The sequence below is a fragment of the Oncorhynchus masou genome, chromosome 15, assembly GCF_036934945.1.
Source record: "Oncorhynchus masou masou isolate Uvic2021 chromosome 15, UVic_Omas_1.1, whole genome shotgun sequence".
In the NCBI taxonomy this organism is placed as follows: domain Eukaryota; kingdom Metazoa; phylum Chordata; class Actinopteri; order Salmoniformes; family Salmonidae; genus Oncorhynchus; species Oncorhynchus masou.
This window is the reverse complement of record NC_088226.1, coordinates 31,221,908-31,510,265: the sequence shown is the minus strand read 5'-3', so window position 1 is coordinate 31,510,265 and position 288,358 is coordinate 31,221,908. Positions and strand designations below refer to the sequence as shown.

Here is a 288,358-nt window from a genome sequence, read left to right as displayed (position 1 = left end):
AATATTTGTTGTAATATTTGCTTGGACTTTGCTGAAGAATTCAACTGAAATTGCAACCAACTTTCTATGGCTTGTTTTATAAACAGCGATATTTTGAGTGAGGTTGTAATCTGAATAAAGGTTAAAAAAAGGACATTCTTAAACACCAGGGGAGCCATTCTTTACTCATCTGCTAGAGAACAAGTTTAGATTAACAATTTAAAGTATAGCTTTTGTATGACTGATATTTTTTGTGCCCAAATTTATATTCATTATATAAATAGGCCAGTTTAATTTTGTTTGGTTTGCCATTCCAAATAAAATTCTAGATTTTTGGTCATATGATTTAAAAAACAAGTCGAAGGCAGGGCCAAAAGCAAATAGGTGTTACGCCCTGACCTTAGAGCTTTTTAGGTCTCTATTATTTTGGCGTCAGGGTGTGATTTGGGTGGGTATTCTATGTTCTTTTTTCTATGTTTTTGTATTTCTTTGTTTTGGCCAGGTATGGTTCTCAAACAGGAACAGCTGTCTATCGTTGTCTCTGATTGGGAACCATACTTAGGTAGCTTTTTCCACATGGTTTTTGTGGGTAGTTAATTTTGGTTTAGTGTTTTGCACCTTACAGAACTGTTTCGGTTTGTCCCTTTGTTATATTGTTCAGTTTCAATAAAAAGCATGAACACTTACCACGCTGCGCTTTGGTTCGATTCCTCTTCCTTAGACGACGAATACCGTTATAATAGGTGTCAAAAGTGTAACAAGGAGGAGGCAGTCACAGGTTTAGAACTACTGAATTTATGAAAGCACCATATATAAAAAAGGGACAAAACCCAAAGTGCTTTAAAATAAAGTACTCAGGAAAATGTACGAGATATTCATCTCTGGAAAACAAGCTACAATGACAGACAAATGACAGAGGGAGTATACACTACCGTTCAAAAGTTTGGTGTCACTAAGAAATGTCCTTGTTTTTATAAGAAAAGCCATTTTTTGTCCATTAAAATAACATCAAATTGATCAGAAATACAGTGTAGACATTGAAAATGACTATTGTAGCTGGAAAAAGCTGATATCTACATAGGCGTACAGAGGCCCATTATCAGCAACCATCACTCCTGTGTTCCAATGGCATTTTGTGTTAGCTAATAATATGTTTATCATTTTAAAAGGCTAATTGATCATTAGAAAACCAATTTTGCAATTATGCTAGCACAGCTGAAAACTGTAGTTCTTATTGAAGAAGCAATAAATCTGGCCTTCTTTAGACCAGTTGAGTATCTGGTGCATTAACATTTGTGGGTTCGATTACAGGCTCAAAATGGACAGAAACAAATAACTTTCTTCTGAAACTCGTCAGTCTATTCTTGTTCTGAGAAATGAAGGCTATTCCATGTGAGAAATTGCCAAGAAACTGTAGATCTCGTACAATGCTGTGTACAACTCCCTTCACAGAACAGCGCAAACTGGCTATAACCAGAACAGTAAGAGGAGTGGGAGGCCCCAGTGCACAACTGAGCAAGAGGTGTCGTGGCAATTTCCTGTATTACCAAATGAGGAGAGTTACAAACCACACACCAGTCAGAGTTATACTTAACCTTCCTCCCACTCTCAGAATGTCATTGTCAACAAATGGATCAAGCTTACAGATTGAGCCGCTTCTCTTGGCACATTGTTTTCCTTTCACAACTAGTGCAATTTCTTGTTTAATTAAAGTGCTGTCGTTGCTCAAATCGAATGATGACCTTTTCTGCTTTATCTAGGTCATCCACAGACAGACTTTCTTTTCCAAACGTCAGTTTGAACTTGTCAATTTGTTCCTTCAGTGAGTTTGTCAGACTCTGATCTGATCTTGGATCCGTTTGTGAGAGAATTTTCCTTTTCTGGCTTAACTGTAGAAGAAGTCTCTTCAGTTTCAGCATCCAGGCAACTGCTTTCTTCAAGCTGTTCCATGTTGAATAGTACTCAATCAGTTTGCTAGTTGGACTCTTCTCTTCCACACTTGTACTGTTTACGATTACGTCTTTTCTCACCTCTGGATCATCCGGAGGGATGGAGCCAAGCTCCTCGGGGACTTTCGGCCATTGAGTTTCTGGCTTCTCCAGGAATTCGGGTCCTTTGAACTCTTTGAGTTCAGGAAAATTTCAACATGTAATCCTCTTGGGGCATCATCGGCTGGGTTGTGTTTGGAGTTCAAATACCTCCACTGTTTTGCTTTCAATAGGTCACGGATCATAGCAACCCTATTAGCCACAAAGGTATAGAATCTTTTGGTATCGTTGCGGATGTATTTTAGCACAGACTGTCTGTCTGTCCAGAAAGTTGACTCCTCAAGTTCAATCTGGAGCTCCAACCTTAACATCCTGTCCACTCACACTGCCAATGTTGCTGCAGCAAGATCCAGTTTGGGGATTGTCATCTGCTTGAGTGGAGTCACCCTTGATTTCCCTAGTATGAATGCAGTGTGGACCTTTTCCATACTGCAGCTTGCCGTGCCATAACCTTGTTCACTTGCATCACCGAAGTGATGCAGCTGTGCGGTCTTGACTTGACCAAAGTTCTCAGGCATCATACACCTGTCTATCTGGAATCTGGAGAGCTGGTCCAGCTCTGAGAGCCATCTCTTCCATGAAATAGAGTGTTCTTCAGGGATGACTTCGTCCCATCCACACTTTAGCTTGCAGAGCACTTGAAGAATTTGCTTTGCCTTTAATACAAATGGGGCGAGGAAACCTAATGGATCATAAATAGAGCTGACAGTTGAGAGAATACCTCTTCTTGTAAGGGGTCTGTTCTTGACAGTGACTCGGAAGGTAAACGCATCACTTTCAATGTTCCATCGGATTCCAAGTGCTCTTTCAACAGGCATCTTTTCTCTGTCCAGGTCCAGTTCTTTTATCTGCTTGGCTTTGTGTTCATCAGGGATAGAAACCAGCACAGTGTGGCTGTTGCTGACCCACTTGGTCAATTTGAACCCACCCTGAGAGCACACAACCCTGAGTTTTTTTGTGAGAGCTATGGCTTGTTCTTCTGTGGCCAATGACTTGAGGCAGTCAACATAGAAGTTGGACTTGACTGTTTGAATCACCTCTTCATCGTACCTCTCACAGTTGTATTTCACAGTGCAAAGTTTGCACAACTTTGAGAGGATATAGCACCAAAAAGATGAACCGTCATTCTGAACTCCTCCAATCTTTTGTTAGTATCACCGTGCGGCCACCATAGGAATCGCATGAAGTCTAAGTAATCTTCATGGACACGTACTTGATGGAACATTCCTCCGATGTCTGCCATCATGGCAATGTGCTCTTGCTGAAATCTTAGCAAGACTCCTATACGTTTGTTTGCCAGGTCAGGGTCTAGAAGGAGTTCACTGTTAAGAGATGTACCTTTATAGGATGATGAACAATCAAACACCACTCGTATCGTTCCTTTGCGCTTATGGTGAACGCCATGGTGTGGTATGTACCATACCTTGCCTTTCTCTCTGAGGAGCTGTTCTTGTGGTACCTTCTCAGCGTAACCTTTTGTTATCATCTCTTCCGTGAAGCATGTGTACTCTGCAGCGTAACCTTTGTCCTTCTTGAACTTCCTGATAATATTTAGAGCCCGCTGCTTTGCCATGTCACGATTGTTTGGCTGGACTACATCTTTGTTGCGAAAGGGCAATGGTAAGTAGTAGTGATGGTCTTTGAGGATTATGGAGCTTGATACGATCTCCATAAACCTACGATCCTCAGCTGACATCTCACTTTTCATACTCTATCAGGGAAGTCATGGTTGTACTGATTTACAAGAAGAGCCCCAGGTCGGCCATTGAAATACAATTGGCCATCACCGTAGGATGCCCAGATTCTTCTGCCATGGTACAACTGTTAAGAGGACTGTTCATCACCAATCCAAAGAGGGTTTTCACTGCATACGGTCCGATGCCTTGACTATTTATGATTTGCCAGGGTTCCATTGCCTTTGGAGCATTTTCGCCAATCAGGAGTTCGACACTGGCTTCAATTTCCTTCAACTGAACCTCTTTCAAGTATGGCAACCTTTTGAGATCTTTCTGAGTGGGAATATTCTCCCTTGTCACTGGGATCTTATTTTGGGTGTAGACCTTTGGTAATGCAAGAAATGTGTCACCTTCCACATTGCCAATCTCTAATCCGGATATCTCAAAGCTCTTGGTAGGACTCTCCTGCCCCATTGTCCGTAGCCGAATTTCAGTCTCACTGCCTTTAGCTTGCAACTGCCTCATGAGTCTCTCTGCACAAAATGTTGCTGAGCTACCAGAATCTAGAAATGCATAGGTTAAAGCAGACTTGCTTCCATTTGCCATCTTTACTTGAACTAGCACAATTGTAAGTGCACAATCTGTACCGGCCCCGGCATCTTCACCAGCTTCCAGTGAAACAAGAGCACTGCTGACAGTCTCCTCCCGCTTTACTGCTACACCCCTCGTATCTGCCTTCAGAGATTTAAATCTCTCTCTTCCTTCAATGTGCAGGATAGTGGGGTGCTTTGACAGCTCTGACAGGTCATTCTTTTTTTACATTCTTTTCTTAAGTGTCCTCTCATCAAACAGCCAAAACAAAGGCCTTTTGATCTCAGAAACTCAACCTTGGCTTCGTGTGGCTGGGCCTTCACCTGTTGGCAGGCGACCAAGAAATGCTCACCAGCGCAAAATACACATGAGATACTGGGAGCATCAGAAGGGGAGGTACCTGGTTTCTTGAGTTTGAATGTTTGTTCTTTTAGAGTTTTTTCAGGGTCACAATCTGCCACTACAGCTACTGCAGTGGCAAAGCTGCTTCCCCTACTCTTGGACTTGAAAAGTCAGCTTCTGTTTTGGTTTTTAAAAACCTTTTGTTGGTCAAGGGATCTTGAATATCTCCATACAACGGATCCTGCAGTATTTTGGCCTGGTTTTCCATGAGCGTCACCAGGTCACTGAACTGGGCCCTCAGGTGGCTTCTCTCTAAAATATCACATGCCATAGACCTCAATTTCTCCCTTGGTTTGTAGGGACGTTTTGACATGATCAACTTTATGATGGAGGGAAGATTAAGCTCTTCCATGTTCTGTAGGTCTTGCATAGCGTTACTGCAACCTCTTAGATTGAGTGCATAGCCACCCAGTCCCTTTCCATCATCCGGTTTGATGTTTGTCCAGTTCCAAGCTTTTTCCATGTAAGCAGTGGTGACTTTGATTTCATTGCCAAAGTGTTCCTTTAACAACCTCTTAGCCTCTGCATAGCCTCTTCTGGCTTCCATATGCAGACAACTATGGACCAGATCCTTGGGCTGACGAGAGGTGTACTGTTCCAGGTAATAGAGCCTATCCTGGTGACTGCTTGTCTTATCTTCTATACCATGCTCAAATGCACGCATGAATGGCCTAAGGTTTAGAGGATCACCGTCAAACATAGGTATCTCCCGAACAGGGAGTGTGGCGTGTTTGTGTTGTAGTACAAGGAGGTCAGCAATTTCATTCTGCCTTTGCATGACAGTAGAGAGGTTATCATGGCTGGTATTATGGCTGATACCAGCAGTGTGGATTCTGTGTTGATTGCTAGACCTTGATGTTGGCTGCTGAAGGCTGTGGTTTATGACTGTTTTCTGAATAGGTTTTGATGGCTTTGTGGTCGGTTGTTGTAAAACTCTTTGTAGTGGGGTCTTTGGAACTGCACCTAATGCAGCAAACTCAACAGTGATTATTCAAAATAAGAGTTCATTCCATCTTCTTGGCTTAGAAAATGGGCTGCCACGTCATGGGATTGAGAAGTTGACTCAACACTCTCCAGGACCTTCAGTTTGGCATTAAATGCTGCTATGTCCATTTCCAGTGCCATTTTTTCCATCCTAACATTCAGTTGAGCTTTCTGCTGTTTCAGTTGAGCTTTCTCCAGTTCCAACGCATGCTTGTCCTGTAATGATGATAGTTAGTAGAGCTGCCCGTTCTGCCTCAGCTTTTAGGCGTGCAGAGGACACTGAGGAAGCAGTCTTAGAATACTTTGTTTTACTTGATGTTTTTGACACATTGGAAATGCTGTCGTGTGGTTCAATGAGCGTTTGTGGCTCAATTTAATTTTTTTTCTCCACCTCTTCCAGGAAATATTCATAAGTTCTCATTCTTGGTTGATAATAGTTCATGCTCTCGTGTTCCTCCTCTGTGACCAGCTCTAGCACAGATTCATGAACATTCTTAAGGTTGGGAAACACTGAGATCCTACGCACAATGTAGCCTAATCTTATGTCTAATATTTGGCCTAACATGGAAATGCAATGCATCAACGCAACGAATGCAACTTAAGGATCTAAAGATACTGCGTGTTTAAACTTCATTAATGTTACGACGTTGTATTTTTAGTTGTCACTCTAAAATTTCCCCTGATGTTGATCCCTGTACGGGGATCGCAGCCATAAGAGGTTTTAATATCCTAGCTATAGCTGCCTCCCTCTCTCACTGTCCACCATAACCACTTATATATCCTAGCTATAGCTGCCTCCCTCTCTCACTGTCCACCATAACCACTTATATATCCTAGCTATAGCTGCCTCCCTCTCTCACTGTCCACCATAACCACTTATATATCCTAGCTATAGCAGTCTCCCTCTCTCACTGTCCACCATAACCACTTATATATCCTAGCTATAGCTGCCTCCCTCTCTTCCTGTCCACCATAACCACTTATATATCCTAGCTATAGCTGCCTCCCTCTCTCACTGTCCACCTTAAACCTCTTAATTGTTTTCACAGCGCTGTGTTTTGAATTCCATTCCCAAGTTTATCAAACATTCCAATTAAAAGCACATTTGCGCTTCCATAATCAAACAATCGCATTGAATGGGACAGCTCATTCATTCGCAGAGGTTACTCACGGCTGGAGAAATCTAGGAGCTCAATTCCTTCCAAGTGAGCTGTCCTGTGTCCAAACTGGAGATTTCCTTCCGATAGTAATCCTTCACAGAGTTTTTTGACTTGATTGTAGTTGCTTCCTTTCCTCTTTACCATAGCCACTGCCCAAGCCTGAAGTGGGGTTGTTTGGTACGCATACAGTCCATACTCAAGGTTTCCAAATGACCAAGCATTCAATGAGATCCAGGGATATGGTGCAACAAAAATGGTTATTCTTCTTATATCTAACAAAGAAGTGATTCTCCAAACAACTTAAAACATAGATGACTTGATATGGAAAAATATAATATGACATGTCTGTATGGTCAAAAAACTATACCGCTCCCGCCTCTAGCAAGGACTCCCTCGCCCCCAAAGGTCCAACTTCCTGCCTTTATTGAAACACACTTACCACAATACAATGAATGGGCAAGAGGGGGGGGGGGGGACAAAAAATGAGTTACACTAACAAATATATCTCAATCAGGTAATTATAAATCATAAAGGTACGTACCTAATATTTCATAATATACATTAATATTTAATATATTTACACAAATGTACATGGAGCTCGGTATGTTCAGTCTTTTATACAAATATGTCAAAATCGGCTCTAACAGCAGGGGTTGCGTACAGAGCCCGCTCCCCTCCGGTGTCCCGCTGAGCGTCTGTACGTTCCATCTGCTGTCCATGACCAGCTGATCTATTGGGCCCACACGTCACCCTCCTCTGGTCATGCATGTATCGGTCGGACGGTGCGCTGTCTGAGCGGGAAGTACTGGTGTAGGACGTGAGGGTTCATGTTTCCTCCTGTTCGGTGTGTGCCCAGTGTAAGGCTCCTAGGCACCTGCCCACTCCTCCACTAACCTCTCTCCCTTTCAGTGTGTGTTGCGGTATCAGCCAGGTTCTGGCTTCTTGGCATCAGAGTCAGACCGAAGCTCCTGCAGTGGATGACTGGTTCCGGCATGCAGAGGAGACATGGGACCATGTCCACCTTCAGCGCGCCGGGATGGGCCAGAAAGTTGGAGTAGACCGTCACCGCAGTGAGGCCCCGGTGTTCGCACCGGGGGACCGGGTCTGGCTCTCGAACCGGAACCTGCCCCTCCGCCTGCCCTGTCGAAAGCTGGGTCCGCGGTTTGTCGGGCCATTTAAAATCTTGAGGAGAGTGAACGAGGTGTGCTATAGGTTACAGCTTCCCCCCGATTATCGCATTAACCCCTCGTTCCATATGTCTCTCCTCAGGCCGGTGGTGGCTGGCCCGCTCCAGGAAGCTGAGGTGCCGGGAGGTTCCTCCGCCCCGTCTGGACATCGAGGGGGCTCCGGCGTACTCCGTTCGATCCATCCTGGATTCGAGACGTCAGGCGAGGTGCCTTCAGTACCTCGTGGACTGGGAGGGGTACGGTCCAGAGGAGAGATGCTGGGTTCCGGTGGAGGACATGTTAGATCCTTCCCTGCTGCGAGAGTTCCACCGTCTCTATCCGGATCGCCCTGCGCCTCGTCCTCCGGGTTGTCCCCGAGGCCGGTGTCGATGCGCGGCTCAGGCAGGGGGGGGGGGGGGTACTGTCACAACTTCTGCCGAAGTCGATGCCACTCCTTGTTCGGCGGTCAACGTCGCCGGTTTTCTAGCCATCACCGATCCATTTTTAATTTTTAATTGGTCTTGTCTTGTTTTCCCACACACCTGGTTCTAATTTCCCTGTGTTGTGTATTTAACCCTCTGTTCCAATTTGTAAGTCGCTCTGGATAAGAGCGTCTGCTAAATGACTTAAATGTAAATGTAATGTAAATGTTTCCCTCATGTCTTTGTGTGGTATTGTTTATTCTGTTTCATGTATTGCACACGTTAGTCTGTTGCGCTGGTTTATGTTAACCAGTGTTGTTATTTTGTGTTCACTTTGCTTTTTGTTTTTGGTTCACCAAAATAAAAGTCTACGTTGGCTACACCCTATCTGCTCTCCTGCACCTGACTCCCTTACAACCATTTACGCATACCTGACAACAGGACACTACATAAAGTGTAAATAAATAGGTTCTTAACATTCTGCTGATTTATGAAGTTTCTCTCATGATTCACAGGTTAGTGTAGGGTGTAAGAGGATTTTAAATGGACCTGCTAAACTTGTGTGTATGTATGCCAGAACCAAGATGATTTGGAGAAGTCCAACCTGAGACTACCTCACCAGGTATTCATCTTCTGTTCTCATGCTGGAGACCAGGGCTTGAATACAGCATGTTACAATGGTGCCAACATTTTGTGGCTGATCTTTCAGCGGGGAAGTGGGTGAATGTGTCAAAGACCTGACTGGGCCCAGCACCACAAGGTATGGTTCGTTATTTTTCATCGGCATGTTTGTGTTCTGAGGAACATGTAACTTGGTTCCAGAACACTTTCAATTTCTTTAGGTTGGAGGCTTTCATCGAGGTAAGTGTTTCTTGGTGTAACGTCATCCCCAGGATATTGCACATACAGCACATATAACCCTGGGATATCAACCATTCAAAGTTGGCCTTAGTAGGAGTGACCATACTGAGTAAAGAATTTGTCATCGTCATTACTTAACAAAGTCAAAAAGTCATCATTATTGCTAAACCCTGCCCATTTCCACAATTTACCTACTTAAGATTTGATTTTAAGCATAACCCTAACTAATGAAGGCCAAGTTTGATGTGTTGGTCCACAAGATCTCCCGTGCAGTTGGGCGGAAGTGTCTGGGAATGAGATTAGGTGTAATCACTTTAGAGCTCACCCTTTATAAAGCATGTTTATATCATATGTCACATTTGACATTGGTGATTGTCATTTATGGACCCTATATGAACATGACATAAGTCATAAGCCATCAAACACACTCTGTCCACTTGTGACAACCAGCCCCATCGAAGGGTTAGTTGTCACACGGTATGGGTTTGGTTGTCACAATGTTTGCTAGTAGCTTATTCCATTGCAACCGGAAATTAAGCAATATAGCATAAAGTCTTAGAAATATCCAAGCCTTTCTTTGATTTAACCATATTCCTTAAATTCAGCATTTAATGCTTTGAAAACAACATATTACATTTTGAGTTTGTGTGGGTGTTTGACAGAAAGAATGTGTGTGAGAGAGAGAAGCAACAAACTCAGATACCTCTGCCCAACAGATGTATACATGATGAATCAGGAAGATGCAGTTTATAGATTGCAGATGTATTTAAAATAACTACATTCTCATTTTTACAGTTCTACTGTTAAGGTTTTCTTCCTCTTCCTCTGAAGAGGAGGTGTAGCAGGGATCGGACCAAAATGCAGCGTGGTTATCTTCATACATCTTTAATAAAGATAATGAAGAACAATACAAAACCACTAAACGTAACGTGAAAAACTAAAACAGCCCTATCTGGTGCAAACAAACACAGAGACAGGAACAATCATCCACAAAACACTCAAAGAATATGGCTGCCTAAATATGGTTCCCAATCAGAGACAACGATAAAAACCTGCCTCTGACTGAGAACCACTCCAGGCAACCATAGACTTTCCTAGACTACTATACTATACCACAATCCCATACCCTACAAAAAAACTCCAGACAAAACACACGACATAAATAACCCATGTCACACCCTGGCCTGACCAAAATAATAAAGAAAACACAAAATACTAAGACCAGGGCGTGACATCTACGTCGTTTATAAGTCGGCCAGGCATCAACATTCTATCCTAATGTCTCGGCAACATCTCCCACTCCAAACACTCTCCACACTAAAATATTCCTAACACATTTTGATATGTCAGCCAAAGGTGTTAGTGTTTACTGGGAAGGGAGATCTTTATAGTAAACAATATGGTTATAATGGAGTTGATAGTAACAACCAACCCCACATTTCATGTGACAACCATCCCCCCCCAATCCTAATAAAGACGCAACTCAGACATATCCCACTGGTCATATACATCAGTTCAACGTCTACTGTAGCTTTGATTTACATTTTACATTCAATGTGAAATCAACCAAATATGTCACCCTGTCATTGGATTTAGGTTAAGTTAGGTTTAAAAAATATAAAATTCCCTTGCTAATCGAATCAGTTTTCCACATTGATTCAACATCGTCAAATAAAATGTTGGGGTTGAAATGATGTGGAAACGACATTGATTCAACTGGTTTTTGCCAGGTTGGAGGTTTGGAATGTAGCTCTCCCTTTCCTCTTTTCAACAAATGTCATGTTTCCTGTATGCTCCCAATATTATAATATCATGATAAACAAAATTCTGACAATTGAGCCATTTGAAATTTCTGATATTTTCCTAAACATTTCTATTTAAAATTGCTCAGTTGTCAGATTTTATATTAATCACAAACAGAAAAGTATTTAGGTTGTTTATCTGTTTTATTCACACACACTACATACAGAAGGGAACATTTTGACATTTGCTGTATGGTTAGTGAGAAAGTCCATATTGCAAATGTACGGTCCCTTACTAGACGCCCGAAAACATTTGTAAAATTTGCGGTCGGCACCGGGCCATGCGGCAGGGCCGGTGCGAACGAACGTTCTCAGACATTCGGTTTCCGTTTTATAAAATAATCAAATTTTTGTAATTCTTCCGGAAAATCCCACAAGAGGGCATAAGCAATCATATTGCAATTGTACAAAACATCACGAATCACGACAGGGCCTTATCTCCAAAACGGAAAATATTTTGAAGCCGAAACTTGGTGATCGTAGGTTTGGCATAATGGTCAGTTGGCCCCGAACAAGATGGAGTCTAGGCCTCAATGGTTTTTGAGTTATGGCCATTTCTCTGGGATTAAAGGTCCAAAATGAAAATAGAGAAATATTTTTTCTGCTTCACGTCAAAGTCAAGGAGCCTCTGGTGTCAATAAAAAAAGAACCTGCCATTTAGCTATCGTAATTTAAGAGAAATCGTACAATGTCAAATTGGTGATGTTCAAAAATATGTGTTTTTTTTTAACTCGAGCGACGAGCAATCCGTATCTGGGAGCTTAATCATAGCCTCAAGCGCATTACCATAACGCAACGTTTCCTATACATGAAAATCGCAAATTAAATGAAATAAATATATTCAAACACAAGCTTAGCCTTTTGTTAACAACACTGTCATCTCAGATTTTCAAAATATGCGTTACAGCCAACACTAGACAAGCATGTGTGTAAGTTTAGCATGGCATAATGCAATACTAGGCTGTGCTGGCAGCAGGCAACCAAATTAAATCATTTACCTTTGAAGAACTTCAGATGCATTCACTCAGGAGACTCCCAGTTAGATAGCAAATGTTCCTTTTTTCCAAAAATAATATTTTTGTAGGCGAAAAACACATGTTTGTTCATCCTGCTTGGCTGAGAAATTGACAGAAAAATACTTCAACTATAATGAATTAGCATATGTCACGCCTTGGTCTTAGTATTTTGTGTTTTAGTTTATTAGTTAGTCAGACCAGGGTGTGACATGGGTTTATTGTATTGTATTTTCATATTGGGGTTTGTAGTGTTTGGGATTGTAGCTGTTTAGGGGTGTGTGTGTTAAATAGGTTGGCTGCCTGAGGCGGTTCTCAATCAGAGTCAGGTGATTCTCGTTGTCGCTGATTGGGAACCGTATTTAGGTAGCCTGATTTCGCTTTGCATTTCGTGGGTGATTGTTCCTGTCTCTGTGTAGTGTGCACCAGTCAGGCTGTAATTGGTTTCACGTTCTGTTTGTTATTTTTGTATTTATTAGTTATTCGTGTTTAGTTCGTTCGTTTGTCTTCACTAAATAAACATGAGTAACTTACACGCTGCATTTCAGTCCGACTCTCTTTCAACTAAAGAAGAACGCCGTTACAGAATCACCCACCACACTCGGACCGAGCAGCGTGTCAACAGACAGGAGCAGCGCAAACAGGAGCAGCGCAAACAGGAGCAGCGTGTTAACAGGCAGCGACAGCTGGAGCAGCAAAGGGAGGAGGAATTATTCGAAGAATGGACATGGGAAGACGTGCTGGATGGTAAAGGTTGCTACACTTGGGAGGAGATATTGGCCGGAAGAAATCGCCTCCCATGGCAACAGGTGGAGGCACTAAGGAGAGCAGAGGCAGCCGGAGATTGGAGCCGACGATACGAGGGAACACGGTTGGCAAGGAAGCCCGAAAAGCAGCCCCAAAATTTTTTTTGGGGGGGGCTATCAGGGAGTATGGCTGCGTCAGGTAGGAGACCTGCGCAATCTCCCTGTGCGTACCGGAGGGCTAGAGAGACCGGGCAGGCACCGTGTTATGCAGTGGTGCGCACGGTGTCCCCAGTGCGGGTGCATAGCCCGGTGCGGTATATTTCAGCTCCGCGTATCGGCCGGGCTAGATTGAGCGTCGAGCCAAATGCCATGAAGCCGGCTCTACGCATCTGGTCTCCAGTGCGTCACCTTGGGCCGGTTTACATGGCACCAGCCTTGCGCTCTGTGTCTCCGGTTCGCCTACATAGCCCAGTGCGGGCTATTTCTCCTCACAGCACTGGCAGGGCAACCGAGAGTATTCAACCAGGTAAGGTTGGGCAGGCTCGGTGCTCAAGAGCTCCAGTGCGCCTGCACGGTCCGGTCTATCCAGAACCACCTCCACACCCCAGCCCTCCAGTAGCAGCTCCCCGCACTAGGCTTCCTGTGCGTGTCCTCGGCCAAATACCACCAGTGCCAGCACCACGCATCAGGCCTTCAGTGCGCCTCGCCTGTTCAGCGCAGCCAGCGCTTTCTCCCTCTCCTGCGCTGTCGGAGTCTCCCGTCTGTTCAGCGGTTCTAGAGCCTTCCTCCTCTACAGCGCTGCCGGAGCCTCCTGTCTGTATAGAGCAGCCTGAGCTGCCAGTCTACATTGAGCAGCCAGAGCTGTCAGTTTGCATAGAGCAGCCTGAGCTGCTAGTCTGCATGGAGCAGCTAGTCTGCATGGAGCAGCCAGATCTGCCAGTCAGCCAGACTCTTCCAGATCTGCCAGTCAGCCAGACTCTTCCAGTCAGCCAGACTCTTCCAGTCAGCCAGACTCTTCCAGATCTGCCAGTCAACCAGACTCTTCCAGATCTGCCAGTCAGCCAGACTCTTCCAGATCTGCCAGTCAGCCAGACTCTTCCAGATCTGCCAGTCAGCCAGACTCTTCCAGATCTGCCAGTCAGCCAGACTCTTCCAGATCTGCCAGTCAACCAGACTCTTCCAGATCTGCCAGTCAACCAGACTCTTCCAGATCTGCCAGTCAACCAGACTCTTCCAGATCTGCCAGTCAACGACTCTTCCAGATCTGCCAGTCAGCCAGGATCTTCTGCCAGTCATCTGCCAGGATCCGCCAGTCGGCCAGGATCCAGTCGGCCAGGATCCGCCAGTCTCCGCCAGTCAGCCAGATCTGCCAGTTCAACTGCCTGGCTGGGCTTCATCTCAGTACTGGGCTTTTTCTCAGTACTCTGCCAGTCTGGGCTGCCTCTCAGTGCCTGCCCCTCAGTCCCGAGCTGCCCCTCAGTCAGTCCCGAGCTGCCTCAGTCCCGAGCTGCCCCTCAGTCACGAGCTGCTCCTCTGTTATGTAGGGTTCTGGGTGAGGACTATTCGGCCATGGTCGTCGGTTAGGGTGGATTATCCATGGACGAGAAGGGGAGGAACAATGACATTTATGAAGTGGGGTCCACGTCCGGAGCCGGAACCGCCACCATGGATAGACGCCCACCCGAACCCTCCCTATGGTTTTGAGGTGCGTTCGGGAGTCCGCACCTTAGGGGGGGGGGGGTTCTGTCACGCCTTGGTCTTAGTATTTTGTGTTTTAGTTTATTAGTTAGTCAGACCAGGGTGTGACATGGGTTTATTGTATTGCATTTTCATATTGGGGTTTGTAGTGTTTGGGATTGTAGCTGTTTAGGGGTGTGTGTGTTAAATAGGTTGGCTGCTTGAGGCGGTTCTCAATCAGAGTCAGGTGATTCTCGTTGTCGCTGATTGGGAACCGTATTTAGGTAGCCTGATTTCGCTTTCATTTCGTGGGTGATTGTTCCTGTCTCTGTGTAGTGTGCACCAGTCAGGCTGTAATTGGTTTCACGTTCTGTTTGTTATTTTTGTATTTATTAGTTATTCGTGTTTAGTTCGTTCGTTTGTCTTCACTAAATAAACATGAGTAACTTACATGCTGCATTTCAGTCCGACTCTCTTTCAACTAAAGAAGAACGCCGTTACAGCATAACGCAACTTTTTCTATTCATGAAAATCGCAAATGAAATGAAATAAATATATTGAAACACAAGCTTAGCCTTTTGTTAACAACACTGTCATCTCAGATTTTCAAAATATGCGTTTCAACCAAAGCTACACAAGCATTTGTGTAAGATTATTGATAGCCTAGCATAGCATTAAGCATAGCATTCAGCAGGCAACTTTTTTTTTCCAAAAAGATTATTTGTGTAGGAGTAATCGCTCCGTTTTGTTCATCACTTTGGGCTAAGAAAATACAACGCCAAACTTTTTTCGAAATTAACTCCATAATATCGACAGAAACATGGTAAACGTTGTTTAGAATCATCCTCAAGGTGTTTTTCACATATCTATTCGATGATAAATCATTCGTGGCAGTTGGGTTTCTCCTCTGTAGCAAACGGAAAAGTACTGCAGCTGGAGTTGAGCAAAAATTGCAACGGAGGACACCAAGCGACCACTTGGTAAATGTAGTTTCTTATGGTCAATCTTCCAATGATATGCCTACAAATACGTCACAATGCTGCAGACACCTTGGGGAAAAAGTGGAAAATGTAAGCTGACTACTAGCTCCTCCACAGCCATATAAGGAGTCATTGCCATGAGGCGGTTTCAAAAAATACGGCACTTCCTGATTGGATTTTTATCTGGGTTTTTTCTGTAACATCTGTTCTATGGCACTCACAGACAATATCTTAGCCGTTTTGGAAACGTCAGTGTTTTCTATCCAAAGCTGTCAATTATATGCGTAGTCGAGCATCTTTTCGTGACAAAATATTTTGTTTAAAACAGGAACGTTTTTCATCCAAAAATTAAAATAGCGCCCCCTATTTCCAACTGGTTAAACAGTTACAGATCCAGTTGCAGGGTGTTCATACGAATCTTTTTAAAGTGTGCTGCGGAGCTCTGCGAGATTTCTGTGATTTTCTATGATTTTCTGAAATAACACACACTCACTAAACCCTCCGTAAATAACTCAGTTCTTAACGTAAAGACTTAAAACTCAGGATTCTGTAAAGGCATACCCCAATCAGGATATGAGTTTATTTATAGCTTCCTGTGCCAACCGGAAGTGCCTTAACTTCTCTGGCCCACCCGGGACGCAACCGCACCCCCTTCCAACAATAAATGCAAATGCGCTACGCCAAATGCTAATATCGCTCGTTAAAACTCAAACGTTCATTAAAATTCACATACAGGGTAGTCAATTCAAGCTACACTCATTGTGAATCTAGCCAATGAGTCAGATTTGTGGTGTCATAGTGGCTGTTTCCAAGGGTTAATAACCTCTTGAAGCTATGGGGGCGCTATTTCATTATTGGATAAAAAAATGTGCCCGTTTTAAGCGCAATATTTTGTCACAAAAAGATGCTCCACTATGCATATAATTGACAGCTTTGGAAAGAAAACACTCTGACGTTTCCAAAACTGCAAAGATATTATCGTGAGTGCCCCAGAACTGATGCTACAGGCGAAATCAAGATGAAACTTCAAACAGGAAATGAGCAGGATTTTTGAGGCTCTGTTTTTCATTGTCTCCTTATATGGCTGTGAATGCGCAAGGAATGAGCCTGCCCGATCTATCGTTTCCCCAAGGTGTCTGTAGCATTGTGACGTGTTTGTAGGCATATCATTGGAAGATTGACCATAAGAGACCACATTTATCAGGTGTCCGCCCGGTGTCCTGCGTCGAAATTGGTGCGCAAACCTCAGCTGCAAGTATTTTTCCATGGAATTCAGAGAAGAAAGCAGGCTTCCACGAACGATATATCAATGAAGAGATATGTGAAACACCTTGAGGATTGATTCTAAACAACGTTTGCCATGTTTCAGTTGATATTATGGAGTTAATTTGGAAAAAAGTTCTGCGTTTTGGTGACTGAATTTCCGGTTTGTTTTGGTAGCCAAAAGTGATGTACAAAACGGAGCGATTTCTCCTACACAAAGAATCTTTCAGGAAAAACTGAACATTTGCTATGTACCTGAGTGTCTACTCATTGAAAACATCCGAAGTTCTTCAAAGGTAAATGATTTTATTTGAATGCTTTTCTGTTTTTTGTGAAAATGTTGCCCGCTAAATGCTACGCTAGCTATCAATACTCTTACACAAATGCTTGATTTGCTATGGTTCATTTGCTAATATTTTGAAAATCTGAGATGACAGTGTTGTTAAGAAAAGGCTAAGCTTGAGAGCTAGCACATTTATTTAATTTCATTTGCGATTTTCATAAATAGTTAATGTTACGTTATGCTAATGAGCTTGAGGCTATAACTGGATACAGGTTTTTTTGTAGCCAAACGTGAACAAAACGGAGCGATTTCTCCTACACAAATAATATTTTTTGAAAAACTGAACATTTGCTATCTAACTGAGAGTCTCCTCATTGAAAACATCTGAAGTTCTTCAAAGGTAAATGATTTTATTTGAATGCTTTTCTTGTTTTTGTCAAAATGTTGCTGGCTGAATTCTAGGCTTATAGCTATGCTAGCTATCAATACTCTTACACAAATGCTTGTTTAGCTATGGTTTCGAAAATCTGAAATGACAGTGTTGTTAACAAAAGTCTAAGGTTGAGAGCATATATATTTATTTCATTTCATTTGCGATTTTCATGAATAGTTAACGTTGCGATATGCTAATGGCTTGAGGCTATAAATAGGATCCCGGATCCGGGATTGCTCGTCGCATGAAGTTAAAAAGGTCAGATATTTTCAAAACTTCATATGTGTGATTATGCAACCCCCATAAACTGTAAGTCAGTCATTTCTCCCAACAGATGTCAAAGAAAAGCTCTCTCTCACACACACACACATACACACACACACACACACACACACACACACACACACACACACACACAGCAAAGATGGAGTGACAAAGTGTGGTGCTTAAAGACACAGAGAGCAGGCAATGGCATGACCATAATCCCTAGGCCGTGCCGAGTTCAACGAGATATCCCGCTTGACCGTAGCTCGCTCGGTCTAAGCGCAGCCACCATTAGAATAGTAGGCCCAAAATGAAGCCTGCCCCACAACATCATTTGCTTTTGGGTGGCAGTGAGAGAACCGTTAGGGTGAGAAGCACAATTTGACCTCAGGTACGTTCCTAAGGACCTCCCGATCCGTGCAAGCCTAACCTTGACCGTGTAGCATTAACCCTTAACAGTAAATCAGTGTTTTTTGATCTCACAGATTACAATGACTTCTCTCCCCATAGGAATACATTGCCTGCACCCTTAAATTCAATCTGAAGCCTATATGGGTTATGAATGCCGTATGAACCTGTCTTCGGTAACAGTCCATAAGGCCACTATGAGGTCTACCTGTGTTGATTCTAAGCTTCCTGGACCAACAGGAAGTGGTTAAAATCACCCTAAAAGTGTATATCCATACCCTGCCTGCAGTTTGATAGAAATAGTGCATTCAACCCTGTGTAAATCAATCAGTTTTTATGGTAAAGACTTAAAACTCAGGTTTCCGTAAAAGAATACCCCAATGAGGATATGTGTTGACTTATAGCTTCCTGTGCCAACCGGAAGTGCCATAATTGGTGTCTCAGGGGCTGTTTCGAAGGGTTAAAAAAGTCAGATCTTTCCAAAACATCATATGTGTGATTAGGCAACCCCCATGAACTGTAAATCAGTCATTTTCCCCATAAAATTTCAAAGGAAAACTAAATCACACACACACACAGCTTGTAAGGAGGGACACATTGGGGTGCATAGAGACATACACTGCCTGCATTAGTTAACCTTGTTGGAACTTTTAAAGAACCGTCAGACCTAGAGTTCCAAAACTTTAGAATCCCGTTCTAGACCTCAGGTTGATAGTGTGTGGTGAGTTACGTGGCTCTAGAAGGTTCTCGGACCGAGACACAGCCTCGTACATTTGCAATGACTTCAATTCATTTTTGCATCACGAAAATGATGATATTTAGAAATGTCCCAGAGTCGCAAGACTAGGTGAATTGTGACCGTCTCAGCCCATATTGACGGACCCCAATGTTTCTGTCCGATAGCTCATTCAAGGACCCCGTAGCAAGTCATGGAAAAAAGTGGATTTTCAGCACCAATTAGGGTCTTGCTCGGACACCAAATGATCTATTGAGCCGAAACTTGGGATTCGGTGTCGCCTCAGCTAGGCCTACACATGACATCTGAACTGGACCCGCAGCTGAAACGTAACTACGTGTTTTACGTTTTTATTATGGTTTGAATAGAATGCTTTGTGAATTTTGGGCCATCTCTGTAGTATGTGATAGTTGGCTACTAAACGCGTTGGAAAAAGTGGGTTTGGTGTCAGTTTGTAGTCAGAATGATATCTAATTGACTGATGGACAGTGACTTGCTGGTGACTCTTGTCCATTAGCAATGTTTTTAAACAGTGAGGTACCATCACCAAAGTGATATTCTGAAATCAACCCTAACGAGCGATTGAGAGGAACCAGAATCACTGCTCAGCCATCCCGAGTTCATCGGGCCAGTCAATTTCGCATTCCTGCAGGATTTTTATAGCATGACAAATTCGTGATGGTAAATGCCCATTGAACCATTTTAATTTTTTTTTAATTTCACCTTTATTTAACCAGGCAAGTCAGTTAAGAACAAATTCTTATTTTCAATGACGGCCTGGGAACAGTGGGTTAACTGCCTGTTCAGGGGCAGAACGACAGATTTGTACCTTGTCAACTCGGGGGTTTGAACTCGCAAACTTCCGGTTACTAGTCCAACGCTCTAACCACTAGGCTACCCTGCCGCCCAAATGCATGTGCACTTGCAATATGATTCTATAATGAAAAAACATCACGAAATGGACATGATGAAATCAACACAGCGAGCGATGGGATGAAAAACTATCGCTGCCCGGCCATCCCGAGTTCATCGGGCCAGTCAATTTTGCATTTCTAAAGGATTTTTGAGCATGTAAAATTTCTTATATCATTTGGCCCCAAAAAAGTGACTTTTAACTTTGACAGGAGCAACTATCACTGCCCGGCCATCCTGTGTTCATCAGGTAAGTCTATTTTGCAATTCTGCATGATTTTTGAGCATGCCAAATTCGTGATGGTAAATGCCCATTGAAACATATTGCAAATGCATGTGCACTTGCAATATGATTCTATAGTGAAAAAACATCACCAAATGGACACAATGAAATCAACACAACGAGAGATGGAAAGGAGCAACTATCACTGCCCGGCCATCCTGTGCTCATCAGGTAAGTCAATTTTGCAATTCTGCATGATTTTTGAGCATGCCAAATTCGTGATGGTAAATGCCCATTGAAACATATTGCAAATGCACGTGCACTTGCAATATGATTCTATAGTGAAGAAACATCACCAAATGGACATGATGAAATCAACACAACGAGCGATGGAAAGGAACAACTATCACTGCCCGGCCATCCTGTGTTCATCAGGCCAGTCAATTTTGCATTTCTGCAGGATTTTTGAGCATGCCAAATTCGTGATGGTAAATGCCCATTGAAACATATTGCAAATGCACGTGCATTTGCAATATGATTCTATAGTGAAAGGAACATCACCAAATGGACATGATCAAATCAACACAACGGGTGATGGAAAGGAACAACTATCACGGCATCGACATCCCGAGTTCATCGGGCCATTCAATTTTGCATTCCTGCAGAATTTTTGAGCATGCCAAATTTGTGATGGTAAATGCCCATTGAAACATATTTCAAATGCATGTGCATTTGCAGTATGATTCTATAGTGAAAAAAACATCATTGCTTCAACTATTAATGATGGATGACTCCATTTTGTGACAAGCCCATACAGTAACTCCCTATAGACTGAGATCTCCCATGGAGTGTGCGGCACCATTTTCTGATGTAATTTAGAGCTTTGTCGTTCTCTTGTTCACAAATTCCTTGCTCTGACACATGGACCGCTTCAGGTGTAAATGTAATAATACCTTTCAGGAGGTTGGGCGGTGGTGGAGGTGTCAGGAGTTGATTAACTGTTTGTAAACACTTACTGTGTTTGCTTAAATAAATCATCATAATCCGTGTAAATTTACATGTAAACTTTATGCCAAAGAAAGGTTGTAGAGAAAACATATTACTATTGTGTCATAGATCTAGTAAAAACCCTATCACATCCCAGTCATTTAGCATTTAAAACAGTACAGTATACAATGTAGTATTGGTGTGATGCCAGAGTGATAAAGTTTTGTGGCTGGGGTAAGTGACAAGTCTTCCTTTCAGCCCCATGTGAGGCATTCAATACATGATTCATGTGCAAAGTTATTAAGTACCGCAAGAGAATCAGACACAGAAATCATTTAATTCCATCTCAGCACCGCAGAGCCCACTCTCAAGTAATGAAGACTTATTACAGGGGTTACTCGACCACATGAAAGGCCTCTCTCTCATACAGGAATGAACCCTTTAGAACCTACAGCGACCGTCAGCGGCCTTCTTTCAAATTACTATAGTGGCTGCGAACGGCCTTGCTTTTCTAAAAAGAATATCTGTGTCAATATCTCAAAACTAAACTTGCTAACAACCTGTTGTCGTATTCACATAGCTGATGTCATAAACCGGAAACACGGCACGCTGTCATTTCGCTTTTAAAAGTAAAAATAACTTAATTACTAAAAATGACTGCTCCGAAGCGGCCACAACTTTTCACTCTGAAAGAGGCTGTATCTATTTTGGTTTATGATAGGGATTCGGACATGTCTTTGCACTCTGATAGCGATGAGTGAAATAAGGAAACAGCAGATATATATTTGGTGGTGTTGTTTGATGCTGTGAAACTTGAGGAATGTCACGCCCTGGTCGAAGTATTTTGTGTTTGTCTTCATTTATTTGGTCAGGCCAGGGTGTGGCATGGGTTTTTGTATGTGGTGTGTTTGTATTGGGATTGTAGCTTAGTGGGGTGTTCTAGTTAAGTCTATGGCTGTCTGAAGTGGTTCTCAATCAGAGGCAGGTGTTTATCGTTGTCTCTGATTGGGAACCATATTTAGGCAGCCATATTCTTTGAGTGTTTCGTGGGTGATTGTCCTTAGTGTCCTTGTTCCGTGTTTATTTACACCCGTATAGGCTGTTTTGGTTTTCGTTACGTTTATTGTTTTGTAGTGTTTGTATTTTGATTCATGTTTTACGTTTGTTTAATAAACATGGATCGTAATCTACACGCCGCATTTTGGTCCGACTCTCCTTCTCACCTAGAAAGCCGTAACCAGGAATAGCAAATCCATTGGAACGGGAGCTTGAATGATTGCTCTTTGTCTCATGGAAATAGTTGCAGTGTTTATCTGTATATAGTCAAATTAAAATCAAATACATTTTGTTGGTCACATATACATATTCAGCAGATGTTATTACGGGTGTAGGGAAATGCTAGTCAGCTAACTAGTTCCTTTTTTAATCTGGTTTCTACCAGTGTAATTCATATGGAAATGGACCAAGCTTCTTGCTATAGCAGCTAGCTAGATGTAGCTAGCTAGTCTCCCAGGCAAGAAAAGTTGTGTGTGGCAGTAAATTTGGGGTGCCCTTTGCCTAGCGTCAATCTCAGTTGTCACTTTTACTAGCTAGCCATACAGACAACCAGCTAACTACCCACCAAAATGGAGATTACAGTAATTAGTATTTACGTACGGTATCTGTTGGGCTGAGGTCATGGTGTGTCATGTTTGCTAGGTAGCTACATATATTCATAGGCTATATATTGCCGAATATTCCTATAGTCTGGCACAATGGACGCATGATAATACCTAAGAAAAACCTAGGGGTAAAACCCGGGAATGGTTCCAATCGTTTTTTTCACCATTCATTTTTGTGTCTGGCTTTTTACGTATGCTTACCCTGGAGTAACGTTTTGATAACCATGTAATTCTCTCTTGGACAAGGTGAGTTTTATCAATACATTCGCATCAATTTACGAAAAATAAATTTAAATGCTAATGAGCAACAGAGAAGACATCAGCAAGAATATAAATTCCTGCAGGAAGTTATTTCTAGCAGACACTGTCAGCTAACGTTCACCGGCGCAATCGGAGACCTTCTGTGTCCAATCCATGAACTTCTTACATCCCCTTTCTCTGTCTTAGCTGGTTAGAAGAGCAATAGACCACAACATCCTTTTGTTTTACTTAGAATAGATAGTTCTTTGTACAGTGTGTCGACTTTGGTGTCTATTTCAGACCTTGGCATTTTTCAAGGATAAGCATCTGAGCTATCTTTGTTGCAGGTGCAAGGTAACAGTTGAATAAGATGAGAGAAACAAGAAACCCACACAACTCTTTATTAAGCTTTACGTATTAGCCTCAAGGCCTTCATTAGAGCTTTTGTGAGTGTTTATAATTTGCACCCACATTGCTCCACCCACATCCGTTCAATGCATCGAATGGGGTTGTAGTCAAGGGAAAATAAGCAAGTGATACCAAATATAACAATGTGCATTTCAAGTATTCTAATAAAGTGTCTACATAAAACATATTGTAGCAACCCACACAGACACTGTGTTATGTGTTATACTGTTTGTTGGTTTTGTTGTACTTACCAGTACCCAGTGTTTGCGGGGTCCGACATGCCAATCAACCTGCTCTCTGCAAAGCATGGGATTGCCTGGAATGCATCCTGGTGGTTGGTGGAGCGGCGGGGGCATCGAAAGTTTAAGGCCATGTTCAGCCAATGTTCTCTCTCTTACGTCTAGTCTTCACAAGATATGGTCACGTTTGTTTTCTACGGGTATCCGTCATTTATTTGGCAAGGGCTATGGCCAAACAGTAGTGTGGAGTTGAGTTAATAAACCGTGAATTCGTAAACTCAATCCTCTGTCTGGACTATTGTTCCTTTATGATCTAGTCAGGTCAACACGGTATTAAACATGTCTGTAAATCCACAATCAGGACATCGACCTATCAAGTAATTTTTCATATATCATTGGGAACAATGCAAGAAAAAATGTGAGAGTAATCTGAAGTGGTTGCATTAATTCATGTTCACATTTACAACATAACATGCCAGGGCATTTCATCGTTAAGAGTTTTTGGGAATAATGTCTGAAGGGTGAAAACATTCTCTTTTGTGCAGAGTATTATTTATACCACCTCCCCTGTATGATATCTTGACTTTCTCTATGCCACAACATCTAAAACGTAGAAATGTCATGTTTTGGTCATTAAAATGTACTGACTGGATAATCCCTGTCGTTTTTCCTGATTTAACTTTTATGTTCACTAATTCTCTGTTTGAGAGAACGAGAGGTTTTACCTACATAAACACAGCCCACATGGACATTTAATCATGTAGGTAACATGGGTGGTGGAGCACGTAATAATGTAATTTATATGGAACTGTTTTCCTGTATGTGGGTGGCAGAAATATTCACACTTCATCATATTGTTGCACTGTGCGCAACCTCTGCATTTATAGCTACCATTCGGAAGAGCGTGTAAACGAGCCAGGATCATTTGCTTTCGTGGCTGGCAGTTGGCATGGACCAATTTGTCACGTAAATTAGGACCTTTCTTATATGCAATAAGTGGTGGGTTCTTAAATTCAGCTGGCAAAGCTGGGTTCAATGATAAAACATGGCAATGGGTTTTGCTCATGAAAGCTTGAGCTGACAATGACTTGTTGATAAAAACCTAAAAGCTGGCATTCCATAGACAAGATGTGGTGAGTGTGACCCGAGATAGAGTCTGGAAGAGTTTTTAGAACATTGCCTCATTGTCTCATCTTCCTGGCATCTTGGAAACTAAGCCGAGTTGGAAATAAAACAAAATCCCATGCAGATAACCAGGAGATGGACCAAGGTGACTTGTGGGAAAGGTATAAATGGCTGACTAAGCTTTTTTTAGGGACTGTACAGAGTGTGGGGTTGACGCATTCATTGTTGCAATAATTAATCAATGTTAAATAAAAATGATTGTTTGAATAATTGTCCAAGTCTCTCTCAGTACTGGAATTTCCACAACAGTTTTGGCAACGAGGAGGATCTCTGCAACTTCACCTGTTGACCGCTCCTGAAGATCTGAGTAAACTGTGCACAGGGAATCCTGAAATTGTGATCTCGGGGAAACAACGCCCCAAAGGAGAAGCTGGACCCTCCTAAGATCTGCAGGAAGCAGGCACGGATGGATACCAGATCTTTAACATAGTGCTGAGAGAGGTGAGCTTGGACAATCAATCAATAAGTGATGAAAAAAACTATACAAATAAATAAGTAAATAAATAAATAAACAAAAGCCCCTGTTAAGGGTACGCTCAGAGCAAGGTCTTCCTTAAGAGGGCCACAGCTGAGGTAACTAGCAGGACTGAGTTGAGTTGATAAGAGTGGTCTTAAGCGAGGTATCCTTGGGCATGATTGATAATTAGCCAGTTGGAGGCAACCAAAAGTCCAGATCCGTGGTACTGGGTTGATCACAGTAGGACTGGTGACGTTAATGTGTAGAGCGAGAGACTAGAGCGCAGGTGACGCCTTACAAGGGCACCTGACATGATGAATTTCAAATGATGTGTATGTAGTTGATTAAATGTTTTGTTGATGAAGTAAACAAGTATGCCCTTGGTTATTATTGTTAGTTATTGTTATTCCTGGTTAGATAATAACTTGTTTTGGGACCACTAGTGAGGCTAAATTTTGATAATGTTATGGTTTTCCCTGGTCATATAGAGAGGGTTTACAATCCAGAAGCAGCGCTAACAATTTTAAAAAAAAGTACTGTCTCATTCCCCGTTTTTGTGTTTTCTGTGAGTATGTGAGTGAAGGAGCTGGAACCATGGGAGCACACGGTAGGTAGCGAAGGATACGGAATTCCAGATGCCCCAAAGGGGGCCCAGAATGTTATGGCAGAAAAACAGGGAAATAATATTCTGGACCAGGTCCAATTGAGGCTATCTTTTGACAGGGTCAGTGAGTGTGAGGATGTTAGGGAAAGACTGACAGAGTATGAAGGGACCAAAAAGGTGAAAAGGATAAGATGTGGTGTACACAGGGGTACTCCCGGGTGGCGCTGTGGTTAAGGGTGCTGTACAGCAGCGCTAGCTGTGCCACCAGAGACTCTGGGTTCGCGCCTAGCGTCGTCCGGGTTCGGGAGGGTTTGGCCGGTAGGGCAATCCTTGTCTCATCGCACACCAGCGACTCCTGTGGCAGGTGGGGCGCAGTGCGCGCTAACCAAGGTTGCCAGGTGCAAGGTGTTTCCTCCGACACATTGGTGCGGCTGGCTTCCGGGTTGGATGGCGCTGTGTTATTAAGAAGCAATGCGGCTTGGATGGGTTGTGTATCGGAGGACGCATGACTTTCAATCTTTGTATCTCCCGTACAGGGAGTTGTAGTGATGAGACAAGATAGTAGCTACTAAAACAATTGGATACCACGAAATTGGGGAGAAAAAGGGGTAAAACTCAAACAAAAAAAAGAAGGGAAAAAAAGAAAGGCGTACGCAGAGACAGGACCCATTTCGAGGAAAGCCCGACAGAATATGGTAGTACAGACTGAGGAAGAAAGGAAAACAGACAAAGATGAGACAGTGAGAAAGAAGAGGAAGACGAAGAGATTTTCCCACCTCAATTTTCTCCTTCTAATTTCTACCCAGTGTTGCCTGTGGCTGTCGACCATCCTCCCCCGCCTCTGCCTGATAACAACCTAGTGGATGCCCTATCTCTGCACTCCACTGCACCTCCTTCCCCAACTCCGTTCTTCCCCTCTCGTATGAATCTCCCCTAGCAGCAGCGGTGGACCAACTGCTCTCTGAACTGGCCATGCTGGGTGGAACATCAACTTCAAAACCAACCAGAAAGGGTGCTGCTGGAGGAGCCAGAGCAGAATGTAGGAAGAGCAACAACCTCTTCTCACAATAACCGCCTCTAGCCAGCCCGTTGGAGGATGATGACGACAACAGTGATACATCCTCTCAGAATGGAGCAGCAGCTCCCCTACTCTCTTCCCCTCCACTTAAGAGCCATCTGCGGAGGAAGATAGACCCGCCGACACCCTTACCATATGATCTAGCACCAGATATATATCAAAAGTACCCTCTGATTGCATGTCCAAACCCTCAGCCATGACCAGCTGCAGGCCACACTGATTTGGCTGACGGGCAACCAATATTATACCCAGAGGTTATGGAGACATGATGAAATTAAAGACATTGTTGAGGATCTGCCTGATCCCAGCAAATATGCGGTAAAGTTTGCAGCAGAAATGAGGGTTCTATCAGTACAGGACCAGCCATCTGCAGCTGAGATAGCCCATATCTGTAAGAAGAAACTGGGGCTCAGGTGGGCTGATGTAGAAGGAGACTTTGAGGCCTCCCGGGTGGTGCAGTGGTCTAGGGCACTGCATCGCAGTGCTAGCTGTGCCACCAGAGACTCTGGTTTTGAGCCCAGGCTCTGTCGCAGCCGGCCGCAACCTTTGAGGTCCATGGGGCGACGCACAATTGGCCTAGCGTCGTCCAGGTTAGGGAGGGTTTGGCCGGTAGGGATATCCTTGTCTCATAGCGCAGGTCGCCAGATGCACGGTGTTTCCTCCAACACATTGGTGCGGCTGGCTTCCGGGTTGGACGTGCGCTGTGTTAAGAAGCAGTGTGGCTTGGTTGGGTTGTGTTTCGGAGGATGGATGGCTTTTGACCTTTGTCTCTCCCGAGCCCGTACAGGAGTTGTAGCGATGAGACAAGCTAGTAACTACTAACAATTGGATACCATGAAATTGGGGAGAAAAGGGAGTAACATTTTAAAAATACATTTAAACTGTTGAACTTTGATTACAATCAGCTCTGTGATGAGAATGGCTTATATCAGGACCAACTGGTGGCCATGTTGGGAAGAATAGAAGAACTGTATCCCGCCAAGACTGACTGGACGGACATCCATCAGATAATGCACCATAAAGAAGGATGAGAGCCTGGAAGCGTATCGAAGGAGACTGGAAACCTGTTTCAGGCTGCACAGCGGCATCAAATCAAATTACCTGGCATATGGGAATCTTTTGAAGGACGCCCTGGTGAGGGGCCTGACACCAGACTTGGAGAAAGTGGTGAGAACCACCTGTATCAGTTGGGAAACTGAACCCCTGGCCTCTGTGGTACAATATTGCAAACATGCTGAGCGACAACAATGTGCTCAGAAGGAAGAAAATTAAAAAGGGGGCCCCTCGAGGAGGAGGTCCACTAGGAGGAAAGGACTGTGGTATCCCCCTTCTCAACAGCCATGACAGCCGCCACCCAACCAATGGCCAGGGCCACCCCCACATGGGGGCCCTTCACCACCGTGGGGACCACAAGGGAGCCCTCAAGGCAGAGGCCAATCTGGGCAATGACAGAAGGCCCGCCTACACAGACAACGCTGTACAATCCAGGACAAGAACAGGAGGAATAATATTGACATGGAGAGACAGGGACAGGTGAGGTAGAATAATTACGGTAACCAGAGCATTTGTTTTTAAATGCCATACCCTTACTCAAATTGAGCCAACAGTAGAGGCGTGTGTCAATGGTGAGTCAATAATATTTATTGTGGATATTTATTGTGGATACTGGGGCGGCAAATGTCTGTGATTAACTATGAGGCTATGATGAAACCGCCCATGTCTAGTGAAACAGTCAAGACCTCGGGCCTCCCTTTCAGAGGACATGTAACCATCCCCCTGCATGTCTCTTTTTGTGAGGAGAAATATCAGCATCAATTACTCTACTCTGACAACTGCCCAGTCAACCTGATGGGAAGGGACCTCCTATGTCAATTGGGTATTAATGTAACCTATGGCCAAACTAGCCTCACTGTGATACATGAGGAGGAGGAGGAGAGGGAGCAATTGATGCTGGTGTCTGAATTTTGTGACTGGTATTTTGCATGGAACATTAATAATGAGGTGCCCAATGTTGCTCATGTTTTCTCAATGGCCAAAACCCATTCGGTCCACGAGGGTAGTTTAATTTCTGAAGCGGGCTTACATTGTACCTCCCGTTTCTCACGATTGACAAGAGACCTGAGATATGAGAACAAATGGCTGTTAGAAAGTGTAGCGCCAGAATAAGTACAGTGTGAGGGTCTGTACTGGAGCAGCGACTTCTGTGCCTTAGAGGTGCTCTACATGTTTGAAGATAGCGCAACACGTGTCCCTAGCAAAGTCACACAGAGTTGAGTGGGCGGATACTGGGTTTTGGATGAAGGGGCTGGTAAATGCTATTGATTGGGAAATGCGTCCAAATGGGCCAACTTATTCACCCAGCACTATCGTTTTGTTGCTCGTTGTTACTCAGACACACCAGTTGATAGGGGTGTGCATGGACTGGACCAACCCTCATTTGTCACCAACATCATGCTTTTGAGTGAGCACTGACCCCAGGGGTCCCTGATTGCCTATGGGCAAGGGACAAGTACAGATGTGCTCAAATTTGTTGGTACCCCTCCACAAAAAAACGAAGAATGCACAATTTCTCTGAAATAACTAGCATCCACCATCGTTTAATCAATGTTTAATAGAAATCAGACTTTGCTTTAGATTTTTTTATTCCAAATAATATTGCAAATAATAAAACAAATGAAAATGGCATGGACAAAAATGATGGGACCCTTAACCTAATATTTTGTTGCACAACCTTTAGAGGCAATCACTAAAATCAAAAGTTTTCTGTAGCTTTCAATGAGACTTCTGCACCTGTTAACAGGAAGTTTGTCCCACTCTTCCTGAGCAAACTGCTCCAGCTGTCTCAGGTTTGATGGGTGCCTTCTCCAGACTGCAAGTTTCAGCTCTTTCGAAAGATGTTCGATAGGATTCAGATCAGGACTCATTGAAGGCTACTTCAGAATAGTCCAATATTTTGTTCTTATCCATTCTTGGATGCTTTTTTATCTGTGTGTTTTGGTTCATTATCCTGTTGGATGACCTGCAACTGAGAGAGCTTTCTGACACTGGGCAGTACGTTTCGCTCCAGAATGTCTTGATAGTCTTGAGATTTCATTGTGCCCTGCACAGATTCAAGGCACCCTGTGCCAGGCGCAGCAAAGCAGCCCCAAAACATAGCCAAGCCTCCTCCATGTTTCACTGTAGGTATGGTGTCCTTTTCTTTGAAACCTTCACTTTTTTGTCTGTGAACATAGAGCCGATGTGACTTGCCTAAAAGCTCCAGTTTTGACTCATCTGTCCAAAGGACATTCTACATTTACATTTACATTTAAGTCATTTAGCAGACGCTCTTATCCAGAGCGACTTACAAATTGGTGAATTCACCTTCTGACATCCAGTGGAACAGCCACTTTACAATAGTGCATCTAAATCATTTAAGGGGGGGAGAAGGATTACTTGTCCTATCCTAGGTATTCCTTGAAGAGGTGGGGTTTCAGGTGTCTCCGGAAGGTGGTGATTGACTCCGCTGTCCTGGCGTGTGAGGGAGTTTGTTCCACCATTGGGGGCCAGAGCAGCGAACAGTTTTGACTGGGCTGAGCGGGAACTGTACTTCCTCAGTGGTAGGGAGGCGAGCAGGCCAGAGGTGGATGAACGCAGTGCCCTTGTTTGGGTGTAGGGCCTGATCAGAGCCTGGAGGTACTGCGGTGCCGCTCCCCTCACAGCTCCGTAGGCAAGCACCATGGTCTTGTAGCGGATGCGAGCTTCAACTGGGAGCCAGTGGAGAGAGCGGAGGAGCGGGGTGACGTGAGAGAACTTGGGAAGGTTGAACACCAGACGGGCTGCGGCGTTCTGGATGAGTTGTAGGGGTTTAATGGCACAGGCAGGGAGCCCAGCCAACAGCGAGTTGCAGTAATCCAGACGGGAGATGACAAGTGCCTGGATTAGGACCTGCGCCGCTTCCTGTGTGAGGCAGGGTCGTACTCTGCGGATGTTGTAGAGCATGAACCTACAGGAACGGGCCACCGCCATGATGTTGGTTGAGAACGACAGGGTGTTGTCCAGGATCACGCCAAGGTTCTTAGCGCTCTGGGAGGAGGACACAATGGAGTTGTCAACCGTGATGGCGAGATCATGGAACGGGCAGTCCTTCCCCGGGAGGAAGAGCAGCTCCGTCTTGCCGAGGTTCAGCTTGAGGTGGTAATCCGTCATCCACACTGATATGTCTGCCAGACATGCAGAGATGCGATCGCCACCTGGTCATCAGAAGGGGAAAGGAGAAGATTAATTGTGTGTCATCTGCATAGCAATGATAGGAGAGACCATGTGAGGTTATGACAGAGCCAAGTGACTTGGTGTATAGCGAGAATAGGAGAGGGCCTAGAACAGAGCCCTGGGGGACACCAGTGGTGAGAGCGCGTGGCGAGGAGACAGATTCTCGCCACGCCACCTGGTAGGAGCGACCTGTCAGGTAGGACGCAATCCAAGCGTGGGCCGCACCGGAGATGCCCAACTCGGAGAGGTGGAGAGGAGGATCTGATGGTTCACAGTATCGAAGGCAGCCGATAGGTCTAGAAGGATGAGAGCAGAGGAGAGAGAGTTAGCTTTAGCAGTGCGGAGCGCCTCCGTGATACAGAGAAGAGCAGTCTCAGTTGAATGACTAGACTTGAAACCTGACTGATTTGGATCAAGAAGGTCATTCTGAGAGAGATAGCGGGAGAGCTGGCCAAGGACACGTTCAAGAGTTTTGGAGAGAAAAGAAAGAAGGGATACTGGTCTGTAGTTGTTGACATCGGAGGGATCGAGTGTAGGTTTCTTCAGAAGGGGTGCAACTCTCGCTCTCTTGAAGACGGAAGGGACGTAGCCAGCGGTCAGGGATGAGTTGATTAGCGAGGTGAGGTAAGGGAGAAGGTCTCCGGAAATGGTCTGGAGAAGAGAGGAGGGGATAGGGTCAAGCGGGCAGGTTGTTGGGCGGCCGGCCGTCACAAGAAGCGAGATTTCATCTGGAGAGAGAGGGGAGAAAGAGGTCAGAGCAGAAGGATTGTGGCTTGTCAATATGCATTTTAGAAAATTCCAGTCTGGCTTTTTTATGTTTTTCTTTCAAAAGTGGCGTCCTCCGGGGTCTTCTTCCATGGAGCCCACTTTCGCTCAAAAAGCAACGGATGGTGCGATCAGAAACTGACTTACCTTCACCTTGGTGTTCAGCTTGTATCTCTTTGTCAGTTATCCTTGGTTCTACTTCTACCATTCACACTATCCTTCTGTTCAATCTGGGGTTGACTTTCCTCTTGCGGACGCGCCCAGGGAGGTTGGCTACAGTTCCACTGACCTTAAACTTCTTAATAATATTTGCAATTGTTGTCACAGGAACATCAAGCTGCTTGGAGATGGTCTTGTAGTCTTTACCATGCTTGTCTATTATTTTCTTTCTGACATCCTCAGACAAATCGCTCATTTGCTTTCTCTGGTCCATGTTCAGTGTGGCACACACAATGATACCAAACAGCACAGTGACTACTTTTCTCCATTGAAATAGGCTGATTACAAGATTGGAGACGTGATTGTGATACAACTAAAGGAACAAATTAGTTTGAAATATCACTATAATCTAATTATTTATTATATTTTCTAAGGGGTACCAACAAATGTGTCCAGACCATTTTAAAATATCTTTGTAGAATAAGCAATAATGAATCTCTTTTCACAGCTTCTTTGCTTTATTCTATGACATACCAAAGGCATGCAAGTATACATGATAAAATAGCTTTTAATTTCATCACTTTTCAGGAGGAATGAAGCATTATTTCAATGAGCTGTAAGGGTACCAACAAATTTGAGCATGTCTGTATGATTTTGAGCTGAGCCACTGAGCCACCAGACAACTGGGTCAAGAGAGAGTGCAAGCTATTCTCTCTGTCCCATAGCGGTTTACCTAACACCACATGATGTCACTGACCGGTATGGAAAATCTGAAACAGCTTGTGACTTTGTCCCCATGTTTGGGTCTGCCTGACCATTCTAGAAGAAGAATGGGTTTATGTCATCTGTGTTGACTCAGGACCATGGGGAGGGGAGGGGGGGCAGAGACCAGTGATTGGATAGTGAGGCGAGCGGTTTGGTGTGTTGTTTGAGGGCGGTGGCTGTGGCTACTGAAGCTGTACTAGCATGTGCTGATGTGGTTGCAATGTATCAACTACCTGTGCATGTGCCACGTGCTGTTCATGCTCTCATCTCACGGGCTAAGACTGCTCAACTGACTCCAGTTAGGCTGCTCCACTATCAGAATGTACTTTTAACTATGTCTCATGTGACCCTGAAAAGATGCAGTGCTCAATGCAGCAACTTTGTTGCCAGTCAAGGAGGACAGAGAGCCACATGACTGTACAGCTCGTATCTAAACCAAGGTCAGATTTGACTGTATTGTCTCAAGGCCAGTCAGTGACCATTTACATAGTCAGTAGATATGCATTTGGTGTGGTACATGATTTTGGAACTCTGCGGAAACAACGTGGCTTCCACACTTCCCCCGGCAAGACTATTGCTCACTTCAAACTTGTTGATAACCTATTGAAAGCAATTCTTCTTCCATCTGAAGTTGCTGTTTGCAAGTGTTTGGCACATAGTTACTCCTCTGATCCTGTCTCCAAATGAAACGCTATGGCTGATTTGGCAGCCATAGCTGCGGCTGTGCCTTTTGACTCACCTGTGTTACAGATGGTTTCACTTCCTGTTCAGAACCTCTTCTCTCCCACTGACATTTCTGAATTACAGTCTTCTGTAGGTCCTGTCAAGCTAAGGAAATTGAAGACGCTGTGTACTTATGACCAGGTGCAGAAACTGTGGTTGTTCCCTGCTGGCCTACCAACTTTACCACGTTCATGTTTCCCCTATCTTGCTAAGTTGACACATGGCCGTGACCATGTGTTGAAGGGGGGAGTGGTTCATTTTGTAAATCATTTTTGGTCTGCACCTGGATTTTCTGTGTTTACTGAACAATACTGTGCAAAATGTGTAATTTGTATGAATAACAATGCAGGAAGGGGAATTCCCATGTCTGTGTCTACTCATCCAACACCAGAAAGGCCTTTTGAGCATGTGATGGATTTCATTGAGTTGTCACCCTGTCAGGGTAACACGTATTGTTTGGTTGTAGTGGATGCCTTCTCTTAGTAGGTGGAAGCATTTCCATGCAAGCATGCCGCAGAAATGGCTGTTGCAAAGAACCTACTGAGGCAAATCATTCCTAGGTGGGGTCTGCCATCCAAATTAACCTCTGACAATGGTTCACATTTTGTAAATTCGGTAATACAGAACCTGTCAGAAAGCCTGCAATTTGACCTTTGAACTCATTGTAGTTATAGGCCACAGGCAGGAGGACTCGTGAAGAGAGCTAATCAGACCCTGAAAATTAAGATGGTTAAACTTATGGCAGAGACTGGTCTCCCCTGGGTCACTGTGATGCCTTTGTGGCTGATGTACATGAGGGGGTGGGCTCATGGAAACACTGGGTTGGCCCCTCATGAGATGACTAAATGTAATGTAAATGTAATGACTGGTAGACCTACAAGGATGTTAAATACCCCTTTCCCCCAGAACAAGCGGACTCTGATGGCGACGATGACATAGTAAGTTACTGTACTGCTCTAAACAATGTTCTAAACAAAGGCTTTTTTCCCAGTGTGAAAGCAGCTTTGCCTCAGCCCCTGGTGGGAATCCTACATAAGCTTCAACCTGGTGACTGGGTTGTGGTCAAGGACCTGTGGAGGAAGCATTGGACCCAGCAGAGGTGGAATGGCCCATTCCAGGTGTTGCTGATAACCCCCACCACTGTTCGAGTGGCTGAGAGATCGACATAGGTACACTCCAGCCACTGCAGGAAGGTTCCATATGATCAAGTTCCAGATGTCCTGTAGGATGGGTTTCCGCCAGACCGTGGGAGAATCAGGATGAAGTCAGAGGAATCCTGGTTGTTGCATTGTTTGCCAGCCTCTTCATCTCAATGACTGTTTGAACCCTGCAGAGAGGGGAATAGGTGAAAGGGGAGGATGGCCCAAATATTACTGCAGTCCCAAGGCGGGACATAATAACAGCCTCTCCAGCTCAAGCCAATGGCAGTCTCAGGACATGAGTCCATTAAACAATAGCCGCCCTGAGACCAGAAGAAGCAGGAGCTCGATGCATCCACTGGATGAGCATCACAGCCAGAATCATGAGGAAAACACTTGGTGGTCACACTATACAGTAAAAACTAAACTAACGGTAGAAAAAACCTCCTGTTATGTATGTAGTCTTTTTCACGCTCAGCGATCTCACCATTAAGTAGAGGCCAGCATTAACGACACTATGTGCACTGGAAGTGGTCTTATCAAATTAAACTAAATGGGGTAAACCTTCACAGGGTAGAACTATGAAGGAAAAATGCACCTCTTGACGCACCCATCCCGTTGGCGGGATCCTTTTCATCAACACCTGCTGAGTTGCAGCGCGCCAAACTCAAATTAAAGTACTAAACATATTTCATTTTCATGAAATCACAAGTGCAATATAGCAAAACACAGCTTAGCTTGTTGTTAATCCACCTGGCGTGTCAGATTTCAATACAGCTTTTCGGCGAAAGCATAACAAGCGTTTATGTATCTCTCTCATTAGACAAAATATTACAAACAGCTAGCAGCCAAGTAGATTGGTCACGAAAGTCAGAAAACCAATAGATTAAATTGCTTACCTTTGATGATCTTCAGATGTTTGCACTCACGAGACTCCCAGTTACTCAATAAATGTTCCTTTTGTTCCATAAAGATTATTTTTATATCCAAAATACCTCCATTTGTTTGGCGCGTTATGTTCAGAAATCCACAGGCTCGAGCGGTCACGACATCGCATTCCAAATAGTATCCGTAATGTCCACAGAAACATGTCAAATGTTTTTTATAATCAATCCTCAGGTTGTTTTTAAAATATATAATCGATAATATGTTTATCAGCTTTTTCAATAGGAGAGGGAGAGACAATGGTTGCCCCACTCTGTTGCGCAAACAAAACTCTGCGAACACCCAGCTATCCACTGACGCGATATTATCTTTCTCGCTCATTGTTCAAAATAAAAGCCTGGCCACCCCACATATGCTCTCTCTAATTCTCTCTTTCTTTCTCTCTCTCGGAGGACCTGAGCCCTAGGACCATGCCCCAGAATTACCTGACATGATGACTCCTTGCTGTCCCCAGTCCACCTGGCCGTGCTGCTGCTCCAGTTTCAACTGTTCTGCCTTATTATTATTCGACCCTGCTGGTCATTTATGAACATTTGAACATCTTGGCCATGTCCTGTTATAATCTCCACCCGGCACAGCCAGAAGAGGACTGGCCACCCCACATAGCCTGTTTCCTCTCTAGGTTTCTTCCTAGGTTTTGGCCTTTCTAGGGAGTTTTTCCTAACCACCGTGCTTCTACACCTGCATTGCTTGCTGTTTGGGGTTTTAGGCTGGCTTTCTGTACAGCACTTTGAGATATCAGCTGATGTAAGAAGGGCTATATAAATACATTTGATTTGATTTAGATTTTGACACCTTGAGGAAGCCATAGGAAAAGTAATCTGGTTGATATCCCTCGAAATGGAGCGAAGGCAGGCTATGGAACATGGAGCTTTTAAAATAGAAGCCACTTCCTGGTTTGATTTTCCTCAGGTTTTCGCCTGCAATATCAGTTCTGTTATACTCACAGACAATATCTTGACAGTTTTGGAAACTTTAGAGTGTTTTCTATCCTAATATGACAATTATATGCATATTCTAGTTTCTGGGCCTGAGAAATAGGCAGTTTCAAATGGGTATGTTTTTTAGCCAAAAACGAAAATCCTGCCCCCTACACTCAAAGACGTTAATGGTGATTTGTCATTGTCAAAAGATATAAGAGACAGATTTGATTGTAAATGTTAGTGTACTAAAATTATTTTAGAACCTAGCCACCGTGTACCGGAACCTATTCTAATCCAAACCCGCCATTGTCACAACCCAAGTAATATCTCCATACCACGTCTAATGAATCCTATTTGGGAATGTTAACATGTGTTAATTATAGTCTTCCCACAAGGATGTAGCTGGATAAATGGAACATGAAATTCTAACTGGCCCGTTAAACGGAATGTGGGGCACACCACCATTCAGGTAGAAACATACGAGCGCTCTCCACATCAATATGTCTCAGCCACGTTTAATGATCATTATTGGATCTGTGGTAACAAGGCATATCTTATTTACCAACAAATTGGACAGCGTGCTATGTTTTTGGTCAACTAAATATCTCCATTGTTGTAATGCATAAAAATAACTACTCCATTCCACGCAGATTAAATTCCAATTGAGTCACGACGATCCTCAAATCTTGAGAAGTTTTGGCATGGGTTAATTCCTTGACATGGGGCATCGGAAAATGACCATGACTTAGACAAATTGGGATTTCATTTAGAAACTTTGGTAAATTTAAACCACTTCAGGATTTCAGGATCGATAATGAGACTGGAATTACAAGCAGCTCGCCTTACAGAATAGATTAGCACTTGATATGTTACCAAGTGGGGCGGGGGCAAATGATAGGTGAACATTGCTGTACATTCATACCCCAGGGTGAGGGTAACTTGACTATTGTCGTGGAACATCTGGAAGAGCTCAGTGCTGATCTCACAAAAGAACACCAACTGGACAACAATTGGAATCCTTTTGGATGGGTTCAATCATTATTTGGTGTTATGGGAACAACAGTTTTTCATTGGCTCATTTATGGCCAAGTAATATTTTTTTGCTGTGCTATTTCTTATTGTCTGTGTTAAAAATCTTTGTTGTAAAGTGCTGGATACTGCCCTCACTATGCCATTGCTTGATGTTCATGCTGACTCTGAGGATGATGATGATGAGAATAATGATGATGTATCTATAAATGATAGAATGCCTGATTTTCCAGACCTATTTCCCATTCCTGATTACATATCTGATGATGTGGACCCTAACAATGATCTTAGAGCTAAGGGTATTGAACTAATGGTCCGCTCAGTTTGTCGGACATATCCCAAAAAGGTAGATGTTCTTGGTGTTAAAAATCAATTAATGGTAAGGATGGACATTTTCATAATTCTGACATCCTATCTTTGTGCTTAGTGTCAGCGTGATGATTGTCCTATTGCTGTAATGAAGCTTGTGATTTTATCTTTGTTTTGTTTTCTATTCCCGATTGACTGTTTTTGGAAAAGAAAGGTCTAAAACTCAGCAACCCAAAGGAAGGGTGTTTATAATGGATGAAATGTCAGGCACCAGAAATATGTACTTTGTTTACCTTCTTGGATATAGGGTGCGCTATTTTAATTTTGGGATGAAAAACGTTCCCGTTTTAAACAAGATATTTTGTCACGAAAAGATGCTCGACTATGAATATAATTGACAGCTTTGGAAAGAAAACACTGACGTTTCCAAAACTGCAAAGATATTGTCTGTGAGTGCCACAGAACTGATGTTACAGGTGAAACCCAAATAAAGATCCAATCAGGAAGTGACGCATTTTTTTAAACAGCCTCATGCCAATGACTCATTATATGGCTGTGAAGGAGCTAGGAGTCAGTTTACATTTTCCACGTTTTCCCCAAGGTGTCTGCAGCATTGTGACGTCTTTTTAGGCTTTTCCATTGGAGAATGGCTGTAAGAGAAAATATAGGGCGAGTGGACGCATGGTGTCTACCGGAGAAAACGTTGCGTAAAATACTGAGGTAGCCATTTTTCCAATAGTTCCTTATGAGAAACCAACTGCCTCCACGGATATATTATTGAATACATACTGTATGTTAAAAACACTTTGAGGCTGGATCCTAAACGACGTTTGCCGTGTTTCTGTCGATATTATGGAGCAAATTTTGAAAAAAGTTTGGCGTTATAGTTGAAGTATTTCCGGTCGATTTCTCAGCCAAGCAGGATGAACAAACGTGACGTTTTTCGCCTCCAAAAATATTATTTTTGGAAAAAAGGACATTTGCTATCTAACTGGGAGTCTCCTGAGTGAAGCATCTGAAGTTCTTTAAAGGCAAATGATTAAATTTGGTTGCTTTTCTTATTTTTGTGAAAATGTTGCCTGCTGCCAGCACAGCCTAGCATAGCATTATGCCATGCTAAATTTACACAAATGCTTGTCTAGCGTTGGCTGTAACGCATATTTTGAAAATCTGAGATGACAGTGATGTTAACAAAAGGCAAAGCTTGTGTTTCAATATATTTATTTCATTTGCGATTTTCATGAATAGAAAAAATTGCGTTATGCTAATGCCTTTGAGGCTATGATTACGCTCCCGGATACGGGATTGCTCGTCGCTAGAGGTTAAAATGTAAATGTTTACCAATAATTATGTAATGCTTGTACCCGTTAATTTTTCCGGAAGACACTTTGTTTCTCGAGAGGAGAATGTGATGGAAAAATTGTGTGTTTACCTAATTTGTTGGATATTTAACACGTATTTACTAAACAAACAGTAAAATATTTCTGTCCTGCTAATGCTGTGTTAACTTCTTGACGCTAACCATCCTTTATTAAGTGGGATAATTGTCATCAGCAACCGCTGAAAAGCATAGCGCCACAGTCAAATAATATTACTAAAATATTTATATTCATGAAATCACAAGTGTAATATAGGACAACACAGTTTAGCCTTTTGTTAATCCACCTGTCATCTCAGATTTTGAAATTATGCTTTACAGCGAAAGCAATCCAAGCATTTGTGTAAATTTATCGATCCATGACAAAACATTAAGTACACTTAGCATTAGGTAGCTTGGTCACGAAACTCAGAAAAGCAATCAAATTAATCGTTTACCTTTGATGATCTTCAGATGTTTTCACTCATGAGACTCCCAGTTACACATGAAATGTTCCTTTTGCTCCATAAAGATTATTTTTATATTCAAAATACCTCAGTTTGTTTGGCGCGTTATGTTTAGAAATCCACAGGAAAGAGCGGTCACGACAACGCAGATGAAAATTCCAAATAATATCCGTAATGTCCACCGAAACATGTCAAACGTTTTTCATAATCAATCCTCGGGTTGTTTTTAAAATATATAATCGATAATATATCAACCGCAACGGTCTTGTTCAGTAGGAGAGGGAAAGGAAATAGCTGTCCGAACTCTGTTGCGCGAGCAAAACTCATGTGACCACCTGACGCGATGTTATCTTTCTGGCTTATTTTTCAAAATAAAAGCCTGAAACCATACATTTCCAGTAATCTAATAATTTCAACCTGTTGCATAAATTTTGTAAAAACAAACATGCTGTTTAACAAATCTAAAACCTTTAAATAATTGGTGCTGTTTCATCAGCATAATAGTCTAACTAACTTTTTCCCACTCTTAGCTACAATGTTGGCATGTCCCAAAGGTCAATACTGTTCAGAACGTACATTAATGATCGTCTTTCTGTCTGTACAGGGTCTGTATGCAGATGTTACAGTGATATATGCTTTCATAGATAAAATGGTGGCTCTAACCTCCTCTTCTGTTATGGTACAGTCTAGGTCCTCTACCTGGCTATCTAATAATCTAGGTCATTTTATACCAGAGAAAGTATCTATTTCAATGGGACTCGCTGAACAGGAGGATGTATATAAATCTTCATAAAAAGATGAAACACACTTTATCTTTTTGGATGAGGTTGCCCTTTTATTGCCATTCTTAATTGCTGGGATTACATGAGAAGTGTTCTGCATTTTTAGATGTCTTTCTAGTAGCCTGCCTGTCTCCTCACCTCCCTCATAAAAACGGTTTCTAAGCCTAAACAGTGCATTTTCTGCATTTTTGTTTTACATTTCGTTCAACTGAAATGTGATATCTGTGAAATGTCTTGCCAAATCCCTTTCCAAGACACATACAGTATCTCAGTTTCTAATCTTTTTACTGCTTCAGCCCCTTCTCTCTTCTTTTTGAACGCATATGCTATTATTTTCCCTCTAGTATATGCTTTAGAGGTTACCCATACTGTGGAAATCCTTTCAGTTAAGCTGATGTTGATCTCCAAAAAAGGATCTAAGATCATCTGCTAGTGATTGGCTAAATAGCTAATCTTGTAAATGCATGAGGTTGAGTCTAAATCTACCCTTCCTCACACTTTCGGAGTTTATATCAACATGTAACTCTACTATAGCATGATCTGTGAAGGCGATGGGCCCAATCTTGCAATCAATCACATTATCAACCATGAAATTAGATATCAAGAAGGAATCTATTATGGAGTGGGTCTTGTGAGAGTGGGTGAAAAAAGCACATTCTTTACCATTCTTAATCTCCATGTCTGTGAGGCCCATGTCTTCTGCTAGCATATGTATTGCAGGTTTATCCTTTGGCATGGAGTTACCTGTAAATGTACTTCTATCAATCATATTGTCCATCACTTGGTTAAAGTCTCCAGCAAGGACAATCTGCCCCTCCATATTTCCCAGTAAAATGTTGACCTCATGAAAAAAATAGGGTCCTACTTGTTAGGAGCATATATGTTGCATAACACTACCTTAATCCCATTTATGTCACACCCTGATGTTTCACCTGTCTTTGTGCTTATCTCCACCCCCCTCCAGGTGTAGCCCGTCTTCCTCATTATCCCCAGTGTATTTATACCTGTGTTCTGTTTGTCTGTTGCCAGTTCATTTGGTTTGTCAAGCCTACCAGCATTTTTCCACATTCTCCTGTCTTGTTCTCGTTCCTGTTTTCCCGATTTTACCATTCTGCCTGCCCCGACCCTGAGCCTGCCTGCCTTTCTGTACCTTGTCACATAACCCTGGATTATTGACCTCTCCCTGCCCTGACCACGAGACGGTCTGCCATTCTGTACCTTATGGACTCCGAGCTGGAATACTGACCTCTGCCTGCCCTTGACCTATCAAATCAAATGTATTTATATAGCCCTTCGTACATCAGCTGATATCTCAAAGTGCTGTACAGAAAGCCAGCCTAAAACCCCAAACAGCAAGCAATGCAGGTGTAGATGCACCTTTTTGCCTGCCCCGTTCCAGTAATAACCTCTTGTTAATCCGACTGTCTGCATCTGGGTCTTCTCCTGAAACGTGATCATTTATAAGAGCCTCAATGCAGATAAGCCTGCCAAAATCAGTGTTTCTTCAATATTACAAAATTGAATATTTTGCTTATCAGAATAATACATGAGCTATGATAAACTTCTGCAACCCAGCCTCTAAATTTCAGTGCTTCTGTATCTGTTAAATGTGATTCCTGTTTGAACACAATATCCACCTGATTTGATTTTATGTAAATATGTAAAAACAACAATTTCTGTTCCAAGAAATGATGTTTACATAACCATCAGCCATTTTTGCTCTGAGTTGTTATAGCCTGTGTAATTATAGTTAAGTGCACCATTTAACACGTGACAATTCTAATGAACATCATTATATAAAATGTCACAATATATGCTGCTGCTGTACAATAAAACAGTGCAAATAAATTTAGAAAACCAATCCCAAAATAAAACAAAGAAACTAGGAATCACCACAGAACTGTTTTTGATGATGCAGAAGATAACCTGCAGCCTCAACTCAAAATTCCTTACGTAAGGCAATTAAGGATCAGCCACTTTTTTTCCATTTTAACCTAAAATGACATACCCAAATCTAACTGCCTGTAGCTCAGGCCCTGAAGCAGGGATATGCATATGCTTGGTACCATTTGAAAGGAAAAACTGAAGTTTGTGGACATGTGAAAGGAATGTAGAAGAATATAACACATTAGATCTGGTAAAAGATAATACACAGAAGAAAAACAACAAAAAAAAGTATTTTCTTTGTACCATCATCTCTGGAATGCCATAATATATTATTCCAGCCCAGGTGAAATTTAGATTTTGGCCACTCGATGGAAGCTGTGTATGTGCACATTTTCAGACTGATCAAATGAACCATTGCATTTCTGTTCAAAATGTTGTATCAAGACTGCCCAAATGTGCCTTGAAAACTGTGCACTCTCCTCAAACAATAGCATGGAATTATGTCACTGTAATAGCTACTGTAAATTGGACAATGCAGTTAGATTAACAAGAATTTAAGCTTTCTGCCAATATCAAATATGTCTGTCCTGGGAAATCTTCTTGTTCCTTACAACCTCATGATAATCGCATTAGCCTACGTTAGCTCAACCGTCCTGCAGGGGACCCACCAATCCTGAAGATGTTTTAAAGTGGCAAAAGAAAAGGGTGGCGTTTAGTGGGAAGGCCACCAGCTGTCTTTTTTCCCAGACCTGTCCAAGGAACTGGAAATGAAGATATTTTTTGTTTTTTGCTGCGGCGAAAAAACAACTACACGATAATAAGGTCAGGCTACAACTACACTGGCATTCCCAGCGACCCTGCTCTTTACTTGGATGGGAATGATAATTATGTTCAAAGGCAGTGTTGAGGCAGAGAGATTCTTGCTAGACCACATTGTTTAGCCTAGATAAAGAAGATGGGACAAGGTAAAATACAAGTTCAATTAAATGCCGTTTATAATAAGGTAGCCTATGTATTTACGGGACTATGGTGAGTGTTGCTAATATAGCCTAACCTTTTAAGTACCTTGTTCCGGGCTCTAGATTATAGGATGTGGATGAGAACCGTTCTCTGGGGCCCATTCTCATCAGACATGGTTAAGATGCAATGGGTTCGTTCAATTTCGAATTCGTGCCAGTCGTCAAATCCTTCTGAGATAATTTTCTTCACACACAAGATTAGTCCACAGCCAGCCTCACTCCCCTCTTTCAGATTAACCAATCTCTCCTACTTTTGTTCTGATGTTCTTCGGCACGACACAATATCATTCCACAATATGTCCACCTTTTTCTCGTGATTCGCATTACCCTTCTCCAGACCGGAGGGGGCATCCTCCAATGTCGAAATCCGTCCCTCTGCCCCATCCATCCGCTCTTGTATTGCATCAACTTTTTCCTTTAGCTCAGTTGTTGTTGTTTTTAATCGTACAAAGACATCGGATGCAACACTCAACAAAGTCTTATTCACCTTTCCCATTTGCTCAAATATGTCCTTCAGATTTACCTGTTTATCCATGACTTTGCGTGCGGATTCAGGAGGACTTGGCTGTTTGTTTGCTAGTTGATGTGGTCTTCTGTGAATACAGCGTGTGAGCTTGAAGAAGTTCTGAGCGTGTCGACATTAACGGCACTTTATATTAAACTGTACTTCAAATCAATATATTAACACAAACATGAAAGTGTATGCTGTTGCATTTCAACATTTACATGTGGGTTTTAAGAGCTATCTTAAGTCCTGCCATCTTTTTGGTGACTCAAATGACCAGTATTGTCTTAACCATCATAAATTACACTTTACCCCTCAGTGGCGATTTTAGCATGTAAATCTTGGTGCGGCAAACTAGTGGCATGCCAGCAAAGCAAAGCCACTATACAACACTAAACCATACATTCATTGCACTATAACAGTGACGAACAGTTCCCACAAATTGTTAGGGCCTACTTAAAGCTGTCCCAACAACAGAAATTTATTTTCAGCACCACGGTGGGAATCCTTACCACAGCTACACCTGGCTATCAGCAGAGCCTTGTCTGGCAGCAAAACAGTTCATTCAGCCTCATTTACTGCATTTTTTAAAAACATGGCTGACAAATGTGGTTTCTACGGACAATTGAGATGTACAAACTATGGCAACAACGAGTGGATAAGAGGCAATCCGAGTCAGGATGGATGTAGTCAATATAACTATTGTCCAGCAATTTTGAAATGTACAGCGACAGAATTCAGAACAAGGGTCATTCTTACAGTATTACACCAAGTCAGAACAATAGGATAATTAAAGAGGGCATATAAGCAGACAATATTTAATGATTAAATTTCTCTAAAACAGGCTACATGTGCACCACCAAGATAGAACCGTAGGCTAAGATATGAGGAGGACAGGGACCAACTTATTAGGGTGAGGCACATGGGCTACTAACAGCTTACTACACAACATACACTTAGTATTACTTTCTTGGCTACAGTATACATATCTCCCTGGCACATTGCGTCATACATGCAGCAGCATACAATACATTTTCGAACTCACCTTGTGATGTGCTCACTTGGAATTCTGAGTTGGATGAACGTTCAAAATTATTTCCAAGTCGAAGCTAGTTTTTTTCCGATTTCCCAGTTGTCTCAAACTCACTGAAGTCTGAGATTTCCCACTTCCAAGTTTACAGTAGTTTTGATTGGGGCAGAAATCATGCTGGATTGACATCATGGCCAATGTTCTCAGATATCACGAAATTGGGGAGAAAAACAGGGTAAATAAATAACAAGGATAAACATTCACATGCAACACCATGTACCAGAAGTTACAATCTTGTCTCATTGCTGCAACTCCCCTAAGGACTCAACGACGGTCGAGAGCCAAACCACACTGCTTCTCGACATACTGCTCGCTTAACCCGGAAGCCAGCCGCACCAATGTGTCAAAATGATGACCGAAGTCAGCTTGCAGGCACCCGGCCTGGAGTAGGTAGAGCATCATGAGACAAGGAAATCACGGCCGGCCAATCCCTCCCCTAACCCAGACGACGCTGGGCCAATTGTACTCCATCTCATGGGTCTCCCAGACTAGGCCGGCTGTGACACAGCCTGGATCAAACCCGAGGCTGCAGTCACGCCTCAACACTCAATGTAAAATTTGCGATTTCCAACTTGTTGTGTGATGTTTATGGCTGATGAGCACCGATATGTTTAATCTATAATTTCTCTTCATATGACAAGGATTGAAAAGGACTGGCCAGTAGATTGTCGACTTCATTCATTATTGATGACTTCGTCTAGCTTGCCTTGATCAGTCCAATCAATGCTGCGGTAGATATAACGTGACTTGACATCATTTTATCTGTGGCCAATGACCTTGAGCCTTCTTGGATGGGCACTTCTAATGTAAGTCTATGGCAGCACCCAAGGGGCTTGAATTTTCGAGCTCTACCCATAGATTTTGCAGTGATGTAGTGTCCCGAGTGACAGAACACTGAGCCAATCACGACACAACTAGAGACCACAGAATCACTGAGTTAGGCTGAAACACCTGCATTTTGGAGCTCAAGAAAGCAAAAAAAGAGACCTGTTTGCATGCGGCTGTCACACCAGCCTTCTCTTTGGCTCCCCATCCTGTCCAGCTTAGGCGTTTGGTGTTGCCGAACCTACTACTGGCAAACGCCCTTCACTCATCAACCCCTGACTTGTCTCGTCATCATTACACACCTGGTTCTAATCCCCACTCTATCACTGTATATATATATATATACTCCCTCTGTCATTGGTCTTTGTCGGTCATTGCAAATGTTACTTGTTTTTGAGAGGAATCTCTCCTACTATTTCCTAAGCACTTCATAAAATGTATGTTCTATACAGTGTCAATATTTTCGATCACTATGTTTGATGTACAGTTTGATGTACAAGATGACATGGCGTCATACTCCGGGTTGTTCTGAACAGAATGAGCCTGTTTGTCTATATTCCATCTCTCACAGTTGATAAACAATCACAGACCTCTACATGCTTTGTAAGTAGGAAAACCTGCAAAATCAGCAGTGTATCAAATACTTGTTCTCCCCACTGTATATGTATACACTTTGGAGAAGTGTGTGGCCAATTGGAGACACCAGTTAGTCCTCTCCCTCAAACCCTTTGTAAGGGTTGTCGTTGGTGGAAGAAGGATCAGACCAAAGCGCAGCATGGTAAGTGTTCATGATGATTTATTCAAAACAAACTGAACGCTGAAACACAAAACAATTAACGATGTGAACAAAACGAAAACCGAAACAGTACCGTGTGTGTAACGGCTTTCGTCTGGTGGAAGAGAAGTGGACCAAAATGCAGCGTGGTATCTTTGAGACATGTTTAATGATGAATGAAAAAACAAACTATACAAAACAACAAACGGAACGTGAAAACCTATACAGCCTATCTGGTGACAATAAACACAGAGACAGGAACAATCACCCACAAAATACTCAAAGAATATGGCTGCCTAAATATGGTTCCCAATCAGAAACAACGATAATCACCTGACTCTGATTGAGAACCGCATCAGGCAGCCATAGACTATGCTATACACCCCCAAGACAAAACACACCACAAAAAACCCATGTCACACCCTGGCCTGACCAAATAAATGCAGACAAACACAATATATTTCGACCAGGGCGTGACAGTGTGGCCCAAACACTCACATGGAAGCAAACACCCACAAACCAAAAGTGAAACCCAGGCTCCCTAAGTATGATTCTCAATCAGAGACAACTAACGACACCTGCCTCTGATTGAGAACCATACTCGGCCTAACACAAAAACCAACATAGAAAAACAAACAGACTGCCCAACCCAACTCACGCCCTGACCATACTAGAACAAAGAATAAAATAACAGAACTATGGTCAGAACGTGACACCCTTGTCAGTTATCTTATGTTACATGATACAAAATATTCCTGGAAAATGTGCGGTAGGTGCACCTACCCCACATTTTCCAGGAATATTCTTATCATGTTACTGAATGTATCCAGGGTATTTTTTAGATTTTGTTATCAACAAATGTGGAGAAAAGTAAAGTAAATATAAAATGCACACAAAATCAACAGTGTTTGGAGTCAGTCTTGTTTCAGGTGAACTGCTGTATCCTCGACTGTGGTCTAATAATTTTCCCGTAATCTCCAAACTGTTTTCTTGCTTCACCAGTCACATCTTTTTCATGTTATTACCAATGTTTTGTTTTAGTTTAGTATGAAAAGCTCTTCCAAAATAAAGTAATTATACTGATCATGATGTTGTGGTTGTTGTTGTAGTAGTAGTGCCATACCATTGCCCTGTTCTGGTTCTGCAGCAGGATGACCAGGAGAAAGCAGGCCTTAGTGAAGATGCTGCTTCCCTTGTCAGGCAACTTGTCTCCTGCCTTCTCCCTGTAGATCTGCAGCAGATCCAGCAGCATGTCCACAGAGTTCTCTACGTCATACACCGCCTTGATTGTCTTGTCATACTGGTGGAGGGGGACACTCTTAAGGAAGGAAAGTAGCCACGAAGTCAGAGAATGTTCATGTTTAGTAAAAAACATCTATGAAAAAAACATTTGACATTCTGAACAGGGCAATACATATCACATAAAGTGAAAGTAATAAGAATTATATATATTTTTTTACTTGTGTGGGATTGATATGGGCCTGGGTACAACACAACATAGTGGCTGTATGAAAGCACTTACAGGAATGTGGGAGGAGGGGATGATCCATTTGCAGCTGCGGATGAGTGCCGAAGATGACCAGCGTGGCTCCGCTCGTCACCAGACGCTCACAACACTCTGGGGACAGCCAATCACACACGCACACAATTCTTCTACTGCCAATCAGTTTCCCTAACACAGAGTTCATCATATCAGTAGTCCAATAGCACCATCCAGTGTATTACTCTGGCTCACATAATTTGCTGCAACCATTCATATGGTAATGAGAAACATTTTATGTACACCAAGCGTACAAAACATTAGGAACACCTTCCTATATTGAGTTGCACCCCTTTTGCCTTCGTCGAGTCATGGACTCTACACGGTGACGAAAGCATTCCACAGGGATGCTGGTCCATGGGGTGGTGTGGTCTGCCCAATGCATCACAGGAGCAAACTGCCTGGCCTCCAGGACACCTACAGCACACGATGTCACAGGAAGGCCAAAAAGATTATCAAGGACAACAACCACCCGAGCCACTGCCTGTTCACTCCGCTATCATCCAGAAGGCGAGGTCAGTACATGTGCATCAAAGCTGGGACCGAGAGACTGAAAAAAAGCTTCTATCTCAAGGCCATCAGACTGTTAAATAGACATCACCGGTTACATAACCTGCACATTAGAGGCTGCTGCTTTTAAACATATTCTTGAAATCACTGGCCACTTTAATAATGGAACACTAGTCACTTTAATAATGTTTACATATTTTTGCTTTACTCATCTCATATGTATATACTGTATTCTATTCTACTGTATTTTAGTCTATGCCACTCTGACAGTGCTCATCCTAATATTTATATATTCAATAATTCCATTATTTTACTTGTAGGTTTGTGTGTATTGTTGTGAATTGTTAGATATTACTGCACTGTTTAAGCTAGAAACACAAGCATTTTGCTACATCCGCAATACCATCTGCTAAGCATGTGTATGTGACCAATAAAATTGGATTTGAGGACAAAACAAAGACAGTGTTTCAATCTCGTTGTTTCTGAGACCACATTATAGAAGAGAAGTGATTGTTGGCCTCAGACAACAAAACACACTGATCCAAGGTCAGTTGACTTCATCCATCCTAATAGGAACAGTACTTTATCTGTCATCTTAACTGATCCTAGATCAGCAGTTAAAGGTACAGTTGGAGTCAGAAAGGTTAAATACACCTTAGCCAAATACATTTAAACACTGTTTTTCACAATTCCTGACATCTTCCAGACTCACATTAAGAATCTCCAATCCAAAATTAAATCTAGAATCGGCGTCCTATTTCGCAACAAAGCCTCCTTCACGATGTCATTTACAAAATATTCTCCAACACTCTACTCAGCAAATTGGATATAGTCTATCACAGTGCCATCCGTTTTGTCACCAAAGCCCCATATACTACCCACCACTGCGACCTGTTTGCTCGTTGGCTGATCCTCACTACATATTCATCGCCAAACCCACTGGCTCCGGTCATCTTTAAGTCTTTGTTAGGTAAACCCCTGCCTTATCTCAGCTCAATGCACACACACACACACACAGACACACATAGCAACACCCACCCGTAGCACACGCTCCAGCAGGTATATTTCACTGGTCATCCCCAAAGCCTACACCCCCTGTGGCCACCTTTCCTTCCAGTTCTCTGCTGCCAGTGACTGGAACGAATTTCAAAAATCACTGAAGCTGGAGACTTATATAGTCCTCTCTAACTTTTCGACATCAACTGTCAGAGCAGCTTACCGATCACTGTACCTGTACACAGCCCATCTGTAAATAGCACACCCAACTACAGTCGTATGAAAAAGTTTGGGCACCCCTGACAATTTCCATGATTTCCATTTATAAATAACTGGGTGTTTGTATCAGCAATTTCATTTTGATCTATCAAATAACCGATGGACACAGTAATATTTCAGTAGTGAAATTAGGTTTATGGGATTAACAGAAAATGTGCAATATGCATCAAAACAAAATTAGACAGGTGCATAAATTTGGGCACCCCAATAGAAAAATCACATCAATTTTTAGTAGAGCCTCCTTTTGCTAAACTAACAGCCTCTAGATGCTTCCCATAGTCTCTAATGAGTGTCTGGATTCTGGATGAAGGTATTTTGGACCATTCTTCCTTACAAAACATCTCCAGTTCAGTTAGGTTTGATGGTTGCCGAGCATGGACAGCCCTCTTCAAATCATCCCACAGATTCTCAATGATATTCAGGTCTGGCGACTGGGATGGCCATTCCAGAACATTGTACTTGTTCCTCTGCATAAATGCCCGGGTAGATTTTGAGCAGTGTTTTGGGTCGTTGTCTTGTTGAAATATCCAGCCCCGGCGTAACTTCAACTTTGTGACTGATTCTTCAACATTATTCCAAACATCTGCTGATATTGAGTGGAATCCATGCGACCCTCAACTTTAACAAGATGCCCATTACCGGCACTGGCCACACAGCCCCACAGCATGATGGAACCCACACCAAATTTTACTGTGGGTAGCAAGTGTTTTTCTTGGAACGCTGTGTTCTTTTGCCGCCATGCACAACGTCCCTTGTTATGACCAAATAACTCAACCTTTGTTTCATCAGTCCACAGCACCTTATTCCAAAATGAAGCTGGCTTGTCCAAATGTGCGTTTGCATTCCTCAAGCGACTCTGTGGCGTGTGTGCAGAAAAGGCTTCTTCCACATCACTCTCCCATACAGCTTCTCCTTGTGCAAAGTGCGCTGAATTGTTTAACGATGCACAGTGACACCATCTGCAGCAAGATGTTGTTGTAGGTCTTTGGAGGTGGTCTGTGGGCTGTTTTTAACTGTTCTCACCATCCTTCGCCTTTGCCTCTCCGATATTTTACTTGACCTGCCACTTCTGGCCTTAACAAGAACTGTGCCTGTGGTCTTCCATTTCCTCACTATGTTCCTCAGTGGACACTGACAGCTTAAATCTCTGCGATAGCTTTTTGTAGCCTTCCTATTAACCATAATGTTGAACAATCTTTGTTTTCAGGTCATTTGAGAGTTGTTTTGAGGCCCCCATGTTGCCACTCTTCAGAGGAGAGTCAAAGAGAACAACAACGTGCATTTGGCCACCTTAAATACCTTTTTTCATGATTGGATGCACTTGTCTATGAAGTTAAAGGCTTAATGAGCTCACCAAACCAATTGTGTGTTCCAATGAATCAGTGCTAAGTAGTTACAGGTATTCGAATCAACAGAAGGGTCCCCACATTTTTGCAAAGCCTATTTTTCACATCTGATTTAATTTCATACAACTTAATATTGCTACACTAAAAATCTTTGTCTGGACAATACCCCAGTACTCAGCTTTTATTAGAAAATGAATGGCATGCCACTGTGATCATTTTCTGTGACGACGAGTAAATTACTATGCAGCCTCAGAGGGGTTCCCAAACTTTTTCATACGACTGTACCTCATCCACATATTGTTATTTATTTATTTTTGCTCTTTTGCACCCCAGTCCCCAGTATCTCTACATGCACATCATCGTCTGCACATCTATCACTCCAGTGTTAATTCTAAATTGTAATTATTTCGCCACTATGGTCTATTTATTGCCTTACCTCCCTAATCTTACTATATTTGCACACACTGTACATAGATTTTTCTATGGTGTTATTGACTGTGCGTTTGCTTATCCCATGTGTAACTCTGTGTTGTTTTTTGTCACACTGCTTTGCTTTATATTGGCCAGGTCGCAGTTGTAAATGAGAACTTGTTCTCATCTGGCCTACCTGGTTAAATAAAGGTGAAATAAAAAATGTAATTTAAAAAACAGTCGCGTCAAACAGCGTAGCCAGAATAACAGCGAAGTAGGTTTGCGTTTGTTTGCGTTTGTTTAAGCTGTTTTCTTGTGACATTTATTTGGATACATCCATAACAATGAGCTAATGATGCACAATTTCACCTGGCATAGAAAATGTGGTCTCTCGTCAGGACACTGTTGTTCAGAGCAGAAGAGCTAGCCAACAACACAGCTAACACAATCACTTCAAACTGAGGCTGGAAAGACAGCCAACCAACTGCATTTCTATTGACATTTCTTTATATGATGCCAGCTGATTCATGATTTCAACGGCTGAGAAAAGCTGCTTGCCTGTCTCGTCCCGACTGCTGACACGTTCATTACTCTGGGACAGCTGGAGATTGAATTTAAATATTGAAACAATGTTGCAAATATCAGCGAGACAGACGGCAAGGTTTATAGAAATCTCCACTGTTGAAAACTAGATGTTAGTTTAAAAGAAACATGAGATAATGTCTAGATTATTTTTATAGTGGAGAAGTTGATAAAATGCCTGGTTGGGCTGATGAGACAGTGGATTTTGCAGTCAGATGGACCAGAGTAAATAGACATTTAACCATTGGTAACTTGTGGACACAAGCTGGAATACGGTTTTAACCAATCAGCATTTAGTTTCCCAAAGGCTGAAGCAGTCCCCCTTTCTCGCCATCTCCAATTTCACGCAATTCTTGAGCTCAGGGCATGCCCGGCCCAGCATGCATTTGTAGGCCATTTTCTGCTATAGCCCCTTGCTTTAGCTACTGTCATTGAATTAGCTAAATATTTTCATAATGAAATGTAACCTTTAATTAACTAGTCAAGTCAGGTGCAAAATCAAGGTGACTTACAAAAATGAGGAACAAGAGCAAGAGAGGGAGTGCTGTGATGTAGTGTCCACAACTAAAAAATAATTCTGGAATCTGAAAGGACACCTATCCCGAAAGCATGATGGTGTACTTACGACACTGATCAAAAATATAAACGCAAGATATAAAGTGGTGGTCCCATGTTCCATACACAAAAAAAGCTTATTTCTTTCAAATTTTACACACAAATTTGTTTACATCCTGTTAGTGAGCTTTTCTACTTTGCCAAGATAATCCATCCACCTGACAGGTGTGGCATATCAATAAGATTAAACAGCATGATCATTACACAGGTGCACTCTGTGCTGGGGACAGTAAAAGGCTACTCTAAAATGTGCAGTTTTGTCAAACAACACAACAGATGTCTTATGATTTGAAGGCAATTGGCATGCTGACTGCAGAAATGTCCCTCAGAACTGTTGCCAGAGAAATGAATGGTAATTTCTCTAGCATAAACTGCCTCCAACGTCGGTTTAGAGAATTTGGCAGTATGTCCAACATCAGACCAAGTGTATGGTGTTGCGTGGGTGAGCGGTTTTCTGATGTCAAAGTGCCCCATTGTGTCGTGGGGTTATGGTATTGGCAGACATAAGCTACGAGCAACGAACACAAATTAATTTTATAAAATGGCAATTTAAATGCACATATCACCTCATGTTTCAGCAGGATAATGCACGGCCCCATGTTGCAAGGATCTGTACACAATTCCTGGAAGCTGTAAATGTCCCACTTCTTCCATGGCCTGCATTCTCACCAGACATGTCACCCATTGAGCATGTTTGCGATGCTCTGGATCTCAGTGTACGACAGCATGTTCCAGTTACCGCCAATATCTAGCAACTTCACAAAGCAATTGAACTGGAGTGGGACAATATTCCACAGGCCACAATCGACAGCCTGATCAACTCTATGTGAAGGAGATCTGTGTTTCTGCATGAGGCAAATGGTGGTCACACCAGATTCTGACTGGTTTTCTGATCCATGCCCCTACCTTTTTGTAAGGTATATGGGACAAACAGATGCATATCTGTATTCCCAGTCATGTGAAATCCATAGATTAGTAATGCATTTATTTCAATTGACTGATTTCCATATGAATTGTAACTAATAAAATATTTGAAACTTTTGCACGTTCACATTTTTGTTTTGTATATGTGCACATTCTAACAGAAAAGAATGAGGTGGGTAGCCAGCTAAGTGTGTCATTGTTAAACAGTATTTCTAAATAAAAAGGCATTTGTCGTTTAATTAAAATTCTAAGTAAGGCACTTAATGATTTAATACAACATGTTTAAATGCTGATGTCATGCATAGGTGTAATAGGTGGCAGGGAAGTCAGGCGCAGGAGAGTAAAATGGAGTGTAAAATGGAGTCTTGTAATAAAGTTCACGGAGTATGCTCCATAACACTAAATGTACATAAACAAACAATCATGGGTACGAGGACCCGACGCGCACCTATACAACAATCACACCACCCCTGACGCGTGGCTCCAGCTGCGCGTCGACGACCCGGAGGGCGAGGTGCAGGGCGATCCGGATGGAGACGGTGGAATTCTGATAACATGGAAGGATCTAACACGTCCTCCACCGGAACCCAGCATCTCTCCTCTGGCCCGTACCCCTCCCAGTCCACGAGGTACTGAAGGCCCCCCGCCCGACGTCTCGAATCCAAAATGCATCGAACAGAGTATGCCGGAACCCCCTCGATGTCTAGAGGAGGCGGAGGAACATCACGCACTTCAGCCTCCTGGAGCGGGCCAGCCACCATCGGCCTGAGGAGAGACACATTGAACGAGGGGTTAATACGGTAATGAGTGGGTAGTTGTAACCTATAACATACCTCGTTCACTCTCCTCAGGACTTTAAACGGCCCCACAAACCGCGGACCCAGCTTCCGGCAGAGCAGGCGAAGGGGCAGGTTTCGGGTCGAGAGCCAGACCCTGTCGCCTGGTGCGAACACTGGGGCCTCACTGCGGCGACGGTCTGCGTCAATTTTCTGGCGCCTTATGGCACGCTGAAGGTGGACGTGGGCTGCCTCCCAGGTTTCCTCAGCGTGCCGAAACCAATTGTCCACCGCAGGGGCCTCGGTCTGGCTCTGATGCCAAGGAGCCAGAACCGGCTGACACCCTAATACACATTGAAAGGGAGCAAGGTTAGTGGAGGAGTGACGTAGCGAGTTCTGAGCCATCTCTGCCCAGGGCACGAACTTCGCCCACTCCCCCGGCCAATCCTGGCAGTAAGACCGCAGAAACCTACACACATCCTGATTAACTCTCTCCACCTGCCCATTACTCTCGGGGTGAAAACCTGAGGTAAGACTAACCGAGATCCCCAGACACTCCATGAACGCCTTCCAGACCCTTGATCCCTTGATGTGAACTGGGGACCCCGATCAGACACTATATTCTCAGGCACCCCATAGTGCCAGAAAACGTGTGTAAACAGGGCCTCTGCAGTTTGTAAGGCCGTAGGGAGACCGGGCAAAGGGAGGAGACGACAGGACTTTGAAAACCGATCCACAACAATCAGGATCGTGGTGTAACCCTGTGAAGGTGGGAGATCAGTCAAAAAATCCACCGACAGGTGCGACCATGGCCGTTGGGGAACGGGTAGAGGTTGTAGCTTACCTCTGGCAGGTGTCTAGGAGCCTTGCACTGGGCGCACACCGAGCAGGAAGAAACAAAAATCCTCACGTCTTTAGCTAAAGTGGGCCACCAGTACCTCCCTTCAAGACAGCGCATCGTCCGACCTATCCCAGGATGACCAGAAGAGGGTGACGTGTGAGCCCAATCGATCAATCGGTCGCGGACAGCAGACGGAACGTACAGACGACCAGCTGGACACTCAGGGGGAGAAGGCTCTGTATGTGACGCCCGCTCAATGTCCGCGTCCAGCTCCCACACTACCGGCGCCACCAGACACGAAGCTGGGAGTGGAATCCATGGACCGCTCCTCTGTGTCATACAGCCGAGACAATGCGTCTGCCTTAACGTTCTGGGAGCCTGGTCTGTAAGAAAGAGTAAACACAAAACGAGTGAAAAACATGGCCCACCTTGCCTGGCGAGGATTCAATCTCTTCGCCTGCCGGATGTACTCCAGATTGCGGTGGTCAGTCCAGATGAGAAAAGGGTGTTTAGCCCCCTCAAGCCAATGCCTCCACACCTTCAAAGCTTCTATGACAGCTAACAGCTCTCGGTTCCCCACATCATAGTTTCGCTCCACCGGGCTGAGCTTCTTCAAAAAGAAAGCACAGGGGAGAAGCTTCAGTGGCGTACCCGAACGCTGAGAGAGCAATGCTCCTATCCCAGCTTCGGATGCGTCCAGCTCCACTATGAATGGCAAAGAGGGATCCGGACGAGCCAGCACAGGCACCGAGGTAAACAGAGTCTTCAGGTGCTCAAAAGCCCTGTTCGCCTTTGCCGACCACTGCAAGCGCACCGGGCCCCCCTTTAGCAGTGAGGTAATGGGAGCTGCCACCTGACCAAAACCCCGGATAAACCTCTGGTAGTAATTGGAAAACCCCAAAAAACGCTGCAACTCCTTTACCGTGGTTGGAGTCGGCCAATTACGCACGGCTGTAATGCGGTCGCTCTCCATCTCCACTCCTGAAGTGGAAATCCGATGCCCTAGGAAGGAGATGGATTGTTGGAAAAACAAGCATTTCTCAGCCTTGACATATAGATCATGCTCCAACAGGCGACCAAGCACACTGCGCACCAGGGACACATGCTAGCGGGTAACTATATTTCACTGTGATTGTATTAAGACCTCGATAATCAATGCACGGGCGTAAACCGCCATCCTTTTTTTTCACAAAAAAGAAACTCGAAGAGACGGGTGAAATGGATGGCTGAATGAACCCCTGATGCAGGGATTCAGAGACATATGTCTCCATAGCCTCCGTCTCCGCTTGCGACAGGGGATACACGTGACTCTTGGGATATGCAGCTTCTACCAGGAGATCTATCGCACAATCCCCCTGTCGATGGGGTGGTAATTGAGTCGCCTTCTTTTTACAGAAGGCGAGAGCCAAATCGGCATATTCGGGAGAATGCGCACGGTGGAGACCTGGTCTGGACTTTCCACCGTAGTAGCACCAACGGAAACCCCTAAACACCTACCTGAGCATTCTCACGACCACCCCGTTAGAGCCCTCTGTGGCCAAGAAACAGTGGGGTTATGACAAACTAACCAGGGTAGGCCTAGAACCACAGAATACGCAGGAGAATCAATAAGGAAAAGAAAAAAATCTTTAAAAAATAATAAAGAAAGTTTTTTTTTAGTTAAGGTCAGGGCGCGACAGAGTGAGTGACGGTGAAAATCCCTGGTCAGCGAAGCATCCAGGATGTCCACCAAAGGAACCCAGCAGTTTTCCTCTGAGCCGTACCCCTCCCAGTAGATGAGGTACTGGTGACGCCCAGCCCGACGCCTCAAACACAGGACTTCACGGACCGAGTACCCCGGACCTCCCTCGATGTCCAGAGGAGGAGGCATGGTGTAACTCTCATTCATCTGATTAATTAGGGATATGTTAACAGGTTTTCATCGGTCGTCCCTGACTCGTTCATACGATTAATAATTTCTAGGAGTTCGGATGGAACCTGTGATATGCTTTCAACTATCGGTATTATGTCTGTTACCCCCGCCTCGTTCATATGTTTAATTATAGCTTGGAGTTCGGGCGGTGTCTGTGATATGAGGGTTTCACATGTCTCAATTATGTCTGTTGGCTCAGCCATCTGGATAATTAATGATGTGTGTTTTTAGCTCCTGTAGTTGCGTTTTTTAATCGGATTGCTGTTTACCAAACGTGGAATTGTTCTATGCCAGAAGGATAGGTCCTGGCGGTATTGTCGCTCGAGTGAAGCCCCCATTCATTTGTGTAGCAAAACCTTTCGGGATTTTAGAGTCCTGGAGAGGCTGTGAAAAGACTAGCTTGTTCTATTTCAGGTCCGGTTGTTTCCACCAAAGAATTGGCTGAATCAAGAAGGTTGGCCGCATCCCATAATTGCCTGTTGTCTGCCTCTGAAATGTCATTTAAAACGGTAAAATCCCCCGGTTTGGTTGTTTCACTGTGAATGTTCGGTGAGCCGGAATCCTCCATGTGCTCTAGATGTGTGAGGTCTTCTGTTGTACGCTGGGGAGGAATCTGAAAAAAAAAATACAAACAAAATAGGTTATTAATGTTCTGTATTATGTAATGTTTTGTGTGGACCCCAGGAAGAGTAGCTGCTGCTTTCGCAACAGCAAATGGGGATCCTAATAATACAAAACAAAAAATGTGGGGGTATCAGCATACAAGCGCAGGTTACATTTTTTTACAGACAAGTCAATATGGTTAATGTAAAAAGTAAATAGTACAGGACACAGAATCGACCCCTGTGGGACACCTTTTTTATGTCCAGAAAACCTGATCTAACACCGTCAGTAGTTACACATTGAGGTCTATCTGTCAAGTATTTTTTTTACCGGTTATATGCAGGCTGGTATAGGGCATTTGAGGAAAGCGTCTGAATTAGCAGTGAGTGATTAACAGTATCAAAGTCTTTTGACAGGTCAATGAAGAGGGCAGCACAATGTTGACTTTAATCCATACAGTTAACAACATAATTTATACTGTAGCTAGGGATGCAACAGAGATAGTGTTATGATCTGGTCTAAAACCAGACTGATGTATGTTTAGAATACATTTTAAAGTTAAGATCTTAGCTGAGAATTAATCAAGGATTCTACAATTTTAGCTAGGTAAGAAAGTTTAGAAATAGGTCACAAGGGTCACAACCTTTGTGAAGGGGGAGTATATGGACCACCTTCCAAACCCAATTTTTTTAATTGAGTTTTTTAGCCCATATATATTGTTGTAACCTTTTAGTCACTCAAATATCACATGAATGCACATTAGACATGGCAAAATACATACAATTTCAAGACAATTTTCTTTAAAACTGCAACATTTTCTTTCACCCCATGACAAAATGTGTAGAATTGCAGGTAATAAGCTTTAAACCTGCAACATTCTCTTCACCAACATGAGGCGTGTGAACAGTTTGTGTCATGAACAGAGCTTGTGCCCATAGAAATAGACGTGGTGCGTGTGCACGCGCGGGATGTTCCCCAATGCTATAAGGAGGGCCCCCGAGTGAAAAAGTTTGGGAACCCCTGAGCTAGAGGTTGGTAGAGAGAAACGTAATCTATTGAGTGACCAGGGTCAAATAAACCACCATTTCTCTCAAATAAAAAGTCTGCCGAGATAAAATGATGATTAAAAGCAACACTTATCCCATTTTTCGCAGTTATGCCAGAGTCAGACAGAACATCCATAGGCAGAGAAGAAGATTCATTTGTATGTGCATGTAATAATGTTTTCCTAAATGTAAAAAGATCTGCAGCAGAGTCAGAGCTTAAAAAGTAGCTTGATTTAGCTTACTTGATCGAGATGGTACATCTGCAATGTGCCGGGATGGGTGGTGCATGCATGTTTACTAACCTTCCGCTCCCATAGAAAGCTTTTGTTTGTTTAGTAAATGACATGGGTACTATAGCATCTACAGCAGGGGTAGCCAATCCTCATCCTCCTGGAGACCTACTGGATGTAGAGGCTTTTGCTCCAGCCCTACTCAAAAAACACCTGAGGTAACATTATCTCTCCAGGAGAAGGATTGGCCATCCCCGATCTACAGTATGCATGATGCCAGCTCATCTGAGTGGAAGTTCTATATTCCTGTATGCTGGGCATTACGAGGAGCCATGCTGTTCATTCCTCCCTCCCTCTAAGATGTGTTTTGTAAAAACAAATGAATGGATTAATCCACTAATTAGTATTGGAGGCAACCTTTTTACAGTAAAACAAATGAAAAGAGGAAAAACATAACTGTGACTGACTGGCAGGCCAGGTGGTGTGTCATTAAGCTCTGCTGTGCTGTGTGATTAAGTAGCCCCACGGCAGCTATGAGGCTGTGCTTCGAATGAATGGAGTGATAAATGCCTCAAATGAGTGACTTCTGTCTGCCTGCGGTCGCTATGGCAATAGAGGCAATGCAGAAATGGAACTGTGGAATTGGTTGCCATGGAGGCACGCTGTGATGCTTTGTGAGGCTCTTTTTGCAAATGTCCTTGTACTGGAATGGACAATGGTAGGATTATTTTTTTCAAAGGTGGAAAGAGAGGCTTTTGTGTCAAAGGCTATTATAGAACACAATGGTTGTGTGGGACAATGCAAAGCATGACTCATTGTAACACACCGCTACGAGAACAAAACATGGATGTCTTTTAGTTCACCCTCACTAAACACTTACCCTTTTCAATATCAATACAATTTTCTGGTGGTACTGAGTACTGACATATTGGAACGAGAATGTAAAAAAGAGAAAGAGAATGTATGAAAGACCTTTTCATTAAATAATAAAATAATATATACCAGAAAAGTCTGCTGTGACATTTCAATTTCCCTCCTGGGGATCAATCAATATTAGTTGAATCAGAAATGTTTGTGCACGGACAGAACAAAAGCCAGAAAACCCTTGGCCCTCCAGATCTGGAGCGTCCCACCCCTATGCTAACAGAAACACATCAATCAGACAATCAATCAAAACTATATTTCCTGTCCCCAGGTGCGTCTCGCCTGAAGGCGAGGTCAGAGGTACCGGTAACGGACCAGTGTTCCCCAACCCCTGCTACAGCCAGGCCATCTGTCATAGCCGTGGTGATGGCTACTCGTGTTTCTGCGTGCCTGGGTTCCAGGGTGTGCACTGCCAGATAAGAGGTGAACAAGTGTGTCACAGCCCTGCAGGAACGGAGCCACCTGTATAGACAGGGTGGGCAGGTACGACTGTCTCTGCAGCCCAGGGTTTACAGGTAAGATGAGAAGAGACAGCTCCTTCAGGGCTTTGTTCAGTAGTTACCAAATGGAAGAAAAAAAATTGAAACAGGCATGTGTTATGTGAATTTAGGTTGCAAACCCTCTTAAATGGTTTAGATCAAGGGGTGGCCAATCTTAGCTGCAGAGGTCTGGTATGTGAGTGCAGGCTTTTGCTCCAGCCAGGAAGGAACACATCTCTTAATAAACTAGTTTTTAATTATAACTTTGATAAGTTGTGTCATGTGTGTTCCCGGTCACAGGATGAAGATTGCTCACCACTGATCCAATGGGTAAAACAGATGCCATCTAGTGGCAATTTGAGTTATGTACACTAGTCCTCAAATCTAACCCTCTGTTCTATAGCCTCTTCTATGCTATAGCCCATACATTTAAAAATAGAAATACAAAAACATGAAATCAGGATATCTATAGGCTTTGCTTGCTTGATAACATCCAGTTATAGAAATAGAGATTTGCTCATGAAAGATCATCTATGGGTAATCCTAGCTCTTTATAGAATCGTAGGAAAGATTAAATACACACTTAGAAAATATGATATTTTTCTATGTAGTCCATCGCCCTGTGTTCTGGTTTACAGTATGATTGATCTGGGATTCAGAATTACATAGTAGAACACAGATGAAAGCCACGCAGGGGGGCTTATGTCAAAACTCACACAGAAACAAACATTAACAACAACACGAGTAAAGGAAACAGAGCCTCTAATATCAGTATATAATGATCCTTAAGCCATTCAACATGAAAGCATTTGACATTGAGTATTATCTCCACAGGTGCATGTTGATATTCCCCTTCATGTTTCCATAAACTGACCTGTCCAGATGGTTTGGCCAGTGTGTATTATACGACCAGAGCCCTGTGACTGACTCTGTCGGCCATATTGGATGTTTGATGTTCCAGATGCCACCTGTGAGGTCCAGATTGACGAGTGTCAAGGGTGGGAGTTGTCATGACTACGTCAACAGTTTCTCGTGTACCTGCATGTCCAGTTTCCAGGGAGACCACTGTGAAATCGAAATTGACGAGTGCCAAGACCAGCCATGCCAAAATGGGGCTCTGTGTCCTGAGTAAGAAGTTTGTGTGTGTGTGAGAGATTTGAATTTTGTGGAGTAGAACAAGAAACGCCTGCATAATGCTTGCTTGTATAGCTTCACTTTTTATTGGGAAAGTAATTAGTACTGAAACTGAAAAATCTGTAACTAAAAATCGTTATCGTTCAGGTACAGCTGCGACTGCTCTCAGACCACCTTCACTGGGCGACACTGTGAAACTCCTCTCCCTCCATGCAATCCCCAGCCCTGTGTCAACAGCGCCACCTGTGTGGAGGACGAGGGGAACTATACATGTGACTGCTGGCCAGGTACAGTACAGTACAGTCACACAGTTACAAAACAGAAAGCACAGTAGGCATGTCATTTGTTCTTGAAATGGCACCTGCAGCCCCTCTCTAGACATCCCCTAAGAAGGTATGAGAGTAAGGTGGAGTGAGGGAAAGACAGGGAACTCATTCTAAGAACTTGGTGAGAGCGTGGTTGTCCTATGGTTATTTTGCATTCAAGCTTCCCACAACTTCCTGGAAATAGTGCAGGATAATTGCTTGGTTTTGGAACATTCTCAGCACATTAAGGAACTTGACAAAAAAATCTTTATTTTCTTGGTTTCCTAAAGATACACGAATGGTTCAATTTATTTTTTATTTGAAGTATTATTCTAGGAACACTAAATGATTTGATATTGGGAATGTTGTCAAAGTTCAGAGAACTTTCAGAAACAACATCCTTCTGTGGGAATTTCAGTACTTCCATACAGCATTCCACACAAGTTCCCATCTGGTTCGATTTAATGTCATGTTTTTACTACATTCTGGGAACGTACTCAAAAATGGTGTGACTTAACTGATGTTCACAGTTCACCGGATGTGCTACCTGTCCCAGACCTGCTGTTTTAAAGTCTCTAGAGACAGCAGGTGCTGTGAAAAGCTATGAAAAGCCAAATTACATTTACTCCTGAGGTGCTGACCTGTTGCACGCTCTACAACCACTGTGATTATTATTATTTGACCCTGCTGGTCATCTATGAACATTTGAACATCTTGGCCATGTTCTGTTATAATCTCCACCCGGCACAGCCAGAAGAGGACTGGCCACCCCTCATAGCCTGGTTCCTCTCTAGGTTTCTTCCTAGGTTCCGGCCTTTCTATGGAGTTTTTCCTAGCCACCACACTTCTACACCTGCATTGCTTGCTGTTTGGGGTTTTAGGCTGGGTTTCTGTACAGCACATTGTGACATCAGCTGATGTAAGAAGGGCTTTATAAATAAATACATTTGATTGATTGATTGGTTGATAGATTGATGGATTCAGAGAATGTATGGTTCTCTTTTATGTCAGTTCTTCGTAATATTCTGGGAATGTCAATAAGCTCTAAATTCTGTTCTCAGAACATAAAGAAAACTTTCCATGAAAACCACAAAACATTAGCAACTTTCATAGAATGTTCTTAGTGTTATTTAAAAACACATCCATTATGTTCTCAATATATTGAGAAAGCTATCCATAAGAAATAAAAAATAAATTTAACCCTTAGAGCATGTTCCAAGAATGTTACTTAAAACATGCATTCCGTTCGCAGAACATTTAGAAAACTTTCTATATAAACTATATAAACCACAGGAAAACTTCATGCTGCGTTTGTGACCAAGTGGGGAGTGGGAATTTACCACCATAGAGTTAGATAGATGACTCTAGATTAATAAAACCTATTTTAGCATTGGAATTGCCATTGAGGTCTTCCACCATTTTAAAGTAGTCAACTGGGTAGGCCTTCCTATGGGTGAAGGAAGGATTACATGATTTCATCCGGGTCATCAGGAGGAATCAGCCAATGGATTATACTCGTGAGCAAACATTCCATAACTGTAGGTGGCAGTAAATAGCTAACCTTGGCTTTATACCTGTTCAAACAACACAGTCTACCTGGCTGCATGCACCCTTTCAGTATGTTTTCCAACTCATAGAAGTAGTAGGGGAAAAATGGACTACTTAAAAATGGAGATGGCCTCAATGGTTGTCCATACGCTCACAAACAACATCATGGGAAAGGGTGGTACCAAGCCAGTACAACCTAATGTCAGTACAACCTAATACAACCTAATGCATTCAACTGAAATGGGTCTTCCGAATTTAACCAAACCCCTCTGAATCAATGGGACATAGAGAATGATAGAGATATCATCTTTATGTATGTTTTCCACATAAGACTGGGTTAAATACACTGCTCAAAAAAATAAAGGGAACACTTAAACAACACAATGTAACTGCAAGTCAATCACATTTCTGTGAAATATAACTGTCCACTAAGGAAGCAACACTGATTGACAATATATTTCACATGCTGTTGTGCAAATGGAATAGACAACATGTGGAAATTTTAGGCATTTAGCAAGACACCCCCAATAAAGGAGTGGTTCTGCAGGTGGGTACCACAGACCACTTTTCAGTTCCTATGCTTCCTGGCTGATGTTTTGGTCACTTTTGAATGCTGGCGTGGCGGTGCTTTCACTCTAGTGGTAGCATGACATGGAGTCTACAACCCACACAAGTGGCTCAGGGAGTGCAGCTCATCCAGGATGGCACATCAATGCGAGATGTGGCAAGAAGTTTTGCTGTGTCTGTCAGCGTAGTGTCCAGAGCATGGAGGCGCTACCAGGAGACAAGCCAGTACATCAGGAGACGTGGAGGAGGCCATAGGAGGGCAACAACCCAGCAGCAGGACCGCTACCTCCGCCTTTGTGCAAGGAGGAGCAGGAGGAGCACTGCCAGAGCCCTGCAAAATGACCTCCATCAGGCCACAAATGTGCATGTGTCTACTCAAACGGTCAGAAACAGACTCCATGAGGGTGGTATGAGGGCCCGACGTCCACAGGTGGGGGTTGTGCTTACAGCCCAACACCGTGCAGGACGTTTGGCATTTGCCAGAGAACACCAAGATTGGCAAATTCGCCACTGGCGCCATGTGCTCATCACAGATGAAAGCAGGTTCACACTGAGCACATGTGACAGACGTGACAGTCTGGAGATGCTGTGGAGAACGTTCTGCTGCCTTCAACATCCTCCAGCATGACCGGTTTGGCGGTGGGTCAGTCGTGGTGGGGGTGGCATTTCTTTGGGGAACCGCACAGCCCTCCATGTGTTCGCCAGAGGTAGCCTGACTGCCATTAGGTACCGAGATGAGATCCTCAGACCCCTTGTGAGACCATATGCTGGTGTGGTTGGCCCTGGGTTCCTCCTAATGCAAGACAATGCTAGACCTCATGTGGCTGGAGTGTGTCAGCAGTTCCAAGAGGAAGGCATTGATGCTATGGACTGGCCCGCCCGTTCCCCAGACCTGAATCCAATTGAGCACATCTGGGACATCATGTCTCGCTCCATCCACCAACGCCACATTGCACCACAGACTGTCCAGGAGTTGGCAGATGCTTTAGTCCAGGTCTGGGAGGAGATCCCTCAGGAGACCATCCGCCACCTCATCAGAAGCATGCCCAGGCATTGTAGGGAGGTCATACAGGCACGTGGAGGCCACACACACTACTGAGCCTCATTTTGACTTGTTTTAAGGACATTACATCAAAGTTGGATCAGCCTGTAGTGTGGTTTTCCACTTTAATTTTGAGTGTGACTCCAAATCCAGACCTCCATGGGTTGATAAATTTGATTTCCATTGATAATTCTGTGTGATTTTGTTGTCAGCACATTCAATTATGTAAAGAAAAAAGTATTTAATAAGAATATTTCATTCATTCAGATCTCGGATGTGTTATTTTAGTGTTCCCTTTATTTTTTTGAGCAGTGTATATTTGAATGGCCCTTCAACTGGTAATTATTAGTGGGAAACTCGTAAATTTCCACTTTGTTACAAACGTAGCACTAGTAACATTCAGAAAACATTCTAAGAATGATATTTAAAGGACCACTGCAGTCAAAAACATGATTTCCTGTGTTTTATATATACAATGAACAAAAGCATTAATGCAACATGTAAAGTGTGTAAAGCTGAAAGTTTTGTCACAACACAATGCCACAGATGTCTGAAGTTTGTAAGGCTGAGTACAGTTGGCATGGTGACTGGAGGAATGTTCACCAGAGCTATTTCCCGTCTCCAACATCATTTTCGAGCATTTGGCAGTGTTTCCAACCAGCCTCACAACCACAGATCATGTGTATGGTCTGGGTGTGGGCAAGCGGTTTGGGCTAGCCAACATCGGGTGAAATTGGAGGGCGTGCAATTCAAATACATATTCGCATTATTAAACATTCATGAACATACAAGTGTCATATCATTTAAAATCTTAACTTCTTGTTAACATCTTGGTGTTAGGGGGCAGTATTTTCATTTTTGGGAAAAAAAAGTTCCTGTTTTAAACGGGATATTTTGTCAGGAAAAAGATGCTATAATATGCATATAATTGACAGCGTTGGATAGAAAATACAGAGGAAGCCATTATTCCAATCGGTCCTAGTGAAAAAACGAATTGTCCCGACGGATATATTATCAAATAGATATTAGAAAAACACCTTGAGGATGGATTCTAAACAACGTTTGCCATGTTTCTGTCGATATTATGGAGCTAATTTGGAAAAAATTTCAGCGTTGTGGTGACCGCAATTTCCAGGTGAAGAACAAACGGAGCTATTTTGCTTACAAAAATAATATTTTAGGAAAAAATGAACTTTGACTGTCTACCTGGGAGTCTTGTGAGTGAAAACATGCGAAGTTCAAAGGTAAACGATTTAATTTGATTCCTTTTCTGATTTCCATGACAAGGTTGACTGCTGCTAGCAAGGCATAATTCTATGCTAGGCTATGATAAACTTACACAAATGCTTGTCTAGCGTTGGCTGTAAAGCATATTTTGAAAATCTGAGATGACAGGGTGATTAACAAAAGGCTAAGCTGTGTTCCAATATATTTCACTTGTGATTTTCATGAATAGGAATATTTTCTATGAAGATTTATGTCCGTTGCATTATGCTAATTAGTGTCAGATGATGACAACGTTCACGGGATCGTGTGTCACTATAGGTTAATCTAACTGCATTGTCAGATTTCAAAAATGCTTTACGGCGAGAGCTTACCATGCGATTGTCTGAGGGCGGTGCCCCAAATCAACATATTTTTCAACCAGTACATGCTTCACAAAACCACAAATAGCGATAAAATAAATCCCTTACCTTTGAAGATCTTCCTCTGTTTGTGATCGCAAGGGTCCCAGCTACAACATGAATGGTCGTTCTGTTCCATAAAATCCTTCTTTATATCCCAAAAAGTCTGTTTAGTTGGTGCCATTGATTTCAGTAATCCACTCGTTCAAACGTGCAGACAAATGAGTCCAAAAAGCTACTGCTAAACTTCATCCAAACAAGTCAAATGATGTTTTATTTAATCCTCAGGTACTCTAAAATGTAAATAAACTATAATATGTCACACGGAAAGTAGTATGTTCAATAGGAAAGGCAAATTTGTAAGCGCGCGCAGAAAGACTGATTTGCTTCAGGTGGTAACCTCACAAATACTCCAAATACTTGTTCATTTTTCAAAAAAGAAGCCTAACACCTTGAATAAAGACTGTTGACATCTAGTGGAAGCCATAGGAACTGAGATCTGGGTGACGGACATGCATAGAAACAATAGGTTTACATAATAAGAGCCTGGGAGCTCAAAAAAATAAATTCTCGCCTGCCATATGAATTCTGTTATAGTCTCAGACATTGTTTTCATTTTATTTTACCTTTATTTAACTAGGCAAGTCAGTTAATTAAGAACAAAATCTTATTTTCAATGATGGCCTAGGAAAAGTGGGTTAACTGCCTGTTCAGGGGCAGAACGACAGATTAGTACCTTGTCAGCTCGGGGATTTGAACTTGCAAACTTTCAGTTACTAGTCCAACACTCTAACCACTAGGCTACCCTGCCAACCCAAAACAGTTGTAGAAACTTAAGTGTTTTCTATCCAATGCTACCAATTATAAGCATATCCTAAGCCTGAGAAACAGACATTTAATTTTGCGCATGTTTGTCAGGCAGAAATTCTGAAAAAGGCACCCTAGCCCTAACAAGTTATGTCAAGGTTGTGAACGAAGTGCTCCATTGTGGCATTGGGGTTATGGTATGGGCAGGCATAAGGTACGGACAATGAACACAATTGCATTTTATCTATGGCAATTTGAATGCACAGAGATACCGTGATGAGAGCCTGAGGCCCATTGTCATGTCATTCATTCACCGACATCACCTCATGTTTCAGCTTTTATAATGCACAGCCCCATGTTGCAAAGATCTGTACACAATTCCGGGAAGCTGAAAATGTCCCACTTCTTCCATGGCCTGCATACTCAGACATGTCACCCATTGACCATGTTTGAGAGGATATGGATTGATGTGTACGACAGCGGGTTCCAGTTCCCGCCGATATCCAGCAAATTTGCACAGGCATTGAAGAGGAATGAGGCAACATTCCACACGCCACGATTAACAGCCTGAATGCGAAGGAGATTTGTTGCGCTTCATGATGCAAATGGTGGTCACACCAGATACTGACTGGTTTTCTGATCCACTCCCTACCTTTAAGGTATCAGTGACCAACAGATGCACATCTGTATTCCCGGTCATGTGAAATCCATGGATTATTATTATACTATTATTATATTTCCATACTATGAGGTTGGAATAATATTGTGAAAATGACGATAGTGCCCTTTTAATATAGGAGCTATTTGAAAAAACAGCCTGAAATTACAGCCGTTTTGCCAGTCAGGAATCTTCGCTCCCGGAAGCAATCTGAAACCAAAAACACAGGTTCCCACAACTTCCAATGAACCAAATCTGCTATCTGGGATGGAGAGAGAAGAGGGAAGAAGAGGATGAGAAGAGGGGGTAGGAGAGAGAAAGAGAGGGGGGGTATTGAAGGAGAGCGAGGGGGAGAAGGAATGAGAGCAAGAGTTCTCACAATGTTGGAAATGTATTTGTTATCTTTATAAATACAGAGGTGTGTGTGTGTGTGTGTGTGTGTGTGTGTGTGTGTGTGTGTGTGTGTGTGTGTGTGTGTGTGTGTGTAGCCCTCTCTGCTGGCCTGCATGTGTACATGTGTGTGTGTTGTCTATCCCCTCTATATGCGTTACACTCTGTCTGTGTCCAGTTCAGGGTTCAAGGGTCGTCAGTGTGATGTGGATGTGAGTGAGTGCAATAGCAGCCCCTCTCTATGGTGGCTGGTGTATAGAGCTGTCCTGGCATAGCCTGTATGGTTCAGAGCCTCTGCGTCCAGACCACTACGACCCACAGCACGCTGCAGGATTCATATGCAGCTACCAACCAGGAACCACAGGTAATGTGCCATAGAGACATTATGAATGATTATTGAGAACTGTCAAAAATTGTCCAAGGTTCAAAGTGCTGGGATGTTTGATGATTCTATGCACTCCCATAACAAATTAGGGCATGCTCAATTAAAATGTTAAAACCATAAGTATGGATATGGATATTGGTCCAGCCTATTATTTAGGGCACGCCCAAAAGTCAATGATCAGCTCTCAGTTTAATAACTATGTGACAGGTACCAAGCATGTGTATGGTTGTAGCTTGGGTTTATTTACAGTTTTCACCCATTCACACTCTTCTTTTACAAAAGAGGAATATTCTAGTCGCCCTGCTGTTTACACAAGCCTGTGATCTGCCTGTAAGGCTCAGCAGGTAAGAGTAGTGGCTGGGTCTCCCAACACTGTTCTATAATTGACTTCCTAGCAGTCACCAGTGCTCACTCTGTAAAATGCACTAATTGCATTAGTGTTAATCCTAAGGATCTGGCTTTCCCAGACTCCTGCCTGCAGTAGGACTCAGCACTGTGTTTAGTTGTGCATGGCTAAAGACGAGGACAGGGACTGCCGGATACCCTGATGATCTATGGTCACAATGAGATTGTACACACAGTGGTAGTTGACATCTAGGCGTGCGTGCAACTACTGTTGGGAAACTCATAAACCAACGCAATGCTGAACGTGGAAGTATGGATTTCGAGCATTCTATTGCTAAATGCAGGTATGGTTATGTTCTTCTTTGTGCTTTCATGTATGTGACTATTTGTTTCAATGACAATGCTATACAATCTCATTGAAGTACATGGAATTAAGTGATTATTGTTGATCATCGTGTTTTAAGCTTCCCATCTTTTCTGTGTGATGTTGTAAACTGGATTGAGAAAATATCTTCATCTAGTAACTTTTGTTGCTACTGTATATAAGATTGAATGGGTCTATTGGCCTGAATAGAAGCCATGGAACTGTATTTTACCACTAGCATATTCTTATATTAAGAATAGATGCTTATGGTTACAGAACCTATACTATTCTTTATCTGAAATCAAATGGAATTGAAAACTAGACATGGACCTTTTACTTTACTTTTACTCTTATCAATGTTGACACTGCCAGTTGTTCCATCACAAACTGTCATGAACATAAAGCTCCCGGCTACAATCCAATCAAAGCCACATTTACATTATCCCACCCCTGGATAGCCACTATTGGCTTAAAAAGCCAAATGTAACACAATAACTGCCAATTAATTACCAGCATCATTTCCCCTCTGTCTTGTCATGACTGTCCTGTAAGAATCTGAATGGGTCAGATCGGCTTTGCAATGGATGGCAGTAACCAGACCCTCTCTCACCTACAGAGGGGAGGAGGGAGCTGCTGGGGGATTGACAGTTCACACCCTGTTGTAAATTAAAGGAGAGGAGATCTAGGGTCTCCCTCTCCAAAATCCACAAAGGAATGTGCTTTGTCTCCAGAGACTTTCCCGCTGAAACTTTAACACGTTCAAAAGCGAATACTGGAACAATATTTCTAACATTAGAACGTGGGGAATGGTCAGAGGTGATCTAAAGAATAAAAATGTCATATGGGATGCTATTTTAAAGTGTTATAAAGGAAACACTTTAACTTAAAGTATATTGAATACATTTACAAAGTCTCAGTCCTTACCGTTGTATATAAAATATGAACATTTATGAGTATTTTTGTTAAGATAGGAATCTGATTTTAGGAGCCATGAGAGAGAATTTGTCTCCTATAAACTTTACAGAGTAAGTAGCCATGCCCCAAGTGAGGTCAGAGTGCGTGTCAGCCTGACGAAACCGTCCCTTTTGACCAGAGTGCATAAAGGGATGGGTAAAGAAATGAACATTTAGACCAGAACATCGCCAGGCTGCAGCTGCTTGTGTAAAGTGGTTTGAACTCTGAATACCAACACGGCATGGAGAAGAAAACTCCCCTCTCAGACAGTCACTGGTACAGCTGATTAGCTGTCATAAAAAAGTATCTAGAAAAGTGAATTTAATTGGGACCATTCTACTATCCTTCAAACCATCCTTTTCTACTACTCTTCTAAAATCACTGTAGTACGCTACTCTCATCACCCAATGGGAACCATCGATACGGCTGGCTAGCCTATCTTCAAAGGAGCATCAGTAGATGAGACAGGTCTGGACCCCTTTCAGACAATCAGAGCCTTACAAGCATGCCGCTGAAAGGTCCATCAACCTTCCTACGGAGGGCTGGTTCTCACAGAGACCCACAGCTAATTAAGGCATTTCAACGTAAATACATTCATGATTTCTTACTCCAAATGGGCAGCAAAGTATATGATTACTGTGAGAATAGTTTCTAAAATGTATCAACGATAAGTGTATTTTTCTCTCTCTATCTCTCCATGTCGTTGTGTAACAAGCCGCCATATGGTGTGTCAGTCCGCTAGGGACCTTTTCCTAATGTATTAAGTGTGTATGTTATCCTGTGTTATCATTTAGTTAGCTAGTAAATAAATAATTTAACTTGTTATGGCTGCAATCCCACTATCGGGATAAGTGTCATCAACAACCGCTGAATAAATATTTATATTAATGAAATCACAAGTGCAATATAGGAAAACACAGTTTAGCCTTTTGTTAATCCACCTGTCGTGTCAGATTTTGACATTATGCTTTACAGCGAAAGCAATTCAAGCGTTTGTGTAAGTTTATCGATCGCACAACAAAACATTAAGTACACTTAGCATCAGGAAGCTTGGTCACGGAAATCAGAAAAGCAATCAAATTAATTGTTTACCTTTGATGATCTTCGGATGTTTTCACTCACGAGACTCCCAGTTACACAAAATGAGCCTTTTGTTCCATAAAGATTATTTTTATATCTAAAATACCTCCATTTGCTTGTCGCGTTATGTTCAGACATCCACAGGAAAGAGCGGTCACGACAACGCAGACGAAAATTCCAAATAGTTTCCATAATGTCCACAGAAACTTGTCAAACGTTTTTTATAAATTAGGAATAGAAAAATTAACTCTATATACATCATATATATGTACTTTGGGCCAGTAACCAAAAGGTCGCTGTTTGAATCAACCAGGTGAAAATCTGTCAATGTGCCCTTGAGCAAGGCACTTAACCCTGATGTGCTCCTATAAGTCACTCTGGATAAATGTACAGCTATATCATTATCAATAAAACTGTATAACAGATAACTTGCCCTCGGGGCCAAACCTCTGCCTTCACATTTCAGATTAAGATTACTTTAATGGTCAATTGAAAACCCAAAATGTGTGGTGTGGATTAGCGGTTAGGGCCGCTGCCTTCAGAGCGCACATATTGACCTTTCGTGTGGTTACCTAGGTTACTCATTAGTTCACAGCAAAACACAATTGTCTTGTCTGCTTGCATTAGTCAATTACAAAACTACATTTAAGAAAAGTACAAGTCTAAAGATTACTTTTCAACATTGCCTGCGCCTGAGCGTTCTCACTGTTAAGAAAAAACATAATGTTGCAGGGCTTCCCTCATACTGTACCTCTTTTCATGACTGTGCTAGCAGCCATGTGACCAACAACACAAACAGACTATACAGATACGAGTAGTGATTGGAGTTAGACGGACTATCCACTTCATTTTTGAACGCTTTCAAAACTCGGAAGCCAAACGTGGGAACTATGGATACAACTTCCTCTGTGCTCTCGCATTATCAATAATTAATATGCACACCACTAGAAGTCGCTGCATTAGCATGTTTCCGTTAGCCGATACATCCTGAAAAATAGTGTAGGCTACCTATGATTACGTTAGGCCCATGTGATACTTTTTTTTTAGCATTGAGTTTATGAATTATGGGCTAATATGCATGCACTTCTAGTTTAGGCCATAGGCTACAACCCAAGCCTGTCAGTCTATTTTTGGGGGGGGGGGGGTGTTGCAGCACATACTTCCCATGGCTATGGCACTCCATGAACAGTGTTGCCTACACCCTGGGCTATAGGCTATGCAAGCCTCTCCTCATAAGCCATTCCTCTTCTCGTAAAGTCCAAGGAAAAGCTATAGTAAATGTATTTGTATAATTTTTTATTCTAGGCCTATTCAGCACTGAGCCCGTTCTTTAGGGTCTCTGCTTTTTGCTGCCACTAGATTTAGAAGAAGTGAGTGTTTCAACACTAATCTTAGGAATGGAATACCCTGGATAACTTGTTTTTAAGTCTTATTTGATAGTGAGGGAAACATTCAACCCGACAATTGGTCAATTGTGTTCCTAGAGATTCTGGAAATGCCTCTGTTGACGTTAAACGTTTTTTTTTGGGTGAATCCGAATCGTTTAGTTGGTTAAAGAAGCACTCTAGGCTATGGATCATTTCACAAGTCATCTGTAACATTAAAAGTAAAAGTCAATATTGTTAATGTAAATGGTAAATTAAATGGCTAGTTGCAGGACGAAGATGCAAGCTTACCTGTCATGTCCACAACAATGGAGCAGCAGACCAAGCAATATGCGAGAGGACAATTATTCTGGTCGTGTCAAATTCATTTATTTATTTTATTTAACCTTTATTTAACTAGGCAAGTCAGTTAAGAACAAATTCTTATTTACAATGACGGCCTACCAAAAGGCAAAAGGCTTCCTGCGGGGATCGGTAATGGAATTTAAAATTGAAATAAGTTAAATAAAAATAGGACAAAAACACACATCACAACAATTAATTTATCAGGTACTGAGGCCATCGATTCTGTTACTTATTATTCGTGTGAGATATTTCCATTTTGGGATAGTTATTCACTGAATTGCTAGTACTAGTTGCTCATTCTGCTACAGTGGTTACAAATGTCTCGCTCTCGGTGGAATGCGAATGCATTATCACATGATACTGCCTTCTAATCCCTTCCCAAAGGGCAGTAACCTAAGGTAGGTGCCTTTGGATGCAGATAGGAAGCATCTTTTGTATTTTGGATAATAACAGTATGCTACACCAACATTAGTTTCCTTTCATACAAAGTGTCAAAACAAGTGCCCGGCACTGGGCATGAACTTGTAATGCTCAATGCCAAAAGCATGCTGATCAGACCACTGCACTACAGCAGTTGCCCATGCAAGGCATGAGAATACGTGATGGTATGAGGTCAGTTGGTTTGCAGAGCTTTACCCAAATCATAGAGCCCGAGGTACGGTATTGCATTGTGTAGTCCACAAACACGGCATAAATGCCTGTCAGTGACAAAAGGTGTCGAAGTTGACCTGACAAGATGTCGAGGATGATGAGGGTCAGCTCAGAGATGGCATCATGGGGTATATGACACCGCAGGCTGCTTCCTCTAGTCTAGAACTTCACACCAATATAGATTACACATAAACAATTATTCAAAAAACATAAACAATACATATATGGGGAAGGTTAACATGTCTCCAGTAAGAAGTAATAGTGTAGTCATGTACTATAATAATACATACATTATTCATGATTCATAATAGACAATAGTGCTTTCAAAGATGAGGAGAATAAGTATGTTTTCTGTACTAGAATGGCAGGAAAGGTGAAGAGTGAATAATTCCCACCTGGGAGCAGTGCTTAGAGAAAAAGTTATTTAAAAAAAAGTTATGGGTTTCCACACCTTCACAGACTAAACTGTACCAATCATAGTATCATTGACCCACATCAACGTCCAGTCTCCCTTCCCTTCCAGGTACCCTTTGTGATGAGGTAGTGAACATGTGCAACCCCAGCCCTTGTGAGAACGGGTCTCAGTGTCAGAGCGTTGTGGGGGGCTATGTATGCCACTGCTCCCAGCAAAGCCTTGATGAGTTCCTGTATGGGGGCTGGAACTGCAGCGAAGCGTTGGTGGGCTGTGAGGGCCATGAGTGTCAGAACCAGGGCTCATGCTCTCCGTTCCTAAGCGACGGGCATCATGGCTACTCCTGCCACTGCCCCCCAGGCCACACCGGGCTTCTCTGCCAGACCCGCACAGCCTTCTCCTTCGAGCAGAGCGGCTACCTGTTATTGCGGAGCCCCATGATGTCCACAGAGGCCTCCTGCAACATCACCCTGAGTTTCCGGACAGTGCTGCCCAGGGCCGTCCTCTTCCAGCGGGGCAGTGGAAGGCTGATCCTGGGTCTGGAGCTGTTGGGGTGCCATCTGAGACTCAGCCTGAGGAGGGAGGCCTCGGCTGGGGGTAGGGCAGAGGCCCTGCAACTTAACCAGACACTGGAGCTCCCCCTTAACGTGACTGATGGGAGGTGGCACTCTGTGGAGGCCGTGCTGGGGGGCGGCCTACTCAGCCTCAGGCTCCTGGATGGCGGGGTCTGTCAGGAACAGGACTGTGAGAGGGAAGCCCAGGTCGCAGACACACTGGCTGGGACAGACTCTCCAGAGTCTCCCCTCCAGAACACCTTCATCGGTGGGGTGGTGGAGGAAGGTGTGGTTCTGGTCACGGTCCCGGCCTTCATCGGCTGTCTGCAGGACATATTTGTGAACTCCCAGCTGGTGGTTCCGGGGGAGTGGCTGAGCGACTCGGCAGTGAACATGACTATAGGCTGCAGCCACAGAGACAGATGCCAAGACAGCCCCTGTCAGAACAGAGGACAGTGCACCAACCTGTGGCAGAGCTACCAGTGCTGGTGCCCCCGGCCATATGAAGGCCAGGATTGCACTGAGGGTAAGAATGGAGGAATGAGTGGACAGAGTGGATGGGGGTGCTGAGTATAAGATGTAGTCGATATCTCCTTTAATTTCAAGGGTTCATTTTTGTCCATTACATGCATAGCTACGTACCAGGGAGGGGGGGGGGTTATATCAGCTTTAATAGATAGATCCATCAATGTTACTGTCTGCATAATTAACAACAAAATTAACAAAAATTCGCAAATACAGTGCATTCGGAAAAGTATTCAGTCCCCTTGACTTTTTCCACATTTTGTTACTTTACAGCATTATTCTAAAATTGATTAAACAGTTTTTTTCCCTCATCAATCTATACACAATACCCCATAATGACAAAGCAAAAACTGGTTTTTAGAAATGTTTGCAAATGTATTAAACATAAAAAACAGACATTTTACATTAAAATAAATATTCAGACCCTTTACTCAATTCGTTGCTGAAGGACCTTTTGAATCGATTACATCCTCTAGTCTTCTTGGGTGTCACGCTACGCTAGGCACACCTGTATTTGGTAAAGCCACTGGGTTTCTTCATGCGTCGCGCTGACAGAAATAAACATCTGTCTGGGAAGAAGAAGGGCGGGAGTGTATGCTTCATGTTTAACGACTCATGGTGTATTCATAACAACATACAGGAACTCAAGTCCTTCTGTTCACCTGACCCATAATTCCTGACAGTCAAATGCCGACCACATTATCTCCCAAGAGAATTCTTGTCAGTTATCGTCACAGCTATGTATATACCCCCTCAAGCAGTTACCACGGCCCTCAAGGAACTTCAGTGGACTCTATGTAAACTGGAAACCATATATCCTGAGGCTGCATTTTTTGTAGGTGTTTATTTTAACAAAGCAAATTTGAGAACAAGGCTACCTAAATTCTATCAGCATATTGATTGCAGCACTGGTGCGGGCAATACACTGCTACTCTAACTTTCGCAATGTATACAAGGACTGCGGGCCGCCCCTCTCCTTTTCCATGGCTGAAGTGAGTTAGGCATTTATATGTGTTAACCCTCACAAGGCTGCTGGCCCAGACGGCATCCCTAATCACATCCTCAGAGCATTCGCAGACCAGCTGGCTGGTGTGTATACGGACATATTCAATCAATCCATATCCCAGTCTGCTGTCTCCACATGCTTCAAGATGGCCACCATTGTTCCTGTACCCAAGAAAGCAAAGATAACTGAACTAAATGACTATCGCCTCGTAGCGCTCACTTCTGTCATCATGAAGTGCTTTAAGAGACTAGTCAAGGATCATATCCCCTCCACCTTACTTGCCACCCTATACCCACTTCAGTTTGCATACCACCGCAACAAGTCCACTGACGATGCAATCGCCATCACACTGCACACTACCCTATCCCATCTGGACAAGAGGAATACCTATCTAGGAATGCTGTTCATTGACTATAGCTCAGTATTCAACGCCATAGTGCCCAAGCTCATCATTAAGCTGGAGGCCCTGGGTCTCAACCCCGCCATGTGCAATTGGGCCCTGGACTTTCTGACAGGCCACCCCCAGGGTGCATGCTCAGCCCCCTGCTGTACTCCCTGTTCACCCATGACTGCGTGGCCATGCATGCCTCCAACTCAATCATTAAGTTTGCAGATAGTCGACTCCTGAAGTGTGAGTGGACTGAGCAATCCTTATTACTCTCTACACCTGCCTCTTCTAACCCTACTCGGTCCCCTTCTTTCACATGCCCTACCCTGTCCTTTGCCCATGCATACCCAGTCCTGCCTTTCCCTGCCCTGCACACAGCCATGCCAATCTCAGGAGGCTGAAGAAATTCACCTAAAACCCTGTCAAACGTTTATAGATGCACAATTCAGAGCATCCTGTCGGGCTGAGTCACCGCCTGGTATGGCAACTGCACCACCCTCAACCTCAAGGCTCTCCAGAGGGTGGTGTGGTCTGCACAATGCATCACCGAGGGCCAACTACCTGCTCTCCAGGACACCTAGAGCTCCCGATGTCACAGGAAGGCCAAAAAGATCATCAAGGACAACAACCACCTGAGCCATTGCCTGTTCACTCCGTTACCACCCAGAAGGCGAGGTCAGTAAAGATGCATCAAAACTGGGACCGAGAGACTGAAAAACAGCTTCTCTCTCAAGGCCATCAGACTGCTAAACAGCAATCACTAACTCAGAAAGGCTGCTGCCTACATAGAGACTCACTCGTTTATTAAAACAATCATACCGTCTATTGCATCTTGCCTATGATGCTCGGCCATCGCTCATTCATATATCTATATGTACATATTCTTATTACATCCCTTTAGATTTGTGTGTATTAGGTAGTTGTTGGGGAATTGTTAGATTACTTGTTAGATATTACTGCACTGTCAGAACTAGAAGCACAAGCATTTCGCTACACTCGCATTAACATCTGCTAACCATGTATATGTGACCAATGAAATTTGATTTGAGGCTCATAGCTAAGGGTCTGAATACTTATGTAAATATTTCAGTTTTATTTTTAATACATTTCCAAAATTGTCTAAAAACCTGTTTTTGCTTTGTCATTGTGGAGTATTTTGTGTAGATTGAGGATAAAACATTTTTATTTAATCCATTTTAGAATACGGCTGTAACGTAGCAAAATGTGAAAAAAAGGGAAGCGGTCTGAATACTTTCCGAATGGTCTGTATATAACATTCTATTTGTTGTAATATTTATTTATAATCATTTTAATTGAAAATTAAGTTTTGAATTAAGCTTCAGTCATAAACCATATGCCATGGAATCGGTACACCAAAAAACTCTTCCCAACGAATTTACAATCTATATGGCACAGCTGTCAATTTTTTGGTCCTTAAATTAAAGTGGTATGCCTTTTTTATCACAATTTTCTTTAAAACCTCTTAGTGATCCCTTCACGCGCCACTCCCGTTGACGGGATTGATTTGACATCACCCAGTGAAAAAGTAGTGCGCCTGTCAGAAATATGTGTATAGTTAGCAGGGAAGTCAGGCGCAGGAGAGTCAAACGGAGTGTAAAATGGAGTCTTTTAATAAATGTCCAAGTAACATTCTCCATAGCACTAATAAGAAAAAAGAATAAACAAATATGGGTACGAAGACCCGACGCGCTCCTATGCAAAAAACACTACACTGACAATAAACAATCTCTGACAAAGACATGAGGGGAAACAGAGGGTTAAATACATAACAGGTAATGAATGGGATTGAAAACAGGTGTGTGGGAAGACATGACAAAACCAATGGAAAATGAAAAATGGATCAATGATGGCTAGAAGACCGGTGACGTCGAACGCCAAGCACCGCCCAAACAAGGAGAGGCAACGACTTTGGCAGAAGTCGTGACAGCGCCAAATTCAAAAACAGAAATACTCATACAAGTGTTATATATGGGTTTTAAGATGAACTTCTTGGTAATCCAGCCACAGTGTCAGATTTGAAAAAGGCTTTACAGCGAAAGCAAAAAATGCTATTTTCTGAGGATAGCACCCCAGCAAACATACACATGAAAATCAGAATTCAACCAGCCAGGCACAACACAAAAGTCAGAAATAACATATAATGCATGCCTTATCTTTGAAGATCTTCTTCTGTTGGCACTCTAATGTGTCCATTAAACATCACAAATGGTCCTTTTGTTCAATAAATTATGTCGTTATATATCCAAAATCCGTTTATTTGGCGCGTATTATTTAGAAAATACACTGGTTCCAACTCGCGCAAGATAACTACACATTATCTAATTAGCTACCTGTAAACTTGATCCAATCATTTCAAACAACTCCTAATCCAACTTTAGGTATTTTTAAACGTAAATAATCAATAACATTTAAGACGGGATAAACTGTGTTCAATACCGGAGGAAAATAACGTGTTGCGAGCTTTCAGGTCACGCGCCTCAACCACACCAGTACACTTCACTCGACCCTCGTTCTGAACAGGGCTACTTCATTTCTCAAAGGAAAAACATCAACCAATTTCTAAAGACTGTTGACATCCAGTGGAAGCGATAGGAACTGCAAGCAACTGCCTTAGAATTCCAGATTCCCATTAAAATCCCATTGAAAAGAGAGTGACCTCAAAAAAAAAATCCTGGATGGTTTGTCCTCCGGGGTTTCACCTGTCAAATAAGTACTGTTATACTCATAGACATCATTCAAACAGTTTTAGAAACATCAGAGTGTTTTCTATCCAAATCTACTAATAATATGCATATCCTAGCTTCTGGGCCTGAGTAGCAGGCAGTTTACTTTGGGCACACTTTTCATCCAGACGTGAAAATAGTGCATCCTAGCCTTAAGAATTTTTAACCAATTTTGTTCTTTAGTGCAGGGCTGACAGACAAATGCCTTACTTTCTCCTCCTTTCACTTGCCTCTTCCATTTTTGCGGTAATGCTGCAATTAGTTGGTTGTAATTTTGAGTAGAGCAGACATTTCCATATATATTTTGTGTGACATAACTCGGCCAATCCTATCTATCTATATCTATAGTATTTTTTATATTTTGTTCTGTCTTTTCTGGTGAATTAAACTGAAATTGCAACCAACTTCCTGTGGCTTGTTTTAAAAAATAGTGATATTATGGAGATTATTTCATTTTCAAATAACTGTGTGGATTGACAGACCAAGGCACAGCGTGATTAAAATTCCACATTTTATTTATTTAACGTGTTAACGTGTTAACACCCCCCCCCCGCTCAACTCAAACGGTGGCGCATAGAATGCAAAAATATTCTTAGAAATATTTAACCTCCACACATTAACAAGTCCAATAGCTCAAATGAAAGATAAACACCTTGTTCATCTACCCAGCGTGTCAGATTTCTAAAATGTTTTACGGCGAAAACATAGCACATATTTACGTCAAACCACCACAAAGACACAGACGATATGCAGCCATTTTGTCAAACAAAAGATGCAATCACAAACGCAGGATTAAAAGAAAAATCATTCACTAACCTTTTGAAAATCTTCATCAGATGACAGTAGTAGAACATGTTACACAGTACATTTATGTTTTTTTCAATAATATGCAATTTATATCCATAAATCTCCGTTTACATTGACGCCATGTTCAAAAAATGCTCAAAAATGTCCGGAGAAATTATAGAAAGCTCCGCCAGATAACAGAAATACACATCATAAAGTTTGATTAAATATACATGTTCTACATATATTTAGAAAGATACACTGCTTCTTAATGCAACCGCTGTGTCACATTTATTTTTAACGTTACGGAATTAGTTCACTATGCAATAATCTGAGACGGCGCTCAGGCGTAAACAATATTTCTCCGCTATGTTGGAGTCAACAGAAATACAAAATTACAACATAAATATTCCCTTACCTTTGATGGTCTTCGATCAGAATGTAGTGGAAGGAGTCATACTTACCCAATACATCGTTTTGTTTCAGTTCCGGTGTCAATGTAGTATCATATGCTACCACTTTCAGCTCAAATGCACCAAAAATGACTTCTGGTCCAGAATAGTTGCGCATCAAAACTTCAAAATTACATATAATAGGTCGACTAAACTGGTCAAACTAAGTGCAGAATCAAGCTTTAGGATGTTATAAACGTACAAAACGATTGGCATTACAACCGGACAACCCGAATTCATAGAGTGTTTTCTATCCAATAATAATTTTTATATGCATATATTAGCAATTTAGGACAGATTTTCTTTTCAGTTTACTATGGGCACGCAATTCATCCAAAGGGGGCAGTATTGTCCCTAACCCTAACTGGTTTTAAGCAAAACTTTCAAAAACAGAAAACAAACAACGAACCGTGACATCAGCGGTGCAACATGCACTAACTCAAAGCAATATCCCACACAGCAGGTGGAAACAGGGAACCCTTATGTATGATCCCCAATTAGAGACAACAAACCTCAGCTGCCTCTAATTGGGAACCATACCAAGAGCACCAACATAGAAATCATAAACCTAAAACACCCCCTCGTCACGCCCTGACCTACTATACCACAGAGAACCATGGTCTCTCCATGGTCAGGGCATGACAGTTATAATCTAAATAAATGTTTAAAAAAAGCCATTCTTGCACATGGGGTGAGACATTCTTACTTATCTGCTGGAGAAGAAGTTTGGATACAATGAGGTAAGGCAATGCCTTACAGGGACACAGCAGCGCTTACGACATTTACAATACAAACAAAAATGAATTTGCAAGCATTGTCACACACATGTCAGTCAGGGTACAGACCCTGGTAAGTAATTTTGATTCTTTCTTTTCAGAGAGGGATATTAATAATAACCAATTGCCACGAAAGCAAATTAGTAATCTGGCAGTACCCAAGAAAAGACACACAGAAACACAAACGCTGCACACACATGCTGAGATCTAGAGTTAAACTACTGCTATCCTAGATGGTATGGATAATTAAAGTCCTTTGCTCTTAAATGCATGCAGATCACCAACGCTTGTGTGTCTTTATGTAATACGCATGCATGTGTATGTGCTTGGTGTTGGGGATGTGCAAGCAATGTGTGTGTGTCTCTGAAAGTAGATTCACAAGGATGTGGGGCAATTAACACACTATTACCCCCCTGCCTTATTTAATTACAGCACCTGTAGCCTGCTATCTGCTACTGGAACGGGAAGTGGGTGACAATTAAAGATTACATTTGTTCTGTGTCTATGCACCTGTGTGTATGTGTGTCATGTGGGAAAAAGGCAGACAGTGCAGTCTGTGAGTGCTATCTTAGACAGATCAGAGTGTGTCCTATCTAGTGTCGTCTGGGCTGCGTCTGTAACATGGGAACATATGGGCTTACCATACACAATATAGCATAGACTTCTTGGACAGTGAGCGAGAAAGTCATACCACTAGAAGATGTATTTGGTATTTTTGTCACACAAAACAAATGCATAATTTGTACTATTTGGGAACCAGTAGTTGAAACCCTGAATATGTTATAATAAAACAATTACCCTCATCTTCTGTCCACTCCCTCCCTGTCCTTCTCTGTAGAGTATGAGACGGCCCGCTTTGGCAATGAGGACTCTCAGAGCTACGCCGTTTTCACCATCACAGATGATGCAGGAAGTGACATCACTGTCTCCCTCTTTCTGCGCACACACCGCCACGCTGGCCTCTTGTTGGTGCTCGCCAATAGCACCAGCCAATACCTGCGCCTGTGGCTGGATAAGGGGCGGGTCAGAGTTCAGCTCCATAACTTTGAGACCCTGACCAGTGAGAGTTTGGTTAACGATGGGGACATCCACTTTGTGAGCGTGGTTGTGGACCGTGAGCATTTGGTCCTATACGTGGCCAACCAGAAGCAGGGCTCGGTGGAGGTCAGGACAGTGGACAGTCAGATGGGGGATGTGGTGTATGTGGGGGGTCTGGCAGAGCAGAAGGCGTCATCAGCATTCGGGGGCTACTTTAAAGGCTGTATCCAGGACCTGAGGATCAACAGTGAGAGACTGCAGTTCTTCAGGCTGGACACCACAGTGACATCATATCCACTGGTGCTCATGGCTAATGTCACGGCGGGCTGCGCTGGGGTCGACTCCTGTAGTGTGAGTGGACTGAGCAATCTTTACTACTCTCTAAACCTGCCTCTTCTACCCCTACTCTGTCCCCTTCTTTCACCTGCCCTACCCTGTCCTTTGCCCATGCCATACCCAGTCCTGCCTTTCCCTGCTCTGCACACAGCCATGCCTTGCCCCTGCCCTACCAATTCTGCTCCAATCCCGGACTACCCTGCCCCTTCTGATCCATCCCCAGCCTTCATTATCTTACTCGCCATCAATGTGTTTGAAAGCCACATATGTCACCAGTCCCACACAATCAAATTAAATTGTGTTTAAGGGTGAGGATAAAGGTCTTAATTGGAAATGCTGTTTCGTAAGAGAAGACGAAAGAGAAGACGAAAGAGACAAGAAGACAGGGAGACAATAAGGAACTGTCAACTGTTAGGGTGTGTTTACACAGGCAGACCAATCCTGATCTTTTGCCAAATTATTGATTTGATTGGTCAAATGATCAACTAGAGGAAAAAGATCAGAATTGGGGTGCCTGTGTGAACGCAGCCATAGGGCTCAGTTAGGATCAGTGCTAGGGCTAGATTACCTGACTAAAGCACTTGAAACCTTTTAATAACTTAGGCCGTAATGGCTTTAATGTCCTCCATCTCCGAAGGTTCGCACAAAGTAATTGAGGTGCTTAAAATACTTGAATTTACAACTGTGAAATTGGTACTCTGAAGTTGGTACTTGAAAAGTACTTGAATTCAAAAGAAAGGAGAAGAGAAAATGATCAAATATGTTCATATGAAAATTATTAGAAAAATGTATTGGTCTTGTGAATTAATTTCCAGACAGACTACCAAGTTTTATTTCCTCACGTGTTTCGGCTCTGGTTGCCAGGCGAGCTTCCTCATTCCACTCACACTGCCACTCAGCCAGGCAGGTACCAAACTGACTGATTAGTCAATGCCAAACATCACATCGATAGCTAAAATGCCAGGCGAATGTAGATTCGACCCTGCCTGGCAGTATAAATGGGTTTTGCCAGACCCACCATTTTGTTACGTTACAGCCTTATTGTAAAATTGTTTAAATAAATGTTTTCCTCATGAATCTACACACAATATCCTATAATGCCAAAGCAAAAACAGTTTTTTTGTGCAAATGTATTAACATAAGTATTCAGACCCTTTTTTATTTATTTTATTTTAATTATTTTACCTTTGTTTAACCAGATAGGCAAGTTGAGAACAAGTTCTCATTTACAACTGCGACCTGGTAAAGATAAAGCAAAGCAGTTCGACACATACAACAACACAGAGTTATACATGGAGTAAAACAAACATACAGTCAATAATACAGTACAAAAACAAGTCTATATACAATGTGAGCAAATGATGTGAGATCAAGGAGGTAAAGGCAATAAAAAGGCCACGGTGGCGAAGAAATACAATATAGCAAATAAAAACACTGGAATTGCAGATTTGCAGTGGGTGAATGTGCAAAGTAAAAATGCTGAGGTGCAAGGGAGCAAAAATAAATAAATACAGTAGGGATGATTAAATTGTTTGGGCTATTTATAGATAGCATATGTACAGGTGCAGTGATCTGTGACCTGCTCTGACAGCTGGTGCTTAAAGCTGGTGAGGAAGATAAGTGTTTCCAGTTTCAGAGATTTTTGTAGTTCGTTCCAGTCATTAGCAGCAGAGAACTGGAAGGACAGCCGGCCAAAGGAGGAATTGGCCCTGGGGGTGACCAGTGAAATACACCTGCTGGAGCGCGTGCTAAGTGTTTCCAGTTTCAGAGATTTTTGTAGTTTGTTCCAGTCATTGGCAGCAGAGAACTGGAAGGACAGGCGGCCAAAGGAGGAAATGGCCCTGGGGGTGACCAGTGAAATACACCTGCTGGAGGGCATGCTACGGTGGGTGCTGCTATGGTGACCAGCGAAGTGAGATGAGACGGGACTTTACCTAGCAGGGTCTTGTAGATGACCTGGAATCAGTGGGTTTGGCGACGAGTATGAAGCGAGGGCCAGCCAACGAGAGCGTACAGGTCGCAGTGGTGGGTAGGATATGGGGCTTTGGTGACAAAACGGATGGCACTGTGATAGACTGCATCCAATTTGTTGAGTAGGGCGCTGGAGGCTATTTTGTAAATGACATCGCCGAAATCGAGGATCGGTAGGATGGTCAGTTTCACGAGGGTATGTTTGGCAGCATGAGTGAAGGATGCTTTGTTGCGAAATCGGAAGCAAATTCTAGATTTAACTTTGGATTGGAGATGTTTGATGTGAGTCTGGAAGGAGAGTTAACAGTCTAACCAGACACCTAGGTATTTGTAGTTGTCCACATATTCAAAGTCAGAACTGTCCAGAGTAGTGATGCTGGGCGGGCGGGCAGCTGCAGGCAGCGATCGGTTGAAGAGCATGCATTTAGTTTTACTTGTATTTAAGAGCAGTTGGAGGCTATGGAAGGAGACTTTTATGGCATTGAAGCTCATCTGGAGGGTAGTTAACACAGTGTCCAAAGAAGGGCCTGAAGTATACAGGATGGTGTCGTCTGCATAGAGGTGGATCAGAGACTCACCAGCAGCAAGAGCGACATCAGTGATGTATACAGAGAAAAGAGTTGGCCCAAGAATTGAACCCTGTGGCACCACCATAGAGACTTCCAGAGGCCCAGACAACAGGCCCTCCAATTTGACACACTGAACTCTATCAGAAAAGTAATTGGTGAACCAGGCGAGGCAATCATTTGAGAAACCAAGGCTGTTGAGTCTGCTGATGAGGATGTGGTGATTGACAGAGTCGAAAGCCTTGGCCAGGTCAATGAATACGGCTGCACAGTATTGTTTCTTATCGTTGGCGGTTAAGATATCGTTTAGAACCATGAGCATGGCTGAGGTGCACCCATGACCAGCTCTGAAACCAGATTACATAGTGGAGAAGGTACGGTAGGATTCGAAATGGTCGTTAATCTGTTTGTTAACTTGGCTGTCGAAGACCTTAGAAAGGCAGGTTAGGATAGATATAGGTCTGTAGCAGTGGTGGGCCGTCAGGGCCAGCAAGGCCTTCTCTGCTGGCCTAAACATCATCAGAATATAATTTTTTTTAAATATATTTTCCCACAAATATGTATTAAATTATTCACCAGAGTAAGAGTTACACTCTTCATTTCATAGCGTTCCTCTTGGTTGCACTGCTTCCAGCCCCAGGTTGAGATTTGGAGGGCTGGTCTTTATGTTAGATCCTTTATCCAATCATATTCAGCCATCATGTGTTGCCAGGGGTCTAAAATCTGCCCTCAGGCCTTCGGAATCAACAGTGTGGGCGCTTGTAGCTTAAAGTGAATGGAAATTAAAATTTAGTCTCAACCAATCAGCTTTAGAGTTGGTTAATGTACGCCTGCTGGCTGGCTCCAGTGTTACACAGGAGCCAGCTAGCAGGCGTAGTGCGTGCACGTCTTTTGATTGGATTACCAATACTGAGAGGCAGGTCCTATATGGGCAGGTCTCAGAACTAGGAAACTGAAGTTGATCAACAAATTAATTTGCATACTACTAAGCTGTTTTTTCAACCCACAATGGCGGAAGGAGAAGATATCGATTTGGTTGAGGATATAATTATAACGCCATTCTCAAGACAAACTTTTCAAGAAAAGTTAGACATTGTCAGGAGAGGTAGACGCCGACGCTACAAAGACTGTCACAGGCGGGAAAGGGGTTTGTTCGCCACTTTCAACTATGAATGACTCACAGGCTCCGAGAAGCACTGCAAACTGTACTGCTGGGAATGCCTATTATTTGCAAGTGATCAATTTGGTGTTTGGAGCCACACTGGCTTTGCAAACCTGAGTTGTCTAACCAAGGCAGCAACGAGACACCAAAGTACGGCTGGGCACTTACAAGCAATGGTGCTTTTGAAAACTTTTGGGGACACCCGAGTGGATCTACAGCTCAACGAACAAGCGCGCAGGGCAACGAAGCTGCCCAATGAAAAGGTATTGTACTCTTCCCCTGCAATTCTCTGAATAAAAATGTCAATTTCAAGGTGACGCAACGCCTGGTTATACTGCGTTTCTGTCTAAATGTATAGTGTCTAGAGCCATGGCATCATAATGATGGTAATAAGAGGTGGATTAATTCGGGTGGGACTGTGTAGGACTTCACTGAAGGCCCAGGCCCCAGAACCACGGCACGCTACTGGTCTGTAGCAGTTTGGGTCAAGAGCGTGTCCCCCTTTGAAGAGGGGGATGACCGCAGCTGCTTTCCAATCTTTGTGAGTCTCAGACGACACGAAAGAGAGGTTAAACAGGCTAGTAATCGGGATTGCAACAATTTCGGCAGATAATTTTAGAAAGAAAGGGTTCAGATTGTCTAGCCCGGCTGATTTGTAGGGGTCCAGATTTTGCAGCTCTTTTGGAACAAAAAATGAGTTGCTGTGGGGAGTGCAGTGCTGTTGACCGGGGTAGCGGTAGCCAGGTGGAAAGCATGGCCAGCCGTAGAAAAATGCTTGTTGAAATGCTCAATTATAGTGGATATATCGGTGGTGACATGAGCCATGAGACTCGAAATTGAGCTCAGGTGCATCCGGTTTCCTTGATCATCCTTGAGATGTTTCTACAACTTGATTGGAGTCCACCTATGGTAAATTCAATTGATTGGACATGATTTGGAAAGGCACACACCTGTCTATATAAGGTCCCACAGTTGACAGTGCATGTCAGAGATGCGCTCTGAGACATGATTGTGTCAAGGCACAGATCTAGGGAAGGGTACCAAAAAATGTTAGCAGCATTGAAGGACTCCAAGAACACAGTGGCCATCATTCTTAAATGGAAGACAAGACTCTTCATAGAGCTGGCAGCCCGGCCAATCTGAGCAATCGGGGGTCTGGCATTCTCTGGATTTATGGTGCTTTCAAGACAATTGGGAACTCGGAAAAAAACAAGATTGAATCATGATGTCAGTGATCTTCAGGTCGGAGCTCTAGAAAGATGCCTGAGTTGGAATTCCAAGTTGGATGACCGTCCAAAATGTATTTTCCTAGTCGGAGCTCAGTTCCAGTTGTCTTGAAGTCACTGAAGTCTGAGATTTCCCAGTTCCAAGTTTCCAATTGTTTTGAACACGGCAGAAGTCATGCTGGATTGACAGCACGGCCAATGTATTCAACCTTTTCTGGCCCATAGTGTTGAATTCTTATCATTTTAAGCTTGGAAAAGAGAACTTTAAACCAGACTTAAGCCACACAACCACTCCACTGAACAGCAGGCTAATGATTGCTTTGCAACGCTTACAGTTAGTCACTGATTCCTTCCAAACCACTCATTGTTGAATTTGCTCTTTTGTCACACAACACAACGCCACAGAAGTTTTGAGGGAGCGTGCAATTGGCATGCTGACTGCAGAAATGTCTACCAGAGATGTTGCCAAATAATTTAATTTTAATTTCTCTACCATAAACTGCCAACGTCATTTTAAAGAATTTGTCTAACCGGCCTCACAACCGCAGACCACATGTATCCACACCAGCCCAAGACCGCCACATCTGGCTTCTTCTTCACCTGCAGGATTGTCTGAGACCAGCCACCCAGACAGATGATGAAGCTGAGGAGTATTTCAGTCTGTAATAAAGGCCTTTTGTGTGGAAAAACTCATTCTGATTGGCTGGTCCTGACTCCCCAGTGGGTGGGCCTGGCTCCCGAGTGGGTGGGCCTAAGCCCTCCGAGGCTCACTGATGGCTGCACCCCTGCCCAGTCATGTGAAATCCATAGATTAGAGCCTAATGAATTTATGAATTATAAAAGATAACCTGACTGTCCCTATATCCTTTAGTAGGAGAAATAATAATAATAATAATAATAAATTGTATTTTCTTTCTCTCCCTCTCCAGAGGAACCCTTGTCAGAACGGGGGGATGTGCTACTCCATGTGGAATGACTTCACCTGCACCTGCCCCCACAACACTGCAGGGCGGCGCTGTGAGAAAGTCATGGGGTGTGAGCTTGCCCCCTGCCCCGCAAAGGCGGAGTGCCGCACCCTCAACCAGGGATACGAATGTGAGTCATTCTTCCCTAAATCTGCCCGTCGGTCTGTGAGGTAGGACTGGGATTAGGACAGATTAGCCCGTGGTTGTATTAGTGATGATTTACATGGCCGTCTGTCTGCCCTGTCACCGCTATGATTAGCTGTCCTGGAATGAAGACAGAAACAACACTGTCACTCAGAAAAAGCAGAGGATACAGTGTTGTTGTGTCTGCCCAGCACACATTCGCTCATCATTCAGCCTCCTTGTGGTTGATTTTCTATTTACTTGTTAATGTATATTTTTCGCTTTATTCCTACTTTTATTCCATGGTCCATATTCCATCACGTTTTGGACTGATCCTGAGGGTTAAAGCCTTTATTAATTGACCACATATTTACATACATATCCCTTCTTTTCCTTCCCAGGCTTCTCCAGCGCTACCTTCCTTGACGACAGCAGTGTACTGTCTTACCGCGGTAATGGCCGTATCCAACGTGGCCTGGCCAGCATCACCGCCAGCCTGCGCACCCGTAAACGCCACGTCGCCATCCTGCATGCCGAGCGTGGGCCGGAGTTTGTGACGGTGTCTGTGCAGCATGGCCTTCTCTTCTTGGAGCTACAGAGCGGGGAGGGCTCGTCCACGGTTTCCCTGAAAAGCCGCGTGGGGGTCAGCGACGGGGATTGGCACAGCGTCCACCTCTTCATGGTCACCCCATGGGCAGAGGTGTCCCGCTGGACCCTAGTGCTGGATGAGGAAGTGGATGAAGCTGGGAGCTCCAGCAGCGAAGGGGGCAACCTGGACTTCCTCAGGGAGGGGGTGGACATCCAGCTGGGGGGGCTTGGGCCCAAGGCTGGCTGGAGCATAGAGGGGTGCCTGGGTACTGTGGAGGTGGGGGGCATCGCCCTGTCTTACTACAGCCCCTTAGAGGTCAACCTGCCCCGGATTCAGGAGGAGCAGTTCCTTCGGACATCCCCCAACCCACCCCGTAGCGGGTGCAGTGGAGGCCCGGTGTGCCAGCCCAGCCCTTGCATGAATGGAGGTAGCTGTCAGGACCTCTGGAACCTGTTCAACTGTAGCTGTGAGGAGGGCTGGACCGGCCGCCGCTGTGAGCGCAACACAGACACCTGCGCCTCCAATCCCTGTATCCATGGCAACTGCAGCATTCAGGGGCTGGCATATGTGTGTGCCTGTGAGTTTGGCTACACCGGGGTGGACTGTGAGGAGGAGGTGGATGTGTGTGAGAACCATCTATGCACTCATGGAGGCACGTGTCTACATGGAGTGGACAAGTACGCCTGTCTGTGTGCAGAGAACTACACCGGACCTTACTGCAAGTGAGTCACATGGGTGGGGTTAGGAATGGAATATCATATTTATTTTTATACAGAGGAATTAACACACAACTAAACAGTCACCTTCCTTTTATCTGCAAAGTTTTATATTCCAAAATTGCAGTCCCTTTGAGATTAAACACAATTTGCTAAATGTTTAAGTATTAAGTCCACAAATAGGCTTTTTAAAAATATTTTTTTACCTTTATTTAACTAGGCAAGTCAGTTAAGAACAAATTATTATAAACAAATAGGCTTTAACAACCAACAGTTGAAAGAATAACATCATAAAACAATATTTTATGTTTTGAAAACATGGATTCTGCATTTGGAATATTTCAATGAGATAAAAGTATAATCCAAGGATCTCAAAGCAATAGGACACACCAGTGGGACTCCCTTTTAGCTCTATTACACAGTAAGGAAAAAGGAAACCATGTAAATGTTCAGATCTCTGTAAAGCACTTAAACCATGCATGAACTGTGTGTTTTAGTTGCAGCATTTCTGTTCGACTTAATGTCATATATGGCTCTAGTGTGTCGCTGTAGTCTGTGTAGTAACATTGCTGCAGTGTGTCACTGTAGTGCACTGTGTGTGGTGTATTTATCTCCCTGGTGGTTCAGCGCTACTGCCTCTCATCTCCCGTTTGCCTTGGAGCATCATCGAGGGAATGCCTTCATCCATTTATCTTGTAAACACACACTCTCTCTCACATGCACTACCAAACACTCTCTCTCTTTCTCTCTCGCTCACACACATTCTCTCACATCGCTCCTTCACACGGGCGTTTTTGAAACAACTTCCCTCGGCAAGCTCGAGTTTCAGACAAGATGTCTATCTTTGCTGGAAAGTTTTCATCCTAAATCTTCTTTTTTTATTCTAAACTCAGCAAAAAAAGAAACGTCCTCTCACTGTCAACTACGTTTATTTTCAGCAAACTTAACATGTGTAAATATTTGTATGAACATAACAAGATTCAACAACTGAGACATAAACTGAATAAGTTCCACAGAAATGGAATAATGTGTCTCTGAACAAAGGGAGGGTCAAAATCAAAAGTAACAGTCAGTATCTGGTGTGGCCACCAGCTGCATTAAGTACTGCAGTGCATCTCCTCCTCATGGACTGCACCAGATTTGCCAGTTATTGCTGTGAGATGTTACCCCACTCTTCCACCAAGGCACCTGCAAGTTCCCAGACATTTCTGGGGGGAATGTCCCTAGCCCTCACCCTCCGATTCAACAGGTCCCAGACGTGCTCAATGGGATTGAGATCCGGGCTCTTCGCTGGCCATGGCAGAACACTGACATACCTGTCTTGAAGGAAATCACGCACAGAATGAGCAGTATGGCTGATGGCATTGTCATGCTGGAGGGTCATGTCAGGATGAGCCTGCAGGAAAGGTACCACATGAGGGATGAGGATGTCTTCTCTGTAACGCACAGCGTTGAGATTGCCTGCAATGACAACAAGCTCAGTCCAATGATGCTGTGACACACCGCCCCAGACCATGACGGATCCTCCACTTCCAAATCGATCCCGCTCCAGAGTACAGGCCACTCATTCCTTCAACGATAAATGCAAATCTGACCATCACCCCTGGTGAGACAAAAGCGACTCGTCAGTGAAGAGCACTTTTTGCCAGTCCTGTTTGGTCCAGCTACGGTGGGTTTGTGCCCATAGGCGACATTGATGTCTGGTGAGGACCTGCCTTACAATAGGCCTTCAAGCCCTCAGTGCAGCCTCTCTTAGCCTATTGCAGACAGTCTGAGCACTGGTGGAGGGATTGTGCATTCCTGGTGTAACTTGGGCAGTTGTTGTTGCCATCCTGAACCTGTCCCGCAGGTGGGATGTTCGGATGTATCGATCCTGTGCATGTGTTGTTACACGTGGTCTGCCACTGCGAGGACGATCAGCTGTCCGTCCTGTCTCCCTGTAGCGCTGTCTTAGGCGTCTCACAGTACGGACATTGCAATGTATTGCCCTGGCCACATCCTCATGCCTCCTTGCAGCATGCCTAAGGCATGCTCATGCAGATGAGCAGGGACACTGGGCCTCTTTCTTCTGGTGTTTTCAGAGTCAGTAGAAATGCCTCTTTAGTGTCCTAAGTTTTCATAACTGTGACCTTAATTGCCTGCAGTCTGTAAGCTGTTAGTGTCTTAACGACCGTTCCACAGGTACATGTTCATTAATTGAACAACCATGGGAAACAGTGTTTAAACCCTTTACAATGAAGATCTGTGAAGTTATTTGGATCTTTGAAAGACAGGGTCCTGAAAAAGGGACGTTTCTTTTTTTGCTGAGTTTATGTATTCTCTCTCTCTCTCTCTCTCTCTCTCCAGTGATCACATTGAGGAAATGCCATGGTACATAGACATCAGAAAATTGTAAGTTTTATTATTTGATACTCCTCCCACCTATTTCAAGAAATGACATAACAACCAGCACCAGTGTTTTCCCCCTACATATCCGGACATTGTAAGTCCATCAGAGCAGGACAGAGTCTGTGATGTTTTAAAGTCCTATAGGAGTGGTTTAATGTCCTGTTCTTGAGGAGCAGTCAGGGGTCTAAATGTCTCTATCCTGATCGCCCCCTACATCCTGTAGTCTCCCAGTGGGGATACAGACGGTACATCCCACTCCCCCTAGTTCACACACACACATATTAGTAGACAATAAAACCCTTTACCCTATAACCCCCTGCTCCCCATTGTTTAACGTCAGGTGGTGCTTCTTCTACACACCACTACTCGCTCAACCCCGCTACCGGAAGCAAGACAATGTCCTGCCCCCTTCCCATCGAAATCTCTCTTATGCACACACACCCTCTAGAGGAATGTGCCTGTCTGATTGTGTGGCCTGTATGTGGTTTTCTCTCCTCAGTAGGCCCAAGCTGCCCGTGTCTGTCTGTGGAGATGCGTCCAGAAACTACATCTGCTTCAACGCAGGGAACTGCACTGAGAGGGACCTTTCTTGCGACTGTCTACCCGGCTTCACTGGACACCGGTAAGAGAAAGAGTTAAATAAAGAAAAGAGAAGGATACAGAGTGAAAAGGAAGGACGGGGGTAGAGATAATCTAAAAGTATACCCAGAAAATAGGTGAACTTTGTAAAACATTCATTAGACGCAGACCATCTTGATGTTGTGTGTCGTCTCTTTTTTTTGCCTCTGTTTCTATATCTGACCCTCATCCTGCGTGAAGCTGTGAGCAGGAGGTGGATGAGTGCAAGTCCAACCCCTGCCTGAACGGGGGCTACTGCCGAAACCTCATTAACAACTACCACTGTGTGTGTGACATGAGTTTCGCCGGGGACAATTGCCAGGTCGACGTAAGCGACATTTACTTTTACATGGCCGTTCTGTTCTGGCAGAACCTCTTCCAGCTGATCTCTTTCCTCATCCTGAACCTTGATGACGATCCTGTGATCGACTGGGGAGGGCAAGACGACTGAGAGAGAGAGAGAGAGTGTGTGCGTGCGTGTGTGTGTGTATGTGCATGTGTTTGTGCATGTGCGTTCGAGTGGTGTATAAACTTGAGATTTATGGTGATGGGTGTTTCAGGTGTTAAATGCCTGTTCAATGAAAAACAGCATGCACACACGTGCACACAAACATGTTCTGAATAGTGTGAGTGTTGTTATATCTGTGTCTGTGTATTACATTACCACTGGGGTTAGCAGAGAGGATTCTTTAAACTCTGTGTTTAGGGATTAACAATAGGAGTTGTTCCTGAACTGGGCCAATGAGAAATTGGAGCCCTGGACAAGACGTAATGTCTCTGAGTGTAAAAGTACAACTTAGCAATAGGTTTAATTGTTTTTCTATTGTTCCGGTGAGCCAAGTTTAAATGTATTATCTTTTCTGACAAGAGCACAGAGCTGTTTTTTGTGCCTTAAAAAAAACTCATTTTTTGTATGGGCAGTAGATTTTTATAAAAAGTGGTGTGATTTTGGAATATCCTCTCTGTTGGATATGACAATATGAATATCCTTTGGGCGATGTTTCTAAACTTAACACAGATCAGGTAGCATTATATTGTACATTAGACTAAGCTATACAGAAACTATAATAATGGGTATTTTCCATGGACCAAACGGAAAACAAGACACAGGTTTTTGCAATTACACAGAATTGTCAGTGTAGAACCACCATTCCCGAAAGGAATGTTTTGTTATTGAAAAACAAATTCAATTTTGGAAAATAAAAATATATACAGTATTTTCTTGGATGAATCTTGTCTCTGAAAGCAAAATGTCTCACAATATATGGTCAGGCTCATGTCCATTTGATGTTGTGTGTTCCTTGAGGATAATGGTACTGGACATACAAATACTGTAAGTGGTGTAGCTAGATGGATTCCCCTAGGCCCTTGAAGGCAGCGAATCACACTTACCGTTTATCAATTTTAATCTAATCAAAATTCTGTCACACGTTCTCTGTTGTTGTCTATACCTACAAATCAGTCTGTCTCTATGTCCATCTCTCTATCTGTATGTCTCTATATATATCTGTCTGTCTGTCTGTCTGTCTGTCTGTCTGTCTGTCTGTCTGTCTGTCTGTCTACAAAAGTATGTGGACACCACTTCATATTAGTGGATTCGGTTATTTCAGCCACACACGCTGCTGACAGGTGTATCAAATCAGGCACACAGCCACACAATCTCCATAGACAAACATTGACAATAGAATGGCCTTCCTGAAGAGCTCAGTGACTTTCAATGTGGTACTATCATAGGATGCTACCTTTCCAACAGGTCAACTGTAAGTGATGCTATCATGAAGTGGAAGGTCCAAACAACCTCTGGAAGCAACATCAGAACAAGAACTGTTCGTCGATTTCCATGGCCGAGGAGCCGAACACAAGCTTAAGAATGCAAAGCGTCGGCTGGAGTGGTGTAAAGCTCACCGCCATTGGACTCTGGAGCAGTGGAAACGCGTTCTCTGGAGTGATGAGTCACGCTTCACCATCTTGTGAAGTCTGACGGACTAATCTGGGTTTGGCGGATGCCAGGAGAACGCTACCTGCCTCAATGTATAGTGCCAACTGTAAAGTTTAGTGCAGAGTAAAATTGTTTTCATGGTTCAGGCTAGGCCCCTTAGTTGCAGTGAAGGGAAATCTACCACCACAGCATACAATGGCATTCCCGACGATTCTGTGCATCCAACTTTATATCAACAGTTTGGGGAAGGCCCTTTCCTGTTTCAGCATGACCATGCCTCCGTGCACAAAGTGAGGTCCATACAGAAATGCTTTGTCGAGATCAGTATGGAAGAACTTGACTGGCCTGCACAGAGCCCTGGCCTCAACCCCATTGAACACTGACTTCGAGCCAGGCCTAATCGCCCAACATCAGTGCCCGACCTCACTGTTCCAACAACTAGTGTAGAAGAAGAGTGGAGGCTATTATAACAGCAAAGGGGGGACCAAATCCATATTAATGCCCATGATTTTGGAATGAGATGTTCGACGAGCAGGTGTCCACATACCTTTGGCCATGTAGTGTATCTTGCTGTCGATGGGTCTGTGTCCGTTCTGAGGTGTTCTGTCATGTCTTACTTTTTTAAACCACTTTCTGTCTTCAAATAAACATTTCCTGTTTTTTCATCCTCATCTGTTGTTTATCCTCCTTTCTCCTTTCACTACATGTCTTAATTTATCCAACATTTTGTCTTCCAGTCCTAATTCTTTCTCCGCCTCAATGATCTAAGAAAATAAAGCAGTAGGTTTTGGAGAAAGTTGGATGGCTAAAGCTTGCCATCAGAAACGGCTCCAAAACATCCCACTTGGCAAAAATTGGTTGACTCAATGTAGATTACACATCATTTCAACAACAAAAATTCTATGTGGTGACATTAAATCAACGTGGAAAACTGATTGGATTGCAAAACGTCATCAATATAAGGGAATATTTTTCACACCACTTTAAATCTAAATCCAATGGCATGGTGACATTTGTTGTTGAATACACGTTAGTTGACAATTAATCAAATGTAAATTTAAAAAATGTTGTTGAACTGATGCCTGTGCCCAGTGGGAAGTGTCCTGTAGCTGTCAATGCTCTAGGACTGGTGACAGTGGAAAGTCAACCCCTGAAGCTGCCACTAAATGTCACTTCAACACTCTGCCATGACTTTACCTCTCTTGTCACAGTTTCAGAGTGCTCGAACCTACACTTGCCAACAGTTATTACACTGGTCATAGACTTATCAATGTAAGTCCCAGGCAGAGATGTGTGTGTGTCTGTTTATGTACGTATGTACGGGCAGACATAGACCCATTGGTGTAAGTACTCCATGGGTTTTCCGGTGAGCTGTGTGGCACGGCTGTTAGATAGAGATGGTGCTTGGCCAGCTAAAAACTGCCTTTGTTTCCATCTGAAGTGCAACTCCGCATTGATCTGGTGGCGTACCTGCAGGTTGGGACTGTTTCACAGAAATGCACGAGGGCAGCTTAACTGGCAGACATGCTCGTTCCTCTAGAGACAGTCACACACACACGCACACACACGCACGCACACGCACAAGCACAAACACAAACACACACACACGTATACTGTATATATAGGCACACAGTACAGGACACATCTACCTGTCAGACACCTAGGTGCTGAGATGTGCACTGTGTAGCTGCAGTAGGGAGAGACTGTGTGTGGGGGCTTGCTCTGCCATAGAAACTGCTTAGAATGCAGACTGGTTAGAGAGTAGAGTCCTGAACCTGTCTGCCTCTGACTGATGAAGACCCTTGGCTGTGGAGTTCTCTGGGTCTGGGTACTCTGTGTTACGTTCACTCTGAGAGTAAACCCGTCTCATCTGACAGGTAAACAAACGACATATTATTGTTGAAACAAGACAGAGTAATATGGTTCCAGAATGTTGTTGTGGTGTTATTGTTTTCATTGAGGAATGTTTTACATTAGCACCGCAAGGGCATGTTGCTAACTCTTTACCTGTGTGGAGGGAAGTAACTGTTGACTTGTTTTAACTGGCCATATCTCCGAGAATCTCCTCAACATTGCTCCAATATGATACCAGGCAATATGACATGTGTAAAGGCATTTTGGCGGTGGCTCAGTATGATGGCACTTTTTGTCAAAACCATCAGATATACAACACACAGATTGCTGTGAATCAGTGTCAAAAACAGTGATGATTTCACTTGCATATTCGGTCATTAGGAAAATGCTATGATTTTGTGTTGTTTGATGGTTGTCTGTGGTTTGGATTCAGATTGTGTTTACACAGTGTGTGTGTGTTTCTGGGTGTGTTGATGCGACCCTGCGTGTGTGATTCTCCTCTGACGGAGCGTAACCCCAGGTGTCTTGCACAGGGCGGCGATGCTTGTGCCGTGTGTGGTTGGCATGATCATAGTCCCGTTGCTGGCGTTAGTCGCAGCCAAAATCTGTGAGCAGCAGCAGATGGAGGCAGGGTTCACCCCTCCAGTCTCCTACCCAGTCTGGGTCGGTCCCTGGTATGAGCTCTACTGCCTACGGGCTCGAGAACAGATCCCTCATGACGCTGGTAGAGCACTTGGAACCGGAGTGCCTTGTGTCTGTGTTCCTTCCCTCCCTGGTCTGACCAGTATTTTTTTATCATGATGTTAAGGCACTTTTGCACCTTTTTATTGATGTTCATGTTTTTCCTGCTTCCCCATTTTTTGTGTACTTGTACTTACCCCTGTCTCCCCCCCCCCCTCTCCTTAATCCATTTCCCTCTCCAGTTGACCTCTGAGGGCCTAATCTCTGACCTGTTGCTGTCAGTCACTCTAGTGTCTGTTGTGCTGCTGCTGGCCCTGGTCAGTACCTCCGTGGGCCTGGTGGTGGTGCTGAACCAGAGGGCCATCCATGGCACCTACAGCCCCAGCCGATAGGAGAAAGAGGGATATCGCAAAGAGATGTGGACATAGCCCATCCGACACTCATGGAGAGACTCATATAGAAGACTGGGGCCAGTTCCAAACCCACCACTCAACACTGTCCTGACATTGTTCCATTGAAAGACTCATATAGGAAACACACTCACTGGCCTGGACCCAGTTTCAAACCCATCACCCAACATGGCTTTTCCAACAGTCTTGAAGGTGTTCCCTTCCCACATATGCTGAGCACTAGCTGTTTTTCCTTCATTCTGCAATCTAACTCATCCCAAACCACCTCAATTGGGTTGAGGTTGGGTGATTGTGGAGGCCAGGTCATCTGATGCAGCACTCCATCACTCTCCTTCTTGGTCAAATAGCCTTACACAGCCTGGGGGGGGGGGGGGGTGTTGGGTCATTGTCCTGTTGAAAAACAAATATTAGTCCCACTAAGCGCAAACCAGCTGGGATGGCGTATCACTGCAGAATGCTGTGGTAGCCATGCTGGTTAAGTGTGCCTTAAACTCCAAATAAACCACTGTCAGTGTCACCAGCAAAGCACCATCACACCTCCTCCTCCATGCTTCACTGTGGGAACCAAACATGCGTAGATTATCCGTTCACCTACTCTGCGTCTCACAAAGATACAGTAGCCACCGTCTCAAATATAAAATATATTTTTATTTGTTTAACACTTTTTTGGTTACTATATGATTCCATATATATTATTTCATAGTTTTTGAAGTCTTCACTATTATTCTACAATGTAAAAATAAAGAAACCCTTGATTGAGTAGGTGTGTCTGTATATACAGTGCCTTCAGAAAGTATTCAGACCCCTTAATTCTAAAAACGTATTTATGTTCGATCGGGTTCAAGTCCGGGCTCTGGCTGTGCCACTCAAGTATATTCAGAGACTTGTCCCGAAGCCACTCATGTGTTGTCTTGGCTGTGTGCTTAGGGTCGTTGTCCTGTTGGAAGGTGAACCTTCACCCAAGTCTGAGGTTCTGAGCACTCTGGAGCAGGTTTTTATCAAAGATCTCTATTTACTTTGCTCCATTCATCTTTGCCTCCATCCTAACAAGTGTTCCAGTCCCTGCCGTTGAAAAACATCCCCACAGCATGATGCTACCACCACCATGCTTCACTGTTGGAATGGTGCAAGGTTTCTTCCAGACGTGGTGTTTGGCATTCAGGCCAAATAGTTCAATCTTGGTTTCATCAGACTAGACAATCTTGTTTCTCATGGTCTGAGAGTCTTTAGGTGCCTTTTGGCAAACTCCCAAGTGGATTGTCATGTGCCTTTTACTGAGGAGTGGCTTCCATCTGGTCACTACCATAAAGGCCTGATTTGTGGATTTCTGCAGAGATGGTTTTCCTTCTGGAAGGTTCTCCCATCTCCACAGAGGAACTCTATAGCTCTGTCAGTGACCATCGGTTTCTTGGTCACCTCCCTGACCAAGATCCTTCTCCCCCGATTGCTCAGTTTGGCTGGGCGGCCTGCTCTAGGAAGAGTGCTTCCAAACTTCTTCCATCTAAGAATGATGGAGGCCACTGTGTTCCTGGGGATCTTCAATGCTGCAGAAATGTTTTGGTACTCTTCCCCAGATTTGTGCCTCGACACAATCCTGTCTCGGAGCTCTACTGACAATTCCTTCGACCTCATGGCTTGGTTTTTGATCTGACAACTGTGGGACCTTATATAGACAGGTGTGTGCCTTTCCAAATCATGTCCAATCAATTGGATTCACCACCAGTGGAATCCAATCAAGTTGTAGAAACATCTCAAGGATGATCAATGGAAACTGGATGCACCTGAGCTTAATTTCGTAAATGTAAATAAGGTGTATATGTTGTTGTTTTTTTAAATATATTTGCTAAAATTTATAAAAACCTATTTTTGCTTTGTCATTATGGGGTATTGTGTGTAGATTGCTGAGGATTCTTTTTTACTTAATCCATTTTAGAATAAGGCTGTAAACCTAACAGAAACAGCAGAAAGTCAAAGGTGTTTTAGCCAACTTATGAACATATGCTTGTATGTCCAAAGACCTGTGTTACATCAAAGAGAACATCCCATTCAAATGATGCTAGTTTTTTTTTATTAATTTGGGACTGTAATGAGTGTATGGCGTAGGCTGGAATATTGTTGGTTTTGAATGTGACAGCATGCCAACCGGTTTGGTATCTCCTACATGGCTATCAGATATTTATGGATCTCACTCTCTTATAATCAGTTATAATAATAACAGTAATTTCACTGGTAGGCTCAATTGAATAAATCTTTGTCTCCCCTGAAATTCGTTTCGTTGCACTAATATAAAGCATTACTGAGGATGCAGTAGCATGTCTAGCCACCAGATGGCAGTGTGTCTCCATGTTGAACTATCCATTAACATTCTCTGAGATGGGAAACAGAGAAGAGAGAGGCAGATGTCTATCCCCTGCTGCTGCTAGTGGCTTACCACCATATCACCTGCAAACATCAGATTCGGTCAGATAAAGGCATACCTACAGTCAGTGGTGTGCTGCCTCATAGTCACCAATGGTCAAATAAGTACTGTCTTCATTTTATAGTGTGTGTGTGTGTGTGTGTGTGTGTGTGTGTGTGTGTGTGTGTGTGTGTGTGTGTGTGTGTGTGTGTGTGTGTGTGTGTGTGTGTGTGTGTGTGTGCGTGTGCCTTGCGTGTTAGCTGCAGTGGTTTGGGCTATCTCTGGCGGTGTGGTTGTTTGACTGACTGACAGACTCCTTAGGAGGACAGCCTAGAGCTCTGCCTCTCCGCCCTGCATCTACACACTCCCTGTGTGTCGTCGTATCTCGACACAGAGAATGCTAGTCATGGCTTTGTTTTGCAGGGATAAATACAAAACTCATACAATGCCACAAAATAGAGTAGTACCACACCACACAATACCACACACCACCTACACCTAGAAACAGGCATACGCGACCTAGGATACAGGGATAGGAATGACACACAGCCACAGTGGGGTTATTATAGACGGGAATTACACTGAGACGACATAGTTGGAGAGCTGAAGATCGGAACCAGGAGCAGTGTGTTCTCTCCCTCCATCTCTCTCCTCTATAGGAGCTGAACGAAAGGTAAGACAATTAACATAGCACGTCGATGGATACCCTGAAGAAAGACATACTTCCATGACACTCTCTCTCCCCACAGCGACAGATCTGGTACATTCACAGGAATAAAGAAGCTTCTTCTCCCTCCCAGCACCATTAAATGTTGATGTACAGTATCAAAAATATATAACAAGTATGGATGAATACATATTTCAGCAGAAACAGTAAAGCGCTATCATATTCACTCACATAGGCTACATATGCGTGCGTGCGCGTGTTTGAGGGATCCCATAAGAGATGCCAAACGTATTCCTGATACAGTGTGAGAAATGCATACATTTTTTTATGTGTGCACACAGAGACGCGCAGCCATGCGTTTCTCTTCCATCATTCTATTCCTCTCCTTTTCTAGTAGAGGCCTCCCTGGAGATAATGCCTTGCACTGGCAGGCCTGATCCAACACACAAACACAGACGCACACACACACATCGTAGCATTCTCTCTCTCTCTCTCTCTCCCTTCCTCCCTCCCTCCCTCCATCCATCCATCCATCCATCCATCCATTCCTCTCTCCCTTCCAGTGGACACAGGGAGCTGCCAGTCATTCCAGCAGCAGCTCTTCTCTTCTTGTCAGACAATAGCTCTGCAGGATTTTCGACAATTCATGCCTCTTAAATACTGTATACTCATGCTCTGTAGCTCTCATTTGCATCCATTCATATTTCACGACAACTGCCCCTACAATAACAATACACTGCCACATTACTGACCACACTGAGTATGGAACAAAGTATCTGAAGAGTTACAGTGCCTTCAAAAATGATTCACACCCCTTGACTTTTTACAGACTGAATATGAAATTGATTACATTTACCTAGCCTACACATAATAACCCACACTGTCAAAGTGGAAAATGTGTTTTTGGTAACGTTTGCAAATTAAATAAAAATGAAAAGATGAAACGTCTTGAGTCTTTGTTAAGGCAAGCCTAAAAAGGTACAGTAGTAAAAATGTTCTTAAACAAGTCACATAAGTTCTGGTCCGTCAGTAGAGCAGTAAATTTCAAACATAGATTCAACCAAAAAGACCAGGGAGCTTTTCCAAAGCCTCACAAAGAAAGGCACTTATTGATGTATGGGTAATAATTAAAAAAGAAGACATGGAATATCCCTTTGAGCATGGTCAAGTTATTAATTACACTTTGCGTTGGGTATCAATACACCCAGTCACTACAAAGATACAGGCATCCTTCCTAACTCAGTGGCCGGAGAGGAAGGAAACTGCTCAGGGATTTCACCATGAGGCCAATGGTAACTTTAAAACAGTTACATAGTTTAATGACTGTGATCTGAGAATTGATCAACAACATTGTAGTTACTCCACAATGCTAACCTAATTGACAGAGTGCAAAGAAGGAACCCTTTACAGAATACATATATTCCAAAACATGCATCCTGTTTATAACATGGCGCTAAGGTAATACTACAAAAAATGTGGCAAAGCAATTCACTTATTGTCCTGAACACATTACTGAGTACCACTCTCCATATTTACAAGCATAGCAGTGGCTGGATCATGTTATGGGTATGCTTGGGGAGTTTTCAGGATAAAAAAATAAATGGAATGGAGCTAAGCATAGGCAAAATCCTAGAGGAAAGCCTGGTTCATTCTGCTCTCCGGAAAACAGAAAGGAAAATGCTGCACACTACTGCTCAGGCTCCCAGGTGATATTTATTTACAGTCATCATCAGGCATCCATATCCCATGTGGGAGTGGAAGGTCCTATATATAGGGGCAGTATTCAGTGACATCACTTCCTGAAACAGGAGGTAAAAAAATGTATAACATAGTTTCATTCTGCTTTCCACCAGACACTGGGAAATGAATTCCCCTTTCAGCATAACAATAAACTCAATCACAAGGCCAGAAATACACTGGAGTAGCTTATCAAGATGACATTGACTGTTTCTGAGTGGCATAGTTACAATTTTGACTTGAATCGTCTTGAAAGTCTATGGCTGTCACGACTTCCGCCGAAGTTGGCTCTCCTGCCCATTCGGGCGGTGCTCGGCGGTCGTCGTCACCGTCCTATTAGCCACTACCGATCCCCTTTTCGTGTATCTGTTGGTTTTGTCTAATTGGTTTCACCTGTGTGCTGTTTAGTTAATTAGTGTCTGTATTTAATGTAGGTTGTCCCGCCCTTGTTTTGTGCGGGATTGTTTATTTTGTCATTTCGTTTTGTCTGTCGGTGTTTGCTGTTTGTTATTCTCCGGTTAGTCTTTATCCTGTGTTGGATATATTCACCCTGTCTGTATTTGGGTTGACCGTTGTTTGTTTTTGTTCACCGGAGAATAAACTTTATATCGCTATCTGCTCTCTGCGCCTGATTCCACCCACCTTGATTAGACGTGACAATGGCAAGACTTGAAAATGGCTGTCTAACAGTCAGCTTGAAGAACAAAAAAAAGAATAATGTGCAAATATTGTATAATCTAGGTGTGCAAAGCTCTTAGAGACTTAGCCAGAAAGACTCACCGATGGAATTACTGCAGAAGGTGATTCTAACATTTGTGCAAAAATGTATTAAAAAAAACATGTTTTCACTTTGTCATTATGAGGTATTGTGTGTAGAAGGGTGAGAAAAAACAATCTATTTTATACATTTAGAATTTTGAACATAACAAAATGTGGAATAAGTCAAGGAGTATGAATACTTTCTGAAGGCACAGTATATGAGTCGATATTATAATAGTTAGGACTGTATTGCGGAAGTGCGATTATAGTGCACTTTGAATGCAAAGGAAATGTTCCTACATTTACGAATACTACAATCATGTTAAACGCTCATTTCTATTGCGGTATTATGCAGATTTTCCTCGTTACTGATTTCATCTAGCCCCTAGTTATCAATTACAATGATTCATTTTAAATAAAACCTAGGTTTATTGGTTGTGTACACATATTTTTTTTTTCAGTTAAGAACACGACAGATTTGGACCTTGTCAGCTCGGGGATTCGATCCAGTAACCTTTCATTCACTGGCCCAACACCACTATGCTACCTGCTACCACAAACATTTGCAGATGTTACTGCTGGTGCAGTGAAGTGCTTGTGTTTCTAGCTCCAACAGTGCAGTAATAGAAAACAATACACACAATCAAAAAAGTAAAAAATTAACAAATATTAGAACGAGCAATGTTATACATATATAATGGTGTGTTTAGACAGTATGGATAGTATATGAATAGAAGAGGTGTGTACAGCAGTAGTTAAATATAGGTTCCTGGATATTACGATGTATTGAGACATATCTTTATTATTTATATAAATAATATTGGTCTCTCTTTTAAAACTTGTAATATTCATTTACATGCAGACAATAATGTTATGTATGCCATAGGTGCCCAAAGTAAACTGCCTATTACTCAGGCCCAGAAGCTATGATATGCATATAATTGGTAGCATTGAATAGTAAACACTCTAAAGTTTCCAAAACTGTTAAAATAATGTACAGTATGTGATTAGAATAGAACAGAAATGGCGGCTCACCTCTGATTACAATGGCTGGGAATGGGAATATAAAGGAGGTCCTCCCAGATTGCAGTTCCTAGGGCTTCCACTAGATGTCAACAGTCTTTAGAAAGAGTTTCAGGCTTGTTTTTTGAAAAATTAGCTAGAATTTGTAGTTTTTCTAAGTGGCTCCCATTTTGGCTGTAGTGTTTAATGCGCGTTCCGGTGAGGGCTTGCACTTCGTTATTTATCTCCGGTAATGGTCTCCGGTATTCTCCTTCTTAAATGTTATCGTTTATTTACATATTAGGGTACCTGAGTGTTGATTAGGAATGTTGTTTGATATGTTTGGAAGAAGTTTATTGGTAACTTACGGGATTTATTTGTATGCATTTTGAACAAGGGAAACCGGTGGATTACTGAGTCAAGCTCGCCAATGAAACTTACTGTTTAGGGATATAAAGAAGGACTTTATCGAACAAAAGTACAATTTTTATGTAGCTGGGACCCTTGTGATTGCAACCAGATGAAGATCTTCAAAGGTAAGTGATTTATTGTTACGCTATTTCTGACTTTCGTGATGCATCTGCTTGGTTGGAAAATGTATGTAATGCTTTTGTGTGCGGGGCGCTGTCCTCAGATAATCTCATGGTGTGCTTTTGCCATAAAGCCTTTTTGAAATCTGACGAAGGGGCTGGATTACCAAAAGAAGTTAAGCTTTTAAATGATGTATGAAACTTGTATTTTCATTAATGTTTAATATTACGATTTCTGTCATTTGAATTTGGCACTCTGCAATTTCACCGGATGTTGTCGAGGTGGGACGCTAGAGTCCCAATGACCCGTAAGAAGTTAATGGTTCTCCCATCGATCAGGTTCCCACCTATAAATATCTGGGCTTTTGGATTGACAAGGAGACAACGTTTAAAAAACATACTGACGAGTTAGCTAAAAAGCTAAGATTTAAAGTGGGCTTTGTTTTAGGAAAAGACCTTGCCTCTCCATAACACAGGAGGTTGGTGGCATCTTGATTGGGGAGGACGGGCCCGTGGTAATGGCTGGAGTGGAATGAGTGGTTTCCATGTGTTTGATGCCATTCCATTTGCTCTGTTCCAGACATTATTATGAGCTGTCTTCCCCTCAGCAGCCTCCACTGCTCCCCAAACAGCAGGAAATAGATTGTATCATCAACTTTCCTGCCAGTTCTTGACTATGGTGACACAATTTACCAGAATGCAGCAGCCACTACTCTTAACCTTTGGAAGCCGTCTACCTTAGTGCCCTTTGCTTTATCACAGGTGACAGTTTTAATACTCATCACTGCATCCTCTATCAAAAGGTTGGCTGGTCCTCATTCAAGTCCCGCAGATCACTTCACTATTTCCTTTTGGTTTACAAAGCTTTACTAAACAAGCTATCGACCTACCTAACTTTGTTTTTGAAGTATAAAAACATGAGCTACCAAACCCGCCAATCAGTCATGGGTGAACATGGAGTACAGGAGGGGGCTGAGCACGCACCCCTGTGGGGCCTCCATGTTGAGGATCAGCGTGGTGGAGGTGTTGGTCCGACAGCCTTGCGAGGGTTAACATGCTTAAATGACTTACTCACATTGGCCACGGAGAACCAGAGCACACACTTTATAACTGATTGTAAATAACAAACTGATAAATATGGACATTTTCCAGTCTTTTTACCCTGAAATCTAACTGAAAGAAAGGTTATATATTTCCTGCTGTAAACAGCAAGTCTGAGTAAGAAGATGCGGACAAACCCAGTGGTCTGATAGTAATACACACACACACAGCTCTGCTCTAAATGGCCATTTATAAATTTGGACAGCAGTTCACTGACCTATTACTAACAAGAGACACACACACACACAGACACACACTAATGAGGCGCAAAGTCACTGCCTTTCATCCAACCACTTATCTCCTGACCGACCGCACTTGACCACTTGAGCCTGATTACACCACAGTTCACTAACGTTCAGTCCACTGTACTTAGAGTAAGTATAACTACATACCATACTGTAGCTTCAACATGGAGGACTTTTTACACTTGCTCTATCCTCTGTTCAAACTGGGGGGGGAGTAAAAAATGTCAGCTTACAACCAAATGACCACTTTAAACAGAAGGGACAGACTCTTTACCTTTTTTTATTAAACAATCAAGCAAAATATACTTCAAAGCACACAGTGCTTCCAATAGGTCAACTCCAAGGAATTTTCAATGGCCCAGTGAAAATCAAATCCACAAAATACCCAGTACACACAAGCAGACCAACACACAGACTCCTGCCTGAGCGAGTCAACCTTAATGTCTACGGCATGAGGGCGTGAGCCTCCACGTAGCCGTGATTTGTCTGTATCAACACGTGGGCCTGTGTGACAACAAATGTAGTAGTCAGAATGGATCACAATTTGTAGTGAACTTTAAAGTAATTCACAGTGGGGATTGAAATGTATCATAATGTAGTTATTTTAGAGTCCAAAACAGGGTCCATAATAAAATTGTTGGGCCATTCTGGTGATCATAATTTACATAGGCTTCCTAGGGCAGACCAGGGCTTTTGGCACCACTAGGTCATTAGGCAGTAGACGACCAGCAGAGCTCCTGACTTCATGCTCCAGCTGGGTACTGGGGGCCTGTTTAAGACAAAACCTTGGATCAGTTTTTAGTCACCCTACTATGGACTATAGCTGACCACTCCTAGTCAAGGGTTTCTATGGTGACTAGTCCAGCTTTGCATGAGAGAGCAAGAGAGCGAAAGAGAGAGATAGCGAATTGGAGAGACTTCTCTACCACATTGCCTCTCAAGACAAGTGGTAGACCGTTCAAAATATAGTTGAATTACACAATATACGATGTTCCACGATATACGCTTGCTGTTATTCCAGAAAGCTCACCAGGCAGTATGTGGCTGAGCGATGAGGAGACCTTGATAATTTATTGTTAAAACGAGAGGCTGCCTGAATCTTTAACTTAAAGACCCTTGCTCCCTTCGGTCTCAAAGTAGACTTTGATCTGAAGCCATTTTTGTGATTATTGTGACTTTGCCATTGTAATTGTTTGTAAGCTTGTGTAGTCAAATTAATTTATGATCGTATGCTATCCATTTGTTGTTTGTATGCTGTTCTTTGTATGCCATTTTAATATTTGATAATTAACCAATGATATTAGGCCACTCTTGGCCATGATTACAGACACCTGTGTCTTTTGACACTACATAAACGAGTCATCCCGCAGTGTTTGTGAATATACCGTGATGAAGACAGCTTGGCTGTCGAAACGTTGGTAATTACATTTTTTGCATCTGAGCTCCTAGAGTGTGCGGCTCTCTTTTATTTTCAAGTTTTCTACTCCACTAGCCAGCACCTCGCCTAAATAGGTTCGTTTCTTTTTCTTCTAGATTGAGCGATGAGGAGAAACTGAAATGTTTTTTTTGTCCATTGTGAATTCCCATTTGCATAATATTTAGATACCATGTGTTTGCCAAATAAACCATGAGTGTTTGATGGTAGATTTAAGTTGTCTGTGGTTTTTTTGTTCTCACTGTTACTTTTTCACTATTATGATTTGCATGAGTTATGTTACGGGTCTCGTTTCCATCCCCCCTAGACTGCAGGTCCATAGGGATTTGGATTTGGAACAACGACACCTTGTCAGCTCGGGAAATTGCAACCTTTCGGTTACTGGTCCAATGCTATAACCACTAGTCGACCCTGCCGCCCCAAACACACATATACAATTCTTTGCTAGGTAAAGCCCCACCTTATCTCAGCTCACTGGTCACCGTAGCAGCACCCACCCGTAGCAGGTATATTTCACTGGTCATCCCCAAAGCCAACTCCTCTTTGGCCACCTTTCCTTCCAGTTCCCTGCTGCCAATGACTGGAACGAATTGCAAAAATCACTGAAGCTGGAGTCGTATAGCTCCCTCACTAACTTTAAGCATCAGCTGTCAGAGCAGCTTACCGATCATTGCACCTGTACATAGCCCATCTGTAAATAGCCCACCCAACTACCTCATCCCACATTTTTTTTTCTTAAAAAAAAATTAATGTTGTTGTCCTTTGCACCCCAGTATCTCTACTTGCAGATTCATCTTCTGCACATCTTTCACTCCAGTGTTTAATTGTTAAATTGGCATTTCACCAATATGACCTATTTAATGTCTTTACCTCCCTAATCTTACTACATTTGCACACACTGTATATAGATTTTTATTGTGTTATTAACTGTATGTTTGTCCCATGTGTAACTCTGTTTGTGTCCCTTGGCTTTATCTTGAACAGGTAGAAGTTGTAAATGAGAACTTGTTCTCAACTGGCCTACCTGGTTAAATTTTTATCTTAAATTAATTAATTCTTAATGCAATGCGCACTGCAGAGAACACCGGAAGAATCATCACTGAATTATTGTAATGTTTGTTTGTGTCAATTAATCCCGTAAGAGATGGGTTGCCAGCTGGCGATTTGACACGAAAAGAAAACGATATTCATGAATTCATACATACACTGCTGTCTATTACACCGTCAACATTTTTAACTTTACATGTTTGAACGATATGACATTCTGATTTAAGAGGAAATATACTATACTTGTGCTGAAAAATATCTTAACGTTGACTGCTTTGTTCTCTTGTTTCTTACAATGCTTTAAAAACGCTTTTGGTCGCTCTGATAAAATACTTTGTTTTACATATGAGTTCTGCAACTATTCCAGGTTGGATTACATGGGAGCGAACATTCTTCCTCTCCTTTTGGTCTTAGGCACTCCAGGCTAGATCTGACTGTTTATTCAAAATATATTTGTTCTGGACTGTCAATATTTGGCTGTCGGAACTAACACCAGTAAACCAAAAACAGGTGTTTAGTGATACCTCTTCACAAGGTCCCTCACCCACTATTCTAATCTCTCCCGTGAGTACCGCCTTGTGAACGAGCTGAAGACCTTGATCTAGGCCCAGTCACCGCAGCGAGAGGTACACTGACCTGGCCACTGTAGACAACAGACATTATCGTAGACAGGGGTTACAATATGATGTTATGAACAGCTGCAAGGGGTCTATGGTAGGCAGTCACTGGAGTGATGGCGAAACAAGTAACACAGAGTCCTGTGTGGTCATGTGTGGTCCTGTGTGGTCCTGTGTGGTCATGACGAAATGTCTGACAGCAGATATTCCAGTGAACATTTATTCATCAGCTACGATGATGAGAATCAATTCATATTTTCTGCTTTCAAAAGCTACAATCACCCAGACACTTTTATAATTGAGCGCTTATTTATACTGATTTATAAAAACACAATTAACAGTATTTAAACTACTTATCCAGCATTCACAAACCATTTAAGGGAGACAAATGTAAAGTCTGGATTGTGCTGTACATACTTTCTCACATACAGCTCAACTACAGCAGAATAATGTTTACATAGGAGAGGCTATGGGCTGCAGAGCGGTTGAAAGCTACTGCAGTGCAGAGACAACCACACAGACCTGGCCAGCATGAGTAACCAGGACGAGAACGACGAGATAGCTGGTGACCCAGTGGTGTGGATTAGCCTGTACAGGACGTGGTCAAACTGGATCGAGTGACAACCCCAGTACCTGACTATTCTGGCCACTGGGCGGAGAACTGTGTCGTATTTGGCATCAAGGGCAGATGGGTACTGTGATGGGTACTGTGACACCGAAAAGGCCTTCTTTTGCTGCGGGGGTGAGTGATCTCCTCTACAGTGAGAAACCGGGCTTTCCTGCAAAACGCAAAATAAATATACTCCTTTACAGAATATTAAGCATAGATAATCTCCCCTGTAACACGAAATGGCTTAATGCCATAGATTCAAATCAAACACGACCTTTATCTGACTCATATGATGTGCTAAAAGATCAATCATACTCCACAAATCATGGTGGTGGTTAATTCATTCCATTTGATGCCATTTCAATGAATTCCATTTAAAACATTCCTGTTTTTTCCTTAGCCTCCAAAAACCAAGAGACATTTCATGAGAGTGGAGCTGACCCCAGACTCTGATCTGGAACTGAATGATCCTGCTGTGAAAGGCCATCTTACAGCAGGCAAGTCTCAACCTCTTTATCAACGGCCAGCTAACGAAGAACACATGCAGTCACTTTAAATCAAATAGTGTCCAATATATAGACAGAGTAGACCGACAGTATAAAACGATTGGAAGTCACTGAATCATCATACAGGGCTCAGACATCAATATCATTTTATTGAAATGGTGTGGAAACAATGTTGATTCAACCAGTGTATGGCCAGTAAGATGTAATTAGACACTTCTGTTGTTCAGATAAAGATGTTCAGATAAAGATGACACTGGAAAATAAAGGGAAGACTGGTATCTGTATAGAGACCAGTTATTTCCCACGTGATGATTGTATAAGGAATCATTGTTACTGTGGTACAGTCTCTATTATTACAACTATGAACTGAAAATACATATGGTGAAAATATATGAAAAGGGTAATATTCTTTGATGAGGTAAACAGATACTCAAAAACGGTTTGAGTCAACGTTGTTTCCACATTTCAACAACAAAAAAATATACACCACCGTTCAAAAGATTGGGGTCACTTAGAAATATCCTTGTTTTTGAAAGAACAACTTTTTTTGGTCCATTAAAATAACATCAAATTGACCAGAGATACAGTGTAGACATTGTTAATGTTGTAAATTACTTTTGTAGCTGGAAATGGCATTATTGATATGGTATATCTACATAGGCATACAGAGGCAATTATCAGCAACCAACCAAGTTTCTCATTTTAAAAGGCTAATAGCTCGTTAGAAAACCCTTTTGCAATTGATAGCACAGCTAAAAACTGTTTCTCCGTCCAGTGTCTGTGTTCTTTTGCCCATCTTAATCTTTTCTTTTTATTGGCTAGTCTGAGATATGGCTTTTTCTTTGCAACTGCCTAGAAGGCCAGTATTCCGGAGTCGCCTCTTCACTGTTGATGTTGAGACTGATGTTTTGCGGGTACTATTTAATGAAGCTGCCAGTTGAGGACTTGTGAGGTGTCTGTTTCTCAAACTAGACACTAATGTACTCATCCTCTTGCTCAGTTACACACTTGGGCCTCCCACTCCTCATTCTATTCTGGTTAAGCCAGTTTGCGCTGTTCTGTGAAGGGAGTAGTACACAGCGTTGTACGAGATCTTCACTTTCTTGGCAATTTCTAGCATGGAATAGCCTTCATTTGTCAGAACAAGAATAGTCTGACGAGTTTCAGAAGTAAGTTCTTTGTTTCTGGCCATTTTGAACCTGTAATCGAACCCACACACGCTGATGCTCAACAAGTCTAAAGAAGGCCCATTTAATGCTTCTTTAATCAGCACAACAGTTTTCAGCTGTGCTAACATAATTGCAAAAAGGTTTTCTAATGATCAATTAGCTTTTTAAAATGATAAACTTGGATTAGCTAACACAGCGTGCCATTGGGACACAGGAATGATGGTTGCTGATAATGGGTCTCTGTACTATGTAGATATTCCATATCAAATCTGCTGTTTCCAGCTACAATAGTCATTTACAATGTCTACACTGTATTTCTGATAAATGTTATGTTTTTTTTAATGGACAAAAAAAATGGCTTTTCTTTCAAAAACAAGGACATTTCTAAGTGACCCCGAACTTTTCAACGGTAGTGTACACGTGATCGTGCTGAATCAACATGGTAAACTGATTTGATTTTTTTTATAAAGTAATCAATATAAGGGAATTTTGTATTTAACCTAAATCCAATGACATGGTGATATTGTTTGTTGGTTTTATGTTTTCTTTTTACCTTTACTTAACTAGGCAAGTCACCTAAGAACAAATTATTATTTTCAATAACGTCTAGGAACAGTGGGTTAACTGCCTTGTTCAGGGGCAGAACGACAGATTTTTACCTTGTCAGCTCAGGGATTCGATCTTGCAACCTTTTGGTTATTAGTCCAATGCTCTAACCACTAGGCTGGCTACCTGCCGTTAGTTGACAACCCAACCAAATGTAAATCAATACTAGACGTTGAACTGATGTCTGTGCCCAATGGGTATATACACGATGATTATGCAATGTAGTCTTTATTTTTTTGGTCATTTCACAGATGCTCTTATGCAGAGCGACTTACAGTAGTGAGTGAATACATTTTCATACTGGTCCCCCCGTGTGAGTCGAACCCACAAACCTGCCGTTGCAAGCACCATGCTCTACCAACTGAGCGACACAGGACAAGAAAGTTACAATTAACTTGAGAATCGCGTTCTCAGCTCAAACGATGAGGACAGTTGATTTATAGACAAAGGAGTAAAGGGTAACAGTTAATTTATTTGAATTAATAAAGGAAAACCCTGAATAGCATAGTAGTATTCCCCTGAGTTAGCTCTATTCACATTGCTACAATTAATAGTCAGCAGTTTTAAGGTAGCCACACACATACACAGCACTCTGCCTTTGTTAAGTTGAGAGTGTTTGTCTGAATGTGGTTCCAGCTGAGAGGGGTTCAAATCCGATTGAGTCGATATCACTGGAGAATTGGGCAAGCAACACAAAGCCTATAGGGACCGTCTCTCCTTCCCTGTCTGTCTGCAGCCATGAGTTGAAATAGAATTGAATAATCTGAATCCTCACTGGTGAATGTTCACCAACTCAATACTCACTGTATCGTTAAATCCCCACGCATTGCATTCAGATACACCGTGGTGAGGCAGGGTATTACCATCTCTAAGTTAAAAGTAATATGCCAAAATACCCCTGGAAAGGATCAAACACGTATACCACATTGGGTGGGGAGGTATTAGGTAGAGCTGTGTCCAAATAGCATTTCTTTTCTTTCAAATACTTTGGGTGTGTTCATTTCGAAAGATAACAAATACTATCTGGACCCAGGTCAGGGTGCAAGGCTAGAGTGTGGGGAGTGAGGTGGTCTGGGGTGGTGCTAGGGAAAGCCGTGTCGTCATTGTGATACAGTATATGTGTCAGTGTGTGTCGTCCAGCTCAGCCCAGTGTGCGTCCAGCCCCCATGTCAGCAGTCCCAGCCCCACTCATACATCATGCAGGTCGTTAGCAGAGGATCAGCCTGGACCTTTGGCCGCGGCACCACGGAGCACCGCCGACAGAGCACAGTGAAAGCCCCAGGCTCTGTCACTCAGTGTCACTTATACGACTATTTATCTGCTCTATCTGCCTTTGGCCCCACTGTCTCTCTGCCTCGGGGTCACTCTCACACACACACACACACACATGCATCCTCTCTGTCGTACTGGGATCCTAATGAATAATGGATGAGGCTGTACTCAGCGTTCAGATATTAATGGGGCTGAAAATAACAGGGAGGACCATCCTTTGTGCTGGCAGCCATACTGCTCTGACTTACAAGATCTCTCTTCCTCTTCCTCTTCCTCCTCTTTCTCTGCCGTGCTGATCAGACTGCCTCACAGGATCTCTCGTCTTTCTGCTTTTCCTGTGCCTGTCGGGCTGGACACTAATTCACACTGGCACGCTCTGCCCCCTTCTCTCACCTCTGTGCCTCTCACTCCTCTAACCCTCTCTCCTTCCATATCCATGTCTCACCCCTCTCCCTCTCAATTTCTTCTCTCTCTCTCCCCTCTTACTCCTTCCCTCTCCCCAAATCATATCTCACCGTCATGCACTTTTTTTCCCAGCCAGATAATGTAGACTTACTCTTCTCCACATCCTCAGGGTTGTCACAGTGAGGTCAGGGTTCATTGAATTTAGTTTTACAGGAGATATGAAAAGAGAAATGAAAAGCTGGCCAGGGCTATCGATAAGTTGGCCATTGTCTGGTCTCTCTCCGTTTCTCTTTCTCTCATTCAAGGATGTTGCAATTGGTCAATGTCCTGTCTTTCTTCCAACTCCTCCATGATCTGGCCATTTTTGGCCAGAGACAGCATCATTGCCAGAATACTTTAGTGGTGAAGCCTAAAAAGTAGAGTTTGTCATTGTTCTCACTGTCACTTTGAACCAGGATAGGCTGGGGTTTGCATGTTCCAGGATGGGTCTGCCAGTTAACTCCCGCATGGCAGAGAGTGAGGCCTGGCCCTCTGTCTCTCTCCCTAACTCTTTGTCTTACAACCAGGCCAAAAAGCACAGACGAGTGGGCACAGCCTGGCTAACCCTAGCCTGGGTGCCAGTCTGGTTTCTGCTCTCAATAATGGCACAAAGTTGTCTCATTTGGCAAGGTACCAACAGGTTGGCTAAAGCAGGAATAGATTAGCACCAAAAGATACAGTATCTGCACACTAGGTGAAAATCATTAACTTTTAAAGTCTCTTGAAGGAGAAATTCAGTTCACAAATTCTTGTCTTTGAGAAAACATTATTGAGACAGAGAATTCAATAAATTTGAGACAATTTGCACAGAAAGCTCATTAGGCTTCATTCCCCAATTCTGCATGTTGTCTGATTGTTCTTTGTCAAGATGACACAAAATGGATGTCCAGTCATCCACCGGTCTCTGAATTAGGCGTTAAAAAGTCGGAAATAGGCCTACAATAAGTTTCTGTTTGTTTTCTATTGGGTGAATAGGTTTTGAGCATTGAAGAAAAAAACTAGCAGTGTCTTTAAAAATATATTTGAAATAAGAAGCAGAGTATATTTTCCAAAGTTAAAATGGCACAATTTTTGTCTCGGATGGGAATACATTTCAGTTAATTACGTGCAAAATCCCTCACGCAAACTCATCCACCGCCATCTCCGTGAGGACAAAGAAAAAAAAAACAAAGGAGAGAGAAAAACAAACATTAAAAAATGTAAAATAAAGATACCAGCTCAGCTGAAGCGACGGCATCATAGCGTCTAATCAGCCGGTTTGCCTGTGCCTTCAGTGTGAGCGAGCCGCATCGTGGCGCTTCCCTCTGATCAGTGCGCTCCCCCATCGTGCTCGCTCCCGCCCATGAGCTGCGGGTCAGTATTTGGTGAGTAGGCTGTCGCCTTTATACCCACAACCCTCACCCTCATTACCATGCAGTGGAAGTGTGTGTGTGGCAGGGAAAATGCACCCCAGGACTAGCCTAGAGGGGCACGTAGATTCATGGCCTCTGCTGGGATGCGGAGTGCAACGGTGGGGGGCTGCTGTTAGTGTGTGTGTGTGTGTGTGTGTGAGTGTCAGGGAAAATGCACCCCAGGACTAGCCTAGAGGGGCACGCAGATGCATGGCCTCCGCTGGGATGCAGAGTGCAACTATAGGGTTTCTAACGGTGGGGGACTGCTGTTGCTCTGTGTGTGTGAGAGTGTGTGTGTGTGTGCTTGTGTCAAAGAGACAAGATAAGCATCAAGTGACTCCTGTGTGCCTCAAGGTCACAGAGAGAGAGGTAGCGGGTGTGTCTCTGCTGAGCCACGTTGCGTTGCGGGGTAAACAACAAACTGAGCCTGTTAGATCTCATCACCCTCATCGCAATCCTCATCACAACGCTGCATTATGCTGATTTGTTATGGAGAGGAGAGGATGTTTGCTTCTCTGCGCTGAACTTTCTTCTGGTTGTGCTGTGAGAGCGGTGGAGTGACAGCCTGTCACAGAGTGCATGTGTGTGTGTGTGAGCATGTGTGTTTATGGACAGAGTGCAGTGAGTGTGTTGAACTCTGAGGGATTGAGGCTGTACATAGTAATTATTAGGTATGTGTTTGCTAATATTGGCCTTTATATAACTTCTACCAACACTTTTCCATCTTCGGTCATTATCATTAATGTATATTTCACTCATTTCACAATGCATATTTACTCAGCGTAGAACAAAATGTTAGATATGCAGTGAAATGATCAAGTTCACATTGTCTATTTATTGTGTTGTGTAAAAACAACTTCTCACAACTGTCTCCATGTAAACCACTTCCAACTGCATCATGCACAACACTGAGTTAAAGGAGAAATCTATATATTTTCTGTAAATTATATAATAGAAGGGTCCAGACACTTTTGTTTTGTTTTCACTTGTTTTTGACACAAAAAACTATTGTACAGTTCAGGGGCTCTGAAAAAACAAATGAACAAATGCTCCAAAAACACTCAAATACATCCTTTGAAAAATGGAAACGCTGTCAGTATAGTGGTGCTTTAGATGTTGTACACATGAAATTTTGTCATTCCGAATTTTGTCCGCAATGTTATATTCGACTTTGTGCGACTCAAGCCGTTTCCCCTATCCAGTTGTTCCATTTTCCATGTAGCTTGCTGCTACAGGAAAGTGACAAAATAAAGGAAATACCAAGAGAAATGATCTTAACACGGCGTTGGGCCACCACAAAGCGCCAGAACAGCTTCAATGCTCCTTAGCCTAGATTCTACAAGTGTCTGGAACTTCTTGTGTGGAAGCACCTGCTTTTAATACGTTGTAGCCCTAATTTACTAAAGTCTTGCCTTTTATATTGGCAATTACCTGTAGAATGGACGGAGAGGTATCGCTCGAGTCGCAAGAAAATGGAATATAACATTGCGGACAAAGTTCAGAATGACACAATTTCATGTGTACAAGATATAAAGACCTGCATCACTATACTGAGAGCTTTTCAGTTTCTAAAAGGACGCATTTGGGTGTTTTTGGAGCATTCATTCATGTTCTTTCAGAGCGAACATTCTGCCCAACAAGGACGAGGAAATGAATCACTGGTTGGGGGTAAGTTTCTCAAAAACAAGTGAAATAGCAAACTAATTGTCTCAGGACGCTTCTATAACATGTACATCAAAAATAGAGCTTTGGTTGTAAAAAAAAGAAGCTAAGTTCACCTTTAACATAGTGCCCCAGGTCCTGCCTTTCAATTGCCCTTGTGTTAACTTCTTAACTGAGCATGTTCCATCAAGTGTGGCTTGATGTTATTGATTAAATATAGTGAAACCTTTCAGCAGCAAACAATCACTACAGTAAAATGTCCTCTCTCTCTTTTACACACACACATCCACACAAACATAGAAAGAGATGGGTAAAGCAGCTACGGAAAGTGTTGAAGCCAGGAAAAGGGTGTTAATTGGAGTTTGGGGGTGAAGGTAGTGTATGTCAGGCCCATAAGCACAGATCTAGGATCATCTTACTGTAACTGCAGGCTCAGCCCTGTGTGGCATGAAATAAAATACAATAATAAAAATTGCACATGCACCGAAATACAACAGGAAATGCTTACTTACAAGCCCTTAACTAACAATGCAGTTTTAATGAAAATAAGAGTTAAGAAATATAATTACAAAATAAACTAAAGTGCAACATAAAAGAGCAATAAAATAATAATAACAACGAGGCTATATACAGTTACCGATTAGTCAAGGTAATATGTACATGTAGGTAGGGGTAAAGTGATTACGCATGGATAATAGAAAATAAACAGTGAGTAGCAGCAGCATAAAAGGGGGGTTTAATGCAAATAATCCTGGTACGATTTGATGACCTATTCAGGGGTCTTATGGCTTGGGGGTAGAAGCTGTTAGGAAGTCTTTTGAACCTAGATTTGGCGCTCCGGTACCACATGCCGTGAGGTAGCAGGGAGAACAGTCTATGACTGGGGTGGCTGGAGTCTTTGACAAATTTCAGGGCCTTCCTCTGACACCTCCAGGTATAGAGGTTCTGGATGGCAGGAAGCTTGGCCCCACTACCCTCTATAGCGCCCTACAGTCGGAGGCAGAGCAGTTTCCATACCAGGCGATGATGCAACCAGTGCTCTCGATGGTGTAGCTGTAGGACTGTTTGAGGATCCATGCCAAGTCTTTTCAGTCTCTTGAGGGGGAATAGGCGTTGTTGTGCCCTCTTCGCGACTGTCTTGGTGTGTTTGGACCATCAGAGTTTGTTGGTGATTTGGACACCAAGGAACTTGAAGCTCTCAATCTGCTCCACTACAACTCTTTCAATGAGAATGGGAGCGTGCTCGGCCCTCCTTTTCCTGTAGTCCACGATCATCTCCTTTGTCTTGATCACATTGATGGAGAAGTTGTTGTCCTGGCACCACACTTCCAGGTCTCTGACCTCTTTCCTATAGGCTGTCTCATTGTTGTTGGTGATCAGGCCTGTTGTCGTCTGCAAACTTAATGAGGGTGTTGGAGTCGTAAGTCGCTATGAGTGAACAGGGAGTACAGGAGAGGACTAAGCACCATAATTTGCAAATAAATTCATAAAAAATCCTACAATGTGATTTTCTGGATTTTTTTCCTCATCTTGTCTGTCATATTTGAAGTGCACCTATGATGAAAATTACAGGCCTCTCTCATCTTTTTTAGTGAGAGATCTTGCACAATTGGTGGCTGACTAAATACTTTTTTGCCCCACTGTATGTGTTCCTTTTGTCCAGTTGGGAAAGGGTAGTGTTGAGTGCAATAGAGATTGCGTCATCTGTGGATCTGTTGGGGCGGTATGCAAATTGGAGTGGGTCTAGGGTTTCTGAGATGATGGTGTTGATGTGAGCCATGAACAGCCTTTCAAATCACATCATGACTACAGATGTGAGTGCTACAGGTCGATAGTCATATAGGCAGGTTACCTTGGTGTTCTTGGGCACAGGGACTGTGGTTGTCTGCTTGAAACATGTAGGTATTACAGACTCGGCCAAGGACAGGTTGAAAATGTCAGTGAAGACACTTGCCAGTTGGTCAACGCATGCTCGGAGTACAAGTCCTGGTAATCCGTCTGGTCCTGCATCCTTGTGAATGTTGACCTGTTTAAAGGTTGGCTACGGCGAGAGTGATCACACAGTTGTCCGGAACAGCTGGTGCTCTCATGCATGCTTCAGGGTCATTTAGCTTGTCTAGTAGACTTGTGTCACTGGGCAGCTCACGGCTGGGCTTCCCTTTGTAGTCCGTAATAATTTGTAAGACCTGCCACATCCGACGAGTGTCGAAGCCAGTGTAGTAGGATTCAATCTTAGTCCTGTATTTACGCTTTGCCTGTTTGATGGTTCGTCTGAGGGCATAGCGGGATTTCTTATAAGCGTCTGAGTTAGAGCTCTACCCTTTAGCCCAGTGTGGATATTGCCTTTAATCCACGTCTTCTGGTTGGGGTATGTACGTATGGTCACTGTGGGTACAACCTCATCGATGCGATTATTGACGAAGCCGGTGACTGATGTGGTATATTCCTAAATGCCATTGGATGAATCCCGGAACATATTCCAGTCTGTGCTAGCAAAACAGGCCTGAAGCTTAGCATCTACGTCATCTGACCAATTCCGTATTAAGCGAGTCACTGGTATTTCCTGCTTTCGTTTTTGCAGGAATCAATAGTTTATTCCCCCTCTTGTTGGACATGTAACATGCAGGTAGAAATGAGGTCAAATGGATTTAAGTTGCCCTGGCCACTAGGGGCGCCACCTCTGGATGAGCATTTTCTTGTTTGCTAATTTGGCTTTATACAGCTCGTTGTGTGTGGATTGTGGTGGTAAATAGACAGCTACGAAAAAATATAGACAAACTCTCTTGGTAAATAGTGTGGTCTACAGTTTATGAGATACTCAGGAGTGCAAACCTCGAGACTTCCTTAATATTCAATTTTGTGCATCAGCTGATATTGACAAATAGACACAGACCGTCACCCCTTGTCTTTTCGAGTGCAGCTGTTCTGTCTTGCCGATGCATGGAAAAACCAGCCAACTGTATATAATCCATGTTGTTGTTCAGCCACGACTCAACGAAACATAAGATATTACAGTTTTTAATGTCCTGTTGGTAGGATAGTCTTGAACAGAGCTCATCCAGTTAATTCTCCAATGATTGCACGTTGGCCAATAAGACGGATGGTTGAGTCGGGTTACTCACTCGCCACCGAATTCTCACAAGGCACCACGACCTGCGTCCCCTGTATCGGCGTCTTCTCTTCATGCGAATTATGGGGATTTGGGCCTGGTCGCGTATCTCGAGTAATTCCTTTGCGTCCGACTCGTTAAAGAAAAGTAATCCACTGCTCTTTTCGGTCGTAAGAGACGGTGGCAAAAACATTATGTACAAAATAAGTTAAACAACACGAAAAACCCCCACAAAAATAGCCATCTCCTACGGCGCCACTGGGAGTGGTTTAGTATACTGGAGATCATAACATAGTTACAGAATGCACACCACGAGAGACAATGTGTATACAGAAACACACACACACACACACACACACACACACAACAGGGTCGGGGAATAACGGATTACAAAAAAACGAACAACTGTGATCAGTTACGTTACCAGCAAAAATACTGTAATCAGATTACAGATGCATTTGAAAAACTATGACAGCTTTCTGTTTTCTCAATGACATTCAATTCAGCATTGAAAAGTTCAAGTTTGTTTTAGAAAGCAACCTACTCAACCATGACACACACACAGACAGTGGAAGACAGGGTACTAAAGCAGGACCTTGAATTAGAGTTGGACAGTGTGGAGAAATTAGGTTTGTTGTGCATGACATTTTAGTCAGTGAAAGCAACATATTTCTTCAAAAGCTCCGTTGTTCCTCCAGAGCAAACAAATAAAGACGCATTAAATTCAATCCATTTTAATTTGTGTTTACAGTCCAACTGTTACATGAATTTCAGATTTTGCATTTGATTGTGATGTCACCGGTGTATGTAGCCATTCTCTGAGTGTCTGCGTCCTCGGTCTTCCTCTGACTAACCTCCCTACATCTTTGAACATGTGTCTTTAGGGCCATGCTAAGTCAGACTGACAGAAGTGGTTATTTTGGGACAGCTCAATAGCCAGTTTACGAGCCAACTACTTATTTTCTAAACCCAGACACGTGACAGTGACAGTGAAGGACATTCTTTAGGAAGTCTGGCATACAGGCTGAAATATAGGAGGCCTAAGGAGGCCGTAAAACTGGTAATAACCAAGGTTAATTATAGCTTTATGTTTTTATTTCTATTAGTTTTAAGATTTTCTTTATTTGAAATGTATTTTAGTTTCAGTTAGTTTAGGCCGTCATTGTAAATAAGAATTTATTCTTAACTGACTTGTCTGGTTAAATAAAAATAAATAAAATAAAGTTTTCAGATCTAGTTTTAATAGTTTTTATTTTAGTTTAAGTTTTCAAAAAAATATATATATATTTAAAAAAATATTTTGTTTTACTTTAACCTTTTTTTTCTCCCCAATTTCATGGTATCCAATTGGTAGTTACAGTCTTGTCTCAATACTACAACTCCTCTACGGACACGGGAGAGGTGAAGGTCGAGAGCCATGCATCCTCCGAAACACGTCCTGCCAAGCTGCACTACTTCTTGACTCACTGATCGCTTAACGGAGAAAGCCAGCCGCACCAATGTGTCGGAGGAAACACCGTCCAACTGACGACAGAAGTCAGCTTGCAGGTGCTTGGCCCACTACAAGGAGTCACTAAAGCAAGTTGAAACCCTCCCCTAACCCGGACGACACTGGGCCAATTGTGCACCACCTCATGGGTCATGGCCTGGCTGTGACACAGCCTGGGATCAAACCCGAGGCTGTAGTGACGCCTCAGCACTGCGATGCGCCACTCTGGAGGCTCTATTTCATTTTATGTGATTTATCTTCAGTTTAGTTTTAGTGTTAGCGATAGAAAGAAGCCGGTGCATCAGAGGCTAGCCATTTGTGTTTCGTTTTTTCCTGTCACTTCTTGCAACTGCGGGTCAGTTATGCATAAGGTGATGGGTTAGGTCATAGGTTAGATTAGGTTTAAAGGTAGACTCAGCGAGAGGACGTAGATGCACAAAGTAAACCGTGGTAATGGGTCAATTTCCATAACAACCAGAGGGGTATACTATGATACATGCTAGAACTACTCAGAGTTTTCTAACGCTAGCCAGCTCAGTTAGCTTCACATTCCAGCTGAGGCTAGTTGAATGCCAAACTCTTCATTGAGACAATGCTACAACATCAAGCCATGGGAGTGTCAGTTTCACTTTGATTTCGGCACAAATAAAAATGTGCAAGAAAAGTTATTTAGCAAATTCAGCAGGCTATGGGTGTGAAATGTGTTTTTAGAAGTGCAGTCTTTATTTTAGATTCCATCTTTGGTGTGCTTATCAATGCACAAGCACCTTTTTTCACCCAATCCGATCGATAAAATCATTGTATTTAAGTCATAGAAACGTTTTATTGTGCCTGAAGTTTCAAATGCATTCTGCCATTGCTACATGTATAATGTGATAAGTAGTCATGTAAAAATACCGAACAAACACATTTTTTGTATTAATAAAATATTTGATCAGTCATCTTTCTCAAATGAAAAGGAAGATGACACATCTTTGCAAGAGGCAGGGAATCTGATTTCATTGGTCCTCAACTCGCGGCTCAGACATAAATGGAGTTAGCCTTGAGTTATCCTGCCCTGGAGCAGGTTAGTCCTGACAAAAATTGCTGGTATAGAAATATGCCTGGCTAAAAGGTGAGCCATTTGAGAGGTACTGGTTATCAAATAAAATAACATTTTATTGGTCACATACACATGGTTAGCAGATGTTAGTGCGAGTGCACCAAAATGCTTGAGCTTCTAGTTCCAACAGTGCAGCAATATCTAACATGTACTCTAACAATTCCACAACAACTACATAAAACACACAAATCTAAGTAAAGGAATGGAATAAGAATATATACATATAAATATATGGATGAGCAACGATAGTTGAACTAGTTGAAGTCAGAGTTGACCAAAGTTACCTCGCTAGCTCCTCAAACCAGTTATGTAGTACAGGGCTCAGGAGCATTGAAGGGCGTGCCTAAACTTCTCCACTGTTTTGGTCCCATAGCTACTACGTTGTAGCACCACCTTTTAAAGTGTGTTGCCTTCTTGGGATAAAATTTTTGACTGCATGAACGTTGCAAAAATGATATGATCAAAGGTCATGAACCGTCTAATCGGTTGCTTTAGACCACCCCACCCCCCTAACTATTTTAGTTAGTTGTGGAGTCAAAGATAATAGTTTCAGTATAGTTTTAAAACAGATTTTTTTATTTTTTTATTTCAGTGAACTAATAATTGTTTTCATGATTAGTTTAAGTTTTAGTTTACTATAAAAACTGTGCTGGACACATGACGTTAAAGTCACCTGTAAGAGACCAGAAATTAAATCAAACACTTAGATTTTATCCTGATTTCTCAAAACGTAGTGTTTTTATTCAAAATGACCTCAATTGAAAGCCAAACAGAAACCAACATCCCAAAAATCCATGGTGTCCTTATCTTAGACTTACTGTCTCTCCTGACTGAACAGCAGAAAGTGGGTTTGGGGTGAGTAAAGTCTCCCCCAGGAAGTGAAACCAGCTGTGTTGAGGGGTTGAGATGTGCCCTGCCACCACAACCACCTGTAAAGCCACATTGTGGATCAGGTTTCTTTTGAACCACTTTAACACAGCATTTGTTTCCAATAGTTACAGTTTGTGAAAACGCCAATTCCGGAAGGCTCCAGTGATGTTTCCGAATGCAGTTTACAGGCCCGGGGTTCTATAAACTCTGGTAGTGCTTCTGCACCAGGTGGTGCATGTCTTTTAAAATCCCCTAACTGTTTTAGAGAGGTATTTGGCATTTTATTTTGGCAGCTTGTTCTTCACTGTGCTCCCTCAGCGCTGGACTGACCATAATAGATTAAGGATAAGCAGTCATTGTGAGTGTGTGATAATGTTAGGGATTGACACCAGCTGCCAACTGGGCTATGCAGTTTATCAGTTAAAGGACGGATGTTACTGTACTGTAGATCAAAACGCTCTCTCTTTCTGTCTCTCTTTCTCACTCTTTCTACCCCACACTCTCTCTCTCTAACATGTTGCCCTTTAGAGCACTGAGACCGACAGAAATGTTAAATTGAACCTGTTTATACAAATTCATTAGGACACATAAAAAAACCTTTTAACAATACCAGCTTTCAAATAATAAACCAGGGTGTATATTCTTGAGGTTGGAGACATTTCCTGGTGAATCTTGTCAACTAGCAAACTAATGTCTTTAAAGCTTTGGTTGCCATTCATGCACCATGAGAATTTCAAATGTGAGAATTCTATTGATGAATCAGACAAAGAAAAGGCTTTGGCTTCCTCCAAAACAACGCCATATTCCTACCTTTCCTCATCCACGTGGGCCAAAATTATGAAAAAAAGCTCTGTATTTTGCAAGACACATACTACATACAGTTGAAGTCGGAAGTTTAAATACACCTTAGCCAAATACATTTAAACTCAGTTTTTCACAATTCCTGACATATAATCGCATTCCAAGATGGCGTAGCAGTAAGTCGTCCTGTCGTATCGTCTCTCTGTATATATCGTCTCTTTTTCGTTTTAGATATTTTTCTTCGCATATCTTTAAAAACATTTTTGCTCGCTTCCAAATACTCTCCTGCAACCCGCCTCACCAATGTAGCTACTTTTCCTAAAGTATTTATATTTACTTCGGAACCGGAACCCCTCAACTGAAGCTAGCCAGCTAACCACCTGCTATGCTAGCGGTCTTCAGCTAACCGGTCATCAGCTAACCCTTAGCTCGGAAAGCTCTCGCCAGTTCGAACAACGCGACGCTAACCAGAGCATAACGGACCAATTTTTTTTTTTAACCCCGGATTCCAACCGCAAACGGAACATCTTTCAGCTGGATCTTCACAACTAGCTATCGAGCTAAACCGCAACCCTGGTTGATTACTCCTGGCCAGCGTTTCCACCCACGTAGCTTGAAGCTAGCCCGGCCAGAGCTCCTGTGCTCATAGCACACTCCTGGGCTACAATACCCGGACCCACGACCGGTCTATCGATGTCACCGCATGAAGAGGAATAAACAGACTCATCCCATCGCGACGCCCTCCAAAGGCTAACTCTCTAGCCCTCGCTATCTCCTTGCTTGCTAATTCGGCATGCTAACTGCTAGCTTGTTTAGCCCAGATCCGCTAACTACTACCTTGTTTACCCCGGCCTGCTAATCTGTTAGCACAGGCCTGCTAATCTGTTAGCTTGTTAGCACAGGCCTGCTAACCGTCTGCATCGCCGCGTCCCAAACACGCAGTGGCCCATATGTACTTTCTATCTCTTCCCGATTTTTTTATTTTTTTTATACCTTCCGGAAACCTGCCTCACCCAATGTGATACGGAATCGCTATTATTTTTAATTTTTAGAACACACTCAAGAACCTCCAGAAGCTAACCAGCTAACTAGCTACAAGCTATTTAGTCATTGTTAGTTTTTTAACCTGGATAACACTCGCCAGTCCAGCCCCCTGCCCCATGGACTCTGATCACTTGGCTACATAGCTGATGCACGCTGGACTGTCCATTAATCACGGTACTCCATTCTGCTTGTTTGTTTTATCTGTCGGCCCCGTTGCCTAGTCAATGCCATTTTACCTGCTGTTGTTATGCTAGCTGATTAGCTGTTGTCTCACACACTGTTTTAGCTAGCTTTCCCAGTTCAACACCTGTGATTACTGTATGCCTCGCTGTATGTCTCTCTCAATTGTCAATATGCCTTGTATACTGTTGCACAGGTTAGTTATCATTGTTTTAGTTCACAATGGAGCCCCTTGTCCCACTCCTCATACCCCTGATACTTCCTTTGTCCCACCTCCCACATATGCGGTGACCTCACCCATTACAACCAGCATGTCCAGAGATAAAACCTCTCTCATCATCACCCAGTGCCTGGGCTTACCTCTGCCGTACCCGCACCCCACCATACCCCTGTCTGCGCATTATGCCCTGAATATATTCTACCATGCCCAGATACCTGCTCCTCTTATTCTCTGTCCCCAACGCTCTAGGCGACCAGTTTTGATAGCCTTTAGCCGCACCCTCATACTACTCCTTCTCTGTTCCGCGGGTGAAGTGGAGGTAAACCCAGGCCCTGCATGTCCCCAGGCACCCTCATTTGTTGACTTCTGTGATCAAAAAAGCCTTGGTTTCATGCATGTCAACATCAGAAGCCTTCTCCCTAAGTTTGTTTTACTCACTGCTTTAGCACACTCTGCTAACCCTGATGTCCTTGCCGTGTCTGAATCCTGGCTCAGGAAGGCCACCAAAAATTCAGAGATTACCTCAGCTCCCAGCTGTGCCCTGGACACCATTTGTGAATTGATTGCCCCCCCATCTAGCTTCAGAGTTTGTTCTGTTAGATGACCTAAACTGGGATATGCTTAACACCCCGGCAGTCCTACAATCTAAGCTAGATGCCCTCAATCTCACACAAATCATCAAGGAACCCACCAGGTACAACCCTAGCTCTGTAAGCAAGGGCACCCTCATAGACGTCATCCTGACCAACTGGCCCTCCAAATACACCTCCGCTGTCTTCAATCAGGATCTCAGCGACCACTGCCTCATTGCCTGTATCCGCTATGGTGCCGCAGTCAAACGACCACCCCTCATCACTGTCAAACGCTCCCTAAAACACTTCTGTGAGCAGGCCTTTCTAATCGACCTGGCCCGGGTACCCTGGAAGGACATTGACCTCATCCCGTCAGTTGAGGATGCCTGGTCATTCTTTAAGAGTAACTTCCTCACCATTTTAGATAAGCATGCTCCGTTCAAAAAATGCAGAACTAAGAACAGATACAGCCCTTGGTTCACTCCAGACCTGACTGCCCTCGACCAGCACAAAAACATCCTATGGCGGACTGCAATAGCATCGAACAGTCCCCGCGATATGCAACTGTTCAGGGAAGTCAGGAACCAATACACGCAGTCAGTCAGGAAAGCTAAGGCCCGCTTCTTCAGGCAGAAGTTTGCATCCTGTAGCTCCAACTCCAAAAAGTTCTGGGACACTGTGAAGTCCATGGAGAACAAGAGCACCTCCTCCCAGCTGCCCACTGCACTGAGGCTAGGGAACACGGTCACCACCGACAAATCCATGATTATTGAAAACTTCAACAAGCATTTCTCAACGGCTGGCCATGCCTTCCGCCTGGCTACTCCAACCTCGGCCAACAGCTCCGGCCCCCCCGCAGCTCCTCACCCAAGCCTCTCCAGGTTCTCCTTTACCCAAATCCAGATAGCAGATGTTCTGAAAGAGCTGCAAAACCTGGACCCGTATAAATCAGCTGGGCTTGACAATCTGGACCCTCTATTTCTGAAACTATCCGCCACCATTGTCGCAACCCCTATTACCAGCCTGTTCAACCTCTCTTTCATATCGTCTGAGATCCCCAAGGATTGGAAAGCTGCCGCAGTCATCCCCCTCTTCAAAGGGGGAGACACCCTGGACCCAAACTGTTACAGACCTATATCCATTCTGCCTTGCCTATCTAAGGTCTTCGAAAGCCAAGTCAACAAACAGGTCACTGACAATCTCGAATCTCCGCTATGCAATCTGGTTTCCGAGCCGGTCACGGGTGCACCTCAGCCACACTCAAGGTACTAAATGACATCATAACCGCCATCGATAAAAGACAGTACTGTGCAGCCATCTTCATCGACCTTGCCAAGGCTTTCGACTCTGTCAATCACCATACTCTTATCGGCAGACTCAGTAGCCTCGATTTTTCGGATGACTGCCTTGCCTGGTTCACCAATTACTTTGCAGACAGAGTTCAGTGTGTCAAATCGGAGGGCATGCTGTCCGGTCCTCTGGCAGTCTCTATGGGGGTGCCACAGGGTTCAATTCTCGGGCCGACTCTTTTCTCTGTATATATCAATGATGTTGCTCTTGCTGCGGGCAATTCCCTTATCCACCTCTACGCAGACGACACCATTCTATATACTTTCGGCCCGTCATTGGACACTGTGCTATCTAACCTCCAAACGAGCTTCAATGCCATACAACACTCCTTCCATGGCCTCCAACTGCTCTTAAACGCTAGTAAATCCAAATGCATGCTTTTCAACCGATCGCTGCCTGCACCCGCATGCCCGACTAGCATCACCACACTGGATTGTTCCGACCTTGAATATGTGGTCACCTATAAGTACCTAGGTGTCTGGCTAGACTGCAAACTCTCCTTCCAGACCCATATCAAACATCTCCAATCGAAAATCAAATCAAGAGTCGGCTTTCTATTCCGTAACAAAGCCTCCTTCACTCACGCTGCCAAGCTTACCCTAGTAAAACTGACTATCCTACCGATCCTCGACTTCGGCGATGTCATCTACAAAATTGCTTCCAACACTCTTCTCAGCAAACTGGATGCAGTTTATCACAGTGCCATCCGTTTTGTCACTAAAGCACCTTATACTACCCACCACTGCGAACTGTATGCTCTAGTCGGCTGGCCCTCGCTACATATTCGTCGCAAGACCCACTGGCTCCAGGTCGTCTACAAGGCCATGCTAGGTAAAGCTCCGCCTTATCTCAGTTCACTGGTCACGATGGCAACACCCATCCGTAGCACGCGCTCCAGCAGGTGTATCTCACTGATCATCCCTAAAGCCAACACCTCATTCGGCCGCCTTTCGTTCCAGTACTCTGCTGCCTGTGACTGGAACGAATTGCAAAAATCGCTGAAGTTGGAGACCTTTATCTCCCTCACCAACTTCAAACATCAGCTATCTGAGCAGCTAACCGATCGCTGCAACTGTACATAATCTATTGGTAAATAGCCCATTTTCACCTACCTCATCCCCACAGTTTTTATTTATTTACTTTTCTGCTCTTTTGCACACCAATATCTCTACCTGTACATGATCATTTATCATTCCAGTGTTAATCTGCAATATTGTAATTATTTGCCTACCTCCTCATGCCTTTTGCACACATTGTATATAGACTCCCCTTTTTTTTCTACTGTGTTATTGACTTAATTAGTTAATTGTTTACTCCATGTGTAACTCTGTGTTGTCTGTTCACACTGCTATGCTTTATCTTGGCCAGGTCGCAGTTGTAAATGAGAACTTGTTCTCAACTAGCCTACCTGGTTAAATAAAGGTGAAATAAAAATAAATAAAAAATCCAAGTACAAAATCCCTGTTTTAGGTCAGTTAGGATCACCACTTTATTTTAACAATGTGAAATGTCAGAATAATAGTAGAGAGAATGATTTATAATGATTTTGCTTTTATTTCTTCAATCACATTCCCAGTGGGTCAGAAGTTTACATACACTCAATTAGTATTTGTTAGCATTGCCGTTAAATTGTTTATCTTGGGTCAAACGTTTGGGGTAGCCTTCCACAAGCTTCCCACAATAAGTTGGGTGAATTTTGGCCCATTCCTTCTGACAGAGCTGGTGTAACTGAGTCAGGTTTGTAGGCCTCCTTGCTCACACACGCTTTTTCAGTTCTGCCCACAAATCTTCTATGGGATTGAGGTCAGGGCTTTGTAATGGCCACTCCAATACCTTGACTTTGTTGTCCTTAAGCCATTTTGCCATGACTTTGGAAGTATGCTTGGGGTCATTGTCCATTTGGAAGGCCCATTTGTGACCAAGCTATCACTTCCTGACTGATGTCTTGAGATGTTGCTTCAATATATCCACATCATTTTCCTTCCTCATGTTGCCATCTATTTTGTGATTTTCTATTTCTATTTTGTGTTGCCATCTATTTTGATACCCCAAACAACACGATGCTGCCACCCCCGTGCTTCACGGTTGGGATGGTATTCTTCGGCTTGCAAGCCTCCCCATTTTTCCTCCAAACATAACAATGGTCATTATGGCTAAATAGTTATATTTTTGTTTAATCAGACCAGAGGACATTTCTCCAAAAGTACAATCTTCGTCCCCATGTGCAGTTGCAAACCACAGTCTGGCTTTTTTTCTGGCGATTTTGGAGCAGTGGCTTCTTCCTTGCTCAGCAGCCTTTCAGGTTATGTCAATATAGGACTTGTTTAACTGTGGATAAAGATGCTTTTGGTAACTGTTTCCTCCAGCATCTTCACAAAGTCCTTTGTTGTTGTTCTGGGATTGATTTGCACTTTTCACACCAAAGTACGTTAATCTCCAGGAGACAGAACACCTCTCCTTCCTGAGCGGTATGACGGCTGCATGGTCCCATGGTGTTTCTACTTACGTACTATTGTTTGTACAGATGAACATGGTACCTTCAGGCATTTGTAAATTGCTCCCAAGGATGAACCAGACCTGTTGAGGTCTACAATGTTTTTTCTGAGGTCTTGGCTGATTTCTTTTGATTTTCCCATGACGTCAAGCAAACAGGCACTGAGTTTTGAAGGTAGGGATTGAAATACATCCACAGGTCCTCCTCAAATAGACTCAAATGATGTCAATAAGCCTAATCAGAATTTTCTAAAGCAATGACATAATTTTCTGTAATTTTCCAAGCTGTTTAAAGGCACAGTCAACTTAGTGTATGTAAACGTCTGACCCACTGGGTTGTAAACGATTGTTGGAAAAATTACTTGTGCCATGCACAAAGTAGACGTCCTAACCGACTTGCCAAAACTATAGTTTGTTAACAAGAAATTTGTGGAGTGGTTGAAAAACAAGTTTTAATGACTCTCACCTAAGTGTATTTAAACTTCCAACTTCAACTGTACATGTGCACTGGAATGGCATGTGTTTGTCTTTTTAAAGTAGGTCTTAAATCCTTGAAAAAATGCTAGAGGATTGGCTCATCAGATATCGTTTCCCAAAACCAATCTGTACTTTCTGCAGAAAAAAAGTCCCATCTGTCTCTAAAAATGCACTTTCTGGTAAATGCACCATGTGCCAAATCTTCCAACAGAGCAAGATCAGCCATTTCTCATTCGATGTTCCATTATCTCAGTCTTTTATTGTGTTTCAACAATGGTTTCACTTTCACACTTGTCTGTAATTTAACACATTACTGTACTTTATATAGATTATTAGGGGGATGAGTGGGAGAGGTCTTGAGAGGCAACGGTAGTAGACACATTTGGTTAATAGCCTCATAACAATGCTTACAGGCATTCCCAGAACATTAGCTAAAATTCCCATGAGATAAAACCCTAACATCAGGATAACATCCCACAAACATGCAGTTTTTGATAACTATACATACAGTGGGGAGAACAAGTATTTGACACACTGCCGATTTTGCAGGTTTCCCTACTTACAAAGCATGTCATTTTTTTCTGTCATTTTTTATCATAGGTACACTTCAACTGTGAGAGATGGAATCTAAAACAAAAATCCAGAAAATCACATTGTATGATTTTTAAGTAATTAATTTGCATTTTATTGCATGACAAAAGTATTTGATCACCTACCAACCAGTAAGAATTCCGTCTCTCTCCTGTTCTCCACTCATTACCTGTATTAACTGCACCTGTCCACACACTCAATCAAACAGACTCCAACCTCTCCACAATGGCCAAGACCAGAGAGTTGTGTAAGGACATCAGGGATAAAATTGTAGACCTGCACAAGGCTGGGATGGGCTACAGGACAATGGGCAAGCAGCTTGTTGAGAAGGCAACAACTGTTGGCACAATTATTAGAAAATGGAAGAAGTTCAAGATGACGGTCAATCACCGTCATCACAGTCTGGGGCTCCATGAAAGATCTCACCTCGTGGGGCATCAATGATCATGAGGAAGGTGATGATCCAGAGGAGGAATCGAAGAAGGTCATGTGGTCTGATGAGACAAAAATAGAGCTTTTTGGTCTAAACTCCACTCGCCGTGTTTGGAGGAAGAAGAAGGATGATTACAACCCCAAGAACACCATCCCAACCGTGAAGCATGGTGGTAGAAACATCATTCTTTGGGGATGCTTTTCTGCAAAGGGGACAGGACGACTGCACCGTGTTGAGGGGAGGGTGGATGGGGCCATGTATCGCGCAATCTTGGCCAACAACCTCCTTCCCACAGTAAGAGCATTGAAGATGGGTCGTGGCTGGGTCTTCCAGCATGTCAACGAACCGAAACACACAGCCAGGGCAACTAAGGAGTGGTTCCGTAAGAAGCATCTCAAGGTCCTGGAGTGGCCTAGCCAGTCTCCAGACCTGAACCCAATAGAACATCTTTAGAGGGAGCTTAAAGTCCGTATTGCCCAGCGACAGCCCCGAAACCTGAAGGATCTGGAGAAGGTCTGTATGGAGGAGAGGGCCAAAATCCCTGCTGCAGTGTGTGCAAACCTGGTCAAGAACTACAGGAAAGTTATTATCTCTGTAATTGCAAACAAAGGTTTCTGTACCAAATATTAAGTTCTGCTTTTCTGATGTATCAAATACTTATGTCATGCAATAAAATGCAAATTAATTACTTATATATATATATATATATACTGCTCAAAAAAATAAAGGGAACACTAAAATAACACATCCTAGATCTGAATGAATGAAATATTCTTATTAAATACTTTTTTCTTTACATAGTTGAATGTGCTGACAACAAAATCACACAAAAATTATCAATGGAATCAAATTTATCAACCCATGGAGGTCTGGATTTGGAGTCACACTCAAAATTAAAGTGGAAAACCACACTACAGGCTGATCCAACTTTGATGTTGGTCAAAATGAGGCTCAGTAGTGTGTGTGGCCTCCACGTGCCTGTATGACCTCCCTACAACGCCTGGGCATGCTCCTAATGAGGTGGCGGATGGTCTCCTGAGGGATCTCCTCCCAGACCTGGACTAAAGCATCCGCCAACTCCTGGACAGTCTGTGGTGCAACGTGGCGTTGGTGGATGGAGCGAGACACATGTATATGTAAATATTTGAGTATATCTTTTCATGTGACAACACTGAAGAAATGACACTTTGCTACAATGTAAAGTAGTGAGTGTACAGCTTGTATAACAGTGTAAATTTGCTGTCCCCTCAAAATAACTCAACACACAGCCATTAATGTCTAAACCGCTGGCAACAAAAGTGAGTACACCCCAAAGTGAAAATGTCCAAATTGGGCCCAATTAGCCATTTTCCCTCCCCGGTGTCATGTGACTCGTTAGTGTTACAAGGTCTCAGGTGTGAATGGGGAGCAGGTGTGTTAAATTTGGTGTCATTGCTCTCACACTCCCTCATACTGACTGGTCACTGGAAGTTCAACATGGCACTTCATGGCAAAGAACTCTCTGAGGATCTGAAAAAAATAATTGTTGCTCTACATAAAGATTGCCTGGGCTATAAGAAGATTGCCAAGTCCCTGAAACTGACCTGCAGCACAGTGGCCAAGACCATACAGTGGTTTAAGTGGACAGGTTCCACTCATAACAGGCCTCACCATGGTCGACCGAAGAAGTTGAGTGCACGTGCTCAGCGTCATATCCAGAGGTTGTCTTTGGGAAATAGATGTATGAGTGCTGCCAGCATTGCTGCAGAGGTTGAAGGGGTGGGGGGTCAGCCTGTCAGTGCTCAGGCCATACGCCGTACACTGCATCAAATTGGTCTGCATGGCTGTCGTCCCAGAAGGAAGCCTCTTCTAAAGATGATGCACAAGAAAGCCCGCAAACAGTTTGCTGAAGACAAGCAGACTAAGGACATGCATTACTGGAACCATGTCCTGTGGTCTGATGAGACCAATATTAACTTATTTGGTTCAGATGGTGTCAAGCATGTGTGGCGGCAACCAGGTGAGGAGTACAAAGACAAGTGTGTCTTGCCTACAGTCAAGCATGGTGGTGGGAGTGTCATGGTCTGGGGCTGCATGAGTGCTGCCAGCACTGGGGAGCTACAGTTCATTGAGGGAACCATGAATGCCAACATGTACTGTAACATACTGAAGCAGAGCATGATCCCCTCCCTTCGGAGACTGGGCCACAGGGCAGTATTTCAACATGATAACGACCCCAAACACACCTCCAAGACAACCACTGCCTTGCTAAAGAAGCTGAGGGTAAAGGTGATGAATTGGCCAAGCATGTCTCCAGACCTAAATCCTATTGAGCATCTGTGGGGCATCCTCAAACTGAAGGTGGAAGAGTGCTAGGTCTCTAACATCCACCAGCTCCGTGATGTCGTCATGGAGGAGTGGAAGAGGACTCCAGTGGCAATCTGTGAAGCTCTGGTGAACTCCATGCCCAAGAGGGTTAAGGCAGTGCTGGAAAATGGTGGCCACAAAACAATTGACACTTTGGACCCAATTTGGATATTAATGGCTGTGTGTTGAGTTATTGAGGGGACACTGTTAAACAAGCTATACACTCACTACGTTACATTGTAGCAAAGTGTCATTTCTTCAGTGTTGTCACATGAAATAATATATTCAAATATTTACATTCGTTTGTCACAGATACCTTTAAAAAAGGTAGGGGCGTGGATCAGAAAACCAGTGATCTCGTCATGGTATCTCTGTGCATTCAAATTGCCATCAATAAAATGCAATTGTGTTTGTTGTCTGTAGTGTATGCTTGCCCATACCATAACCCCAAGCCACCACGGGGCACTCGGTTCACAACGTTGACATCAGCCAACCACTCGCCTACACGACACCATATGCCTGGTACAGATGAAACCGCAATTCTTCCGTAAAGAGCACACTTCTCCAGCATGCCAGTGGCCATCGAAGGTGAGCATTTTCCCACTGAAGACAGTTACGATGCCGAACTGCAGTCAGGTCAAGACCCTAGAGAGGATGACGAGTATGCATATGAGCTTCCCTGAGACGGTTTCTAGAGAAAGTGTTCGGTTGTACAAATCTACAGTTTCATCAGTTGTCCGGGTGGTTGGTCTCATACAATCCCGCAGGTGAAGAAGCGAGATGCTGAGGTCCTGGGCTGGCGTGGTGACATGTGGTCTGTGGTTGGGAGGCCGGTTGGATGTACTGCAATGATTATACCATTTAATCATCATCTTGATATGCCACACCTGTCAGGTGAATAGATTATCTTGGCAAAGGAGAAATGCTCACTTTTTGTGTGTATGGAACATTTCTGGGATCTTTTATTTCAGCTCATGCAACCAACACTTTACAGGTTTCATTTACATTTTTGTTCAGTACAAAAAATAACCTACAGAAAATAGTTACAAACAATGCAGAAATCCTTATCTCACCAAAGGAGGAAAATATTTTAAAAGTTCTCTTGTCAAGTTCCTCCAACCTCCCTTGAGGATGAGTTTTGTGATATCCTTCTTCCAAAACAAGCATGTGAAACTATACTCAACACAAAACAATTATTGCAAATGCCTGTTTGGAAATTGATTCCTTTCAGAAGGGGAAAACCCCTGGCCTCGATGGCATACCAATCAAACTTATGAACTACCAAAAGATCCATTAATATCATGTTTTAATTACTCATAAATGGCAACCTGTTGAACACACAAAAAGACAGACTGATATCTCTTCTACTGAAGGGCAGTACAAAGACCCAGTCTCTTTAAAAAAAATCCAAGGCCCCTCACCCTTCGATATTCCGAAGCACAAATACTGGCAAAATGTATTGCTCATAGAATTAAAAAGGTCCAATCAAACATTATTCATCACGATCAAATGGGATTCTTAAAAGGAAGCTATATTGGCAACATCATCAGACAACAACAATAAATACTTGAAAACTATGAGAATGCAGGGAAACCAAGTATAATTTTTACAGTGGATTTTGAGAAAGCCTTTGATACAGTACGTCTAGAATATGTTCATGAATGCCCGGATGAACTTTGTAGAATCTCTTATAAGATGGGTAAAAGTAATGTACAACGATCCTTTAATTTACTGTTACTACTCTGAGAAGTTTGAATTGTTAAAAGGCGCAAAAAAAAAACGGTGCCCTCTGTCACCATATTTATTTATTATGGCCATTGAACTATTGGCTTTAAAATTCTGATCTAATGAAATCTTAAGTCCTCCAACCAGGGGCGAGGGGGCATTGGGATTATTGTGGACAGATTCATGTGGATGCTACCATGATTATGGATAATCCTGAATGAATCATGAATATTGATTAGTGAGAAAGTGAGACACACAAATATCATATGCCTCCCCGGTTATTGTAATGGAGAGAGGTTAGCATGTCTTGGGAGTATGATATTTGTGCTTCAGTGACTCTCACTCATCATTATTCATGATTCATTCGGGACTATCCGTAATCATAGTAGAATCCACATTCATATAGAAGTGTTTAGAATATATTATTTTCTTATTTACAATAAAAGTGACTCCAAAATGAAACAATACATTATTTACCATGAATTTCTAATTGTACAAACTAATCTGAAACACAACCAAAACAAACAGCAAATGCATGCAACAATTGTGTAGAGTCACAAGCTTGATGTAATCATTGCGTGCTTGGAATATGGGACCAAATACTAAACTATTGACTACTTTAATACACATATACTGTAAGGGAATTTGCCCCAATACTTTTGGTCCCCTAACATGGGGGTACTATGTACAAAAGTGCTGTAATTTCTAAATGGTTCACCAGATATGGATGAAAATACCCTCAAATTAAAGCGGACAGTCTGCACTTTAACCTAATACTCATTGTATCATTTCAATTCGTCACTGTCCCAATACTTTTGGAGCTCACTGAATATCAGCATATTTCATTGTAATGATGCATCTATTAAGATGCCTAAATATGAGCTCTTGCATAGCAAGACATGAATGTGCTATAGATATGCTATGGATATATTTCATTAACTTTTAATAATGCGGTTGGAACCTGTTATAACGTTCAAGAAATTCTTTCAGATGTGTAATAAATATGTTATGGATAGTCAAAGTAAATTGTTACCAGTTACATACGGTATATACATACAGTTTATTAGGTACACCAACCCGTTCATGAAAATGTGAATCACGCAGTGGTGATCTGTCATTCAGGGAAGGTGGGGCAGAGCCTGACATTTAATGCAAAATAATATTATTTAAAAAATGTTATTTTTTGGGCTGGCCTATTTTGCCATTAATACGTGTCACATATCAGCAAAACAATGTAAACAAATATATATCATTGAGTTAATAAAGCCGCATAGCAAGGGAGCTCCAAAATGCAGGTGTTTCAGCCTCGCTCAGTGTTTCTGTGGTGGTGGGACAAGCCAGCAGAAAATATGGAGCGTTGCACTGTGATTGGCTCAGTGTTCTGTCACTCATGGAGACACTACGTAGCTGCCAAGTCTAAGGGTAGAGCTCGAAAATTCAACCCCCTTGGGTGCTGCCATAGAGTTAAAGTGCCCATCCAAGAAGACTAAAGGTCATTGGCCACAGATAAAAGTACATCAAAACACATTATATATACAGTAGCTTTGATTGGACTGTCAACATCATACTTTTAAAATCTTAGCTAGCAGTCATCATCATAAATCAAGTCAACAATCTACTGGCAAATCCTTTATAATCCTTGTCATATTAAGAGAAATAATGAATAGAAATTATAGATAAAACGTATCAGTGTTCATCGGCCATTGGGCATAAATATTACACAAGTTGGAAATCGCAAATTCCACAATGAGTGGTTTGGAAGGAATCAGTTGTTATTTGCAAGCATTGCAAAGCAATAATTTGCCTGCTATTCAGTGGAACGGCTGTGTGGTCCCAAGTCTAAGACTAAGGGTCTCTTTTCCTAGTTTAAAATTCTAAACATTCAACATTGGCCATGCTGTCAATGAAGCATGATTTGTGCCGTGCTCACAACAACTTGACTTGGAACTGCAAAATCTGACTTCAGTCAGTTCAAGACAACTGGGAACTCGGGGAAAACGAGCTACGGCTGGGAAAATCCATTTTGAACTTTCATCCAACTCGGAATTGTAAATAGGGAACTCAAGCCTCTTTCTAGAGCTACGAGTTGAAGATCACTGACATCATGATTTAACTTCCCAGTTGTCTTGAAAGCACCATAAATTCAGAGAATGCCAGACCTTGATGACAAAATTTGCTCACGAAGGACCGCCACACCACCTTTCTGTTCAAGTGAGCAAAGCACAACATGGTGAGTCCAAAAATGTCTTGTATGCTGCTACATAAATGATATAATATGCCAGGGAGATATGTATACTGTAGCTAAGAAAGTAATTCTAAGTATGTTATGTAGTAAGCTGTTAGTAGCCCATGTGCCTCACCCTAAAAATTTTAGCTAAATTCACCTCTTAATTTCACCTACTGTTCTGACTTGGGGGTGCACATGTAGCCTATAACCTTAATCCAAGATGGCGTAGCAGTGAAGACGTGTTTTGTTCATCCTCTCGTGTACTATTGTATTTTTTGTATATATATTTCAATTTTATTTTCAATCTCTTTTCAATTTTTAATTCGATTATACCTTCCGGTAACCTGCCTCACCCAATGTGATATGGAATCGCTTTTATTTTAGAACACATTCAAGAACCTCCAGAAGCTAACCAGCTAATTAGCTACAAGCTATTTAGTCATTGTTTGCCACTGCTTTTACCTTCTGCATGGGTACCAGCCCTGTTTTTAGCCTTGATAATACTCGCCAGTCTACCAGTATCGGACTGTCTCTCCATAACAACGCTGGATTCCTGCCGTAATCCCTGGACCACTACTGCTGATCTTCACAGCTAGCTCACAGCTAGCTAGCTCACAGCTAGCTTGCACTCACCGTGGCACCCAGTACCGAAGCTATCCCTGAGGCCCACCTCCCTGCCCACTCAGCTGTTCACCCAAACCCCACTCAAACACGGCTAGAGCCCAATATTCCCCCGGATCCTTGCTGTAAACTCTGGACCTTGGCACCGGATAACCGCTGCTACTGATTGGCTATAGTGGCTAACGCCACTGCTACAAAGCTAGCACCAGTTAGCCGTGAGCCAGGCACATCTCCCGGAAAGCAAACGAAATTCTACAACACCTCTTTCGCCATCTGGCTTGGATTCTCTGTCAACACAGCGCCCCGCCGCACCACCACGACTGGTCTGCCGACGAATACTCCATCCGCTGTGCCTTCAACCGGCCTCCGTCGGAGCAGGCGCTCCTACTAGCCCCGGGCTACTAACTTTAAACGCCGTGTCACCCGAGTGCTCGCGTAGTGGCGGCTTCCCTGTTCCATCTACTGCTGCCCCCTGGACACTATGATCACTTGGCTACATAGCTGATGCCTGCTGGACTGTCCATTAATCACGGTACTCCATTCTGTTTTTTTTTTTTTTTTATCTGTCCCAGCCGCTAACTCAGGCTCTGTGTGTAGTTAATCCGACCCTCTCTGCCTTGTCATCGCCATTTTACCTGCTGTTGTTGTTAGCTGATTAGCTATTATTGTCTCACCTGTTGTTTTAGCTAGCTCTCCCAATCAACGCCTGTGATTACATTATGCCTCGCTGTATGTCTCTCTCAAATGTCAATATGCCTTGTATACTGTTCAGGTTAGTTATCATTGTTTTAGTTTACAATGGAGCCCCTAGTTCCACTCTTCATACCTCTGATACCTCCTTTGTCCCACCTCCCACACATGCGGTGACCTCACCCATTACAACCAACATGTCCAGAGATACAACCTCTCTTATCATCACCCAGTGCCTGGGCTTACTTCCGATGTACCTGCACCCCACCATACCCCTGTCTGCGCATTATGCCCTGAATATATTCTACCATGCCCAGAAATCTGCTCCTTTTATTCTTTGTCCCCAACGCTCTAGGCAACCAGTTTTGATAGCCTTTAGCTGCATCCTCATCCTACTCCTCCTCTGTTCCGCGGGTGATGTGGAGGTAAACCCAGGCCCTGCATGTCCCCATGCACCCTCATTTGTTGACTTCTGTGATCGAAAAAGCCTTGGTTTCATGCATGTCAACATCAGAAGCCTCCTCCCTATGTTTGTTTTACTCGCTGCTTTAGCACACTCTGCCAACCCTGATGTCCTTGCCGTGTCTGAATCCTGGCTTAGGAAGGCCACCAAAAATTCTGAGATTTCCATACCCAACTATAACATTTTCCGCCAAGAGAGAACTGCCAAAGGGGGAGGATTTGCAGTGCAGAAGATAGCCTGCAAAGTAATGTAATTGATCGCCCTCCATCTAGCTTCAGAGTTTGTTCTGTTAGGTGACCTAAACTGGGATATGCTTAACACCCCGGCAGTCCTTCAATCTAAGCTAGATGCCCTCAATCTCACACAAATTATCAAGGAACCTACCAGGTACAACCCTAAATCTGTAAACATGGGCACCCTCATCCCAACTGGCCCTCCAAATCCACCTCCACTGTCTTCAATCAGGATCTCAGCGATCACTGCCTCATTGCCTGTATCCGCGGTCAAACGACCACCCCTCATCACTGTCAAAAGCTCCCTAAAACACTTCTGCGAGCATGCCTTTCTAATCAACCTGGCCCGGGTATCCTGGAAGGATATTGACCTCATCCCGTCAGTTGAGGATGCCTGGTCATTCTTTAAAAGTAACTTTCTCACCATCTTAGATAAGCATGCTCCGTTCCAAAAATGCAGAACTAAGAACAGATATAGCCCTTAGTTCGCTCCAGACCTGACTGCCCTCGACCAGCACAAAATGTACAACTGTTCAGTGAAGTCAGGAACCAATACACGCAGTCAGTCAGGAAAGCAAAGGCCAGCTTTTTCAAGCAGAAATTTGCATCCTGTGGCTCTAACTCCAAAAAGTTCTGGGACACTGTAAAGTCCATGGAGAACAAGAGCACTTCCTCCCAGCTGCCCACTGCACTGAGGCTAGGTAACACGGTCACCACTGATAAATCCATGATAATTGAAAACTTCAACAAGCATTTCTCAACGGCTGGCCATGCCTTCCTCCTGGCTACTCCAACCTCGGCCAACAGCTCCCCCCCCCCCACCCGCGCAGCTACTCGCCCAAGCCTCCCCAGCTTCTCCTTTACCCAAAACCAGATAGCAGATGTTCTGAAAGAGCTGCAAAACCTGGACCCATACAAATCACCTGGGCTTGACAATCTGGACCCTCTATTTCTGAAACTATCCGCCGCCATTGTCGCAACCTCTATTACCAGCCTGTTCAGCCTCTCTTTCGTATCGTCTTAGATCCCCAAGGACTGGAAAGCTGCCGCGGTCATCCCCCTCTTCAAAGGGGGAGACACCCTGGACCCAAACTGTTATAGACCTATAACCATCCTGCCCTGCCTATAAGGTCTTCGAAAGCCAAGTAAACAAACAGATCACTGGCCATCTCGAATCCCACCGTACCTTCTCCGCTGTGCAATCTGGTTTCCGAGCCGGTCACAGGTGCACCTCAGCCACGCTCAAGGTACAAAACATATATCATAACCGCCATCGATAAAAGACAGTACTGTGCAGCAGACTTCATCGACCTGGCCAAAGCTTTCGACTCTGTCAATCATCATATTCTTATCGGTAGACTCAGTAGCCTCGGTTTTTCTAATGACTGCCTTGCCTGGTTCACCAACTACTTCTCAGATAGAGTTCAGTGTGTCAAATCGGAGGGCATGTTGTCCGGTCCTCTGGCAGTCAATTCTCGGGCCGACTCTTTTCTCTGTATATATCAATGATGTTGCTCTTGCAGCGGGCGATTCCCTGATCCACCTCTACGAAGACGACACCATTCTGTATACTCCTGGTCCTTCCTTGGACACTGTGCTATAACCTTCAAACAAGCTTCAATGCAATACAACACTCCTTCCGTGGCCTCCAACTGCTCTTAAATGCTAGTAAAACCAAATGCATGCTTTTCAACCATTCGCTGCCTGCACCCGCACGCCCGACTAGCATCACCACCCTGGATGGTTCCGACCTAGAATACGTGGACATCTATAAGTGCCTAGGTGTCTGGCTAGACTATAAACTCTCCTTCCAGACTCATATCAAACATATCCAATCTAAAATCAAATCTAGAGTCGGCTTTCTATTTCGCAACAAAGCCTCCTTCACTCACGCCGCCAAACTGACCCTAGTAAAACTGACTATCCTACCGATCCTCGACGATGTCATCTACAAAATAGCTTCCATAACTCTACTCAGCAAACTGGATGCAGTTTATCATAGTGCCATCCGCTTTGTTACTAAAGCACCTTATACTACCCACCACTGCGAACTGTATGCTCTAGTCGGCTGGCTCTCGCTACATATTCGTCTCCAGACCCACTGGCTCCAGGTCATCTTCAAGTCCATGCTAGGTAAAGCTCCGCCTTATCTCAGTTCACTGGTCACAATGGCAACACCCACCCGTAGCACACGCTCCAGCAGGTGTATCTCACTGATCATCCCCAAAGCAAACACCTCATTTGGCCGCCTTTCCTTCCAGTTCTCTGCTGCCTGTGACTGGAACAAATTGCAAAAATCATTGAAGTTGGAGACTTTTATCTCCCTCACCAACTTTAAACATCTGCTATCTGAGCAGCTAACCGATCGCTGCAGCTGTACATAGTAAAATCGGTAAAGAGTAAATCGGTAAATAGCCCACCCAATTTTACCTACCTCATCCCCATACTGTTTTTATTTATTTACTTTTCTGCTCTTTTGCACACCAGTATCTCTACCTGCACATGACCATCTGATCATGTATCACCCCAGTGTTAATCTGCTAAATTATAATTATTTGCCTAACTCCTCATGCCTTTTGCACACAATGTATATAGACTCTTTTTTCTACTGTGTTATTGACTTGTTTATTGTTTACTCCATGTGTAACTCTGTGTTGTCTGTTCACACTGCCATGCTTTATCTTGGTCAGGTCGCAGTTGTAAATGAAAACTTGTTCTCAACTAGTCTACCTGGTTAAATGAAGGTGAAATAAAAATAAAATCTGGTTTTGAGAAATGTAATCATTGAATATTGTAAGATCTTTCATTGTCTGCTTAAATGTCACCTTTATTTATCCTACGGTTCTGACTTGTCGTACAGGGAGAACACTGTAAGAACAGCCCACGTTCTGAATTCTGTCGATGTACATTTCAAAAGTAGTGTAGTGGCTTTGCTGGCATACAAACATGTAGTAGCTTTGCTGGCAAACATCCCACATTATTGTTTTTTGCCCCACCAAGATTTACATGCTATTATCGCCGCTGGAAATACGTGGCCGTGGCTTGCTATATGAAGCAGGCAGACAGGCATTCAATTACTATTCGATTGAACATTAGAATGGGCAAAACTAGTGACCTAAGCGACTTGGAGCGTGCTATGATCGTTGGTTCCAACATCTCAGAAACAGCCCGGTGTCCTGGGATTTTTACACACAACAATGTCTAGGACAGTAGTCTGTAAAAAAAAAAAATCTGTAAAAAAATAAATAAATGATTAAAGCATTGCATTCCTAATTATTTAAAACGCAGTACTAGATGGGTGTACCTAATAAACTGGTCAGGGTGTTTAAGAGGATTTGAAATGTTATTTGATAGACTTCAATTCTACCTGCTAATTTCATAGCTGATCTATCCCCTTAAAATATATATGTATCCTAACATTCATTGAAATGTTATGCATTTGTAAAAACCACCACAGAACATCCTGCATAATTTCTAATTCGGTTTCCAGGTAATGTAATAACACAATGTACCAGTAAAGTTTTCCTAGCAAACCAAAATTGGTTCTGTGAAAGTTCCCAGAAAATTTGTTAGTTTGTGGTAAATGTTCTCGTAACACAAAAACAATCATGTTTATACACTGAACAAAAATGCAACATGTAAAGAAACCATCCAGGCTGTATCACAACCGGTCGTGATTAGGAGTCCCATAGGGCGGCGTACAATTGGCTCAGCGTTGTCCGGGTTTGGCCGGTGTAGGACATCCTTAATATAACAATTTGTTCTTTACTGACTTGCCTAGATAAATAAAGGTAACATTAAAAAAAAATGTTTAATAAGTTTTGGTCCCGTTTCATGAGTTAAAAAAAAAGATCCCAGAAATGTTTAAAACCACACAAAAAGCTTATTTCTCTCAGATTTTGTATACATCCTTGTTAGCGAGCATTTCTCATTTGACAAGCAGTGTACAGTATAAAGCATGTGACAGAATTTGATTGATTGTACAGTCAAAGGCATTCACTGATAGAATGATGTCTGAACGAGTTGAGCTTGTCTGTGATCTATCTTCATTCAAAAGAAGTGTATGCGGGCGGACATATTATCATCCAGACAATGTTGCAAAATACTTTTTACTTTATTGCATTCAGTTAGCATACAAAGCAATTATGATGCACATCTTGAAAGACAGCCATGAAATGTTCAAAAACATGTTTTTCTCCCCAATACTTCAATAAGAACTTCAGGGGGCTGTTAGGAATAATATACACTCCTCTACGTATTTATTTGGACAGTGAATCCAAAACTTTTAATTTGGTTTTATACTCCAGCATTTTGGACTTGAGATTAAATGTTTTATACGAGACGACAGTGCAGAATGCCACCGTTTATTTGAGGGTATTTTCATACATAGCGTTTTAGCGGCTAGACATGAATGCACTTATAGTATTCTAACCAATTCACTTACAGATGCACAAAGGTTCATGACCCAAAAACAAACCTCTCACCATTACCAATAACATGGGAGGTTAGCATAATTTTTTCAGGGGTGGGGGATATACTATTTATGCCTGTAACTTTCTCACTTATCAATATTCACAATTAATTAATGATTATCCCTAATCATGGTAGGATCCACATTAATGTAGAAGTTTTCAGAAACATATATTCTTATTTACAATTAAAGTGACTCACGTGACAACCATTAAACATTAATTTCTATTGGTCACAACATCATCCCAAACACAACCAAAACAAACAGCAAATGCATCCAACAAATGTGTAAAGTCACAAGCTTGATGCAGTCATTGCGTGTAGGGATATGGGACCAAATACTAAACATTTCTCTCATTGTAATACACTATAAGTGAATTTGTCCAAATACTTACTACACCTTCAAATGGGGGGGGGGGGGGACTAGATACACAAAGTGCTTTCATTTCTAAACAGTAAAAAAGAAGGATGAAAATATCCTCAAATAAAAAGGTGACATCATGTATTGTTGCCTCATAAAACATTTGATCTAAAATCCAAAAGCTAGAGTATAGAGCCAAATTAAAAGTTTTAGCTTCACTGTCCAAATAAATATGTAGGGGAGTGTAGTATACTCATCACACTACCAATGGACCAGAGGTCAATCACCCCTGAGAGCAATCTAATCGAGCGCAAGAACAGTGTGTGTGCGCCCTCAATGAGCATTAAAAAAAGAGCCTTGGTGCTTTCTTCCATACGACAACCTGTGAGTGTTTACAGGTTTAAAAAAATAATATTTTAAGGCAAGTACATTACTTAAAGTGATCCTGCAGAGGTTTTGTATAATTTCAGCCAGTATTTTTGAAAGTAGTGCTCACAAGCCAAAACGGATCCCGAAAATTGTGTACTATATCCTGTATTTTGTAGAAATGCTGTTTTTTTTGCAATTCATATATGTTACGAATTCAAATTTATACAATATCTTTTACGAATTTGTAAGCGCTTAAGATCCTAGAGTGCATCTTTAATCTTCTACAAAGCAATAGGAATAAATTATGTTTTTCTTTACCAAAACAAGAGCTGAAAGAAAAGCAAGGTGGTGGGGGGGTTATAGAATAAAACATTTAAAGACACTTGAATAAACTGTCAATCCTCTTAACTGTTATCTGATCAAATAAATACCATTTTACATTTGGTATAATCTTTGCTACAGTTTCCATAAACTGATGATGGCGCTGTGCAAAAGCCATTCTGATAGTAGGACATTATTGATAAGGCATGTATTGTAACTAACAAAACTCCCTTACTGTACAGCTAATTTTCCATTACAGACACTGAAAGATGAGTAGAGAAAGGCATCAAAGGTGTAATAATGGCGTGTACAGAGGACTGAGTTTGTAAAAGACAGAACTTGAATATTGAAATGGAATATAGCAAACAATCAGTTGGTGGGACATTGTGGAGAACTGTGGAAACAAAGAAAAACATCAGCAAGACGTGCAATGGAAATGAGTTGGATCCTGTACCTCCTGCATTGTATCACTGTTGTTCATTTCCCCAATCAAACAACGACAGACATCAGCACAAATGGTGATTTGATGTGTCAACGTGATCATTGTTAAACTTAGGCATCAGTTCAGTAAACCACCCTACCACCGATAAAAAACTAAAGCACACACAAAAACAAAACAAAATGGTTGATTACTAGCTATCCTATTTCAAATCTATAGGTGAGCCTACTCGTAAATCTAAGAGTGGGCTTATTTTAAAACTAAAATATAGGGTTGGGGTATTAGTTAGAATTATCACTAATATACTTTAACAGGCACTTCTGTTTTCATTTGTTTCTCATGTCATGGACTGCACTAACCAGACAAAGCTTTTATATTAGTTATTATTTCATTAACATTAAAATGAAATCAAATCAGAATGTATTGGTCACGTACACGGTCTATAGATGTTATCGCAAGTGCAAGAAAATGCTTATGTTTCTAGCTCCAACAGTGCAGCAATATCTAGCAATAAAATCTACATTACCAAGTCCATACATGTATAACCTTGCTGTTAACTAGCGACGTCTCTCTACCTACTGTACCTCATTCCTAGTTCTCGCACACTTGCGCGCTCTCTCTCGCTCACTACCCTGCTTTATGGTAAAATACATAGCACAATCCTTCCTGAAATACATTCACTGTCATATTACCATACCTTCCTATCAGTACCGGGGTAAAAAGTGCAACGCAGCAACATTTAACCATTAAAACACTTACATTTTTTTTCCTGTCTGGTTGTTGTTACGATTTAGAATCTAATCTACAGATAATCTACACTTAACAGTATTCTGTTCCTAAAATAACAATACACAACATTAATATTTTGCAGATTCTGCTGTGTGTGTTTGCATATAGTAGATATTCATTGATATTTATCAAAATACATCAGTAACACAGGTGTCAGCAGACTACTTAATGTTGAATCCTAACTTGAGATCCTAATCCTCTGAAAGTCCTCCTTCACCCCAGGGCAGGGCCAGGAGGGTACAACAGAAACATTGTAAGTTTCTTAACCGCAGCAATCTTTAAACACAACAGGAACAGAAAGAGGATATATCTGGGACACAGTGCATTCGGAAAGTATTCAGACCTCTTTACTTATTCTACATTTTGTTACGTTACAGTGTCATGCTGTTTATTATCTATGCATAGCCACTTTACCCCTAACTACATGTACAAATTACCTTGACTAGCCCTGTATCCCTGCACAACCTGCACATTGACTCGGTACCCCCTGTATACAGCCTCGTTATTGTTATTTTACTTTTTATTACATTTTTTACTAAAGTTTATTTAGTAAATATTTTCTTAACTCTATTTCTTGAACTGCATTGTTGGTTAAGGGCTTGTAACTAAGCGTTTCACAGTAAGCGTTTCACCTGTTGTAAACTAAGCGTTTCACCTGTTGTAAACTAAGCGTTTCACCTGTTGTAAACTAAGCGTTTCACCTGTTGTAAACTAAGCGTTTCACCTGTTGTAAACTAAGCGTTTCACCTGTTGTATTAGTCAAATGTGACACTTTTTTATTTTATTATAAAATGTATACAATTTTTTTCCTTCCCCAATCTACACACAATAACCCATAATGACAAAGCGAAACCAGTTTTTTAGACAAAATAAAAAACAGAAATACCTTATTTACATAAGTATTCAGACCAATTACTATGAGACTCGAAATTGAGCTCAGGTGCATCCTGTTTCCATTTATCCTTGATTTGTTCCTACAACTTGATTGGACTCTACCTGTGGTAAATTAAATGGATTGGACATGATTTGGAAATGCACACACTTGTCTATATAAGGTCCCACAGTTGACAGTGCATGGCAGAGCAAAAACCTAGCCAGGAGGTAGAAAGAGTTATCGGTAGAGCACCGAGACAGGATTGTGTCGAGACACAGATCTGGGGAAGGGTACCAACACATTTCTGCAGCATTAAAGGTCCCCAACAACAAAGTGGCCTCCATCATTCTCAAATGGAAGAATCTTGGAACCACCAATACTCTACCTAGAGCTGGCCACCCAATCGGGATAGAAGGGCCTTGGTCAGGGAGTTGACCAAGACCCCGAAGTTCACTCAGTGGAAATGGGAGTACTTTCTCTGCAGCCCTCCACCAAGCAGGCCTTCATGGTAGAGAGGCCAGATCGAAGCCACTCCTCAGTAAAAGGTGCATGACAGCCCACTTGGAGTTTGCCAAAAGACACCTAAAGGACTCGGACTATAAGAAACAAGATTCTCTGGTCTGATGAAACCAAGATTGAACTCTTTGGCCTGAATGCCAAATGTTACTTCTTGAGGAAACCAGGCACTGCTCATCACCTGGCCAATACCATCCCTATGGGTAAGCATGGTGGTGGCAGCATCATGCTGTGGGATGTTGTTCAGAGGGAGGGACTGGGAGACCAGTCAGGATCGAGGGAAAGATGAACGGAGCAAGAGATCCTTGATGAGAGAGATCCTTGATGAAAACCTGCTCCAGAGCGCTCAGGACCTCAGATGGGTGAAGGTTCACCTTCCAACAGGACAACGACCCGAAGCACACAGCCAAGACAACTCAGGAGTGGTCTCGGAACAAGTCTCAATGTCCTTGAGTGGCCCAGCCAGAGACCGGACTTCAAATCAAATCAATGAGCTGAAAACAACAAGTGTAGAACTTACCGTGAAATGCTTACTTACAAGCCCTTAACCAACAGTGCAGTTCAACAGTTAGAAAATAAAATAAAATAACAAAAGTAACACAATAACGAGGCTACCGGTTAGTTGAGGTCATTTGTACATGTAGGTAAGGGTGAAGTGACTATGCATAGATAATAAACAGCGAGTAGCAGCAGTGTACAAAACAAATGGGTCAATGTAATAGTCCGGTGGCTATTTGATTATTTTTTCAGCAGTCTTATAACTTGGGGGTAGAAGCTGTTGAGTCGTTTGGTCCGAGACATGGCGCTCCGTTAACGCTTGACGTGCGGTAGCAGAGAAAACAGTCTATGACTTGAGTGACTGAAGTCTCTGACAATTGTATGGGTTATGCTCTGACACTGCCTATTATATAGGTCCTGGATGGCAGGAATCTTGGCCCCAGTGATATACTGGGCCGTACGCACTACCATCTGTAGCACATTACGGTGAGATCCCCGAGCAGTTGCCATACCAGGCGGTGATGCAACCGGTCAGGATGCTCTCAATGGTGCAGCCGGAGAACTTTTTGAGAATCTGGGGACCCATGCCAAATCTTTTCAGTCTCCTGAGGGGGAAAAGGTTTTGTCGTGCCCTCTTCACGACTGTCTTGGTCTGTTTGGACCATGATAGTTCGTTGGAAATGTGGACACCAAGGAACTTGAAACTCTTCCCGCTCCACTACAGCCCGTTGATGTTAAGGGGGGCTTGTTCGGCCCGCCTTTTCCTGTCATCCACAATCAGCTCATTGTCTTGCTCACATTGAGAGAGAGGTTGTTGTCCTGGCACCACACTGCCAGTTCTCTGACCTCCTCCCTATAGGCTGTCTCATAGATGAACCCGGTCGAACAATTCTGGAGAGACCTGAAAATAGCTGTGCAGCGACACTCCCCATCCAACCTGACAGAGTTTGAGAGGATCTGAATGGGAAGACTCAAGGCTATAATCACTGCCAAAGGTGCTTCAACAAAGTACTGAGTAAAGGGTCTGAATATTTATCTCAATGTAATATTTCATATTATTATTATTATTTTTATACAGTTAAAGTCAGAAGTTTACATACACTTAGGTTGGAGTCATTAAAACTCATTTTCAACCACTCCACAAATTTCTTGTTAACAAACTATAGTTTCGGAAAGTCGGTTAGGACAACTACTTTGTGCATGACAAGTCATTTTTCAACAATTGTTTACAGACAGATTATTTCACTTATAATTCACTGTATCACAATTCCAGAGGGTCAGAAGTTTACATTCACGAAGTTGACTGTGCCTTTAAACAGCTTGGAAAATTCCAGAAAATGATGTCATGGCTTTAGAAGCTTCTGGTAGGCTAATTGACATCATTTGAGTAAATAGGAGGTATACCTGTGGATGTATTTCAAGGTCTACCTTCCAACTCAGTGCCTCTTTGCTTGACATCATGGGAAAATCAGCCAAGACCTCAGAAAGAAAATTGTAGACCTCCACAAGTCTGGTTATTCCTTGGGAGAAATTTCCAAACGCCTGAAGGTAACATGTTTATCTGTACAAACAATAGTACACGAGTATAAACACCATGGGACCATGCAGCCGTCATACCGCTGAGGAAGTAGACGCGTTCTGTCTCCTAGAGATGAACGTACATTGGTGCGAAAAGTGCAAATCAATCCCAGAACAGCAGCAAAAGACCTTGTGAAGATGCTGGAGGAAACAGGTACAAAAGTATCTATATCCACAGTAAAACGAATCCTATATCAACATAACCTGAAAGGCCGTTCGACAAGGAAGAAGCCACTGCTCCAAAACCGCCATAAAAAAAGCCAGACTATGGTTTGCAACTGCACATGGGGACAAAGACTGTACTTTTTGGAGAAATGTCCTCTGGTCTGATGAAACAAAAATAGAACTGTTTGGCCATAATGACCATCGTTAAGTTTGGAGGAAAAAGGGTGAGGCTTGCAAGCCAAAGAATACCATCCCCAACCGTGAAGCACAGGGGTGGCAGCATCATGTTGTTGGGGGTGCTTTGCTGCAGGAGGAACTGGTGTACTTCATAAAATAGATGGCAACATGAGGAAGGAAAAATATGTGGATATATTGAAGCAACATTTCAAGACATCAGTCAGGAAGTCAAAGCTTGGTCGCAAATGGGTCTTCCAAATTGACAATGACCCCAAGCATACTTCCAAAGTCGTGGCAAAATAGCGTAAGGACAACAACGTCAAGGTATTGGAGTGGCCATCACAAAGCCCTGACCTCAATCCCATAGAAAATTTGTGGGCAGAACTGAAAAAGCGTGTGTGAGCAAGGAGGCTACAAACCCTTATTGTGGGAAGCTTGTGGAAGGCTAGCCAAAACGTTTGACCCAAGTTAAACCATTTAAAAGCTGAAATAAATCACTCTACTATTATTCTGACATTTCACATTGTTAAAATAAAGTGGTGATCCTAACTGACCTAAGACAGGGAATTTTTACTCTGATTAAATGTCAGGAATTGTGAAAAACTGAGTTTAAATATACTTGGATAAGGTGTATGTAAACTTCCGACTTCAACTGTATGTCATTATGGGGTATTGTGTGTAGATTGATGAGGGGAAAAGACATTTAATCCATCTTAGGATAAGGCTGTAAAGTAGCAAAATGTGGAAAAAGTGAAGGGGTCTGAATACTTTACGAATGCACTGTACATAACCCCCTTCTCTTAAACAAAACACCTACATTACAGAACTTTTTCTTTTTTTGCAGAACTTCTCAATACATGATTGTGTGAAAGACAAGATCGGTGTCTGCCTGCCCTTATGTGGAAGCGAGGGATGAAAGGAGGAGGGAAGAGAGGAAGAGATGCGGGTCGTATTGTTATCTCCAGGTGTAGACTTAGCTGCCCTGCTGCGTCTGGCCGTGCATGTGTTTGGCGACGTCATACACATACATGATGTCCGGCCTCTTCTCTGGGTCGGGGTTAATACACATATCTACCACCTTCCTCAGCTAGATGGAGAGAGGAAGAAGAGGGAGAGAGGAGTGGAAAGAGACAGGGGGTGGGCAGAGAGAGGGAGCGAGAGAGAGATGGAGACAGAAAACAGAGAGAGGAAGACAGAGATATCAGCTATTAGACAGTATACTGAGAGACAGCACAAAGTGAGCCGCCTGTCTCGTGTTAAAAGAACATTCCAGACAAATGAACAAATCTAATGACAGAAACACACATCTCTCATTGTCACCCTCTTCCTGTTTCAATAGCAGCTAACAAGCTACAGGTGTTGTAACTAAATACAGCAGGGGGGGGGTAAGTATGTTAATTTCCCCACGGCCTTGTGAATCGACTTCCAGCCAACCTGAGAGAGAGAGACACACACACACACACGTGGCTTGCACATCGTCAAATCAGGCGGAGACATATGCACGTGTATTACATAAAGACACACACACCGTCTCGGAGACAGCCTTTACACTTGAAGCTGAGCGGAGCCACTGATTGGAGCAGATAGACGGTTCAGAGGTGGAACAGCGACCGCCATTATAAAAAAAAAATAAGGTAAAAAATTAAGATCAAAAGCGCCTGTGTAAGGTCACTATGGTAACCTCCTGCCAACTTCCTGGCTGCTGTTGCGTGGCGCTAGGCCCGGTGAGTCCTCGTCATGCAGTGTACGATGTGTGTCAAATCAAAAGGTATTCGTCACATGAGCCGAAAACAACTGGTGTAGACTTTATAGTGAAATGCTTGCATACGAGCCCTTCCCAACGATGCAGGGTTTAAAAATAATAATAAAAATAAAAAGTAACACGAGGAATACAATAAAATACACAAGAATGGAGCTATATACAGAGAGTATCAGTACCAGATCAATGTACAGAGGTATATGATATTTGAGGTAAACATGTACATGAAGACAGGGTAAAGTGACTAGGCATCAGGATAGATATTATTATTATTATTATTATTATTATTATTATTATTATTATTAAGAGTAAAATAAAGAACAGAGTAGCAGCTCAATAAAGAACAGTGTAAAAGTGAGTGTGTGTGCGAGCGTGTGTGTGATGCAAATGCAAACAGTCTTAGTCCCACAGAATGGAGAAAGAGAGGGATTAGCGATGAAGAGATTCAGATATGTAAAATACTGATTTGCCTTTTCGCAGCAGAGAGATGGAGGGGGGACGGAGGGATGGTGTCAGGTGGAGGGGGGAGAGAAGGGGGGAGCAAACCGAGGAGACAGTAAATGACACAACAAAGATGAGCAGCTGACAGTTTCCTGCCGATGCTTCAGGAGCATTGTTTATATCCAGACAGTCGCTGCAGGCAACACCCATCCCATCCCTCCATCTCCTTCTCCATATCTCGCTCTTTCCCTTCCCATCTCTCTCTTTCCTGAATGTGGTGATAGAGGGGTGATATGGGGGCTGGGTGGGGGAAGATGGGTAGCGACTAGCGAGACTCATGCACGCACGCACACACACTATAGGCAGAAACTTAAGCTGGAAGTTCCCTTGGTAAGAACTGTTCAATGTTGCTCTGACCAATTAGAATCTATGCTTCAAGATTATTTTGATCACGCGGACTGGGAAATGTTCCGGGTCGCCTCTGGGAATTGTATTGACGTATACACGGACTCGGTGCCTGGGTTAATCAGGAAATGGATAGAGGATGTTGTTCCTACTGTGATGATTAAAACTTATGCAAACCAAAAAAAAACATGGATAGGTGGCAGCATTCGTGCAAAACTGAAAGAGCGAACCAACACATTTAACCATGGCAAGGTGACTAGGAACATGGACGTGTACAAACAGACCATCTATGTCCTCCGTAAGGCAATCAATGAGGCAAAACAACAGTACAGGGACAAAGCTGAGCCGCAATTTAACGGCTCCTACACAAGACGCATGTGGAAGGGAGTCCAGAAACCACAACTCCTCGCTCCTGGACAAGCTAAACACCTTTGCCCGCTTTGAGGGAAAAAAACACGGAGCTGACGACGCGGGCCCCCACCGCTCACGAGGACTCTGTGCCCCCGATCTCCGTGGCCAACGTAAGACATAAAGCGTGTTCACCTTCGCAAAGCTTCCAAGCAGCATCCTCAGAGCATGTGCAGACCTGCTGGTGTGATGCTTGGCATTCAAGCCAAAAAGTTCAACCTTGGTTTCATCAGACCAGACAATCTTGTTTCTCATGATCTGAAAGTCTTTAGGTGCCTTTCGGCAAACTCCAAGCGGGATGTCATGTGCCTTTTACTGAAGAGTGGCTTCCATCTGGCCACTTTACCTATAAAGGTTTGATTGGTGGAGTGCTGCAGAGATGGTTGTCCTTCTGTAAGGTTCTCCCATCTCCACAGAGGAACTCTGGAGCTCTGTCAGAGTGACCATCAGGTTTTTGGTCACCTCCCTGGCCCTTCTCCCCCAATTGCTCAGTTTGGCAGGCCACACAGTTCTAGGAAGAGTCGTGGTGGATCCAAACTTCTTCCACTTAAGAATGATGGGGGACACTGTTCTTGGGGATCTTCAATGGTGCAGAAATGTTTTGGTACCCTTCCCCAGATCTACGGACAATCCCTTCGACTGCATGGCTTGGTTTTTGCTCTGACATGCACTGTCAACTGTGGGATCTTATATAGACAGCTGTGTGCCTTTCCAAATCATGTCCAATCAATTGAATTTACCACCGGGGGACTCCAATCAATTTGTAGATACAGCTCAAGGATGATCAATGGAAACAGGATGCAACTGAGCTTAATTTCAAGTCTCATAGCAAAGGGTCTGAATACATACTTATGTAAATAAGATGGTCACTGGACCAAAAAATAAATATACATTTATTCAATTCCAAAAATGTATTTTGCCTATTGCTTGCCTTCAACATTTAATAAATCAATTGATCTAAATCAACTACATTTCCCTAACAAAAAAATACACCTACCCCCTACAAATGTCAATTCATTATAACCCACATATGAATTAACAAGAGACGTGCTGTAGCCTGCACATAGACTACATAAGGCAAAATGTAGGTACAGTACTGCATTGTATATTAAATCACCACTTCCAGTTGCCCCCTGGCGGTGACTCTAAATATTTTGTCAGATATTCAAATCCTCCTGTTAAAGGATTTTTTCCCTCATGCAATGAAAAGTGTCAAATTAAGATCCGACATCTGTATAGTTGGATCTACAGTGAGGTCTGAAATTATGTATATGAAAAATGTATATTGTTGGCAAAAATAAAATTGGGGAAATTATATTATTGTTTACGTATACAATTGCTCAGAGAAGTAATATATATTTTAGGGGTCAAAGATAGGGGTCAAGATTATTGACACCCCTGTTTGGAATACCTTTCAAAACACCACCTTGTGAGGATAATGGCACTGGGCCTTTTTCTAAAATGTTTGATGAGTTGGAGAACACATTGGGAGGGATCTTAGACCATTACTCCTCACAGAATACGTCCAGATTCTTGATATCCTCTGTGCTTATGTACTGCCCTCTTCAATTCAAACCACATATTTTTAATGGGTTTAAAGTCCAGAGACTGAGACATGCCATTGCAAAATTTCCCAAAAGCATCTGTAGGCTAAGTTCATTGTTAGAACCTTCGTAGGAGCACCGTTATATCGCCGAGCTGTTCACAAAACCATTGCATTAACGTTGCTCTTGAAAACGCTCGTAATCTAACGCCTGCCTCGGACCACTCGTGGAACAGCTAATTTTGTCATTAGATGTTTTTTTTTGTCCATCAGCATCACTTCATGCACAGACAATCTCCACTAAACATACAATAACATGGTTTATGTCTTTCTGTCCTCACCGATAACCTCCGAACAAAGTTGACTAAAATACAAAGTTGCCAATGTCTGCGCAATTGATACAAACAAGCGACATATAAAAACATACTTCAAATAAAAACTGAGATGACTGCATTAAAATATAAATACAGTAGGCTATAGGCCTATTTTAATAAAATTGAAATACCTTTCATGTTCAGGGTTCTATTTTGCTACTTGTAGGCTACCGTCAATAATATGTCCCTATATATTTCACGCTGTGCAGCCTAGCATGTGCGCAATGAGGTGCCAAATCTCGATTTAGTGCATGATTCTGGGAAGACATTACAATATTTGCAGCCTTAGGTAATATCTTTCTAGGAGCTGATCTGTCATCAGTATGGTGCAATAATTCTAATGTTAAGGTCAGATTTGAATGGAAAGCAGACCCGAAGGCAGCGTTGCCTTTCGACCCTATCAGATTCGACACAAGCCTCAACGACACACTTAGAAAACGATCTCTCTGCGTGGTGTTCTGGGAAAGATGCATCGTTAAAAACACTCCTAAGCCTATGTATCTTTCACTATCGGGAATCCGGGCCCTGGAAGGATTCTGTACGGAGGAATTGTCTAAGATCCCCCCCCCCAATGTGTTCTCCAACTCATTTTAGAAAAAGGCTCAGTGCCATTATCCTCACAAGAAAATATATATTGTATTGAAAGGTATTGAAAACAGGGGTGTCAATAAATTTGACCCCTTGCTTTTTTGAAGAAAATAACAGTATTACTTGTTAAACACAATCGTTCTCCAAGCAATTGCATTAGTATAAAATAATATAATTTACAAAATGTTGTATACAACATAGCTCAATACTTGAATTAAACAGTCATTTCTGCTCATCTTTATCAAGGGTGTCAATAACTCCAGACCCCACAGTATGATGAGGTGATTTGGGGGTGAGAGAGAGGGAGAGGTGGTAGGGTGAAAGAGGGCAAAGTGAGTGTTGAAGCGGTACCTCTTCAGAGTAGTGGTCGGAAGGGAGCGGAGGGTAGTCACACTGCTCTATCTTCTTACACAGAGAGTACAGGTTCATCTTATCGCCATAGAATGGGCTCTGGAGAGCTGCCATCTAAGGGAGGCAGAGAGAGATAATTTAGTGACACACATTTTCTGTTTAGTGGAAGACAAACAACACACTACTGAAACACTACAACACTATCTGAATGTGGCCTTCTCAATGACCATTGGACTTAAAGGGATACCTCAGGATTCTGGCAATGAGGACCTTTATTTACTTCCCCAGATCTAGATGAACTTGAGCATGCCATTTTTATCTCTGTTTCCAGTATGAAGACTGTAGCCACAAAGAGGATGAATAGTGGCGGAGAGGGGAAGGAGGCTATAGGGAGGGTGGAGAAAGGGGGAGGCAGGGAAGAGCTAGGAGAGGAGAGGCAGACATTAGCAGAAGTAGCCAGCCATTGAGACTGGTGTCACTTTTATTCCAGATGTTACGCTCTCTCTCCCCCTGTCCTCTCTCTTCCTCACACCAGCTTTATAATTTACCACCCCTTAATCAAGCAACTGGAAAATTGCCCAGCAATGAGGGGAGGATAGAAAACAAGACACATTGCTTCCATTGAAGCAGTTACTATACCCCTCTCTCCATCCCTTGGCCCGTCCCTTCATCTCAGAGTGCCAACAGGAGGAGATAAAATAGAGATCAGGGAGCCCAATGAGTGGTGGATATTGTTAAGACAGCCTCTGTCACATCGGCCAATGAGAAATAAGGATGATTGTGCTAGAATCTCAGCAGGAAGTCTCTCCCCTGGACATTCCCCCCGCTGCACCATCACTTACCCACACTAGCACATTGTGTGGGTCAGGGGGATATGTAGGGTTACTGCATGTATTCCGAGAGAGAGAGAGAGAGCGAGCGAGCTAATGAGAGAGAGAGGAGAAAGAGAGAGAAAAACAGAGAAAGGAGGGGGAGGCAGGCAGCAGCTGTAGCCAGTAAAGGGTTAAACAAGGACCATGGTATTTTCCTGAATCTTCTTCTTTTGACAGATGAAAAATGTCAACTGTCCTGTTTGTATTTGGGAATTTTTGCACTATTCATCTGGTTCATTAATGTCTGCTACTCCTGGCCCCTGACAGCTGCCGGCCCTGCACACACACAAACACACAGGCTCATTTCAGGTTGGGCGAAATGATTGACTCGCTCTATGACCTCCGGGGGCCTGTGTGTGTGTGTGTGTGTAGGAAGGAGGGGGGGTCAGCTCATTGGTATTCCAGGGTCGTCTTCCTCACACGCACGCCTGCTGTCTGTCTGTCTAAGGGGCTGCTAGTGGCACGCACACATACACACACAAACACCTCAATTTCTCTCTCGCTGGTTCTTTGCCTCCTCCTCTACCCTCTAGCTGTCCAGTGTATGTGTGTTCGTGTGTGTCCTCTATAGTTCAGCTTGTGTGTAAGCATGAGGCCCTAGCCGTGTTAAAGAGAATGTATAAGGAGGTCTAGCTTCTCTTAATGAATATTGATCCCTCTGCATTAATCCCTCTCTATTATCTATCTAGCTCTCCCCCTCTCCCTCCTGACTCAACTGTTGTAAAGAACTACATTTCAGATGCAATCACTTTATTTTTCATTTTTCTTTCTTTATTTCCGTAGTCATAGAACATGACAAATTATGTGGGAAAACAGAACGTTTATGTCTGTTAATCTGCTGTATTAACGTACTGTATAAATTATTGCAGGCCGAGCTGAGAGAGGGAAAGGGAGATCATGTAAGTGTGCACAAGCACACAAATTAATTCACTAAGCAATGACATTAAACTCTGACAGTAGGGAGAGGAGTAGGGAGAGCAGGAACAAAAGTAAAGCTCAGTGGATAACTAACACTGGAATACTATATGAAGTATTTCTAAATATATGTTAAAAGTTAAAGTGAAATGAAGTTCACGTGAAATTAAACTGTTTACAGCAGACCTACGCGGGTGCTTTTAAAGACTTATAGCTGTTATCTAAAATGAACTTACTATGACTGATATATTAAAATGTTTTATTTAACTAGGCAGGTCAGTTAAGAACAAATTCTTATTTACAATAACGGCCTACCCCGGGCCAAACCAGGACAATGCTGGGCCAATTGTGCGCCGCCCTATGGGATTCACCAATCATGGCCGGAATCAGGGACTGTAATGACGCCTCTTGCACTGAGATGCAGTGCCTTAGATTGCTCCGCCACTCGGGAGACAGATGTATAGATACAACAAGGACATGGAAGATCTCTTAACTTCTTTGGGGTAGGGGGCAGTATTTTCACGCCCGGATGAAAAGCGTGCCCAGAGTAAACTGCATGCTACTCAGGCCCAGATGCTAGGATATGCAGATTATATTTAGATAGAAAACACTCTGAAGTTTCTAAAACTGTTTGAATGATCTCTGTGAGTATAACAGAACTCATACGGCAGGCAAAAATCTGAGAAAAATCCAACCAAGTGGGAAATCTGAGGTTTGTAGGTTTTCAAGTCTAAGCCTGTCCATATTATCATATTGCACTTCCTAAGGCTTCCACTAGATGTCAACAGTCTTTCAAACCTTGTTTCAGGCTTCTACTGTGAAGTAGCTCCGTTCCCTTTCATTTCATTTCTGAAGACAAAGGAATTCTCCGGTTGAAACATTGAAGATTTATGATAAAAACATTCTAAAGATTGATTATATACATCGTTTGACATGTTTCTACGAACTGTAATATAACGTTTTTGACTTTGTCTGGACCTAGTGCCTGCGCATTTGGAGTACTGTACTAAATGCGCAAACAGAAAGGAGGTATTTGGACATAAATGATGGACTTTATCGAACAAAACTAACATTTATTGTGAAACTGGGATTCCTGGGAGTGCATTCTGGTGAAGATCATCAAAGGTAAGTGAATATTTATAATGCTATTTCTGACTTTTGTTGACTCCATAACATGGCGGGTATCTGTATTGCTTGTTTTGGTCTCTGAGCGCTGTACTCAGATTATTCCATGGTGTGCTTTTTCCGTAAAGCTTTTTTGAAATCTGACACAGCAGTTGCATTAAGGAGAAGTATATCTTTAATTCCATGCATAACACTTGAATTGTCATCAACATTTATGATGAGTATTTCTGTAAATTGACAAGGCTCTCTGCACTTTCACTGGATGTTTTGGAGGCAAAACGTATACAGAGATTTTTGGATATAAATATGAAATTTATCAAACAAAACATACATGTATTGTGTAACATGAAGTCCGATGAGTGACATCTGATGAAGATCAAAGGTTAGTGATTAATTTTCTCTATTTCTACTTTTTGTGACTCCTCTCTTTGGCTGGAAAAATGGCTGTGTATTTTTGTGACTAGGTACTGACCTAACATAATCGCATGGTATGCTTTTGTCATAAAGCCTTTTTGAAATTGGACACTGTGGTGGGATTAACAACAAGCTTATCTTTAAAATGGTGTATAATACATGTATGGTTGAGGAATTTTAATTATGAGATTTCTGTTGTTTGAATTTGGCGCCCTGCACTTTCACTGGATGTTGGTCAGGTGGGACATTAGCGTCCCACATACCCTAGAGAGGTTAACAATCTTTAGCATGTTCTCATCTTGTATTTGTCCCATTTAAAAGGTCATACACCCAGTGGCATAAAGCTATATGGGGAGGAAAGTGAGGGGAGAGTGGTTTCAAACAGAAACATGTGATCCAACAGAGAGAGACATCAATACTTAAACTGGTTCATGTTGACGGTAAAACTTTAAAACCTCTTAAGGATTAGCCCCTTTTTTTCCTAATTTTCAATCTAAAATGACATACCCAAATCGAACTGTCTGTAGCTCAGGACCTGAAGCAAGGATATGCAAATTTGTGATACCATTTGAAAGGAAACACTTTGAAGTTTGTGGAAACGTTAAATTAATATAGGAGAACATAACACATTAGATCTGGTAAAATATAATACAAAGAAAAAAACATGCGTTTTCCAAAAAATTGTTGGTTCCATCATCTTTCAATTGCAAGAGAAATGCCATTATATCACTTAGGAGTCTTGGCGCAAATTTAGATTTTGGCCACTAGATGGCAGTAGTGTATGTGTAAACCATTAGACTGATCCAATGAACCTTTGCATTACTGTTCAAAATGTTGTATCATGTCTGCCCAAATGTATCGAATTAGTCAACTGATACATTTTTATACTATACAGAACATACAGAAATGATATGGTCATAAAAAAATTACGTTTACACACTCCCAGGAATGTCATAAATGATGGCTAATTAGCTTCCCTACAGAAAAGACACTCACCTTCATACAGCTAAATGGGGGGTTCAAACTGTAGAACCCAGTTCCTACATTTTAATATAAAATTATATTTTATCAAACAAAACTATGCTGCATTGTATCTCTGGGACCCTCAGGATGACATATCAGAGCAAGATTACTGAATGCGAGTACATTGTTTACCTTCAGAAGTAAATAACCAGTTGACATGATAACAGTTTTCTGTTGTTGTGCACTCTCCTCAAACCATAGCATGATATTTTTTTCACTGTAATAGCTACTGTAAATTGGACATTGCGGTTAGATTAACAAGAATGTAAGCTTTCTGCCCATATAAAACATGTCTATGTCCAGGGAAATGTTCTTGTTACTTACAAAGTCATGCTAATCACATTAGTGCACATTAGAGACGACCAAGAGTTAGCGATGGGAGAGTTGGAGATTAACAGGGAGGGTAGGACAGAGAGGAAACTTTTTCTTGTGTGTGAGCCGAAAATGCTAACTTGAGGTCAAATCAAATCAAATGTTATTTGACACATGACCAAATACAACATGTGTTGACCTTTCAGTGAAATGCTTATTTACAAGCCCTTAACCAACAACGCAGTTTTAAGAAAAATATTTTTATTTCTTTATTTTTTTGTAACAAATAATTAAAGAGCAGCAGTAAAATAACAATAGCGAGGCTATATACAGGGGGTACCGGTACAGAGTCAAGGCAAGTCTGGGTAGCCATTTGATTAGATGTTTAGGAGTCTTTATGGCTTGGTGTTAGAAGCTGTTTAGAAGCCTCTTGGACCTAGACTTGGCGCTCCGGTACAGCTTGCCATGCGATAGCAGAGAGAACAGTCACGACTAGGGTGGCTGGAGTCTTTGACAATTTTAAGGGCCTTCCTCTGACCTACCCCGCCTTGTATAGAGGTCCTGGATGGCAGGAAGCTTTGCCCCAGTGATGTACTGGGCCATTCTCACTACCCTTGCGGTCGTAGACCAAGCAGTTGCCATACCAGGCAATGACGCAACCAGTCAGGCTGCTCTTGATGATGCACCTGTAGACACTTGAGGATCTGAGGACCCATTTGTCTTGATCACGCAGAGTTAAGTTAGCCTTTATTTATCAAGGCAAGTCAGTTATGAACAAATTCATATTTACAATGATGGCCTACTGGGGAACAGTGGGTTAACTGCCTTGCTCAGGGGTAGAACGGCATATTTTTACCTTGTCAGCTCGGGGATTCGATACAGCAACCTTTTGGTTAATGGCCCAACACTAACCACTAGGCTACCTGCCGTCCCAATGGAGAGGTTGAGGGAGAGGTTGTTGTCCTTGCACCACATGGTCAGGACTCTGACCTCCTCCCTATAGGCTGTCTCGTCGTTGTCGATGATCAGGCCTACAACTCGTCTCATCAGCAAATTTAATTACGGTGTTGGAGTCGTGCCTGGCTGTGCAGTCATGAGTGAGCTGGGAGTACAGTAGGGGACTGAGCACGCACCTCTGAGGGGCCCTCGTGTTGACGATCAGAGTAGGCAGATGTGTTGTTTACCTACCCTTACCACCTGGGGGCGGTCCGTCAGGAAGTCCAGAATCCAGTTGCAGAGGGATGTGTTTAGTCCCAGGGTCCTTAGCTTTGTGATGAGCTTGGGGGCAGTATGGTGTTGAACGCTGAGCTATAGTCAATGAATAGCATTCTCACATAGGTGTTCCTTTTGTCCAGGTGGAAAAGGGCAGTGTGGAGTACAATAATGATTGCATCATCTGTGGAACTGTTAGGGGGTTATGCAAATTGGAGTGGGTCGAGGGTTTCTGGGATAATGGTGTTGATGTGAGCCATGTCCAGCCATTCAAAGCACTTGGCTACAGACATGAGTGCTATGGGTCGGTAGTCATTTAGGCAGGTTACCTTAGTGTTCTTGGGCATAGGGACTATGGTGGTCTGCTTGAAACATGTTGGTAATACAGACTCAGACAGGGAGAAATTGAAAATGTCAGTGAAGACAGTTGGTTAGCGCATGCTTGGAGTACATGTCCAGGCAACCCGTCTGGCCCTGCGGCCTTTTGAATGTTGACCTGTTTAAAGGTCTTACTCACATCGGCTGCGGAGAGAGTGATCACACAGTCATCCGGAACATCTGCTGCTCTCATGCATATTGTTACTTGCCTTAACCTCTTGATGTTAGGGGGCAGTATTTTCATTTTTGGAAGAAAAAAAACCTTCCCGTTTTAAACGGGATATTTTGTCAGGAAAATATGTTGTATTACAAAAAAGTAACGTTGTATTACAAAAGTAGTTTGAAATATTTTGGCAAAATTAATAGGCAACTTTTGAAATATTTTGGCAAAATTTATAGGCAACTTTTGAAATATTTTGTAGTGAATGTGTTTTTCTAAGCAGTTTTTTTATGGATCAAACAGGCTTTAAAAATGGACATTTTCGATATATATGGACGGAATTAATCGTACAAAAGGACCAATTGTGATGTTTATGGGACATATTGGAGTGCCAACAAAAGCTCGTCAAAGGTAATGCATATTTTATATTTTATTTCAGCGTTTTGTGTAGTGCCTGCTACGCTAGCTCTTTTGTTTACTACTGGTTCAGATGGGTGCATGCTATCAGATAATAAATTCTTATGCTTTCCCAAAAATAATTTTAAAAATCTGACATGTTAGTTGGATTCACAATGAGTTTAGCTTTAATTGAGTATCTTACATGATTACGTGATTTAATGAAAGTTTGAATTTTATAACATTTTATTTGATTCTGGCGCTCTGCATTTCCCCTGGCAATTGGCCAGTTGAGACGCTAGCGTCTCCTGAGGTCGACCGATTTATCGGAATGGCAAATTAATTATGGCCGATTTCTTCATAATCGGAAATCTGTATTTTTGGACGACGATTTTTTCACTTTTTTTTTACACCTTTATTTAACGAGGCAAGTCAGTTAAGAACAAATTCTTATTTTAGATGATGGCCTAGGAACGGTGGGGTGGGTTAACTGCCTTGTTAAGGGGCAGAAAGACAGATTTTTACCTTGTCAGCTCTGGGTTTCAATCCTGCAACCTTACGGTTAACTGGTCCAACACTCTAACCACCTGCCTCTCATTGCACTCTACGAGGAGCCTGCCTGTTACGCGAATGCAGTAGAAGCCAAGGTAGGTTGCTAGCTAGCATTAAACTTATCTTATAATAAACAATCTATCATAATCACTAGTTAACTACACATGGTTGATGATATTACTAGTTCATCTAGCATGTCCTGCGTTGCATATAATCGATGAAACGCTGGAGGATGATTTAACAAAAACGCATTTGCGAAAAAAGCATGATCGTTGGACGACTGTACCTAACCATAAACACCAAAACCTGCATATTTAGCTAAAAGAAATCCAGGTTAACAGGCAATATTAACCAGGTGGAATTGTGTCACTTCTCTTGCGTTGCACGCAGAGTCAGGGTATATGCAACAGTTTGGGCAGCCTGGCTCATTGCGAACTAATTTGCCAGAATTTTACATAATTATCAAATCAAATTTTATTTGTCACATTCACATGGTTAGCAGATGTTAATGCAAGTGTAGCGAAATGCTTGTGCTTCTAGTTCCGACAATACAGTAATAACCAACAAGTAATCTAACTAACAATTCCAAAACTACTGACTTATACACACAAGTGGAGGGGGATAAAGAATATGTACATGAAGATATATGAATGAGTGATGGTACAGAGCGGCATAGGCAAGATACAGTAGATGGTATCGAGTACATTATATACATATGAGATGAGTATGTAAACAAAGTGGCATAGTTAAAGTGGCTAGTGATACATGTATTACATAAAGAAAAATTATATTAGGTAGCATTGTTTAAAGTGGCTAGTGATATATTTTACATAATTTCCCATCAAGTCCCATTATTAAAGTGGCTGTGTTGGCAGCAGCCACTCAATGTTAGTGGTGGTTGTTTAACAGTCTGATGGCCTTGAGATAGAAGCTGTTTTTCAGTCTCTTGGTCCCAGCTTTAATGCAACTGGACTGACCTCGCCTTCTGGATGATATTGGGGTGAACAACAGGCAGTGGCTCGGGTGGTTGTTGTCCTTGATGATCTTTATGGCCTTCCTGTAACATCGGGTGGTGTAGGTGTCCTGGAGGGCAGGTAGTTTGCCCCCGGTGATGCGTTGTGCAGACCTCACTACCCTCTGGAGAGCCTTACGGTTGTGGGCGGAGCAGTTGCCGTACCAGGCAGTGATACAGCCCGCCAGGATGCTCTCGATTGTGCATCTGTAGAAGTTTGTGAGTGCTTTTGGTGACAAGCTGAATTTCTTCAGCCTCCTGAGGTTGAAGAGGCGCTGCTGCGCCTTCTTCACGATGCCGTCTGTGTGGGTTGACCAATTCAGTTTGTCTGTGATGTGTATGCCGAGGAACTTACTACCCTCTCCACTACTGTTCCATCGTTGTGGATAGGGGGGTGTTCCTTCTGCTGTTTCCTGAAGTCCACAATCATCTCCTTAGTTTTGTTGACATTGAGTGTGAGGTTATTTTCCTGAGGGCCCTCACCTCCTCCCTGTAGGCCGTCTCGTCGTTGTTGGTAATCAAGCCTACCACTGTTGTGTCGTCCGCAAACTTGGTGGTTGAGTTGGAGGCGTGCGTGGCCACGCAGTCGTGGGTGAACAGGGAGTACAGGAGAGGGCTCAGAACGTACCCTTGTGGGGCCCCAGTGTTGAGGATCAGCGGGGTGGAGATGTTGTTGCATTCCCTCACCACCTGGGGGCGGCCCGTCAGGAAGTCCAGTACCCTGTTGCACAAGGCGGGGTCGAGACCCAGGGTCTCGAGCTTGATGACGAGCTTGGAGGGTACGACGGTGTTAAATGCCGAGCTGTAGTTGATGAACAGCATTCTCACATAGGTATTCCTCTTGTCCAGATGGGTTAGGGCAGTGTGCAGTATGGTTGAGATTGCATCGTCTGTGGACCTATTTGGGCGGTAAGCAAATTGGAGTGGGTCTAGGGTGTCAGGTAGGGTGGAGGTGATATGGTCCTTGACTCGTCTCTCAAAGCACTTCATGATGACGGAAGTGAGTGCTACGGGGCGGTAGTCATTTAGTTCAGTTATCTTTGCCTTCCTGGGTACAGGAACAACGGTGGCCATCTTGAAGCATGTGAGGACTTGGATAGGGAGCGATTGAATATGTCCATAAACACACCAGCCAGCTGGTCTGTGCATGCTCAGAGGACGCAGCTTGGGATGCCGTCTGGGCCAGCAGCCTTGCAAGGGTTAATACGTTTAAATGTTTTACTCACGTTGGCACGGAGAAGGGGCACAGTCCTTGTTTGTGGGCTGTGACGTTGGCTCTGTATTATCCTCAAAGTGGGCAAAGAAGGTGTTTGTCTTGTGTATTCCTCAATGCCATCGGAAGAACCCCGGAACATATTCCAGTCTGTGATGGCAAAACAGTCCTGTAGTTTAGCATCTGCTTCATCCAACGACTTTTTTTATTGACCGAATCACTGGTGCTCACTGCTTTAATTTTGGCTTGTAAGCCAAAATCTGCCAAATGGAGGGCGAGCTTTGAACGCCTCTCTGTGTTTGGAGTAAAAGGTTCTGAGTGCGGTCTTAGTGTCAGCATTGGCCTGTCGTGGCATGTAGACAGCTACGAATAATACAGAAGAAAACTCTCTTGGTAGATGGTGTGGTCTACAGCTTATAATGAGATACTCTACATCAGGTGGCGCTCCTAGTGGCCAGTTGGTTAAGGGCCAATAAAATGGCAGCCATCTCTCCAGCGCCATCATCAATCTCCAACCTGCTGTTGTCTTTTCCCTCCTGGTCACCAACGGAGACCACCCCGGCAACTAGGCATCGTCCCGTTACCACAATGCCGGAGGTGGGCAAGGTCAGGTGAATATAATGGGGTGACCTCATCACAAACAAACATGCATGCACATGTGGGCCTGCACACACACAATCCCCAATCAAACAGTATAGGAGATGCAGACAGAGAGACAATGGCCAGGTATTGTCTGTCTTTCACCCATCTAGAACCCCAAGCATAACACTGAAACATGTATGTTCTCTCGTACGCACGCACACACGCACACACACACGCACACACGTTTGACCCTCAGACATTCAAGAACCTTACATCCAACACACACACACACACACCTGTAAGACCTTTCCCCCTCGCTCTCCCCCTCTCGTGTGGTCTGTAAGGTGGAAAGGGTTCTGAGAGGGTCATTTTACTAGTCAGTATCAGTGCTCAGCACAACCACCCAGTTGATCTGCACCACATGTACATGTCACTGTGAATTCCCTGCTAGCTTCAAACACACAACAGCTCTCATATCCACCTTTATCCCAGTAATGTGTGTGGGTATGGGTTTCTGTGTACATTATGCCACAGTACAGTATATGTGTATACGTTACCTCGTAGAGCAGGCAGCCTAGAGACCAGATGTCAGACTTGAAGTTGTATCCGTTTTCATGTATTCTCTCTGGAGACATGTAGTACGGGGTCCCCACTGGAACAGGCAGACAGGGAGAGAGAGAGCAAGACATTAGCCTGTTGCCTCTCCAACCTAGCCATTCCAGCACACCACATATGTCCCAACACACACAACCTCAGAGAGAGAGTGAGAAGGGCAGAAAAAGAGATCCAAGAGATCTCACAAACACACACATGCATGTGAACTGCTAGTCCACTACATCACAGCTCTGGTTCAGCTCTCATTAACATACCTCATCATGATCAGAAACAGGAGTCAAAACAGACATTACACTCTGGCTCTGAAACTCAATAATCCCAATGCCATGCTGCCTGGCCCAGCTCCAGACCACACAATCATATAGTACAATCACACAGATCATGTACAGATAGGTGTAGTTACACTGCCGCACCACAGAGAGCACTAGTGAGCCTGATTGGGGGGGAAGACAGCTAATAGAAAAAGAGACCAAAAGAAGGTGGTTGAGCTACAGTACGATCAAACGTTTGGACACCTACTCTTAGAGTTTTTCTATATTTGTACTATTTTCTACATTGTAGAATAACAGCAAAGACATCAAAACTATGAAATAACACATAGGGAATCATGTAGTAACCAAAAAAAGTGATAAACAAATCAAAATATATTCTATATATGAGATTCTTCAAAGGAGCCATTCTTTGCCTTGATGACAACCAGCTTCATGAGGTAGTTACCTGGAAAGCATTTCAATTAACAGGTGTGCCTTGTTAAAAGTTAATTTGTTGAATTTATTTCCTTCCTAATACTTTTGAGCCACAATTCAATCCCATTCAAAATCCTATTTTCCCTAACCCTAACCCTAAAGCCGAACCTTAACCCTAGCTCCTAACCCTAAACATAATTCTAATCTTAAACCTAATTCTAATCTTAACCCTAAACCCCCTACAAATAGCATTTGAACTTGTGGGGACTAACAAACTGTCCCCAGTTGGTTCAAATTTGTTCATTTACTATTCTTGTGGGGACATCTGGTCCACAAGCATAGTTAAACACGTCCACAAACACACACATTAACATGTTGAGGGGAAACATTCCAATGTAATTAGTTTTAATAAACCTATTACGGGGAATTCTATAAGAGTTAATGTCTTTCAGTGCGAAATTGAAAGTGAACACTTATTAGTGTGGTTTTTAATTGGGCTGCGAAAATATTTCTTTATCTATAATGAATTGTGACCTATAACTCTAAAAATCATCATTCGCTTCCACCATCAAATACAGAAAGAGGGGGAGAGAGAGATAGGTAAGAGACAGAAAGAAAGAGAGAGAGAAAAGAGAGAGAGAGAGAGAGCGAGAGCGAGAGAGAAAGAGAAAGAGAGAGGGAGAGAGCGGGAGAGAAAAGACAAAGAAAGAGAGAGAAAGAAGACAAAGAGAGAGAGAGAGAGAAAGAATAGACAGAAAGAGAGAGAGAGAAAGAATACAGAAAGAGAGAGAGCGAGAGAAGACAGAAAGAGAGAGAGAGGAGAGAGAGAGAAAGAGAAAAGACAGAAAGAGAGCGAGAAAAGAAAAAAAAGACAGACAGAGAGAGAGAAAAGACAGAAAGACAGAGAGAGAGAGAATAGAGAGAGAATAGAGACAGAGAGAGAAAAGACAAAGAAAGAGAGAGAGAGAGAGAGAATATACCGAAAGAGAGAGAGAGAGAATAGACCGAAAGAGAGAGAGAGAGCGAGAGAAAATAGACCGAAAGAAAGAGAGAATAGACCGAAAGAGAGAGAGAGAGAATAGACCGAAAGAGAGAGAGAATAGGCCAAAAGAGAGAGAGAGAGAGAGAATAGGCCGAAAGAGAGAGAGAATAGGCCAAAAGAGAGAGAGAGAGAGAGAGAGAGAATAGGCCGAAAGAGAGAGAGAGAATAGGCCGAAAGAGAGAGAGAGAGAGAGAGAATAGACCGAAAGAGAGAGAGAGAGAGAAAATAGACAGAAAGAAAGAAAAGAAAGAGAGAGAGAATAGACCGATCTAGGCTCACCCAGCCACATAATAATACACACAGGCACAAACGACCTGAGGGCACAGCAGGAAAGAGTGGCCACAGCACTGAAGGCAGTGATTGAAAAGGCTTCTTCTACTTTCCCCAACGCACAAGTGGTTATCTCCACCCTGCTACCACGAAAAGACTTCCACCCTGCCACAATACAGCGGGTAAACGCAAGTATTTCCCGTGACTGTGCCTCAAAACCAAACGTTTTCCTGGCCCACCACTCCACCCTGGACTTGAACAGCCTCTATGACCAGGTCCACCTCTACAAGGCAGCAGTGCCCATCTTTGCCCGAACTCTAAAGGACATCGCTCTCAAACTTATCCCCAACACTTCACACAGGAGCAACAGATCAATAGACACCCCACCCGGACCAGCGAGACACCCTCCCAGACCTGCAGGACCCCCCCCCTGGACCTACACATAGAGGACCCACGCCAAGAGGAATTACATCCAGACCACCGCACACCCAGACACATCCACACCCCTACCCCAACCAATCAACACCCCCCACGTCAACCATGCCCACACCCCATTTAGACCCCCTCAGATCAGACCTATGCCACTCCTGCCCACCCCATGCACCCCACCCCCGCAAAGAGGGCCTCAACATGGAAGCCACACATACGCCCAGGTAGTGAGCGGGCAAACAGTCCCAACCCCCACTCTCACACTCGCCCAAGCCAATGGAATGTACCAGATGCTCAGCAGGCTCTGCTCACACTTACTGGCCTGAGGCCAAACCACGACCAACAACATTGGACACTTTATGGAACAAAAAGCCTTTACTATTTCATCCTGGAATATCCAAGGCCTGAGGTCATCTGCCTTTGGCCTGAAGAGCAGAAACCCGGACTTCACCAAAGAAATCGGTAATACAGACATTGTCATCCTGCAAGAAACCTGGTATAGAGGAGACAGACCCACTGGATGCCCTCTAGGTTACAGAGAGCTGGTCGTCCCATCCACCAAACTACCAGGTGTGAAACAGGGAAGGGACTCAGGGGGTATGCTAATTTGGTATAGAGCAGACCTAACTCACTCCATTAAATTAATCAAAACAGGAACATTCTACATTTGGCTAGAAATTCAAAAGGAAATTATCCTAACAGAGAAAAATGTCCTCCTGTGTGCTACCTATATCCCCCCACTAGAATCCCCATATTTTAATGAAGACAGCTTCTCCATCCTAGAGGGGGAAATCAATCATTTCCAGGCCCAGGGACATGTACTAGTCTGTGGCGACCTAAATGCCAGAACCGGACAAGAACCTGACACCCTCAGCACACAGGGGGACAAACACCTGCCTGGAGGTGACAGCATTCCCTCCCCCGTATGCCCCCCTAGGCACAACTATCACAACATAACCAACAAAAACGGGTCACAACTCCTGCAGCTCTGTCGCACGCTGGGTATGTACATAGTCAATGGTAGGCTTCGAGGGGACTCCTATGGTAGGTACACCTATAGCTCATCTCTTGGCAGTAGTACTGTAGACTACTTTATCACTGACCTCAACCCAGAGTCTCTCAGAGCGTTCACAGTCAGCACACTGACACCCCTATCAGACCACAGCAAAATCACAGTCTACCTAAACAGAGCAATACTCAATCATGAGGCATCAAAGCCAAAGGAACTGAGTAACATTAAGAAATGCTATAGATGGAAGCAATGCAGTTTGGAAACCTACCAAAAAACAATTAGGCAACAACAAATTCAATCCCTTTTAGACAATTTCCTGGGTAAAACGTTCCACTGTAATAGTGAAGGTGTAAACTTGGCAGTAGAAAATCTTAACAGTATATTTGATCTCTCAGCTTCCCTATCAAATCTAAAAATCTCAAATAGAAAACCGAAGAAAATTAACAACAATGACAAATGGTTTGATGAAGAATGCAAAAATCTAAGAAAGAAATTGAGAAACCTGTCCAACCAAAAACATAGAGACCCGGAAAACCTGAGTCTACGCCTTCACTATGGTGAATCACTAAAACAATACAGAAATACACTACGGAAAAAGAAGGAACAGCATGTCAGAAATCAGCTCAATGTAATTGAAGAATCCATAGACTCTAACCACTTCTGGGAGAATTGGAAAACACTAAACAAACAACAACACGAAGAATTATCTATCCAAAATGGAGATGTATGGGTAAACCACTTCTCCAATCTTTTTGGCTCTATAACAAAGAATAAAGAGCAAAAACATATACATGATCAAATACAGATCTTAGAATCAACTATTAAAGACTACCAGAACCCACTGGATTCTCCAATTACATTGAATGAGTTACAGGACAAAAAAAAAAACATCCAACCCAAAAAGGCCTGTGGTGTTGATGGTATCCTCAATGAAATGATCAAATATACAGACAACAAATTCCAATTGGCTATACTAAAACTCTTTAACATCATCCTTAGCTCTGGCATCTTCCCCAATAGTTGGAACCAAGGACTGATCACCCCAATCCACAAATTCGACCCCAATAACTACCGTGGAATATGCGTCAACAGTAACCTTGGGAAAATCCTCTGCATTATCATTAACAGCAGACTCGTACACTTCCTCAATGAAAACAATGTACTGAGCAAATGTCAAATTGGCTTTTTACCAAATTACCGTACAACAGACCATGTATTCACCCTGCACACCCTAATTGACAACCAAACAAACCAAAACAAAGGCAAAGTCTTCTCATGCTTTGTTGATTTCAAAAAAGCCTTTGACTCAATTTGGCATGAGGGTCTGCTATACAAACTGATGGAAAGTGGTGTTGGGGGTAAAACATACGACATCATAAAATCCATGTACACAAACAACAAGTGTGCGGTTAAAATTGGCAAAAAACACACAAATTTCTTCACACAGGGTCGTGGGGTCAGGGATGCAGCTTAAGCCCCACCCTCTTCAACATATATATCAACGAACTGGTGCGGGCACTAGAAAAGTCTGCAGCACCCGGCCTCACCCTACTAGAATCTGAAGTCAAATGTCTGCTGTTTGCTGATGATCTGGTGCTTCTGTCACCAACCAAGGAGGGCCTACAGCAGCACCTAGATCTTATGCACAGATTCTGTCAGACCTGGGCCCTGACAGTATATCTCAGTAAGACCAAAATAATGGTGTTCCAAAAAAGGTCCAGTCACCAGGACCACAAATACAAATTCCATCTAGACACTGTTGCCTTAGAGCACACAAAGAAACTATACATACCTTGGCCTAAACATCAGCGCCACAGGTAACTTCCACAAAGCTGTGAACGATCTGAGAGACAAGGCAAGAAGGGCATTCTATGCCATCAAAAGGAACATAAATCTCAACATACCAATTAGGATTTGGCTAAAAATACTTGAATCAGTCATAGAGCCAATTGCCCTTTATGGTTGTGAGGTCTGGGGTCCGCTCACCAACCAAGACTTCACAAAATGGGACAAACACCAAATTGAGACTCTGCACGCAGAATTCTGCAAAAATATCCTCCGTGTACAACGTAGAATACCAAATAATGCATGCAGAGCAGAATTAGGCCGATACCCACTAATTATCAAAATCCAGAAAAGAGCTGTTAAATTCTATAACCACCTAAAAGGAAGTGATTCCCAAACCTTCCACAACAAAGCCATCACCTACAGAGAGATGAACCTGGAGAAGAGTCCCCTAAGCAAGCTGTTCACAAACACACCCCACAGAGCCCCATGACAGCAGCACAATTAGACCCAACCAAATCATGAGAAAACAAAAAGATAATTACTTGAAACATTGGAAAGAATTAACAAAAAAACAGAGCAAACTAGAATGCTATTTGGCCCTACACAGAGAGTACACAGCGGCAGAATACCTGACCACTGTGACTGACCCAAAATTAAGGAAAGCTTTGACTATGTACAGACTCAGCGAGCATAGCCTTGCTATTGAGAAAGGCCGCCGTAGGCAGACATGGCTCTCAAGAGAAGACAGGCTATGTGCTCACTGCCCACAAAATGAGGTGGAAACTGAGCTGCACTTCCTAACCTCCTGCCCAATGTATGACCATATTAGAGAGACATATTTCCCTCAGATTACACAGATCCACAAAGAATTCAAAAACAAATCCAATTTTGAAAAACTCCCATATCTACTGGGTGAAATTCCACAGTGTGCCATCAGAGCAGCAGGATTTGTGACCTGTTGCCACGAGAAAAGGGCAACCAGTGAAGAACACGCACCATTGTAAATACAACCCATATCTATGCTTGTTTATTTTATCCTGTGTCCTTAACCATTTGTACATTGTAAAAACACTGTATATATATATATATATATATATATCATGACATTTGTAATGTCTTTATTGTTTTGAAACTTCTGTATGTGTGATGTCTACTGTTAATTTTTATTGTTTATTTCACTTTATATATTATCTACCTTACTTGCTTTGGCAATGTTAACACATGTTACCCATGCCAATAAAGCCCATTGAATTGAATTGAAATTGAGAGAGAATAGACAGAGATTGAATAGACAGAGAGAGATTGAATAGACAGAGAGAGATTGAATAGAGAGAGAGAGAGAGAGAATAGACCGAAAGAGAGAGAGAGAGAAGACAGAGAGAGATTGAATAGACAGAGAGAGAGAGAGAGAATAGACAGAGAGAGAGAGAGAGAATAGACAGAGAGAGAGAGAGAGAATAGACAGAGAGAGAGAGAGAAGAATAGACAGAGAGAGAGAGAGAGAATAGACAGAGAGAGAGAGAGATAGACAGAGAGAGAGAGAGAGAGAATAGACAGAGAGAGAGAGAGAGAATAGACAGAGAGAGAGAGAGAGAGAAGAATAGACAGAGAGAGAGAGAGAGAGAATAGACAGAGAGAGAGAGAATAGACAGAGAGAGAGAGAGAATAGACAGAGAGAGAGAGAGAATAGACAGAGAGAGAGAGAATAGACAGAGAGAGAGAGAGAATAGACAGAGAGAGAGAGAGAGAATAGACAGAGAGAGAGAGAATAGACAGAGAGAGAGAGAATAGACAGAGAGAGAGAGAGAGAATAGACAGAGAGAGAGAGAATAGACAGAGAGAGAGAGAATAGACAGAGAGAGAGAGAGAATAGACAGAGAGAGATTGAATAGACAGAGAGAGATTGAATAGACAGATAGAGATTGAATAGACAGATAGAGATTGAATAGACAGATAGAGATTGAATAGACAGATAGAGATTGAATAGACAGAGAGAGATTGAATAGACAGAGAGAGATTGAATAGACAGAGAGAGATTGAATAGACAGAGAGAGATTGAATAGACAGAGAGATATTGAATAGAGAGAGAGATTGAATAGAGAGAGAGATTGAATAGACAGAGAGAGATTGAATAGACAGAGAGAGATTGAATAGGCAGAGAGAGATTGAATAGGCAGAGAGAGATTGAATAGGCAGAGAGAGATTGAATAGGCAGAGAGAGATTGAATAGGCAGAGAGAGAGAGAATAGACCGAAAGAGAGAATAGACCGAAAGAGAGAGAGAGAGAGAGAGAATAGACAGAAACAGAGAGAGAGACTGAGCTGAGCTGCACTTCCTAACCTCCTGCCCAATGTATGACCATATTAGAGAGACATATTTCCCTCAGATTACACAGATCCACAAAGAATTCGAAAACAAATCCAATTTTGAAAAACTCCCATATCTACTGGGTGAAATTCCACAGTGTGCCATCAGAGCAGCAGGATTTGTGACCTGTTGCCACGAGAAAAGGGCAACCAGTGAAGAACACGCACCATTGTAAATACAACCCATATCTATGCTTATTTATTTTATCCTGTGTCCTTAACCATTTGTACATTGTAAAAACACTGTATATATATATATAATATATGACATTTGTAATGTCTTTATTGTTTTGAAACTTCTGTATGTGTGATGTCTACTGTTAATTTTTATTGTTTATTTCACTTTATATATTATCTACCTTACTTGCTTTGGCAATGTTAACACATGTTACCCATGCCAATAAAGCCCATTGAATTGAATTGAATTGAAATTGAGAGAGAATAGACAGAGATTGAATAGACAGAGAGAGATTGAATAGACAGAGAGAGATTGAATAGAGAGAGAGAGAGAGAGAGAGAGAGAGAGAGAGAGAATAGACCGAAAGAGAGAGAGAATAGAGAGAGAGAGAGAAGACAGAGAGAGATTGAATAGACAGAGAGAGATTGAATAGACAGAGAGAGAGAGAGAATAGACAGAGAGATAGAGAATAGACAGAGAGAGAGAGAATAGACAGAGAGAGAATAGACAGAGAGAGAGAGAGAGAATAGACAGAGAGAGAGAGAGAATAGACAGAGAGAGACAGAGAGAGAGAATAGACAGAGAGAGAGAATAGACAGAGAGAGATTGAATAGACAGAGAGAGAGAATAGACAGAGAGAGATTGAATAGACAGAGAGAGATTGAATAGACAGAGATTGAATAGACAGAGAGAGATTGAATAGACAGAGAGAGATTGAATAGACAGAGAGAGATTGAATAGACAGAGAGAGATTGAATAGACAGAGAGAGATTGAATAGACAGAGAGAGATTGAATAGGCAGAGAGAGATTGAATAGGCAGAGAGAGAGAGAATAGACCGAAAGAGAGAGAGAATAGACAGAAACAGAGAGAGAGACTGAGCTGAGCTGCACTTCCTAACCTCCTGCCCAATGTATGACCATATTAGAGAGACATATTTCCCTCAGATTACACAGATCTACAAAGAATTTGAAAACAAATCCAATTTTGAAAAACTCCCATATCTACTGGGTGAAATTCCACAGTGTGCCATCAGAGCAGCAAGATTTGTGACCTGTTGCCACGAGAAAAGGGCAACCAGTGAAGAACACGCACCATTGTAAATACAACCCATATCTATGCTTATTTATTTTATCTTGTGTCCTTTACCATTTGTACATTGTTAAAACACTGTATATATATATATATATATATATATATATATATTAACACATGTTTCCCAATGCCAATAAAGCTCTTGAATTGAATTGAGAGAGAGAGAGAGAGAGAGAGAGAGAGAGAGAGAGAGAAAAGACAGAGAGAGAAAAGACAGAGAGAGAGAGAGAGAGAGAGAGAAAGACAGAGAGAGAAAAGACAGAGAGAGAGAGAGAGAGAGAGAGAGAGAGAGAGAGAGAGAGAAGACAGAAAGAGAGAAGTCAGAAAAGACAGAAAAAGACAGAAAGAGAGAGAGAAAAGAAGACAGACAGAGAGAGAGAGAGCTGGCTTGTGAGTAACCAGGTCATCAGGTTGGTGGTGTGTGTGCATGCGCACATGCGTTTCTGTGTTTGTGTGTGTTTCTACAGAGGTCTCTTGGTGCTGTTTGAACAGCGTTCCCCTAACATTCATTACCAGCTGATTAAAGATCATCACCCTCTCTTATGCTAATAGTTGTATTGAGGAGCAGAGCAACAGGGCCTCAGTCAGCATTCATTCATTCCCAATTAAAACACAATCATTTATTCATGCAGATAAACTAGAAGTCATGTTGGGATTCATTTCCATTATTAGAAATCGTTAAGACAACTGAGTGGCATTCTCGAGGAAAAGAAAATATTGTCATGGTAGCAATCTATGGATGGAACCTGGCGATGCGTGGTGTGTGTGTGTGTGTGCGCGCGCGCGTTGAGTTGAAAGGGAGCGAGAGCGAGCGAGAAAGCTGACAGACTAAGCCTGGCCCTCCATCTAGCCAGCACCTCCCTGCTCTACTGGGGTGGTTTGACTTATTACACCCCACCCCACACAGACACACATGGGCAGATTCACAGACACACACACTCACACACACACACACTTCACCGCCCCCATGCAGAGAGAGACATGGGGAGAGAAGGAAAGAAATGGGAATAGAGGGAGGGAGAGAATGAGAGATGAAGAGGGCTAGGGGAAGAGAATGGGGGGAAAGGGAAGGATAGGGAAGAGGGGGTAGGATGGAGAAAGGGGGCAGGAAAGAAAGTCGATGTATAAAGATAAAGGAAGAATCTCAATTGATTACTCCTGGCGTCCTCTCTCCTCACCTTCTCAAAACCCAATGGAGGAGAAGGTCAGAGGGGCTTCTCGTCCAATGGGTTTCGAGAAGAAGACGAGGAGAGACGACGCGAGGAGTATGCAATTGAGATCTTCCCAAAGAGACGGAGGAAGAGGAAAGGAGGGAGGGAAGGAAGGAGAGAGTGAGAAAATTAGTTGGGGGGGAGGAGAGAATGGAGGAGAAAGATCAAGAGCAGAAAGGAGAGCTTGAGTAAGAGACATGGACAGACAGTGAGGCAGAAAGAAAGAGATGGGGAAAATGAAAATAAAAAAGAGGGGGAAAAAGGGAGAGGGAAAGAGAAATAAAGAGGCAGCAGGAGACAGGGGGAGAGCAATGGAGAGAAAGGTGAGGGCCGGAGAGGAGAAGAGGCTTTAGGGAATGGATGGATTCTGGGTCTCCATGCCCGTGGGGGAGATTAACCCTTTGTGGAGAAACTAGCCTCTGAACCACTCTGCTCTTCTCCTCCCCTCATCTTCCTCAACGAGGACTTCTCTGAAGCTGTGCGCCAGAGGCGGAAAGATCTTATCCCAGCTATGGAAGCTGCCAAAGAGCGTGTGGACACTGCTTACATCCGCTACGACAAGCTCATTGTCCACTCTCCCTCCCAAAAACCTAGGAAGAGTGAGAGAGCCAAGCTTCCGGGTCAGTAGCTTCTGCCCAACATCACACACATACACCGAATGACACTCATAAATACCGGACTGACTAACTATTAGCCAAACAATGTTTTTATTTTTATGTTGCATATATTTTTTCCTCCATATTATGTCTATCTCTGATAGGGGCTAATAGCAGCCCATATTAACACATGTAGCCTTAGAAAGGTTCCTGTAATCAATAACGTGCTAAGATCGGATATACTGGCCATCTCTGAGACTCACTAACAGAATTCCTCTGATGATACAGCAGTAGCAATACAAGGATATAACATCTGCAGAAAAGACAGGAATGCCTATGGGGGAGGTGTTGCTGTATACACTGAGTGTACAAAGATTTATGAACACTCGCTCTTTCCATGACATAGGACTTTTAAGCAGTGAGCCAATTGAGACATGGATTGTGTACGTGTGCATTCAAAGAGTGAATGAGCAAGACAAAATCTTTAAGTGCCTTTGAACAGGGTATGGTAGTAGGTGCCAGCCACACCAGTTTGAATGTGTCAAGAACACTGCTGGATTTTTCACGCTCAACAGGTTCCATTGTGAATCAAGAATGGTCCACCAACCAAAGGACACAACTGTGGGAACCATTTATTTAACCAGGTAAGAACAATTGAGGTTAAAATCCTATTTTGCGAGGGTGACCTGGCAAGAAGACAAAACATGGTCCAGCATCCTTGTGGAGGATGCCCCCATCCAGCATCCTTGTAGAGTCCATGCCCCAACAAATTGAGGCTGTTCTGAGGGCAAAGGGGGTTGCAACTCAATATTAGGAATGTGTTACTAATGTTTTGTACACTCAGTGTAATATTCAGAGCCATATTCCTGTAAAGCTTAGAGAGGATCTCATGTCAAATGTTGTTTAATTGTTGTGGTTGCAAGTTCACCTGCATCATTTAAAGCCTCTTCTTTTGGGGTGCTGCTATAGGCCACCAAGTGTTAACAGTCAGTATTTGAATACTGTGTGCGCAATGCTTGCGCTGTTAACAGAGAGGTCTATTTTCGGGGTGACCTGAACATTGACTGGTTAACAACTAGCAGTCCTCTCAAGAGGAAGCTTCTAATTGTGACTAATGCCTATAACATGACCCAGGTTGTAACTCAACGAACTAGAGTGAATACCAATTGTGTTGGATCTGTGGCATCCATTGTCACAGGTATTGATCATATCTTCACTAATGCTGCCGAACTTTGCTTCAAGGAATATATATATATTACTGTAGCGGCCATAAAATTGTGGCAATAACAAGGAAAGCCAAAATGCCAAATTGTGGGCCTAAAGTAATTTATAATAGATCACACAAAATGTTTTGTTGAAGATGTAAAAAATGTCTGATGTGTATGAGGAAGTGAATTCAGATGCAGCATTGAAAATATAGAGCTGGAACACAGTTGTGAAATCACGAAACCATGTCCATAATAAAAATTCAGGAAGAATTGAAATAGATGGCGTATTCTCTATAGTTCAAACACATCTTATGTAATAAAAATAAACATTTTATGTCTGGTTTTTCTGATTGGCACAGGGAGAGTTTCGTCTGGGGGCCATCTCAAAAAATGTCTGATGCGTATGAGGAAGTGAATCCAGATGCAGCATTGTAAATATTTGTACAATTACTACTGACAAGTATGCACTTGTTAAAAAATTTGCTGTGAAAACTGAGACCCCTGGATTGATGGCGGATTGAAAAATGGTACGGTACAAAAGAATGATGCGAAAGAGTTGGCAAACAAGTCAGGCTGCTCAGCTGATTGGTTGACATACTCAAAATTGACGAATGTTTGACTAAACTTAACAAAAAGAAGAAGAAATGACATAAAACATAAAGGGAAAAGACTAAAGTACCACAAATGACATCATGGGCAGAAAACCCAAATCATCTCCATCGTTCATTGAAGTTGGTGGGTGATTTATAAAAAAGCCTTACGATATTGCCAATCATTTCAATGACTATTTCACGAGCATAGTGGAAACACTCAGAAGTGAAATGACAACATTGAACAGTGAAGCATCATATTTTTGTATAAAACATCTAATAATGAAAGAGAAGCAAACAGCAAAATTACCTTTACATTTCTTTATAAAACAACATCTCATGGCACAATAGAGACAGTGAAATGACACGCACACACAGACATACTCTATCACACTAACACACACATTCTTTAGTTGTATTATTTGTAGATTGTTGTATTTAAAATTTATCAGTGTATCATTGTTTTTTTGTGGACCCTAGGAATCTGCTTTTCGGCAAAAGCTAATGGGGATCCGAATAAACCACACCAAAACGCTCCTCTCCCACCATGACCAAGGGGCTGAAGAAGCAGCCTACTCACCGACCACCTGAAGAGGGCGCTGTGGTTTGTGTTTTCCAAATTAAATGAACACTGTCAGTGTGAGTCTTAAAGTTTACAATTGTGTAATGACTTTCTCTCTTAATTAAAATGGTACATTTCATTACATGTTTATTTGAGAAAATCCTGTCCTGGGAAAGTTTTTGAGAGTGTGAGAATATGTTAACTGAGCATTTTTGACAAGAGTGGCACAATCCCCACAACAACACATCACGTGCCAGTGTCAGCCGGCCACTGTTTTACAGCAGTCAGAGCTGTGGATCGGCAGTATTTAAAGTATTTAAGTAAAAAAAGCTTTAATGTATTACTGAAGTAGTTTTTTTGTGGCATCTTTACTTTACTATTTATATTTTTGACAACGTTTACTCCACTACATTCGTAAAGAAAATAATATACTTTTTAATCCATACATTTTCCCTGACACCCAAAAGTACTCGTTACATTTTGAATGCTGAACAGGAGAGGAAAATTCTCCAATTCCCCCACTTATCAAAGAGAACATCCCTGCTCATCCCCACTGCCTCTGATTTGGCGGACTCACTCACAAATGCTTCATTTGTAAATTATGTCTGAGTGTTGGAGTGTGTATATGTTTAAATTACATTTACTTTTGATACTTAAGTATATTTAAAATCAAATACTTTAAAACTTTTACTCGAGTAGCATTTTACTGGGTGAATTTCACTTTTACTTGAGTCATTTTCTGTTTAGGCATCTTTACTTTTACTCAAGTATGACAATTGGGTAATTTTTTCACCACTATGTATCCGGCAGCAGAGGTGAGATGTGTTTCAGACAGGTTCGCCCAGACAACAGTTCAGAAGTCAGAGGTGAAGGCAACAGGAAGTGACAAACTGGCAATTGAAGAGGTGACAGCCCCTAAGCTGCCATAAGAAGGCCTAAACCCCCAGCTTTAAAACACACAAATGGTTCTGGGCTGCACCAGCTAATGAAACACATCCCCCCCCCCCTTACTGTGTGGGTGTGTGTATGTTTGGTTTTACTATCATTGTGGGGACCATAAGTCCTCACAAGGATAGTAAATCCATGAAAATTGGACTAGTTGGCTTAATTTTGCTGGTCCCCACAAGGAAAAAGGCTATTTTAGGCTTAGCGTAACAATTGGGTATAGGGGTTAGGTTTATGGTTAGAAGTTGACGTTTGGGTTAAGGTTAGGAGTTAGGATTTAAGAAAAATAGGATTTTGAATGGGAATCAATTGTTTGGTCCTCACAAGGATAGTCAAACAAAAGTGTTTGTGTGTGTGTGCGTGTGTGTGTGTGTGTGTCTTACCTAAAGAATGGGCAGCGGTGGTTTTAGAGCTGAAGAATCGTCCTAGTCCCAGATCTCCCAGCTTCACCACTCCTGTGGCTGTTATGAACACATTAGCTGGCTTTATATCTGTAAAGAGGACAGGGTAGATAGTTCAAGTTGAAGTTATAAGTGTACGCATGTGTGCGTGCGTGCGTGTGTGTGTGTGTGTGTGTAGTACCTCTGTGCATAACCCGTCGGGAGTGCATGTGTTCCAGCGCACTGCACAGCTGGACAAAGTACTTCCACACTGTCCTCTCTGGAATTAACCTCCGCTGCTTCTTGAAGTGCTGCATAGATACACACAGCACAACAATGTCAGACAACATACACAAGCTTAACATACACAACTTACTAGCTAAGCCCCTCGAGTCCCTCTGTATGTATTTGACTCCATCGTTAATATGATGCAGACCTCTCTCTTTTTGCCTCTCTCGCTACCCTCTCCCTGACCTCTCTCTTTCCCCTCGCTCTGCCTCTCTCTGTCCCTTTTTCCTTCTACCGCCCCCCCCCCCCTCCCTCCTCTCGCTCACTCTTTCTTTCTCATACCGAGCCCTTTCTCATTTTCATTATATGTTGCGATGGAAAGCACATGAGTTCTCAGAACCAGAGAAAAGGCATTTTTGGGGTTATGTTCAAAACGCTCACATCTGGTATATAGCTCCTACATATATATATGTAAACCAGTCACACACAAACTACACAACACACAATTCCCACAAGCCTAACCCCTCGCCCTCCCAGCAGCTCCTAGCGGTCGATTATGACTTCATTCTGTTTCAGAGGTCACAGAAACAGTCACCGTGCGACAGGATTACCGGAAATCAATGGTACGAGTGATGGGACAAAGTTTATGCAAACTATCAGCTAGGGCAGCGTAATAGCCAATCGGGTGAGAAATGGACTGGCGAGCTAGCTTTGTTGCTGTGCTGGATGGGAGACTGATTGGCAAAAACTAGCAAAATGGAGCGCAGAGAAAGAGTAACGGAACGGAAAAGATAGCGAGAAACAGAGAGAGGAAATGGGAACAATAGTTGAGAAAGAGAGAGTGAACAGGAATGATAGCAAGAAAGTGTGTGCGCACGTGCATCTGTCGGTGTGTGTGTGTGTGTGTGTGTGCGCACTTGCGTCTGTCCCAGCGTGCGTCCCATGTGTGTGTGCTTGCGTAGGTGCACGTGTGAAATAGAGAGACCTTGGCCCACATCCAAACAAAGGCAGCATGGTGGGCCATTCTTCCCCTTGCCCCACATTAGCATATCAGAGAAGTGTTTGATGTCAATGGGGAAGCAGAAGAAAGCCTTCCATGCCTTCCACTGCAAAAACTGCACATGCAATATTCTGTAAGTGCATGCAAATCAAGTACCATTTGATTTTATTAGAATCCTGAGATGGTCAGGGCAAGTGCCAGGAAGAGGAAGGGAGAGAAGGGGGGGCACCACAGTGTAAGAATGGTGTATTTACTTCATATTGCGGCAGGGCAGTGAAGGGGGAGCGAGGAGGTTCGTAGTCATGATACCAACCTCTGGACTGGCACAGTTTAATTAGGAAAACAAATGATTTGAAGAGAGGGCAGGAGCGAAGTTAGACCTGTGTGTGTCAGTGCGTGTCTGTGCCCGGGTGTGTGTAGTCTGCCATGTGGTATCTCTCACAGGCAGTGCTAATCATGCTGTCCTAATTTGCAGTGTGAGACAGCATTGGATGGTTGGACATTGAGAGCTGCAGTAGATGAGTGCTTAGGGCTTATTGAGATGCTCAGATACACCCTGGCTAGTCATCATTTATACATGGAGAGGCTGCTCTGCCCAGGGTTTTACATACATACATAACATACCACTAATTTGACACTGGCATGAGTGAAACACATTTGACATAAGAGTTAAGCAAAAGTAGATCACTATGGCGGCCTACTGTTTATGATCACCGGAGTGGACCATCACTATAATGGATCGCCAGTAGATCAGCACCAGAGATCATCACTTCAGCGGGTCAACAGGGTAGTAGATCACCCGGGTGGATTCCAGTGAGGAAGGTTGACCTGTGTGGGAGCATCAAATATCTTACCTTGATCATCCGGGAGAGGTCACCAGCATCGGCCAGCTCCAACACAATGTTCAGCTCATTCTCCTCAATAAATGATGCATGGTACTTGATCACGTTTGGGTGGTTCAGTTGCTGTACGAGAGAGCGAGAAACAGAGAGAGAGAGAGAGATGGTGAGAGAGGGAAAGAGAGAGAGGGGGAAAAATAGAGATATAGCGAGAGAGAGCGCAAGAGAATAGATGAGCTAACAATGACTGTTTAACTGGCTCCCAGGGTTTGAAAAGCTTTGTGAAATCAACACATATTTTGTCCCAAGTCTCCAACCAATGACAACTTCTTACACAGATATAATATATAATACACAATGTGACAACAAGTATGTTAAAGTGTTGAAATCCTTTCAAATAACCATTATCAGGTGCTCCTATGATGTGTAATGTTGTCGGTCATTTGGCTGGCCACGCCGGTGTAGAAACTGCGGAGTTGAATGAGAAGGCTATGGCTTTGTCGTGTGTGTGTGTGAAAGAGCAGTGTGACATGTCAACAACAACCATTGTCTGATTACAACAGGCTGCTGTTCCACACAGCTCTCAACACGCCGCTGGCAGAGAAATAAATAGATCTAGAAAACCCTCTCATTTTCTCAACAGATTATTTCCTGTTGATCGGTCAATAAGTGACTAACCACATCAGGTGCAGTCAGACAGAGAGAGGGGAGGGAGAGAGTGAGAGAGAGCTACAGTAGACGTGTTGTGTGTCAGGGGTTGTGATGTGAGCAGCGACAGCGGGGCCCAGGCATGCGGTATGACACTGCTCCGACGTGATTAAAGAAATGTTCACTCTGTGGACTGATCCAAAGGAGAAGCAACGTACACATACTGTACACACACACATACAAACAAACACTGCAGCAGACGTATTTTTGGATCAGGGTTGCAGCTCTGTGATGCGTCATTTCAGAGCAAGAGAAACATCCGTGTGCTCCCCCCCCCCCCATCCCATCGCTCTCCTTCCCCTACTCACACTGACCCGTGAAGACCCTGGCCATGCTAAGAGATATGACTGTAGATGCTGGCTCCCCAGCTCCAGGCCTGGACAGCTACAGGGTGTGTGTGCAGGCAGGGCCAGGCTTCTGTCCAGTTAGTTCAGGTTAAATGAGGTTAATGTGAGCAGGCTTCAGGACTGCCCGTGAAACAGACTGGAGTAATTGAATCTGAGCCGGACACTGGGACTGGGCTGGGGGTGTACTGCATCTCATCTCACAGAACTCACCTAAGGTTAGGATGGACATAAACTACAACACAAAGGCTGAGAGATGGACAGAGAAATGTGAGAGTGAGCGAGTAACATTGTGCTCCGGCATAATGTATCAATACGTCATGCCAATGAAGCAAATTTAAATGGAGTCTAAGAGTATAGACAGTCATTCATCAATGTATATACAGTATTTGCTTTTTAGCAGAAGCCTTTATCCAAAGCGACTTAGAGTCATGCGTGCATATATTTTATGTATGGGTGGCCCCGGGAATCAAACCCATAACCCTGGCGGTACAAGCACCATGCTCTACCAACTGAGCCATACAGGACAATAGGATCATCTAGCCTACACTTTACAAAGCATATGAACAGATAGAGAGACAGACAGAGGACCATGAGCATGCATGCCAGCGTGTGTGTGTGTGTGTGTGTGTGTGTGTGTGTGTGTGTGTGTGTGTGTGTGTGTGTGTGTGTGTGTGTGTGTGTGTGTGTGTGTGTCAGGCCCATGGCAGTGTGCATCTCATTACTCTGATTTGGCTGTGTGTCGTGTTGTCCTGTCTACTGGGGTAGAAGGATGGATAGATGGAAGGAAGGCTGGATTCCCCCGTTCACAATCTGGCCTTGTTAGCCCTGCCCAGTTCACACACACACACACACACAGCCAGACTGTTGGAATTAACCACCACAACCATTAGCACTCACACAGAAGAGACAGAGCGGAGAAAGCAGAGAGAAAGCACACACACACTCAAGGAGGAGGGATAAAGAGAGGCGTGAGGGAGAGAGAGGGGGAGGGACGGAGTGACATATCTTGTGCATCAGCCTCCAGAGCCCTAGAATGGAGGAGAGAGGGGGAAATGGAGGGAGGGAAAAATAGGGGGCATGTGGCTAAGCCTGGCATAACACCCGTCTCCTCTGTGGTTGGCTAATGCAGACCTCATCAAATCAAAATCAAATCAAATTTTATTGGTCACATACATATGTTTAGCAGATGTTATTGCGGGTGTAGCAAAATGCTTGGTGGGTATGGAGGTGTGCATGGAGGTGTGCTAGGTGTGTATGGAAGAGAGAGTAACGTGTTATGAACAGAGTTAGCAACAACCTGGAGAACACACACACCTCTGATCACCGAGACAGAGGGAGTTATTCAACCTGTCATTAATTTGTTCGTTAGCTTTTGAGACCAGAGACAAGCAAAGCATGTTTAAGGTAGTTTGATCAATGAAAACACTTCATTTAAAGAAGAAAGACAAAAGAAAGACAAAAAGATGAGGGGCGTGGGGTGGGGCGTTGGAGGGGGGGGGGACAAAACATCAAAAGACACACAAGGGAGTCTGCTAAATTTCCATGGCGATCCACTATTGCCCCCCTTCTAAACAATACTGAGAGAAAAAAAAAATGTTTTGGGCATTAAAAAAAAATAAGAGTCAATGTAAGCCTGGAGGAGTCTCACACACACACACACACACACACACAAAAGAGGGAGGCACACACACAGCACAGAGAAAGACACACAAACACACTCGCATGCAGGCGTCTGGTACAGATCAATTGTTTTCTCGCTCGCTCTGGTTCTTTACCTTTAGGAGATCTATTTCTTTGATGCAATCTTGCCGAGCTTTGGCATCCATCAAGTCGAATATCTATCAAGAGATCAAAAGGAGAGATTGTTGCAGCATGTTCAAGGAAAGGAGAAAGAGAGAGAAGGAAAAAACACTAATAGAATGACAACAAAACATCATGGCTGCTGATGCTATATGTAATGACACACACACACACACACACACACCTCTCAGCAGCAGTCAGTGATGCTCTCAGCCACAATAATAACGCATCACCCCATTTCTTCATTAAAAACCATTTCAACTATGCTATGAGAGTACAATTACCATAATGCTAATTAGACCTATAGCTACAGTACACTACCTTTCACAACTGTGGCTGTTGAACAAGTTGAGGAGACTGAAGGACTTGGTATTTCCTTAGATTGTAAACGGTCCAGGTCAAAACATATAGATTTAATGGTCTGTCTGTAATAAAGAAATGCTCTGCTTTTTGACACCACACAAAGCGGGGCGGTAGGTAGCCTAGTGGTTAGAGTGTTGGACGATCAAATCCCCAAGCTGACAAGGTAAAAAATCATGTTCAGCAACCTGAACAAGGCAGTTAACCCACTGTTCCTGGGCTGTCATTGAAAATAAGAGTTTATTGTTAACTGACTTGTCTAGTTAAATAAACATTTAAAAAGCAAGTCCTTGTCTTGATTCTTTTACAGTCATATGGTCAAATGCTGCAAAGAAAGTCCTAGTTAAGCTGCAGCTGGCCCAGAATAGAGCGGCACGTTTTGCTCTTCCTTGTAATCAGAGGGCTATTATTAATACTATGTGTGCAGTCTCTTTTGGCGACGAGTTGAGGAAAGACTGAATGCGTCACTTCTTGTTTTTATAAGAAACATTCATGTGTTGGAATTTCCAAATTGCTTGCATCATCAACTTACCCCACCAGACATGCCACCAGGGGTCTTTTCAAAGTCCAGAACAAATTTAAGAAAACCGTGTTATACAGAACCATGAGTGTATGGAACTCCCTTCCACCTCGTATAGCGCTATTGAACAGCAAACCTGGTTTCAAAAAACAAATAAATCAACACCTCACTGCACAACGCCTTTCCCCCATGTGACCTACTTGTTGTGTGTATGTACTGACATTTATGTGTAACTGATTGAGGCACACACACTTTTAAATGTATGTAAATTGTAAAGTCTTGTCTGTAATGTATTTTTCATTATGTGTCGGACCCCAGTAAGACTAGCTCTCGCCATTGGCGTCGGCTAATGGGGATCCTAATAAATCAAATCAAAACCTACTTCGAGTGACATAGGCTAACCTGGGATTGACTTTTTGTTAACCTCTCTCTCCCTCTCTTCTAGGCCTGCATCCAGTCTTCCTCCTCTCTTCCTGGTGTGTGGAGTGCGTCAGTGTGAGTGAGTAAGTATGTCAGACGAAGTGACATGTGAAGTAGAGAGGGAGAGGAATGAAGTGGAGGAAGGAGAAAGTTGGCCTGCTGAGCTAGAGACACCTGCCTCAGCACATGCTGTAAACCACCCCTGCTACTGTCCTCTCACTTGTAAACTAGTATGTCTAATTATTACCATAAACTATTAATTAATCAATCAATTAATTAATCTCTAAGGACTAATAATATATATATATATATATATATATATACACATATATACATACACACACACACACTTTTTATTATAAAAATATATATATTGGGGCACAAGCCCGTTATTGGACAAAAATGGTATTCCAAGAAGACCTGACTTACAAGCTATCGTAACAATAACATAAGACAAAAATGTAAATCATAGTAAACAGTTGATTTATCAGAAGGTATGAATCATTTGAGAATCAAATAGAGCCCACTTTGTAACACAATTTATTTATACAATCTACATTCAATTACACTAATAACAATATTTACAAACCAATGGCCATGATCAAGGAAAGGTAGGAAATAGAATGAAAGATAACAAGTGAAGAATTTGAGAATATATGAATATTGAAGGAAAGTTATACTCTAGCCTGTAATCAAAGTCTAGTGTGGCCTCTTGGTAGCTCAGCCCGCATGGTGAGAACAAAAGGGGAAGGCTGTGTGTCCTTTCCCTCGAGTTGAGTGTCCTTGTGCTTGTTCTTTTTCTCTGGATTGTGCTCCTTGTGGTGCTCCTTCTTGAGTTGTGTTCCTGTTTGCTCTGTCTGATGGCTCTCTTCTTGATGTTGCAGAGGTAATGATCTGGAGTTGCTTTTCCTTTCCTTGAAGAAGGTTAGCTTATGTGTACGGTTCAGGCTTCACTAGATCTTTCAGTCTTTTTTGTTTTATTTAACTAGGCCAGTCAGTTATGAACAGATTCTTATTTACAATGGGCGGCTTACACCGGCCAAACACGGACGACGCTAGGCCAATTGTGCACCGCCCTATGGGACTACCAATCACGGCCGGTTGTGATGCAGCCTGGATGTCTTAAGTCCTCACTGAGACTGCTTGTACTTGGGCTCTTCAGTCACAATTAGAAATGTACTAAATTGCAGGTATTCTGTCCTGAAAAGTTACTTTCCCGGTCTTATCAGTTACCATTTCTTGCGAAGGCCCCTAAATGGAGGTTCTTCTTCCCTCCTTTGAGAAGCTGTTGAGCCCAGAGCAGGGTAGAGAAGACAATGATAAGAGAGTGAGAGAGGTTGATGATCTATTTTACATGTTTGGCAATGTAAACATATGTTTCCCTGTCAATAAAAACCTTTGAATTTAATTAAGAGGAGAGCAGTGCTTTTTTAGCCTTGCGAGGTCACATGGTATCCCACCTTGGTGTCAAGAGCCATGTTTATGACCCATTGTCTTAGAGGGCTACTTTGATGGGGGTGCGGCCCCCAAAAAAAACAGAACTCATCAAGAGGAGCCACAGTGAGGGGCCACAGTGCCTTGTGGGTCTACATATCCACATGCATACACATGCATACACCCCCTATAATTTCCTGCAATTCTACATATTTTTATTCTACATATTTTGACAAATGTTCGCAGTTTTTAATATGATAATTGATTACCAATGGGCCAACGGTCGGTAATTCGACCATGCTTACTACAAGTTTAGATAGCTGGCCAATCAAACAAAAAATATTATGCTGGAATTGGATAATTGAGGGACGGCTGATGAACAACTACATTTCAGAATTGCACTTTGTACATCTATTATACTAACTCTCAACAGTAAATTGACACGCCGACTGAATCGCCCCCCAAACAAATGAAAATACAATCATTTAAAAAAAATATGTATTGGTCCGCGGGTCTACAGTTGCCCATCCCTGTCTTACAGAGAGAGAAAGTCCAAGGAGGCTAGAATTGTTCGGCATATGATTTATGATTTGTATTCCATTAGCTGCTGAAGAAGGGTCCATACAAAACACGGAACGTGACAAAATACAGAACACTAACGGACAGGACCCGCAACACAAATCTAAACTAAGAACACCATGACCAAAACAACAACAACTATTTAAAACAATAAAAATACAACTGAAGGGCTCCCAAGCAGCGCAGCGATCTATAGCACGACGAATACAGGCGGCATCACATCAGGCCGTGATTGGAAGTCCTATAGGGCGGCGCACAATTGGCCCAGTGTCGTTTTGCCTTGCAAAAGTATTCATCCCCATCTGTGTTTTTCCTATTTTGTTGCATTACAACCTGAAATTTAAATGGATTTTTATTTGGATTTCATGTAAATGGACATAGTCAAAATAGTCCGAATTGGCAAAGTGAATTGGAAAAAAAGAACTTGTTTCAAAAAAATTTAGGAGGAAAAAAAACAGAGGAGTGGTGCGCGCATATGTATTCATCCCCTTAATAAGATTTGGTGCAACCAATTACCATCAGAAATCACATTATTAATTAAATAAAGTCCACATGTGTGCAATCTAAGCGTCACATGATCTCAGTATATACAGTGCCTTGCGAAAGTGTTCGGCCCCCTTGAACTTTGCAACCTTTTGCCACATTTCAGGCTTCAAATATAAAGATATAAAACTGTATTTCTTTGTGAAGAATCAACAACAAGTGGGACACAATCATGAAGTGGAATGACATTTATTGGATATTTCAAACTTTTTTAACAAATCAAAAACTGAAAAATTGGGCGTGCAAAATTATTCAGCCCCTTTACTTTCAGTGCAGCAAACTCTCTCCAGAAGTTCAGTGAGGATCTCTGAATGATCCAATGTTGACCTAAATGACTAATGATGATAAATATATGTAGCCTTATTTCTAAGGCTACATATATTTATATGGGCTATCTATTCTTAGCACTTTTCTGGGTAGCTTGTCAGACATAATATGGAGGAAAAAACTAGGGCTGTCTGCGAAAAAAAAAAGAATCTTGGTCGACCAAAAGTTGTCTGTTCTTTCAACCAAACGAGTGGTCAACATTTTTTTTACTTGTATTTTTCCATATATAGACACACCCTATGTGTTTCAATAAAATCAACTACATTAATTGAGCTGGTCTGATGCTTTAAGCTTAGCATTTGATGAAATAAGACAAATGTCTCAGGAGGGTGCCAGGGATCTAGATAACCAGAACAAAAAAAAACTTAACCTGACCCAACTGTTCACCTCCCGCTCGTGCTGACTGCCGCAGATTCCGCCATTACTCTCCTAAAGTTGCCAGTAATTTGGCTACACAAGGAGTTGGCAACCTTTCTCACGTGGAATGCCAATTTATCTTACCATTTCTAACAATCTGCATGCCAGTTATGGTTTTCATATGCACATTATGGTGAAACAGTTTAATTGAATTTATAATAATGTCTTCATGTCTCAATCATTGTCATGTGGTTAATAAAAATTCAATCCAAATCTAAATTGATAAATCTAAAAAGTAACTTCCATTGCCAACTATGTAAAAAATAGCCTACATAAAGCCAACAAAGAAAAACATTGTAGTCTGCAGGTAGAAAATATCCTGATAAAAAAAATATCCTAAAAACAAAATCACACTCACTACTATAGGCCTACTATAGGCCTACTTCTATTCGTCTATGAGTCCTTACTCAACATTAACAGGAGCGCTCCAAACAAAAGACAAATGACTAAATTGACAAAACTCAAAGATGGAATGAAATTAACCTAACTTGTTTCTCACAAGTGTAGCACAGGTTGTGCACTCTGCAAACAATGTATCCACTCCGGCAATGATAACAGCAAGACTGCAATAATAATACTGAACACATTAACTTTTTATGGCTGCAGGGGCAGTATTGAGTAGCTTGGATGAAATGTGCCCAGAGGTGCTGCCCAGAGTAAACGGCCTGCTCCTCAGTCCCAGTTGCTAATATATGCATATTACTGTTAGTATTGGATAGAAAACTCAAGTTTCTAAAACTGTTTGAATGATGTCTGTGAGTATAACAGAACTCATATGGCAGGCAAAAACCTAAGAAGAAATCCAAACAGGAAGTGGGAAATCTGAGGTTGAATACACAGTGGGATAATGGTTGTTGCACTTCCTAATGCTTCCAACCGTCTTTAGAAACTTGAATGAGGCTTCTACTGTATTGTGGGGCCGGATGAGAGCTCTTTGAGTCAGTGGTCTGGCAGAGAACCAGGTCCTGGTCATGCGCATTTCACATGATAGTTACCTGCGTTCCATGGCTTTCTACAGACAATGGAATTCTCCAGTTGGAACGTTATTGAAGATTTATGATAACAACATCCTAAAGATTGATTCTGTACTTAGTTTGACAAGTTTCTTCGACCTGAAATATAACTTTTTGAAGTTTTCGTCCGACGTTCGCCTGGACCAGTATGAGCGTTTGGATTTGTGTACTAAACACGCTAACAAAAGTAGCTACTTGGACATTATCAAACAAAACAAACATTTATTGTGGAAATAGGATTCCTGGGAGTGCATTCTGATGAAGATCAAAGGGAATATTTATAATGTTATTTCTGATTTCTGTTGACTCCAACATGGCGGATAATTTGTTTTTATTTTTCTGAGCGCCGTCTCAGATTATTGCATGGTTTGCTTTTTCCGTAAGTGTTGTAAAAAATCTGACACATCGGTTGCATTAAGGAGAGGTATATCTATATTTCCATGTCTAACAATTGTATTTATTGACATTTATAATGAGTATTTATGTCAAATGATGTGGCTCTCTGCAATATCACCAGATGTTTTTGGAACTAGTGAACGTAATGCGCCAATATATATATTGAGATTTTTTAAATATAAATATGAACGTTATCAAACAAAATATGTATTGTGTAACATGAAGTCCTATGAGTGTCATCTGATGAAAATCAAAGGTTAGTGAAAATCAAAGGTTAGTGATTCATTTTCTCTCTATTTGTGCTTTTTGTGACTCCTCTCTTTGGCTGGAAAAATGGCTGAATCTTTCTGTGAGTTGGTGGTGACTTAACATAATCGTTTGTGGTGCTTTCGCTGTAAAGCATATTTGAAATCGGACACTGTGGTGGGATTAACAACACGATTATCTTTAAAACGCTATAAGATACATGTACGTTTGAGGAATTTTAATTATGAGATTCTGTTGTTTTGAATTTGGTGCCCTGCACTTTCACTGGCTGTTGTCATATCGATCCCGTTAATGGGATTGCAGCCCTAAGAAGTTTTTAACCCCTCTGAGCATGGAACCCGCTAGCGGGCTGAAATTCCACAACATACGGTGATCGCTACATGAATAGTCATATTAAACATTAATGAAAATACAAGTGTCTCACATGTATCGAAAGCCTAGAATCTTGCTAATCCAACTGCGTTGTCAGATTTAAAAAAGGATTTACTGCGACGGAACACGATGTGATTATCTGAGCATAGAGCCCCATAAAAAAAAAAACATTTCAACGAGCACAGGCGTAACATAATCACAAACTGCATTAAAATAAATTGTTTACCTTTCACGATCTTCGTCTGTTTGCAATCCCAATGCTCACTGTTAAACAATGAATGATCTTTTTTTGGATAAACTCCGTTTTTGTAGCCAAACACGAAACATTTTGTGAACCGCTTGTGTCGTGAATTCCGTCTCATTCCATTTTCGACGACACATTCCAGGTAAATAACCCACACAGAACGTGACTTTTCCAGTCATGTTTGGTTTCACTGCAATCAACTGGTTTGTTTGTAACACAATCAAACGTGATGAGCCATTTCAAGGGACGTATTGACTGAGAGAAACCGACTTGAAGACAACAAGTCATGACATCTTTGTGCACCAATGATTTGCCCGCTGTTTCGTTGATTGACTGAATTTTAACCCAATGACCACTTATCGTCTTGAAATCTAGCTGGGTAGATAGCCAATGAGTTGAGGAACACTGCAATATGCAATGGTTATGTGTTGGAAGACCAACCCATGTAGGAAATTCCTGCGTAAAGATGGTCATTCGCCATTGAACAGTCATGCTGGAAGGAGCCAAGCTTGTGGCGCACAGCCCTTTTTCGGTAACGTGCATCTTCAGCTGTTTATATATCGAACATCATGGCGAATAAGTAAGGGAAAGCTAAATCTAAGACTAGATATACAAATGTAGACAAAATTATAGAGCAAATTGATCGTGACAGTGAAACAGATCTTCTTTTGGAAGAAGATTCAGCTAGCGAACATAGCTTTGACTCCAAAATGGAAGCATATTTTCGTTTTAGACTGGTAAGTTCTTCTCATGCTAATGCAGCAAACCCACACTTCGCAACACAGCGACCATGCTTCCTCCTCTCAGTCTACATATTATGGATTAGAGGGAGCATGGTTGAGATGCGTGTGTCTGCCGCTCCACCCCCACATGAAATAGCCTATTTGAGGCTGTTGAGGGGAGGGCAGGCCCACTACAATGGCCAAAGTGAAATGGAACAGCACTTTATGTTCCCTGTACTCTATATATCTGTTTATTATACCTGTTGATACAGGGCTCATATGTGAAACTATTCTAACTCAACATTTTCTTTCACAGTGACACTGACTCCGAATGGGAGCCCCCAGTGCCAAGGTGTCTATCCCCCACTGAAGCTGGTTCATCCAGACGGACACCTGTTGTCTCCGGCTCCACACCTCCCGGGACATCTAGAGGTGTGAAGGCACTGACAAAGAAGTGGAGGAGGGGGAAGTGTGCCACCTGCTAACGAAGGGACAGAAGGGCGTTGGCACACTGTCCTAGAAGATGATGTGGAGCCACCTCAACCAACATTTAGGCCGAAAAGGGAGCCAGGACCTCAGGTGAGTATGACATCAACTTACAGCCCCCTTCAGCTTTTTCAGCTGTTTTTCACCCAATCCGTTGTCGAGTCGCTCGTGTCTAACACAAATAAGTATGGGGAGAAGAAGCAAGCAGGCAAAAAGGTAGCATGGAAGCCCATATCCATGTCAGACCTTTTCTGCTACCTTTCACTGGTCGTCTACATGGGGCTGGTGATGCTGAAAAGCCTGAGGGACTACTGGAAAACATAATCTCTCTACCATGACTGTTACGTCTTGCAAAAGGTTTCTGGTTATTTCACAGACGCTTCATATCAGTGACCCAAAGGATGACCGTGCTTCTACACCTGCATTGCTTGCTGTTTGGGGTTTTAGGCTGGGGCTATATAAATAGATTTGATAGAGGACTGAGGGTCTCCCAAATATTGAAAGTGTGTAAATAGTTACCCATGTTATTTTTTGTGTATATATATATATATATATATATATATTTTGTTTTTTAATCAATAATTATTTTTTCTCCCATTTTTTTTCTCCCATTTTTTTTCTCAAATTTCTTTTGGGGGGGGGTGTGTTAGAATACCATTTTGGTATTTTGTATATAGTTATTTGTTTCAAAATGTATACCTTTGGGATACTTGTGTGGGACACCTGGGTGACTTCATGATAAATGTCATGTATAGCACACTCATTTTGGAAGTTATCATTCTGAAACTTTGCACAAGTACTGTTGCTCTCTTATATTTTTCACTGAAATTGTCCCCATCATCCTGAATGTTTGTTTTATCTTGTTCATTTTAAAGATGATACAACAATAAGAATAAAAAAATGTATGTTTTCTTTCATTGTTTTATCTAAACCAGATCTATTGTGTGTTATTCTCCTACATTCAATTCACATTTAAACACATTTCAGAGTGTTTTCTTTCAAATGGTACCAAGAACATTCATATCCTTTGTTCTGTGCCTGAGCTACAGGCTGTTAGATTTGAGTATGTCTTCAGGTGGAAATTGCAAAGTAGGGGGGGAGCTACAAGATGTTAATTAACAGAAATTATTGTAACCAAAGTAACAGAAATTGTAGATTAGAAATTATAGGAATTAACGGCAAATGTACAACTGGTGACCTATGCAATGGGAATTAATATACACTAACAATCAAATGCAAACAATTCACACAATTAAATTAAGTAACAATGAAAGTGCACAAATTTGCGGGAGAGTGCGCATTCTGAGAGAGAAGTGCATTATGCATCTGGGCAATCCGACGTCTGCATTGGCCATGCAGCATTTACGGTGATACGGCCTCAGCAGAAGTCAGGGCATTCATACTCTATACTCTATATGTCTAGGTCAGTTAGGATCACCACTTTATTTTAACAATGCGAAATGTCAGAATAATAGTAGAGAGAATGATTTATTTCAGCTTCTATTTCTTTCATCACATTCCAGGTGGGTCAGAGTTTACATACGCTCAATTAGTATTTGATAGCATTGCCTTTAAATTGTTTAATTTGGGTCAAATGTTTTGGGTAGCCTTCCACAAAATGATTGCAAAAGGGTTTTCTAATTATCAATTAATTAGCCTTTTAAAATGATAAACTTGGATTAGCTAACACAACGTGCCATTGGAACACAGGAGTGACTGTTGCTGATAATGGGCTTCTGTACACCAATGGTTCCATGTATTCCATTGAAAAGAAAATCTGCCAAGACACGCTGTTTTCATTGCTGTAAAGCTGCAAACACGCCTGTCGTGAAGTTCATTCAATTTTCCTCTGACGAGCGAACTTGCAATTGCAAAGCCTGCTCAGACTAGCCTGTGCTCTTGGTTATACCAGGCGATGAACTGATACAATGTATCAACTTTGCTCGCTCTGCACACTGCTCTAATGTAAAACATTTACAAATGTAGCAACAGAAGACATCAGGGTCTGCAACCCCGCTCTCCATCATGGCTAAATTATTATTTAAAACATTTATGGAGGAATAGATGCAAAGGAAGAGCGGATGGAGAGACATGCAGGTGAGTGATGGCTGGAAAGAGATACTATACATGAGATACGCATGAAAGTGAAGTGGACATTATTGGACCGGTATATCGTGTATACACTAGTATAGAGTAATGATCGCAAAGCAGGATGAACTACAAAAGTATATTTCCTAAAGAAAATGTGTGTGCTTGTCTTAAAGTATTTCTGGTTGTAGAATAAGTCACAGTAGTGTTAATTACTGCAGTCGTAACGGTAGTGACTGGTTATAGTTGAAAAAGTAGGTAGATGGAAATATTGATCGATTGAGTGATTGATTGATCAGATACACTGAACAGTTGAAAGTTAGTTTGGTATCTCTAGTTCAAGAGTTACCACTACTGTTGGTGGATTATTTTATGCTAATTATTTTATGGCCACAAAATCTTTCAAGCGGTTAAAGCACTAGGGTGAGAGGAAGAAGGCAAATTATAATAATACGAGTATGCGCCATTTCTAGAGTGGTCTTGCTTTCAGCAAGTACACTAATACATTTGATAAGTTAGTCAGCTAACTTTGATAAACATTCAGATATAGATCTTGATTTGAATCGATTATAAAATTTCAAATCAATCTTTCTATGAACTAGAAAATATGAAGTAGTTTGAGAATATGTAGGAAAATTGGTGACATCATACCGCTGAAATGTGTCCTTGGGTATCTTGAAAGGTGGGGGAAATATTATGGTGTGTGCTATGTGTGCGCGTGTGTGAGGCTCTCTCACCTGAACCTTCTTGAGGGCCATGGAGGTGTTGTCCATCAGGTACCTGGCCCGGTACACCTCACTGAACTGGCCCCGCCCAATCTTCTTCTCAATCTGGAAGTTAGCCAGAGAGTTGTGGCCCATGTCCGGCTGAAGCGGCTTCTGCAAGGCCGACACGGACAACACAGTCAGAGACGTAGGCCTACACCCCTGATGCCTTCCCTTGCAGTTATGATTTGAGTTTTACAGCATGTTGAACATGGAATGGTTTACAATAGATTGTGTGATAAAGCAGAATCCATCTCATCTCCTAGTTTCTGCTGAACATATGGCATTTTTTGTCCAGAAAAACAACATTGAACTTAGTGATAATTTATGCATATTTACAGTTGAAGGGATAATTCAGGATTTGCCAATGAGGCCCCTTTATCTACTTCCCCCAGCATCAGATGAACTCGTGGATACCATTTCTAGGTCTCTGCGTGCAGAGATGGAAGTTGCTAACTAGCGTTAGCACAATGACTGGAGGTCTATGGGTATCTGCTAGCAGCTTTTGCCCACCTAATACATACTGAACAAAAATATAAAACGCAGCATGTAAAGTGCCGATCCCATGTATCATGAGCTGAAATAAAAGTCACCTGAAATATATCTTACATTTTGTGCACAAATTTGTTTGCATCCCTATTAATGAGCATTTCTCCTTTGCCAAGATAATCCATCCACCTGACAGGTGTGGCATATCAAGAAGCCGATCATTACACAGGTGCATCTTGTGATGGGGACAATACAAGGCCACTCGAAAATGTGCAGGTTTGCCAACGTTGTTTAAGAGAATTCGGCAGTACGTCCAACCGGCCTTACAACCGCAGACCATGTGTAACCACACCAGCACAGGACCTCCATATCTGGCTTCTTCACCTGCGGGATCATCTGAGGTCTATTTCTGTCTGTAATAAAGCTTTTTTGTGGGGAAAAACCAGCTGCGCCCCTGCCCGGTCATGTGAAATCGATAGATTAGGGCCGAATTAATATATTTAAATTGACTGATTCCTTCTATGAATTGTAACTCAGCATAATCTTTGAAATTGATGCAACATGCATTCATATTTTTGTTCAGTATAGAATACCTCAGGTTAAGCTGCAGACCCTTTTATCCACCAAAGAATTCTCATCCGAAATTATCACCGCTGTCTACATCCCTCCACAAGCCAACAACACTCTCGAACCATTGGCAAACAAGAAACCGCTCACTCAGAGGCAGCGTTTCTGGAGACTTAAAACCGCCCTACCTCACTTCTACCAACAAGTCTATTGCGCCACTAGGGACGCTAAAACTCTTATTCTTAAACTTTTATTCTACCCCCAAAAACACATACAAGGCCCTCCCTCGTCCTCCCTTCAGCAAATCTGACCGTGACTCCATTCTCCTGCTTCCTATTTACAAAAAAAATGCTCAAACAAGAAGTACCAATGATGGGATCAATACGGAAGTGATCAGATGAAGGAGAAACGAGGCTACAAGACTGTTTTTCTAGTACAAACTGGGATATGTTCCGGGATTCATCCAATAGCATTGAGGAGTTTACCACAACAGTTATGGGCTTCATCAATAAGTGCATAGACAGCGTCGTCCCCACAGTAAGAATGTATCCAAACCAAAAACCATGGATTGCAGGCAATATCCACACTGGGCTAAAGGCTAGAGCTACCGCTTACAAGGAACAGGACACAGACCTCCGACGAGACATCAAACATGCAAAAGGACAACAAAGGAGGAAGGTGGAATCCTATAGACGGGTTGGTTGTTTAGCAACAGAACCGCACGTGCGCAACTACGGGGCAAAACAGATGGGGTTGGCTTAGATAGTTGACAACATATAAACCAAAGTGAGCTCTAAAAGTATTGGGACAGTGACATTTATATTGAATTTTTGGTTTCTGTACTCCAGCACTTTCAATTTGAAATGATACAATGACTGAGGTTAAAGTGCAGACTGTCAGCTTTCATTTGAGGGTATTTTCATCCATACATAGTCCCCCCATTTGATGAGAACAAAAGTATTGGGACAAATTCATATATATGTGCAATGATATAGTGAACATTTTAGTATTTGGTCCCATATTCCTAGAACACAATGATTACATCAAAGTTGTGACACTGGAAACATGTTGGATGCATTGGCTGTTTGTTTTGGTTGTGTTTCAGATGAATTTGTGCCCAATAGAAATGAATGGAGCGGCAGGGTAGCCTAGTGGTTAGAGCGTTGGACTAGTCACCGGAAGATTGCAAGTTCAAACCTCAAAGCTAACAAATCTGTCGTTCTGCCCCTGTACAGGCCTGGTGCAGGTCTAAAATTTTGTTTCTGGTGTCCTTTGACAGCTCTTTGGTCTTGACCATAGTGGAGTTTGGAGTGTGACTGTTTGAGGTTGTGGACAGTTGTCTTTTATACTGATAACAAGTTCAAACAGGTGTCATTAATACAGGTAACGAGTGGAGGACAGAGGAGCCTCTTAAAGAAGAAGTTACAGGTCTGTGAGAGCCAGAAACCTTGCTTGTTTGTAGGTGACCAAATACTTATTTTCCACCATAATTTGCAAATAAATTCATTAAAAATCCTACAATGTGATTTTTTTTAAATATAAATAAAACATTATTCCTCATGTTATTCCTCATGTGTTACTATTTATATATATACATATTTTTTTTACTCTTCATCATTGGCAGGGCTTGTAAAGCAAGCATTTCCCGGTAAGTCTACACCAGTTGTATTCGGCGCATGACAAATTAAATGTTATTTTAGCATGCTAGCAGATAGGGAATTGACTGGAAGTCTGTGGGAAACACTAGTTAGCATTGGCTCAGAAAACTGCCTCTAACTTCCTTCATACTGGACACAGAGACATCAAAATGGTATACACGAGTTCATCTGACTCAAAATCCCAAAGTGTCCCTTTAACAGAGAAAAAATGTGACTCTTCCTGAACCACTAAATCTTATTAGGTCATTATTATGTCCAACGAGGACAATAATTTGAGTGTGTGTCTGTGCTGTAGTCTGCCATGGCACATCACAGTTAACATGATGCTGCTGCACTTGAGGTGACTTATGTTGGACCAGTCAGCTAGCGACGACAACCCCCCCCCCCCCCTCACACACACAGTGCCCTCCTCTTCCAAGGGATGCATGTGGCGCCCTGAAACTCGGTTCGCCAGTGAATGTCTAAAATTAAAAAGCTAAGAAAACAGGCTGGAATGAGCCTTGGGGTTGTGATGTGTGAAAATACACAGAGCAGAGCGTGACCTTTGCAGCCATTTTGTAAACGTGTCTGTTGGTGTGGTGGAGGGAGAGAGGAGGCGACAGATATCACAATGCCACATGTCACCGGTGCCTGGCCCCAACCACGACCTGGGGACACCCTCACAGGCAGGCAGACTCTGGGAAGGAGGAGGAGAGGAGGGTGAGAGCACAGTGTCATGATGGAGGGAGGGAAGGAGCAGCTTAAGATGTATTCACTTCAGATTCGTTTCACAATTAAACAAAGTCTGCATGAACAGAACACAGACCTGCGGCAACGACAGAAGAGGTTCCTAGGACAACACACACACTAGGGCTGGGCTGGTGAGCGATGTCTAATATTAAAGAAGTCTCGAGGTATTGCTTGCCTGAGGTAGAGTACCTCATGATAAACTAAAGACCACACTATCTACCAAGAGAGTTCTCATGTATATTATTCGTAGGCGTCTTTTTACCACCACAGATCGATGCTGGCACTAAGACCACACTCAAACAACTCTATAAGCCCATAAGCAAACAAGAAAATGCTCACCTTGAAGCAGCGCGCCTAGTGGCCAGGGACATTAATGCAGACAAACTTAAATCAGTTTTCCCAAATTCTTAGCAGCATGTCACATGTGCAACCAGAGAGAAAAAAAAAATGAATCTCTACACCACCTTTACTCCACACACAGAGATGCATACAAAGCTCTCCCCCACCCTCCACTTGGCAAACCTGACAATAATTCTAACCTCCTGATTCCTGCTTACAAGCTACAGGACAGTTTTGCATGCACAGAATGGAATACATTCCAGGATTCATCCAATGCCATTGAGGAGTATACCACCTCAGTCATCGGCTTCATCAATAACTGCATCGATGACGGCATCCCCATACTGACCGTACGTACATAACCCAACCAGAAGCCATGGATTACAGGCAACATCCACACCTATCATGGCAGAAGCATTTTGCTACACTCACATTAACATCTGCTAACCATGTGTACGTGACCAATAAAATTTGATTTGATTAGAGCTCAAGGCTAGAGCTGTCGTTTTCAAGGAGTGGGACACTAATCCGGACGCCTATAAAAAATCTAACGTTGCCCTCAGACGAACCATCAAACGAGCAAAGCTTCAATACAGGATTAAGAATGAATCAGCCTATCAGACGAGCTAAATGCCTTTTATGCTCGCTTCGAGGCAGGCAACACCGAAGCATGCAAGAGAGCACCAGCTGTTCTGGATGACTGTGTGATATCGCTCTAGGTAGCCGATGTGAGCAAGACCTTTAAACAGACAAACATTCACAAAGCCGCGGGGCCAGACGGATTACCAGGACATGTTCTCAAAGCATGGGAGGACCAACTGGCAAGCGTCTTCACTGGCATTTTCAACCTCTCCCTGAATGAGTCTGTAATAAATGTTTCAAGCAGACCACCATAGTCCCTGTGCCCAAGGAAGCGAAGGTAACCTGCCTAACCGTAGCACTCACATCAGTAGCCATGAGGTGCTTTGAAAGGCTGGTCATGGCTCACATCAACAGCATCCTCCCGGATACCCTAGACCAACTCCAATTCGCATACCGCCCCAACATATCCACAGATGACACAATCGAACGCCACACAGGCCTTTCCCACCTGGACAAAAGGAACACGTATGTGAGAATGCTGTTAACTTCTTTGGGGTAGGGGGCAGTATTTTCACGTCCGGATGAAAAGCGTTCCCAGAGTAAACTGCCTGCTACTCAGGCCCAGATGCTAGGATATGCATATTATTAGTATATTTGGATAGAAAACACTGACGTTTCTAAAACTGTTTGAATGATGTTTGTGAGTTTAACAGAACTCCTATGGCAGGCAAAAACCTGAGAAAAATTCCAACCAGGAACTGGGAAATCTGAGGTTTCCAGGTTTTCAAGTCAGCCTATCCAATATACAGTGTCTGTGGGGTCATATTGCACTTCCTAAGGCTTCCACTAGATGTCAACAGCCTTTAGAACCTTGTTTCAGGCTTCTACTGTGAAGTGGGAGAGAATGAGAGCTGATTGAGTCATGGGTCTGCCAGAAGGCCATGTGCTTAGTCAGGCGCGCGCGCCCGTGAGAGTTAGCTCCGTTCCCTTTCATTTCTAAAGACAAAGGAATTCTCTGGTTGAAACATTGTAGATTTATGATAAAAACATCCTAAAGATATACATCGTTTAACATGTTTCTACGAACTGTAATATAACTTTTTTGATTTTGTCTGGAACTAGTGCCGGCGCATTTGGATTACTGTACTAAATGCGCGAACAAGGTATTTGAACATAAATGGACGTTATTAAACAAAACTAACATGTATTGTGGAACTGGGATTCCGGGGAGTGCATTCTGAGGAAGATCAAAGGTAAGTGAATATTTATAATGCTATTTCTGACTTTTGTTGACTCCATAACATGGTGGGTATCTGTATTGCTTGTTTTGGTCTCTGAGCGCTGTACTAAGATTATTCCATGGTGTGCTTTTTCCGTAAAGCTTTTTTGAAATCTGACATAGCGGTTGCATTAAGGAGAAGTATATCTTTAATTCCATGCATAACACTTGTATTGTCATCAACATTTATGATGAGAATTTCTGTAAATTGATGTGGCTCTCTGCACTTTCACCAGATGTTTTGGAGGCAAAACATAACGCGTCAATGTAAACAGAGATTTTTGGATATAAATATGAACTTTATCGAACAAAACATACATGTATTGTGTAACATGAAGTCCTATGAGTGCCATCTGATTAAGATCAAAAGGTTAGTGATACATTTTATCTATTTCTGCTTTTTGTGACTCCTCTCTTTGGCTGTAAAAATGGCTGTGTTTTTTTGGGACGAGGTACTGACCTAACATATTCGCTTGGTGTGCCTTTGTCGTAAAGCCTTTTTGAAATCGGACACTGTGGTGGGATTAACAACAAGATTACCTTTAAAATGATGTATAATACATATAGTTGAGGAATTTTAATTATGAGATTTGTTTGAATTTAGCGCCCTGCACTTTCACTGGATGTTGGTCAGGTGGGACGTTAACCTCTCTAGGATACGTGGGACGCTAATTGACTACAGCTCAGCGTTCAACACCATAGTGTCCACGAAGCTTATCACTAAACTAAGGACCTTGGGACTAAATACCTCCCTCTGCAACTGGATTATGGACTTACTGACAGGCCTCCCCCAGGTGGTAAGGGTAGGCAACAACCCTTACCACCTTGGGCCCCTCAGCGGTGTGTATTTTGTCCCCTCATGTACTCCCTGTTCACCCACAACTGCGTGACCAAACACGATTTCAACACCATCATTAAGTTTGCTGATGACCGACAACGATGAGACAGCCTATAGGGAGGTCAGAGAACGGGCAGTGTGGTGCCAGGACAACAACCTTTCCCTCAATGTGAGCAAGACAAAGGAGCTGATCGTAGACTACAGGAAAAGGTGTCCCGAACAGGCCCCCATTATCAACGGGGCTATAGTGGAGTGGGTCAAGAGTTTCAAGTTCCTTGGTGTCCACGTCACCAATGATCTATCATGGTCCAAACACGCCAAGACAGTGAAGAGGGCACAACAAAACTTTTTCCCCCTCAGGAGACAGAAAAGATTTGGCATGAGTCCCCAGATCCTCAAAAAGTTATTCAGCTGCACCATCGAGAGCATCCTGACCGGTTGCATCACCGCCTGGTAGGGCAACTGCTCAGCATCTGACCGTAAGGCGCTACAGACGTTAGTGCGTACGGCCCAGTACATCACTGGGGCCAAGCTTCCTGCAATCCAGGACCAATATAATAGGTCGGTGTCAGAGGAAAGCATAAAATTGTCAGAGACTCCAGTCACCCAAGTCAGACTGTTTTCTCTGCTACCGCACGGCAAGCGGTACCAGAGCGCCAAGTGTAGGACTAAAAGGCTCATTAAAAGCTTCTACCCCTAAGCCATAAGACTGCTGAACAATTAATCAAATGGCCACCAAACTATTACATTGACCCATTTGTTTTGTACACTGTTGCTACTCGCTGTTTATTATCTTATGCATAGTCACTACACCCCTACCTACATGTACAAATTACCTCTAACCTGTACCCCTGCACACTGACTCTCTTGTATATAGCCTCGTTATTTTATGTTATTGTGTTACTTTAGTTTATTTGGTAAATATTTTCTTCACCAACTGTGCAGTTCAAGAAGAGTTAAGGGCTTGTAAGTAAGCATTTCACAGTAAGGTCTACACTTGTGTTCGTTACATGTGACAAATAAAGTTTGATTTGGCCAAAATATTACGAGACAATATTGTTAATTTTTTGACAGTATTTTGTGTTTTTGAATAAAAATAAATACATTTGCTATACGAGTTGTGCATGACCCTAGGCTGGCAACACAAATGCCAAATCATTTTTAAAAAAGGAGGCATTCTGATTAACTGAACAGAACATTTGAGGGCAGTTATCATTCCCGACTGGTTGCATCACTGCCTGGTATGGTAACTGCTCGGCCTCCGACCGCAAGGCACTACAGAGGGTACCGCGTACGGCCCAGGACATCACTGGGGCCAAGCCTCCTGCCATCCAGGACATCACTGGGGCCAAGCCTCCTGCCATCCAGGACCTCTATACCAGACGGTGTCAGAGGAAGGCCCTAAAAATGTTCAAAGACTCCAGCCACCCTAGTCATAGACTGTTCTCTCTGCTACCGCACGTTAAGCGGTACCGGAGCGCCAAGTCTAGGTCCAAGAGGATTCTAAACAGCTTCTACTCCCAAGCCACAAGACTCATGAACATCTAATCAATTGGCTACCCAGATGATTTGCATTGTCCCCCCTCTTTTACACTACTGCTCTACTCTGTTATTATCTATTCATAGTCACTTTAATAACTCTACCTAGATGTACATATTAACTAACTGTATATAGCCTCGCTATTGTTATTTTACTGCTGCTCTTTAATTATTTGTTACTTTTATTTCTTATTTAGGTATTTTTTCTTAACTACATTGTTAGATAAGGACTTGTAAGCAAGCATTTCACTAAGGTCTACTACCTAAATACTACACCTGCAGTATTCAGTGCATGTGACAAATACAATTTGATTCGATATGGGCAAAACATAATCGAGGCCTTATTTTTAACTAAATATTGCAATTGCGATTTAGATTAAAACACTTGGGTGAACGTTTGTAATCATGGAAATATAATGGCAATTCTAATTTTATAGTTAGAATGCAATAGTGTGCTCATTGAATAGTGTTGTTTGACATGACAACTATTGAAAGAGCCAGGAAGGCATTCATAGAATAAGGAATCAGAATATTAATATCATTTCTATGGATGCGTAATTGTGACAGGGTGTCCCAGGAGAGTAGGACCCTTTAATCTTCGGATACATTAAAATGTTGTTTTCTCTTACATCATGTAGCTAAAATATTAACGCTTTGCCTATTCCTCCCTGATTTAGAAGATGCTGTTGCACAAACATGCTGTTTTAGGCGTACACCAGGACTGGTATCAGGCTGTATTAGCTAGCTTCATTTGCTCTGACTCAGTACATGTATTAGCTAGTTAGCCAGCCAGCTAACTAGCAATTTACGTTAGTGTCTTATACAATCGATTTTAGCCACAACTTGCTAAGAAAAGACAAACCAGATATTTGCAGACAGTAAGATACACAAACTAAGTGTAATTATAGAATGCTTGTGTTCTTTATAATAAGAAGCAAAGTGGAAAGCACAATCGTTGTCATCAACATATTGTTGCATCTGCTGCATTGACTATGCACACAAGATTGAATGGTTTGCAAATGATCTCGTGGTCAATGAACAACTGCTCTCCTTGAGCTTGTGTCCGTTAGGCCTACGGATGTATTTTTTTATCAGCACAAATTATATTGAGCAATAAAAGCTCCACTTGTGGTATTCTTATATTAAACTAGTTTTTGAGAGTACAGAGCACAATACCATGGAGGAGTTTAGAAGGTAAAAACTCCATCACACCTGTATTCCACAGGCTGGGATCCGCACTATGCAGCTGTTGCAAGATAATTTTACACTGGTTGTCCACTGGGTCACAAAAACAATGATTGATAGGCAGCTAAAACTTCTTCAATTCAACCATTATTGGGTTAAAATACACATCTGCATTTGTGAACAGCCATCCACGATTCACATCAATGCGCTATGTACAATTGAAGTGGGAAATACAATTTAGCCAAGTACATTTAAGCTCAGTTTTTCAAAATTCCAGACATTTAATCCGAGTAAACTTCCCTGTTTTAGGTCAGTTAGGATCACCACTTTATTTTAACAATGTGAAATGTCAGAATAGTAGTAGAGAGAATGATTTATTTCAGCTTTTATTTCTTTAAATCACATTCCCAGTGGGTCAGAAGTTTACATACACTCAATTAGTATTTGGTAGCATGGCCTATATATTGTTTGTTTTGGGTAGCCTTCCACAAGCTTCCCACAATAAGTTGGGTGAATTTTGGCCCATTCCTACTGACTGAGCGGGTGCCTAATTGCTCGCACATGCTTTCCCTGCAGCAAAGCACCCCCAAAACATGATGCTGCCACCCCTGTGCTTCACGGTTGGGATGTTGTTCTTCGGCTTGCAAGCATCCCACTTTTTCCTCCAAACATAACGATGGTCATTATGGCCAAACAGTTCTATTTTTGTTTCATTAGACCATAGGATATTTCTCCAAAAAGTACAATATTTGTCCCCATGTGCAGTTGCAAATCGTAATCTGGCTTTTTTATTGGTGGTTTTGGAGCAGTGGCTTCTTCCTTGCTGAGTAGCCTTTCACGTTATGTCGACATAGGACTCGTTTTACTGTGGATAAAGATACTTTTGTACCCGTTTCCTCCAGCATCTTCACAGGGTCCTTCACTGTTTCTGGGATTGATTTGCACTTTTCGCACCAAAGTACGTTCATCTCAAGGAGACCGAATGTAAAAGTAGTGGCCCCAGCCGACTTGTAAGTCGCTTTGGACAAAAGCGTCTGCTAAATGGGATATATTATCATAGAATATCTGGCCATTCAACCGAACACGCCTCCTTCCTGAGCGGTATGATGGCTGCGTGGTCCCATGGTGTTTATACTTGCGTACTATTGTTTGTACAGATGAAGGTACCACGTTCAGGCATTTGGAAATTGCTTCCAAGGATGAACCAGCCTTGTGGAGGTCTACAATTTCTTTTTCTGAGGGTCTTGGCTGATTTATTCTGATTTTCCCATGATGTCAAGCAAAGAGGCACTGAGTTTGAAGGTAGGCCTTGAAATACATCCACAGGTACACCTCCAATTGACTCAAATTATGTCAATAAGCATATCAGAAGCTTCTAAAGCCATGACATCATTTTCTGGAATTTTCCAAGCTGTTTAAAGGCACAGTCAACTTAGTGTATGTAAACTTCTGACCCACTGGAATTGTGATACAATTAATTATAAGTGAAATAATCTGTCTGTAAACAATTGTTAGAAAATTACTTCTGTCCTAACCGAAATGATGTCCTAACCGAAATGCCAAAACAATATTTTGTTGACAAGACATTTGTGGAGTGGTTGAAAAACTAGTTTTAATGACACCAACCTAAATGTATGTAAACTTCTGACTTCCACTGTAGATATCAATAAGTGATATTTGTATCGCCTGTAGGCTACACCACTGCTCTTGTCCTTCTCTCAAAGAGTTTATACAAGTTGGATAATCTTTGGATGTCAACATTAGAAGACATAGCTTGGACTGTAGCCTACAAAAGCCTATTCCTGCTCTTTTCCCGCGATCCGTCAAATGCATTTGGTGTGTCATCATAGTGGTCTCTGACTTGCGGTCAGACTCGCTCAGGCGGAACAAACTTAACACTTATGCTTTTTTTCCCCAATGCTGCTTTGAATGTCATTGAGAGGACAGAAAGGTAACGATGAAAGGTTTTTTCCGCAAACGTCATTTCTGAATTTAAAAGTAATCCTAGAAGTAATCAGAGTGTTTGAAAAGTATCTGTAATTTGATTACAATATTTTAGCTGGTAAAAATGGATTACAGTTAGTTATTTTGTAAATCATTACTCCCTGATATATATATATATATATATATATATAACAGTAATTTACGAGCTTACTGTTTTATAGCGCTATATCCTCTTCGTATTAATTTTTTACAGTGCCTTCAAAAAGTATAAATTAATGTTACACACAGGAAGTATTCACACCCCTCGACCTTTTCAACATTTTGTTGTGTTAAATCCTGAATTTAAAATGGATTACATTTAGATTTTGTGTCACAACATACAATAACCCATAATGTCAAAGTGGAATATTATTTTTAGAATTGTTGGCAAATTAATTACAAATGAAAATCTGAAATGTCTTGAGTCAAAAACTATTCAACTCTATTGCTATGGCAAGCTGAAATATGTTCAGGAGTAAAAATGTGCTAAACAATTCACATAAAGTTGCATGGACTCACTGTGTGCAATAATAGTGTTTAACATGATTTTTAAATATCTGCACCCCACACATACCTTTAAAATACCATTTTATACAGATGTTATATTGAACCCCGTCTATGGTCAAATGCAGAGAACAAAGAGATAAGCAGTGGTCACTACAGTGTTTTTCACACAAAGAAAAGCAGAAGGAAAAAGAAGAGCAGAATGAGTGGAGGAGTAGAGGCCATGGTGTTAGGTTAGGAGGAGAGAAATGGAATGAGAGAAAAAGAGAGCTAGATCTAGAAATAGAGCGAGGGCATAGCTTTCACTCGCTGCATGGTAGCTTGACGAATGTTAGCATGAGCCCGTAAAGCGCTGTGACAGCCTCCTGCTGAGAGCACAGTCTCACTAATGTGTTCTGGCACGCCGGCCCCCTAATCACACATTTACATATGCAATGACCTATATTTGCATGTCAGATCGCACACTGTCCAGTGTGATTAACAACGGGCACCTCCCACGTGGAGTTGCCTTGGGTAGCGGGCAAGGGGCTGGGGAGGGCTAGGCGAGGGGTGAACCAGGACTGGGGAGGGCTAGGGCTAGGAGAGGGGGAGCGCAGAGGGCCGGAGGGGGTCCATTTTTTTGTGAGCCGAGGGGCTGGGCTGCCAGGCAGGATTATGTCAGGCGGGGGCCCTGCATTAGACACTTCATTAGAGCTAATCTGTTTAGCAGTGGGCAGTGTATGTAAACTTCACAGGCCATTTGCGGCACCTTGTCGGCCCCTGGCCTGGCCTTCAAAGGGCAGCCGGGCCCTCCTGACTGACAGGCTGTCTCATTGCCCGCACTGGCGTCACACACACAGCCGCTCCCAGCTGACACACACACACACACACACGGGTGAGGCGCAGCAGCTCGACCCCTGACGACAGAGGGGTCACTGGGCAAACTGCAAGAGGAAAGGAGTGGCACAGAGAGGAGAGGTTTGTACAGATTGTAGCTTGCGGAAGTGGAGGTGTGTGCGTGTTTGAAAGGAGTTAGTAACAGAGATGTCCATTTTCTGTCTCAATTTCCAATCAGTTATCGCGGGAATTTGGGCCATAAATGTGAATGAGGAACACACCCTTAGTTGGTGAGAGCTGAAGTTAGCCAACTGCTTTGACGAATCAGACTTGTGGTATCTGGCTCAAGTTACTCCTTTGATGGGAAGAGTGAGGGATTGTAGAGGAGTGGACAAGCATGTCTATGAGGGACAGCATGTGCCTGTGCTGTAGAGATGGCAGAGGGACAGGGTGGCCACCAGTGACACAGAGATGCACACACCCTGGGCTACTCACTGACAAGGAGATGAGAGGAAGAGCGATAGGAAGAGAGAAAAAGAGAAAAGGCATGAAGACAGAAGCATAGATGACGTGTGATATGGGCTGATCAGTGGTGACACAGAGACACAGAGCAACTGACAGAGAATTTAAGATAAGAGAGAGAGAGGGAGAGGGAAGGAGATGAAAATAAATGAAGAGAGCGAGACAGAGGGGGAGAGGAAGAGAAAGAGGGGGAGAGATGTGAGGTGTGATGCGACAGTGTGGCACTGCCAGCGGCAGCCAGAAAAAGGCCAGCGGGAGCCAGTAAGGGTGCCATCTCCCACAGAGCAACAACCCACCCTCTACCCCCCCCCCCCTCATCACCAGCCTCGGTCTGTACTCCTCACCTCCCTCTTCTTTCACCTACATCTCTCCTCAGCCCCAGCCAGCTTAGCACCGCCATACAATATTCATCACTCCATCCATCCTTCCCTACCCCGCTGGTGTTTCTCTCTCTGCTGCTCTTCAATCTGTTCCTGTACCACGGTGCGTTAGCTCACTTTATAACCCTCCGCCTTGTCTCTCACACACACACACACACACACACACACAGAGAGAGATCTGACTCTGTCAAAACCTGCTGCGACGTTCAAATTCCATTTTGAGAATCTCTCTCTCCCACTCAAAGAGCAAATGCACCATTAAAAATGCACATGATACCAGCTCATCCACTTTACCTAATGCATATGCATCATACCTCCGGGACTTAGAGATGTGATACAATTCACATTTTCAGGAGGGGAATTTTTGCCGAGCAGATTAAATTGAGAAAAAGTGTGAAACAGATTGAGGACTTGTTGAAAGAGAAGGATCCGTCTGCTGATAGACACAGTATGAAGCTGGATGCCGAACAGGAAGCAAAATAATGTCTGGATCTGCATAGGACTGGTGTTTGAAATACAAACTGTAAAATCTGATCTTGCATAAACGAATAATATGCATGTTATTAGGCCTACTTCTAGATACATTTCCTATATTTTAAGACAATAATGAGAGAAAACAAAAATGAACTGAAATTAAGCTAAATATAGCGTGTGAAAAACAGAGGAAATCATTATTACCACAACTGTTAAATTGGAATATGATATCTCGAGTGTGGGGGATGCGAGTTCTCGTTCTTTCCTTTTCTGTGCACAACCCAATTAGTAATTAAACATATTCAAATAAATTATCAACCTGGCGATTTCACAGTTAATATTGCACTGGCTTTGCATACACAAGAAAAACTGGATCATTTTGGGGGTTACAAAAAAACGGTTGTTTTCCCGTTTCCTCTTCAACGTATGGATATGGATAGCGGGCGAATCCTCTTTGTTACAAGTCCATTCAATACATAGTGGGGACAGAAACATCCTTGTGCTATGAATGAGATTGATGAAGCTTATATACGATACTGCTATTAAATTCCAACGGTGACCAGATGTGCAACACAACAACCTGAATGTTATCCTATCAAAAGCTGCTCACTGGGAGGTCAAGCTCTGCAAGCCTCCAGAGTTTCAATCAATACTAACTCTCTCTCCACCATTTATCTGGCCTTCATCTGCCTATACTGTACGATTGAGGGGTTAGTAAAATTACAACCTGTATAGTTAATAATACTCTTACAAATACAGTAATTTTGACATACATTTTGTTCCCAACTTTACTGGGAATCGCCCGTAGCCTAATTTCTACTTTACTGAATTTACATTAATTGACAGGCTTAAAATTCAAGTATAGGCCTACCCTAAATATGAATGAGTATTTGTGAGGAAACACAAATGTAAGAGGATCATACTGTGGTTGGAACACAGGTACTGCTGCTTGCTGTGTTAGGGTTAGAGTAAAAGTGATGTTCTAATATTTTTTATTTAACTAGGCAAGTCAGTTAATAACAAATTCTTATTTAAAATGATGGCCTACCCCAGCCAAACCGGTTTGGGTGAGGGTAAGTTAGGGTTAGGGGATCCTACCTGTTGCTGGAACACAGGTACTGCTTCCTGCTGGCCTTGTAGCCACCTGTTGCTGGAACACAGGTACTGCTTCCTGCTGGCCTTGGGTGAGTTGGGTACTGCTGCCTGCTGGCCTTGTGACTGTTAGGGTTAGGGGATCCTACCTGTTGCTGGAACACAGGTACTGCTTCCTGCTGGCCTTGTAGTTGGGTTAGGGTTAGGGGATCCTACCTGTTGCTGGAACACAGGTACTGCTTCCTGCTGGTTGCTGGAACACAGGTACTGCTGCCTGCTGGCCTTGTGACTGGGTTAGGGTTAAGGGGATCCTTGTAGTTGGGTTAGGGTTAGGGGATCCTACCTGTTGCTGGAACACAGGTACTGCTTCCTGCTGGCCTTGTAGTTGGGTTAGGGGATCCTACCTGTTGCTGGAACACAGGTACTGCTGCCTGCTGGCCTTGTGACTGGGTTAGGGTTAGGGGATCCTACCTGTTGCTGGAACACAGGTACTGCTGCCTGCTGGCCTTGTGACTGGGTTAGGGTTAGGGGATCCTACCTGTTGCTGGAACACAGGTACTGCTGCCTGCTGGCCTTGTGGCTGGGTGTCCATGTCCATGGTGACAGGAGATCAATCCCTCACACACCTAAGGAAACAAAAACACAACCTTCAGTTAACGTTACAGTCACAAAAACACGGGACTCTTTTCCCTCACAACCAGGTAGAAAAATAAGTAGATCCTCCTGTTACCTGAACATACCCTCTACAGAAGAACTCTGCCAGCAGACAGACAATATACACAGACTAGTAACAAATATCACACTCCTGGAGATCGCCTGAGCATTACGGAGCCTGAGCATTACAGAGCCTGAGACAATAGTGTGTTGCTGAGGACTATGCTGCCTGGGTACTGTCACTCTGTCGGTCTGTGGCCCAGAGGGTGTCACATTGCAGTAGAACGGGATCTGCCTCGCTGGCTGGGTCTCTATGGACCTGAAAGGCTCCAGACACACATCAGAGTTTCCGTTAGGAAAATGTGGTGCCGGACAACGTGACCGGAATGATTTTCATTTACAGATTATTTGGAAATTTAATGGACCCATTTGAATTGGTTGCGTAACCAATTAGGGCGTCCAACCACAGTGCTCAGAATGACAGAAATCACATTTAGATTATGGTAATTTATCTTAAAAGGGGAATTTAGAAAATGTGTCTATGTTCCTAAACCCCTCTGTGACTCGTTGCTGGACTGCATGTCAAAGTGCGCACCTCTTTCACTCAGGAGCGAAAGGTACGTCACAGGGTTATAAAGCCCCCCCCACTCACTGCAACGCTAGAGCTATTTCCCAACCTGGTCTCAGAGCATTTTGCATTATTCTGTAAGTAAATCCTATACCCTCCGTTTAGTATGATATGTTACGTTTAGTATGGTATGCATTAATTTGTGGATGTCCATCAACAATTACGTATGATCACCATCTCTCCAGAGATGTTCGATTGGGTTGAAGTCCGGGCTCTGGCTGGGCCACTCAAAGATATTCAGAGACCTGCCCCGAAGCCACTTCTGTGTTGTTTTGGCTGTGTGCGGCGGCTCATTTTCCTGTTGGAAGGTGAACCTTCGCACCAGTCTGAGGTCCTGAGCTCTCTGGAGCAGGTTTTCATTAAGGATCTCTCTGTACTTTGCTCTGTTCATCTTTCCCTTGATCCTGACTAGTCTCCCCGTCCCTGCCGCTAAAAAACATCCCCACAGCATGATGCTGCCACCACCATGCTTAACCATATGGATGGTGCCAGGCAGTGGTGTAAAGTACTTAAGTAAAAAATACTTTAAAGTGCTACTTACAGTTGAAGTCGGAAGTTTACATACACTTAGGATGGAGTCATTAAAACTCGTTTTTCAACCACTCCACAAATATCTTGTTAACAAACTACAGTTTTGGCAAGTCAGTTAGGACATCTACTTTGTGCATGACACAAGGCATTTTTCCAACAATTGTTTACAGAGATTATTTCACTGTATCACAATTCCAGTGTGTCACTTTGCTTGACATCATGAAAAAAATGATAGGAAATCAGCAAAGACCTCAGAAAAACAATTGTAGACCTCCACAAGTCTGGTTCATCCTTGGGAGCAATTTCCAAACACCTGAAGGTGTTCGTGCAACGTTCATCTGTACAAACAATAGTACGCAAGTATAAACACCATGGGACCACGCAGCCATCATACCACTCAGGAAGGAGACGTGTTCCGTCTCCTTGAGATGAACGTACTTTGGTGTGAAAAGTGCAAATCAATCCCAGAACAGCAGCAAAGGACCCTGTGAAGATGCTGGAATAAACAGGTACAAAAGTATCTATATCCACAGTAAAACGAGTCCTATATTGACATAACCTGAAAGGCTGCTCAGCAAGGAAGAAGCCACTGCTCCAAAAACGCCATAAGAAAGCCAGACTACGATTTGCAACTACACATGGAGACAAATATCGTACTTTTTGGAGAAATATCCTATGGTCTGATGAAACAAAAATAGAACTGTTTGGCCAATAATGACCATCGTTATACTTGGAGGAAAAAGGGGGAGGCTTGCAAGCCGAAGAACACCATTCCAACGGTGAAGCACGGGGGTAGCAGCATCATGTTGTGCGGGTGCTTTGCTGCAGGAGGTAATGGTGCACTTCACAAAATAGATTACATCATGAGGAAAGAAAATTATGTGGATATATTGAAGCAACATCTCAAGACATCAGTCAAGAAGTTAAAGCTTGGTCGAAAATGGGTCTTCCAAATGGACAATGACCCCAAGCATACTTCAAAGTTTTGGCAAAATGGCTTAAGGACAACAAAGTGAAGGTATTGGAGTGGCGCCGGAAGAAATGGAAGCGGTTTTACGGGCGCACAACCAATTGTGCTATTATGTGTCATTTCCAGCGTTATTTGAAACCTATTTTGAACATAATGTTTCTGCAACCACTTTTTACGGTAAAAAAAGAGCTTCTGGATATCAGGACAGCAATCATTCACCTCGGATTAGACAAAGATTCTTTCTTCAACAAGCAAGAAGCACAAGATAATCTCTAAACACCCAACAGAGCCATCATCCCTGTTATTTACAAGAGGAGGCAATGCAGGTACAGAGGACAAAGAGCCGGCTGCCTGGTCAGGACCCAGAAAAGGAGTGGCAAAGCTGCCGTTACCGTCAATACCACTCTCCAACGTGACGTACGATTACAAATATCCTACCAAAGGGACATCAAAAACTGTAATATCCTATGTTTCACAGAATCGTGGCTGAATGACAACATGGGTATTCAGCTAGTGGGATATACGCTGCACCGGCAAGATAGACGAGGGGGGGGGGGCTGTGCAGATTTGTAAACAGCTGGTGCACGTAATCGAAGGAAGTCTCTAGATTTTGCTCACCTGAAGTAGAGTGTATTGTGATAAATTGCAGGCCACACAACTTGCCAAGAGAGTTTTCAGCTATACTTTTCGTGGCTGTTTATTTACCACCACAGACAGATGCTGGCACTAAGACCACACACAGACAGCAGTATAAGGAAATAAGCAAACATGAAACCACTCACCCAGGTGGCGCTCCTAGTGGTCAGAGACTTGAATGCAGGGAAACTTATTAAATCAGTTCTACCAAATATCCATTAACATGTTAAATGTGCAACCTGAGGGGAAAAGAATTCTAGAGCACCTGTACTCCACATACAGAGAGGCGTACAAAGCTCTCCCTCGCCCTGCATTTGGTAAATCCGACCAGAAATCTATCCTCCTGATTCCTGCTTACAAGCAAAAATTAAAGCAGGAAGCACCAATAACTTAGTCTATAAAAAAGTAGTCAGATGAAGCTAAACTACCGGACTGTTTTGCTATCACAGAGTGGAACATGTTCCCGGATTCTTCTGATGGCATTGAGGAGTACACCACATCAGTCACTGGTTTCATCAATAAGTACATTGAGGACGTTGTCCCCACAGAGACTGTATGTACATACCCCAACCAGAAGCTATGGATTACAGGCAACATTCGCACTGAGCTAAGGGGTAAAGCTACCACTTCAAAGGTGCGGGATTCTAACCCGGAAGCTTACAAGAAATCCTGCTATGCCCTGCGACGAACCATCAAACAGGCAAAGTGTCAATACAGGGCTAAGAATGAATCATACTACACCGACTCCAAAGCCCTTTCTTATTTTTGCAGGGCTTGCAAACTATTACAGACTACAAAAGGGAAGCACAACTGCGAGCTGCCCAATGACACGAGCCTACCAGACGAGATAAATCACTTCTATGCTCGCCTCGAGGCAAGCAACACTGAGGCATGCATGAGAGCATCAGCTAATCTGGACAGCTGTGTGATCACGCTCTCCGTAGCCGACGTGAGTAAGACCTTTAAACAGGTCAACATACACAAAGCTGCAGGGCCAGACGGATTACCAGGACATGTGCTCTGGGCATGTGCTGACCAACTGGCAGGTGTCTAAACTTTTTCAACATGTCCCTGATTGAGTCTGTAATACCAACATGTTTCAAGCAGAACACCATAGGCCCTGTGCCCAAGAACACAAAGGCAACCTGCCTAAATGACTACCAACGCGGAGCACTCACATCCGTAGCAATGAAGTGCTTTGAAAGGTGGGTAATGGCTCACATCAACACCATCATCCCAGAAACCCTAGACCCACTCCAATTTGCATACTGCCTAAACAGAACCACAGACGATGCAATCTCTATTGCACCCCACACTGCCCTTTACCACCTGGACAAAAGGAACACCTATGTGAGAATGCTATTCATTGACTACAGCTCAGCGTTCAACACCATAGTACCCTTAAAGCTCATCACTAAGCTAAGGATACTGGGACTAAACGCTTCTCTCTGCAACTGGATCCTGGACTTCCTGAGGGCCGCCCCCAGGTGGTGGGAGTAGGTAGCAACACATCTGACACACTGATCCTCAACACTGGAGCTCCCCAGGGGTGTGTGCTCAGCCCCCTCCTGTACTCCCTGTTCACCCAAGACTGCATGGCCAGGCACGACTCCAACGCCATCATTAAGTTTGCAGACGATGCAACAGTGGTAGGCCTGATCACCGACAACGACGAGACAGCCTCTAGGGAGGAGGTCAGAGACCTGGCCGGGTAGTGCCAGAATAACAACCTATCCCTCAACGTAAGACTAAGGAGATGATTGTGGACTACAGGAAAAGGAGGACCGAGCATGTCCCCATTCTCATCGACGGGGCTGTAGTGGAACAGGTTGAGAACTTCAAGTTCCTTGGTGTCCACATCAACAACAAACTAGAATGGTCCAAACACACCAAGACAGTCGTGAAGAGGGCACGACAAAGCCTATTCCCCCTCAGGAAACTAGAAAGAGTTTGCATGGGTCCTGAGATCCTCAGAAAGTTCTACAGCTGCATCGAGAGCATCCTGACTGGTATGGCAATTGCTCAGCCTCTGACTGCAAGGCACTTCAGAGGGTAGTGCGTACGGCCCAGGACATCACAAGGGCTAAGCTCAGGCCATCCAGGACCTCTACACCATGCGTGTCAGAGGAAGGCCCCCAAAAATTGTCAAAGACCCCAGCCACCCCAGTCAGACTGTTCTCTCTACTACCGCATGGAAAGTGGTACCAGAGTTCCAAGTCTAGGACAAAAAGACTTCTCCACAGTTTTTACCCCCAAGCCATAAGACACCTGAACAGGTAATCAAATGGCTTCCCAGACGATTTGCATTGTGAGCCCCCCCAACCCCTCTTTTACGCTGCTGCTACTCTCCGTTTATCATATATGCATAGTCACAAAAACTATACACTCATGTACATACTACCTCAATTGGGCCGACCAACCACTGCTCCTGCACATTGGCTAACCGGGCTATCTGCATTGTGTCCCACCCACCGCCCGCCAACCCCTCTTTTACTTTAACCATACCTACATACTACCTCAATCAGCCCAACGAACCGGTGTCTGTATGTAGCCTCGCTTCTGTATATAGCTCTCACTATTGGTTAGAGCCTGTGAGTAAGCATTTCACTGTAAGGTTGTATTCGGTGCATGTGACAAACTTTGCTTTGAGTGGCCATCACAAAGCCCTGACCTCAATTCCATAGAACATTTGTGGGCTGAACTGAAAAAGTGTGTGCGAGCAAGGAGGCAATGCTACCAAATACTAATTGATGCAAGTAAACTTCTGACCCACTGGGGATGTGATGAAAGAAATAGAAGCTGAAATAAATAAAAGGAATAAATGTCAGAAATTGTGAAAAACTGAGTTTAAATGTATTTGGCTAAGGTGTATGTAAACTTCCGACTTCAACTGTAAGTAGTTTGTTGGGGTATCTGTACTTTACCATTCATATATTTGACTACTTTTACTTCACAACATTCCTCAATAAATCCTCTTTGGGCTAGGGGGCAGTATTTTGACATCTGGATGAAAAGCGTGCCCAAAGTAAACTGCTTGTTGCTCAGGCCCAGAAGCTAGGATATGCATATAATAATTTGGATAGAAAACTTTAAAGTTTCTAAAACGGTTAAAATAATGTCTGAATATAACAGAACTGATATGGCAGGCGAAAATTTGGGGACAAACCATAAAAATAAAATAATTCTGCCTACCACTGTTTCTGATGGATGTCATGTTTTGTTATTAGGTGAAAACCTCACAGGTTGCAGTCCCTAGAGCTTCCACTAGTTGTCAGTCTTTAGAAAGAGTTTCAGGATTATTTTTGGGAAAAAATAGCTATGATTTGTAGTTTTTCAAAGTGGCTCCCATTTTGGCTGTAGTGTTTTCATGCGCGTGGACACACCTGTGTTCCTTGTTGTTTATCTCCGGTAAAGACAATGGATTCTCAGTCTTTAATTGTATTGTTTATTTACGTATTAGGGTACCTAAGGGTTGATTATAAAGCGTTGTTTGACTTGGAGAAGTTTATTGGTAACGTTCGTGATTAATTTTGAAGGAGGGTAACCGGTGAATTATTGAATGAAGCGCGCCAGCAGAACAGAATTTTTGGGGATATAAATTAAGACTTTATCGAACAAAAGGACAATTTGATGTAGCTGGGACTTTTTGCAGTGCCAGCAAAAAAAAAGATCTTCAAAGGTAAGGCATTTATTATATCGCCATTTCTGACTTTCGTGGCACACCTGCCTGGTTGAAAAATGTTTTTCATGCGGGGCGCTGTCCTCAGATAATCGCATGGTGTGCTTTCGCCGTAGAGCCTCTCTGAAATCTGACACAGAGGCTGGATTTACAAGAAGTTAAGCTTTATTTTGATGTGACACTTATATTTTCATAAATGTTAAATATTTATAGAATTTGAATTTCGCGCTCTGCAATTTCACCGGATGTTGTCGAGGTGGGTCACTAGCAAAACGCCTGCGCCAGAAAGGTTATGAAAATATTGTACTCTTTACTCAATACATTTCCCTGACACCCTAAAAGAACTCGTTACATTTTGAATGCATAGAAAGACAGGAAAATAGTAAAATTGACGCATCAACCGAACATCCCTGGTAATCCCTACTGCCTCTGATCTGGCGGACTCACTAAAAAAACACATGCTTCATTTGTAAATGATGTCTGAATGTTGGAGTGTGCCCGTGACTGTCCGTAAATTAAAACAAGAAAATGGTGCCATCTGGTTTGCTTAACATAAGGAATTAGATTTTTGATACTTATGTATATTTTAAACCAAATCATTTTAGAGACTTTTACTCAAGTAGAATTTTACTGGCTGACTTTTGTAATTACTTTTGTAATTTTCAATGAAGGTATCTTTACTTAAGTATGACAGTTGGGTACTTTTTCCACCACTGGTGCCAGGTTTCCTCCAGATGAGACACTTCGCATTCAGGCCAAAGAGTTGAATCTTGGTTTCATCAGACCAGAGAATCTTGTTTCTCATGGTCTAAGAGTCCTTTAGGTGCCTTATGGCAAACTCCAAGTGGGCTGTCATGTGCCTTTAACGGAGTGGCTTCCGTCTGGCAACTCTACCATAAAGGCCTGATTGGTGGAGTGCTGCAGTGATGGTTGACAATCTGGAAGGTTCTCCCATCTCCACAGTGTAACTCTGGAGCTCTGTCAGAGTGACCATCAGGTTCTCGGTCCTCCATGGACCAAAGCCCTTCTCCCAGATTGCTCAGTTTGACCGGATGGCCAGCTCTCGGAAGAATCTTGGTGGTTCCAAACTTCTTCCATTTAAGAATAATGGAGCCCACTGTTCTTGGGGACCTTCAGTGCTGCAGAATTTTTTTGGTACCCTTCCCAAGATCTGTGCCTAGACACAATCCTGTCTCAGACAACTCCTTCGACCTCATGGCTTGGTTTTTGCTCTGACCCACCTGTCTGTATAAGGTCCCACAGTTGACAGTGCGTGTGCCTTTCCAAATAATGTCCAATCAATTGAATTTACCTGTTTTTTGTTTTAAATCAATAATACCCCATAATGTCAAAATGGAAATATGTTTTTACAAATTAAATAAAGATTAAAAGCTGAAATGCTTTGAGTATTCAACCCCTTTGTTATGGCAAGTCTATATAAGTTCAGGAATTGAATTACTTCTCTGGACCCCACACATACAGATAATCGTAAGGTCCCTCGGTCGAGCAGTGAATCTCAACCACGAGGACCAGGGAGATTTTCCAGTGCCTCAAAGAAGGGCACCTATTGGTATTTAGAGTTTAATTAATGGATGTGATAGGAGAAAACTGAGGGATGGATCAACAACATTGTAATTACTCCACAATAATAACCTAAATGACAGAGTGGAAAGGAGGAAAGCTGTACATAATACAAATATTCCAAAACATGGATCCTGTTTGCAACAAGTCACTAAAGTAATACTGCAAAACATGTGCCCTGAACACAAAAAGTGTTATGCTTGGGGCAAATCCAATGATACATTACTCCTTACCACTCTCCAAATTTTCAAGCACATGTTATGGGTACGCTTGTAATCGTTAAGGACTGTGGAGTTTTTCAAGACAAAAAAGAAACGAGATGGAGCTAAGCACAGGCACAAACCAAGTGGAAAACCGGGTTCAGTCTGCTTTCCACCAGCCACTGAGAGATGAATTGACCTTTGCAAGACCTGAAAATGTTTGTCTAGCAATGTTCAACTAAAAAAAAATTGACAGTTTGAAGAATTTTGAAAATAATAAAATGGGCAAATGTTGCACAATCCAGGTGTGGAAAGCTCTTAGATACTTAGCCATAAAGACTCAATGCTGTGCTCGCTGCCAAAGGTGATTCTAACATGTATTGACTCTGGGGATGGAATACTTATGAAATCAAGGTAAGTGTTTTATTTTTCATCGTTTTTTAAAAACTAATGTTGGAATTTCTTTTCTACTTTGAAAGAGTATTTGTGCAGATCATTGACAAAGAAAATGACAATTAAATCCATTTTAAAACAGACTTTGTAACAAAATAAAATGTGGAATAAGTCAAGGGGTATGAATACTTTAAGGCACTGTAGGTAGATAAAGGCTTCAACATTTATAAATGACTCACCATCTGTCACCATCAGCATCGGCTCTCTCACACCACTGCAGCATGACACACACACTATTCTGACGCATTGACAGAGTGGAATGCAATACGAACATTTCCTTTCACACACACTTGTGTGTTGATGTGTGTATCCTTCACTGTGAGAGTGTCTGTCCATCTCCGTCTGGTTGTCAGGACAGAAGACGGAGCTCCAGTATTCCCCCACGTAGCCAATTAAAATGCCCAGTTTAGGAGTTACTGAGTGACACACCGTCTCCATGGCGATAGAATCAGGGTGATTTAGTAAAGGTTAATCATGCTAATTAGCTGCCAATCTGCCAACCGGTCATTGAGTGGCAGTGTAGCACACACCAGGGCTGCGTGTCCGCCCGCCACTGTTGTTTACTTTGGTTTGGCTTTTGTTTTCAGGTATTCAGCGTTCATTTGCCTCAGAGAACCGAGCTTTGAAATTCTTAAAAAGTGTGCACAACACAATCTCTCCTGGGTTTGTTACATTGGGAACATTTTTTTCCTATTCTTAAATGTACATTAAAAGGTCATCTGTCCCTCATTAACAACGTATCTAGTTTTAAACGGCATATGTGGCATCGATGTAAGACAGAAACATTCACGTGTCAAAATTCACTACAAGGTGTAAATAGGATAATTTTTTTTACGTTAGCTAGCCAACTAATTTCAACTCAAAGATATAATAACAAAATCAAAACAAATTTTGCAGATGTTATTTCGAGTGTAATGAAATGCTTATGCTTCTAGATCCGACAGTAAAGCAGTGTAACAATTCCACAACAAAACCTAACACACAATCTAGTAAAGGAATTGGATGAGAATATATATACAGTGGGGAGAACAAGTATTTGATACACTGACGATTTGTTGGTCAAGATCTCACGATACAGGGCCCCACATATCCTCCTCTCAATACGGTGCAGTCGTCCTGACCCCTTTGCAGAAAAGCATCGCCAAAAAATGTTTCCACCTCCATGCTTCACGGTTGTACTCATCCTTCTTCTTCCTCCAAACACGGCGAGTGGAGTTTAGACCAAAAAGCTCTATTTTTGTCTCATCAGACCACATGACCTTCTCCCATTCCTCCTCTGGATCATCCAGATGGTCATTGGCAAACGTCAGACGGGCCTGGACATGCACTGGTTTGAGCAGGGGGACCTTGCGTGTGCTGCAGGATTTTAATCCATGACGGCGTAGTGTGTTACTAATGGTTTTCTTTGAAACTGTGGTCCCAGCACTTTTCAGGTCATTGACCAGGTCCTGCCATGTAGTTCTGGGCTGATCCCTCACCTTCCTTATGATCATTGATGCAACACGAGGTGCGATCTTGCATGGAGCCCCAGACCGAGGGTGATTGACCGTCATCTTGAACTTCTTACATTTTCTAATAATTGTGCCATCAGTTGTTGCCTTCTCACCAAGCTGCTTGCCTATTGTCCTATAGCCCATCCCAGCCATGTGCAGGTCTACAAGTTTACCCCTGATGTCCTTACACATCTCCCTGGTCTTGGCCATTGTGGAGAGGTTGGAGTCTGTTTGATTGAGGGTGTGGACAGGTGTCTTTTATACAGGTAACAAGTTCAAACAGGTGCAGTTAATACAGGTAATGAGTGGAGAACAGGAGGGTTTCTTAAGGAAAAACAGGTCTGTGAGAGCCGGAATTCTTACTGGTTGGTAGGTGATCAAATACTTATGTCATGCAATAAAATGTAAATGAATTACTTAAAAATCATACAATGTGATTTTCTGGATTTTTGTTTTAGATTCCGTCTCTCACAGTTGAAGTGTACCTATGATAAAAATTACAGACCTCTACATGCTTTGTAAGTAGGAAAACCTGCAAAATCGGCAGTGTATCAAATACTTGTTCTCCCCACTGTAAGTACAAACACATATGGATGAGCAGTGACTGAGCGGCTAAGATGTAATAGATAAAGAAAAGATAGCGAAGGACACAGTACTTACATATGAGATGACTAAACATTCTTAAAGTGGCATTATTAAAGTGACTAGTGTTCCATTTATTAAAGTGGCCAATGATATCAAGTCTGTAGGTAGGCAGCAGCCTCTCTGTGCTAGTAATGGCTTTTTAACAGTCTGATGGCCTTGCGATAGAAGCTGTTTTTCAACCTCTCTGTCCCAGCTTTGTACTCACTTCGCCTTCTGGATGGAAGCTGGGTGAACAGGCAGTGGCTCGGGTGGTTATTGTCCTTGATTATCTTCCTTGCATTCCTGTGAATCGGGTGTTGTAGGTGTCCTGGAGGGCAGGTAGTTTGCCCCCGGTGATGCGTTGTGCAGACCTCACAACCCTCTGGAGAGCCCTGCGGTTGTGGGTGGCGCAGTTGCCCGTACCAGGCGGTGATACAGCCCGACAGAATGCTTTCAATTGTGCATCTGTGAATTGGTGACATTTAGGCGCTGTTGCGCCTTTTTCCCCATACTGTCTGTGTGCGTGGACTATTTCACTTTGTCAATGATATGTAAACTTTACACCTACTCCACTGCTGTCCCGTCGATGTGGATAGGGGGGTGTTCCCTCTGCTGTTTCCTGAAGTCCACGCTCATCTCTTCTGTTTTGCTGACATGTATTTTTATGTACATATTCTTCATCCCTTTACACTTGTGCGCATAAGGTAGTTGTTGTGAAATTGTTTGGTTGCTTGTTGGTTATTACTTCATTGTCGGAACTAGAAGCACAAGCATTTCACAACACTCGTATGTGACAAATAAAATTTGATACATAGTACATATGCATAATATTTTTACTACTGATATCGATTACTGCATTGTTGGGAAAAGAGCTTGTAAGAAAGGTATTTCACTGTACTACAGAAAGAAATTAATTAGCTGACCATCTTGAGATGGCGAGTCAGGAGGGGAGAAGTTCTCCTTTGTTCTCTCCATAGCAAAGTTAGCTCAGTTTACCTCGCTAAACTCATTTCTGGCCTTGTTTATTGTGATTAAATGGCAGACACACCCAAGAAACATCCACATCAAACCACACCCTCAAGACAACTCTCGTTTGCCTTCAGTCACGGCCGCTAGCATTTCTTAATGAGCACTGGAAAAGAACAAGGCCAAATCATGAAGTTCAATCGCCCTTTAAAAGCTTTTTCCAAGCAAATTATCATCATTCAAATTGCAAAGGGTTTTTCCAATTAGGGGTATGAAAAATACACAAGTGCTGGAGAGGGAGACTATAATAACATCAGAACAGCTCAGTCTGTGCCCCATCCAAACGTGATTTTATTTACAATGTGATCTGCTCAGACATTTTAGAATAAAGTGATCAAGGAATAAATGAAACAAAGCCTGACAGCTTACCCTAAATCTTGTACCAAAAAAAGAGTCACCCTCACTAGTGGTTATTAACACATCAGTCTCCTCTCCTGCACAAGTTTCAGATGGGAGCTGACTCTAGCACCTCTCCTCTCCCTTACCCGGCTCCTGTCAAAATACCCACGAGGCATCTTGGTTCTACATCTCTTAACAGGATCAATTAAGACTGCTAGTTTACGACAGACCAGGGGAGCTGCACCAACAAGGAAAGAACAATTAACGGCAAGCACTCACTCTGGAGGAGCAAACAATGTGAGCAATGTAGCACTCAAGCATAAACTCACAGTCCAATGCAGTCAAAACAAAGATCTTCTAATAAAGAAAGACAGGTCTACATCTAGATACTGTTTCCTTATTCTAACAAGGTCCATACAACTGTTTTTCAATCCCACCTATGTTCAATCCCATCTTGACTCAAATTATCTCTGAGCAATGTTTTCTGAATTTTGGCTTCAAAGACATGGACCACTAACTAGTATACATCATTTCAACCCTCAGTTTCCTACCCAAACCCTGTTACCTAAACCACTACCCTCTCCCTCCTCCAGTCTCTCTCCTCGTTCGCCTGATGAGCTGGTTCAGAGTGTGACGGAGAGCAGCGCCGGGAGAGAGGACACCAGCTTTAGCTTCACTTTCATCCCTACTTCCCCCTATCTGCATTATTAATTTACAAGAAAGAGGTTAGAAAAACAAAAAGGGAGGGGGATTAAAAAGTGGCTCAAGGAGAGATGGGAGGGAGGTGTAGAGAAGAGAGCAACATTCCGCCCGACACAACCCAGACCCATGGATATGTTAGAGAGAGAGGGGGACAGATAGAAAGGATAGCGGGAGGAGGTAAAAGCGAGAGATACAGAGCAAGAGAGAACGAAAGAGGGAGTAGAGGCTTAAGTAAAGAGAAAGAGAAAAAAAATTAAAAAGAGGGGAGTAGAAAGACAGATGTGACTGTAGCAGTGATTTGAGTATGGGATCTGTGTGAATCAAAGGCACCTTTGAGCAACAGAAGACGGTGGAAGTGGTGTCCATGATTACAAGAAGCAGGGACCTTTGAGTCGGTCTTCATGAAAGCCATGGGCCCATGCCTCATCTGAACTGATTATAACGCTGCTCGGCTCAGCGAGGCTTTGACTGAAGCCACAAACTAACGAAGGCAGGCTCGGGATATTAAAGAAGTGAGACATGTTTTACATTCTCCCACTTATTTTAAATCACTATTAAAATCATTAGTACAGACATAAGTGTGTGTGTGTGTGTGTGTGTGTGTGTGTGTGTGTGTGTGTGTGTGTGTGTGTGTGTGTGTGTGTGTGTGTGTGTGTTCCACCACCAGCGGTCTTTCAATTGGTATCTCAGGATGTAATGGAATAAGAAATAGAGAAACCTCATTGTCTCTCTGGGTGTGAGAGGAGAGGAGGCTTTGAAACTGGCTTCACAGAACAGTTAGCAGCACAGACACAGTCAAACACTTCCCACTTCCAAAAGTTCTCAATCAGAATTCAACAACGGATGTTAATCAGATATGATAGTGAAAGAAATGATCTAACTAAGAGGGGAACAAAGAAAGAATATCACATTGACCTGATTGCTATATTCAAATGGTAAAGAATTGGATACTAACACACTAGTCTCTCTTCCTTCTTCATCCCTTCTTCCTTAAACCTTCACCCTCTCCAACCGGAGGGAGCACAGAGTAGGGAGAAGATGAGAGAGCGCGAGAAAGAAGAGAGAAAAGTGCTGAGGCCTTAAGGAAGAGACAGGCCACAGAGCAGCGATCCATATTTCTACTCCTCTCTCTCCCACTATAAATAGGCCTCCTTTACATTTTCCACACACAGGTTTATAGGCTAATCATTATTTCCCAGCAGAAGTAAATAGCACAACACAAATGGCGCTGCCTGCCTGGCTGCATGGGAGGCCTGCTTGAGTTATAAACCCCTGCCTCTGCCTGCCTGCCTGCCCACACAAACTAGCTCACCAGCCCACAATGTGTGTGTGTGTGTGTTATGGCTTTTGTTGCCTCCATCCTTCCCCACCTAGCTTTGAAGTATCTGGCCTCAGTCTCCTGGGCCAACAGGACTTAGTCAGCCCATTAAAGCTGGAAGCCCTCCAGTCTCACTACAATACTATCTCCTCTGTCTTCATCTCAATGGTGGCCTCACTCTAGCACCTCTCCTCTACACACAAAACACACACACAATTCTCCAGTGTGTGTGTGTGTGTGTGTGTGTGTGTGTGTGTGTGTGTGTGTGTGTGTAAACTGTGCATGCATGTATGTATGTATGCTCCTCTCCATCCACCCTCTCCTCTCAGTTGCCCAACCCAACCCAACCCACCACATACAGTACAAATGTCTGCCATTGAGCCGAGGCCTAAAGTGCACGCAGGTGTCAGGCTTCTCCACCTCCTTTCCTCTGTTGTTCAGACTAGTTGGCACATGTGTAAATGCTAAGGCCACCTCTCAGCCTATTGTCCCGTCCTCTTCAGACCAGCTCTGAGGACATTGAGTGGTGGGAGGTCTTTTGTCCCGCTGCCGGCACTCCTGCAGGTGGCTGACAGCGGAAGGCAGCATAGTTAGCTGTGAGTATGACCGTCTCTGTTTGATGTCTGGAGATGGAAGGCCAAGGAGGATGCTAATGATCACTTGACAAACAAACACATTCCACTTGTGTTTGTAAAGACAAACTATGATTGCAAATCATAAAAGGATGACAGCTAGCTAGTCGTATCTGATAAAAAACAACAACTAATGACTGTCTGTCAATGTGGTCTATTTCCGTTTTGTTTCAATGAAACATGAAACAAACATTATAGCCTAGCAATTAATACAGACAAGTACATTTCCTACCATTTTTCAATAACAGGTGGAAAATGGCTGCCTGTGTTTTAGTAATCTTAAAACCAGAAGAGTCAAGATGATAGAGCACCTTCAGAAAGTATTCAGACCCCTTGACTTATTCCACACTTTATGGTGTACCCCATAAAGACAAAGTGATTACATGTTTTAGACATTTTTGAAAATGTATTGAAAATTAAATGCATAAATATCTTATTTAAATAATTATTCACACCCTTGAGTCAATGCATGTTAGAATCACCTTTAGCAGCGATTACAGCTATGAGTCTTTCAGTGTACATCTCGAAGAGCTTTGCACACCGGAAATGTATTTGCACATTATTCGTCAAAAAAAATCTTCAAGCTCTGTCAAGTTGGTTGTTGATCATTGCAAGACAGCCATTTTCAAGTCTTGCCATAGATTTTCAAGCAGATTTAATTCAAAACTGTAACTAGGCCACACAGGAACATGCAATGTTGTCTTGGTAAGCAACTCCGGTGTATAGTTGGACTAGTGTTTTAGGTTATTGTCCTGCTGAATGGTGAATTGTGAACGACCAGCTCGAGTCGGGCTTATGTAGCAAAATTTGAAGCAGTGTTTTTTTACATTGGATCAAAGTAGAGACTCAGAGCTAGAAAATGGTATATCATACACTACAGTTAATTAACAACGGGAAAGTAATACTGCTTTGAAAGTTGATAAACTAACCTCACTTTTGAGAAAATGGACCTTGAATGTTTTGGTACACCTAATGGTGAGCTCTTCTTTGTCTACAACCATTCAGCATCGTTCACACCCTCTTAAGCTTTAATCCCACTCATCTCTTTAATGATTCACATGTGAGGCCATGTACTAAACAAACAAAGATTTCAAGACTAAGGCTGGTTTATAGTATGGGTGTGTTCGTCAATTTACATCTGCAGTGTTTTCTGGGCGTTCGTAACTCAGAGCGTTGTACGATTGAATTTCAGAACGGACAATTTATGTTATCCAGAGCATTGGTGACTGGGACTGTATTGCTGGCAACAATTTAATTACACTTTTTTGTCAACGTTTAATGACACCGGCCATATTCAACAGGTGTTGAGTGTTCGGCAATTAGTCAGTGATTCTGCACCCTGGCACACTCAGACGAGAGTGCTCTGAAATCAGAGTAGATAGACTGAAATGGTTACTTGCATAACGGAGTCTTTTGTTTCGACATGTAGCTAGCTAAACAATGAACCATAAGCCCAAATCATAACGTTACAACACTGCATGAATCTGCAGGTAGCTAACCAACCAGGTTCAATGTTAGCTAGCTAACATTAGGCTGTAACAAGCAATGCAAATGGCTCTGAGATACGAATAACATTACTACACAGATCATACATGTAACGTTAGCTAGCGAGCCAGCCAGCTAACATTAGCTAGCTAGCTAACAGTGCACTTTAACTTGAAATTAAAATGACTGACAAAATTAGAAACATGTAATATTAGAAAATTTAGCTAGCTAGACCATCTCACCTGTATACATGGATGGACGCTTCTCCCGCTCTGTCATGGATGCCTTGGTTGCCCAGCTCATATTATAGACAGAAGCCCGCTACATGGCAGACCAATCTGAACTCGTCTCTTGCATGTCCAGCCCACTCATTATCTTAGCCAATCATGGCTAGCAGGAAAGTTGTCCACTTCTTCCGTGGCTAAACCAACTAGGCTCTTAATTAAACATTTTATTTGTATTTACAGATGGCATACAAGTATGTTATTAAGGCACATTATAGTTCACGTTCCAGAAGGCATTTATACCAACAACAACAAAAAACATTTTGATGACAAATAAAAAAGTTAACTTTCAAATGGCTCTCCTGTGACTTAGTGACCCGCAACATACGCATAGTTTCCTGAAACAAGTCACAATGCGTCTCCCATTGTCTATTGGAAAGCAGACTGATACAGGGATTCTGCTAGGATTTTGCCTGTGCTTAGCTATATTCCGTTTCTTTTTATCCTAAAAAACTCCCTAGACCTTGCTGATGACAAGCATACCCATGCAGCCACCACCATGCTTGAAAATATGAAGAGTGGTACTCACTGATGTGTTGAGTTGGATTTTCCCCAAAGATAATTTATGTCCTGAATAGAAAGCGTTAACAACCATGTTGATGATCCACCCTCAGTTTTCTTCTGTCACAGCCATTAAACTCTGTAACTGTATTATAGGCTCCATTGGCCTCATGATGAAATCCCTGAGCGGTTTCCTTCCTCCCCAACAACTGACTTAGGAAGGTCACCTGTATCTTTGTAGTGACTGAGTGTATTGATAAACCATTCTAAGTGTATTTAATAACTTCACCACGCTCAAAGGGATATTCAAATGTCTGCTTTTTATTTAATGTTTTACAAATCAGCCAATAAGTGCCCCTCTCTGCGAGGCATTGGAAAACCTCCCTGGTTGAATCTGTGTTTGAAATTCACTGCTCTACTGGGGGACCTTACAGATCATTTTGAAAAAGATGAAGGGGTGTGAATACTTTAAGGCACTGTAAACCCAATAATATCGGAGATCGGTATGTTGGCCAGCATGATACTTACACTTTCCATAGAATGGGTATTCACTGACAAACCCTCTTTCATAGACCTTTCCATTGAATATGACACCCCCAGACATTGGTTTGAAGGGCTGGATCTATGGATCTATATTTCTATAGTCCTGAGAGTGGTTGCCAAACCTTTTTCTCAAAAGGATCACCTACATTAAGCTTTAGGACTGGCCAGGACCTGGCTGAAAATGTCTGCGCTGCCTCAGGCTACACTATATTGTCGCAACACAACGCAGAACTGGTGCTGAGCAATTACCCGAAATGTATGTTTTTTATGGGGGTTATTAAACAGTAATTGACCAACGTCGGTTCAAATATTTGAATTCCATTTAGTTCAGGGTTTTTTATGACCTCAACGTGCCGTTTCTTAGAGAATTCAAATCAAGAACGAACTGTGGGATGCTATAGGAAGTTGTATTTTTCAACAGGAAAATATTCTGCCGAGTTCAGCACAGAACTAGGAGCAGTTGGAGGGCAGTCAACAGCCTTGGTTTCTCTAATGACTGCCTCGCCTGGTTCACTAACTACTTCTCAGATAGATTTCAGTGTGTCTGCCCTTTCGAGCTGGTCACAAAATATCCTCCAACACTCTACTCAGCAAATTGGATGTAGTCTACCACAATGCCATACGTTTTGTCACCAAAGACTCATACACGACCCACCACTGCGACCTGTAAGCTCTCATTGGCTGTCTCTTGCTACATATTCGTCGCCAAACCCACTGGCTCCAGGTCATCTGTAATTAAGTCTTTGCTAGGTAAAGCTCCTCCTTATCTCAGCTCACTGGTTACTATAGCAACACCCACCCGTAGCACACGTTCCAGCAGGTATATTTCACTGGTTATCCCCAAAGCCAACACCTCCTTTGGCCGCCTTCCTTCCAGTTCTCTGTTTCCAATTACTGGAACGAATTGCAAAAAACACCGAAGTTGGATACTTCTATCTCCCTCACTAACTTTACGCATCAGCTGTCAGAGCAGCTTACCGATCGCTGCAGCTGTACAGAGCCCATCTGTAAAATGCCCATCCAACCAACTACCTAACTCATCCCCATATTTGTTTTTCTGCTCTTTTGCACACCAGTATTTCTACCTGCACATTTATCACTCCAGTGTAAATTGCTAAATTGTAATTACTTCGCCACTATTGGCCTATTTATTGCCTTACTTCATTTGTACACACTGTATACAGATTTTTCCATTGTGTTATTGACTGTAAGTTTGTTTATCCCATGTGGAACTCTGTTGTTTTTGTCGTACTGCTTTGTTTTATCTTGGCCAGGTCGCAGTTGGAAATGAGAACTCGTTCTCAACTGGCCTACCTGGTCGAAAAAAGGTGAACTAATTGTTTCAAATAAAAAGCAGAAAATGTATTAACTACAATGCCCATAATGCATTGCGCATGCACTGCCTGCCATGTTCTTCCCAGCCCCGGACAGAGACCGCATGATAAAGCAATTTATAAAATGGTAGTTCGAGCCCTGAATACTGATTGGCTGACAGCCATGTTAAATCATACAGTATATACTAAGGGTATGACAAAACATTTATTTTTACTGCTCTAAATTACATTGGTAACCAGTTTAAAATAGCAATAATGCACCTCGGGGGTTAGTGGTATTATGGTCAATATACCACAGCTAAGGGATGAAACCAGGCAATCCGTGTTGCGTCATGCATAACATCCCTTAACCATGGTATATTGGCCTTGTGCCTTACTGCTTAAGTTTACAGTGACGAGAGGCAGAGACAGTTAGTGAGGTAGGGCTGGACAGTATACCGTATTCGACTATATATTTCTATTGATGCACTGACCGGTTTGGGTTTCAACTTTTCCTTCAATAACGATATTTCAATGTTTGTTTTTTTAAATGTAATATGCAACGCCAGCTTGTGTCAGTTTTTAAAGTTTACTACATTTGCTACTTGAGTAGTCTTTCTCCCCCTCCTGCAGCATGATGCTTCCCACACAAAACCCTGCCTCTGTCACTTAAGGAGAGAGCAGTTGCTCGCCGTTCATTTCATGCAGTCTGCATGGTCAGATAGTGGGGCAAAAAAGTATTTAGTCAGCCACCAATTGTGCAAGTTCTCCCCCTTAAAAAGATGAGGCCTATAATTTTCATCATAGGTACACTTCAACTATGACAGACAAAATGTGGAAAACAATTCCTCCTGACAGAGCTGGTGTAACGGAGTCAGGTTTGTAGGCCTTGCTCGCACACGCGTTTTCAGTTCTGCCCACACATTTTCTATGGGATTGAGGTCAGGGCTTTGTGATGGCCATTCCAATACCTTGACTTTGTTGTCCTTAAGCAAATTTGCCACAACTTTGGAAATATGCTTGGGGTCATTGTCCATTTGGAAGACCCATTTGCAACCAAGCTTTCCCTTCCTGACTGATGTCTTGAGATGAGGCCATATTGAAGCAACAAATTCCTTCCTCATGTTGGTGTCTATTTTGTGAAGTTCACCAGTCCCTCCTGCAGCAAAGCACCCCTACAACATGATGCTGCCACCCCCATGCTTCACTTTTGGGATGGTGTTCTTCAGCTTGCAAGCCTCCCCCTTTTTCCTCCGAACATAACGATGGTCTTTATGGCCAAACAGTTCTATTTTTGTTTCATCAGACCAGAGGACATTCCTCCAAAAAGTACGATCTTTGTCCCTATGTGCAGTTGCAAACCATAGTCTGGCTTTTTCATGGCGGTTTTGGAGCAGTAGCTTCTTCCTTGCTGAGTGGCCTTTCAGGTTATGTCGATATAGGACGTGTTTTACTGTGGATATAGATACGTTTGTACCTGTCTCCTCCTGCATCTTCACAAGGTCCTTTGCTGTTGTTCTGGGATTGATTTGCACTTTTCGCACCAAAGTATGTTCATCTCTAGTAGACAGAACACGTCTCCTTCCTGAGTAGTAGGACGCCTGCGTGGTCCAATGGTGTTTATAATTGGGTACTATTGTTTGAACAGATGAACATGGTACCTTCAGGCATTTGGAAATTGCTTCTAAGGATGAACCAGACTTGTTGGGGTCTACAATTTTTTGGGGCTGATTTATTTTGATTTTACATTTACATTTACATTTAAGTCATTTAGCAGACGTTCTTATCCAGAGCGACTTACAAATTGGTGAATTAACCTTCTGACATCCAGTGGAACAGCCACTTACAATAGTGCATCTAAATCATTTAAGGGGGGGGGGGGTGAGAAGGATTACTTATCCTTTTCCCATTGTGTCAATCAAAGAGGCACTGCGTTTGTAGGTAGGCCTTGAAATACATCCACAGGTACACCTCCAATTGACTCAAATGATGTCAATTAGCATATCAGAAGCTTCTAAAGCCATGCCATCATTTTCTGGAATTTTCCAAGCTGTTTAAAGGCACAGTCAAACTAGTGTATGTAAACTTCTGACCCACTTATAATTCACTGTGTCTGTAAACAACTGTTGGAAAAAATACTTGTGTCATGCACAAAGTAGATGTCCTAACCGACTTGCCAAAACTATAGTTTGTTAACAAGAAATGTGTGGAGTGGTTGAAAGATGAGTTTTAACCTGTTGAAACTCCCCATCCCGGATCCGGGATCGTGACTAAAGCCTCAGGCTCATTAGCATAACGACGTTAACGATTTCTGAAAATCGAAAATAAAATGAAAATAATGCGCCTGCTCTCAAGTAGCCTTTTCTTAACAACACTGTCATCTCAGATTTTCAAAATATGCTTTGAACCATGTTGACTAATTTGGGATTGCTATAGCTTAGCATTTTGAGTAGCATTTAGCACGCAACATTTTCACAAAAACCAGATAACCAAATAAATAAAATCATTTACCTTTGAAGAGCTTCCTGATGTTTTCAATGAGGAGACTCTCAGTTACATACCAAATGCGCAGTTTTTCCTGAAATGTGTGTACTAGAAATTGTTTGAACAGATGAAAATTCAGTCACCTACAACATCAAACTTTTTCCGAATTAACTTCATAATATCGATGAAACATGGCAAACTTGTTTGGAATCAATCCTCAAGGTGTTTTTTCACATATCTCTTCATTGATATATCGTTTGAAGCCTTTTCCCTGAATTCTGTGGAAAAATACTTGCAGCTGACTTTTGCGCACCAATTTCGGCGCAGGACACCGGGCGGACACCTGGTAAATGTGGTCTCTTATGGTCAATCTTCCAATGATATGCCTACAAATGATGTCAATGCTGCAGACACCTTGGGGAAACGACAGAAAGGGCAGACTTACATTTTCTCTCGATTCACAGCCATATAAGGAGACAATGGAAAACAGAGCCTCAAAATCCTGCTCATTTCCTGGATGCCGTCTCATCTTGGTTTTGCCTGAAGCTCACGTAGGGCAACTGTTGGAAAAATATCTTTGCAGTTCTGGACACGTCAGAGTGTTTTCTTTGGAAAGCTATCAATTATATGCATAGTCGAGCATCTTTTTGTGACAAAATATCTTGTTTAAAACGGGAACGTTTTTCATCCAAAAATGAAATTGCGCCCCTAGAGTTTCAACAGGTTAATGACTCCAACCTAAGCGTATGTAAACTTCCGACTTCAACTGTATATGAGGTAAGAAAACAATGTCACATCTAATTAGGGTCACCTGAAAACACTGACCAAAAACTTTGGTTCCTAGGTATAGATTTTATACCCATATCATGCAGGTCTGCGTGGCAAAAGTGTAGGGAATGCAGAAATCGATGAGAAAGCATAAAAACCTTTTTTTTTACTTAAATCTAACAGTATAAAACAAATCAGAATGTAATGTATGTGTTGCAACCCTAGGGTCATGAACTACTCATAAAGAAAGCATACTTAGAACTTTCATTATTCAAAAACATTCAATATTGTCAAATACCATCATATGATATTTTGGCCATATCGCCCAGGCCTATCGTGAAGAAGCTCTACCCTATTGATAGTTGTACTTCTTGGTAATTAGCCATCTTTAAAGTATGCCCTATCTACATTGAAGAACTACAAAAATTGTGATTTTGTCAGACAGCTTTTCAGCATAGGCAGCTACTAGCTAGCCTAGCTAAATAGGATGACTCGTTGAAGAGCACAGAGAACGTTAGGTAGTTGTCTGGCTGGCTGCTACTGCCTGAGCAGAGATGAGATGATGACTAAGGAATTAAATAATCAAGTCACCCCTCAAAAAAGGAATAAGACAATGGCATGTTTTCAATGTTGTGGCAAATGAATGGTCTAAATACTTATCTTTGGAATTTCAATGGAAAAAGCTATAAAATAATTTCAAAAACATAATTTAAATGTAAAAAGCATAATCAAAAACCAAACTGAAACAGACCTCAAAAATACCTAATTGCTCAGCACTACCCAGAACACGCGGCTATTGCACACATATGCACGCGCAAAACATCAGTTTAATTTCGTCAACAATAACTATGATGAACAAAACACTCGACAACAACCTATTTTTCCTGACTAAAACCATGATGATAACAAGACACCCTGAAAAAAAACAATACCTATTAGTTTTTTCATTTTAGTCTACAAAATTCCATGTGAGAGTAATGGAAATGAATTTGACATTAAGCTTATTTTCTGCTGTTTTGTCAAATCATTACATGCAATCTTCTCATTGGCAGAATTGACAGTCAATCATCAATCTTTTGAAATGATGTGAAGCCAGGACACTTCACCTGTAATTAAACTCAACTAAACTCAGCAAAAAAAGAAATGTCCACTCACTGTCAACTGTGTTTATTTTCAGCAAACTTAACATGTGTAAATATTTCTATGAACATAAGATTCAACAACAGACATACACTGAAAAAATTCCACAGACATGTGATTAGCAGAAATGGAGCAATGCGTCCCTGAACCAAGGGGGGTGGGGGGGGGGGTGTCAAAATCAAAAGTCGGTATCTGGTGTGGCCACCAGCTGCATTAAGTACTGCAGTGCATCTCCTCCTCATGGATTGCACCAGATTTGCCAGTTCTTGCAGTGAGATGTTACCCCACTCTTCCACCAAGGCACCTGCAAGTTCCCGGACATTTCTGGGGGGAATGGCCCTAGCCCTCAGCCTCCAATCCAACAGGTCCCAGATGTGCTCAATTGGATTGAGATCCGGGCCATTCGCTGGCCAAGGCAGAACACTGACATTCCTGTCTTGCAGGAAATCACGCACAGAACGAGCAGTATGGCTGGTGGCATTGTCATGCTGGAGGATCATGTCAGGATGAGCCTGCAGGAAGGGTACCACATGAGGGAGGAGGATGTCTTCCCTGCAACGCACAATGTTGAGATTGCCTGCAATGACAACAAGCGCAGTCTGATGCTGTGACACACCGCACCAGACCATGACGGGCCCTCCACCTCCAAATCGATCCCGCTCCAGAGTACAGGCCTCCGTGTAACGCGCACTCCTTCGACGATAAAGGCAAATCCGACCATCACCCCCGGTGAGACAAAACTGCAACTCGTCAGTGAAGAGCACTTTTTGCCAGTCCTGTCTGGTCCAGCGACGGTGGGTTTGTGCCCATAGGCGATGTTGTTGCCGGTGATGTCTGGTGAGGACCTGCCTTCCAACAGGCATACAAGCCCTCAGCCCAGCCTCTCTCAGCCTATTGCGGACAGTCTTAACACTGATGGAAGGATTGTACGTTCCTGGTGTAACTCGGGCACTTGTTGTTGCCATCCTGTACCTGTCCCGCAGGTGTGATGTTCGGATGTACGATCCTGTGCAGGTGTTGTTACACATGGTCTGCCACTGCGAGGATGATCAGCTGTCTGTCCTGTCTCCCTGTTGCGCTGTCTGTGGCGTCTCACAGTACGGACATTGCAATTTATTGCCCTGGCCACATCTGCAGTCCTCATGCCTCCTTGCAGCATGCCTAAGGCATGTTCACACAGATGAGCAGGGACACTGGACATCTTTCGGTGTTTTCAGAGTCAGTAGAAAGGCCTTTTTAGTGTCCTAAGTTTTCATAACTGTGACCTTAATTGCCTACCGTCTGTAAGCTGTTAGTGTCTTATCGACTGTTCCACAGGTGCATGTTCATTAATTGTTTATGGTTCATTGAACAAGCATGGGAAACAGTGTTTAAACCCTTTGCAATGAAGATCTGTGAAGTTAAATATTTAGATTTTTATTAATTATCTTTGAAAGACAAGGTCATGAAAAGGGACGTTTCTTTTTTTTGCTGAATTTAGAAACAATATTTACTCACGTACTTTCATTTAGGCCATTTTTAATTGGATCTCATCAGAAGCTCTATTTTCCCATGTGTGCTGCGATTCATTCATCTTTGTTGTGCAACACCGAGTCGGTCTGCTTTTTTAATTTAGTTCACTGATAACAACGAAAACCAAGAAGGAGTAAATCAGTAAAATGGGTCTAAGACAAAAAAATTATAATAATAAAGACAAAGATCAGACGAACTAAATCTAAAATAGGTGACAAAATGAACACTTACGCAAACACCTCCAGGTTTACTCAGGCGGCCAGGGTTTTGTTTGTTAGCCATATCGCTGACCGTCCGCAAATGAGCTGGGACCAGGATGGAAAGTGACGCTTCATGGCACTAGGCTACGCTATCAGCCTAGGCTAGGTCCCTGTGTTAGACCGGGCTAGAGGGCTAGCCCCGCAGACACGTAGCGATCATGCTAACACAAGCCTACAGACGCGACTGGACCCTCCTGTCTATCCCTCTCTCCAGCCCCCTTTGCTCCCTCCCGCTCTGTCTGTCGATCTTTTCCGGTGCATATGTCCAGAGGCAAGGAATAGGATGACAACTAATTTCATCACTCTCTGGCAATTAGAATGTGATGTTTGTGCCTGCTTGCGTTAGCATATAAAAGTCAGTTGTTGTTTTTATTTTCTGCATTTGACAGGGGAAAAAAACAACAGCTGACATTTGGGGTAGTTTTTCACTGACGAAAACAATTGGTTTATATCCTATTCCCTCCATGCAGCTTTTTTCTTACCCCCTGGTAGTTAGGAGTAGTTATCCTCCATCAGTGTTGCAGTTTGGGTAAAGCAAAAATAACAAGAGCAAGATGTCGGAAACATTAGTAAAACGTGAGAAGAGCAGTTCCCAGGCAAGTGTAGTTACATAGCTGAGTGCAAACATGAGGCAGGACCGCTCATTTTTATTTTACCTTTATTTAACTAGGCAAGTCAGTTAAGAATTCTTAATTTCAATGACAGCCTATGTGGGTTAACTGCTTGTTCAGGGGCAGAACGACAGATTTGTACCTTGTCAGCTCGGGGATTCGAACTTGCAACCTTTCGGTTAGTAGTTCAACACTCTAACCACTAGGCTACCCTGCCGCCTCATGTTGAGGATTACCGGGCCAGGACTCCGTGTGTGTGCATGACCTTGCGTGTGTGTGTGTTAGGGCTGGCACCGTTACTGTGGAAATGACAGATATGGATGTGTCATTTTGCCGAAATATGAATAAATAAAATGTTTATATCTCTGCCAGTCATAACCCCCTCAATACTTGACTTTCACAAATATGTCTATTTAAACACACGTAGGTTGTAAGATTGTGTTATAAGCAGTTTAAAAGAGCGCCAAAAGCTACCTTTTCAAATTCTACTGCATAGTCCCATGCAGGTAAGATGTTCACCATTTCCAAATAATGCTCAAAATAGAAGAGATGAGCTCTATTTTAAAATATAACTTTCTCCAAGAATAACCCATGTCCCATGCACTCCACATGTGAGCACACAGCAACAGATATACATACAGTATATGGCTCTGCTGTAAGCTATATACACAATAGAGGTCGACCGATTATGATTGTCCACCGATTTTTTTATTTATTTGTAATAACGACAATTACAACAATACTGAATGAAGACTTATTTTAACTTAATATCATACATCAATAAAATCAATTTAGCCTCAAATAAATAATGAAACATGTTCAATTTGGTTTAAATAATGCAAAAACAAAGTGTTGGAGAAGAAAGTAAAAGTGCAATATTTGCTATGTAAGAAAGCTAATGTTTAAGTTCCTTGCTCAGAACATAAGAACGTATGAAAGCTGGTGGTTCCTTTTAACATGAGTCTTCAATATTCCCAGGTAAGAAGTTTCAGGTTGTAGTTATTATAGGAATTATAGGACGATTTCCCTCTATATACCATTTGTATTTCATTAACCTTTGACAATTGGATGTTCTTATAGACACTTAAGTATTGCCAGTGTAACAGTATAGCTTCCGTTTTCACTTTAGCTTGCCATTTCACTTCGGTTACACCAGCCGCATCTCGGGAGTTGATACGATTGAAGTCATAAACAGTGCAATGCTTGACGCACAACGAAGAGCTGCTGGCAAAACGCACGAAAGTGCTGGTTTGAATTAATGTTTACGTGCCTGCTTCTGCCTACCACAGCTCAGTCAGATACTTAGATACTTGTATGCTTGTATGCTCAATCAGATTATATGCAACGCAGGACACGGTTGATATTACTAGATATTATCTAGCATGTATAGTTAACTAGTGATTATGATTGATTGTTTTTTATAAGATAAGTTTATTGCTAGCTAACAACTTACCTTGGCTTACTGCATTCGCGATTTCCGATTGTTATGAAAACTTGAAATCGACCCTAATAAATCGGCCATTCCGATTAATCGGTCGACCTCTAATATATACACAGCCCATTCAGAAAGTATTCAGACCCCTCCTTTTTCCACATTTTGTTACGTTACAGCCTTATTCTAAAATTGATTAAATAAATAAAATGTCCTCACCAATCTACACACAACTCCATAATGCCCAAGTGAAAACAGGTTAAGAAATGTTTGCAAATGTATTAAAAATAAAATACAGAAATCGCTTATTTACATAAGTATTCAGACCCTTTGCTGAGCTCGGGTGCATCCTGCTTCCATTGGTCATCCTTGAGATGTTCCTACAACTTGATTCGACGCCACCTGTGGTAAAATGCAATTGATAGGACATGATTTGAAAAAGGCACACACGTCTATGTAAAGTCCCATAGTTGACAGTGCGTCAGAGCAAAAAAAATCAAGCCATGAGGTCAAAGGAATCTGTGGAGCTCCGAGACAGGATTCTGTCGAGGCACAGATCTGGGAAAGGCTACCAAAAAATGTCTCCAGCATTGAAGGTCCCCAAGAACACATTGGCATCCATCAGCAGGTAGCCTAGTGGTTAGAGCATAGGGCAAGTAGCCAAAAGGTTGCTGTATTGAATCCCCGAGCTGACAAGGTAAAATTCTGTCATTCTGCCCCTGAGCAAGGCAGTTAAACCACTGTTCCCCTGGTGCAGAAGATGTGGATGTTGATTATGGCAGCCCCCCACACCTCAGAGGGATTGTGTTAAATGCGGAAGACACATTTCATTTGAATGCGTTCAGTTGAACAACTGACACCGAATCCCCCCTTTCCCTCTACCCATTCTTACATGGAAGAACTTTAGAACCACCAAAACTCTTCCTAGAGCTGGCCGCCTGGCCAAACTGAGCAATCGGGGGAGAAGGTCCTTGGTCAAGAGGTGACCAAGAACCGCATGGTCACTCTGACAGAGCTCCAGAGTTCTTCTGTGGAGATGGAATAACCATCCAGAAGGACAACAATCTCTGCAGCGCTTCACCAATCAGGCCTTTATGGTAGAGTGGCCAGACAGAAGCCACTCCTCAGTAAAAGGCACACGACAGCCCGTTTGGAGTTCGACAAAAGGCACCAAACGACTCTCAGACCATGAGAAACAAGAATTTCTGGTCTGATGAAACCAAGATTCAACCCTTTGGCCTCAATGCCAAGCGTCACGTGGAGGAAACCTGACACCATCCATACGGTGAAGCATGGTAGTGGCAACATCATGCTGTGTGGACGTTTTTCAGCGTCAGAGACTGGGAGACTAATCAGGATTGAGGGAAAGGTGAACAGGCCAAAATACAGAGAGATCCTTGATAAAAAACTCCAGAGCGCTCAAAACCTCAGACTGGGGTGAATATTCACCTTCCAACAGGACAACGACCCTAAGCACTCAGCCAAGACAACGCAGGAGTTGCTTTAGGACATGTCTTTGAATGTCCTTGAGTGACCCAGCAAGAGCCCGGACTTGAACTCAATCAAACATCTCAGGAGAAACCTGAAAAAAAGCTGTGCAGCAACGCTCCCCATCAAACCTTACAGAGGCTTGAGAGCATCTGCAGAGAAGAATGGGAGAAACTCCCCAAATACAGGTGTGCCAAGCTTGTAGCGTCATACCCAAGAAGACAAAAAGCTGTAATCGCTGCCAAATGAGGCCCAATTCAGGAAACTGGGCGTATGTCTAAACAAAAGACCAAGTTAAAGCTTGCTGTTAGCTAGCTAACGTTAGCGGAAGTTAGATGGCTGGCTTGCTAGCTAACTTACATGTATGACATGTCTAACATGTCTAACGTTAGTATCTGAAATTTGTCTTTCAGTATCAGTAGAACAACTCCTGCCTCTCCTCCAACAGTCATACAAGGAGAATGGTCTACTGCCTCCCATCAAAAAGAGAGCTGGCCCGAGCGAGCACAAGTTACAACTGAAGCTTGAGGACCTGCAGTGAGTTGTGAACTTCAACAACCACGCAGAGGACAATGCCATAGTTTTACCAGGACACCACCCAGGACACAAACATTTTGGTGGAAAGCTGCTGCCATCCCATGTGACAAAAGCAGCCGTGTGGCGTCTCTACAAGGAATCAATGACAACACTTGGTATGTAAAGCATAAACACATTTTGATTATTTAATTGACCTCCAACATGATTGGCACTACTTTTATTGATCTCACATTTTCCTGTATTTTCCAGAGGTACGTGTAGTCGGGCTGTCTTCCTTCAGGAATCTGTGGAGAAAATTGCTGACCCACATCTCAAGCACTAAGACCAGGACAGACCTGTGTTGGCAGTGCCAGAGGTTCAACTATCAGGTCTTCAGATCTACCAATCTGGCAGAAGCTGTTAAGTCAGCCAAGCTGAAGAAGCAAGAGCAGCCTCTCCTGATGGTTCAGAGTGAGTGGTCTGTCTACCAGAAGATGGTTGCTGACTGCAAGACCTGTTAAAGACCTGCAGTTGTCTCTGGGGGCCCCTACTGAACCAGCAAGCAAAGAGATCAGGATGCATTACATCTTTGATGTTGCTCAATAAGTAGGCAACATTTCCTTTTTTATACTGATTAAGGAAAATGAAGGATAGATACACTCAAAAATATATATTTCAAACATATATATATGGGAGGCAGGCAAAAAAAGGTAACAGCGCAGTCAACAGCTACATGCACCATTTCTTCACCAACTACAGTTGGGGAAACATGTGTGGACCTGAATTGTGATAACTGCAGTGGCCAAAACAAGAAGAAGTTTGTGCTCTGGTATTGTGCCTTGCGGACCATGCACAAGCTTCACCACAGTCCGGACCTTCACTTTCTGATTAAAAGGCAACACCAAGTTTGCCCGCGACTGGTGCTTCGGCCTCATGAAGCAGCACTTCAGAAAGACCAGAGTGAACACTTTGTCTGAGATTGCTGGTGTTGTGATGGACAGCACTATGACAGGGGTCAACATCCCACGGCTGCTTGGACTGGAGGATGGTACGGTGCTGGTGGAAAGCTATGGTTGGCAACAACACCTGACTCCGTACTTCAGGCTGCTGCCACAGATCAAGCAACACCAGCACTTCAGGTGAATATCATTTTCATTGCATTCATTCTTCTCATCTAAACTTGGGAGGTAAATTGATGATGTGCAAGGCTGTAATTTTTGTTTGGTTATTTCCTGTTTTACAGCTTTGGTGCTCTGGAGCTATTGTCGCCAAGGAGCATTCAGACTCAGGCTGTCAGGACCAGGTTTCAGCTGCTACGCAACACTGACATCCTTCCTCCCCATAGATGGTCTGCCTGTACAAGCACCACCTGGACTGGACACAGCTAAACAAACTCATCTTTTTGAGAATATCAGAAGGTTTTGCGACAGTGGCTATGGACATCACATTCCCTGCACCAAAGTCAAGGGCAGGAAAGAAACAGGCTGCTCAGCCACTTCACCCCTGATTGTATGCATAGAACTACCTCGTCTATCACTGTCATTATTGATATTGTTTGTGTACATACTGTATATTATTTCATTTATATTGACGATATCCATTTCTGATATTGCTACCATGCAAGTGACCATTTACACCTTCTGTAGAGATGCATCCACTTAGCAAAATATTGATTATATTGATATAATAACATTATTTTGTGAAATACCACAGACTCACTAAACACAAATGCTTTGTTTGTAAATTATGTCTGAGTGTTGGAGTGTTCCCCTGGCTATCCGTCAAAAAAAATGGACTGTCTGGTTTAAGGAATTGTAATAATATTCCAAGTATTTTTAAAACCAAATACTTTTAGACTTTTACTCAAGTAGTATTTTACTGGGTGACTTTTACTTGAGTCATTTTCTATTAAGGTATCTTTACATCTGAACACTTTCTGTTCACCTAGATTTTTTCCTTCTTGTAGGCAACTACTACTTTTAGCCTTAATCTTTACTATACTACTCACTGTTAAGCACATGACCTCACATGTGAATCCTTAAAGACATGGGTGGAGCTAAAGCTTAAGAGGGTGTGAACAATGCTGAATGGGTGTAGACAAAGAAGGGTTCTCCAATAGTAGTACAAAAACATTCAAAGGCCCTTTTCTCAAAAGTAAGTTTACAGGTGTATTAACTTTCAAAGCAGAATTACTTTCACATTGTTCCTAAAACAAAATAAACAGTGTATGACATACCATTTTGCAGCTGTGAGTCTGAGTGACTTTTTACCAACGTAAAAAAAAAACTATTTCAAATGTTGCTACATAAAACCAAAACCAGGTGATGAGTCACAAATGTGCTTCAACAAAGTACTGAATAAAAGTTCTGAATACTTACACTAACATTCATAAGTTTGTGGTCACTTAGAAATGTCCTTGTTTTTGAAAGAAAATTGAATTTTGTCGTCCATTAAAATAACATCAAATTGATAAAGAAACTGAATAACTGGAACAACGCTGTGTACTACTCCCTTCACAGAACAGCGCAAACTGGCGCTAACCAGAATAAAAATTGAAGTTGGAGGCCCCAGTGCACAACTGAGCAAGAGGACATGTACATTCGAGTGTTGAGTTTGAGAAACAGACGCTTCACAAGTCCTTAACTTCTTGAAACTCCCCATCCCGGATCCGGGTTTGTGACTAAAGCCTCAGGCTCATTAGCATAACGCAACGTTAACGATTTCTGAAAATCGCAAATAAAATGAAAATAATGCGTCTGCTCTCAAGCTTAGCCTTTTCTTAACAACACTGTCATCTCAGATTTTCAAAATATGCTTTTGAACAATAGAAATTGACTAATTTGTGTAAGAGTATGCAAAGCTAGCATAGCATTTTGAGTAACATTTAGCACACAACATTTTCACAAAAACCAGATAACCAAATAAATAAAATCATTTACCTTTGAAGAGCTTCTGATGTTTTCAATGAGGAGACTCTCAGTTACATACCAAATGCGCAGTTTTTCCTGAAAGCGTCTGTGTGTAGGAGAAATCGTTCCGTTTTCTACATTGCGTCTGGCTACCGAAACGAACCGAAAATTCAGTCACCTACAATGTAAAACTTTTTCCGGATTAACTACATAATATCGACCGAAACATGGCAAACGTTGTTTGGAATCAATCCTCAAGGTGTTTTTTCACATATCTCTTCATTGATATGCAGTTCGTGGAAGCTTGCTTTCCTCTCTGTATCCCATGGAAAAATACTGGCAGGTGACTTTTGCGCACCAATTTCGGCGCAGGACACCGGGCGGACACCTGGTAAATGTGGTCTCTTATGGTCAATCTTCCAATGATCTGCCTACAAATACGTCACAATGCTGCAGACACCTTGGGGAAACGACAGAAAGGGCAGGCTCATTCCTCTCGCATTCACAGCCATATAAGGAGACAATGGAAAACAGAGCCTCAAAAATCCTGCTCATTTTCTGGATGCCATCTCATCTTGGTTTTGCCTGAAGCTCACGTTCTAGGGCACGCACAGAAAATATATTGGTAGTTCTGGACACGTCAGAGTGTTTTCTTTCGAATGCTATCAATTATATGCATAGTCGAGCATCTTTTTGTGACAAAATATCTTGTTTAAAACGGGAACGTTTTTCATCCAAAAATGAAATAGCGCCCCCAGAGCATCAACAGGTTAACTTACAGCTTTAAATAGTACCAGAAAAACACCGGTCTCCAATGTCCACAGTAAAGAGGCGGTCTCCAATGTCCACAGCCAAGCGTAACCCATAGTGGCCCCAGCCGACTGTAAGTCGCTTTGGACAAAAGCGTCTGCTAAATGGGATATATATTATATATTTATGCTGGCCTTCAATGTTGACGTTGAGACTGGTGCTCAGCATAACTATCCCTGTCACAACAGAATGCCAGGAACATTGTGAACTGGTCAACTGGTCTTAGGGTGATTTTATATTCTGCTTGTATTAGTTAAATTTTTATTGGGGGGGGGATCTTGTCTCATCACTGCAACTCCCCAATGGGCTCGGGGGAGGCGAAGGTCGAGTTATGCGTCCTCCTAAACATGGCCCGTCAAACCTTGCTCCTTAACACCGGCCCAGTTTACCCAAAAGTCAGCCGGACCAATGTGTCCGAAGTCAGGTGCCTGGCTCACCACAAGGAGTCGCTAGAGAGCAAAGTAAACCCCTACCCCCGGGCCAAACTCTCCCCCAACCCGGACGACGCTGGGCCAATTGTGCGGCGTCCTATAGGACTCCCGGTCATGGCCGGTTGTGATACAGCCTGGGATCGAACCCGGGTCTATAGTGATGCCTCAAGAACTGTGATGCAGTGCTTCAGACCACTGCACCACAAGGGGGGCTAATTTTGCATATTTTGTCAAATAACCTAAAATGATCTACAGTAACAGGAATCTCATTTTTCCGCTGCACTGTATTGTGATCCCAACACCGCAATACCTAATCGTGGATTTGGTGAACCGTTACACCACTAGTTCTGTGGTCAGCCTACACAACCCCCACACCCTTAGCTTTTTATGGCTGCAGGGGCAGTATTGAGTAGCTTGGAGGTGCCCATTGTAAAACAGCCAGCTCCTCAGTCTCAGTTGCTAATATATGCATATTATTATTAGTATTGGATAGAAAACACGCTGAAGTTTCTAAAACTGTTTGAAATATGTTTGGGAACTCATATAGCAGGCAAAAACCTGAGAAATTCCACTTCCTGTTTTTTTTCTGGGGGTGGCAGATCTTCAACCAAGCTCTCATTGAAGTTACAGTGAGATATGGATGAGTTTTCACTTCCTATGCCTTCCACTTGATGTCAACAGTCAATAGAACTTTGTCTGATGACTAATGTGAAGGGGGGTCGAATGACACAGGAAATAGTCACCACAGCCACGAGTTGACAATGCATTCACTATACGCATTCACAGGGGAAGCACTTGCGTTCCACCGCTCATTTGAAGTCATTCTAATTCTCCGGTTGGAACGTTATTCAAGATATATGTTAACAACATTCTAAAGATTGATTCAGTACATCGTTTGACATGTTTCTACTGACTGTTATGGAACTTTTGGACAGTCACGTTATAGTGGACGGGCTATGTGACTTTGGAATTGTTTACCGAACGCGCTAACCAAAGTAGCTAATTGGACATGAATAACCGACATTTTCGAACAAATCAAGCATTTATTGTGGACCTGGGATTCCTAGGACTGCATTCTGATGAAGTTCATCAAAGGTAAGAAAACATTTATCATGTATTTTCTGGTTTCTGTTGACTCCAACATGGCGGATAATTTGGATTCTGTTCTGAGTGCCGTCTCAGATTATTGGATGTGTTGCTTTTTCCGTAAACTTTTTTTGAAATCTGACAACGCGGTTGCATTAAGGAGAGGTATATCTATAATTCCATGTGTATAACTTGTATTATCATCTACATTTATAATGAGTATTTCTGTTGAAACGATGCGGCTATGCCAAATCACTTGATGTTTTTGGAACTAGTGAACCTAAATAGCCAATGTAAACTCAGATTTTTTTATATAAATATGAACTTTATCAAACAAAACATACATGTATTGTGTAACATGAAGTCCTATGAGTGTCGTCTGATGCAGACAATTCAAGGTTAGTGATTCATTTTATCTTTATTTCTCGTTTTTGTGAATGCTATATTTCGCTGGAAAATGGCTGTGCTTATTGTGGTTTGGTGGAGATCTAACATAATCGTTTGTAGTGCTTTTGCTGAAAAGCCTATTTGAAATCAGACACTTTGGTGGGATTAACAACGAAAATAGATTTAAAATGATATAAGACATGTATGTTTTAGGAATTGTAATTATGAGATTTCTGTGGTTTGAATTTGGCGCCCTCTATTTTCACTGGTAGTTGTCATATCGATCCCGGTATTGGGATTGCAGCCATAACAGGTTTTAACCAGATCCAGCAAAGAGAAGCACAATGAGGGGTCAAATTCAGTCTACCTGTATTTGAAAGAAAACCAACTTCTGTCAATATGTAATGAACAACGTTGAGCATTTGAGTTTATTCCTAGTGTCAAGGCCAGTGAGTGAACCAAGCCAGTGAAGTCTAACCTGAGGTAGTCAACCCTAATGTCTGAGGTATGAACAGACTACAGAAAGCATGTTGTCTGCGCCAGTCTCCTCAGATAATTTACGGAGGTGAATCATGAAGACATTAGGAACACACATACACGATCGGAGAGATTTCAAGAACACACACACAAACACACGAGAGGTTGCGTCTCTCCTGCAATCAAACCCCTTCATTTGAACGCATCAGCTAGCACTCCTGCAGAGAGAGTGAGTGTGCGTGGAGTCAACCATCAGAGAATCACACTGCCCCTAAGGCGTCGGCAGATTTAGTTCGGTTGGCGCCTAGCAGAGGAACCGAACGAGTGTACTTGCATACTCTTAAAAAGACCTTGTTAAATGAGAAAAAAGTGGCAATAGTACTGTTTGTCCATTTTGAGATGCCGTAGACAGTTTAGGGCTCCTGAGTGGTGCAGCGGTCTAAGGCACTGCATCTTAGTGCTAGAGGTGTCACTATAGACCCTGGTTCGGTCCCGGGCTGTATCACAACTTGCCGTGATCGGGAGTCCCATAGGGCGGCGCACAACTGGCCCAGAGTCGTCCGGGTTAAAGGAGGTTTAGGCCGGGGTAGGCCGCCATTGTAAAATAATAACTGACTTGCCTAGTTAAATAAAATGTTAAATAAAAAATAAAAATACACTCAAAATAGTCAGAATGAATCTGTGAAAGAAAATCAGACATTCATTTCTTCGTTTTTTTGCCGAGAAGATCTTAGTCGCGTTTACATCTAACTAAGATGTTTGTTGCAGTATCTCATTGAAAAAATGAACATGAAAACGAGTCGTCTCTCGTTGAATGACAACAAAGACTTTATTGAAGAATCCCTATTGTTGACCAATCACTGACGAAGGGGCACAGACTTCGGCTACTCACTTCAGCTTATCTCCAGAAAAAATGTTGTGTGCCCGAACAGACGGGAAAAAAACATCACTGAAGTTCAAAACAAACAAAAATGTTGTCATAATATATGCACCATTCTTCCCAAACTGTTTTGGCTGGGAAGCATGCCTTGAGGGGTCACACCTCCCCTCTTCCCCCACCCCTCTCTCCTGCCCTATGTATTCCTGCAGGGAATTCCCTTTTCAGCTGTGGAGAAGATGTTGCTGTGTGTTCTACAGCCCTCCAGCTCCACATTACCTGATTTAGACACAGCCAGCTTGGCCTGTTTACCTAAAGCAGCATTTCTTCACCCTAGTCCTACCTCCAGAAACGTATATCCTCCCTTCACCCCTTCTACTTTCCCATTCTGTCTTTCTCTATCCTCATGCATCTCTCAATCCTGTCTCCTATGACCCTCTTCCTCCACGTTCCTTTCCTCAACACTTCTCTCCCCTTTCTCCGCCCATCCCCTCTTTCTTCCCTCTTGCTCTCTTCATCTTCCTCTCTTAATCAGAGATGCACAGTGGAACTTAAGAGTCTCTCCTGCTGAATGTTTTATGGGACACAGAGGAACTGTCTTTTGTAGAAGGGGAGTAATTCTGGTCTGGTAGCAAGGTTGAAATGGAGAGGACTGAACGGCACAGTTAAGGCCATAGGAGCCGTACTTTCACTCACACACCACTACAGATCTTCAATACCATTTGACCTACAGGGTTAAAGTTACTGGGCTCGATTAACGATCATGTTTTAAAATGGCTCATTTATTCATCTCTCACTTAATAATTCCCCAAGCCACTGAGATGCATTTGCAATATTGAACTGTCAACAAAATATGCTTGCATTATAGCTTTGCGTTTTCTGACCTTCGGGTAGGTAGAAAACCTTGGCCACACATGAACTAACAATTAGCATAGGCTACCAGGAGAGTCAGACCTTAGAGAGAGCCACATTCTAAAACAGATTGATTGATTGGATTGGATTGGATTGATGGGCTATTTAACCCAACTAAGTCCCACCGAAAAGCATATTTTGAAAATCTGAGATGACAGTGTTGTTAACAAAAGGCTAAGCTTGTGAGTGAATATATTTCTTTCATTTCATTTGTGATTTTCATGAATAGTTAACGTTGCGTTATGCTAATGAGCTTGAGGATATAATACGGGATTGCTCGACGCAAGAAGTTAAACATTGTGTGTTTGAGCTAGACTTCTTTTTACCACTGAACTCATCCATTTGGATTTGTCCATTTCTTCCGTATAGGATGGTACCAACCATTAGTCTGTGTGATTAACAGGGGCTGAGCTAGAGCGGTGTTTGCAAGACGTGCGGACCCCGAAAGGGTTCGGGATGGTTCTTTTTACAAGAACGTCTGTTGAGTCTGAATGGTTTGATCTTCAAACAATTAAAAGCCATCTATCATTTTAATCGGGTTTTTGCTTTGGCGGACCTTATATTTTCTATTGACATAGTCCATCGGTAAATAGCCCACCCAACTTACCTACCTCATCCCCATACTGTTTTTATTTATTTACTTTTCGCTCTTTTGCACACCAGTATCTCTATCTGCACATGACCATCTGATCATTTATCACTCCAGTGTTAATCTGCTAAATTGTAATTATTCGCCTACCTCCTCATGCCTTTTGCACACAATGTATATAGACTCTTTTTATTTTTTCTACTGTGTTATTGACTTGTTTATTGTTTACTCCATGTGTAACTCTGTGTTGTCTGTTCACACTGCTATGCTTTATCTTGGCCAGGTCGCAGTTGTAAAGGAGAACTTGTTCTCAACTAGCCTACCTGGTTAAATAAAGGTGAAATACATTTTTTAAATTGTCAATTGAACTAAATGAGTGCAACTTTTGAAATAGTTTTGTGTTCTACTTGTAGCCCTGGTTGTCCTGAAAAGAAAGTGGAAAAGCATTTCATTGTGAGGCCAAATATGAAACACTAAATAAAAAGTGGGACACATGTGAGAATGAGGCATCTACTCGTCAATCTGAGGGGCACATTTCCTCCTTGAAAACGTCTATGGCAATCAACAATGGAAGGAGGGCTTCAGCAATAAGTTGCTTTTCAAAGTGGATGCTGTCCCAACCAACAATGTGGCTCATAAAGGATCAAACACAGCCAGCAGCACCAGCATAGATTATTAGGGCTTTACCGGATAAGTGAAAGAGCTAGCTTACTACCTCCACGGTAACGTCAGCTAACTGGAGAGCTACCACATTTTGCTCACGTCTTCCATCTAAATAACACTGATTAAAGCTAAAGTAACTAAGTGAGCAATCAACAGCTGGCAGACATGTTAACTGCTGGTGCAGTCATACTATAAATCAGTGATCACCAACCTTTGAGTCAAGATCACTTTCGGAGTCAACAACAAACTAACAACAAAAACCAACTAAAAAGTTAAGATTGCGCCAGAGGGGATGGCTGCTGTTTTATGGGCTCTTAACCAACCACGCTATTTTGTTTCTTATTTCGCATTGTTTGTAACTTACTTTGTACATAATGTTGCTGCTACCGTCTCTTGACCGAAAATAGCTTCTGGACATCAGAACAGTGATTAATCACATTGAACTGGACAAATAATTTTTCTTTAATGAGTCGGAAGAAAGGGATTTACTCCAGACACCTGAACAGGCCCTCATCCCCGTCATTTGCAGGACAAAGAAACGGAGGTTTCGCGGAAGGAGATCGGGGTGCCTTGTGAGGATCCGATATTAAATGCACAACCAGAGGGGTGGGGACCACGTTCACTCCACACAGAGACATGTACAAAGCTCTCCCTCACCCTCCAGTTGGCAAATCTGACAATATTTCTATCCTCCAGATTCCTGCATTGCAAGCACAGACTGGAATATGTTCCATGACTTTGCCCTGTTGGGTGAGGTTCATGACCCCTTTATAAATACCTTTCCCCCTTTTCTCTCCAGTCTACACAGAAATGACTCTTGGAAAACCCTGTATTACCACAGAGAACATATGTCAAAATCAAAAGGGTGGGGAATGGAACAATATTTCACTTTCTCAAACAGTTGAAAGTGTCCTTTGGTACTTAAAGAATATGATGTCAAATCAGTTGTTGTCTGAGGCATCTGAGGATAGGATGGGATGGCATAAATTGTATCTCGAAATGTTTAAATATGAAGCTATTTGTGAAAGATTAAAATGTAATTTTAGCTTCTAAATGAGAGAATTGTTTTCATTAGTAAACTTATGCTCACTCAGTGGCCATGCCCAAGTGAACAGACATTGGTTGAAGAGGGATGAAACACGCCCTTCTCTTCCCCAGTACAAAAGCCCCCGTGGCCCAATTCACGTTAGACTAAGCAAACCCCGGCGTGAGCTGTGGTTGCGAATGGTTTAACAACTAAAATTTACATGAGACCAGATCACGTGGAGGTGACGATCACCACGTTGGAATGGTGAATTTCAACTAGACCAACCAGAATACAGCACGAGCTGATTATGGCATCTTGGTATGAATTTTGAACTATTATTCACTAAAGAAGAAGTGATACATCCTGGACGTTGAGTTATCAGCTGCAGCTATAAACGTATGTGGCCTAGAAAAGGGACAGACAATCTCCTAATGACAGGGTGTTTCAACGTATCCACTCTACAACACTACGACCAGAAAGATTCTTCAAAAAGGACAATGGCGATCTTTGCTGGTTAAACCAGTCTTCCATCTTCGACATATCTATCGAAGCGCAGCTTTTAGTAAATATATATATCTTGTATTTTCCTTTTCCCGAATGGGCGGTTATTAGAAAGCATAAAAGTCTGTATTTATGGTACCATAGTTTCTCAAGGTACGATAAAGACCCAATCCCTTTGTCCCTCAGTCTTCCCACTCTTTCATTCCAACCCAACCCCCTTCCTTTGTGTAACCAGCGGTCATATCGGGTTAGCCCACTAGGGTCTTTTCATGACATGATTCGTAATCAATGTCTGATCTACTCTGTGTGTGTGTGTGTGTGTGTGTGTGTGTGTGTGTATATAATATAATATATATATTTTAATATATTAATATATATATAAATAAAATTCTGTATGATCGTTTAGGTATTTAGTAAATAAAGAAGCCAATTTGTGTATTGCTGATTCAACTTGTTAGTTGGAGTTCGTACAGATAACCAAGTACTTTATGACAATCAGAATGAGACTGAATAAGGTGACGATTAATAAGTGACTGCTATTGATATAAAAAGACCTTCAGATCTTTAAGAGTGGATTCGGGAGATAGCCGCTTTACATAAACTAATGCTTCCGTGGTGCCCCAGGATTCCTAATGAGTTAATCATTGCCCAATTATTTAATCAAAAATTAAACGTAAGGTAATCGATTTGAAAATAGCATGTCATCTTAGTTAATCATAGTCAGAGACATGACACAGGCAACATCCACACTGAGCTAAAGGGTAGAGCTGCTGCTTTCAAGGAGCGGGACTCTAACCCGAAAGCTTATAAGAAATCTTGCTATGCCCTCCGACGAACCATCAAACAGGCAAAGCATCAATACAGAACTAAGATCGAATCGTACTACACTGGCTCCGGCGCTCGTCAGATGTGGCATGGCTTGCAAACCATTAGACTACAAAAGGGAAGCATAACTCAGAGTTGCCCAGTGACAGTAGTTTAAAATGTTGTCCAAAAGTAGTCCCCAGACGTAGTTTTTTGGTCCGATCGAGACCAGCCTTGATTTCAACGTCCACAGACATATGGACCGGCCTTCATTTGGCCCAAACATAGACATCTATGATTGGTTCAGATTCGGTCCGGTGGGTGAGGATGCTGGTTACAGTAAATGGAAACAAAAAGGGGGCTCATGGGTAGGAGTCAGTAAGAGCCGCAAGAGGTGACGTTAATTGGATTAACAGACAGACCGACCGACGAACAGGACAGGTTGTCCAGACTTGCATGGACCAAGACAACAAAAAGACAAAGAAAATAGTTATGAGCTGAACATAACAGTATGCCAGTGGTAGTGAGGATAGTAGCAGGTGACCAAACTGTGGTTTGTGACTGCTATGATTTCCCATTGTAGCAAATTCAACTGCATAAATTCCATTACAGATTTTTGGGAAATTCTATTACCGATTAATAATTTGTAAATAAAATGATTAATTCATAAACAAAATTGATATCAGTAAAAACACTACAACCAATTAATAGGTCAACCTTTACTGTTATTTCTGAACTTCATGAGAGAGAAATTGGAAAATATCTTAAAGATATAGTATGTGGTTTTGGTTCATGGAATTAAAAGGCACAAGGCAATGTTTCTTAAACTTACTGAAGGCAGAAAATATTCTCATAAACTAAAAATAAGTGTTAATATTAGTTGGCAGGGGTCTTTACTTCAACATTATTATGTTTTGAAGCTTTTCTAATACCTTTTAAGACTTTTTCTGGTTGATGTGTTTTAAGACCCCTTTTCCATCTGTTTGACAAGAAATCAAAGCCTTTGCTTATTCCAAATTTTTAGGATGGAAAAATATATACATGCCTTAATTGAAAAAAAATGTATAATAAATAGACTTCGCTTTAATTCGATTAATTCGACACCCAATTTGACATGCTCCTATGAACTTCAAATGTTGGTGCTCATGGGTCATTTTACATAAAAATGACCTAAGGCAAGAGAGGGATGGGGAGGGTGAGAATAGGGGAGAAGAGAAGGCAGAGGGAGAGATTCTCTCCACAATAGAGAAGGTGTCAGCCCTGGCAGTCCTGATACCAACTAGGCCTTCCCTCCCTCCATCCTCGTTTGTGTCTCCACTATTATTCTACAATGTAGAAAATAGTAAAAATAAAGAAAAACCCTTGAATGAGGTGTTCTAAAACTTTTGATCGGTAGGGATTGTGTGTGTATTATGCATGCACACACACACAAACTTATGACTGGTGTGTGTGTGTATTACAATTTGAACATGAAAAAGTTTTCAAAAAAATAAATTCCAGGAGTTCTGTGGCAACTGTTTGACCCGGAGCCACGTTGGATACACCGGCTGCGCCGCCACACCAGACCTACCGTTCAAAGACAGGCAACTTCTTTAAAAATCGGGGGATGCTTTTTATGTCCCCGACACCGCCAGACCCTGCCACCTGCCTTCTTCTGACAAAACGCTAACTTTGAGACATGGGCTGCGCTGCGTTGGGCTGCGTCATGGAGCGATGCGGTGTGTTTTGAGGCTTCCGAGGGCCCTGGTGCACAGGCTTCAAAAAGACTAGGCTAGGCTGAGGTGCGCTCCTCTTTACAGCCTGCTGCCGCGTGCCGCTTGCCTGCTGCTGCTCCACTAAAAATATTTACTGTTAAAACGTATTTACTGTTAGCCCAGCAGAGCAAACACAGTATGGTGGCATGAACCAGACTGAGGCACTACTGTACTCCAACCCCCCCAGCACAGTATGATGGCATAGCCAGGCTATTCTCCAACAGCACACTTCCTCCTCCTCAGCCCCCAAACTCACCCCCAACTAGCACACCAACCGCTCCTGAGTACTGACCAATGTCAGCTCCTGTTCGCTGTAGCCCCACCTTTCACTTTAACACACACACACACACACACACACAACCATTTCTCACACAGACAACTCAACCCTCTCTCTCTCTCACACACACACACACACACACACACACACACACACACACACACACACACACACACACAGAGACCTTCAACAACAGCTAAATACCCCGCTGGCTCCCGGGCCTGGCTTCAGACATCTGTAAAATATTTTTATTCGCTGGCCCACGACCGCAGCACACTGGCAGAGGTCTTCAGTCTCCCGGCCGCAGCTTGGCAGGACTTCTGAAGGAGCCAGAGCCAGCCCCAGCTCCTGAGCCTCATGGCTGCTTCTACAGCCCAGCCTCCCTCCTGCCTGCTGCATCCGACAGCTCCTAGCCTACTGCAAGGAAGGAAATGGCTGCCTAAGCATCTTCTCTCACACTGGAGAAAAACATACAAGTAATGTCCAGGACCAGGTGCTCACCGTTTGCCGTTTGATCCCACAAGGCATCTTTAATAAAAGCGTTGCCTAAATGTGATACCCAAACAATGTTTTGTCTGATATAGCATGATGGTCAAAATGTTGTTTGCGTATCAAACACTTGTGGGAGAAGCCAACAGAGAGTGGATATTACTTTCTTTTTTTATAGTTTTGTCTAGCTCCAGTGTCAAGTTGGATGTGCGTAAAAAAATATATATATATACATCTAGCACTCTGCCACTGACAGAGACCCATAGAGATGGGGTCATGGCTAGAGGAGAAACCCAAAATGTTCAGGGACAGCTGGGCAGGAGAGTAGGGTTCTATGGATCCTCTCTCCATGCCTCTCGGCCTTGACAAGAGCACCAGACCGCCAGGCCAAACCCAGGACCTGAGAGCTCAGAGAAGGCTGCACCGAGTTGGGTTATAAATGGAGGAAGAGTCCCTCCCTTGCTGACAATAGCACAAGGAGGTGAAACATCCAGATAGACAGGCCTTTACATTGACTACAGCGTGTGACTATCTCTTCTGCTGTAAATCCTCTGTGAAGCATTAAGACTCATCTACGTTGAGGCTGAAACAAACGCCCATAGCACCACAGTAAACACACCTCCGTTTGGAATGATGCTCTGCCCTTTTTTTTCCTCTTTTTATTTTTTTGCCATTCCAAGTGCAAACTCCTTCTGCGTTTGTCTCATCTCATGCTGACAAATGCATACTGCAGCTGTCACTGCTTCGCTGTTTACAGTGGCTCATAGCATCTTGTAATTACTCCATGAAAGTGAATCTGCATCCTGGGGTAGTTGTAGTCTGTGTGTAGGGATAATCAAAAGAGACGTAGAGGGAAGGGGACGAGCCTACACAACATCCAATAAAAGGCACTTTGTGCTTTTGAGCGATCTGTTCGTGCACAGTTCACAATCTGCCACAAACACAGCTTGAGCTGCAGTTAAGATAACAGACAGCGTCAGAGCTATGCCATGCTCACCGGGCTGCCCTAAAACAGTCACAGTATGGACCACAGGCTATTTAAAAATGTAAAAATAATACATTTAAATGTACCTTTATTTAACTACGCAAGTCAGTTAAGGACAATTTCTTATTTTTGAATGCCTTGGGTTGAATGCCTTGTTCAGGGGCAGAACAACAGATTTTTACCTTGTCAGCTCAGGGATTCGATCCATCAAACTTCCGGTTACAGGCCCAACGCTCTAACCACTAGGCTCCCTGCTATGCCTAGCTCGCACCGGTCTGAGCAATTAAATAACTAAGATTAAATAACTAAAATCATATGGGCTTAAGCATAAAGAAATTCTGTAGGTTCTATCTAAATTCATTAGTCATAGGTGCTCTCCCCTATTTTTTTTTGGGGGGGGGGGGAAATCATGTCAGAAGACCAGAAGTTATTGATACATCAGGAAAACCCTATTCTGTAATCATGCCTTCATGAGATCTTAATTAATAGACATTCTCATTTTCAAACATTTTATTAATTAAAGCCTACTCTAGGGCAATATTGGTAATCACACAGTATAAGAGGCTAAAATAGCGGCATCTATTTAGTAAGGGGTAATCAACGAGGGGCTATGCGTTCGCTGGAAATAATGAACCAAGTGGAAGGTGTGTTCCACAACGCACTAGCGGAGTAGAACTGAACTTCAACAAAGTTGCATTATTTTTCAGAGAACGCATAGAGCCCCAAGTTGATTATCCCTTTTATACCATGGTTATATAATTTAACACATTTGCCATTAGAAATGTGTTCAACATCCACTGAAGTAGTTAGCAAGTTTACTAGATCAATAGAGTAGTTGCCGTGGTAACAAACAAACAGATTTGCTAGTTTAGCGAACCAAACTAGAGCAAATTATTTCATAATGTTTGTATCGCTGTATAAAATGCGCTGTTCCGTGGCGACCAGTCATTCAGGGTCTTAAAAAAATACAAACGCAGACATTGAATATCCCTTTGAGCATAGTGCAGTTATTAATTACCCTTTGGATGGTGAATCAATAGACCCAGTCACTACAAAAATACAGATGTCCTTCCTAAGTCAGTTGTCGGAGAGTAAGGAAACTGCACAAGGATTTCACCATCACTGAGTACCACTCTTCATATTTTCAAGCATTGTTGTGGCTGCATCATGTTATGGGTATGCTTCTCATCAGCAAGGACTAAGGAGTATTTTTTTTAAATCAAAATAAATTTAATGGAGGGAAGCACAGGCAAAATCCTAGAGGGAAAACCTTGGTTGTTTTCTTTCCAATGGACACCGGGAGACAAATTCACCATTCAGCAGGTTAATAATCTAAAAACACAAGGCCAGATATACACTACATGACCAAAAGTATGTGGACAATTGCTTGTCGAACATCTCATTCCAAAATCATGGGCATTAATATGGATTTGCTCCCCCTTTGCTGCTATAACAGCCTCCACTCTTCTGGGAAGGCTTTCCACTAGGTGTTCGAACATAGATTCGGGGACTTGCTTCCATTCAGCCACAAGAGCATTAGTGAGGTCGGGTGTTGGGCAATTGGGCCCACAGTCGGCGTTCCAATTCATCCCAAAGGTGTTCGATGGAGTTGAGGTCAAGGCTCTGTGCAGGCCAGTCAAGGTATTCCACACCGATCTCAACAAACCATTTCTACATGGAACCTCGCTTTGTGCACGGGGGCATTGTCATGCTGAAACGGCAAAGGGCCTTCCCCAAACTGTAGCCAAAGTTTGCATATCAAGAAGCTGATTAAATAGCATGATCATTAAAACAGATGCACCTCGTACTGTGGACTATAAAAGTTCTTTCTAAAATGTGCAGTTTTGTCAAACAACATAAATGTCACAGATGTCTCAAGTTGAGGGAGCATGCAATTGGCAAGCTGACTGCAATAATGTCCACTTGAGCTATTGCCAGAGAATTGAATGTTAATTTTTCTACCATAAGCTGGTTGGATTTGTTGAATTTATCAGTACATCCAACCGGCCTTACAACCGCAGACCACGTGTAACCATGTCAGGCCAGAACCTCCATATCTGGCTTCTTCACCTGCGGGATCTTCTGATACCAGCCACGGGGACAGCTGATAAAACAGAGGAGTATTTCTGTCTGTAATAAAGTACATTTGTGAGGAAAAACTGATTCCTGACTGGCTTGGCCTGTCTCCCCAGTGGGTGGTCCTTGCCCCCAAATGGGTGGGCCTCCCATATAAGGAATTATTTCCATATATGAACTGAAACAACACACCTCGCTGCAATTGTTGCATGTTATGTTTATATTTTTGTTAAGTATATCTTTAAAAAAACATATGCCACACGTGAAACCTATCTTAGTGAACATATCCATTGCGGAGGTTGAGACTTATCCCTGGCAGAGGCACAGTCCAGGAAGAAGGGGAGAGCGGCTAAACTGCACGTCTCTCTACTAAATGCACTCTCTCCCGCCAATACGTGTGCATTCATTGTTTCATGAATTCATTGTGTGAATTGTTTGTTAGTGTCTATCAAATCCACATTACATATCACCAGTAAAAAGCCTACATTTACTGTTAAATCATATAATTTCTAATCCACAATATTTGTTTGGTTCTGATCATTTATGTTAATGCATTCAATATTTTATTATTCCAGTCTTTTATCATCATCATTTTCAGAGTGGACACATTGTTTGCAGAGCCGAAAGCCTATGCTACACTTGTGAGAGACAAGTTTTTATTTATTTCACAAAATGTACGAGTTTTGACAATTTAGTCATTGTCTTTTGTTTGGGTACAGTGCCTTGCGAAAGTATTCGGCCCCCTTGAACTTTGCGACCTTTTGCCACATTTCAGGCTTCAAACCTAAAGATATAAAACTGTATTTTTTTGTGAAGAATCAACAACAAGTGGGACACAATCATGAAGTGGAACGACATTTATTGGATATTTCAAACTAACAAATCAAAAACTGAAAAATTGGGCATGCAAAATTATTCAGCCCCCTTAAGTTAATACTTTGTAGCGCCACCTTTTGCTGCGATTACAGCTGTAAGTCGCTTGGGGTATGTCTCTATCAGTTTTGCACATCGAGAGACTGAAATTTTTTCCAATTCCTCCTTGCAAAACAGCTCGAGCTCAGTGAGGTTGGATGATCCGTCATTACTTTAAGATGTGAAGGTCAGTCAATACAGAACATTTCAAGAACTTTGAAAGTTTCAGTCACAAAAGTGCAGTCACAAAAACCATTAAGCGCTATGATGAAACTAAGCTCTCATGAGGACCGCCACAGGAAAGGAAGACCCAGAGATCCCTCAGCTGAAGAGGTTTTAAGTTCACTAGAGCTACCAGCCTCAGAAATTGAAGCCCAAATAAATGCTTCACAGTTCAAGTAACAGACATATCTCCAACTCAACTGTTCAGAGGAGACTGCGTGAATCAGGCCTTCATGGTCGAATTGCTGCAAAGAAACGACTACTAAAGGACACCAGTTCATATAAAGAAATCAGTTAATTGAAATAAATTATTTACTCCCTAATCTATGGGTGTGATGGTGCTTTGCTGGTGACACGGTCTGTAATTTATTTAGAATTCAAGGCCCACTTAACCAGCATGGCTACCACAGCATTCTGCAGCAATACACCCCATTCCAGCTGGTTTGCTCTTGGTGGGACTATCATTTGTTTTTCAACAGGACAATGACCCAACACACCTCCAGGCTGTTAAGGACTATTTGCCCAAGGAGAGTGATGGAGTGCTGCATCAAATGACCTCCACAATCACCCGACCTCAACCCCATTGAGATGGTTTGGAATGAGTTGGACTGCAGAGTGAAGGAAAAGCAGCCAACAAGTACTCAGCATATGTGGGAACTCCTTCAAGGCTGTTGGAAAACCATTCCTCATGAAGCTGGCTGAGAGAATGCCAAGAGTATGCAAAGCTGTCATCAAGGCAAAAAGTGGCTTTGAAGAATCTAACATCTAAAATCTATTTAGATTTGATTAACACATTTTTTGGTTACTACATGATTCGATATGTGTTATTTCTTAGTTTTGATGTCTTCACTATTATTCTACAACGTAGAAAAACCCAGAAATTAGTAGATGACTGGTACTGTATACTAAACAAAAATAAAAGCAACATGTAAAGTTCTGGTCCCATGTTTCATGAGCTGAAATTAAAGACCCCAGAAATGTTCCAGACGCACAAAAAGCTTACTTCTCTACAATTTTGTGCACACATTTCTTTTCATCCCTGTTAGTGAGAATGTTTCCTTTGCCAAGATAATCCACCCACCTGACAGGTATGGCATATCAAGTCGTCGATTAAACAGCATGATCATTACACAGTTACACCTTTGTGATTGGGAAATTAAAAAAGCCATTCACAAATGTGGAGTTGTGTCACACAACATAATGCCATGGATGTCTCAAGTTGAGGGAGCGTGCAGTTGGCATGCTGACTGCACGAATGTCTACCAGAGCTGTTGCAAGATAATTGAATGTTAATTTCTCTACCATAAGCCCCCTCCAACGTTGTTTTTGAGACTTTGCCCTCCATGGATGGACGGAGCAAGACATGATGTCCCAGATGTGCTCAATTGGATTCAGATCTGGGGAACGGGCGGGCCAGTCCATAGCATCAATGCCTTCCTCTTGCAGGAACTGCTGACACACTCCAGCCACATGAGGTCTAGCATTGTCTTGCATTAGGAGGAACCCAGGGCCAACCGCACCAGCATATGGTCTCACAAGGGGTCTGAGGATCTCATCTCGGTACCTAATGGCAGTCAGGCTACCTCTGGCGAGCACATGGAGGGCTGTGCAGCCCCCCAAAGAAATGCCACCTCACACCGGTCGTGCTGGAGGATGTTGCAGGCAGCAGAACGTTCTCCACGGCGTCTCCCGACTTTCACATGTACTCAGTGTGAACCTACTTTCATCTGTGAAGAGCACAGGGCGCCAGTGCCGAATTTGCCAATCTTGGTATTCTCTGGCAAATGCCAAACGTCCTGCACGGTGTTGGGCTGTAAGCGCAACCCCCACCTGTGGACGTCGGGCCCTCATACCACCCTCATGGAGTCTGCTTCTGACCGTTTGAGCAGACACATGCACATTTGTGGCCTGCTGGAGTTCATTTTGCAGGGCTCTGGCAGTGCTCCTCCTGCTCCTCCTGCTCCTCCTTGCACAAAGGCGGAGGTAGCGGTCCTGCTGCTGGGTTGTTGCCCTCCTACGGCCTCCTCCAGGTCTCCTGTTGTACTGGCTTGTCTCCTGGTAGCGCCTCCATGCTCTGGACACTACGCTGACAGACACAGCAAACCTTCTTGCCACAGCTCGCATTGATGTGCCATCTTGGATGAGCTGCACTACCTGAGCCACTTGTGTGGGTTGTAGACTCCGTCTCATGCTACCACGAGAGTGAAAGCACCGCCAGCATTCAAAAGTGACCAAAACATCAGCCAGGAAGCATAGGAACTGAGAAGTGGTCTGTGGTCACCACCTGCAGAACCACTCCTTTATTGGGGGTGTCTTGCTAATTGCCTATAATTTCCACCTGTTGTCTATTCCATTTGCACAACAGCATGTGAAATTTATTGTCAGTGTTGCTTCCTAAGTGGACAGTCTGATTTCACAGAAGTGTGATTGACTTGGAGTTACATTGTGTTGTTTAAGTGTTCCCTTTATTTTTTTGAGCAGTATGTATGTATGTATATATAAATACACTTTTTAAAATGTAGACCAATTAATTGGTCGAGAACAGACGACTCAGTCTTTTTTTTTTGTCGTCACGGACAGCCCTACATTCTGTTAATGTCTTATGATAAATTTGTGCAAATTCAATCCATTTGGTTCATGCCCTAGTATGCTTAATACATTTTTGAATATTGTTGAATTCCATTTTAAATGGCGGTATTCTGTGATTACATCCAAGTGCTCCCCCTAATATTATACATTTGTTTTATCTGTGAAATTGAAATGTTTGATTGAAAGATGTTTTGAAATGGCTACAGTACAGTCATATTTGTAGAGGTTTCTGTGAATCAGTGCTGCTTCAGCTCTAGGGGCGGCAGGTAACCTAGCGGGAAGCAGGTTGGACCAGTAACCGAAAGGTTGTTGGATCGAATCCCAGAGCTGACAAGGTAAAAATCTGTCGTTCTGCTCCTGAGCAAGGCAGTTAGCCCACTGTTCCCCGTCGATTAAGGCAGCCCTCCGCACCCCTCTGATTCAGAGGAGTTGGGTCAAATGCAGAAGACACATTTCAGTTGAATGCTTTCAACTGACTAGGTATCCCCCTGTCCCTTTCTATTGTTCAAATGCCTTAGTTATTCGGCACAGTGGAATTTACCAAATCTGTCCTGCTGTGACAGTTTCCTGTTGTAGCCGAGCAGCGAGGCTCAGTATCGTATTAAAGATGGGATGAGACATTTGTCATCTGACCACTTTTTACAGTTATCATGCCCCTGGGGATTTTACAATAACACATTTTTTGTTCGCTTTTTTTTCTTCTCTATCTCAATGCACGTTCGACTTTGGAAGCCTCCTGAGGCTGTTTTTTAAGCTACATTAAGTTCTGCCTTTTGCATGATGTCAAAAGTCCCTCTCCGCCTCTACAGAAATGATACATACTACACCTAGGCTATAGGTAGAACGTTTATGATGATTTTCCTGAACAGTATGTTGTCTTAATAAATTGACCAACCTTATTTTGTGCCAAAATTGGCCTTTAAAAGTGCTCTACGGTCTAATCATGTTATTTGGTGGGGTGCAAAGAGTAGGCTGTTTTATCCTGTCAAACAACTAGGCTGTCAATATTTCTCCTATCTGAGGAACAGGCTTGACAATCATTCCTCTCTATCTTCTGAGGGTCCCTGATGTTCACAGATTCAAATATCCTTAGAGTATGCATCCCGGCTACTAGTTTGATATGAAAGTGTTCAATTTTCTAAAACATTGATCCCTTTCTTATCAAGGTCTGCTGTGCTCTGAAGGAAAACTGACTACAAAAGATGTGTAAACAGAAAATGACTGACTTGCGACCCTGTGTGAAGTCTGAGCAGTGGTTGGAGTATTCCTGGGTTAGCCTGCGCAATAACCACACAATTTCAGCTCTTTACATCACGCTGAAGGGTATCACACGATGTCACACTTATTTTGTATTTTTTTTAGATAATATAACCCACCTAGTTCTTCTCTGTGTGATATAATACAGTGTTTTACACCATGGCATTGTTAAATAGTTGTATTGAAGGGCATTCTCGAGCGTGCATTAGTTCCCTATAATACATGTTATTTGCACTGCAGAGTTAAAATGGCTATAGGTCATTTGTTCTATGTTTGAGCTGCTTTTGAAAGCAAAAGACTAATTAAAAACAATATTGGCATTGTTAAATTTGAGGTTCATAATGGCAAGCTAAGACTGTTGGTTTGGTTGAGGGGTCTGCGCAGGACAGAGGTTTTGGTACCGTGCCCACCCTCTCCCACGAGATTTCCCCGCAGGTTTATTTGCCGACATCCCACCGGATCTCATCCAGCTCCTGCCCACAGTCCAGCAATGTTAATATTAATGTTAATATTATCTTCAAAACCACCATGTCATGCATTAGCCTGTATTGTGCAATGATTGCATGATTTCCTGGTTGGAATAAAGTCATTTTATTAAAACAAACGTCAGTGTAAACAAACTCATTTGAAGCAGGCCAGAAAAAAAATGTCACTGCAAGAATTTGGAACGAGTTCATCTCAACTCGAACGGTCAGTAAGAGAAAGGAAAGGCTACATAGGCTACTAATAGCCTGACTCGTGCCCAGTCATCTTAGCCATCATTTCATTACATTTCGAAAAGGATTAACATGCAGTTCTCACTGGAAAGTAAGCCGATAATTGCTTTGATAATTCATCACAAGTGGCCACAACCTCAGTCACATCAGAGAATTGTTTTGCCGCCGATGTTTGAAGCAGCCGCATGAGCCGGTTGTGTAACTTGAGACCCAGTTTGAGGCGGGGAGAGGGACACAAGCAGACAGAATGACAGAGACAGATGTGTGATAGATAAGTGGTTTTTATAACATTACACAGCGCCAGTGGCAATTTTAGCATGTAAATCTTGATGGGGCAAACAATTAAAAATATAAATTGTACGCATGCCAGAAAAGCCACTACACAACATTGAACAAAAATTATATGTATGTATGTATGTGCGTATGTATATGCGTGCGTGCACACACACACACACACACACACACACACACACACACACACACACACACATATATATATACACACACACACACATATATATATATACATATATATATACACACATTTTCCCCCGATTGTGTTATTGACTGTACGTTTGTTTATTCTATGTGTAACTCAGTGTTGTTGTTTGTGTCGCACTGCTTTGCTTTATCTTGGCCAGGACACAATTGAAAATGAGAGCTTGTTCTCAACTGGCCTACCTGGTTAAATAAAGGTGAAAAAAATATATAATAAAACATTACTTGCACTATAGCAGCTATCCCAACAGCAGAGCTTTCTTATAAGCGCCATGGAGTGAATCCTTACCACTGCTACACCTACCACTGCCCACCTACCACTGCAACACCTACGACTGCTACACCTGCCCACAAACCACTGCTACACCTACCACTGCTACACCTGCCCACAAACCACTGCTACACCTGCCCACAAACCACTGCTACATCTACCACTGCCCACCTACCACTGCTACACCTACGACTGCTACAACTGCCCACAAACCACTGCTACACCTACCACTGCTACACCTGCACACCTACCACTGCTACACCTGCACACCTACACCTGCACACCTACCACTGCTACACCTGCACACCTACCACTGCCACACCTGGCCACCGCTACACCTGCTACTGCTACACCTGCCCATCTACCACTGCCCACCTACCACTGCTACACCCTGGCCACCTGCCCACCTACCACTGCCACACCTGGCCACCGCTACACCTGCTACTGCTACACCTGCCCATCTACCACTGCTACACCTGCCCATCTACCACTGCTACACCTGTCCATCTATCACTGCAACACCTACCACTGCTACACCTGCACATCTACCACAGCTACACCTGCCCACCTACCACTGCCCACCTACCACTGCTACACCTGCCCACCTACCACACCTGCCCACTGCTACCACACCTGCCCACTGCTACACCTGCCCACTGCTACACCTGCCCACTGCTACACCTGCCCACTGCTACACCTGCCCACTGCTACACCTGCCCATCTACCACTGCTACACCTGCCCATCTACCACTGCTACACCTGCCCATCTACCACTGCTACACCTACCACTGCTACACCTGCACATCTACACCTGCCCACCTACCACTGCTACACCTGCCCACTGCTACACCTGCCCACCTACCACTGCTACACCTGCCCACCTACCACTGCTACACCTGCCCACTGCCCACCTGCCCACTTACCACTGCTACACCTGCCCACTGCTACACCTGCCCACTGCTACACCTGCCCACTGCTACACCTGCCCACTTACCACTGCTACACCTGCCCATCTACCACTGCTACACCTGCCCATCTACCACTGCCCACCTACCACTGCTACACCTGCCCATCTACCACTGCTACACCTGCCCATCTACCACTGCTACACCAGCCCATCTACCACTGCTACCTGCCCACTGCTACACCTGCCCACTGCCACTGCTACACCTGCCCACTACCACCACTGCCCATACACCTGCCCATCTACCACTGCTACACCTGCCCATCTACCACTGCTACACCTGCCCATCTACCACTGCTACACCTGCCCATCTACCACTGCTACACCTGCCCATCTACACCTGCCCATCTACCACTGCTACACCTGCCCATCTACACCTGCCCATCTACCACTGCTACACCTGCCCATCTACCACTGCTACACCTGCCCATCTACCACTGCTACACCTGCCCATCTACCACTGCTACACCTGCCCATCTACCACTGCTACACCTGCCCATCTACCACTGCTACACCTGCCTATGAGCAGAGCCTTGTCTGAGCGAAACAGTTCATTCAGCCACATTCACTGCCTTTTTAAAAAAGCATAGCGGATATGGCTGACTTGCTTAAACAAATTTGGTTCCTACTGACAATTGAGATGAACAAGTTATGAGGGGGAAAGGGACCAAATTATTAGGGTGAGGCACATGGGCTACTAACTGCTTACTACACAACATACGCTTTAGTATTACCTTCTTAACTAGCTACAGTATTCATATCTCCCAGGCATGTTACATAATTTATGGAGCGGTGTAGAAGACATTTAACTAGTAGGTGCCTTTCTTTCTGGTTTTTGTAGTTGAATCTGTGTTTGAAATTCACTGCTCGACTGAAGGACATTACAGATAATTGTACGTGTGAGGTAGTCATTCAAAAATCATTCTAACCACTATTATTGCACACAGAGTGAGTCCATGCAACTTATGTGACTTGTTTAGCACATTTCGACTCCTGAACTTTAGGCTTGCCATAAGAAAGGGGATGAATACTTGACTCAAGACATTTCAGCTTTTCATTTTTAATTCATTTTTAAACATTTCTTAAACCATAATTCCACTTTGACATGATGGGGTGGTGTGTAGGCTAGTGACAACAAATCTCAATGGAATCCATTGTAAAGTAAGGCTGTAACACACCAAAATATGGACAAAGTCAAAGGTGTGAATACTTCCTTAAGTCGCTGTAGACGCACAGTACCAGTCAAAGTTTGGACACACCTACTCATTCAAGGGTTCTTCTTTATTTTTACTATTTTCTACATTGTAAAATAATAGGGAAGACAAAATATGAAATACCACATATGGAATCATGTAGTAGCCCAAACTGTTAAACACTGTCATTTCTCTTTGCTTACTTGAGCTGTACTTGCAATAATATGGACTTGGTATTTTATCAAATAGGGCTATCTTCTGTATACCAAACTCCCCCCCACCTTGTCACAACACAACTGATTAACACAAACAGATTGAGGAAATAAATTCCACAAATTAACTTTTAACAAGGCACACCTGTTAATTTAAATGCATTTCAGGTGACTACCTCATGAAGCTGGTTGTGAGAATGCCAAGAGTGTGCAAAGCTCTCATCAAGGCAAAAGGGTGTGTCACGCCCTGTCTGGTTCACCTGTCCGTGTGCTTGTCTCCACCCCCCACCAGGTGTCGCCCATCTTCCCCTGGGTACTTACACCTGTGTTGTCTGTCTGTGCCAGTTCGTTTTGTTCGTTCAAACCTACCAACATTTTCCCTTGCCCCTGTCTTTGCTATTGTCCCTGTTTTCTAGTTCCCCAGTTTTGACCTTTCCTGCCTGCCGTCCTGTACCTTTGTCTCTACTCTGGATTACCAACCTCTGCCTGACCTGACCCTGCCTGCTGTTCCGGTACCTTACACCCTCTCTGGACTTTTGACCCCTTCCTGCCTTGACCGGTCATTTGCCTGCCCCTGTTTAAAGAATAAACTTTTGTTTCTTCAACACTGTCTGCACCTGGGTCATACCTTAAAACGTGATAGGCTGGCTAATTTGAAAAATCTAAAATAAAACACTTTTTTGGTCACTACATGATTCCATGTGTGTTATTTCATGATTGTGAATTTTTATACAATGTAGAAAATAGTTTAAAAATTTAAAAACATTTGACTGGTACTGTATGTTTCACAAGTTTGGATAGTACAGTCCAGTGAGTTGGGCACAGTCGAGTACAGTACAGTTAGGGACTAGAATACTTCTCCGAATTCCATCCACTGTGGCAGGTAGATAAAATCTAACAGCCACTCAGATTTTTTTACCAGACAATTTGTTGTTGCCATAACAGACGAGCATGCATATGAATGTTTCCTAAACAAGACATGTATTACTAGTAAGAAGTAATGTGGGATATTACACAACTTAATTTGATATTCCAGAGTCTCTTAAACAAAATATCAGAGAAGATGTAAAATGTTCAGGTCCCCTTTAAGGTTACCTTGGTAACAGGCCACTCTGAGTCTGTGTGCCTGTGAGAATTAAACCAGTAGAGGACTGATGTATCTTTGCTAACATTGAAAAGCAACCTAGCTTGAGAACAACACAATGTAAACAGCCAAGAAACAAAGACAAAGTCATACTTCAGTAGACTTTCAACTAAATTAGACCAACTTTTATGCCTGTGCCAATGCTTCTAAAAACAAATGTTTCAGTACTTCATTAACAGTACGCACAGGCCCTCCGACAGGCAGTGTTGCTACTCTGGTGGGATTGCTATAATTTTAGGATTAGGATTTCTTTGCGCATAACCAGATATGAAACAAAATCAGAAATACTTTAAAAACAGCTACTGACGCATTTATTTTTCGATAAATCATAACTCTCACTATAGAGTCCCGAGTGTGGCCACCTGCCAACTTGGCTGGTGAATTAGACATGCGTACCCACCAATGCCAAAATATACCCGCATTTGGCAGGTAGTGGCTGGTAATTTTAGGCCCCGAGTACAGTACAGCAATGTAGTGAGTAAAGCACAGTATAGTACAATACAGTATAACACAGTAGTACAATACAGCACAGTGAGTAGAGCACATTTTACAATGTGTGTGTGTGAAATCCTGAATGCTGATTGGTTGAAACTGCATTCCAGACTGGCTATTTTACAAGTTAACACTGGCTAAATCTATGACGTTAAAATGCCTATTTACTCTGTTCGATCTGACTGCGCAATTCACCGTCTCATCAGCCCACGCAGGCAATTTATAAACTTGATATCCACTATAAAAATCATCTAGACATCATCTCACATTTCTTTTAGACTAACATTTAGCTTTCAACGGCAGAGATTTGTATAAACATTACTGTCTGTCTCTCCGACATTTGCAACATAGTTTCCATATTCAAATTTGATCTACAGCTGTCACACAGTAATGAACGAGTCTGGAGTCGGGATGAGACAGACATGCGGGCAGCTTTTCTCAGCCAGTTGAAATATATACAAAGAAATATCAACAGAAAACAGGTAAAACTAAATGAAGTGCCGCTACTTTGTAGTCTTGTGCCAATATATCTTCCAGACACCGGCTTCACTGGCATTATCACTTAAGTAGAGAACAGTTCAATACAATAGTACAACAAGTATACAGTGGGGCAAAAAAGTATTTAGTCTGGTGTCCTTTGACAGCTCTTTGGTCTTGGCCATAGTGGAGTTTGGAGTGTGACTGTTTGAGGTTGTGGACAGGTGTCTTTTATACTGATAACAAGTTCAAACAGGTGCCATTAATACAGGTTACGAGTGGAGGACAGAGGAGCCTCTTAAAGTTACAGGTCTGTGAGAGCCAGAAATCTTGCTTGTTTGTAGGTGACCAAATACTTATTTTCCACCATAATTTGCAAATAAATTCATTAAAAATCCTACAATGTGATTTTCTGGATTTTTTTCTCTCATTTTGTCTGTCATAGTTGAAGTGTACCTATGATGAAAATTACAGGCCTCTCATCTTTTTAAGTGGGAGAACTTGCACAATTGGTGGCTGACTAAATACTTTTTTGCCCCACTGTATTATACTGTATTCTACTGAAGTATTCTCTACTTTACTGTACTGAACTCTACCCTACTCTGCTGTACTGCACTGTGATTTCCAAAGTTGTGAAACACGAGAATAACATGCTATCCATAATTATGCATTTCTATGTAGGACAAATCAGGGACCCATGAGGTAATTATGTTACAGTAATTCCATTACTGGGTGTCACTCCACTTCACTTACTGTAGTTCAATAACCAAAATATATATTTTCAAAATCAATGTGCCATATTGTATGTATGCATGCATGCATGCATGCATGCATGTATGTATGTACGTACATACATTTTTTTTTTTTAAACACCTTTATTTAACTAGGCAAGTCAGTTAAGAACAAATTGTTATTTTCAATGATGGCCTAGGAACAGTGGGTTAACTGCCTTGTTCAGGGGCCAAATGACAGATTTTCATCAGCTCGGGGATTCGATCTTGCAACCTTTCCGTTACTAGTCCAACACTCGAACCACTAGGCTACCTGCCACCCCAAAGTAGCCTACTGGTTAGGTGGTCATAGCTGACACCCCATTCTTTCTGCAGATATCTATGAATCTTAATTCGGAGCAGATACTTAAGAGTTTTTGGAAAACAAGGTCGCATAACAATCTGAGGTAGATTTTACCGTCATTTCATTACCAAAGTTTGCATCTGCACAGTTCTGACACTAAATTAGTTCTCTTTTTTTCCTGTGGAAATTGTTAAAAGTAGTCATTGTGAATAGAGTTGTATGGTTTGTTAAACTTTAAAATCAAATGGTTTTTGTTTGGCATACATTTTAAAGTGGAAAAAACTGAGTCAAAGCGTAATTCGGTTTCTGTGGAAATGCCCTATTGCGTAATTTCACGCGGCTCTATATTTACCCGGCAAAATGATATCATGATTATTTTGATTAATTTCGTGGGCATTTGTTTTGCAAACTCTACCATCACTAAAAGTGTAACTACATCCAAAACATCCCATATTTTACCCAGATGTCAAAAGTAGTCTCCTGATATGATTTAAGCAAAAAATAGTGATTGAGTGTGAAAACTGGAAAAGGCCCCTGGAAAAAGCTAAATTTAAGGAAAAACTAAACCGAATCAGGCAAAAAATAAAACAGATTTTATAGGGCCCTGGCATATATGCCTAATCTAAGAACATAACTCTAATGACAGAAACTGTTACGATATCAAACATGAGACAAAACGAGATGCGAGACAGATTTATAGACTATGCAACAACAAAGGCATAACCTGGTTTACAATGCAACAATTCATGACATTTCACCAAAGGCTGTCAAAAACAATTCAAGTCTCATCAGCAATCAAAAACAAGGTTACTGGCAGGCAGCCCTGCCTAAATTTTACAACCTGTTGACGCTCAGCCCGGTCTGATGCAGGCAGCTTTTGGCTGCCATTGATTGAGCAGCCATTGGGTTTTTGACTAGATCCTTGACAGTGTAATTCAGAGAATCAGACAGTGATCTGATCTCCATCACCTGGCTGATGCTGGCTGAGTGAGTGTGATGCTTTCCCTGTTTGTTGTCTTTGACGGAGAGAGGATGTAGAAACAGAAGGGAGGGTAATAATAAAGGTCAATAGAATGATGTGATATCACTCAGCCACTCCTGGATAATCTCTGGTTGCATTCTATTCTGGCCTACTGATGGAATCGTGCTGAGAGACATTGTGCTGTTAAAACAATGGCTGTGTGAGCTGTGAGTTGAGCTCATTGTTCTCAATACAGTACGACACAATATAGTGTTCTGGGAGTGGGACAAAAGGCCTAGCTACATAGTTCAACTTCTACCATACGGGTCTAGACCAGGGGTCTCCAACAGGTAGATTGCGAGCTACTGCCCAACTATGAGTAACTCGCCAATCAATTCTGAAAGTCCATGCACTTATTCATGTTCCCTCGCGAACTGTCATAAACTGGATCTACTATCTAGCGTAAGTGTACCTATTAAGCCCAACAAAATCTACGTTTAGGACAGTATATGTTAGAAATGTCTAATTTCTGTAAGAAAAGGTTGAGACAAAATGAAATATGTAAAGTTTTATGAAATATTCTGGACTGGGCTTAATGGATACCGAATGTACCCTGTAAACCCCATGGGTGTTCCAAATAAGACCCACCTCTTAAATCATCCATTTTAATTAATTTCCTAAATGTTCAAAACTTAACTGCCCATTCTTATTCATAATGTGATTAATATAATCTCCTCTAAAGTTATCAAAATAAACCGATCATTACTACTCATCATGAACCCGAGCATTAATAACAGGGTGTCCAATCATATCCACAGAGATCAATGTGGACTTACACTTTTGTTCTCGCCAAAATGGTACACAACTGATTCAACTAATCATAGACTTCAAACAAGATATGAGAATGAAATGAAAGGTTTGGGGTATAAATATACACTATAAACTACAATATTATGCAAAGTTAGTATTTGTTTATTGCCATTTACATTCACAGGTAGTGTTTGTGCTACTGTACCCTTTTAGCCCACCTGAGAAATGTTCCAATTTACTAAAATGTAATACATGTATAACAAAACAAGGTTATTTTAAAAGTAAAATAAGACAAGATGCATTTAAAAATCTAACTTGTGAATTCCTGAAATCTATTATCTTGTTGCTACTGTGTGACTCTGGCGTGCAGGCACGACTACTAGCATGGAAGAAAAATGTCCATGAAATGCCATCCTATTTGTGCATATATCAGTACATTAATCTTTTCATTTTACAAAAAGTATGGTCAATTATTGGTAAAGGCACAAATAATATAAGAAAAGTGTTTATATACGCAGGTCACCTAAACACCCCAAAAAAATTGCAGCTTTGAAATTGGCTACTTAGGGAGAACTTTATATAATTGTCAATAACTGAATAATAAAACAAAAGATTTGTTTAGAATAAAAGATGTTATTGATATAACCACCAGATGAATAGGTTGAAACATTAACAGCAGAAAATGTATTTTTTTTATTTGAATCCAAAGATGGAAGTAGGCGTAATGGGTAATGCCACATTGACCCCCGGTTTGCCACAACTGGCTTAAAAAGGCAAAGGTAACATTATCTGCCAATTCATTTCCATCAAAATTGCCTTGGTACACACGTTTGTCTATCACTCTGTATGTAGCCAGTTAGCGATGCTTATGATAACCAGCAGAAATACTTTCCCCTAAAACCTTCTCAATTAAATGTTAACTGCAAAGTTTGCTTACCTGACATAGTGCCGTCAGAAAGTATTCATGGTCCTTGACATATTCCACATTTTGTTGTGTTACAGCCTGAATTCAAAATGTATTATATTGGGGGGTTCTCACCCACCTACACACAATACCCCATAATGACAAAGTGAAAAAAACATTTTATTTTTTTATGAAATACATAAATATCTCATTCATACCCCTGAGTCAATACATGTTAGTATCACATTTGGCAGTGATTACAGCTGTGAGTCTTTCTGGCTAACTCTAAGAGCTTTGCACTTGATTGTACAATATTTGCACATTATTCTTTTAACTCTGAAGTTGGTTGTTGATCATTGCTAGACTGCCATTTTCATTGCTTGCCATATATTTTTAAGCCGATTTAGGTCAAAACTGTAACCAAGCCACTCAGAAGCATTCAAGGTTGTCTTGGTAAGCAATTCCAGTGCATATATTTTGTATTGCGTTTTTTAGGTTATTATTCGGCACAAAGTTAATTTCTTTGCCACAATTTCCGCAGTTTTACTTTATTGCAAACAGGATGCATGTTTTGGAATATTTTTATTATGCACAGGCTTCCTTTCCTTATCTTATTTAGGTTAGTGCCGTGCAGTCGGAGAGTATTCATATCCCTTGACTTTCTCAAATGTTTGTTACATTACAGCCTTATTCTAAAATGTATGGAATAATAATGACAAAGCAAAAACAGTTTAGAAATCCTTGAAAATGTATTAAAAATAAAAACAGAAATACTTTATTTACATAAGTAATCAGACCCTTTGCTATGCGACTCGAAATTTAGCTCAGGTGCATCCTGTTTCCATTGATCATCCTTGAGATGTTTCTACAACTTTATGCGAGTCCACCTGTGGTGAATTCCATTGATTGGACAGGATTTGGAAAGGTACACACCTGTCTATATAAGGTCCTACAGAGGACACTGCATGTCAGAGCAGAAACCAAGCCATGAGGTCGAATTGTATGTAGAGCTCCGAGACAGGACTGTGCCGAGGCACAGATCTGGGGAAGGGTACCAAAAAATGTCTGCAGTATTGAAGGTCCCCAAGAATAGAGTGGCCATCATTCTTAAATGGAAGAAGTTTATAACCACCAAGTCTCTTCCTCGAGCTGGCAGCTTGGCCAAACTGAGCAATCGTGGGAGAAAAGTCTTATAGCATAGTATAGTTTAATGATCATGTTAAAAATGCATGTTTGTTAATGTGTACTTATGATTATTACATCTATCATATGTAGCCTATAACAATGTTGGAAAATATTTATTTCCTTTGGTTTTGTATTCAGTTAGCACAGTATGTACTCATTCACATGATCCCATTTTAGAAGTGTTATTCTCTACACTGACACTTAAATGATGTCTGATGGAATTACCAAGTTTTCACCTACGTGTTTGAAAAAATGCAATTCATAGTCGCAATATCTGCCCAAAAATAATAAATCGCAATTAGATATTTTGTCCAAATCGTGCAGCCTTAGCGGTCGGGGCCACAATGTTCTGTGTGATACTGACTGGGACTATAACATGGAAATTGCATCACAATACCATGCAGCCATGACGAGTGTAACGATGAGTTTACAAATCATAATTGCCGGGTTGAGAGGTTACAAGCCCATTCTATTCATTATATTTGTATGGGCAGCTACCCATTAACATGACATGGGAGATATGTCTAGAGTAAGCAAATGACAGTCATTACTTTAAGACATGGTGGTCAATCAACATAGAATATTTCAAGGACATTTAAAGTTTCTTCAAGTGCAGTTGCAAAAACCATCTAGCGGGATGATGAAACTCGCTCTCATGACAACCTCCACAGCAAAAGAAGACCCAGAGTTACCTCTGCTGCAGAGATGTTAATTAGAGTTACCAGCCTCAGAAATTGCAGCCCAAATAAATGCTTCACAGAGTTCAAGTAACAGACAAACCAACATCAACTGTTCAGAGGAGACTGCGTAAATCAGGCCTTCAGGGCTGAATTGCTACAAAGAAACCACTCCTAAAAAGGTCACCAATAGCCTACTAGCGGCCCAATTCATAGCCCTACACATTGTAGGCTACACTACACATTTAACACGTGGTTAGTGGGCTAATCATTTCAATGACAATAAGATCAATTTGATCTGATTACAGTGGTAAGATTAACATGGTCTATGTTAATCGGCGTACTTACCCTATTAAAAGATATTCTTTGTACTGTATTTCTTCAATGCCAAACCAATGTCTTGTTTGCTGTTAGCAAATAATTAAATCGGAGATGTCATTATGAATCTACGCATGGTACTTTCAGAAGTTGATCCAATCAGTTTAGATGCTGTTAGAAAATGAAATATAGGCCTATATGCTAGCCTACTCCAGTGACATGTAATAGCCTATACGCTGTTAGTCAACCAATTTTTTTTTAGTAAAGCAGTAGCAAATATATATATATATATATATATATTTAATGGCACGCGAGACACCTGTCTGATTTGCATCCATCTCAATGAACTAATCCATTGCAGATGCCACGGCGATGGCACTGTCCAAGAAGGGGAGTGTGGCTAAAATGCACGTCTCTCTCCAGAATGAGCTCTCCCGCCAATTTGTACACATTCATTGTTTCATAACTTGTGCGAATTGTTCAAGTTTGATTGTACATTTACCATTAATTCCTAAAATGTCTAATCTACAATGTTTGTTTGGTTAAGGTAATTTTAGTTAATGCATTCAATATATTATTATTTCAGTCTTTATGCTACATGTGTGAGAAACAAGTTTTGGTTTATTTCATTCCATTTATGAGTTTTGTCAATTTAGTAATTGTCTTGTGTTTTGCGCCCTCCTTTCAATGTTGAGTAAGGACATGCACCTGATTAGGCATAGAAGTAGGCCTAAAGGCTACTTGGGCTGTATGCAAATGTAACCTGATTCAGGAAAGTAGGCGAATGTCGCAACTTCTCAGGAAAGACGTTTGAACGTTTAAAAAAATGTTTTGATCAAAATGCAGTTTTGGATGAAAAGCGTGCCCAAAGTAAACTGCTTGTTACACAGGCCCAGAAGCTAGGATATGAATATAATTGGTAGATTTGGATAGAAACCACGCTAAAGTTCAAATAAACTGTTAAAATAATGTCTGTGAGTAATAACAGAACTGATATGGCGGGCATAACCCCGAGGACAAACCATCAAACAAAAAAAAAACACATTTGGCATACCACTATTTTCAATGACTGTCACTTTTATTGTAAGGCGAAAACCTCCCAGATAGCAGTTCCTAGGGCTTCCCCTAAATGTCAACAGTCCTTAGAAAGAGTTTCAGGCTGGTTTTTGGAAAAATTAGCTAGAAGCTATAGTTTTTCTAAGTGGCTCACATTTTGGCTGTAGTGTTTCCATGCGCATGGAGGAAAGCGCATTCTTCGTTATTTATCTCCGGTAATGAACATACTATTCTCCGTCTTAAATTGTATTGTTTATTTACCTATTAGGGTACCTAAGGTTTGATTATAAATGTTGTTTGACTTGTTTGGATAAGTTTATTGCTAACGTTTGGGATTCATTTTGTATGCATTTTGAAGGAGGGAAACCGGTGGATTATTGACTGAAGCGCGCCAGCTAAAACTGAGTTTTTATGGATATAAAGAAGGACATTATCAAACAAAAGGACAATTTGTGATGTAACTGGGACCTTTTGGGTTGCCAACAGAAGAAGATCTTCAAAGGTAAGGCATTTACTATATGGCTATTTCTGACTTTCGTGTCGAAAGGTTTACTACCTAACGTTAGCTGGCTGGCTTGTTAGCTAACCTTACGTGACTACAACACCGTTGAATATGGCCGTTGTCAGTAAACATCTGCAAAAAAGCGTAATGAAATGGTTGCCAGCAGAGCTGGTTAGGCTGTTTTCATGTTATCAGGAGGTAAATAAATAAAGTGTGCGCACCGAGAGCGAAATGAGATGGGTGGTGCTGAAGCTTAAAAGGGTGTAAACGATACTGAATGGGGTTAGACAAAGAGGAGCTCTTCACTAGATACCAAAACATTCAAAAGGCGAAACTCTCTCAAAAGCAAGTTTACAAGTTCATCAACTTTCAAAGAATAATTACTTTCCCATTGTTCCACAAATGCAGTGTATGATACCATTTTGTAGCACTGAGTCTACTTTTATCCACTGTAAAAAAAAAAAAAAAAATACAATTTCACATTTTGCTACATAAGACCGAATCCAGGTTGTGAGTCAAAAATGGGTCATGGTCATGGCTAGAAGCTTTTGTAATAATTTACTTTTCGTAGCAGGTTTAGGAGAACGTACGCAGCAGATAAGGATAATAAACATGGCAGGTTAGGGGAATCATGTTAAGGTTAGGAAAAGGGTTAGGATTAGCTAAAATGCTAAAAACTTATTTTGTAAATTTGACAAATGCTGGATCCCATCTAGACATGACAACGTTCAGAATCATAACAACGCACCCCTTCCGGCCACATCATTTTCGTGGCGTTGTCAGACAACCCGTCTGTGAATTATAACTGTTCTGAAATAACCCCATATTTCCATTGTGACATCAGACAAGACACGAGAACTGAAACACAGGGCAGGCTGTCAAAAGTTTGGAAAAGCAAAAATATTGGCAAACACTAAACTGACGACAAACGTTGCCTAGATAGCACATTAGCTATCATTATACAACCTAGTTAGCTAATTATTGACAGTACATACCGTTATTAGTAACGTGCAAGATAAACTATAAAACAGATGTATTGATAGCGAGTTAGTTAAAGTACGATGAAAAGTGAAGTCGCATTACTTTCATCTTGTTTGCTTAAACTTTCCGTGGAATATGAACAAATTACCCCGTAAATTCGCTTAGTTTGTTAACCAACTAACGTTAGATAAGTTTTACATGTGACAATGGTATGGACACTCGAACCTAGCTAACGTTAGCTGGCTAGCAAACTCGATACGTTTGTTAACTAACGTTAGTTAACTTCCACATGTGGCAATGGTATGGACACTGGAACCTAGCTAACGTTAGCTAGCTAGCAAACTTCTGCATTCTTACCAGGAAGTGGGAGCCTCGTTACTGTTATTTTCGGGTGGCGATGGTGCTTACTTTTCCAATCCAAGGTCGTGCTGCAGTCGAGTTGCCGGGCCGCTCTTGCGTGGCACCTTTCCCTGTGCGCTAATACTTTTCAGAGACGGCCTCTATCGTAAAAGTAGCTAGTTGACGAGGTATGTTCCAAAAGAGTCCGTCAGCCCCTTACCATTCCTGGCCTGTGGCAGTATTGTAAACAACCCAGGATTGATGGGGCGGGGTAAACGTCAGAGAATTGAGGGGACCTGTCAAATACCACTGACGTGAAACGAAAGTAGATATTTTTTATTTTCAGTGATCTTTAAGGGCAGATTTACAGGTATCAGAAGTAGTAGCATATAGAGTACCGCAATATAAATCACAATGCCCATAAAACCTAGCGGTCAAATACGGAAATGGTTCCAATTGTTTTTTCCCCATTCATTTTTCCCATAGCGGATTTTAGAACGTCTTCAAATAACATCAACATTCGAGTAGGCTTATCCTGAAGTGACGTTTAGATGTTTATCAATACATTTGCCTGTATTTACGTAATTGAATAGCCCACTCCCTACACGGTATCTTATTCTGCCCCTATACAACTTTGAATGTGTTGTTTGTTGGCAACCTTGTTATTTACAAAGTTTTTGGAACAGATGTCTGTTGGAATGTTTCACAAATACCCACCGTCAATATGTGTAGCTATTTAAATGCATGAGAAATTGGTTATAAAATTAGCTTTCCTTGGCATTTATAAACCAACAGTCGAGATTGCTAGTTAACTATCTAGCTAATGTTGCTGGTGAAGCTAGGTGTTTTTGATGTTTGTTTGTGCCTGTGGGTGTGGGGTGGGTACTTCAAGTATTATTTGACTTGTCGCTACCTTAGCTAGCTGAATTATTTTGGTCTGGCTTTTTGAAAGATTAAAGAGATTAGCATCTTCTCTTGAGTCAACAGTGTACAAACTTTACTGCAGGAAGTCATTGATCTGTTTTCTGTTACCCTCTGGACAGCAGATCATTGTTATAGCAAGTAGACAAGGTTATGTAACCTTATTTAGTCATACCTGCTATGGTTTTCAAGTGCCACTTTAGTAATAATGGTTTTGGGAAACAGCTCAGAGATTTAACGATGCTCAAACGAAGGTTCCAACAATGAACTTAGCATTAGGTAAGATGCTTTTGGGAAACTTGGCCTGTGTGGTACAGTCTTTCATATGTGTTGTCGTTTGTCGCATCTTATTGCTTAGTTTATCATTTGTGTCAACTTTGAATTCAATCTAAGCCACAGATTAAGGTCCTCTATTTTGCACTTGACCTTTAATAGACACAAGCCTGAAGATATTCAAGCAGCACTTTGAGAGCAAGCAGCCCAAATATTGAATGTTCCCAGAACTGGTTGATGTGCAGGCCAAAGTGACCACACACACTCAAATGGACCTACAGCTGAGGTAATATTCTGTCACCATTCACACATACATACAGTAGTAGACTCCTTAAAATGGCACCGGAAGAACTGGCAGCAGTTTTACGGGTGCCCAACCAATTGTGCTACCACCACAGATAGATGCTGACACTAAGACTGCACTCAGTCAGCAGTATAAGCAAACAGGAAACCACTCACCCAGAGGTGGTGCTCCTAGTGGCTGGAGACTTTAATGCAGGGAAACTTAAATCAGTTCTACCAAATTTCCATCAACATGTTAAATGTGCAACCAGAGGGAAAAAAATTCTAGATCACCTGTACTCCACACACAGATACCCATACAAAGCTCTCCCCCGCCCTCCATTTGGTAAATCCGACCACAACTCTATCCTCCTGATTCCTGCTTACAAGCAAAAATTAAAGCAGGAAGCACCAGTGACTTGGTCTATAAAAAAAGTGGTCAGATGAAGCAGATGCTAAACTACAGGACTGTTTTGCTATCACAGATGAACATGTTCCCGGATTCTTCCGTTGGAATTGAGGAGTACACCACATCAGTCACTGGCTTTATCAATAAGTGCATCGAGGATGTCGTCCCCACAGTGACTGTACATACATACACCAACCAGAACCCATGGATTACAGGCAACATTCGCACTGAGCTAAAGGGTAGAGCTGCCACTTTCAAGGTGCGGGACTCTAACCCGGAAGCTTACAAGAAATCCTGCTATGCCCTGCGAGGAATCATCAAACAGGCAAAGCGTCAATACAGGGCTAAGATTGAATCATACTACGCCGGCTCTGACGCTCTTCTTATTTGGCAGGGCTTGCAAACTATCACAGACTACAAAGGGAAGCACAGCCGCGAGCTGCCCAGTGACACGAGCCTACCAGACGAGCAAAATCACTTCTATGCTCGCTTCGAGGCAAGCAACACTGAGGCATGCATGGAGCATCAGCTGTTCCAGACGACTGTGTGATCACGCTCTCCGTAGCCGACGTGAGTAAGACCTTTAAACAGGTCAACATACACAAGACCATCATTAAGTTTGCAGACGACACAATAGTGGTCTTGTCACCGACACCGATGTGACAGCCTATAGGGAGGAAGTCAGAGACCTAGCCGGGTGGTGCCAGAACAACAACCTATCCCTCAACATAACCAAGACTAAGAAGTGGAGTAGTAGTGGAGCAGGTTGAGAGCTTCAAGTTCCTTGGTGTCCACATCAACAACAAACTAGAATGGTCCAAACACACCAAGACAGTCGTGAAGAGGGCACGACAAAGCCTATTCCCCCTCAGGAAACTAAAAAGATTTTGCATGGGTCCTGAGATCCTCAAAAGGTTCTACAGCTGCAACATCGATAGCATCCTGACTGGTTGCATCACTGCCTTTAACTGCTTGTTCAGAGGGTAGTGCATACGGCCCAGTACATCACTGGGGCTAAGCTGCCTGCCAACCAGGACTTCTACACCAGGCGTGACAGAGGAAGGCACAAAAAAATTGTCAGACCCCAGACACCACATTCATGGAATGTTCTCACTACTACCGCATGGCAAGTGGTACTGGAGTGCCAAGTCTAGGACAAAAAGGCTTCTCAACAGTTTTTACCCCCAAGCCACAAGACTCCTGAACAGGTAATCAAATGGCTACCCGGACTATTTGTATTGTGTGCTTCCCCCAACCCCTCTTTTTACGCTGCTGCTACTCTGTTTATCATATATACATAGTCACGTTTAACTATACATTCATGTACATACTACCTCAATTGGGCCGACCAACCAGTGCTCCCGCACAGTGGCTAACCGGGCTATCTGCATTGTGTCCCACCACCCGCCAACCCCTCTTTTACGCTACTGCTACTCTCTGTTCATTATATATGCATAGTCACTTTAACCATATCTACATGTACATACTACCTCAATCAGCCTGACTAACCGGTGTCTGTATGTAGCCTCGCTACTTTTATAGCCTCACTAATGTATATAGCCTGTCTTTTTACTGTTGTTTTATTTATTTACCTACCTATTTTTCACCAAATACCTTTTTTGCACTATTGGTTAGAGCCTGTAAGTAAGCATTTCACTGTAAGGTCTACTACACCTGTTGTATTCAGCGCATGTGACAAATAAACTTTGGTTTGATTTGATTTAGTGTAAATCATAATGTTGTCAACAAAATGTTGTCCTCAATGCTTAAGTGATGTTGTGTAAGGCTCAGATTTGTAGAAATGCTGTGATCACTCATCGTCCTAAATGTTGTAATTCACAGACACACAGTGACAACGATTTGAATGCTGCAGCTGAGACGGAATGATGTTGAGGGACACACGCTAAGAACCAAAGTATGACTGGACATGGGAGGGCCTGATATTTGTGACCACAACCTAAAAGGGTTGCAGAAGCACACCATCACCCCATTTTATGTTTATTCTATGGCCAACTACCTCTCTAGCCCACCTGAAATCACAATATGTTGTTTTACATGTTATTTCTGCTGGTCTAATTCCTTTTATGGAAAAGCAGAAGAATCTGTGTGCTGACATATAGCAATAATAGTTAATATGGTGCTCTTCGATGTCACCAGGTTTGTGGCAATAATAAATAAATAATTTAATATTTACTTATTGTCAAATGTTTATGTTATGTATAAAAGGCATATGTATTCATTGTTTACTATTGATTTCTTTAAAACAACGCTATTGTTGGAGTTCATGTGTGTAACGCTCCACGTGTTGTGGTGTGGAGTCAGATGCAGGAAACAGAGAGTTCAATACTGTGCTATTTATTGCACTCACGAAACACTGGGTGCTCAAAAACAAATTCCGCACAAAGAAACAGGCGGGCCGGCTGTCTAATAAAGCTCAATTACTAACTAACAGGTGCTAACAATAAACATACAAGGAGGGGGGGGAAAGAAAATCAGTGGCAGCTAATAGGCCAGCGAGGACGACCACCGAGCCCACCCGAACCGGAAGGGGAGCCACCCTCAGACTCATGACAATGTGTTTGATGTGAATGAGTGACTATGTGCATTATTGTCAAAGAAATATGCTTATTCATTAGTTAATCCGGCTGAACCTGCAACAGAACATGTAAACATCTTAGTTCTTAATTGAATTAACACAGCAGTGTATTCTGACATCATGAATTGAAATAGATTTCACCTCATATAGACAAGACCAAATGCATAAAGAAACAACAAATATTAGTTAAATACATTATGGAACATGATTTGAAAATGTTAATATCTTGCGTTGCGATTAAGGTATCTAGTAGCTAGCTAGATGGCGTGCAGGAGCTTGCAGGGATGTTGTAGTCTTGCATGATGTCTACTTTGATACTAATTAGCATTTTCGAATCTGAGTAAATAGAGCTGAATATATTGATATAAGTCACCTTGTCTGAGAGATTTACATGGTTATCAAAATGTCACACCAGGGAAAGCCTACATGAAACACAGACCTTGTTCTAAGTGGTCTAGAAATCCCCTATGGGAAAAACTAAAGGTGAAAAAACTATTGGAACCATTTACGTGTTTGACCACTAGGTTTTATGGGTATTATGACGTGTCAACTTTGACACCCCTGTTCTATAGAGCCCCACAGTGGACACATCATAATCAACACCTTATGGATTTTTGGGGTGAGGAAAATGAACTCAATATATTTTAAAATTACTAAAACCAAATTGAAAGTATAATAGACCTAGAGTGTCTTGACTGTGTCCAGCTCGCTAATAGTCACTAAAAATGACAGCTAGATAGTCAAAGAGCATCAAATTCCAAAAACGCTAGATAGGGGACTATTATTTGTTAATTTTGATGCAGAGGACATATAACACATTTTCAGTGGTCCCTCCGGAAATACTTTTGTTCTGGGTAGCCTCAGATAATAATATTGACGTATACGCTGATTCGGTGAGTGAGTTTGTAAGGAAGTGTATAGGAGATGTTGTACCCACTGTGATTATTAAAATGTACCCTGACCAGAAACAGTGAATAGATGGTGGCATCCGTGCAAAACTGAAAGCGCGAACAATCGCATTTAACCATGGAAAGGTGGCAGGTGTTATAACCGAATACAAACAGTGTAGTTAATTCCTTCGCAAGGCAATCAAAAAAGTGAAATGTCAGTATAGAGACAAAGTGGAGTCGCAATTAAGAGGCTCAGAAACGAGACGTATGTGGCAGGGTCTATAGACAATCACGGACTACAAAAAGAAAACCAGCCACGTCATCGTCGTCTTGACAAACTTCAAGACAAACTAAACAACTTCTTTGCCCGCTTTGAGGATAATAGAGTGCCACCGACTCGGCCCGCTACCAAGGTCTTTGGGCTCTCCTTCGCCGTGGCCGATGTGAGTAAGACATTTAAACATGTTAACTCGTGCAAGGCTGCCGGCACAGACAGCATCCCTAGTCTCGTCCTCATAGCATGCGCAGACCAGCTGGCTGGTGTGTTTACGGACATATTCAATCTCTCCCTATCCTAGTCTGCTGTCCCCACATGCTTCAAGATGGCCACCATTGTTCCTGCACCCAAGAAAGCAAAGGAAACTGAACTAAATGACTATCACCCCATAGCACTCACTTCTGTTATCATGAAGTGCTTTGAGAGGCTAATCAAGGATCATATCACCTCCACCTTACCTGTCACTCTAGACCCACTTCAATTTGCTTACCGCCCCAATAGGACCACAGACGATACAATCGCCATTGCACTGCACACTGCCCTATCCCATCTGGACAAGTGGATAACCTAAAGTTGAAGTCAGAAGTTTACATACACTTAGGTTACGTTTACATACACTTCAACCACTTGCTGACAAACTATAGTTTTGGCAAGTCGGTTAGGACATCTACTTTGAGCATGACACAAGTAATTTTACCAATAATTGTTTACAGACTGATTATTTCATTTATAATTAATTGTATCACAATTCCAGTGGGTCAGAGGTTTGCATTCACTAAGTTGACTGTGCCTTTAAACAGCTTGGAAAATTCCAGAAAAGAAGAATCTGTTAGGCTAATTGACATCATTTGAGTCAATTGGAGGTATACCTGTGGATGTATTTCAAGGCCTACCTTCAAACTCAGTGCATCTTTGCTTGACATCATGGGAAAATCAAAAGAAATCAACCAAGACCAAAAACAATTGTAGACCTCCACAAGTCTGGTTCATCTTTGGGAGCAATTTCCAAATGCCTGAAGGTACCATGTTCATCTGTACAAACAATAGTACACAGTATAAACACCATGGGGAGGCAGGTAGCCTGGCGGTTAGAGCATTGGACTAGTAACCGGAAGGTTGCAAAATCAAATACCTGAGCTGACAAAGTAAAAATCTGTCATTCTGCCCCTGCCCCTACCCACTGTTCCTCGGCTGTCATTGAAAATAAGAATTTCTTCTTAACTGACTTGCCGAGTTAAATAAAGGTAATAAAAATGGGACGACACAGCCGTCATACCGCACAGGAAGGAGTCACGTTTTGTCTCCTGGAGATTAATGTATTTTGGTGCAAAAAATGCAAATCAATCCCAGAACAACAGCAAACGACCTTGTGAAGATGCTGGAGGAAACAGGTCCTATATCGACATAATCTGAAAGGCTTCTCAGCAAGGAAGAAGCCACTGCTCCAAAAAGCCAGACTACGGTTTGCAACTGCACACGGGGACGAAGATCGTACTTTTAGGAGAAATGTCCTCTGGTCTGATGGAACAAAATTAGAACTGTTTGGCCATAATGACCATCGTTATGTTTGGAGGAAAAAGGGGGAGGCTTGCAAGCCGAAGAACACCATCCCAACCGTGAAGCATGGGGGTGGCAGCATCATGTTGTGGGGGTGCTTTGCTGCAGGAGTGACTGGTGCACTTCACAAAATAGATGGCATCATGAGGAAAGACAATTATGTGGATATATTGAAGCAACATCTCAAGACATCAGTCAATAAGTTAAAGCTTGGTTGCAAATGGATCTTCCAAATGGACAATGACCAAAATGGCTTAAGGACAACAAAGTCAAGGTATTGGAGTGGCCATCACAAATCCCTGACCTCAATCCTATAGAAAATGTGGGCAGACCTGAAAAAGCGTGTGCGAGCAAGGAGGCATACAAACCTGACTCAGTTACACCAGCTCTGTTAGGAGGAATGGGCCAAAATTCACCCAACTTATTGTGGAAAGCTTGTGGAAGGCTACCTGAAACGTTTGACCCACGTTAAAACAATGATACCAAATACTAATTAAGTGTATGTACACTTCTGACCCACTGGGAATGTGATGAAAGAAATTAAAGCTTAAATAAATAATTTTCTCTACTATTATTCTGACATTTCATATTCTTAAAATAAAGTGGTGATCCTAACTGACCTAAGACAGAGAACTCGGATTAAATGTCAGGAATTGTGAAAAACTGAGTTAAAATGTACTTGGTTAAGGTGTATGTTAACTTCTGACTTCAACTGTATGCAAGATTGCTGTTCATTGACTATAGCCCAGCATTCAACAACATATAGTACCCTCCAAGCTCATAATTAAGCTAGAGGCCCTGGGACTCAACCCCGCCCTGTGCAATTGGGTCCTGGACTTCCTGATGGGCCACCCCCAGGTGGTGAAGGTAGGAAACAACATCTCCACTTCGCTGATCCTCAACACTGGGTCCCACAAGGGTGCGTGCTCAGCCCCCTCCTGTTCTCCCTGTTCACCCTTGACTGCGTGACAATGCATGCCTCCAACTCAATCATAGAGTCTGTAGATGACACAACAATATTAGGCTTGATTACCAATCGACGACGAGACAGCCTACAGGGAGGAGGTGAGGACACTCAGAGTGTGGTGTCAGCAAAACAACCTCCCACTCAACATCAACAAAACAAATGAGATGATTGTGGACTTCAGGAAACAGCAGAGGGAGCACCTCCCTATCCACATTGATATGGAACAAGGTACAGATGTTATAGGTTATATTCTGTCACCAATGGTTTGTTTTATTTATGTTTTACAATTTGTTTTTGTTTTTCCATGGTACATAATCACACATACAGTATTTCAATATCTTACATTTTCAATAGATATCGCTTTCCTTTCCCATCTTCCAGGTTTGGTGAATTGGCCAACCAGACCCTCAAGTCTGACGTGTCCCTTGATTGGTACCAGGAAGGGTGGGTGAACAACCTGAATGTAATTCTTTTTGCACATAACAGCAGCATGCAGGCCT

The 288,358-nt window shown here is 42.5% G+C and overlaps 1 protein-coding gene and 1 pseudogene across 3 annotated transcripts; one reads left to right on the top strand and one right to left on the bottom strand.

Moving 5' to 3' along the window:
• The first annotated feature begins 60,282 nt into the window (after nucleotides 1-60,282).
• Nucleotides 60,283-98,477, top strand: LOC135556840 (protein crumbs homolog 1-like; annotated as a pseudogene).
• Nucleotides 98,478-146,037: 47,560 nt separating this feature from the next.
• Nucleotides 146,038-280,076, bottom strand: LOC135556148 (serine/threonine-protein kinase Nek7). Of its 3 annotated transcripts, XR_010457953.1 has the most exons (11): nucleotides 279,705-280,074; nucleotides 213,614-213,701; nucleotides 198,073-198,213; nucleotides 187,123-187,185; nucleotides 184,308-184,418; nucleotides 182,428-182,536; nucleotides 182,229-182,336; nucleotides 167,811-167,905; nucleotides 157,088-157,201; nucleotides 147,882-152,305; nucleotides 146,038-147,847 (listed from the first exon to the last, which is right to left on the bottom strand). XR_010457953.1 is itself a non-coding variant. In XM_064989104.1 (10 exons), exons 2-10 carry the CDS (start codon nucleotides 213,671-213,673, stop codon nucleotides 152,192-152,194), a joined length of 915 nt encoding a protein of 304 aa, XP_064845176.1. In that variant the 5' UTR covers nucleotides 213,674-213,701; nucleotides 279,756-280,076; the 3' UTR covers nucleotides 146,038-152,191. The 3 variants fall into 3 exon arrangements, 2 of the variants coding, with proteins under 2 accessions (XP_064845176.1, XP_064845175.1); XM_064989104.1 differs by having other exon boundaries at nucleotides 146,038-152,305; nucleotides 279,756-280,076; XM_064989103.1 differs by having other exon boundaries at nucleotides 146,038-152,305.
• Nucleotides 280,077-288,358: the final 8,282 nt, after the last annotated feature.

Bases quoted from the DNA above. Each gene is read 5' to 3' on its own strand.
- LOC135556148 (XM_064989104.1), bottom strand. From the start codon at position 213,673: ATGGACATGGACACCCAGCCACAAGGCCAGCAGGCAGCAGTACCTGTG. The intron at 182,537-184,307 runs GTAAGATATTTG...GTATCTATGCAG, and splicing joins ACCTCTCCCGGATGATCAAG to CACTTCAAGAAGCAGCGGAG. The intron at 167,906-182,228 runs GTAAGACACACA...TGCCTGTTCCAG, and splicing joins CACCGCTGCCCATTCTTTAG to TGGGGACCCCGTACTACATG.